This window comes from Trichosurus vulpecula, chromosome 8 (assembly GCF_011100635.1).
Source record: "Trichosurus vulpecula isolate mTriVul1 chromosome 8, mTriVul1.pri, whole genome shotgun sequence".
NCBI lineage: Eukaryota > Metazoa > Chordata > Mammalia > Diprotodontia > Phalangeridae > Trichosurus > Trichosurus vulpecula.
Genome location: NC_050580.1, coordinates 78,776,259 through 79,021,240, shown reverse-complemented (window position 1 = coordinate 79,021,240; position 244,982 = coordinate 78,776,259). Strand labels below are relative to the sequence as shown.

General features: G+C 40.2%; 2 protein-coding genes across 3 annotated transcripts; both read right to left on the bottom strand.

The window, feature by feature from the left end:
- Positions 1-5,608: 5,608 nt before the first annotated feature.
- TLL2 (tolloid like 2) lies at positions 5,609-168,041 on the bottom strand. Its single transcript, XM_036735783.1, has 21 exons — positions 167,834-168,041; positions 133,743-133,853; positions 97,393-97,470; positions 93,049-93,219; positions 87,769-87,886; positions 86,337-86,515; positions 84,849-84,954; positions 69,782-69,906; positions 65,895-66,010; positions 59,369-59,471; positions 41,923-42,039; positions 40,076-40,221; positions 39,072-39,267; positions 28,873-28,998; positions 26,728-26,888; positions 24,217-24,397; positions 23,320-23,445; positions 17,223-17,350; positions 12,697-12,910; positions 11,282-11,532; positions 5,609-5,971 (listed from the first exon to the last, which is right to left on the bottom strand). The coding sequence occupies exons 1-21, from the start codon at positions 168,039-168,041 to the stop codon at positions 5,837-5,839; spliced, it is 3,096 nt and encodes a 1,031-aa protein (XP_036591678.1). The 3' UTR covers positions 5,609-5,836.
- A 7,783-nt stretch (positions 168,042-175,824) lies between these two features.
- On the bottom strand, positions 175,825-243,959 carry TM9SF3 (transmembrane 9 superfamily member 3). 2 transcript variants are annotated; one of them, XM_036734477.1, is made up of 15 exons: positions 243,782-243,959; positions 230,871-231,066; positions 225,137-225,259; positions 217,301-217,461; positions 216,146-216,223; positions 208,732-208,863; positions 207,217-207,383; positions 201,982-202,076; positions 194,773-194,903; positions 185,151-185,290; positions 184,463-184,531; positions 183,930-184,076; positions 182,970-183,053; positions 182,709-182,785; positions 175,825-180,116 (listed from the first exon to the last, which is right to left on the bottom strand). In XM_036734477.1, exons 1-15 carry the CDS (start codon positions 243,878-243,880, stop codon positions 180,049-180,051), a joined length of 1,767 nt encoding a protein of 588 aa, XP_036590372.1. In that variant the 5' UTR covers positions 243,881-243,959; the 3' UTR covers positions 175,825-180,048. The 2 variants fall into 2 exon arrangements, with proteins under 2 accessions (XP_036590372.1, XP_036590373.1); XM_036734478.1 differs by having other exon boundaries at positions 179,458-180,116; positions 225,137-225,256; positions 243,782-243,883.
- Positions 243,960-244,982: the final 1,023 nt, after the last annotated feature.

The following is a 244,982-nucleotide window of genomic DNA, read 5'->3' as shown; positions in this document are numbered from 1 at the left end:
GAAAAGTATCCAAAGTACAGAGGATATACTGGCATGGAGGTGGGAGATGGGTTATCATATACGAGGAAAAGCAAGTAGTTGGCCACCTTGGCATGGAATGAAGAGGGTGGGGGACGTAACATGTAACTAGCCTGAAAAGATAGGCTTGGAGCCACTTGTGAAGGGCCATAAAGAAGTTGCTGATGTTTTCCTCTGTGCTCCCTCTGGCTAGGTGGGCTGTAGCCTAAAGGCATATTGTAATGACAATGTAGTCCATGCCATAAACAAGACTTGTTAATAATTATGACCACCCATTTTCTCACTCATATCTGTGAAGACGATGGGAGAATGCTCAAAGTGCTTGAAGGGCCTCAGATACTCTCTAGCTATGTGACCCTGGGCAAGTCACTTAAGTTGTCTGCCTCAGCACCTACCTCTCAGAGTTTGCGTGGATTAAATGAGATAATATTTATAAAGTGCTTAGCATGGTGCTTTCAGGACACCAGACATGTATGGTCAGAAGGCAATTGTCTCAGTTGCTGACCTGTCACAGAGTAGCTACTTAATAAATTATTTTAAAAAATAAAGGAAATCCCTATGAAAGGAAATCAAAAGTTCACCATCATTTCTATCCACCATCCATAAAAATCTGTATCAGTGGAAACCCATTTCAGGTGCCCGGGGCTGGGGGTGGGCCACTTTATAAAACTGCATCCTTTCAGATTTATAGCAAGCTATAATCCAAGATTTAGGATGATGAAACAGAGTGGCAAATAACACGAAACTTCCCAGCCAAACATAAAAGCTATTTTTTTCAGAAACCTGGAAAGTGGAGATTAACATTAATCAAACCCTGTGCAATTTTGAAGAGTATCTTGTGGGCACAGAAGAAATGGCTGACCTGCCTGAGAAGTATAGGGAGTTTACACCAGCAACTTCAAAATGACAGGGAGCCAGCTAGGCTGGGTGTTCTGAACACAAATAGCACGAATTTAGCTGTATGTGTTAAAGGGCTCAATCTTGAAATCCATGATAAGCCTTTGCAAAAACATGGTACTTCCTATACGTCAATTGCCACAAAAGTAGGTTGAATGGGCAGCCCACAGAACTGTAGCAATGTAGGAACTTTCAGGATGACCTGCAGGCTGAGGTCTCTGTCTCGGTATCTACAATGACTTCATAAATGTCTGGAAATATGGCGGCAACAGCAATAACAGCAACTATCTCCTCCCAAACTGTGTTCTGGGATCTTACAGCTCGATCAGGTCAAAAAGGGATGGCAGGTTTGAAAGCTGCCTCGTCTCCCTGAACTATATCTGTGCAAATCTGGAGCAATTTTAATTCCCAAGAAAAGAGACAATCCCCCCCCCCCCACGAAAGAGAAGTTCCCCCCCTCCCTACTTAATAGTCTCTACCACCCCCAGTTCTTGTAGGGTTTGGAGTGAGCCATAGCCAAAGGGATGGCAACCTGAAGGTCGTGGGCCATCCTTGTTGTCTCTCTTCGTTTCTTCTTAGGCTGTTCCTCCTCACCCCAACCCCACGTAATTAATCTCTAGATCCCTTCAAGCTTCAGCTCAGATGATATCTCCTACCCAAGGCCTCCCCCTCTAAGTTGTGCTTTCCCCACCTACTTTGTATTCTTCGGAGTCAGGTATTCTGCTCATGTGTCTTTTCTCAAGTAAAAGGTAAGCTCATTGAGGTCAGGAAGCTTTTTGTCCATGTTTTCCCAGAGCCTAGCACAATGCCTTGCACTTAATAGAAGCTTGTTCAATTGAATTCCAGACACACAATGAATCCACATTCTTTCGTGACTCAATTCTTCCCTGACACATTTTTAATTCCTCTGCACCTTCCTATTTTGTGTTTTCAAAATGGACTCGTTATATTTTACATTCACATAAAACAAAAAGCCCCACATTTTTCTGTGGTTACATGGAGACTTTTAAACATTTTTTAAAGAAAAAGAAATCCTTTAGGCATTTGGGATTATAACAGAATTTCAGACTGTGATGGAAGAGACCGAAAAAAGTTATTTGTCAAAGTAGACTCAACAACTGCCTATAGTCTGAACAACAAAAGACCTGTCTAATTATCTCAGCATTCTCAAACATAGCCAGTCTTCTCAATAAACCTCACTGAAAACTTTCACAATGAATGAGGATATACCACTTATGTCCATGAATAGGTGTCACTCCAGAAGCAAGATTCTTTTTTTTTTTTTGAGGAGGGAAGGCAGGGCAATTGGGGTTAAGTGACTTGCCCAAGGTCACACAGCTAGTACATTTGTCAAGTGTCTGGATTTGAATTCCAGGTCCTCCTGACTCCAGGGCTACTCACTGCACCACCTAGCTGCCCCTAAGTAGCCAGATTCTTAAGAGAGGCAAGAGACTCTAAGTCTCTTAACAACTTCAGCACAGAGAAGTCTTGCAATTGGTAAATTACAGCCATATCCTCATTTCCCCTCTGATTGTAGAAATTCCACTCATTCACTTATTTTCTTTGTCTAGCCCTGCACTGGGCCATGGGCTATTTGCTTTTGTTAGATTAGATAGGACACCGTGTCTACTTTGGGTTCTCCAAAAGCCAGTAAGATCACAAGGCACTCCAAGTCTTAGGAACTGGCCTAGTATAAACAAAGAAAATATATGACGGACATTGACACAACAGCAAGGCCAGTTGATGAAGAGTCAGCAGGCTGTAAGGGGAGTCAAGGCAATGCCAAGACCACAAGTCCAGGTATTCTTTTTGACCGATTCAGAGATCTGATTTTATGAAGCCCTACCTGGGAAGACTAATCTGGGCTAGTCTCAGGACAGTCCCTGTCTTGTTCAGAGGATAGCTTGGAAGTCAACGTCCTAGTCAAGAAACTAGAAGGGGATACACGCCTGAGCTTTAAGAATTAGAGTTGGCCAAAGTGGGATGGGTTGTCTTGGAGGTGATATATTCCTCCTCATTAGAGATCTTCAAGCAGGGGCTGAATAAATGCTCATCATGTATGTGGGGATTCCTTCTGGGTATAAGTTGGAACAAATGGTCCATAAAGTCCCTCCAACTTCTGTGATTCTGTGAGTCTACATGAGAATTCCCAGTGCATATCAGAATGGCAAGGGAGGGGTCATGGGTGGGAGAAAGGCTCTACTCAAGGGTGATGAAGGAGATCCCAGATATAAACTACATTGAACAATGACTGTCTTAAGAGCAAAATATGCTGGGTTCCAATGCCCCAAATCCTCTGTTCTGTCTTCAGGTGGAGCTGGATTCTGTTGGTTCTCTGGTGCCTCCTTGTTTCAAACCCTAGGCCAGGAATTCAGTGACAAGACAATAACCCCATATCTGTGGATTGAATTTATATTCATTATTTGTTTCAGAATATGACCTTTGCATGAAATACCTTGAGTTTCAAGTGCAATGGGAGCAATTTTGCTACAGTGTGTTATTATGGAAAGGGGGATGATTTTTAAATCAAAAGACCTGGACCTGAATTCTGGCTCTACCAGCTGGAAACCAAAGAGTCTCGAGTTCCTAGGCAGAAATGTACCCAAATTATTTCTCTGTGTCCAGTGTGATCGGAGGTTGTCATGGGGGAACTTCCTTGGAAGCACAATGCTGGGATAGAAACTCAGTGCTGAAATGTATGGTTTATGATGACGTATAATGAAGTATATGATAAAAATTGAATTTGGACATGTTGGCTTAGTCTCCTAGTCCAAAAGTCCGAGGTGGGTAGAGTCTTCTATACAGGGTACCCCAAAAGTCTTCATGCAATTTTAATCTATTAAGAGTTTACTGCATAGAAATTTTTGGGAAATCCTATATATTGTGATGCAATATTGCATGACATTCCTGGATGTATAACACAAATCGAACTTATTTAAAGCAAACACAAGGTGCAACCAACCAAATATTCCATTAGAGCACTTTGCATGGCCTGCAATAAAACTCTGGTCAACAAGTAAAACATTTTCATATTACATTTATTAAGGCTTTGACTACTGATCTTTTACACACACACACATACATACATACATACATATATATTATTATGACTTAGCTTTTTCCTGTTTAAAGCAAGAAAATATTTTCATGCATTTCCCTTTACCTTTGTATAACCTTTTTTTTTTTAAAACTCCCAACCATCATTTTGTTTGGATAATTTCTTATGGTGGGATTTTCCAATTTTTAAATATTACTTTAACTTTCTTCACATACTATAGTTTAAATGACTTTCATTTAGTCCCCAAAGGTATGGGAGTTGTCTTTAATATTACTGAGAACAATCTATATCTGAAACTTATGTGCCATAGCCAACTTCTTACCTAATGGTACTTAGGATTATGTAAACATCATTATAAATTATTTAATCATAAATACTTCATTAAAGCTAACACACCATAGCTCTTAGCTCATAATGCCCACATTTGGCTTAACAAAATGCCATTCAGTACTAACCTCTCCCCTAAAACTATATCATGATGCTATACAATTGTTCAAGATTCAGCTTCTGCATTTCTCCCAAAGAAATGCCAAGCCTTGCTCATTCTGATCACTAGTTGGTGGAACTTGGTTGAGGCCATTTTTCTTAACTATATCTGCCAGTGGAACTTGCAGACAATTAATTTGGACCACTGTGTCATGATCCTCTCCTAGCTTATGATTTTTCTGAGCTTTAGGTGAAAAGAACTGGTCTCTTGAAGAGCATTTGTCCTTCATGCCATTTGCCAATGGCACAGACATTGGCTACTTTGGAGACAAGTTAACCCCTCTGAGGGTGTGATAGACACTGTCTTCACGGCAGTCCAATGGCTCCTCTATGCTACAAAGAGGACACCATACTGACTGTTTGCCCAATGATCTGTTCATACAAAGAAGGGCAATCAAGAAGAAGCAAAGAGAGATTAATGATTCCCTCCCACTTACCCTAGTTGACAGAGCCAGAGGAGTGTTTGTAACAGCTCCATCCCAGTTCCCCTACTTACACTCAGAAATGCAAAGGACCTTCTGGTTTTGGCATCCAAGCAGCATTCTAGCCTATGGCACACCACAGGTTTCTGGGAGGCAGTATGGTATAGTGGAAAGACTGGGAATTAGGAGACCTGAGTTGATGACCCAGTTTTGCTCCTAACTAGCCATGTGACCTTGAGCAAGTCACGTTAGTTTTTTGGGCCTCAATTTTCTTATCTGTAAAATGAAAGTGTAGGACTAGAAGACTTCTAGGGTCCCTTCCAGCCCTAAGATCCTGTATTACTGTGGTCGAATATGGTCTGACAACAAGCAAAAAGGCAGCTCTTTTAGACTCCCCAGAAGCAGAGTAGTGATGTGCTGTTGGGAATTAAATTAATGCACAGTGTATCTAAATCAACAACTATCAAGCTTGTCACTTATTGCACAATCTAGATTCAGCTGACTAGGGAAAAAGGCCCAACATGGTCACATTATCTCCCATCTGGTCTGACTCTTTCTGAAAGGGAGGGACAGTCTCGGGTGCCAACCCACCTTCCTACCCACCCATCCATCCAAGGAGGGAGGGAGGCACTGTAGCCACCAATGTCACTTGGATGTCCAGCTACTCCTTTCAAATGAAACCTTGACACTGCTGAAAAATAATCAAACGAACCTTTTGGGCCAATGATTGAAAACATCTCAGCAACAGGTAAAGGGACATACTTGGTCCTTGAAACGTCAGCAAAACAGAGTGTCATGTTCATTCTGATCATAGAAAGGCTGGAATTTGGGTTTTGGTTGGAGGAAAATACTGTGCACTGTTTTGGGTCAGATTAACAGAGTACTGCTGTTGGGGAAAATAAAACTCAGTTGGTGTTGGTATCCAAGATGGTGATGTATTTAAGGAGCACTGAAACTACTTCCTCATGTGGAGAGCATCTTGAAATTTGGTGCTTGTATACTGGGCGTGAAAGCCTTTCTTGTTGATGGTGTCGTCTGTGTGAAAGCGGATCATCAGTGAATCGCCCGCAGAGTAGATTTCTTCTAAAGGCTGAGAAAGGAAGAAATGACAACAAGCAGTTAAATAAGTGGAGGAATAACGTCAGGCATTTATAAAGTGGTTCGAGGTTTTCAAAGCACTTCGTACACATTCGTACATGTGATCCCAACAACCTAGGCGGAAGGGACTATCTCCATTATTAGCCCCATTTTACAGATGAGGAAGCTGAGAAGAGAGATCAAGTGACTTGACCATGGTTACGTAGCTACTAAGCGTCAGAGGCAGGATTTGAACCCAGTTTCCACTTAATTCTAAATCTAGGGCTCCACCGTGATAGATAAATAGGCAGACGGATGGGCAGACAGACACATACATATATACATGCATACATACATGGATAGATGGATGGATACATAGATACATATATAGATAGAGAAATAGAGACACATAAGTAGATATAAATTGATGACTGAACATTAATTAAGGCTTATTATGTGCTAGATACTGTGTTAAGTACTTCGAATACAAATACAAACAGCTAGACAATCCTTACCTACAAGGAGCTTACATTCTAATGGAGGCAAGACAGCACATAAAAGGGGAAGGGGAGGAGACTGGGAAGCGGCTTGGGGGCCTGAAACTCAGCGATGTGGCAAAAGCTCACCTATCAGAGCTCAGAGACTCAGTGGGAAGAGTCTTGGTGGGAGAAGGTGGAAGTGATAGGACCAAAGCTTTTAACAACAAGGCTTCCACTGCCATCATTCTATTAAAACTCTTTCCTCAGCGGTTGCTAATTACTACATCCTGTGACTTTGGTTTTTTTATGTCGTCTTTATTTCTCCGGGTATCTCTGCAGTATCTGACACTTTGAGGTTTGCAAAGACTAGAATTAAGGCGATAGGGAGAGTAAGGAGGGAGAGAGATGTGAATGACATAGTGGAGGTAGAATAGGCAGGACTGGTCATAGTGGAGAGTTTAAGAGCAGAGGGGGTGGAGTGATGGAAGCGTGCATGTGCACCAGGTAGGACAATCTGTCCAAGTCCTGAGGAATGGGGCAGATGGAGAAGAGATGAAAAAAGAAGATCTGTCAGGAGGCTATTGCCTTGGTCTGGGTAAGATTCCACAGGAAGAAAAGTCCAAAGGATTGAGAGGCAGGGTGGTATAGTGTTGAAACATGGATTGCTAAGCCAGAGTCTGAAGGATCTGAGTTCAAATCTCATCTCTGACACCACAGCACTTAACCTCTGTAAATCTCAGTTCTCTGTCTTTAAAAGGAATGGGTTGGGCCAGATGGCCTCTAAGATCCTTCTCACTCAACAGGAGGACCAGAGTTCAAAGCCATCTCCTCACTTACTAGCTGTGTGACCTTGGGCAAGTCACTTAACTTCACTTGCCCTGCCTTCCCTGCTCCAAAATAAAATAAAATAAAATAAAATAAATGAAAGCAAAAAACCAAAAGCAGCAGAGTCGGCCCCTTGAATAGCATAAAATGTAAGAACTTCACTAAAGAGAGGGTGCCTAGTGGGCAGGTCAGAAGCAGAGGCTTCCCTGCAGTGGCTTAGCCAAGCCACTATATGTGTGCATATATGTGTGCGTGTGTGTGTGTGTGTGTGTGTGTGTGTGTGTGTGTGTGTGTAGAAGGGCATTGCCAAAGCTGCTTCTGTTCACCAGAACGTTTCAAAGAAGCATGGGAGGCGCAAAGCTTTGGAATGAATGCCGCATAGCAGGTTCCAACTCTGAAGAAAGAGGAACAAAGTGAAGTTATAATTGTGAAGATGTCTGAAAGTTCAGCCAAAAAAAAAAAGAATTATGAGAAAACACCTCCCTTCTCTGAGGAAGGAAGGGCAATAAGGGATGGAGGGGGTGGAAAATTGCATATAATGACAGATTTTTTCAACATATTGATCAATTTGGGGTTTTTTTTTAAATTCTTCTTCCCTTTTTACTGCTTTAATTTTTAAAAAATCTTTCCTCTAATGGATGGCTCTCTGGAAGGAGGAGAGTAGAGATACAAGAGGAAATCTAGGTGATGTAAAAACAAAAGACATTGATAAAAATCTATTTTAAGTAGCTGAAAAAGTGTGAATTGAGCCTGCTGCCTTCTGTACCTCTATTACGGAGTTGTAATTAGGGTGAGGCACCTGGTTTTCTCTTTTGTTTTGTTTCTTTTTTGGACCAGATCCGTGGTTCCACTAATGTATGGAGCTCTCACTGAGGAAATTCCCTCTACCAATGCAGATCTGTACCTATTTCATTATTTAAGAGTCTCAGAAGGAGTTCTTAATCTGGAGTCTCTGGACTTGTGCTTTTTTTTTTGGAGGGGAGAAAGCAAGGCAATTAGGGTTAAGTGACTTGCCCAAGGTCACACAGCTAGTAAGTGTCAAGTGTCTGAGGTTGGATTTGAATTCAGGTCCTCCTGACTCCAGGGCCAGTGCTCTATTCACTGTGCCACCTAGCTGCCCCTGTTTGTGTGTGTGTGTTTTAATATAGTTAGCTTTTGATATAGTTAGCTTCCTTCATAATCCTATGTATTTTATTTAATATATTTTAAAACATTCTGAGAAAAGGCTTCCATGGGCTTCACCAGATGGTCCAGGACAGAAAAAGGGCTATGAAATCTTATCTTAGAGAATTAGCTGCATGGGGGTGAGGAGATTAAGAGATTTGCCCAGGGTCACACAGCTAGCCTGTGGCAGAGGTGGGGCAGTCTTCTTGACTCCAAGGCCACCTTTCTACCCTCAATTTTTTTTTTTTCTGGATCCAACTCATTTTATTTTTGGTGCTTTGAAGTGTTTTACAAGGCAGTAATTACCTCCTTTCAGTTTTGCATCATTTTTAAATTAGATAAGCATAATAGCCATACCATAATCCAAATCATCAAAAACATAGGGAATAACCTGGCACAAGATGTCTCAGTCTTGGTTTGAAGCCTTCTACCCACTATTCTACACTGCTTCTCAGGTAGCAAGCACCCAATTAGTGAGAATGATTAGCTAAAATTGTAAGATAATTAAAAATAACTACCAAATGGCAACTTCTTCACTATATCCCTCTCCCCTTTGGTGGTTGTATCCCAGATAAGCTCCTTTCTAAACAGGCCCAGGCCTGTCCTTTCCCTGCAGCCGTCTCTCAGAGACCATTCCATAGCGTCTACACACACTTGGGCCTTATGTCTCAAACTCTCCAAGGTCTGTCTTTGAGATTTTGCTCCTCTCATCCCCACCCTGACTTTTTCCTTAAAAACTTGATTTGTGTCTAGCTTTCATGCTTGCCTTAGGCCCCTTGATCTAGGCATCAGAATTACTAGCTACGACTCTACCTAGCTCTTCTTCTACATAACTGGTCCAATTAGTTATATATGTAAATAATATTTTGCCAAGAAGGTGTTAATTTGCTCAAGGATGTCTAAAAGTCTGAGTTTTATAAATTCATTCGCCAGCCTTGGATTTGCGGCTGATGCTAGAAGCAAGACCACCACCTAGTGGCAACTAGCATAAACTGCAAAGACCCATTCCCTGGAATTTGGGGTCCTAAAGGACCATAGGAACATAAATCTAGAATTGGAAGGATCCTTAACATGATCTTTCATTTTTACAAATAAAGAAACAGAAGCCAAAATGGTAAGTCGATTTGCCCAGGATCATTCAGGGAGTTAGTGGGCAAGCTGGGATTTGTCCCAGGTTTTCTGAGTCCAAATCTAATATCGTTTCATTGCGCTGGATCTCTCTACTTTGTAAAAGCCATATGACATAACATAACAGAGCTCGGATGTGCCCTTGGCAAATGTCTAAAAGAGGCTCTGACTGAGTTTCTATCATGTAAGCAATTAACCCAACCCTAGGACACCATTTTCCCTACTGTGTGACCAAGGGCTCAAACTCTGCCATCTTAAATAGCCTCTTGCCCTGACAAAGGATTCAGCCTTGCACCCAAACCACACACACAGAAACAGAGTATTGGAGTTGGAAAGGACCTCGACAGTCACCTATTCTTATTGATATCCCCCACAAAGGATCCATATAAGTGATTATCCAGCCTGGAAGACTTCTCTACTGGAAGTAATCCATTCTATTTCGGGGTGACTTTAGTTGTTAGGAAGCATCAATTTTCCTTTTTGAAATTTCTAGAGGTGCTCCTGCTTTCTGCCCTCTTGGTTTAAACAGTTGCAAACTGCTCTCCAGCAGGGTTGAACCGATTCATAATTCCAACAGCGTCATCGTAAGCCTGTTTTCCTATGGCACTTCCAATAATTGTCATTTCTTTCCCTTTTTCTTTCGGACGTCTTTGCCAATATTACTGAGTGTGCAGTGGAACCTCAGACTTGTTTTCATTTGCATTTCTCTAATTATTGCTGATTTAGAGCATTTTCTATTCACATTCTTAGATCAAACACAAGGCTAATTCATCTTCTACACGATAGCTCTTCAAGCACTTTGAGATACCTACCATATTTCCCATCCTCATCCCTCCCTTCTCCCCATGTTCTTCATGATACACAGTATCAGTTCCTTCAGATGATTTGGTCTTCATATGTCACAAACTCAAGGTCCTTCACCATACTCACCGCTCGCTCTCTTCTGCACTCTCTCCAGCTTATCAATTTCATTCCTAAACTGTGATGCCCAGAAGTCTAACCAGAACTATTTTCTTTTTCCCTAGGAATTCAGGCTTCAGATACACTAATCCCCCATCTCAGTGGTACAATAGAAAGTGCTATCACCCACATCTTGGCCTGGAGAATCCAAGAGTCACTGTCCTTTTACTTCCTGCTTCTCTCTTGAATAGAATTGTCTGTGTTAATCAGTTGTTTATATTTTTCTAATAACATTTTTTTACTCATGTCTGAACAAAGTCTGTTTATAATAAAGGGTGTGGCCAAAGGCAGAGGTAAATAAACTTGGTCTTAAGTAACAATAATAAATTAATAATAAATAAAATAAATGGCCCACTATATATTTTTTTAAAAAGCAGATCAAACAACAACAAAAAACCACCCCATGTTCTTCCTAGGGGTAGAGCCCACACCAATAATAATAATATTCTATACTTCATGTAGTATAGGAGAAAAATTTAATGAATATTTTACTGAAACCAATGCATATGGTCAACATCTAGTATTGGTACTCAAAACTGAACACTAAATTCTTGTACTAGTTTCCATTTTAAGGCTCTATTTTCAAGTGAATTTTACTTCCGATAGTCTCCACTTCTATTTGCCAAAGCTAAATGAATTCCATTCCCATCAATCTGTAACAAATCAACCTGCCTCCCAAGATACCAATCCAAGCTTTTCTCCAATGCTGTTACCCTGCCATTGGCCATGGGATGCTCTGGCTCAGGACTTTCACATTTGAGACTTACCCCAGAGCCGCAGAACCTGCCCAGCCGTGGGGCTGTGCTGTCGTAGCCGTCAAAGGCCTCCATGTAGTCGTAGCCGCAATCTGCCTCCTCTTCAACTTCAAACGTCTGGAATATTAATTCCACACCATAGCCATCCTCTGCTGCAATCACCCAGTCACAATGAGACTGCCCAGAATAATTGTTGTCACCAAACTGGGCATGGGAATAGAGGTCTTTGGTCTGGACTTCAGCCTTCAGTCGGCCACCACACTCTGGAGTAAAGATACAACCCATTATGGTTCAGTTGCATTCAGCCTTAACCCCAATCCTGAGTTATGGCCAAGGGTAAAGACAGGTCAGTGAAGGAATAGGATCTGTCTCAAAGAGATCAAAGAAAGAAAAGGACCCATGTATACAAAAATATTCACAGCAGCTCTATTTGTGAGAGTAAAGACATGGAACTTAAATGCGTACCCATCAACTGGGGGGCGGGTGGCTAAACAAATGATGGAATGTTATCTTGCTCTTACGAAATGAGGAAGGAGACATTATATAAAACATGGACAGATTTGTAGAAATAGATGCAGATTGAAGTGAGCAGAACCAGGAAAACAATGTATATGATAGCAACAACACTAGAAAGACAAACAATCTTGAAAGATTTTAGGACTCTGATCAATACAATGAGCAACCATGACTCTGGAAGACTGATGATTGAAGCATGCTGCCCACCACCCAACAGAGCGGTGATGAACTCAAGGTGCAAACTGAGATGTACATTTTGTGATATGGCCAATATGGGAATTAGTTTTGCTTGACTATAAATAGTTGTTACAAGGGTTTTTTTTTTATATTTTTAATGGGTTAAGAGGGTTGGGAGGGAGAGAAAAATAGATTTTTGTTCATTGAAAAAGATTTAATTAAATTCTAAAAATAAATAAAGGCATGGGATCACAGACTAAAGTTTGAAAGAATCCTGGGAGCCATCAAATTTAGCCCCTTTGTTTAACAGATGAGGAATCTGAGGCACAGAAATATTAATTGGTTTGCCCAAGGTCAGGAAACTAGTAAGTTAGTAAGTTTCTGAGGCAACATTCAAACTCCAATGCCCTATTCACTAAGTAAATTCCTCATTTTACAGATGAGGAAACTGAGACCCAGAGAGATTATGGCATTTGCCAAGGGTCAGAGTTATTAAGTGCCTGAATTTGGATTTAAACCTAGGGCTTCCGACTCCAAGACAAGAACAGAAGTGTTCAAATGATTACTTTCTAGGATTTGTCAGTGGACCACTCAGGGGGAAGGTTGAAATTGAGCTGAGGAGGGGGTTGGAGAAGAAGGCTGAGAGATGATGGAATAATCAGAATGTGTGAGGGGCAGCCCATCAAAATTTTAATCTTGTCTGTCCGATAGAGACAGCTGATAACCCAGTGTACCTGTGCTATGCCTTGCTTGGAAACCTTTCCTCTGCACTGAAGCATCAGAATAGAACCTGAGAAACATCCTGTTTGTAGAAGCCACCACAGGATCCGGCTTCTTGCTGCCACAGAAACGGCCAAGGATCGGGGACTTGCTGTTGGGTCCATCATACAGCTCCAGGTGATCATACGCACATTCCTGGTGCTGCTCGATTTCAAATTCATTAAAAGTCTATGAGACAGAAAAGAAGAAGCCAGGGAAAGGTCAGGTCACCTCCAAAAGCTTGAGTCCAGAGGTCTAACATGCTGACCAGCACTTGTTTACTTCACTTTTGTAATGTCTAAAAAGTGGGAGGGAGTAGCAGTGGCCTCCCAGCTCTGAGCTCTTGACCTAGCATCATGGGAAAAGCCCAACTTATTTTGTGTAAGTAGCTTATCCTCATAGGTCATTCAATTTAAACAGAGTTGTAAAGAAAAAAGAAAGAGAGGAATCAATAGCCATTTATTAAACAGTTGCAGTATGCCAGGTATCATGCTAGGCACTGGGAATATAAAGATAAAAAACGAACAATCCCTTCCTCCAAGAAGATTGTATCACAATACAACACCACTGTTGTCTTTCAATGGATAGTCCCCCAAAGCCTATATCCCAGAGTGCTGGATTATCTCACAGAAAAAGAAAATTCCTCTTGTTATAGGCTACTAGACAAACTTAACAGGATAGATGAGTCACTATTTTCTCCTACTGCCTTCCCCAAGAAGTATAAAAAATTCAGGTTACATAACAGACACCAGACAAATTGCTAGATGTTGTCCTCTAAGGTATCCTGACTAACCTTATCTGTGGGACCCACAGGAGATGGGCCATGATGAGGATGGGAGGTGATAAAGGCTTAGGGAGTAGATTAGTTTGCAGAGGGATAGGGAAGGAACTGGGAATAAGAGGTAGAAAGAGTAGAGTAGGGGAGGAAAAGAAAAGAATAGCCACTAACAAAGGAATAGAGAGATGATAGAGGAAGCATCCAGACCAAGGAGCAGTAGGAGACTGGTTAGTGTGGCTAGGAGAAACAATAAGGCTGGAGGACAGGAAAGGAGCAGGTCAGGGTGGGCATTCAAGGGATGTCAAACAAAGAAACAGGGGGAAGAGGAGGAGGTAGAAAGGCAAACAGGGAGGTGGTTATCCAGGCCCTCTGATCTCGGTTAGCAGAAGAGAGAACCAGTTTCCACACATACCTAGTACACAGATAAAACGGTGTGGATATCATTAATGAATTTCAGTAATGGAAAAAGCATCTGTAAAGTCACAGAATTACAGTATTTCAGGACTGGAAGGGACTTCAGTAGTTACCTAGCCCACCTATAACTGAAAAAGAAATCCCATTTATTCCTTTGTGTTTCTGAACTTCAGCATAAACTGAGGGTGACATCCATTCACAGGAGACTATCTAAACAAAACACAAGGAAAGTTCTTAAATTCTATCCTCTGGCAGATCATTTTAACTCAAATTATTATAGATTTTAGAAAACTAGTGACTACATGCTGAGGCCTCTGAGTAGCAACTCTGCTGTCTCCCTGTCTAGCATCAACAGGGAGCTGTCCACAGTAGAAGTTTAAGATCAAGAAGATCAAAAAGTTTATGCAGAAGATCAGTAACCCTCCAAACTTACACTTATCGGTATAGGCACAATCAGTGACCCTCCAAACTTATACTCAGCAAGTGAAATTGAGAAATGCCAGGTTCTATGGCTCTAAATCCATCTCTGACTTTAACTCCACAAAATGGAAAGACTCTAAGACGTGGGCTTGAACTCCACTTTTGATTCTTACTAGCTGTATGACCACAGGCAAATCACAGCCTCTCTGAACTTCATTTTCCTCCTCTCAAACTGGAGTAATAACGGCACCTGCTTCCCCAGATTGTTGCAAGGATCAAGTGAGGTAATGTGTGCATATTAAGTGCTGTGCAACTGTAAAGTGCTATGAAAACATCAACTGTCATTATCGTTTGTAACATAATACCTGATTCCTGGGACTCTTGCCTGACTTTATGTTTGCCGTACTCCAGCGCTTGGATCTCAGGACTCCTAAAATGCCGATACATGATTCTGAACCCTGGCCATGCTTCTGGCCTTGGCTGTGCCTCTCCTCTGGCCTCATACAACACTGCACTTCCTTCTGGCCCCTCACCACTAAATCCTGACCATCCCTGATGGCCCCATCGAGATCCTGCTCATCTGCTAATATCCATCCCCCACTCCATCAAGGGCCCCGGTTCAAAGGGAACAACAGTACATGAAGGCACATATCCATTTCTATAAAACCTTCTAAGGAGAACCTGGGAAAGCCAGCACGGGTCCTCTGTCTTCCCTCTGGTTCATCTGCTCCAAAAGCCAACATAACATGGAATCCTAGCCTTGGAGTCAGGAGCAACCAAGGTTCAGATCCTGTGTCTGACATTTCACAGCCCTTGCACAACTTGTTGGTCTCTGGGCCTCAGTTTCCTCATCCAATTTTTAAAAATGGGAACAGTACCATTTGTGCCATTGACCTCAGAGGGTTACTGTGAAGAGCATGCTTTATAGCCATGTTTCTTCACATTTATGGGGTGCTTTAAGGTTCGCCAAATGCTGTCTTCATAACGAGGTAAGCAGTGTCAAGTGCTATTATTCCTACTTTACACTGTAGGAAACCTCTGAGTGGTTCAATGATCCCACAGCTAGAAAGTGTTGCCGCGAGATTTGAACCCAGGTCTCCAGACTCCGAGTCCATAAAAGCTATTCTCACTTATATTATGGACAAGGCTATCAAGGATTCTTCAAGCTGTCTGATTCCTGTGTCAGTCAATTAGCATTTATTAAGCACTTACTATGTGCCAGGCACTGTGCTAAGTGCTAGGGATACAAAAAGAGGGAAAAGATAGTCTCTGCCCTTAAGGAGCTTACAATCTAATGGGAGAGACAGCGTACAAATAAATATATACAAAGCAAACTATATACAGGATAAATAGAAATAATTAAGAGAGGGAAAGCATGAAAATTAAGAAGTGTTGGGAAAGGCTTCCTGTAGAACATGAGGTTTTAGTCAGGACTTAAAAGAAGCTAGTAGGGCAGAGATGAGGAGAGAGGGCATTCCCATCATGGGGGCAGCCAAGAAATGTACAGAGCCAAGAGATGGAGTGTCTTGTTTATGGAACAGCCAGGAGGCCAGCATCACTGGACGGAAGAAAACAGAGTGAGGAATAAGGTGAAAGCAGACTGGAGAGGTGTGAGGGAGAAGTGATTAGGTCATGAGGGACTTTGAATGCCAGAGGGTTTTGTGGTGGAGTGGAAAATGGAAGGAAGGGCAAATCATTTGCAAATGAGAAGCTACTAAGTGTTTTCCCAAAAAACACAGCAACAGGACTGTAAGTATAGGAAAGTATGTTATCACCAAGGCAGAGACAAAGCCTCAAAATTAATATTTCCTCAGACTAAGACAATATTCAGTGACTATTATGAGCCTGTTTGTTTGAAATGCACACATTGGGGAAATCTGTCCTGAGAGAAAGAGACTCCAACAAGCTGTGACATTATGTTCATGTGACATTATGGCTCTCAGTTTACTCATTTGTAAAATGGAGGGGATATCTGTTTTGTTACCTCCCAGGGGGATCAAATAAGATAATGAAAATGAAAATGTTTTGAAAACTAAAATGCTACACAGACTTGAGACATTCTTACTACTATTCTGGGTAAGGAACTTTCAATCCTACAGAATTACATATCCCTTCTACATCCCTCTTTACCTATCCTACAAGGAAGATAAATCACTGACATCAGTGTTATAGTTGTAAAGATTATCCCCCTCTATTCAATGTCATTTCTTGTCCCTGTTGTTCTTTTTCCTTGTTTTTCCTCCATTTAGAGGTAGTTGTGGGGTACAATGGATAGAGGACTGGGTTTAGGGTTAGGAAGACCCAAGTTCAAATCCAGCCTCAGGCACTTATCAGTTGTGTGGCTCTGGGCAAGTCACTTAAGTCCTGCTTGCCTCAGTTTTCTGAACTGTAAAATGGGGATAATAACAGCACCTACCTACCAGGATTGTTGTGAGAATCAAATTAGATAATATTGGTTCAGTGTTTAGCACAGTGCCTACCACATAGTAAGTGCTATATAAATGTTCACTATTATCAAAATAAAACTCAGAGATATTCCCCATACTCCTCCCTGACATTCTGCTAATCCTGAAGATCAGAAGAGTTTTTTTTTATTTAGAAGTATAAAACAGATGGCAATATGGCAATATGATAATTGTTTTACCTACATGATTCAAGAGAATGCATAGATGTAGCAATGAGACAAGAATCACAAAGTATGTGGCAAAACCAGCATTTGGTTCCAGAACTACCTTCAATTCTAGGTTTCATACTTTTGATCACAACACTTTCTTTCTTAGTGTGTTGCTTAGGGAATGCTTGAACTATGGGCTTGACATAAAAATTTCACTTGAAACAAAACAGTAGATTTCTTTGGTTGGTATTTTCCTATCAATAGAAGCAACTCACAATTTTTACCCGATGACCAGGAGTGGAGGAAATATTCCAGGTACACTCTTTTCGGCTGGGATATTTATCAGGCCAGTTTGGACTTGCCATTGTTCCTTCTGCACTATTGATCCTGTGTTCACAACCAGCTAGGAAAAAAAGAGACATATTCAGTTCAAGGAAAGCACCAACTGATATAAAGATGATTTCCTCCAAGATTCATCCTCTTTTAATTTCTTCCTCCTGGGATTTCTCATTATACTTTGTGTTTGCCTCTCCTATGAAACATGATAAATATATCATATTTTTGTTTTACATTGTGTTTATTTGTGAAGCAATATCTGAAAGAGGATTAAATTTGTTTTAGTGAGATTAAAATTTTATTTTTGTTCTGAACCTGTGATTTTATTGAGGAGGGGGGCTAGAAGTTGAATGAGGAAATTCATTCTACCAAAGCAGATTCACAATTATTCTTTAAGTTATAACAGCATGTCTTGGGGGGCACTGAGAATTTCAGTCACTTGTACAGGGTTGCATAGCTTGTCTGAATGAGTGGTGGGACTCAACTCCAGGTTTTCCTGACTCTCAGGCTAGTTTTCTATTTACTATACAATACTAACTCTCACCTTTCAAATAATTGATAATAAATGTTTGTTGAATTGAAGTGCTCTATTAGATTATTCTTCTCAGGAATAAAAGGGAGTAATAGGACTAACCCACATGTAAGAATTTTTCAGAGCTTTTTTATATGCATGTAAGTGATAAGCTTCTGAGAGTTCTGTGTGCACTTGAAAAAAAAAAGATGTATTTGCTATTTCATTCATTTATTTCTCTCCATATATAAATTAATTCCAGGTTATCAAACACATTATAACTATTATTTATTTTATATTATTTTACTGGATCTATCATATTTAATAACATTGTAGTCTCCTATTATTTTTATCTTTTTCCTCTTGTAGTGTTATTAATTTTTATTTAACTACCAAAGACTTGGGTGTGTATAAATTAAATATACTTATATACTCTATATTTAAAGTTCATCTCAGCATTACATGATACATTTAATGTTTTTCTTGATGCTTTCTAATTTAAATTCAGCTTTTCTGATAGCAATACTACCAGTCCTACTTTTTTTGGACATGCAATTTCACAAACTCTTTTACATAAGTCTTTTAATTTTAAGCTATATGTTTGTGCATTAAATGTTTTTCTTGTAAACAACATACTAGTGGATTTTGTTTTTAATTCAAGTTGCAGTTATTTTCCTTTTAATAGGTGAATTCAAGCCCTTTACATTTAATCACTGTATTAAATTCTACTTAGAATGTAAGAGTATAATCTCTCTGAAACAAAGAGTATCAATTTTTTTGTTTGTATCCCACCTTGCACATAATAATCATTTAATAAATGTTTGCCAAATTGAATTGATCTCCCAATATTTTTTTCCAGTTTTGTTCTTAATATTATCTAGGTTGTAAATCTGTCTCATTTTTCCATAACTACCTCTACTTTTAAATTAGTTAATTAATACTTTAAAATAATAATTTTAAACTAATTAATTTTTCATTTTTTTAAGCTATTAACTATGTGTGATTCCCTGAGACTTGACTTTTAGTTAAAGTTAGGAGTTGTCCTTTAGAAATCATCCATTCTTCTGCTTTTCTTCCTTTTTTTTGGCTTTTTGCTTCTAGTTTATAACTTTAAGGGTATTTAAATTTTTATTTTTTATTAATTATAATACACATTTCACCTCAAATTCTTACTTGTTCTCATTTTATTCACAAAAAGTTACATAGCTTTATATTCATAACTGAAGATACTGACAGGTTTATATTCTCCTATTATTATTTTTTCTAACTTCTTGACTTGATAATATTAAGCTTCCTTCGACTTTTGTAAGTTTTTTTCATTGAATGCTTTTTTCAAGAATTCTTTGAGGCATATCTAATGTTTAAATGTTCTGCTTCAAACAAAATTTTCAGATTTATGGGATTAGTAATTCTTTGTTCCATCCAATCCAATCTTTTTATGTATGTGTCCTTCTTTAAAAAAAAACAGTAAATATATTTTTTCTTGTGTAATTGCTTTAAAATGTGGGGACATGGGATGTGGTAAGGATGGAAGAAAGGGAGAGAATTTGGAACTCAAAAATTTTTTCAAATGAATGTTAAAAAATTTTAATGTGCTTGGAAAATATTAATTAATTAAATAAAAATACACATTTTTTAAAATCTGAGGACATTCCAATTTATATTTTATCACGAGTTTTTTTCTTTCTTGGCCTTTCAAGGACTTACTTTTTTGTCTTTATCAATTTGAAATTTAATAATTATGTCACTTAAAGGCTTGGGTTTTGGATTTTTCTATGCTGAGGTCCTAAGAATTTTTTCCATTCATGGATTGATATCTCTTCTTGTGCATTCTTCAAAAATTTTCCCCTGATTATTTCTTCCAACATGAAGTATTTTTTCTCGTACCCTCTGTGATCCCAGTTAATCTGATGTTTGAGTTCCTTTATCTTTTTTTGAAGTCTATAATTTTATTCTATATTGACATCAATTGATTTTTCAAAAATTCTATGATATCATGGACTTATTCTTTTATTTTTGTTTTGGGAAGGCAACATGGCACAGTTGAGAGAGCATTAAATTAAATCAAGAGAAACTTGAGTTCTAAATACAGCCTCTGACATTTACTGGCTGTGTGAGTATAAGCAAGTGATTTAATCTCTCTGTACCTCAATTACTTCACCTGTAAAATGGGGATAATAATATTTATAGTCCTCACCTCACACAATTATTATGAGGATGAAATGAGACAATGTATATAAAGTACTTTGAAAACTTTAAAGAATTATATGAATGTCAGTTATTATTATTCATTAATATTTATTCAATTATTCTTCCTCTGATCTTCATTTCTTCCACTGAAGCTTTTCATCCTTTGTTTTGCATTTTTGTAAATTCCTCCTTTTAGTCTTCCTTCATTATAGATATTTTAAAGAATTATAACCTTCTCTTAAATCCTTTAATATATTTATTATCCATTTTTAAAAAATCTTTTGATATATCTTCCATCACGTATGTTGCACACTCCCCTAATGTAGCTCTTTGGATTTTTATAGTGCAGAATTTCCTTGTGGTGGGGAACTTATCTTTGACTTGCTCTTTTTCTTCCACATGAGGTCTGCCACCCTTATCGTTTCTATGGATTTTTTTAAAAAAGAATATCTCAAGAGGGATGACCTTTGGTTTAAGAGGAGACTTTAAGACTTTCTTCCCCCCATGCAATGAATAAAGCAGTGGCAGGAAGACTATCTTGTCTATATTCTCATGCCTGATCCTAATGGGGTAGGGGAGTGAAGCTGCAGCAGATAATATCTATTAAATGCTTTGCAGGCCTTAGAGTGCCAGGTAAATGTCAGTTGCTGGTGTTATTGTCATTCTTGTTATTATTATTATCGTTATTATTATTATTGTTATTATTTTTAGGTACCATAGCACAATTTATAAAATCCAGTAATAACTAAGCAATTGTGAGTGTTAAGCCTTGAGTTTGAGTGAAGCATATTTTATGGTGCACACACTATGTCCTTACCAACCATGTATGGGAACGAATGGTGAACAGTCAATGAAGAATATGTACGTTTGATCCAGTGCTTCATCTCTCTACATTAGGTTTGGACTCCAACTCTAAATCTCAAAGCAGGCATTCCAACCTTGGTGGCCAGGACCCTGCTCATAGCTTTAGGAGTGGTATACATTTGGAAAAGATGTGATGGGCATACTCACTTGACTCTCCCCTTCCTTTGATTTGTCTCTGTTAATGGGAACTTGCAGTCATTAGCAATGACTATAGTGATGGATGGAACAATTATAATGGCTCCAACCTCTTTTCTGTTTCCTCTTTCTGGGTCTTCCATGGACCCTAATCCTGGAAGAGGACTTTCTGGTAAAGATTTCACTTCTCCTCCTTGTTCTCCCCTCTCTAGATCTGTTCCATGGAGAACCTTCAGAATCTACAGTAGCTAGAGCAGTTCTAGACTCCCTTTCCAATCTCCCTATGGCATGTAATTTAGGCATATGATGATCTTAATTATAAGGCCCATGGCACAAGGTATTCAACCCTTCACCCTAGGTCCAAATGCAATATAAACATTATTCAATCCACCTAGACAAGAAACTTGACTTGGGCCAATAGTGAATTTTTTTCTGTCATTCTAGAAGGTGAATGTAGGACAGCTAATGAGTAGACATTATAGTTGTAAGAGATGATTAAAACTTTTGTTTCCACAGAAATCATATAATACATGACTTATGAAACCTAGAGATCCATACATACCAGAAAGTCTTTGACTAGCAGTGAATGCTGGAAAATAATTGATTGTAAAGAAAGTGGTGGGGAGGATGTTGATTTAGGCTAATCAGCATACCTAAGGGCGAACAGTCTCTCCTTTGTTCTCAAAGTAAACCCAGGAATTGCCTCTCTTGTCAACAGCAAGTGCCATTCCTCTACCTATGGCCATAAAGGCCTTTAACCCAGGACACTATCAACATAGAATAGTACTAGATTATCTTCTAGCAAGAAGAAGGAGGAATTTGAGAGATATAATGGAGAAATTTGTCTTCATAAATTCAGAATAACAGTCAGCAGAACGGGAGATATAATGGAGGAGTTAAGTCTCACAGAGAAGAGAATGGGCAAAACAGGATCCAACTGGTTTTATCCTGTTTAGAGGCTAGAAGTCAGTTAAGTAGGGAAAAAGTTAAGTCTTGCTTGGAATACTGATGCGCAAGAAGTTCATGAACACTAACTTCTCCTCTGGGAGGAGTAAAGGCTCATTTTAATGGTCATATAACGCATGTGGCAGGAAGGGGTACATATCAAGGGGAACTGTGTAATGGGGTATTGGGAAGTTGTACTCCCTGTAATACCCAGCTAATGGGGAAACAGGGAAGGGACTTTGTGACTGGGGCTTCTTCTTGCTTCTATATGGTATGTCTGTTCTATGAGACACCCACCACTGCAGTTGCATAATAAACTTGACTTTTAACTTCATCCCTCCTGAGCCTGAAGGAATTATCTCTCACATAAGGAAGCAGATTTAAGTTCAGTGTGAGATGTTTCTATCAATGGAGCTGTCCAACGGTGAAATGGTTTCCCTTAAGTAGACAACCCCACTGGGAGTCCTTGAATGGCCGTTTGTCAGGGATTTTGAATAAGGGATTCTTGTATCGTTCAGGAAGTTGAACTAGATGACCTCTCAGGTCACTCTCCACTCTAAACTTTATGAACACGAACAACTCAGGGAAGGAGGCTGAAGGAAGGTTCCTATGCTAAATGTACAGATAAGGAAATGAAATCAACAAACATTTTATGAATAACCGTTTTTTACAAGGCACTGACTGAAGGTGCTCCTAAATTCTTCACTTCTACTGTTAACAATCACTAAATTTCTAGAGGTAAAAATTCAGAGTGTAGGATGTCCCAGTGAGTAGGGTACAAAGCTAGAAATAATGCCCTAACATCAAGACTTCTTGCCTAATAAAAGAACTTTTCTAAAAATGGCTAAAAACTTTAGCACTCTGATCAATTAAATTACTAATCGTGATTTCAAAGGCTCAGTGATAAAGAATGTTATCCACCCCTTGTCAGAGAAATGATAGACAAACAAGATACATTTTTTAGGTATGGTAAACTCAATGATTTTTTTTTCTTGCTTAACCATGCATATTTGCTATAAAGGTTTTAGTTTTGTTTGTTTCTTTTTGCAGTAGAGGGCACTAGGGGCCGCTAGGTGGCACAGTAGAAAGAGCATTGGGCTTGGAGTCAGGAACACTCATCTTCATGAGTTCAAATCCAGCCTCAGACACTTAGTAGCTGTGTGACCCTGGGCAAGTCACTTAATCCTGTTTCCTCATTTGTAAAAATGAGCTGGAGAAGGAAATAGCAAACCACACCAGTATTTTTTGTAAGAAAACCCCAAATGGAGTTGAACATGACTGAAATGACTCAAAAACAAAAGGGAGCTAGGAGGAGGAAGAAAACAAATACTTGTTAATTGAAAAAAAAAATCGACCAAAATAAAAAAAATAGAAATAGTAAGAGACCTTACCTTCTTTACAGTCATGGCCATTCTCATGTAGCACAAACCCATTTTTACACTGGCAAACATAGCTTCCAAATGTGTTGATGCATTCATGTTGACACCCACCATTGTCCTTAGAGCATTCATCCTTGTCTGAAAAGGAAAGTGTGCGTTTCCAAGAGATGAATGACACTGAACTGCCCATTTATGAACCATCCCCAACTTTTAAAAACTCTTTTCAAACCTGATATCCTCCAGAAAGTCTACCCTGGCTCCTCCCAACAGACTATTCATTATGTTGGTTCCTTTCTTTACTCAATGTCTACTCAACATGCATTTGCATCATGTTCATTTGTACTTGTTCGTGTAAGGTTTTAAGAATTTCTTTTTAAAATAGATTTTTTTATTGATATCTTTTGGTTTTTTACATAGCCTGAATTTCCCCCTCTATCCTTCCCCTTCTCTTTCCAAAAATACCAAAGATTTTTTTGTAAAGAATAAAAAGAGGAACAGAAAAAAATCAGCAAAACTAATCAATACATTAAAAGAAAAACCTAACAGATGTATGTGGGTTTCTGCACCTATACTCATGGATGTCCATAGGTTACTTAATCTGATGGTAATGTGTAGCTATGGGGTTGTATGCACTACCCCTCTCGAATCTCTGCTTAGGATTGTTCACTGATTGGCCATCTGCCTACTAGATCCATCTCATCCCTGTCCTTCAGAAATTAGAAAGCCCATTCAGGTGACAACACTTTCTCTCTTACTATCCTACCAGTATAACATGCTCATTCCCACCTCCATGTCTTTGCTCATAAAGTTTCTCTACCTGAAATTCCCTCTTCTTATCTAAGCCCTTCTTCTTATCTAAAACTTCCTGTATTCTTAGGAGAGGAATCCCTATCTGAAACATCCACATACCTGAGAAGAAGTGAGCTTTGAAGCCTCGTTTAGAAACAGTGTTATCTGATTTGAACTCCACTCTCATGTTGTTGCTTTGGGAGGTAATCACCTCTGGTTTCTCGGAGCCACAAAACTTTCCATGAAGCTTGGAATCAGAGGACAACCCACTTCGGATCTCCACATAATCATATTTACAAACCTGCAAGAGAGGAGGGTGATACTTCTGGCTGCTCTCACCTACTCACTGCTGCTGTTCCTTTTTTCAGAGCTAATACCTAAAGACCTAGAACTTGTCAGTGTAGATGTTCCCTCCACCAACACAGACCGCAGCCCTTTCTGCACCTTAGTAGACCTTCATCATGAGTTGCCACAGCAAAAACAAGCAAACAAAAAAAACTTTTTTTTTTCCCTAGGGCCCAACTTCTGGAAATGAGCCTCTCTGAAATTAACTAGGCAGATTCTTGAACTGCAAATTGGAGAACCTACAAGAACCTGGCATTGCCTTTGAGAACCCGGGAGTCCCTCCACCTCATAATAAAAACTCAGGGATGGCTTCAGGCAAGGTTTCCTGAAGCCAAATTATAGTCATATTCTGCCTAAAAGACTGAAACCCAGAGGCTTGACTGGGCTCTAACAGCCTCAGGCATCACAGTAATGAATGATACGTGTTCTGACAAGAATTCTCTCACTAACTTAAAATGCAAGTGATGGTGAACATCTGATCTGTTTGCCAGAGGAGTCTGTCATCATTTTTATCATCATTTTATGGGGCAGGCCCATATATCTGTCCATAGACTCCAATTCAATGCAATAGACATTAAGTGCTAAAAAAAATATGTAAAAATTGTCCCAGAATCTGTCGATTAGGTACTGTCGCCAATCATACAATCAATGACATAGAACTATGGGAAAACTGCAGTATATTACACACAGAGCGCTGGATCACTGAACAAAAAAAACCTGTGAGTCCACAGCTCAATTTCAGCAGCCTTCTACAGGCTTTGGTTCCATACGCAGGATGGGTACAATGGAATTTCAAAGAACAAATAAAGGATAATAATGACAGATGGCAGAAGGGGAAGATTTTTATCAGGTAAAACAGGAAACTAGACAGTTAACACTGGGCCTGGAGTTCATACTGCAAGCTTGATTTTGCAGACTCTAGCTAACTGTGTGACAGACTTATCTTAAGTAAATGGTGGTAAGAAAGTTAAGCCAGAAATTCTCCTATCACGCTGCTATGTGCAAGGTACTGTGAAGGGGTCACCTGTCTGATCAGAGGTGTGCCTCAGTAGTTAACACAGCTTTCCTGATTAAATGACTCCTCACAGGGACCAGAGAATTCAGTTCTAGAAAAGATCTTAATGATCAATTGTGACGGCTTCTTCGTTTGACACATGGAGATAGGCAGAAGCAGGACCATAACATTTAGAGGCCCAAGAAGCCTTAGAAATGGAATTGTAATACAGTGAAAAGAGCACTGAATTTAGGGATCAGAGGACCTGGGTTCAAATCCCAGTTCTGCCATTTGATGCCTGTGTGAGTTTGGGCAAACTTCACCTTTTCGGGTCTCAGTTTCTTCATTTGTAAATTAAGAGAGTGAGTGGTAGGCTAAATGACACCTAAGGTGGCCTCAAGTTCTGAATCTCTCATTCTCTCAGCAGCAGAGCAGAAATTTGAACACAAGTCTGACTTCATATTCAGGTTTGTACAGAGTCCTAAAGTTATCTTGAGACATGGAAGTCTGGTCAATGCCTACTCATCATACTTAGTTCTCTGGCTACAGGACAGGTAACTAGCCCCACCTTTTATTCTGGACTACGTCCTAAGAGGTTGAACCCTATGAGAAGTCTTGTGTCCTTCTTATATCATAATAATTCAACTGGGGCAGGGGAAAGCAAAAGAGAGGTGGATTTGGAGTACCAGAGGAGACCTGAATCTGAGTTTGAATCTCAAGTCTGTTACTCTTCCTTTCTGTGACTATGAGCAAATCACTTAACTTCTCTGGGTATGATTAGATGGCCCCTGACCATCTAATTGTCTGATTCAAAATCTATGACTGTAAGAGGCTATGATGTGCAAGATATTATTCCAGCTAAAGTGAACCTCATTTCTCCATTCCTTCTTACATCTGGATTCCAGAGTCTACACTGCTGGAGGGACATCCCTACTTCTTTCACAGAACACCTACCCCACGCATGGTGGGCCCCAATGTAGGTACTCTCTCCTTTGGGCAGTTTCTTGTCTCCTATATTCTTCAGCTGATTCTCTACTAGTCTTCCCACACTAGTGGTTAGTGGGTCACTAGAAACTAGTCAAGAGAATTCATGGTGGGGGAGGATTCAGATGACAAGAGTCACACAGAGAGAATGCAATGAAATCCAGATCTCAATGTTAGAAAAACTCAACAGGGCCTCTCTGCTGGATCCCAGGGAAGAATCACTCCCTGTCTGTAGCTATCTCTGGGACTCCTTTGGCTCTGAGTCTTCTCTGGATAATTCACCAACAACTCAAAGTGAAGGAACTTACATCATTGCCTTCCAGCTCAAACACTTCAAACTGGAGGGAGATCCTGTACTGGGTTGGAGCCACCACTTGCCACACACAGTTTTTATTTGTGGGGTATTCCTTAGGCCATCCAGGGCTGGTAATGGTCCCATTAAGCTTGGTCATGAAGCCACCACAGGCCACTGCAGAGGTGAAAAGCAAATACATATGTCAAGGAGTTGTAAGCTCTAAGTGACTGCTGTGTCCTGGCATTTCCCATGTTCTTCAGGGAAAAGAAATGTTGAGTCATCTGGTTCATCTAACCCCTCCCCTGACTCCTGCTTGGATGTTTACATTAAAAAAAATATTTTTACCATTTTTGAAATCCCTGAAGAGAGCCCATTTTAGCACTATTCAAACTAGACCAGGTAGATTTTTGTTATGCACACTTCAAATTACCCTGGTTTATTATTTTGAATATGGTTATTCTCTTTTCCAAGTAGACAAACATTAGAATTCTTGTAGTCTACAGTGCGTGGAGATAGGGGATAGAGAAGGAGGGAAGGCAGTGTTGGAAAAAGGCATCAATTTACAGAGGCAGTGTCAGAATGGTGGGTATTCAGGAACCCTGGGTTATAGATTTTGAGCTGCGAAGGATCTTAGAAGTTATCCAGTCCAACCCCTTCATTTTACAGATGAGGAAACTGAGGCATAGAGAGGATATATGACTTGTCTATGTTGATAAATTAATGAGCTAGAATGTGAATTCATTGGGTCTCTGAATATTGGGACCCAGTAAAGACAGCAGGCTTGGTTCCTTGAGTTGTCAGTGCTCAGAGGAGTTTAGGAAATAGTAAAAGGTCAAGCAGTGGAGGGCAAAGTTCCCTGGGTCAGCAATAAGAGGAGAAACTCTTGACATGAAAGCTTTATGCCTAAAACACAAAGACAAATCTTCAACATAGCCATTTAAAATTTAAAGTTGGACTTGGTCTTCCCTTGGTCTCCTCTTCTTCAAGGCTAAACACTATCAATTTTCATAAATGAGCTTCATACTCCATGATTCCCAGATCCCTAATCATTCAATCACTATTACAACTCTCATCAGAAAGGACTCATTCTCGAATATATACAGAACGGAGTAAAATTTATAAAAAATAAGAACCATTCCCCAATTGATAAATGGTCAATGGATATGAACAGGCAGTTTTCAGAAGAGGAAATCAAAGCTATCTATAATCGAATGAAAAAATGCTCTAAATTACTATTAATTAAAGAAATGCAAATTAAAACAACTCTCAGGTATCATCTCAAACCTATCAGATTGACTAAAATGACAGAAAAGGAAAATGATGAATATTGGAGGGGATGTGGAAAAGTAGGGATACTAATGCACCATTGGTAGAGCTGTGAACTGGTCCAATAATTCTGAAGAACAATTTGGAACTATGCCCAAACTATGGAACTATGCTATAAAACCATGCATACCCTTTGACCTAGAAATACCACTCCTGGGTCTGTATGTCAAGGAAATCAAATGAAAAGGAAAAGGACCTATAAATACAAAAATATTTATAGCACTTTTTTGCGGTGGCAAAAAATTGGAAATTGAAGGGATGCTTGTCAATTGGGGAACGGCTGAACAAGTTTCAGGATATCGTTGTAATTGAATACTATTGTGCTATAAGAAATAACGAGGAGGATGGTTTCAGAAAAACCTGGGAAGACCTATATAAACTGATGCATGGTGACGTGAGCAGAACTAGGAGATTATTGTACATGGTAACAGCAATGTTGTAACAATAATTGACTATTAAAGACTTAACTACTGCGATCAATACAATGCTATCCACTTCCACAGAGAGATCTGATAAACTCTGAGTGCAAATTGAAGTATGATTTTTTCACTTTATTTTTCTTGCAACATGACTAATATGGAAAGGTTTTATATGATTTCACATGTACACTTGATATCATATTGCTTACCTTCTCAATGGGTGCAGGAAGGGCTGGGGGAGGGAGAGAATTTGGAATTCAAAAATTTTTTTAATGTTAAAAATAACTTTAAAAAAACCTCAATTGAAGAATGAATACTTCTACTAAACAACTCCTCCATCTCCATACCTCTGCTCCTCATCATTTAATCTTCACCCTCAACAACTTCCTATTACAGTTTTGCCAGCCACTGACCTTCACAAGTCTTCTTATCAGCTGTCAGTTCATAGCCAGGATCACAAGCACATTTGTAGCTGCCTAGTGTGTTCACACAGCGCTGTTCACACCCATTCCTGTCTGGCCAGGAACATTCATCAACTTCTGTTAGGGGAACAAGGTAATTTATCATTGTGTATCCACCAACTTAATTGACCTTGCTCCCTATATTTGCCCACATCCAGTGCAGCACAGAAGCTAAATGTAAGCAAGTACCAATGGGGGGCATCACCAAGATTAGTTTCACTAATAATTAAAGCTTAAAGGAAACCCTGAGAGCTATGTACCAGTCTCACTTTTGGGACTGAATCTATAGAACTTGTCCATGAATAGTTATATAGATATAGATATAGATATAGATATAGATATAGATATAGATATAGATATAGATATAGATATGGATATAGATATAGATATAGACAGATAAAGTTATCTTAGACAGAGTTTGGTCTAACAGGAGGAGAAAAGCAGGCTGCATTTTCTTTGGGAAATTGGGTAGTTCTTTTAATGATCCCAAATGTCTCCCTTTAACATCAATGCTCTTCTGTCTCTGACAACTTACTATCTAAGTCACTTTCAACCCTTCGTTCAATAGGATAGCACCTATCATACGGTCAGTGCTTAATCAACACTTGTTGACTGATTATTGACTTAACTTTCTTGGGCCAGAAGAGGTAGTTAGGTGGCACAGTGGATAGAGCTGGCCCTGGAGTCAGAAAGAACTGAATTCAAATCTGGTCTCAAATAATTACTAGCAGTGTGAGCTTGGACAAGTCACTTAACCTATGCTTGCCTCAGTTCCCTCAACTGTAAAATGAAAATAAGAATAATATCTATCTGTGAGGACCAAATGACATAATATTTGTAAAGTGCTTAGCATAGTTCCTGGCATATAGAAAGTACAATATAAATGCTAATATTATTATCATTAGGTTTCTGAGGCCCCTTTAGCTAGAAATCTACAATCCTATAATACTATAATCTATGTTGATATCTTATGGCCATGAGTCATAGTCTCCTAAAATTGAGCAGCTTCAATACATTATATATGAGGAATGGGTGATATAAAGAATGACATCAGAGAGCTCTATAACTAGAAAAACAGGTGGGCCAGTCACATAAGGATAAATGATGGCCAGTCTTTGTGTCCCCTTGGGATCCAAAAACAATCCAATAAACCAAGAGAAGTAGAGGAAGGTTCACAGATCACTGAGTGGCTCCTTTTGGTGGGGTGATGGGAACAGATGAAGACAGACAACTCAGGCAGATGGTTTGTAAGCCTTATCATCAGAAAGGGTACCTACACTGATCAGACCACAGATCCATCAAAATAGTGATTGCTGAAGTAAACCTGTGTGTGTGTGGGTGTGTGTGGGTATGGGTGTGGGGGGCATTGTTAAACATTTATCAGCACAACACTATCCAGTCCCAATCATCCCTTTATATTTTATCTAACCTTTCAGTAAATAATTTCCATAACAGTCATACTTCAATGGCTTTACATAACATGGCAATGATGTCAGGTGCTCAAAGTCTAGGCCAGTGGACTGTGAATCCTGATAGGTACAACCAAGCTGAGAAGGCATCAAGTATTTGCCTCACTGACAGACTGTACCTGCTGCCCCAGGATCAGACAAGCTGGCCACTTGGTGGTAAATTTATTGGGCATGGCAACTGAAGAAAAAAAATTAAATGGCTCTCATTCCAGTGAGACTTTCTTCTGTAGGAGCAGAGGGCTAGAAAAGGTGCTAAAAGAATCACAGCTTTTGGACCATTTGTAAGCATAAATTAAACTATCTACACTCTAAGTGTGAGATTTTTATTTAACTACCTACAACTGCCATTCTTATTCTGCTTAGACACACCCAGGCTGGCAACCTCAGTGTCATCCTCAGCTCTTTACTATCTCACCCCATATATTTAAGACTTTGGCAAATCTGGTCATTCTCTCTCTCCCTCTCTCCCTCTCCCTCTCTCTCTCTCCCCTCTCCCTCTCCCTCTCCCTCTCCCTCTCCCTCTCCCTCTCCCTCTCCCTCTCCCTCTCCCTCTCCCTCTCCCTCTCTCTCTTTCTCCCATTCTCTCTCCCTCTCCATCTCTACACACACACACACACACACACACACACACACACACACACACACACACAATGTTTTTCTCCCTCACAAAGCCACCATCCTAGTTTGAGCCCCCATCACTTCCTACCCAGACTACTGCAAAAGCCTTCTAACCGGTCTCCTTGCCTCAAGTCTCTATCTCTCCACTCCATCCTCCACTCACTTGCCAAAGTGATTTTTTTTCAAAAGCCTAAATACAGTCGTGTCACCCTCCCTGCCCCCCACCCCTTCAATAACCTTCAATGGTTCTCTATTATAGCACAGTGTCTGGCACACAGTAAGCACTTAAGGAATGATTATTATATCCAATTGACCACCACTAAGTTGAAATACTTGGTGGATGATATTGAAACTGAATGATATTCATAACAGCATTCTTGCTTTTAATGAAGCTGGAGAATAGGAGGAAGCTGTATCTAAATGGAAAGATGACTCTTAGGTTCCCCTCAGAAAAACAAATTAAGGAGTTGGAAGAGTTGGTTTCATTGTGTACCCAACGGCAACAAGAGGCATTTCACGGAAGGCACTCAGTCATCTCGTCTTGCTGGTTTCATGGTGGGTCTAAGCAAAAACACCACCAGGAAGATAATTACAGCTTATGTGCCAACATCTGTTGCAGAGAATGAGGCAAAATAAATAAGCACATTTTAAAACAGCATGGAGAAATTCTATTGAAGAATCAACAGAGAGAAAATCGTTGAAGAATTCTACATGGTCATCCCAACTAAGTCAAAATATACCTCAACATTCAGCATCCTCAGTGCAACAGCAGGTAGAGGGAAGGAATGATTAAAAATATGCTGGAAAATATGGTTCAATAATTTATACAACGACTACTATGATGTAAAGAAAAACCACTTTGAAAGACCTCGGGACTCTGGTCAATGCACTGACCAGTCATGACTCCAGAAGAATGATGACAAAGCCTGTCCCCTGCCCCTTGGCAGAGAGGTAATGAACTAAAAGCACAGAATAAGACATACATTTTTAGGTTTGGCTAATACATTGATTTGCTTTGCTTGACTATGTTAACTGTTAAAGGGGATAGGGTTTTATTGAAGATGGGTAGAAATTAACGGGTAGTAACAGGAATAAAAAAAATGGAAAGAGCATCAAAAAATTTTTAATACTCAGACGAAATTAAAAACCTCAGAAAGGGATACAAACAAATGGAAATTTTGTTACCACCCTATTAAATTTAATATGTGTATATATTGTAAAACTAATAGGTTACTGTTGATGATACTGTTGATTGTTCTGATACTGTACAATGATACTGTTACTGTTCTTTCTGTGTTAGAATGTTTGTTTGTTGACTGTTAAATTCATAATAAAGATTTTTAAAAGAGAAGATAAGGTCTAGGATTAAGAAATGAAAAAGGAAAGGGACTCACATGCTATTCAGAAACCCCATGCCCACATATCCTGAATGCTTTGTTCAAAAAGCAAGCATTGAACACGACCACAAAGGGAAAAAATGAAATTGACGATATTTTAAAAGGAAGCGAGTATGAGTCATCACTGATCAGCAACCGTCCTTACATTCAGTGATTTACCAATTCTCACCTCCTTTTTACTCCCATTACCACCATCCTCATTCAGGCCCTCATTGATCCTTACCTGGTTAGAGCAAGCACAATAGCCTTCTATCTAGTCTTCCTGGCTCCAATCTCTCCTATTCTATTTACTTCTACATACTATTTACAGATATCTTTTTCAAATACATAGGTCTGACTGCGTCCTTCTCAAAAATCTTGAATTTTTCCAAATCAACTACCAAATAAAGTCAACATTATGTATACTAGCATTCGAAGCCCTGCAAAATTTGGCTCCAAACAAATTCTTCAGTTAATTGGCCTCCATGAATACTATCCTCCATCCAAACTGGTTGCTGTTTGGCAATCTCACCAGGTATTATTTCCATTCCATTCGTTTACTCATATTGTTCTCTACACCTGGAATGCACTTCTTCCCAAACTACCCATCCTTTGAGTCCTAACTCTAATGTCCCTTCCTTCATAAAGCCTCTCCCAATCTCTCCCCCTCACTTTTCCGTCATTTCACTTTGTTTATGCCTCTCTTAATGTATTTTTCATATTCTAACTTACAGCATGTATATACACTCACTCACACATATCATTGCTCTAGCAGGAGGCCTCATGAAGGCGGAGGAAATTTTCTTACAGCCCGAGCCAAGAGACCTGGAATGAGTTTGACAGAGAAAGTAGTTCGACCTGGGATGAGGGAATAGCAAACAAGGAGTTTGTCTCATACTTTTAAATCTGAGCTATCCCCAGCTTGTGTTGGGAGTAAGTCATATCTTTATAAACCTGTATCAAGTTGGATGGATGACGTATAACTCGACTGATGGTATTCTCCAACTGTGCATAGTCAGAGGTGACCTGGAAAGACCTGAGCACCTAAGTCTCCTCATTTGTACACTGGGGATAATAACACTTGCACTCCCATCTTAGGATCATAGGTCATCGAACTAGACTCTAGAGCCAGAAGGGACCTTAGACGCCATCTAGCTGAGTTCCCTTATTTTGTGGAAACAAGGTAGATACTGACTTGTCTGAGGTACAGAGGTAGCAAACACCAGAGGTAGGACCTCACAGGATGATCGCTTTATAAATTGTAAAGTGGTCTATTAAATGACTATGGTCATATCTTGAGCCCTGAAATGCCATGATACTAAAGTTTAGTTCTACAGACATACCATTCTGAACACAACTGATCTCGTCTAATCTTGGAAGCTAAGCAGGGTCAGGGCCCGGTGAGCACTTGGATGGGAGACTAGCTGGGAATACTGGGTGCTGTAGGCTTTAAAAATTTGAGGCAGCTAGACGGATCAGCGGATCGAGCTCTAGGCCTGAAGTCAGGAAGACCTGACTTCAAATCTGGCCTCAGACACTAGCTGTGTCCCTAGGCAAGTCACTTAACCTCTGTTTGCTTTAATCCACAAAGAAATGGCAAACCACTCCAGTATCTTTGCCAAGAAAACCCCATGAGTAGTATTGTCCACAGGGTCACGAAGAGTGGGACATAACGGGATGACTGAGAAACAGTAGCGACAAAGTATAATTGTGCTCCAAAGATGCCTATAGCTACAACCCTGCATTAAGATGAGGTGGAGGGTGGAGAGACTATCGGAAAAACCAAGAGTCATCTTAATAAGTACAGTGGTTCAAAAATATATGAGATGGAAATGTTTTGCATGATTGCATATGTATAACCTATATCTGATTGCTTACTGTCTCAGAGAGGAGGGAGGGCAGGGAGAGAGGGAGGGAGGGATAGAATTTGTAACTCAAAACTAAAAAAAAAACCCAAATGTTAGAAAATTGTTTTAACATAAAATTGGGGAAAATAAATATGTATGTGTATGTATATATGTGTGTATATACATGTATATATGCATGTGTACATACATATACATATGTCTATGTATATATGAAACCATCTTGGGAGGCAGTGGGTGAAGGTCTTTAAGTCATGAGGGTCAGGTACAAGTTGGACTAGGTGATGCCTGGTCTCATCTAGCTTAGAAATTCAGTGATTCTGAGTAAGTTGGGGAAGGAAACCAGGACTAGGAGCCTAGTTTTTAATGAAAGAAATTCCTACTTCCTTTTCATTCCCATGGTGTCAGCAACAAAAGTAGGAAAACAAGGCCCACCTGGTATATAATGAAAGAGGAAACTTCCTAGTTACTGTGCAATCCCAGGACACCAATGATAAGAAGGTGAAGAAGGATGTGTCGGGTGCAGGTGTAGGGATGGGCCAGCACCTCAGACAAAGGCAAGAAAGAATCCTTAGTGTGAAGTATAATCTTAATTCACAGGATGTAAGTGATGGGGATGGAGTCTAGTGCTTTATCTATCAGTTTCCAAGAGGAGCTATCAGTATGGAAATTTGAGACCACTCCCAAATCCCCCACATCCCAATTAACTACATGGGTTATCTAGGAAAGCTGGGGATGTTCAGGGCAAGTTTCCAACCTTTTGAAGCAACATCATGGAGAGTACTAGGTCTTTTTGCAAAACACCCCCTGTTGTCACGTCAGTCGCAGGACATGAAGTTGGATGGACCTGGCTCAGTATTAGGAGAGCAGTTGGTATTTTCTTATGTTAGCTGGTGGGGACTGCCAACCAGCAAATGCTACTATCATTTCCCAAATCAGCAAGAAATTGGAGGAGTTTTACTTGCTGGTAAGCACCCTGGCACCATCAGACAGTACACTGAGACAACACCTGCCATCTGGCAACAGCAAATAGACTCAAATGCCAGTTGGCACCACATACTGGTGTTCTTAGCCAATTGGCCCAAAACACTGAGTCTCTATCCAACTGGCATAAAAGCAAGACTGGTTTTTGCTTTGTTTTGTTTCAGCTTGGTCCTCCTCCTTTGCAGGGCGTTTGTAGTTACCCTCCCCATCCTTTTTACTTAAGGAAACCTGACACATGCTCTTGGCACCCACTGTCCTGAGAAGGGCCTGAGAACAGCCCAGAGATGACCCTGTTTAAAAAGATCCTGGCTGATAAGATGAAGTAAACTGGCTTTACCCAATCTACAAGCAACAGTGCTGCTAACTTCTGAAAAGTATAAGCAAACACCATGCTGGATGGACAAGAAACTTTGAAGGCCAAACATGAGATGAGGAACTTAGAATCATAATTGAATAAAACATAGGAAAAAGTTAATTTAATACATATTTAATGGGATGTTTGGTCATAATTATGTCGTATTATAATGAGGCATAAGAGGAAGGGAAGGACCAAAGACCAACTTCCCCTCCTTCACTTATGGAATGCCCAGGGACGGCCTTGCTGGAAGCTCAGGAGCTCAGATAATGTCTCAGTTCTCAAGGGGGCCGGAGCTCCCAGATGGCTTTATTAGGCCTGGATCCAACATTATCCTAAAAAACTGGTTTGGCAGACCAGAGACCTAGGGATAAGTGATAGTATGGCCCTCAGAAGAAATTAATGGAGAAGGGGTGATGGTGAGGGAATAGAGAAGAGAGGGGATTTAGGGGAAATATTTTGGAGCAAAAAGCTCTAGTGAACTCTTTGTTAGGAACCCTAGATTTATAACCCAATGGGACCTACAGATCTGACCAGGTTTCTGTTTCTGTGGCAGGGTAGCCCAGGTTCAAGTTTTCCAACATTCCTTGGCTGACAGGCCTATCCACCCCATGTTGGGACTTAAGGAAGAGTAGATACGGGGATCCCAAGGCATGTTCAGCTTAAGGGAGTGTAGCATCGTCTCCTCTTCTGTTGGACTTGCCCCTTCTTCATTGATGGCCAAAGCTCAGGATGGGCTAGGCTGAGCTTTAGCTTCCTCACAGAAAGCTGGTTGCTGTGTGAAGAAGAAACCAAATGGGGGGGCCCCTTCTCAGGCAAGCCCACTTCCTTTCTCCTCCTTTGTAGAGTTTCTCCTCCACGTATCCGGTGTAGGCTAGGTCTAGGTCTTGCTTCCAAGTATCTCCCCAATTCTGCCTGAAATTCTACCCATTAGATATTTATATGGGGAGTCAAGGGAGTGGGGAGCAGGGGAAGGGGAGGATCAGTCATCGATATCTCGCTGTGAATTACTCAAATGTCTTTCCTGACACTTTGCAGATGTTCTAAGGTCACCGTAGCCTTGATCAATAGAAGAGAACAAGGTGACTTTGGGGCATAGGATGTTTCAGGGATGAACTACCATGGTGAGTAACTTGGGGCAGACCACAGGGTTTAAGGTGAGGTGGAGGAGCCCCATGAAACAGGAGAATGGGAAAGGAGGAGAAAAACAGTGGACAAGAGCATCAAAAACTAACTTGACTTGGAAAATTAACCAGGACTTCCTGGCTCCCCTCTGCCCTCCATCCCCAGGCCAAAAGGTCATTTCATTCTTACCAAGGGCCTATTTTTTTGTTCCGGCTAGTCCTGAGGTCATTTCTATTATCACGGAGCAAGCTCATTGAAACTGCCTCGCCATCATCCCCACACCTCAAAAATACATCTATACATATTGGGGGGAGGGGGGAGGAGGTGGAGTCAGGGACTTGGCATTACCTTGGTTTCACTTCCAGATCAGACTAGGACCTCCTAAGTGCTGGAAGATCCCAACTATGTTCTCTCTGACTTGAGAGAGAAGACTGTATGGATTGGGTAGCCAGTCATTTCTGCAAAGGTGGTCATGGCCTCCTTTTTTTTTGCCGTGTTCACTGACTGGCATCCAAAATATATTGGAAATTATTTCTACTTAGCATCATAGATCAAGAACTGGAAGGCCATCTATCCCAACTCTCTCATTTTAAAGATCGAGAAACTGAGGCCTAGAGAAGTTGAGTAATCTTCCCAAGGTCATATTTTCCTAAGATGGCAAAACTGATTTGAACCCAGGTCCTCTGACTTAAGATGCTACCCTTTTTTGTAAGGGGGAAGGCAGGGCAATTGGGGTTAAGTGACTTGCCCAAGGTCACACAGCTAGTAAGTGTGTCAAGTATCTGAGGCCGGATTTGAACTCAGGTCCTGCTGACCCCAGGGCCGAGATGCCACCCTTCTACTGTATCATGCTGCCTCCTTCTGGTTTTTTACTTAGGAATTTTAAAATTAAGTTTCATACTCAATTATTTAAAGTTGGATGGCTCTGGTTTCTTTCTCACCAAGTGCTTTCCTTACTCATAATAAATACTTAACGTTCTCTCTCTCTCTCTCTCTCTCTCTCTCTCTCTCTCTCTCTCTCTCTCTCTCTCTCTCAATCTTTCTTTCGATCTATCTTTGTATCTATCTATCTATCCATCTGTATCTCTGCCTTAGTCACTGAATTAGGCTTGGGAGAAGATGGAAGGATTGGAATTTAGGAGTAGGGGAAGACCAGAGACCTTCTTACACTTGAAAAGTGGGCAGGATGGGACTTAAGGAAAGGAAGTGAGGGGTTTACAAAACCCCCCACATACATTAGCTCATTTGATTCTCACAGCAACCTGTAGGCACTGCATGTAATATCGTCACATGCACACACAGCCATTCCAGGGTATGAGGCATTCCTGGAGCTGGCTAGTACATACCACATATTTAAGGGAGATGGACCAAGGCCAAAGGCAGAGCTACTTGGCCATTCTAGCCTTGGAGTTACTAAGGCCTGCCCAGAACCCCAGCCCATGCCATGTTCTCTTCCTGTCAATGTGCTCTTCTACCTTCCTGGGGCCCCGGGAATAGAGTCGTAAATGCGGAACCAGAAGGAACCTCAAAGGACCTCAGTTCCAACCCCCTCATTTTACAGATGAAGAAACAGAGTCCCCAAAAGATTTATGTCACTTACCAAGGTCACACAGGTACTAGGTTGCCACCTAGTAAACTAAGATTTGAACCCAAGTTCTAGGCTTCTGGATTTTCTGCCATTTTGATAAGATCTTCAAGGCTTTCACAGCCTCCCCAAACAGACCTTGCAGAGGGCACAATCCCATAGGAGCAGAAACTGGGTTTGAGCCCCTAAGACAATTTTGGGGTGACCCACAGCATCTCTCTGACCCAGAGCCTTAATCTCTCCACAGATCCATCCTCCAAATTTGATTGAAAGAACATCTACCGTTGCCAAGATTATCCCCCTCTTTAGGGTACATTGATGTCTCAGAATTAATGCTACCGATACATGTCTCAATACTGGTTATGGACTAGGAGAGGGGCCTGGGTAGGTGTCTATCAAGGCCTAATTCCATTCCATGGTGGTTAGTTTGTTCACCAAAAACTTACTGTCTTAGGATGAGATGCGAAACCAGCTGAGGAGCATCATAATGTATCTTAGGTGTCAAAACTAAGTTCTAATTGTTGATCTGCCAGTAAATTCCAGGGCTTGTATCTCTTTTGAGAGCCCTATATAAAAAATAAGGGCCCTGGTAGGTATCACTCCTTCCCTTAAATACCAAAGAATATTAGAGTTGGAAGATGCCTCAGGGACCATCTACAGTGGCCTCTCATTTAGCTGCCTTCAGTGTAGAAGTTCACCAAGTTCTTTGGGATCCTTAAGGAAACAGGTCAATAAATCCTGTCGTTGCTAAAAATGATAGGGAATAATTCATACCCTTAAAAAAATTGGCAGCAAACCCTGCTTTATTGATAGAGCCATCCGATACAAACTTCATCCACATCTTGTTGGAGCTGGATTTGATATCATCTGGTTTCTCATAGCCGCAGAAGTGACCGATCAACGCACTCTCTTCGGTGGCACCATCCCGAATTTCCAAGTAGTCATAGGCACAGCTGTCATGTCGTTCAATCTGAAAGAAGAGACATAAGAGAGAGTAGCAGGTGACCAACTAGAACCTTAATCTCCTTGGCCTGGGAATAGAGTTGTAACTAGGGTAGGGTGATCAGAGTTCTATCCAGCATACTGAAGGCACTAGGGGCATGCTGAAAGCTATACTCCAGGGGAGACCATTCCCTGGCTGGGCTTGGCTCTCCTGCCCTCTTCCCATCCGGGGTGTCATTCCAGTAATGACCTCTCAGGGTCTGCTGTGATCATTTAAAAAACTGACTTGAGTGTCCCCTGCCCCAGGTATATTTGGGCAGTTTCAGGTACAATAACTGTTAGTTATGGCTCTTCTAGAGAATTAGGATTTAATTGGGGGTGGAAGGAACACACCTTTCTCTGTTTTTGATTAAATCAAAGAAACATTATGAAATCCTAGGTCCATAACGTAGCTAACCATTCTGCTACATGCAGAGGCTATGGTTTCCCCAATCTGGAGACATTAGGCTAAACAAAATGATAAACAGGGAAAGAAAGATGCCCCACCTTTCATCAGTTCAAGAACCTCTCATACCAGTCATACCTATTCTGATCCTCCAATAATGTTCAAAAACAAGAGATTTCTGACAATTACAATACAAATCACACACACACACACACACACGTATGTGTATGCATAGATATATACACATATACATGCACTATATATACATACACACATCACATCTAGTCTGGATATGTCTTCTGCGTATACTAAATTCTTAATAAATGTCTGTTAAATGCACCAGTGAAATGTGCTTTACTTTTTTTGTCAAAAAGCTTTCAGAATGGCTCACCTCAAATGCCTGGAAAGTCAGTCCCACATGAAACCCCTCAGAAACAGTGATCTTCCAAACACATTCCTTAGACGGCCTGTAGTCATCCGGATAATTGGGAGACTGGATTTGGCCAGCATCTTTGTGAATTTCTCCTCCACATATAGCTTCAGAAACAGACAGCAAAGGTTGAGGAACATGCCCTTCCAAAAAGATCTGTAAGGGGACGGGGCTTTGGGCAATGCTCAGCATGCTGTTACCCACAAATAGGTGTTTAACACACCTGGACGGGCCCTAAAGACACCTGCGGCTGGCTCTGACAGTATCACACAGTAGCCAGTTGTCACCACTAGGTGGAGCATCTTGCAAACATATAGATTCATCATGGCAAGTGTGAATTCTTTACTATCAAGGAAAATGACCATGCGTGGTACGAGTTCAGCAACAATAATTTATCCTTTTAAAGAATAACTAAAACTAAGGATCAGCACGAATCGCAGAATTTTACAGACAGAAAATATAAATTCCAGTTCCTGCTCTTTCACAAATATAACCTCAGACAGTTCACATCATTTCCGGTCTCAGGTCCTCATCTGTCAAAAGTGGAAACTGGACTAGATATTAATAGTTAGTACTTACATGGCCCTTTAAAGTTTGTGAAGTGCTTTACAAATATTGTCTCATTTTATCCTCATAACAACCCTGGGGGAGTAGGTGCTATTATTATCACAGAGAAGGTCACCCAACCAATAAACTGTCTGAGGCCAGATTTGAACTCAGGAAGATGAGTCTTCTTGACTCCAGGCTCAGTTCTTTGTGCACTATGGAGTCCCCTAGCTGCCCCTGCCCCTCATCTTACGGGGGGGGGGGGGGGGGAACTTTTTTTTTTTACAAAAGAATAAAAGGGCAGTAGGAGGAAGGGGGGAGATTCAATGAGAGGAGGTTGAAGGAACTGAAGGTGTTAAGTCTGGAAAAGAGAAGCCGAGTAGGACAACACAAAAGGTTCTGAAGGCCTGTCATGTGGAAGATAAATTAGTTTTTTTGTACTTGGCACCAGGAGGGCAGATCTAGGAGAAATGTGTAGAAGTTGAAGAGAAGACAATTCAGGCTATAAGAAAATACAACCCTAACAATTGAAGCTTACCCAAAAGTAAAATGGGCCATTTTGGTATCCATGTCCCAAAAGTCTTGGTGCGGTTCTAAGCTTAAAACTGCACCAAGACTTTTGGGACATGGTGTATATTGAGTTTGTATGTTACTTTTATTATGAACTTAATATTCACAAAAAAACACAAACATTTCAAGATAGAGAGAACACAGAAGATGACATAAGTAAAGTTCACTAGAAGTTGTTAAATGGAGGCTGAATGGTCGACCACTTGTTGGGTGTGTTGGTTCAGGTAGGCATTGGACCAAGTTCCCTTCTGTCTCTGAGATTCCATAATACTGTGAGATTCCTGGGCCACAGTCACAGATTTAGAGGCAAGGTAACTTTATTTGTTCCCTGCCAGTTCCCTGTCCCTAACAGCATGTGTGTTGGGTTTAAATGATTTTCTCTAAAATGAGTGGAATTGGGGCTCAGTATATTGGTTTATGTGGGAATAAAGGCCTGTCCTGTGGAGAGAAGACTGGCCTGCGCTGCTTCCAGGACACAGGAGACAGACTTAGGAGGGGCCTCAGGAGGCAGTGTTTACACCAACGGCACTGGCATCCCTAAGTCCCACCTCCACACCCTCAATGGCTCCCAGCTGTAGCTACACATACTTGGAGGCTGGGAGGAAGGTGTGTGGTTCAAGAGTGGGGTCACTGGTTGATATGTAAAAGAAGGGAAATCACACAACTCTCCCATGGTCTGGGATACCACAGACCTTCATAAACAGCAAAGAAACCTTTGCCCAGGATGTTGCTGCTGCTTCGGAACTCAACCCAAAGGCGACTGTCTGTGGAGATGAGAGGTTCTGGCACTTTGTCACCACAAAATCTACCTGAAAGGCAAAAGGACACCTTCAGTACAGTGGGAAAAGTCCTGGACTTGGAACCAGAGGATCTGGGCCACTTATAACTACATGACCTTGGACAAGTCACTCACTTCCAATCTTGGGGTCTCCGCTTCCTCATCTATAAAATGAGTTAGACCATGTGACCTTCAAACTCTAAATCTCTAATCTTAAGGTCAGCATAGGTAGGTCTAGCCACACCATCCTCTACTCAAACTCCAGTGACTCCCTATTACCTTCAGGATCATGTTCTTTATTTGACATTTAAAACTTCACAACCCTGCCCCTTCCTACCTTTTCGGGATTCTTTTACTTTTACACCCTTCCACATGGCCCAGCTATTTTGGTCTACTGACTCCTCCTCACCTGTGACAACCCGTCTCCCAACGATGGAATCCTGTTCCTCCTCACCTCTTCTTCTTAAGATCCCTGGCTTACTTCAAGACTTAATCCAAATCATACCTTATGAAGGAGGTCTTTTATGGTCTGCCCAGCTACAAAAGCCTTACTTTCTGAGGTTACCTTCCATTTACTCCATATGTGTCTTGTATCTAGCTATTTATTTCTATGTTATGTGTGCCATTAGAATGTAAGCCCCTTGCAAATGGGATTATTTTTGCCTTTCTCTGCATCCCAACCACTTGGCACAGTTCCTGGTAACTAGTAAGCCCTTATTATGTTTGTTGATTGGTGGACTGATCAATTACCTAGGACCTATAGTGAGAGAATCAATGAACTTGTTAAAATTATGCCTCATTTTTTTGCAACATAGCTAATACGGAAACATGCTTGCATGACTTCATGTGTATATAATGAGTATCATATTGCTTGCCGTCTTTACAGGTTGGGGAGGCGATGAAGGGAGGGAAAGAGTTGGGAACTCAAAATTTTAAATGAATGTTAAAATAAATAAATAAATAAATTTTGAAAAATATGTCTCACTGCATCAGAAGCCTAGTCCTGAGCCTGGGAGTGTGTGACAAGAGCTTCTGAGCAGCAAACCCCTGATTTCCTCAACGCAGGACACTTCCCAATGAGAAATCTCCTCTGCTGATAGAAAATCAACAAGTGTTCCACAACTTGTAGCATTAGAGGACTGTTTGTGGCACTAAGAGGTGATCTGGTCAAGTTCACAGAGCCAGCTAGAATTGTGATATGATTATAGTTCATTCTGATTCTAAGGAAATGGTGTGACATGGTGGCCAAACATATAGCTCCTTCAATTTTGGGTGCCATTAAAGCAAGGCTTCAGGTTCAGGATTTGGGAAGTATACTGTCTCTATGTCCTGGTCAGACCACATCTGAATCTGTTATGAAATTCTGGATGCCAAATTTTAGGGCTCTGGCTACTACACCACAACCAGTCTCTCACTTTGCCTATCATAGACAATTGATAAATGCCTATTTTACTGAAATTCTCTGTTAGGTTATACTACCCAAGGATAAAGGACAGAGATGGGACTAACCCACACACTGTTCCCCTTCTGTATAGCTAATTATTTAAGCATTTGTCCTTTCAGCTCCCCAAATATGGCTCCTTAAAATTCTAACTCATTGCTTTTAATTTTGCCTTCTAGGTCTAGGATCAAGCAGAACAAGTCTGGTCCTCTTTATACATAACAACCTTTCAAATACTTTAAGGCAGCACTGGCCCCTGAGTCATCTCTTTCCTAGGCAAAACAGCCCCAGTTTCTTGAATGGATCCTTTCATGGAATGAACTCAAAGTTCATTGCCAACCCATTTGCTTTACTCCAGACGTCTTCCAGTTTATCAATGTCTATCCTAAAATTCGGCATCCAGAACCTAATATCAGACTCAGATGTGGTCTGACCAGGACATAGAAACAGTATACTTCCCAAGTTCTGAACCTGCGGCCTTGCTTTAATGGCACCCAAGATTGAAGGAGCTATATGTTTGGCCACCATGTCGCACCACTGATTCATATATAGCTTACAATCCACTAAAAATCCAGATCTTTTCCAAACTGCTCTCTTGCTACCCCCTTCCCCAATCTGTACTTAACCACATCTCTACCCCGACCCCTACCCAGTACCTCCCAAGGTCTCCTACTGCATCCAGAGCCATCTCCAGTCATCCTGATCTATATCTTGCCACTGGACCCAGATGGCTCCAGAGGAAAAAGTGAGGCTGATGACTTTGCACAGCTCTCCCTCACTTAAATGCAATTCATTTGCAAGTCATGGCATCATCTTCCTGATGTCATGGTCTTCTTCAAGAATGAAGGACAAATAACAACCTCTGTGACTAAAAATAGGAGTTGGCCCACTGGGGACCCAACTGGAACTGGCCAGTTGGGTAACACAGGTCCTTCTGTACTTCCTTCCTTCCCTCCTTCCTTCCTTCCTTCCTTCCTTTCTTCCTTCCTTCCTTCCTTCCTTCCTTCCTTCCTTCCTTCCTTCCTTCCTTCCTCCCTCCCTCCCTCCCTTCCTTCTTCCTTCCCTCCCTGTTGCTGCTACTTAGAATCTCTAGTTTCCTTCCAAGCTCACCTCAAATGCCTCTCCTACATGTAGGAGGCCTTTCCCACACCCTAGCTGCTACTGCCTCAACTCCACCCTCAAATTATCCTGTATTTATTTTGTGCATATTGACATGTGTATGTGTAATATATGTATGTATATATGTGTATACCATTAGAATGTAAGCTCCTTCTGGGCAGGGACTTTCATTTTTCATATATCCCTAACACTTAGCTCGTTGGTCAATTGATCCTCATTTTATAGATGAAGAAACTTCTAGGAGAAATAAAATGACTTGACTTTGATTACAAAGCTAAGTGTTGGAGCTGGGATATTACAAAAAATAATATTTATACAGCATTTTACCTACATTAATTTATTTAATTCTCACAACCACCCTGTGATTACTTGCAGGGAGATGATTTTCACATAGACCTAAGTTAAAAAGGACCTGTAACCTACACCATTGAAGGTAATCTTTTGACACATGGATGAAATCTCAGCTCCTTAAAAAGAACGGACGTGGGGCAGCTAGGTGGTACAGTGGATGGAGCACAGACCCTGGAATCAGGAGGACTTGAGTTCAAATCTTTGCTCAGACACATGACACTTACTCGCTGTGTGACCCTGGGTAAGTCATCTACTCTCTCTGGGTCTCGATTTCCTCATCTAAAAATGGCTATGATAATAACAACTACCTCCTAGGTTTGTAAAAAAATAAAATGAGATAGTATTTGTAAAGCTCTTTGCAAACTTTAAAGTGCTATATAAATGCCACCACCATCATCATTTTCATCACCATCATTATTTATTTTCTCAACTAGACCCTTTTCTTATTTACTTAGGAAAAAAGTCACTCCCGTAGCATATCAATTTGGGCTTTTACTATTACCATCTGTTCAGTTTGATTCAAAATGAATCCTCTTGGTAGTTGCTCCAGCCAAATGTTCTGGAAAACAATTTGGAATCATACAAGAAGAGTCACCAATTTTTTCATCCATACCCTTTAACCCAGAAATCATACTGCTGGCTCATATTCCATGAAGGTTAGAAATGGAAAGCAAGCTCGTCTATGCCAAACTATTCACAGTAGCCCTTTTAATGGTAGCAAAGAGCTGGAGCCTGAGTGGGTGTGCATTGACTAGAGTATGGCAGAACTGGCAGATGAACACAAAGGATGACCACTGGGCAGTGAGGAAGAAGAGGGGGAATTCCAAGGAACATGGGAAAGTCTGTGTATGTACAGTACGCATGGTATGAGTACAGCCATGTAAATGAATAGTTTACTAAAAGGAGGCCAAATCCTAAGGAACTAAAAAACAGCAGAGAAGCCAGAGACTAACAAGGCAGATACTCTCAGACATACTCATTGTGTTAGTTATTTTTCTTAGGTACAGGGAGGGTTTGGTTTTAGATCGAGGGTGGAGAGGACGGTATGTCCAGAAATGACTACAACATAAAAAAAAAAGGCAGCATCAAAAAAAACCCAAACAACAACATTAAAATAAGAGATAGTGTGATGTGCTGGATAGAAGGCTGAACTCAGAGCCAGTCAGAGCTGGGTTCAAGCAGGGCCTCTGACACATACTGGCTGTTTGACCCTGAGGTCGGGCACTGCAGCCAACTCTCTAAACATTTAAGTCCCTGGGCAGTTGCCCATCTACCTTTGGTATAGAGAATTCCCTTCTGAGAGTTTGTTACATCAGTAAAATCACATGTCTGCTTCAAAACATGCACATTTTTAGAAAAAAATAAAGTAAATCATAAAGAATTCTCTGAGTGAGCTTTCCCTCCCCTCCAAGGTTTTACCCATTGTCTAGGCGGCAAATGGATTTCCTTTTGTCCTATTTCAAGGGAGCCTTCTATTTGAGGGGGCTGGTATCTGGGCCAGGAGGGCCAGGCAGTGTAAGTCAGTAACAGAAGAAGCTCAGGCTGAAGCCTCAGCCAGCAATAAACAGAATTCTGCAGCCAAGGGTGGGGAATAGATTACCAGAAGCTAATGGTGGCAGCTTGGGCAGGACCCAAAGCCATAGCTGGTTTGTTTTTGTTTGTTTTGAAGGGGAAGGACATAGGGATCAAACTGTGAGACAAGGCCTCGGCAATCAGAGTATCAAGCCAAAGTCTGGGTCAATAGGACAGGAATGAATAAAGGAAAGGTTCTGGAGTGCCAAAGTAGGAGCCTCAGGGACCAGGGCACCTGGAAGCATCTCTCCGGGCAGAGCTGCCTCCTGAATGCTCCCAATACCCATTTGGCCATGCCCTTTAAGGTCTTTAAAGAGACTCAAGAGGGCTGAGCTCAGACACAAAGGGTTTGTATCCTGAACTGGAGGAAAGTGCCCCTCTGATGAGTAAGCCTGGAGCCCACCCAGCAAACAGATCTTGATGTCCAACTATGGCGGCCTCCTCTCCCTAGAGCTTGTGAGAACTACAGCCCTTGTGATACTAAGGCCACATTCAGGCCGGCTGTGTTCACTTTCAAGTCCTCCACAGAGATATGGAGCTGGAAGGAACCTTAGCTAGAGGTCATCTACTCTAAATCCTTCATTTTATAGATGAAGAAACAGAGGACCAGAGAAGGGAGGTGACTTGCTAAAGATCACATGGTTCATAAACAGCAGAGTCTAGACTGAATCCAGGTCCTCTGACTCCAAATCCACTTTAATGGTCCATCCATGTCCACCCATGAATAGGGTGTGGCCAGGGAACCACTGGCTTGGCAGTCAGAAGATATGGGTTCAAATTCTAACTCTGTCAGTGGAAAGAACATTGAATCTGGATTCCAAGGATCTAGGTTCAAATCCTGTCTGGGATACTTATTATTCATATGGTCTTGGGCAAGTTACAACCACCTTAGTTTCCTAGTCTGTAAAATGAGGAAACTGGCTTAAATGGAGGACCCTTTCAACTCTAGATCTAGGATCCTGTGATTTACTTGCTGAGTAACTTCAGATGAATCACTTTCCCTCTTGGGCTCTCAGCTTCTCATTTGCAAAATTGGAGTAGATGAGCTCTATCTAACAGTCAACAATTCTTGTTAGTCTTGTGATCCAAATGGATAGGTCTCAAATTGTTGCTGTTTGGTCGTTTTCAGTCATGTCCAACTCTTTGTGACCCCATTTGGGGTTTTCTTGGCAAAGATGTTGGAGTGGTTTGCCATTTCTTCCTTCAGCTCATTTCGTAGATGAGTAAAGTGAGGTAAACAAGGTTAAGTGACTTGCCCAGGGTCACACAGCTTGTAAGTGTCTGAAGCCAGATTTGAACTCATGAAGGTGAGCCTTCTCCTGACTCCAGGCTCAGTGATCTATCCACTGCACCACCTAGCTGCCCCAGACATCAAATAAAGGAGGAAAATAAAAGAAGACCAGCATACCTATGGACTGGTAGCAAAAATGTCAGGAAAAAAATTCCCACAAAATAGAGCAAAAGTAAGGGTTTGGGGGAGTTTATTTGGGGGGGGTTGTTGATGAATTCATATGACAGACCTAAGTGGGTCCATTTGGATGACAAGATGGAGTTCCTTTTGGCATTAGATATCACTCACCCTCACTTTGCCAGTTTGCCTCAGACACAGAAAAATCTCTCTTCCAAGGGGGTACCAGGAAGGTGACTTAACAGAATTCTGGGAAATACTCTACACACACACACACACACACACATACATACACACACATCCCTTCAAGTCTTACTGTTTCTATATTAACCTCCTTCTACTTCTTTACCATTTCTGACCATCTTCAGCCTTTTGTGCTTGTCATTAAATTTGTCATTAAATCAGATGAGGCCCCTAATGGAAAGCCAATCATAGGATAACCATTCTCTAATAGGTTCTTTGGAATGACCAGTTAGCATCAATTGCTTTTTTTTAATAGAAACATTACCAGGACAGAAATATATTTCCTACTGTGAAAGGACAAAATGTAGTTAGTCATTCAATAAGTAATAAAAGGAATTAAAGAAAGGTAGAAAATGTTTGGAGTATGCAACATACCATAGTCTTATCAGATTATAGATATGGATGTGAAATGACTTCAGAAAAACCTCTTTAAACTCAGCTTAGCTTATGATTTCCAGGATGACTTCTTTAGCTCCTCCCCCACTACCTTCTATGTAGTATCCAAGGGAGAATTTGAATTCAGTTCTTCTTGACCCCAAGTCCGTTGCTCTGTCCACTCAGTCACCTAGCAGCAAAGAAATTGCAGGCATAGTACCTGCCCTGTGACAGTTTATAAAATGCATGGGAAACAAGAGAAATAGAGGTATCCACTGCCTGATGTTAACTGGGCCTGGGAAAACCTGTCACTAGGCAAAATAATATTACAAGAGACAATTAATAGTCCTCCATGCCAAAAAAGATCAAAGAAAGAAGATAAGGATTCATATGCACAAAAATTTTTATAACAGCTCTTTTGTAGTAGCAAAGAAATAGAAACTAAAAGAATGGCCATTAATTGGAGATGGGCTGAACAAACGATGATATATGAATGTGATGGGATATCATTGTACTGTAAGAAATGATGAAAGGGATGGGTTCAGAGAAACCTGGGAAGACTTGAATGAACTGATGCAAAGTGAAGTGAGTAGAGCCAAGAGAACAATTTATACAGTAACAACAACAATATAAAGACAAACAAATTTGAAAGACTTAAGAACTCTGATTAATACAGTGATGAACCATAATTCTGAAGGACCAAAGATGACACACTACTCATCCTCTTGACAGAAAGGTGAGGGACTCAAAATGCAGAATGAGACATTTTAGGGGGAATTTCTTTTGCTTAGACAAGCATATTTGTTACAAGGACTTTGTTTTCCTTTTTTTCTAATGGGGGGAGTTAGGAGGGAGAGAAAATAAAAGCTTATTAACTGAAAAATTAACAGTTTTTAAAAGAAAATAATTCATGCTGAACTGACATAGCTCTTTCATGTAGTTTCCCATTTTACAGAACAGGAAACAGAAGTGCCCAGGAAAGGGTGAAATACCATGTCCAAAATCAAAAAGCAAGTCCAAAATCAAAAAGCAAGACAGATAGGAGAACAGCCAGGATTAGATAAATTCTCCGTCTGCTCCGTTCACTCTGTTGGGATTTTCCTCATTTGTGAGGCTGTCCCCAAACCAAGGATGTGACTCATTCTTTGGCTTGGGCCTGGTGTCCCTTAGTGAAAACACTGAAAGTTTTCCTAGCTACCTCTGAGTCTCCTTTTCCAAACCAGGGTAATGATATGGGAAGGAATTTAACCAGGGCAAAGGGTCTCATGACCAAATGGAGCATTTCTAGACCTCTGGTTGATCCCAAGAAGGAGCCCATGAAGGATGCAGAGAAGAGGGAATACAGATGAGGAAGTGACAAGCGGATTCTGCTGTGTGTGATAAAGGGTTCATTCATAAAAAGTTATGCCCCATTGATGGCTGGATTTTCACACACTTCCCTGGGAAAATATGCAAAGCACAGTTTTTTACAAGAGGCATACTTTTCCCAATCCTCCCTAATCCTCTCTCCCTCCAGCAAAACAGCATCAGCCTGACTCCTCCCAGAAGATTTCATGGCTCTGACCTACCCCACCCCCCCCACCCCCAACCCTCCCAGAGGTCATCTCCCCTCCCCTTGCTCACCCACTGTACTTGTTCCAAATACAAAGGTTCATAAACAACAGCATTTGGAAGCCTCAGAGTAGGCCAGATCTTAAGCAAACTAGAGATTTTACAAGTGAAACCTGATGGCCAAAGGCTTGGGGCCAGGCCTCACTCATCCACACACTCACATGCACCCTGCCACTAGCAGCTGGTAAAAGCAAGGGCCAAAATGAATCAAGAGAAGGCCAGATCTATTCGGTCCATGCAGTTTGGCCAGGAAAGCCAGGATCTGCAGGGAGAGGGAATTTGTATTTCTTTCAAGGGGTGGAGGAAACCACAGAAACAGCATAATATCCAGGAATAAGGAAAGGATAATCCCACTGTACTCTGCCCTGCTCCAACACATCTAGAGGATTATGTTCAATTAGCGGGTATCATTTTTTAGGAAGGACATTGACCAGCTGGAGATGGTCCATAGGAGGGTAATGGTGAAGAGGCCCAAGTTTATGCCATATGAGGATCTGTTGAAGGAATTGGGATTGTTTAGGCAAGAGTAGAGAAAGCTTGGGATGGGGGTGAGGGGAGGAGTTGGGGAGGGACCTGGAAGTGATAGCCGTTTTCAAGTTTTTGAAGGTCTGTCATGTGGAGGAGGAAAAGTCTTAATTGTCCAAGAAGACAGAATTAGGAGTATGGACTAGAAATGTCTAAAGGGCAAATTTAGGTTTGATGTAACGAAGGACTCTAACAATACAGCTGCCCCAAAGCAGAATGAGCTCTCTCTGGGGATCATGAGTTTCTCTTTGCTTAAGATCTTTAAGCACAGGCTAGATGAACAGTTGTTAGAGATGATATAGTTCAGATCCCTCCTTCTACAAGACATCTTTCCCAGCTCCTCTCCCTTAGGGTCTTCTTCCTGGGATTACATTCCATTTTTTTGGTGTATCTTTTATATGTGGATAATTATTTGCACGTTGTCTCCCCAATATAATGTCAGCTCCTTAACTGCAGGGGCTGTGCTTAGCTTTTCTTTGGGGATACAAAGATTAGCATATAGCAAGACTTCAATTAATGTTCACTGATTGACTTAATTGAGTGATCTTTATTTATAGAGGAAATCCTTCTTTTTCAGAAACAAGTTGGAATACATGGCCTCTAGGCTCCTTCCCAACACTGAGATTCCCTGATTCCAATTTTGTGCATTTTCTTCTCTTGTGGCCCTGCTTTGTAGCACAGTCACTTGACCCCTTTCGGCTCTCCCTTTGTCCCTCCAACCACAATTCATAAGACCCTCAACATTCCGAGGCTCAGGCATCATCTCTACCCATAACCAGGGATCATAGATTTAGACCTGTAATATACTTTAGAGGTCATCTGGTATAACCTCCTCATTTTACAGATGAGGATACAAAGGCAGTAAGTGGTTAAAAAAAAAATTGAAACCAAGGCCTAGCTCCAAATTGTACTGTATCAGGCTTACTGTATTGTATTAAACTTCCTCCTAATGTTTCCTTTAAATCCTTCCCATGTAGCTTCTGTGAATCAAAGCTGAAGATTCCCCCGGAGTCACCTGGGACTTATCAGGAGGCATCTCAGCCCCATATAGTCACCAAGCACTGTCATTTGAATCATTTTTAGCTCAATAAAATATGCAGCATGACTTAAAATAATCTAAGCAAGGAAAAGCTTCTGTAGACTGAATAAATATCTCACATAGATCAGTAATATTATTTTTCCCAAATATATATAATGCTATCATGATGAGCATTTTAAAATATTAAGGGGGGGAGGGTGGGTGGGAAGGGAAGAGGGGAGAGAATTTGGAACTCAAAGTTTTAAAAACAGATGTTCAAAAACAAAAAAAAAAGTTTTTGCATGCAACTAAAAAATAAGATACATAGGCAATGGGGCGTAGAAATTTATCTTGCCCTACAAGAAAGGAAGGGAAAAGGGGAGGAGAGGGGAGGGGGGTGATAGAGGGGAGGGCTGACTGGGGAACAGGGCAACCAGAATATATGCCATCTTGGAGTGGGGGGGAGGGTGGAAATGGGGAGAAAATTTGTAATTCAAACTGTTGTGAAAATCAATGCCAAAAACCAAATATGTTAAATAAATAAATTTAAATTAAAAAAATAAAATATTAAGGGAATTGAGAGTAGCTCTTTCCTCAATCAATAGATACTAATAATGTAACTCCTTTGTTGTTCAATTGTTTCAGTCATGCCCAATCCCTCATGACCCCATTTGGGGTTTTCTTGGCAAAGATACTAGAGTGGTTTGCCATTTCCTTTTCCAGCTCATTTTACAGATGAGCAAACTGTTAAGCAACTTGCCCAGGGTCACACAGCTAGTAAGTGTCTGAGGCTGGATTTGAACTAAAGAAGATGAGTTTTCCTGACTTCACAACCAGCATGATATCCATTGTGCTACCTGGCTGCCATGTTTGATTTTACATTAAAGATCCACTGGGTCTAAAGGACAAGAAAGAACTGGTATTGTCTCAAGAGAGTAAGTTCTCCATCACTGGAAGTCAAGTCTATCAAAGATAGACAGGCTATTCATATTTTTTAAAATATAATTTATTTATTTAATATTTTTAGTTTTCAGCATTGATTTTCACAAGTTTGAATTACAAATTTTCTCCCCATTTCTATCCTCCCCCCCACTCCAAGATGGCATATATTCTGATTGCCCCGTTGCCCAGTCAGCCCTCCCTTCTGTTACCCCACTCTCCCCCAACCCCTTCTCCCTCACTTTCTTGCAGGGCAAGATAGATTTCTATGCCCCATTGCCTATATATCTTATTTCCTAGTTGCATGCAAAAACTTTTTTTTTAACATCTGCTTTTAAAACTTTGAGTTCCAAATTCTCTCCCCTCTTTCCTCCCCACCCACCCTCCCTAAGAAGGCAAGCAATTCAACATAGGCCACATGTGTTTCATTATGTAAAACTCTTCCACAATACTCATGTTGTAAAAGACTAACTATATTTTGCTCCTTCCTATCCTATCCCCCTTTATTCAGTTTTCTTCCTTGACCCTGTCACTTTTCTAAAGTGTTTGCTTTTGATTACCTCCTCCCCCTATCTGCCCTCCCTTCTATCATCCCTCTTTTTTAATCGCCTTCCTCCTTCTTTCTTGTGGGGTAAGATACCCAAGTGAGTGTGTATGTTATTCCCTCCTCAGGTCAAATCCAATGAGAGCAAGATTCACTCATTCCCCCTTGCCTGCCCCCTCTTCCCTTGCAACAGAATTGCTTTTTCTTACCACTTTTATGCGAGGTGATTTACCCCATTCTATCTCTCCCTTTCTCCCACTCTCATACCTTAATTTGATTTTATTGTTTTAGGTATCATCCCTTCATATTTAACTCACCCTGTGCCCTCTGTCTATATATATGTGTGTGTGTGTGTGTGTGTGTGTGTGTGTGTGTGTGTGTATATATATATACACACACACATATATATATGCGTATATATGTATGTGTATATATATATATGTATACACACAAGTGTGTGTGTGTGTGTGTGTGTGTGTGTGTGTGTGTGTGTGTGTACATCCCCTTCAGCTACCCTAATACTGAGGTCTCATGAATTATACACATCATCTTTCCATGTAGGAATGTAAACAAAACAGTTCAACTTTAGTAAGTCCCTTATGATTTCTCTTTCTTGTTTACCTTTTCATGCTTCTCTTGATTCTTGTGTTTGAAAGTCAAATTTTCCATTCAGCTCTGGTCTTTACACTGAGAAAGCTTGAAAGTCCTCTATTTTATTGAAAATCCATATTTTACCTTGGAGCATGATACTCAGTTTTGCTGGGTAGGTGATTCTTGGTTTTAATCCTAGCTCCATTGACCTCTAGAATATCATATTCCAAGCCCTTCAATCCCTTAATGTAGAAGCTGCTAGATCTTGGATTATCCTGATTGTGTTTCCACAATACTCAAATTGTTTCTTTCTGGCTGCTTGCAGTATTTTCTCCTTGATCTGGGAGCTCTGGAATTTGGCAACAATATTCCTAGGACTTTTCTCTTTGGGATCTTTTTCAGGAGGCAATCAGTGGATTCTTTCAATTTCTATTTTACCCTCTGGTTCTAGAATATCAGGGCAGTTCTCCTTGATAATTTCTTGAAAGATGATATCTAGGCTCTTTTTTTGATCATGGCTTTCAGGTAGTCCAATAATTTTTTTAAAAATTATCTCTCCTGGACCTATTTTCCAGGTCAGTGGTTTTTCCAATGAGATATTTCACATCGTCTTCCATTTTTTCATTCCTTTGGCTCTGTTTTATAATATCTTGATTTCTCATAAAGTCACTAGCTTCCACTTGCTCCAGCCTAATTTTTAAGCTAGTATTTTTTTCAGTGGTCTTTTGGACCTCCTTTTCCATTTGGCTAATTCTGCCTTTCAAGGCATTCTTCTCCCCACTGGCTTTTTGGAGCTCTTTTGCCATTTGAGTTAGTCTATTTTTTAAGGTGTTATTTTCTTCAGTATTTTTCTGGGTCTCCTTTAGCAAGTCATTGACTTGTTTATCATGGTTTTCTGACATCACTCTCATTTCTCTTCCCAATTTTTCCTCTACTTCTCTTACTTGCTTTTCCAAATCCTTTTTGAGCTCTTTCATGGCCTGAGACCAGTTCATGTTTTTCTTGGAGGCTTTTGATGTAGGCTCTTTGATTTTGTTGACTTCTTCTGGCTGTATGTTTTGGTCTTCTTTGTCACCAAAGAAAGATTCCAAAGTCTGAGTCTGAATCTGAGAGGGTTTTCACTGCCCGGCCATGTTCCCAGCCAACTACTTGACCCTTGAGTTTTTCATCAGGGTATGACTGCTTGCAGAGTAGAGATTATTTTGTTCCAAGCTTGAGGGGCTGTGCAGTTGTTTTCAGAGCTATTTCTATACAGCAAGCTCTACCACACCAGCACTCCTCTTCCCCCCAAGAACCTCCAACCCAGACTGGACTCAGACCTAAGCAGGCTCTGCGCTCCTGTTCTGATCTGTCACTTAATTCCTCCCACCAGGTGGGCCTGGGGCCTGAAGCAATTGCAACTGTAGTTCTGTAGCTGCACCACCTCCACTGCCCCCGGGGTGGTGGCCGAACCCTGAACTCCTTTCACTCCGTCCCCCGCAGTTTTTCCCACTAACCTTCTCTGTTGTCTTTGGTGTTTCTGGGTTGAGAAGTCTGGTAACTGCCACAGCTCACTGATTCAGGGTGCTAGCGGCTGTTCTGCCCAGCTCCCGGTCCGGTTGGTCAGGTCACAGCCTACGCTGGGCTCTGCTCCACTCTGCTCCCAGCTCCGTGTGATAGACCTTACCCAGTGACCATACAGGCTGTCCTGGGCTGGAGCCCTGCTTCCCTCTGCTATTTCCTGGGTTCTGCAGTTCTAGAATTTGTTCAGAGCCATTTTTTATTGGTGTTTGGTAGGTCCTGGGGGAGAGCCCTAGGCAAGTCCCTGCTTTCCAGCTGCCATCTTCCAGCCTGTTCAATTCTACCAATTACAATGGCAGCCAATAGCAGCCACCAGAAGCCACATCTCTCTCTCTGGCTATTCATATTTTGAGTAAGGGTTAGACTATATTACCTCTGACACCCATTCCAACCCTGAAATTGAATGTCATTCATTCTATACGTATTTATTAAGCAGCAGGTCTGTGCCAAACATTGCTCTAAGAGGTGGGGATACAAAGATACAATGAAATCATGTCATCTCTCATAAGAGCTAGGCTCTGTTTGAACACTCATCCAACATATTATAGAAGGAATGCATTGAATAAAAGGCTGGTCTAAGTCATCTCTGAGATCTTTTTTAACCCCAAGATTCTATATAATACTCAGGTTGTCTCTGCTGGTAAACTTGACTTGTACATTTCTAAAGTCCCTGGAGATGGTTATTAGGGGGATCTCCATCCTTTAACTACCCACACCCTGAATTTCCTCCCATACCCATGCTCCTCGCACATACCTTCTATTTGTCCAAGCAAGTTGTAAAGAAGCAGGGTATGTGCTATGGCAGGAGAAACTAGGACCAGCCCCATGTACCCAGCTCCTGGAGGCAAGTTCCTGGACCATGTGTCTCTGAACTGGTCAAAGCCCAAAGAGATAGTTCTCCATAGCACAGGTCCATCCACCAAGGTGACCCCTCTCTCTGTCCTTCATGCCATCTGCTCTCCTCACTTCTTAGTCTGACCACAGGTCCAGCCCCCTATCCTGTCCATTTCCCTAACCCTGACCCTTCCTTTCCTTCTGCTTCAAATTCCTCAATGCCAGGGAATAGAAGTTAGGACCATAGAATAAGCAGATTTTTGAGCCAAAAGGGACCTAATGTAACACTCTCATTTTACAAAGGCAGAAACTGAGGGTCAAAGAGGGGAAGAGTTACATGACCAAGATCACACAGCTCCAAAGTGAAAGTGTCATGATTCAAACCCAAGCCTTCTGATTCCAAACCCACACAGGCCTCCCAAATAACAATAATAGTAATACTAACTCTGATTTCTATAAAGCTTCCAATTTCAGAAGGAATGAAGAGTTATTTGAATGTCAGCTTCCTGAGGACAAGGACTGAGTTTGGGCCTTTCTTTGAATTCTCCATGCTTAGCACAGTGTCTAGCACATACAAAGCACTTAATAAATGCTTGTTGACTGGCTGACTGTAAGCAGTACAAATTTTATTTCCATTTTACAAAATAAGAAACTAAGACCCAGGGATGATCACGAATTTATCGTGGGAAAGGACATCATCTGTCTAGTTCAATAAATATCCTCCTTTGCTAATGAGCAGGAAGATTTCATGAGTCCAAGAGAGGTAAACCAAGTGCCAAAATCTTGATTTGAAGCCAGGCCCTCTAGCACCAAATCCAGCAGCACCATGATGGGTTAAGGGGCTTGCCCCAAGGACTATGATTGTCCAAATCTGTTCTCACTATATTCTCTACTCCTCTTGCATGTCATCCCATTGGAAACGTGATTTTGAGTTTGTTTAATTTGTTTTTGCTGTTTGGAGCTGAGGTCTGGGAATCAGGACTTGAGGTTTTCAGCCCAAGGATCTGTTCCCACACCTACTAAAATATACCTAATCAAGCAAGATTAGAACCATAAGGCAGCCTGGAAAAGGCAAAGTTAACTAACTTCCCAGTGTCTGGGTGGAGTTGAGAATGTAGCCCACTGTGGGATAAATCAATTTAATTCCTCTTTATTAATTGAGAGTAAAAGAATGCAAGCGCTTTAACTGTGCAGCCAGCAGCTCTTGGGAGCATGGGCCAGGCTGTTATTAAGTTCTTTCCCTCCAAGGGAAAAAAGGCTTACAGGCCACAGACTTGTGTAGAAGAAAGGGTTTTTCTGCCAATGACTAGGAGGTTGCGGGTGGGGGGTGGGGATGTCGTTCTGACTCTCTCTTGATGAAAACAGTGAGGAAGGAAGCTTAGAACACTTGATGAAAGAGTAATAGAGTACAGAGATCGGGAACCAGGGATCTGCAAGGAGATTGCATGACTAGGGGCCACACTGAAAGAAAGGTTGTATAACGGGGTGTGAAGATTTGAGCAAGAGACAGGCAATCTCAGAAATTGACTCAGCCCTTCCCTGGAAGCTTCAGACCCAGGGGTATGCCCAAGAATACTGCAGCCAACTACAGAAAGACACTGAAAGTCCTGAATCCTAAGAAGCTTTTTGTTTAGGCTACTTTGGTGGGGATCAAGAATGAGGGTACGCTAGGGAATCAGTTCTGAGATAAGTTTTATTATTTGCTTGGGAACTCTGTCCCAATTAAACATTTCATCATTTCAATGCGTAGTTCCAGTCCGGGCTTTTAGCACAACAACAAACTGAATGACCTAGACCCAAGTTTGACTTTAGAGGTTTCGAGTTTCAAACCTGAATAGGGACTGAAGTCATGTGTATAATCATCCAACTTCTCCTATGTTAAATTCAAGGTTGTCCAGTAATCCAGAATAGGGCCGTGTAAGTGTTAAACATATATAGACACACTGGGAGAATATTAAGAGCTAAGGAGAATCCAAAAACAAGCATTCAAAAAATCATCATTATCACCATCATAGCATTCTATAGTGCTGAAAGATTTGGAAGCACTTTAGATATGTTATGTCATTTGATTATCAGGAGATAGTGATACTACAAGCCTTTCACCATTCTTCATTAGATTACCCAATGAAATTCAAGACTATCCTCTGGGGAATCCTTTATATATACCACCCGATTTTCCATGTCTCACCCTACCTTCTCAACTCACACTAGGATCATCCTTTCCAAGTTAGAGTCACCACCACCACCATGTTATCTGACACTGTTGTCAAAACCCAAAAACAAGACTATTAAGTCAGGTGTATCTTAAACTCCAAGAAATGTTTGGGCCGAGGTTGACTGCAGGTGAACTGAAAAGCCACATTCATATGTACCAAGGTAAACTTCAGAGTAGGGGCCAACACAAGCCATACTGATGTTATTAGAGAGAAGTCTCCCAGGTCACAGGTTGCGTGTGTGAGGCTGGCCACAGACCCTGGGTTCTCCTGCTGTGACCTAACCCTGCTGCTACAACCAATACTTGGTTGCGATATTGGGGCTCCCTTTTGTGGCTAAAGCCTCAGGAACACAGGCCTCTCCCTTATAACCCTCCTTACACTAGTTGAATTACATTTCTTAGATAATCTGCAAAAGAGATCTCTTCTGGGGCCCAGTTTCTACTGAGTTGATTAAAAAAAACCAATCTTTAACTACCCACAGCTTTTCACCCAGATGTCTGGGTGTTCTTTCCATCTATTGTGTCATCTAATTGAGGATGATAATGACCATGATAATTAGCATTTACTTAGCTCTTGGAGGTTTGCCAAGTACTTTGCAAATATTATCTCATTTAATCCTCACAATCAGGTAACTGCTATTATCTCCACTTTACAGATGAGGAAACTGAGGCAGAGGCTAAGTGACTTGCCCAGGGCCACACAGCTAGTGAGTGGAAGAGGCTGGATTTGAACAGAGGTCTTCCTGACTCCAGGCCCTGGTGCTCCATGAATTATGGCATCACTCGGGCTCCCTCTATTCTGCTCCTATTCGAAGCCATTTGACATCTCCTGAAGGAGTTAGAGAAGCAAGAGAAACTGAGAATCAGAGAAATAAGTCATTTAGCCCCTCAGCCAGGAAGTTGCCAGTGGAGACTGGATTTGAATCCAGGTCTCCTGAGTTGAGGTCCAGGGACTTTTCCTCTTTCCCATGTTGTTCTCCCAATTCACATTAAACCATTCCAATATTAACTCACCCAAGAGGGGGGCCTTCCTCCAGTAACCATCTCGGACTTCTACGTAATCATACCAGCACAGGCGGCTTTTAAAGAGGTCCATAGACGTGAAATTCAGAATAATCTGTAAAGAGGAAGCACAGAGTTAGGGGCAGGGGACAGACTAACTAAAACTAGCAAGACAAACCCAGCCAAATGTTTCTTAAACGTTTCTCCCAAGCCACAACACAATATAATATCCCTGCATGGAAACAGGATAACAAGTGGCCTTATCACCTTCATTTGAAAGTCCTTTGGATACAGCAAAGTGTTCTATAAACATATTATTGCTTATATTAATAAAATACAAATAATAATAACTGGAATGATTAAAGTCAGAGTGGGATGGTGGATAGAGAGTTTGTTTTTGTTCAGTGATTTCAGCCGTGTTGGACTCTTCATGCCCCGATTTGGCAGGGTTTTGTTTTTTTTTTTGGCAAAAGTACTAGAGTGGTTTGTCATTTCCTTCTCCAGCCCACTTTACAGATGAGGAAACTGAGGTAAAAAGGGTTAAGTGACTAGTCCAGGGTCACCCAGCTAGTAAGTGTCTGAGGCCAAATTTGAACTTAATCTTCCTATCTACTGTGACACTTCACCACCCTTTGGATAGAGAGCTGGTGTCAGAGTTAGGAAGACCCAGGTTTAAATCCCACCTAAGACACATTATAGTGGTGTGACTTTGAGCAACGTATAACCTCTCTGTGCTCTAGGTAACGCTCTTAATATTATAAATTCCTGAACATTTGCTGATTTGCTTCAGTAGTATGACTTTCCTCACTGGAAGTTCCCTACACCCATGAAATAACAGATTCAGGACACTGCCCCCCCAAGAAAAAACCCATGAAAGATCGTAATAATGAATGTCAGGAAAGACAGGGAATAAATAGGGAGGAACTGGTTGCCAGGGCATTTTATAATGAACTTAAGCTTCATAAGTCATTTGGGTGTTGACCAAAAGAAAAAGACATTAAAAGATTGGCCAGGGGAAGGAAAGACTAGTGGTTTGGCAAGAGATGAAGTACAAATATAAGGGGAAATCATGATCATTCCAACTGATGTAGAAAGGCAGAACACTTTCATGAATTACTTCTATCCATTTTTTGTTGGCTACTTCCAGCATTTTTGAGGGGCAAGTATTTCTAACATCTTTTCTCCAGTATTGTCATGTCCAAAAAGCCATTCCCAACTTCCTCCATAGGATTCTACTTAACACCCTCAAGCGGTCCTCATTGCATCTTTCTACTCCAGGCAGGTCAGGACAGAAAACCAGTTTGGAATTCTCATTGGCTGCCTTCTTGGCTCTTATTCCCAGATCATAGGAAACTGCTGTAGGAAGGCTACAAACCACAACTACTTGGCTCAACACAAGTGGTGTCCAGCTTCAATTCTGCTTATGCTCTCTGGAAGCGCCTTTATTCATCTCTTGCTGACCCCCAGGAGTTATTTTAGATGCTGTCCTTTCTCTTTGCCTGCAGTTCCATCCCATGCCCTCAGTTTGAGGAAGTGGCCTTGGCTTCTCTGAGTATAAAACCCCCTTAACTTAACCCAAGCCTGAATTTACCTCCCCTTGCCTCCCTCCTCCTCTCTGCCTTTACTTCTTGTTTCTTCTTTTCCTCTGGATTGAAAGGAAACTTCTCCTCCTGACCATCACAACGACCATGCTGTCTATACTTTCACCACCTTCCTCAATTCCCCCACCACAACCTTGAACTCTACCCGCTAGATCATGGGCTCTGATAGACAACCTTTTGCCGCCATGCTGTTTCCAGACTATCTCCACAGCACATTGCTATGTGCACCCCCAGCCTTGACTCAGTTCTGCTTGGCCTTCCTCTGGTAGCTCCTAGCACAGCTCTTGGCACGTAGCTGGCGCTGTGTTGTGAACACAAGACTAATACAGATTAAGACCACAATGACCACAAATTGATACTTCTTAAGTTCAAATGATGTTTATTTGGATAATGAATATGTTGCCAAAGAAGACTGTAGTAGCTGGCATTCCCTGGAGATTTTTAATTGATTTTGATAATTGTTTACTAAGTCATGTAACAAGGCACTGGGAGTACAAAGACAAAAACAAAACAGAAGGCAGGGGATGGGAGGGAATGGGAAGGGATGGGGAGGAGGAGAAGCATGGAGAAGAGAGGAGAGGAGAAAGGAAAGGAATTCCCTATGTGACAAGTCCCTCCACCAAAGCAGATCTCAAAAGGTCTATGGCTTAGTAGCTAAGTCCTGGGGAGTTCCTTGAGACATCTAAAGGTTAAATGACTTGCCCAGGATTGCAGACATTAACAAACTTGCCAGGATCATATATTAAGTAAGTGTCAAAGGAGGAACTTAAATCTATCTTCTTGACTCCAAACCCAATACTCATCTCACCAACTGCATACACACACCGACACACATAGATATATGTATGTACGTGTGTGTGTATGTGTGTATGCCACATACATACATAAGCACGTGCATGGGTGGGAGCACATATGTCCTGCCTGTGAGTGACTATGGACCGAATCATATAACTTTGGCCTAATCACATTTGTCTACTAATGGAGGATAGGGAGAGCCTAGATAATTGAAATTCCCCAATGTCTCATTTAAGCCAATTATTTCACTCTCCTTTCCCAGCCTTCACCAGAGTTTATAGCAAGTAGCAGAACTGACTAATTTGAGCATAGCTTCTTTTCCTTCCGTTTTTTCACCTCACTAATGAGCTGCGAAAGGAAGAAAAGATGCATGGGTCTCAGTCAATCTCAAACTGGGTACAATTAGTTCTTGAATAATTAGCAGTGGCCTGTATTTTCAGAGGCTAAGGAAAAAGTCCACTAACAAATATTTGCTGAGCACCTGTTATGTGAAGAAAGGGGGCATAGTGTTGTGGATAGAGGATAGCTTTGGAGTCAGAAGGACTTGGGTTCAAGTCTTGCCTCAGACAGGGGTCCCTGGGCAAATCACTTAACCTTTCAGAGACCCCAGGCAATCCTCTAAAAGTTAGTTACCGAGGAGGTCCTGATCTGCATCAATAAAGGAAGCTTCCATACTAGGAGATCCACATACTGATGAAATAAGAGGGACAGAGGTTATATATTTTACAAATTTAAATCTATATCCTTGGCATAAACAGGACATAGAAAAAATCTCTCAGTTCAGCAATTTGAGGATTCCCTAGATCCTGACCTTCTGCTCCTCCATCCTACCTTCCTCCTACCAGCACCTCCAACATCTATTGGGATGAAAAGGAGATGAAAGTCAAATCACCCATTTTAGCAGCAAATGAAGACTTAGCTCAACTGCCCTCTTCCGTGATCTCTTCTGGTCTCTCCAACTGCTAAGGTTGTTATTATTGTTCAGTCTTTTCAGTCATGTCAGACTCTTCATGACCCTGTTTGGGGTTTTCCTGGAAAAGATACTGGAGTGGTTGGCTATTTCCTTGTCTAGCTTATTTTGCAGATGAGGAAACTGAGGCAAACAGGGTTAAGTGACTTGCTCAAGGTCACACATCTAGGAAGTGTCTGAGGCTAGAACTGAACTCTGGAAGAGGAGTCTTCCTGACTTCCAGCCCAGCACTCATCCACTGCATCACCTCACCACCCCACTCCCTATGGTTACCTTCCATCTCATCTGGATATGTCTTGGATGCATCCAATTACCCATGTGTTGTGTTCCCCACTGGAATGTAAGCCCTTGAGGGAAAAGGCTGTTTTGCTTTTGTATCTTCAATGCTTAACAGAGTTACTGGTACATAGTAAGAACTTAAGAAATGCTTGTTGATTGATTGATCAGCTCATCCCTGGGTTCCATCCCCACAATGAGACTTTTTCAAGCACTTATGGCAAAACTGATGTATGATGATCATAAATTTAGAGCTGGAAGGAGACTTAGAGGTTATCCAGTCCAGTTTATTATTATTAAACATCCGCTCATGATGTTTCTTTTGCATATTAATTGCTATTCTTTCTGATCTGTGTAGTGGTAATCAGAGAAGGGTTTTTTGCTGTTCTTATCTTAAGTGTCTTTGATGAGTCTGACCTTGTTTGAATGGGGCAGGTAAAGGGGGATCTTTTGTCTTGGAATGTTTCTCAGCACTAAGACAATCGAGAGTCATTGAATTGTATGTGATGTGGTACTGATGGTTGGAGCTTTCCCACACTCTGGTGTTAGTGATTTCTCACACTTTAAATGGTGAGCTTCGAGCCCTCAGGGTCCTTAACAGGGTATATGTGTTGCAAGGTTAGCGGTTCACTTTTGGGGGTACACTCATTGAAAGAATGTGGGTGATAAGACTCTGGGCAAGCCGTTGAACCTGCCCCCCCCCAGCTTTGTAACCCAGACAGATGTTGGTGCTTCTCTGGTAGCTATGAAGTCTGATTTGAATCAGACAAAGTCTGTCTGTTGATATTTGTAATTTCTGTTTGCATTTGCCCTGAAGTTCAGGGGGCTGTTCTTTTTCCCCCAGAACTAAGTGATTGATATGTGCATGTTTAATTAAACTGAGATTGTTAACCCCTTAAAGTTGCTTTCCTTAGAAAAGCAGATCAAAGAACCTGCGATGGCAGCCCTTCCTGTGCACTGCTGTTGTTGGTCTTACCCAGCCACAGTAGCTGCTAGCAAGACTGTTGTTGTGTAATAATTAGAGGAATTTTGAGTTAATGCATTCACTACCAATGTCGAGAGTTGGTCAAAGTCTGGAGTATTAAATTTTGTTTTGTTGTAATTTATATGACACTTTACAGTTTGAAAAAAGTATATACATATATGTATGTATATATGTATACACACATAGATATACATTTTTATATCTATTTTACGGACATATATTGTTTGTGTGTGTGTATGCACGTATATTTAAATTTTCATTTGGTCCTCACAACATCTCTGGGAGGTAGATGCTATTACCGTTCCCTTTTTACAGATCAATAATGGCAAATTGTGAAAAGAAATACTGTGAAACAGTGAAGGTACATAGCAACCAGGCTGTGGCAGGAGGGCCTCGTATGTTATCTGAAGTGCAACAGGGAGCCACTGACATTTTTAAGTAGAGAAATGATGTGATTAGATCTGGGTTTTAATCAGTCCAGCAGCTAGAAAGAAGACAGACTGGAGAAAGAAGAGACTTCAAATAGGAAGACCATCTAGGAGTCCACTGCAAGAGTCTAGGCAAGAAGGGCTGAGAGCCTGGGTGAGAGTAGAGAAGGTATGAGTGGGAGGAAGGAGACAGAACATAAAAGATGTGAAAGAAGTAGAAATAACAAGATTTGGTAACTGATTGAATATGGTTCATGAGGAGGGGAAGAATCTGACACCAAGCCTGTAACGCCGGGAAATTTGAGGAATGGTTGTTCCTCCAGTAGAAAGAGCAAGTTTAGAGAAGGGATAGGTTTGGAGGAACACATGATGGGTTCCATTTTGGACATGCTGAGTTTGAGATGTCAATGAGACATCAAGGTGGAGATGCCCAGCAGGCAGTTGGTGACATGAGACTGTGGTTGAAGAGAGAGAGATTAGGGCAGAATGAATAAATTTTAGAGTTGTCTCCAGAGAGATAACTGGATTATGGGGGCTTATCACCAAGGGAGAGAGTATAGACAGAGTAAAGGGCCCAGGACAGAGCCTGGAAGGACTATGACTTCTCTACATGGCAAGATTAGCTCTTTAATACCAGTTCTATGAGGCTAAAGGGTTAGATTTGTCCGTAGGAAAGGTATGCCAGTTTGATTAGGATAAAAGATAGACTCCTTTTGATAGTAGCGTTTATGCTTGTGAGTCTCGGTACACTGACTTTTAAAAATATTTGTCTAGTTATCAAGTTTCCAGTGGTTACTTCTGCAATACTATGGCATGGTTTTATCCCTATGGTTATGCAAACAGCACACACTGACTTGGACACACTTACCTGTCACCATCTGTTGGCAGATCAAAATACCGCAGGGAGAAGAAACAGAAAAACCAGCCCTTCTCAGTTACCAAGTTCCAGTCAGGCTTACAGCTCAGTGTTATTTGCTGACCAACTGTGGCAATCTCTCCAGTTTCCTTTCAGCCCTATGATTCTATGACAATCACTTCTATCTTAGATGTTCTTGGACACCAGCTTTTACCTCACCCACAGAACCAACTGTGTCAGATTATGTTGAGGAAGATGTTTTCTTATCTACTAGATTATAAGATCCTTGAAGGTAGGGAGTGTGTCTTGGATGGTGCCTAGCACAGCACATTTCATCCAGAAGGTGGCCACATGGTGCAGGGAGCCAGAAGACCTGAGTTACTTTGGGCAAGGCATGGTTTCCTCATCTATAAAACGAAAAAGATGGAGGGGATGGCCTCCTACCAGCACTCACCCTATAAGCCTAAGGAATGTTTAATACTTTTTTTTTTTTGGAGAAATCAATTGAAAATGAGGATAGCTCTACTTAACACGTATTCACATCATCAAGATTATGGCTCAAAGGGCCCTCGAGCCCAGGCCTCCTTCCAACGGCAATGTTATTTCCTAAGAGAATTCCACACCTACCTTTTCCCCAGGAGTGACAGATATCCTCCAGACACAATGGGAATAGGAAGGATAGCCATTTGGGAAACCGGGTGCAGAAAAGTTCCCTGTCGTGTCCTGCAGGGTCTCTCCACAGGCTGTCAAGTCAAAACAACAACACCGGTGATTTCCAGCACGCGAATACACCAGGCAACTCACCACAGCTCTCCCTCACAGACGGACATTATCAACGAATAAAGACTTCCGAATGAATCTGGGAAAACTTCATATTCCCTGTCAGAATGTACGCACACACACACGCACATAAACACAGTATATTTGTATTACAACAGCAATGATAGCTAGCATTTATATGCATTTATGATGCGCCAGGCACTGCACTAAGTGCTTCAAACACGTCATCCAGCGCGCCTCACGACAACCCTGGGAGGTAGATGCTGTTACTAGCTCCATTTTACAGATGAGCAAACTGAGGCAGATGGCGTTAAGTGACTTGCTCAAAGTCACACAGCCAGTAAGGGTTTGAAGCTGGATTTGAACTCAGGTCTTTCTGACTTCAGGGACGTTACTCTATCTACTGTGCCAACAGCAGTACATATGTGTATATGTGTGTGTATATACACATGCATCAACACATATACATATGTACGTGAATATATGTCTGCATAGATGTATGTATGTATCTGTCCATTTATATATCCTGTGCATAAATAAAATAATGCAAGCTATGTAGTTGGGAGCAGCTAGAGGATACAGTGGGGTCAGAAAGACTTGAGTTCAAATTCAGCCTCGGACACTTAACTGTGTATCTGACTACATGACCCTGGGCAAGTCACTTAACCTCCGTTTGCCTCTTTCTCTCACCTGTAAAATGGGGATGACAATAAAAACGCCTTCCTCCCAGTGTTATTTAGTACAGTGCCTATAGTAAGTGCTATGTGAAGATTATCACTGTTATTATGATTATCATCATTATTTGATATGCCCAAACATGTGTATGTTTATAGCGAGGTGCTAATTAATGTGAATAATGAATCTCCTAAAGTCACGTGTATTTGAATAGGCACTACTGAAATTGTGCCTGATTCTTTGTGACCCCATTTGGGGTTTTCTTGGCAAAGATACTGGATTGATTGCCATTTTCTTCTCCGGCTCTTTTACAGGTGGGGAAACTGAGGCAAACAAGGTTAAGTGACTTGCCCAGGGTCACACAGCTCTTAAGCGTCTACGGCCATATTTGAACTCAGGAAGATGAATTTTCCTGACTCAAAGCCCGGCACTCTAAGCACTGTGGTACCACCTAGCTGCACCCTACTAATGAAATTAGATACATGAAATTAGGTATATATAAATTAGGCCAAAGAACAATGATAATATAAATTATATTATATATATAATATAATAAATGTGATATTTATTATGATATAAACTGGGTATAATTCATAACTATTTGAAATTAGGTATAATTAGATAAAATATGGTAACTGGTTCTAGTTCATTGGAAATATGCAATGCAAATTAGAATGATGCAACCACTTTGGGGAATTTCATTATTTCCACCGATTGGGACCTCGCATGATATACGTACATTAATGTATAAATTGCATCTGTTACATTATATTAGCGTCCTGTGATTCTTACAAAGAGCTCAAGGCACTTCGTTTTATTTTTTTTATGTATTTTTTATTTTTTTTTTGGAGGGGGAAAGGCAGGGCAATTGGGGTCAAGTGACTTGCCCAAGGTCACACAGCTAATGTGTCAAGTATCTGAGGCCAGATTTGAACTTGGGTCCTCCTGACTCCAGGGCCGGTTCTCTACACACTGCGCCACCTACCTGTCCCAGCACTTCATTTTATTAGTAATTATAGTTAGCATTTCTATAGCATTTTAAGATTTATAAGGTGCCTTCTACATATTATCTCATTTGACCTGCTATCACACGACCCGATGAGCTGGGGGCTGTTGATTGATCTAGCAGTTCGTCTGCTCTCTCTGATTGAAAGAAACGGGGAGAAGGAACTGGGACAACTGATTTGCATAGACACAAAAGATACAAGCATTCATTTTGATTTCACAGATGAGGAAACTGGGGCCCAGTGATGTTAATGACTTGCCCCAGGTCCCACAGAGTAAGTGGCAGAGGCAAGACTGGAATCCCAATTTCTCTGTCTTTCCGTTCTATGTACCACACAACTGGTTCTGTGAACACACTCTGTTGAGTGAAACCTTTTGCCATGGGCAGTTGGTTCGAGAGCCATTCCATCCAAGTTGCGGCCAAGGCTGAATGTCATCATCCCCATAATGTGGTTTCCCCATGTGATGGCAAGTGGGATTTGGCCATGTTAATGACATAACTGTGGAATGACCCTGGCCAGGGCAATGTGACCCTGGCCAGGGCATCTCACATTTTATCTCTTCAGTCCAGGCTCTTTCCCCAGCAAATCCTGAATTCTCCAACAAGTAGAAAAGATAGGCTTTGACAGTGATTCTTTTCTCTTTTCCTGCCTTCCAATATTTGGCAAAAAGGTGCTACTGGGCTAAAAAAAAAATGACCAAAAAATGAGCAGTGGTAATAAGCCTGCCCAGAAACAGTAAAACCAGATAATCTCCTAATCAGACATGCCATCCTTGAACACTAACAGGCTGTAAACACTAATACCAGTGGCTTTTCCCATTGTTCTTCTGTGTTTTTATTTTTTTTAAATGACCTGAACATAGGTACCTGGGACCTCTAAGTAAGATGTTCTCTGGAACTTGGGAAGCATATATTTATTTGATGGTACAAAGTCAATGAGTGATGTGGCTGAATACTCACGACTTCCTGAATGTTTATGACAGCAGGCATTGTCATTCACCTCTCCCCCCCATTAAGGTGACACCAAACTCTAAGAAACTCAAGAACCCCTTCTAGCCTTCAACTCAAATCAAATATGGATAAATCTCCTCACTTGCAATGACTGTGTGTAAGTCGTCCGTATTTTTTGAGCACAGAGAAAGCAAACAGACCACTCCTAGCGATCAGACTAGGGAAATCCTAGAAGAATGGGCCATCAATATCATTTTACCACTTGACTGCCAGGCACAGGCAGAATTCCTCGGGTCAGCAAACACCAGTGAAGGTGAAATGGAAGTTGTTTTACTGCAATTACCGATAATCTGCAAGAACATATAAATTACCATGTGGCTGCCTGGCATTTACCAGCAATCGCGATAAGGTTACCCTTTAAATATAGCAAGGTTACATGAGATTTATGTCCTGCATTTCAACCCTAACACATTCCTAGATGACTAACAGTTGGGCTCCATGCATTGCCAAGGATTTTTCATAATGGGACAAGTCCCAGATTTCTCTGGGCCTCATCCCTGCCCTTGTTCTCCTCCCAGCCAGCAAGAGCCTCCTCCCATTTACAAATACCTCCTGCTCCAATCTACGCTCACTCCTTAGAAAGCCAAGGTTTTCCCCAAAATCTCAAGTGCCTTCATCCAGTTGGGTTAAGGGTAATGGGACACAATCATCCTTATTGCTATCCTCAAAAAACCTAGGGCCCAAATTCAGCTGAAGTCTTTCAAAGGGTATAACATAGACAAAGCACTCATAAGCCTAGCAGTGGCAAAATGTCAGCTGTTACCAGTGTTACATGGACTGTGGGTAGCATCTCACCTAGCATCACCTCCGTGGAAACACCTGCTAAGTGCCTTTTGAAATGATAACATGGATACAAAAGCAAGCAATGGAAAGACTCTTGGAAAGGTCAAACCACCAGAGAGCCCTGGACCTGCAGCCTCCTGGTGCTCTCTCTAGGATTTCCAAGCTCTTTCACCAAAGGGAAATGTTCCCTAATAGATAATGAGCTTTGATACAGAGCTGAGCAGAATGAATGGGAGTCATGGGAAAAGACTGTGATTACCTGGGCACTTGTACAGCTTCCTGGCTTGGGCTATGTCTCCCTGGCTGAGCCGAACTCGCTGGCCAATGGTTGGTCGCACACCATTGTCATCCCGGCGGGGGAGAATCGTGTCTAAGAAAACTCCTCTACGGGGAGGAAATAAAAATTTTTTAAAAAATGAGCCCATGAGGCCATTTGAGCTCAGAGTTCCAGTCTCCCCTTCCCTTCCCTGTAATCCCATCAACATTCCTACCCACCCTTGAGACTCCCCAGGGAATCCCTCCCCCCATGACTAAAAAGGTTTCATTCACCCATGTGCTTATGTTTTAACATTCCAGTTTATCAGCTGCCAGCTCACTTTCCAGTGGGAAAACAGCTCTGCCAAGTTTGTCAGATCTTTTGCAGGCCTGATGGTCTAAGTGCCTCTATATTGATGTAAACTGAGTATTTCAGGGACTCATTAAAGGCTTAAGAGTGGGCGTTTTATAGACTTCGTGCCACTACCGCACCAAATAACTCAGAGGCATCAGGAATAGCATGTGGACCGTCCCAGAGTGTGCTGCGGTGTTGGTACGCAGCAGATGTTGCATAAACACTTGTCCGTGGACTGATTGATACAGAAGACACATATCAGAGCAGGGGTGGGAAGGCTCCATCACATGAGAACAAGGAAAATGTGTAATGTTCCTGCTATGCAGAATGTTAACAACAAATGGACCTAAGGGGATCTCCAGTCCCCTGGATGTGAAGGATTTACAACAAAACTGCTCCAGCCTTGCTATCTATAAGCCCAGGAGTGTAAACAGCCTCACTAGTGATGATACTGTGCACTAGTGAACTGCTGGGGGCTCATACCCACCTCCCTCCATCTTCACATCCTTCTCCAAAAACTGTTCCCGTTATATAAGAAATCTCAGAGTTTACACCCATCGCTTTGTCATTAGAAAAATCATCACCAAAGAAGATCACAGGAGATCCTTCTTTGCCATAAGGCAAAGCAGATTTACAAGCTCACAAGTAAGATTGTAGCCTTAGAGCTTAGAGGCCATCCAGCACGACCTTTCCACTTACAGATGAGGCAACTGAGGCCAGGAAGGATAAATGGGTAAAGATAAGGCCCAAGATCACAAAGGTAGTAAGTTCAAGAGGTAGAGTTTGAAGCTAGGTCCTCTGCTTCCTGACCTTGTGCTATTTCCAAGGTACCACTAGAAGCTTACAGCATAAGCAAAGCAATTAGAGAGGGAAAGGCTGCAAGGAAGACCTAGGAGCATAAATGTTTGGAGAATGTCCCTCTCCCATTGCTTGACATGAGTCTGTTAGAGAAGGGGCCATTTTGTATACAGGGGATTTTTCCTTGTTATTTGCCTTGATATTATATTTAATTTAATGCCTTTTGCTCTGAATTAATGTATGACTGGGCTTTTTCTTGTATAATGAGGAACATCAGTGGGGGCTCAAAGCTGTGAATTCAAATTCGCCTAACAGTACCATAAACCTGGTTGCAGCTGATGAGGGAGACCAAACTATGATGATGATGATGATAGCAATGTATATAACATTTTAAGGTTTGCAAAGTACTTGGTATAGTAATACTTATACTTGCAGGGTTATTGTTAGCAAAGTATGTTGTAAATCTTAAAAAGCTACATATGTCTGTTCTTATTCCTTTTAAAAATATATGTTTTAAAAGAGGGAAGGGACAGGGGAGAAGTACAAGAGGAAATGTATCAATAACAATCTACTTTTTCCCATTTTATTTTTTAAATTTTCAGTTTCAAATTCTCTTCTTCCCTCCATTCCCTTCCCCAACCATTGAGAAGGCAAGAAATGTGATACCCATTATACATATGAAGTCATGCAAAACAAATTTCCACATTAGCCAAATAACAATCTGCTTTTTGAAAGAAAAATAGATGCCATATAAGTATTAACTACCAAATAACAGTAGTGTCGGTAGAAAATAATCATACCATCTTAGAGCTATGATTTGTGTATGTTTGGACAGGGAAGAATCATAATATTCTCATGAGCAAAATGGAGAGAGGGTGAATACCTGGATCTTAAAAACCAGCTACATCTCTTTTGTCCTGATTCTTCTTTCACGACATGACTAATGTGGAAATATGTTTAATATGACTGTACGTGTATAACTTATATCAGATTACTGGCCATCTTGGGGAGGGGTGGGGAGGAAGGGAGGGAGAAAAAAATTGGAACTCAAAATCTTATAAAAAATTAATGTTGAAAATTATCTTTCATTGAAAAAAATAAAATACTATTAGTAGAGGGAAAATCAACTACACAAGAACACAATTAGGGAAGACAGGTTAGACAAAAGTTCATATGAAAAAGTCCTGGGGATCTCAGTGGACTGTGAGCTCAAAATAAATCAACTGTGTGAAGTCCTGGCCAAAGAAGACCCATCTAAACTCAAGCCTGCATCAAAAGGAATAGAGTATCCCTAATGAGGGAGAAAATGGTCTAACTTCTCTATCTAGTCAGACCACATCTGTGTTCAGTTCCAGGTGTTGTGATTTAGTAGACATTGGCTAAACTGAGTATGTCCAGAAAAGGGAGAGTAGGATGGTGAGGAGCTCAAGAAATATGGCATATAAGGAATAGTTAAATGAGTTTGGGGATGTTTATCCTGGAAAAAAAATAGAAGACTTCAAATATTTCAAAGCTTGCCACTTGGAAGAAGCACAAGACTTATTTGCGTGGTCCCAGACATCCATACTAAAGACCAGTGACCTTTGATGAAGTCTCTTATGCTATTCTTGAGGACAAGATTAAAAGATGATTGCTAGGCAATAGTACATTAAATTATATAGTTAGATCCAGAACTGACTGAATGACCAGGCCCAAAAAGTTGTCATTAATGGATATTTGAGGGTGGTATCAAGGCAGCTAGGTGATGAAATGGATAAAGAACACCTGAGTTCAAATCTGGACTCAGATACTAGCTGTGTGATCCTGGACAGTCATTTAAGCTCTCTGTGACTTAGTTTCCTCACCTGCAAAATGGAGAGAATAGAACCTACCTCTCAGGGGTGTTGTGAGGATAGAATGAGATAATATTTATACAGTGCTTTGCAAACCTTAAAGCACTATATAAATGCTTATAATAAAAATAAATGCTTATTACATAAAAGCACCAAATATAAATGCTATATTATTATAATAGCTATTAGTACTCTAAGTATCTGTCCTTAATCCTATACTGTTTAACATTTCTGACTTGGATGAAGATAGCATGCCTATCAGATTTGGAGGTGACATGAATTTGAGAGGAGAAACATAGCTACTATAAAGTTAGGATCCTCCCAAACTCCATCAGCCTAGAGCAATGAAGCAAATCTCTTAAAATTAAATTCAACAGCAATCAATGTAAAGTTCAAATAATTGATTTCACAATGAAAAGGATGGGGGAGGCACAGCTAAACATAATTTGTATGAAAATGCATACTCCTCCTAAACCTTTTCTTTACCATCAGAGATCATCAATCTCTCTGGCCCCTAAGTGCTTACTCCTGCATTGACTTCACTCTCCTCTCTCTCTAGTCTCAACCTAATTGTTCCATTTCAACTCTATTCCATCCCTTGCTCTTGAATCTCTTGCCCCTTTGTCCTGCCCCACTCCATTCATCTGTTACCAAACTTCAGCCCTGGATTATTCTCACCACCCGGTTTCTCTTCTATTCCTCATCAGCCAATGAATATTGCTGAAGGAAGTCTCAGTTGTGCCCCCTAGATAAATTATAAATTCATGCTATCCAACTTCAACTGATCTCTCACTACAGCAAGGGAGTTATTTTATTTCAGTATTTTTATTTCAATTGATTCCCTATCTAACTCCCCACAGAGGCTATTCTAAACCTCTCAAGCCTCCTATATCAGCCCAGTTCAGTACCTTTTCAGTTGACCACTTTGCCTCTTTATGAAGAAAATTGAGTTTATTTGATGTGAGCATCTTATTCTCTCCTTCTTTTTATCTCAAGACCCTCTGACATTCTCCCCCTTTCTTACCTCCTTTTCCCCAGTCTGTGATGAAAAAAAATGACCTTCCTCACCAAGGCCAATTTCTCCACTTGTGGACACATTTCCTAGTATATTATCTAGTAGAATACATCCTCAATCATTCCCTGCCCCCCTTCATGTCTTCATCTCTCCCAATCTACTAGTTCTTTGCAACTACCTTCAAATATACTTGTCTTTCTATCCTTAAAAAGTCTTTACTAGACCCTACCATCCCCTCAAGCTATTATCCCATATCCCTCTTACCTTTCTTGGTGAAATTCCTTGGTGGAAAAAAATCTAAATTCACTGTCTCCACTAATTATCCTCTTATTTACTCTGCCTTATGACCTTATCACTCAATTGAAACTGCTCTTTCCAAAATTACCAAAAATCTCTTAATCGCCAAATCTGACGGTCTTTTCTCAGTTCTCATTCTTCTTAAACTATCAGCTATACCGCACATTACTGACTCCTGGATACTCTCTCCTCTGGGTTTTTGTGATACCTTCCTCCTGGTTCTCGTTCTACCTGTATGGCCATTCCTTCTCAGTCTCCTTTGCTGGGTTATTACCCATATTACTCCTCCTAAATGTGGGTGTTCCTTAAAGTTCTGTCCTAGGCTCTCTTCTCTCTGTGTGTTCAGTCTTGTGGTAATAACCTTATCAGCTCTCATGAGTTTAACTAGGACTCCCAGATACATTTCCATCTCTAGTGTCTTCCCTGAGTTTTAGACCTTCATCACCAATTGCCTAATGAACATTTTAGATTTGACAGCTCAGAGACATCTTAAACTCAACATGGCCAAAACTTGACTCATTACCTTTTCCCCAAAATTCTCTTCTCTTCTCACTATTTTTGTTGAAGTCACCAACCATCTTTCCAGTCACCCAGGTCTATAATCTCAGCTGCATTATACTCTACTCTTCACTCACCCTCACTCCCCATATTCAATCAGTTACCAAATTCTACCATGTCTATCTTTACAACATCTTTCATCCCACATCTTAACCCTTCTCTCCACTCACACAACTAGTATCGAGGTCCTCATCGCCTCTCACCTAAGCTATTGCGAAAGCCTCTTACTTAATCTCCCTGCTCAAGTCTCTCATCACTCCAGTCCACCACTAATGCCAAAAGTAATTTTCCTTTAGTACATATTTGACCTCCCTGTCTCCTGCAGTCTATGATTCAGCCAAACAGGCCTTCTCTCTCTTCCTCACACACATGAAACTCGACCTTTCATCTCCATGCCTTCACACATGCTAGGAATGCAGTCTCTATTTGCCACCATCTCAGAGTCCTTCTCTTCCTTTAAAATATATCTCAAGTACCATATTCTACATGAAGCCTTTCCTGACACTCCCGTCCCCCAACTGCTAGTGGCCTCTCTTCCAAACTACCTTGAATTTAACTACTTTATACACATATTTGTATTTGTAAAATTTATATTCATGCTATATAGGTTTAGAAATGTACTTGTTGTCTCCCCAATGGAATGTAAGCTCTTTGTTGATAGGAATTCTTTCATCCCTGGCACCTGGCACTCAGTGCTTGGCACTATGAATAAATGCTGGTTGACTGATTAATAACATATAGACACAGAGCGTTATCTAGAGTTCTAAGAGCATATATGACTTGCCAGGGTCATGTCTCACCCAGTGTGAGAGTCAGACCTGGAGCCTTCCTGGCTCTGAAGCCAGTTTTCAATCCAAGGTTACATAGGCTATGCTAATGGTATTGTAGCTGATGTTGAGAAGCATAATGATCAGAATGAAGAGTCCCATTAGACTGCCCTGTAGGCTACATTCATCAGACCACAATGGAATTACTGTGTTCAATCCCTGAGATCATTTTGGAAGACACATGGACAATCTGGAAGGTAACCAGTTGAGGATAACCAAGATGGTGAGGGTACTGGAGACTATTCCATGTAAGGATTGATTAAAGAAACTGGGAACGTGTACCCTGGAGAAGAGAAGACTTGGGAGTCTGGGATAGAAAGGGGCAGGAAGCAGAATGCCAGCTATTTTCCATTCTTGGAAGGGTCACCATGTGGAAGAAGTGCTAGATTTGTTATGCTTGGTCCAAGGGGACCGAATAAAGAGTAATGGGTGGAAGTTGTAGAGAAGGAAATTTAGGTTCAATGTAAGGAAAACCTGTTTAACAATGATAACTGCCCAGGAGTAGGTAGTGGATTGGGCCATGAGGGGCCACTCTCACTGGAGGTTTTCAAATGGAGAAGAAATGATCATTGCTTATCATTGCTTGTAGAAAACATTCTTGGTCAGTTATAGGTCAGACTAGAAGGCTTCTGAGGTTCCTTCCTACTATTCCCTGTTACCTTCAGGATCAAATATAAAATTCTCTATTTGACTTTCACAACCTAGTTCCTTTCCTGTCTTGCTGGTCTCCTTCTATTTTGTTGTTTGTTGGTGTTCGGTTGTTTTTAGCCATGTATTACTCTTTGTGACCTCATTTGGACTTTTCTTGGCAAAGATACTGGAGTTGTTTGCCATTTTCTTATCTAGCTCATTTTACAGATGAAGAAACTGAGGCAAATAGAGTTAAGTGACTTACCCAAGGTCACACAACTAGTAAGCATCTGAGGTTGGATTTGAACTCAGGAAGATGAGTCTTCCTGACTCCAGGTCTAGCATGCTATGCACTATGGTGCTACCTAGCTGCTCCCTTACACTTTATTTGTTAGTCTATCATCAAAGAACTTTTTGCTATTCCTTAGCCACAACATAGTATCTCCCAACTCCTAGTCTCTTCACTGGTTATCCCCCATGCCTGAAGTGCTCTATCTCCTCTCATCTACCTCCTGGCTCCCCTGGCTTCTTTCAAGACACAGTCAGCTTCTAACTTGTGCAGGAGGCTTTCCTGGTCCCCCAGTGCCTTCCCCCTGAGGTCACCTCCCATTTTCACTATGTATCTCTTGTGTGTACATTTTTTAAAAATGTTTTTTCCCCTATCAGAATGAGAGCTCCCTGAGATTGGGGACTTTTATTGCTTTTTCTTTGTATCCCCAGCATTTAACACAGTGTCTGACACATAGGAAACTTTCAGTAAATGCTTGTTAACTGACTAGAAAATTAAAGAGAGGAGATTTAGATTCAGTACAATCGTTACCTTTTTTTCTTTTGATTGCTGCCCTAAAGTGAAATGGGCTGCTTCCTATCACTAGAGGTCTTTACTTGAAGGTTGATCAGCTGCATAATTCCACCTACTCTAGATGAACTCATGCTTCAGGTAGGGGTCAGGCTAGAGGACCTCAGAGGCCATTTCAAAATCAGAGGTGCTGTGTCTCTATAAGACATGGCTCCTAGGGAGAGAGGGGCCAGAGGAATGGAGTCCATTCTTCATGAAGAAGCTTAATCTAACAAATGTCTTCTAGAAGCTAACTACACAGAAGCCTTGAAGTCTCCACTGACCAACATCCTAAGGGAGGCAAGAAAAAGAATAAGTATTGTTTTATTGAGGCAGCTGGTGGCTCAGTGGATAGAGCGCTGGGCCTGGATTCAGGAAGACCTGAGTTCAAATCTGACCTTAGACACTGCCTAGCTGTGTGACTCTGGGCAAGTCACTTAACCTCAGATGGCCTGACAAAATGGATCCACTGGAGAAGGAAATGGCAAACCGCTCCAGTATCTTTGCCAAGAAAACCCTGAATGGGGTCACATGACCGAACAGCAATCTGTTTTATTGTTGAATTGGCTAAAGCACTGCAGTTGAGTGAATGGCCCTAAGTTCTGTTGGGACAGACCTGGGAAAAGGAGCATAAATTCAGAAAGTCCTGAGTTGAATTGGACAGAACTGAAAACTCATTATTGAAAGAATCCCCAGCTGTCAGCTTGGCATTCCCTTCACTAACAAAGATTGCACTTCCTCTCTACCTTAAGTAGATAGTCTACATGAGTTGCTGTGACTGAAAAAAAGTCAGCACCCAGTGGCTATGTCTGGCGAGGAGTCTCTCCAAACCTAGCTAGGCTGGTCTTCAGATAACGGACTGGAGACAGAATCAGCTAAGATAATAAACGTCGAGGGCTACGCATACCTTAGAGGGATATATAAATCCTGGCTATTATTATTCCTTAGGTCCACAGGTAAAACCTCTCCAGCTCCTAGGACCAGTGAGAGCTTGCATTTCACAGATATAACCTTTGCAAAGTCAAGGTTGGTTAACTTCATGCCACAATGAAGCACTGGAGGATTTCAGGAAAAGGGCAAAACCAAAAACTCATTAAACAATGAGGGCTGTAATTGGAAACTTTTAAAGTTCCTCAGACCCCATCAAACCTTTCCTTAAATGCCAGCTTCCTATCAGCACTACAGTTCCCTCAAAGAATAATCTGGAGTCTCCTTTCCCCAAATTTCTACTGCAGCTGGCTCATACCTCTTGAAGCAGTTGTTACATCCTATTCTATGCGGTAATTTTTTTGAGGTATTTGGTAAACATCATGAGGACAAAAAAATGTCATCCTCACCCTTGTACCCCTCTCCATCCCCAGTGTCTGGGACTATGGTCCTCTGTACAGAGTAGGTGCTCAATAAATATCTGTCCATACCCATTTCTGTGCCTTTGTTCATCTCATGCCAACAGCCTGGAATGCCTTCCCCACCCCCTTTAACTCAGTTCAATTGAACAAACATTTCTTCAGTGCCTAGATAAAAACCACCACCCCCTCTACCTCTCCACCCAGGTAAATCTTGCCCATTCTTAAAGATCCAGTCCAAGGGGGGCATCTAGGTGGGCCTGGCCCCGAAGTCAGAAGGACCTGAGTTCAAATCCTGCCCCAGACACTTACTAGCTATTTGACCCTGGGCAAGTCACTTAATCCCAATTGCCTCCAAACAAACAAAATAAAAGGATCCATTCAAGAAGGAAGTGGAGTATAGTGGGAAGGGTGCCAGGTTTGGAGTCATAAGGCCAAAGGCGCCTCGTTGTAAACTTTGGGGCCTCGGTTTCCTCATCTATGAGATGGCTGGACTAGATAATCTCTAAAGTCCCTTCTAGGTCCAAAATCCCACAGTGATAACGATAATATAACTACCCTTCACAGCGCGCTTTGCAAAGTGCTTCATGCATGATTCCATTTGGTCTTCACAACAACCCCAGGAGGTAGGTGCTATGTTATCTCCATTTTACAGATGAGCAAACTGAGACTGTTTAAGTGACTTGCCCAGGGTCACACAACGAGCAAGTGTCAGAGGCTGGATTTGAACCCAGGTTTTCATGACTTCACTCTACCAGCTAGCTGCCAAGACCCTATGATTCAAAGTTCCACCCCCCCCCCATGGAGTGTTCTCTGGCTTCTCCAGTTAAAAGTGATTTCTCTTCCTCTGATCTCCTATAGCAATCAATAAATCAAGAAACCTTTATTAAGTAGTTACTCCATTCTAGGCAGTGTGCTAATCCCTGGTGATACAAGGACAAAAGTGACACAGTCTCTATCAGGATGGAGCTCAAATGAGTTATCTTTGCTACTATTACTACTAATAATAATAATGAACATTTACGTGGCACTAGGTTTACAAAGTACTTTACACATGTCATCTCATTTGATCCTCAGAACAACGCTGGGAGGCAGGTGCTATTGTTATCCCCTGTTTTCATAGATGAGTGACTTGCCCAGGTTCATACAACAAGGGTGTGAGGCAGAATTATTCAAACTCCAGTCTTCCTGACCCAAAGTGCAACACAGTCCACTGTGTCACCAGCCTGCCTCCTGCCACTCCTTCAGCATGTATATTTATTGTCTGATACTATCACCTATCTCTCTATGTGACTATATCTGTCTCATCTCCTCCCTCGCATCTCCATAAGCCCTGCAGGGACAAGAGACCAGATCTTCCACTTTTTTTATATTTCCCTCCATCCATAGCACAGTGCTTAAGTTTCAATAGACATTTGTTGATTGATTGACTGAAGACAATTTCTGAAATCCCACCCCCTACAGGAATCCTTTTCTGGTCCTTCTTAATTCTAGCGCCCTCTCTCTGTTGCTCATTGTACATAGCTTGTTTGTAAGTAATTGCTGGTATGTTGTCTTCTCCATTAGGCTATCAGCTCCCTTGGAGCGGGGACTGCCCTTTGTCTTTCTTTGAATCCTCAGCACTTAGAGCAGAGCTTGGCACAGAACAGATGCTTAATATATGTTCACTGCCTGACTGACAATTTGAGATATCACATCAGCCCACACATGGCTAATATGGGGGAAATCCCCCCATCACTTTCTGAGTAATCTGAAGAGTTCTGGGCGCTAAAAAGTTCATAATTCAAGGTACTCCCAGAGTAAATCAACGTAATAATCACCTTTCTTTGTGCATCTGACAATCCTTTCCATTTATATTCTGCTAAACTCAGAAAAAGTTCCGTAGAGGCCTCGAGGAATAAACATACCGGATTGGGGTTCTCTAAAACAAAGTAACCTCTGTGGTAGAGAACCGTCTCCTCCAAATCTGTCCAGTTAAGCCCCCAAAGATACCACCAATATCACAAAGCCAGTGAAGACAGAAGAGGGGCAGAAAATTTCCAAGGAACTGGAGGGAGAAAGGTTAAGGAAATTGGTCAATATTTAAGGAGGGGGAGGATATTCTTCTCTGCTCCACCCCACCCCCTACCAAGAATAACATGTCTCCTTCCCAACTGGAAGAAATTCTGTTCTTAAGGGGTTACAAGAGGCTGTATTCTCAGGCTGTCATCAAATGAGGTGTATCACTAGGGCTAATAACATGGGAAAAAATCAGAGAAATTTTTGCTGAATATAAAGGAAGAGCCTTCACTGTTGTAAACACCCTGATTATAAAATGTGGCAGGAGTACCACTAAACAAGGTCATTTAAAACCCATTTAGCAAAGCCGCTGAAGGTGCTAAAAATCATACTGAAATATCTATTCAATATTCCAAGGCTACACAGTTTCATCACAGAGGGTACTCCCTCCAATGATGCAGAGCACCACAGCTCAATGCTTTAACAGATGGCCTTTATAAGCTGCTGGGGCCAAAAAAAATTCATCACCTGGTGTCAGTGCTCTAGCGAGGAGTCTCTCTGAGTGGAGCGAGTATGGATGGCATTTGGATGGCAGACACACTGCCCATTCTTGGGCCTCTGCTGGAAGGCTTTTTAGTTTGGCAGGACCTGACTAGGCTTACGCTATGCCCTCAGCCGGGATAGCCTTTATGGGACCCCAGGGTCACTTCTTTTATATAATCAGTCAGTCAATGGACAAGCATTTATGAAGCCCCAGATATGTGCCAGATGCTATTCTGGGCATTAGAGATACAAAGGATGAGACAATATCTACCAGCCAGGAGTTTATAAAGACATATATAAGTATGTGTAGCATAACGAGGCCCATGAACAAGACTTTAGCCAACATTTGTATAGAGTCTCACCAAGTCTGTGCAGTTCTATGAAGCATGTAGTGAAAGAATTATTATCCCCATTTTACAGACGAAGCATATGTTAAAGAAATGCCCATCTTGTGAATGAGGAAACTAAAACTCAGGGAGGTTTAGTGATTATAGGATCCTAGATTTAGAGCTATTGGGGGTCTTAGATAGAGTCCAATCCCCTCATCCTGCAGATGAGGAAACTGAGTCCCAAAGAGTGTCTTACCCAAGGCCATACATGTACTGTGTCAACACCTTAGCAAATAGCCTTCATAAGTTGCTGGGACAAAAAAAATCATCATCCAAACTTAGGTCTTTTGACCCCAAACCCACTGTTCTTTCTACTCTGCCACACTGACTCTCAACCTCACGCAGTTAATGAGAAACTAAGTCATGAACCCTGGCCTTCTAATTTTAAGTCTTGTGTTTTTCTCCTATATATCTCTATCTCTCTTAATGTACAGAAGGTCCACCTCTGGTACCTTACTATCTTTATGAGCTTAAGTGAATCACTGGGGTTCTGTTTCCTCGTCAGTAAAATGAGGGGGCTGGACAAGATGGGCTGGGAGGTCCCTTTCAGCTCTGTTCATCCCCTAGGTCCATTTTCTGAAAGCCTTCAGAAGCCTGATGGAGGAGGGAGCTCGGAGATGAAGCAGCTGCTTTGCTCTAGCCTTGATTTGAGGTGCTCAGAAGGTACTTCAGTTTCAAAGATCTATTCAACATTTGCTTACCACAGAATACACCCACACTGCATCCCAGGGCTTTAATACTAAGTGAAATCTACTGCATGTTTGAATTCCATTCTTCCCATGCCTCTTCCAGTAACAGGCATTTCATAAGGGGTCAGCTTAGCAATGGACTCTAATGTCCAGAGAGCAGCTGTGTGCCATTAAGAGGACTGGATTCCAGGACAAAATACCTGAGCTTACACCCCAGCTCTGCTACTCAGCCCCTGCTTGACCTTGAGCCAATCAATTCAGGTCTCTGGGTCTCAGTTTCCTCAGCTGTAAAAGGAGAGGAGAACTGAACTAAATGATCTCTGAGGTCCCCTTCCAGGCCTAACTCCTACGGTCCTACCTTTGTAGTGAACTCACCCCATGGTGACACCGAGTCTCAGCTTGTTGATTCAGAACTCTAAATTGGGATCAGATGTGACGAAACCAGATCCAATAGGAAGCCTGCCTCCTGTTTCATTTCCAAAATGCATGGATCATCTCAGTCCCTGATACTGTCTGACCCACCTACAGCCCAGAGGCAGCAAAGCCCAGGATCCTGCAAACTGGCCTTGGGATCAAGGGTGCTAGATCCCTGTACTGTCCCTCAAGCTTGAGTCTCTGCATGGAACTGAAAACTCTGGTTGTCTCTGTTTCACAGAAAGCCGACTCACAGCGCTGGAGAGCTAGACGGAATTTTAGAAAGCATTTGATGCAACTGTCACTTTGCAAAAGAAAAAATTGAGGCCCAAATGGCTCACCTCCAGGGCCACTACCTCTATGAATCTTTCTTTTAAAAACAGAAAAAAGTTTTGTTGATATGTTTTGTTTTTTTATATTACATTTACAGAGCAAATATAAATTTGCTCCCACTCCATGAGAGGTCTTTTGGAATAAAGTAAAACAAAGCAAAACTAATAATACAGTGATCTCACCCAAATGTACAAACAACATCCCACATCTGTGGCACCCACCCCACCCATATATATCTATTTTAATTGTTTTTAATTAACAGAAATCTATTTCTTCTCCCACTTCCCATCCTTAGGGAAAAAAGATTTTTTAAAAATTCCTTATAACAAATACACACAATTAAGACAAAACTCTTCATTGACTGTGTACAAATATTGTGTATGTGCCTATGTACATATGTCTATATATAGACATACATACACACAGATAGACATAGATATAGATATAGAAATATACACACATATATTTGAGCAGCCAGGTGGCATAGTGGATAGAGTGCTGGGTCTGGACTCAGTTCAAATCTAACCTCAGATACTTCCTAGCTGTGTGACCCTGGGCAAGTTACTTAACCCTGTTTGCCTCAGTTTCCCCATCTGTAAAATGAGCTGGAGAACGTAATAGCAAATTACTCCAGTATCTTTGCCAAGAAAACCCCAAATGAGTCACAAAGAGTCAGACATGACTAAAATGACTGAACAACAACATGCATGTATGTCTGCACCCTAAATCTATCACCTGTCATTCAAAAAGGAGATAATATATTTTATCATCTGTCCTCTGGGATCATGGAGAGTCATTACATCAATCATAGTCCTTAAAACTTTCAAAGTTGTTGGGCTTTACACTATTGTTCTCATATGAATTCTTCCCCTGGTTCTACTCATTTCATTCATTGGTTTTAAAAGTCTTCAAAATTGTCCATTTTTTATAATATTAATGTGAGAGTATGGAGCCTTCCCTACTGCCCCCAGCCCCACTGAAAGTGATCCCTTCCTCACCAAATTTTTTTTTTAACTAGCACCTTATCCAGACCTCTCTGAAGCACTTAACACAGTCTGCCTTAATCATTTGTGCCCCTGTTACATTCCACTTCCCACCACCACATTGGCCAATCTCAGTACCCCTGCTCAACAGGATCTATCAACTAACAGGCATTTATTAAGTACCTACTATGTGCCAGGCACGGTGATAGGCATGCTAGGATGCAATTACAAAGAAACAACCCCTACTGGCGAGGACCTACATTCTAATGAGGGATGAGGGATGTAATGCAATTTTTCAAGCAATTTTCCTCTTATATAAATTCCAAGGAAAGGCAGGAATTGAAAAGAGGGTTCAAGAGAAGGACTGCTTCTTCTTTTTGGTTCCTTTCAGGCCTTTGACTAGAGCGTAAGAAGCTCTTAAACATCTGAGGGCAAGGAAAGCCTTGTATCTCAAAGAGACTAGAAGTCGGGGAGATGCAGGTTCTAGTCCCAGTTATGCTACTGTGTCACCTTGGACAAGTCATGTTACTTCTCTGGGCCTCAGGTGCGTCATCTGTAAAATGGGGACATTGACCTAGACAAATAGCATGCTACAGTGGAGAGAGTGCTGCTGGGTTTGGAGTCAGAGGACGTGGGTTCAGTTCCTGGCTTGGGCACTTCTTCTCAATGAGATACCTCCCTCTGGGCTGCTGTCCATAAAATGGGGAGGCTGGCCTAGATGACCTCTAAGGTCCTTTCTAGCTTTAAATCTTTGAACCCAAGGCCTTGAAGCTCCCTCCCAGCTGGCTCTGAAATCCTTTGAACTCTGAAACAAACCTAATTTCTCCAGGAGGGCTGTTAACTGCTGCCCTGGTTAAAATCAAGGACACTCCTCCAAAGGCCTCCTCCCCCACCTTCACCACAGCACCCCGCCCCCAACCCCCACTCACTCATTGGAAATTTTAAACAGAAGCTCTTGATCATCTCCATTTTCCGGTTTGCTAGTTGTGACATTAAGCGATAATGGAACAGTGGCTTTCACAATGGGGTTAAATCTTATTAGCAGACTCCTGATTAGATTATATTTCACTGCAAGCTGGAGGGTGCTGAGCATCAAGGACGGAGGCACCTGTACACTCTCTGATACTCACAGAGACCCACCCCCCCTTGGGAAATCACTAAGAATCCTAACCCAGCCTGCCAGAGGCACCGTAGAGAACTGAGCAGTCAGAACCTTAGCTTCCAACCTTGAGAACGTGTTCCGGGCATAGTGCATGATACTGTCAAAGTCGTACGTCTCTCCCAGCGAGTTCACCTCCCCAGCTTCCATTTTTAGGAAGTTGTACTCCTGACCTGAGACACAATACACACTATTAAGGTCCGTGGGAAAGCAAAGATGTCATTAAGGAGGGATACAATTGGGCAGAAAAAAAAAATCATCTTCCTGGTTCACATTAAGCCCACACCATACACCTGAGTTTTGTGTGTGTGTGTGTGTGTGTGTGTGTGTGTGTTCAAATAAGTCTGAGATTTTAAACTGGAAAGAAAAGCACAGATTCTTCCGTCTTGCTCCTCTCTAAACCCTCAAGATCACTCCAAATTCGTCAGCTGAAAAATGATGAGACTGATTGGGTTTAATCAGCTTGGCCTAAATAGCATATAAAGAAAAAGGCATCAATCATACAAATGGAAGAGAAAGAGAAAAATCCATGAAAAGATGAATCTATCTGCTGGAGAGTTGCAAATATATTGAACAGAAGCTTTTTTCATAGAAACTCTATCATCATATATTACATTCAACATATATGTAATACATTATACTGTCATTACATATACTGTCATATTCAATATGTATTATTTATATGCCTTTGACTATCATATATTCAAAGAAACATTCCCCATAAGAAAAAATGTAAGCTGAATTGATGTATTCCTCCATGATTTAGATGTACAAGTTTCTCTGTCTTGGTCATTCGGATAAAGCCCTCTTGGAAATATTTAACCTATTGTTACTTTATAGACACTACAATTGCTTATACAAATATTTTAGCTAAGAGGCAGCCCAGTGTAGTGAATACCAGGCCAGACTTGGAATCAGGATAGCTCAGGTTCAAGTCTAGCCTATAACACATACTGGCTGTGTGACTCTGGACAAGTAATTTTATTTCCCATTGCCCAGGGCAAATCTAAAACCATAGCTTACAGAACAGTTGCTGATCTGCATGGTTTGAATGAATTTCCTCACCTAGAGATCTCCACGTGATGAAATCACAGGTCTGGACCGAGAAAAAAAGAGCGATTTAGCTACATAGAGGATTTTTAAAGATATGTACCAGAAATGTGGTCATTACGCAGGGGGAAAAACCCAAATCTATTGGATGAGGTCTAAACTTTGAAATATAACTAGTAACAAGACATGAATACATCACCTTGACAGCTAGGAATCTGGGGGAGGATGTTTCTTTAGGCAAATCCATTGTCCCTTAAAACATAGATCGTAATTTTCTCTTTTTAATCTACAAAATTGGGACATAACTACTCCTGGAAAGGGCTTCTGAGTGACAGCAGCCTCAAGGCCAATGAGGATGTTATGTGTCTCACCACCACTACCATGAATGATCTCCAGAATTAGGGTGAGTTCCTCCTCGGCTTTGTTAAACTCCCCGCTTCATTTTCTTGATTAATATTGGCACTTCCTCCCTATCAGATGGTGCTTGAAAGCGAGGTTTCCTTACCTTGCTGGATATTTTCTCTGATGATAGTTACATGCTGGTCTCGGTCAGGCCGAGTGTGTTCGTGCCAGAACCCAACCACGTGGCCAAGCTCATGAGCCACAATACCAAACTTATCACAATTCTTCCCAATGGATATGGCCTGAGGGCCTCCACCTCGGCGCCCAACATAGGAACAACATCTAAAACAATCAGGAAAAAAAATCCAGGTCAGGGAGAAAGAGAGAAGGGTGCAAGACCCAAGAAGGACACTTAGAGACACTGAGAACAGAGAAGGAATAGGTGAAAGGGGAGGACCACTGATTCCTTTCTGGAATAAGGAATCACCACTGTTGCCCATCCCACTATTTTTCCTAACAGGGCATAGCCCCTTCATCCAGCTGCAATGACCAAAAACAACACTACACATGTTGGAATTCATCCAATATTTGATAAAAACAATAAGGAAATGTCACTTTCTGGCTAAAGGGAATTATGAATATGTGTATATATATATACACACACACAACATTTTAGCCATGTAATATATACATGGTATTTTATATATGTTTTAATATAAACATATATACACAATAAGTATATGTTATATATGTATGTTTATATATGTGATATATATGTATATATAATGTTCCCCTTTATTCATAAGCTGCTGTTTCAGCTTGAGAATCTTCTACTGGTACATGTGGTATTTCTGGAGTTGAATTGACTCCAAACCCAAGAACTAGAAATGGTGTTTGGCAGTTAAAACACCTGCTTGAAGGGATGCTGAATTGTTGTTGGGTTAGGTTTTGGGGGGGCTGGGGAGAAGAGGGGTAGATGTTAGGGCACTGAACCATTTATTTAAGGACACAGGAGACAGCCACACATTTAAGCTGGAAATGAGCATTCCGGGGCTCCAAGCTGCCCAAATCTCTCTCTATTGTTTTCTCCTCTCTCAAAACTATGTTTTTCTTTATTGTTTACTTAAGAACTATTACACCCAAATGCTCCTTCCCCACCATTCCCCAAATACACATATACCCCAAATGCCTAGGTAGCAAGCAGAGATAGAATTCTCATCTGTAACTTTCGTCATGGACAGCAAAGATTGGATGCTTAACACGTTTATTATATCCCCCTCCAGGTGTTCAAGTCATCCCTCAATGGGTGACCTGATCTACTGGGTTACCCCTCATCTAGGATCATAGAATCTTAGAATGTTCACATTGTGGGAAGAAATTCTTCTTTGCAGTAGCCAGACAGTATCTATAACTCTGTGCTTAAATCTGAGTGCTGCATTTTAAGAGAGACGTTGACAACTGAGAGTGTGTCTAGGAGGAAGGTAAATTTTCATAAACTGCAGTTTCGTTGAGAATTTTTGGTTGGCTCTCATTTAAAGTGGTTTGATTCATCTGTAGTCAAAATGAGGCTAGATTTCTTGGTTTCTATTACTTACCCACATGTTCTGTAACTGAACACAATGAAACTTTCCTCATCTGTTCTCTCTATAAAGGTCACACAGGTATGTTTCTCCCAATGCCTCATGGCCTGCTTAAAAATGGCCCGCTGGGTCCCTAAAACAATGAGAACACCAATACTCATTCATTTGTTACCTTTTTCACATGTCTTTCTCTGGTTCATCCTATTTTATTCCACAGGCACACAAATGTAACCTTACCTAAAATAATTCTTGAGCCCACTTCCCAAGGAGCCACCATATGGCGTTAACACTCCGTAAAAGACAACATTCTTTGCTCAAAATTAAACATGACTCCAGTAGGTTATAAAACTCCTTGAGGGCAAGGACTGTCGTTTTCCCTTTTTCATATCCCCAGCACTTAGCACTCATGCCTAGCACATGGCAGGCACTTAATAAGTGTTTATTGATTGACAGACTTTCCTGAATTTACAAACCTTAAGTAAGGGTTTTATGGATTAAACATAGCCAAATACTTCCCCAAAACAGACAGAATTTCAGAGCTGAAAGAGACTTTATTTAACCCAAAGAAGTTAAGTAATTTGTCTGAGGTTAACTTTAATGTAAATGATGAGGGAAAGAAGGTTTTCAAAAAGGTCTAAGCTCTCTCAACTTCCACTGAAAATAAAAATGCTCTTTCCAACAGATCGTTGCAAATTTTGCTCCAACGTGCAGAACTGTACCTGAAGATTCTGGCACCTGAGACAAATTCATTTGAAGGGAGAGGATAGAAACAGAGCCTGAGACTCCCCCAAAGTCAGTTTGAACTTTCTGGACCCTGATCCTGGGCAACCTATGTGGTACAGGTCTCCATAGCTATGTGCTTGTGGACCAGCCACCCAGTGTGTGATACCAGTGCAACAGCTGGGGAAAGAACCCCAGGAGAGGGCAGGAAACTGAACCCTTGGGGTCATGTGCTGGGGCTCACTCCCTCTTAGTGGTAGTTTACCCTGGGAGGAGGAAGCATGCCACCTGCCCAATACTGGCACCATGGGAGTAGGACAGATGTATCCCCACTTTTACTGGTGCCCTTGGCACAACTCAATGTTAGAAGACAAAAGGGTTACCTTGGTTCTCTTTCCTCACTTTATACAAAAGCAAAAGGTGAATTTTGGGGGTGGCAGGGGGTACCTTAAGGAAAATCCTAAGAGTCATTGGAGCTCTGGACACTCCACTTATATAAAAATCAATAACACTTTTATTTCTGGTTCCTTTGCTTTTTTGAGGACTCCAGAACCAAGAAGCCATGAAATGTCCCAAGAAAAGACTGTGTTCATATCCTCTCTAAATCTAGCTTCTCCTGCTCTTAGTTTATTCCTTTAGTCTCCTGCCAGCAAACAGGGAAAAAATATTTGGAACGGGTATCTCACAAAGGGGAGCGACTGCTACTCTGTTAGAGAGACAATGCAACAGCTAAGGAAGCCTTGTCTGTTAACTGACATCAACATGAAGGCTCTAGAGAATGAATAGGAACTATTTGGAGGTGCAAAAGAAGGAAAGCAGAGGGGCACAAGAGCTGGCCATTCACAAAGACAGCACGGAGGGGTGGAAAATGTGCTAGGCTTGGGGGCCGGGAAGACTGTCTCTGATACTTGCTAGCTAGTGATTAAAAGCAAGTGCTTTCATATTTCTGAGCCTTAGTTTCTTCATTTGAAAAACAGGGGCATTGATACATATACTAACTAACTCACAGCATTACCATTATAGCAAATCATATATTACATGTTATAACATGATACTATATAGATAGACAGATATAAATTTAAGGATGCATCATTATAATATATATCATTACATCATGTATCATGACACTATCATATCAGGTGATATATGTAAACCAAAGATAGTTAAAAACCATCTTGCAAACCAAATGTAAGTCTTAGTTTTTATTAGTATTATTATTCAATGATGGAAAATTAGGATTTCAGTTCATTGGTACAAAAATAAATTTGTAGAACGAGCCTCCATTCTATCTCATTTATTTGTTTTCTTTCCATTTGGGGAGGGGCATTAATGTAGATGAGGGACATGAAGAAGTCCCTAAAACACAAAATGCTCCCAAACACCATATGTGTGAATGGGTTAATAGCCATGATGACACGGCACTTCCTGGGACAGGAAAGCACTCCAGATGCTGAAAAGACACAGTTAAAACACAAAACCGGCGCCTTTCAACAAAACGTTTTTCTGATCACTCTCAGGAGGGTTCCAAAAAAGCCCCGAAGGTCTGAAGTTTCCATGAGAGTGGTGATAACATGGTTTAGTGGGAAAAGTAATGGAGTGGAGAGTGTGATAGCTCTGAAATCAAAAGACCAGAGTTTGAGCCTGGGCTTTGCCATTTATGAGCTGTGAGGCCACAGAGGATTCCTGTATGCTCTCTGAGCCTCAGTTTCCTCATCTCTAAAGTGGGAATAATAATACTTGCAATATTGAGTAGGATCACTGTGACAAAACCATTCTGTAAATCTTGAAGTTCCACACACATGTGAGCGGTGACGATGAGGAAGGGGATGGGCACGACACTGGATAATCTAATTTCTGAAGATGTCCCAATGGTGTGCCATTTTATTAGCAGTGCAGGCTGGAGGGGTGAGCAGATTCATTGATTTCTTTTGATAGAGGGGGGAAACGGTGCATGAAGAACGATAGAATGACGGACCCACAAGGGGTCCTCGAGAGCCTCTAGTCCGCATCCTTCATTTTGAAGATAAGGAATCTGACAGAAGGGGAGCGTATAGTGGAAGGGTCACTGGATTTGGGGTCAGAAGACCTAAGTTCAAATTCTGACTTTGGGCCAATCACCTTACTTCCCTGGATATCAGCTTCGTCATTTGGAAAATGAAGGGGGCTTCAATTAGGTGGCCTCTAAGGCCCCTTCCAGTTCTAGATCCGTAATCCAATGGATTTCCTTTTTATTTGTTTAGTTAATATTAGATTGTAAGCTCCTTGAGGGTAAAAACTGTCTTTTACCTCTTTTTGTATCCCCGGCACTTAGCACAATGCCCAGTACATAGTAAGTGTTTAATAAATGTTTACTGAATTGAACTGAATGACAAGATTGTAGAGACAAGGCACATTTTGAGATAGGAAAACCCTTCAGATGCTGAAATGTAAGACACAACAGACGATGTTCAGAATCACTAACTCTTGGAAGAAGCCTCAGAGATCATTCTAGTCCAATTTGTACCTGATCAAGAATCTCTTCTAAAATATCGTCCCACTGTCATTATCTATCCTTTGTATGAAGACTTCTAGGACAGGAAAGCCTATTATCTAAGCAGCTGACCCCACTTTTGGACTATTAGAAACATGAAGTCTAAATTTAGGTGGCCCATAAGTGGTTACAGCCTTTGATGGACTTAAAAATAAAAGGTCCTGAGTTTGAATTCTGCCTTGGGTTCTTAACGAGCTGTGTGACCTCAGAAAGGAAACTGAAAAGAATAACAGAGGCAGCTAAGGGGTACAGCGGATAAAGAACTAGACCTGGACGCAGGAAAACCTGAATACAAATCCTGCCTCAGACACTTACTAGTTGTTTGACCCTGGACAAGTTACTTAACCCCTGTTTGTCTCAATTGTAAAATGAGGATCAAAATAACACCTATGTCCCAGGGTAGTTGTAAGATCAAATGAGATTATATTTGTAAGGCCCTCAGCACAGTGCCTAGCACATAGTAGGTGCTTAATAAATGCTTATTCCCCTTCCTCACACATAAAGATATCCTGCAAGTCCAGTGTTAAACTCTCACTGCAACAAAATCCCTATGGCCCTTTCCAAAGGGACAGAGTGCCCCAAGAAGTGGTTGTCGTGAAATGGAATTGACTCTTGACATGGTTTCAGTCAAAAAAAATGCTGAATTTGGAGTTAGAGGACCCATGCGATCTCCAGGTCAATTAATCCACAGAGAGAACAGTGCAAGAGAAACCAAAGTTGAATTTGGAGACCCAAGAACTCAATCTGCCTGTCTTTGCCACTTAAGACCCGTGTGACCTTGAACAAGTCAGGGCAACTCTTTGACCAACTTTGGTACTGTTGTCGATAAAATGAGGGAAGGGAGTGGGCTAGATGATCTCTAAGGTCCCTGCTAGCTCCAACCTTGGTCCTTCTACAGACAGTCAATGTTCTACAGAAATGACTAAGGATCTGGTCGACCACCTCCTTAAAGACCTTCTCCAATAACGGATCATTGTGAAGATGACCCTGGATTCTCGAAGGCTCCAGAAGTGGAGTCAAAGCTCTGGCAGGTCCCCCTCAAGCACAAGCTTGGAGATGGACTCTGTCTGCTGTCCAAGGACTGACTATACTGAGTTTGAGGAGGCACATTAACAGGTCAGTCTCACGGTGATAGGATTTTTGGTCACAGCAACTCTACTAGCTTCCTGTGAAGCCATAATCTGTACCAGTAAATAACAGCCAAATCAAGGAACCTTGAAGTATTCTTATACCGGTTAGTCATAGCTTGTCTAGCTCCTGGGTTCTTGGTCGTTCTGCTTAAGGAACAAGAGAATTTTTAAACACATACAGCTCTTTCCAGGTGACTTGCCTGGCAATATGAGGAAGGATAGTCCCCCTAATATTATTATTTCATGAATGAGCAAACTGAGGTTCAAGGAGGCTAATTGGATTGTCCATGGTTACACAGCTAAGAATGGACAGGGATAGGATGCGTACCAGGTGAGCATTCCTTCTATTGAACCAGGGATTGATAGTCTTTTCTGGGTCATGGACTCCTCTGGCAGTCTGCTGAAGCCTATGGACCCCTTCTCAAAATATGTTTGTTTAAGTTACAATAATAATACCTAGCATGTAAAAACTGCTTTAAGGTTTGCAGAGAGCTGTGCATGCTGTCTTATTCACAACTATCCTGTGAGATGGAAGCTCTCACTATTCCTGTTTTTCAGATGTGGGAAATAAGACAGAGGACTGTTAAGGGACTTTGCTGGGGACATGCAGAGGCAGAATTCAAACTCAGGTCTTCTTAATACCGAGTCCAATATTCTGTCCAATGAGAAGGCTAAATATCAGTTAGAGGTGAGGGAAAATAAGGATGTAATTTTTTCTTCCCCATTCAAGTTCACAGATTCCCCGACGACGTCTGTCCACAGATCCCTTGGAAGTTATGTTACCCTGTTCTACACCACGGATGTCAGAAGACCCTTCAGCCTACTAAGAGTAAGTTTAGCTTCTATTATCTGAGTCAGTCTAAGCTACAACCCAGCATTGGTCCCGAGTTCACATTTCTTCCAACAACAACTGACCTGTGAAATTTCCTCCAATGACATAGGGGATCACACCTCCAGGCCAGATCCTCTCAGCCCTTGATGTTGTGGCCCTTCGGACTCGAGTTGAAGACTCCACAGGTCCACTGGGAGAAGCCTTTGGGCCCTTTTTCTTCAGTCTCCCTGGAAGCATGGAGTTCTGCCTGCCACCTACAAGACAGTCTCATTATTTCAGTTGTAGGCATTTAAAGACAGCCGCAATGTTACCTCTGCCCTCATGAAGATGCTTAGAATGACTAAGTATCCCTAGGAGAAACCAGCAATCACCTTCGTGACTCACCTCATGAATGTTCATTTTAGATAGTCACCTCAACCCTTGAGCATTCTCATTAACAAGCTAAAATCAAAACTTCTAAGAAAATAATGTGAGTACCCCCCATGGCTGATCCCCTATCCCCCCCAAAAAACACCAAAAGTGGTTCCACTTTCTGAAATTCTTAGCCTATGACAAAAAAGGAAGTGTCTTCTAACTCTCATCTAAATTTGAACATTAAAATAGTTCTAATCAGTTCTAAGATGAAGACTTTTTGATGGCATTAGAAAAAATGAAGTCTTTTATGTTTAGAACTGGGTTATTCAATACTGGTTTAATAAATTTAGACCGTGATACTGGGGTTGGTGGCAGGCCTGGGGTTGAAGTGAGGAGAACCTGAGTGTTGGTTAAATTCTCATATTCCATGCAACAGTTTCCCATCTACTTCTGCATCCCTTTCTTTAGCAGAAAATCAGGGGTGGAAAAATCCCTCTACATGCCAAATAATACCTACAACGCTTCCTCTGTTTCCCAGATGATAGTACTAAACAGAAATGTAACAGCGAGTCACAGGGGCAATGTTTATACCATGTAGCCAGCATGGGAAAATCTAAAGTCTAACTGGGGAAAGACAAGGGGTATAATTTGCAGTGATCGGTTAGTGAATGACAGCTTACTACTCGACCCAGTGAGAAATTTCATTTCCTGAGGACTTAGCACAGGAAGCATTTGCAGATTAAAAATATGTCTAAACAGATGTTCTGCTTAAGCTGGGAAAAGATCCTAAAGCAAATGCCATTATTGGGTTTTCCTGGATTATTGTTATCTCAAAAATCAGAATCCAGTGTAATTTTATTTATTATCTCAGAATGCTCTGCATTTAGATTGTCACTAAAGGTACTCGTGCCAAAAAGAAACCAATCCAGGCTACCAGCTATACCCCAAGCCCAAACATATCCAAACGGATATGCCTCCTGAGCTGGACCCCCATAAACTCTGCCACACGACAGCTGCCATCACAAGTCAACATTTCATCCCCAGTCTTAGTCCCAGCAGGGCCCTAAACGGTACTGTGGCCTGGGCTCAGCTTTTCTCAGGTGAGGTCCCAAGTCTTGTATCTAGGGAAAGTCTTTTCCTCACTGGCTGGAAATAAATACACCAGCAATCCAGCCATCTGGATAAACCATTACAAACTCAGGAGGGGAAATCTCACAAATGCTTTGGCCAAATTCCCATCTCCACAGTATGTGCAGAATAATAGGTCTGCTATGAAAGGTGGGCTTCAGGGGAATGGGATAGGGAAGACTCTTTTTCAAAGGTGTGAGCAGCCAAAAGTTAGTCAAAGGCTCAAATGGTAGAACCCCAGTGGCCCCCAAATGTCAGTTTTTCCAGTGGGGTTGAGAGGCTACTGGGGCTTTACCCCCTTTCTACAAGGATCTATCTCTTCAACATGGGCTCAGTTCTGTTATGTGGCTAAGCACTGGGAGTTCTTGGGGGACAATGTCCTTTAAAACTGCAGAATGCATTCTTCTCATTAATATGGTTATGGAAATCAGATGCTATCAAAATAGTCACAGCTTCATTTGGGAGGTTGTTTACACACTCCATTTCGTTAATCCAATTATAAACTCAAAAATACATGCTGAGCCCTGAATTCCACACACAAGAGGGATCCCTCGAACTGCCAGGTGTCTCTGAGAGGACGACGATGCTTCTTATGGCTCCCACAGAAAGCCGGGACCAGCAAAGCGCCACGGTCAGGGCTGACAGGCGCGGAATAATAGAAGGAAATAAACCCACAGCTGAGCAGGGGCAAGATGAATCTGGGAGGCTCAGATCCTTTCTCCTACTTGTGAGGTCTCTTCTTATGGGGGTGATAGAAGGGGGTCCCTGTTGGGGGGGTTGTGATTAAAGGGGAATGTCTGAGGAACACACAACTGGTCTTCCCCTTAGTTCAAATGAAACAAACTCACCCCGGCCCACTGGCCCAGAGAGCGGAGGGATGGAGATGCCTCCCTAGCCCATCCCACTTTCTCTTTCACCTCTGGGTCCTCTCTCTTAACTTGCAGCGAGTACATTGGACACCTGAGAACTCTGAATGTCCAGGGTGGATAAAACTGTCTCTGTGTTTGTTGTTTTCCCCCATTAGAATGTGAGTTCCTAGAGAGTAGAGACTTACTTTTCTGTTTATATCTTCAGTACTTTGCACACAGAAAGCACTTAATAACTGCTCATTCCTTCCTTCCTATATCACAGATGGGGACATATTTCTCTGGCTTTTTTACCTATCCTTTTCAACCAAACCAATGTCCCTTGGTGTATGCTAGTATACAGAAAAATCTTCAAGCGGGAGGGCTCTCTTCTCTCACTCTCAAGGGTTCAAATCCTGTTGTTCTGAGCTAATCTTGATTTGGGTAATTAGTTATAAGTAGGCTACTTCCAGGGGTTTTAAGGGCTGCGGTAGCCTTAGGCTCTTCTGGAAGTCATTAGCGGTTTGGCTTTGCAGCTGTCTGAACAGCTGTTGTCTCTCTGGGAAGAGGTGGGCACCTTGCTTTCAGCACCAGGTAACACAATTCCTTAATATACCAGTATCGTATACACATGGATTCGATCATAAGAGATTGGATGATATGTGAACGTGGAACAGGAAAGAAAAGTCATTTATAGATAATCGTGCTTTTCTTGCATTTCAGGAAATGGCGTAAGAAAACTGAAGTGTTAATAATAAAAACAATAATGATCTTTTTGCCCCCATGCTTACAAATACCTACTATCGTCATGAGCTGGATGGTGGTCACCAGGTGAGAAGGCAAAATGTTGAATACATTTACATAAAACTGACTAATTATTTTGATGAAGGTGGTAAAAACTGAAAAAGGTAATTTGGGGAAAATATATATATATATGTGTCTAAGAAAAGTGAAGGTGCCTCCACTATTAAAAATTGGTTATGTTGCTGAGACATTAACTTGGAAAGTTTCTATAAGGAGCTGGGAGGGAGAGCTGCTAATTCTTTAAAGGGAATGAAGAATCGACTCCTATTCCTTCTTCTAAGGAGAACAGAAGTGCCTCAAGGGGAGGGGCTATCTGTTGTTATGGCGGTAGTGGTTGTTCTTGTATCCCCAGCTCCTAGCAAAGTGACACGAACGACACAAAGTAGTCGTTTAATAATAAATGTTGTTGAATTGAAGCAGATGTCTCTCAGGTTTGGGGAACTAGTATTTCTTTTTCATTTTTATTCTTTTTGGATAGAAAGAATTTCATGTGAGAATTACATGACTCGCCACTTGAGGCTGACTTTGTCCTCCCAGGAGCGAAGTCAAGCAGGCTGCATCATGTTATTCAGGAGAGACATAGATGGGGAAGAGAAGCGAAATAGCTTCTGAAAAGAGAAAGCCTTCTCTAAAAGCCATTTATTTTAGTGAGATGCTAGTGGCAATTGATATCCTTTTTACCACCAAATGCTAGGGATGGTGAAAGGGCTCACATCATTTTATATAAGGCTTTAGGCACTGACAAATAGAACATGGATTTCTTTTCATATTGAGAAAGCCTATCCCCATAGATGAGAGGGTATTAACTTGGGGTCCATGGACCATGGTGTGATTTTAGAAGGTAGCCTCTGAGCTGTGCTTTGAAGGAAACTTGGGATTCTTTCAGGCAGAGGTGAGAAGGGAAGGCATCCCAGACAGGCACTTGTAACAAAGACGGAGAGGTAAAAAAGGAAGCTTTATCCTGCTTTTTTGAGCATCCTCTTAAACAAAAACCCAGCAATTCCCATGTGTGGTCACTATCCACAGCCTTCAGTACCACCTTTCTAGACCAGGTACTATATGGTTCAACATGAAGCTGAGAATGTCCATTTCTTTGAGTGGCCCAGATTAACAGCCAACTCATCCTTAAATCCACCAAATAACAGATTTTTTTGTACCTGTGCCTGGCTTAGCCACATTCCAACCAACAGAATTCTGTATTTCTAGGATTCTGCAGTTCTAAAACAGAATAGGATTTTCAGTTGATAAGATATTAAATAAAAGATACCCAAATGTCTGGGTGGGGTACCACATTACCCTTTTTAACTTTCTTGGTATTATGACTGGAGGCTGTGGCATTTGGCCCAATCTCATGAAACTGTTCTCCAAGGCCACCTGAAAAGGAAGCAGAAAAAAAAAAAAAGAATAAATAGCCACCCAACATCTTTACGCTGACATAAAACTTATGAAACAAAGATTGCTAATTGGGAATGATAGGAAATGTCACTAAACCTATAAAACTCTATCTACAATCTCTGGAATTTAGTTACCAGGAGCTATGACTAGTCTTGCCATTCAACCCTATTTTTTCAGGTATGAGTTGGCCTAGGTACCTATTTTTTCACTGATGTTCCTTCTGAGATTCCCTGACTTTGTCCAAGGGAATTGAATATTTGAAGGATTGAAGGAGAGAAATTCATCAATAACTCTAAGTGACAGAAGTGAAGTATGATTATTACTCGGAGCTGATAAGGAAGGATCCACACTGAGAGGGAAGAAAGCATTAATCAGAGGCCCTACACCAGCTGGCTCTTGGATGTCTTTGTAGTGCAGAGATAAGTAAGAAAGTCTGATGCTGGAAATAAGGATTCGGGTTCTAAATCAGGAAGCCAAGAGATATGAAGTATTAATGAATGGATAGTTTGACTGATTCGGATTGATTTCTCTAAAGATTCTTACTTTTTATTGCAGCTGCCTGTATAGTCCCTACCTGTTACACTCCATCATGGTCACTGGCATGACCCACCAAGTCTCCTCCTGATATGCCTGCCTTTGGGGAGCCTTGGGTTCACTTAATTATATACATTTAAAAGGGAGAAAATGGAAACTCAGACAAGGTAAGAGATTTATCCAGTGACTTAGATGAGTGCATAGATTACTTGCCCCTGGTAAATTCACAGATAAACCAAAACTGGAATGTATAGCTAACATAGTGAATGATAGTATCTGAATCCAAAAAGATCTTGAGGGGCTAAAGCATTGGGCAAACTGGAATAAGATGAAAACTTTTAGTAATAAATGTAAAGTCTTCAACCTGGGTACAGAAAATAAATGTTGAAAGTACGATATTGGGGAAGTATGGCTATGTAGCTATTTTCTGAAAAAGATCTGGGGATTTTAGTGGTCAGAAAGTTCGATATAAGTCAACAGTCTGAGGCCAAAAAAGCAAAGCAATCTTAAGTTTCATTAAGGGTAGTATAGTATCTAAGACTAAGTATTGATCCTAGGACTACATTCAGTTCTGGGTTCCACACTTTAGCAAAACCTGTAGGTTAGACCTAAACCTTTGAGTTTACATGGACCAGGCTAAGTCTTGAAGACATATCACAAATAACTCTCTTTTTGACTTGTGCCCCTATAAGAGATTTTTCCTAGGATATCAGACTCTAGCTTATGCCAAGATCTCTATAGAAAAAACTAAAAAGGGTCTTTGGCTCTCGAGCAAGCTCTTAAACTAACAACACATCAAACATGGGACAAATTTGTTTAACATGCCCCCCCAAAAAAACCAAAGCTATAAAAACTCACACCTGAGCCCATGAATTATCACAGCTCTCTTTCCCTCCCTGGTAGACCCCCCACCTTCCCCTGGAACCCATCCTGTCCTTTAAATTTATACCCCAACTCTCAAAATACGCCTAGGAAAAATACTGAAGGTTGCTAGAGATTCAAACAACTCATCCTTCCAGTAAGCCCAAGAACCTATGCAGTCCTCTGGAATTATGGTAGCATCCTGTTTGGGGCCTGTGTATTCTACAGAGCTCACCATACCAGTGAAAGACAAGGTATGGGTTTGATCCTCCATTTGATGACCTTGGTCCTTGAAGTTCCTTGTCTCTCTATCTGGTTTGGTTCAGAAAGAGCTATAACTAGCAGTTTGTGCACTCAGGGTACAAACATGCCCTCAAATCCACTTTTTAAAAGAACAATTCAGTTCAGCAGCAGGAGAGAAATAATTACAGGGAAAGAAAAGATTACCTGGGGTACTGATGTGTGCTATCAGATGTATGCTAACTTCAATTATTCTTGCCATCTAGGTGGAGCTCAATTGTTTCTAGGTGCTGAAGTGCTGTAAGTATTGTCAGCAAACTCTAAATGTCAGCACTCTGGGACAAAGCTCCATTCACCCTACCCTAGGAATCGTCCTTGAGAGGACTTGGTCCAGAAACTCAGCATTGTCCAGGAATTATTCTTCCGGTCCACGAATTCCTGTGTTCATAAAAGAATCCATCCTTCCCTCCATCCAACATCGTCATTCCACTGCTTCTTACACTCTTGCGAGGTAGTCCAGACACTCCTAGCTACTTTGCTGTTGTAACCTCAGGGGTCATATGGTTCCCCAATGGGTTCTTAAATGTGGGAAGGCTTCCAGTTCAAGGACCTTACTTTGGGTCACTATGTATAAATTTTCTGCTCTCTGTCTTTCTGATCTGTTCTCAATCTGCTTTTTAGAGGTCTAGTCCAAGAGTACAGCCTAAATGTCCTCAAACTAGGGACAAAGCAATTCCTCAAAATGGTGCCAGTGGTCCAGTGAATACCCAGGGCAAGAATTCAAACCCCTCAAGGAAACATCGCCCATATCAGAAGCTCTCAAATGAGAGTGTTTTATAATGTCAATGAACAGAGACTTCTTCCTAAAGTCTTGTTAACCTGCTTATCACTGAGTTAACCTTAACCAGGATCCCCTCAGGTATATCCTCAACATTAGGGAGGGCACAGATAAGTTGGAAAGCACCTTAAGAAAGGTGACCAGTAAAGCATGATGCGATATGACGATCACTCAAAGGAACTGGAGATGTTTAGCCTGGAAGAGCACCATAACTGTCTTCAAGTACATGATGGGCTGTTATAGGGAAAAGGGTGAGGCTGACTCTACTTGGCCCCAAGGGTCAGACCAAGGAGCAGACAGGACTTACAGAGAGGCAAATTTAGGCATGAGCTAAGAACAAACACTCCAATGATCAGAGCCTTCCATAAGGGAGGTAGAGGGTTCTCCCTCAATGAGGACTCTGAGCCAAGGTGATGATGTTGTCAAGGAGTCTTTTTCAGATATGGGCTGATCTAGGTGGACTCTGAAATCCCTTCCAATTTGGACTAAAATCAAATATAGTAAAGTGTAACAACAGACACAAAGTAAAACCAAAACAGCGGGAAGCAAACTTTAGATCTAAATAAAGACTGGGTTCTGACAGAGCCAAACAGATTCCAGGGTAGGTTTTAGACTTTTTTTTTTTAATGAAGACAATCTGCTGATCTGCTGAGTTAACAGATTTTCACTGGCTTATCCACAGTCCCTCAAAAAGTCATGGCAGAGATAGGAACTAACTCCAAGTCTAGGATTCTTTCTGCCATATTATGTATCATTATTTACTCTTAACCTGCTGTTCAATCTCTCCATCGATCCTGTCACTTGTTCCCACCCACTAAGTCCCACACTTTCCAATCTTTCTTTGTTACTACAAATCCCCATGTCTCTTTCTGGGATTTTCTTCAATTCAAGAGTGTTTTGTTGTGGGAGATATGTGTGATCTTTGGTCTAAGGTCTGAAAGGAGCCTTGGAGATGACGTAGTCCAAGAGTTCTTAACCTGGGCTCCATGAACTTATTTTTGTTTTTAAATATTTTGATAATTATTTCAACATGATGAATTTCCTTTGTAGTCTTGTGCATTTTCCTTTATGAATTTAAAAACATTATTCTGAGAAGGGAGTCCATAGGCATTAGCAGACTGCCAGAGGGGCTATGACATGAAAAATGGATAAAGCCATTGATTCTAGTCAGATGAGGCACAGAGAGGTTCAGTGACTTGCCCAAGGTAATACAAGTAATAAAGGGCAGCCCCTGGATCTGAACCCAGGTCTTCTGACTCCAAAGCCAGTGAGTGCTCTTTCCTCTAACCTAGACCTCCTCCCTGGTCCCAAAGTCTATCAGCCATGCTAGATTACAGGAATTGTGCTCGAAAATGATGAAATGTTTTGCCTCCTTTCTCAGAGAAGTTGCTACTTCTATGGGGAACCCGATCCTGCTTACTTGTCAGCAAAAGAAACCTGAGAGTTATCACTGAGCACAGGTCATAGTGATTGCTTAAATCCTTTCCCAGACTTTAGAGAAAGAAAGATCAAGTTCTCTAAAAGCTCTGGGAATTTACAACTAAAAGGCTATCCATGTTTATTGAGGATCTATTATGTATGCGGTACTGAACTAGGCCCTTGGGAAACAAAAGAAACAACAGGCACCATTTCTATCCTCCAGAACAGATGACAATGTTTAAACATACAAAAACTTTATTCAGATAACCAACAAGTGAAAAGTGATCGACATTCTGCACCCTCCTCGCCAGAGATGCTTAATATATGTTAACAAACGAATATCCTCCAAAACATTGACCCAAATACCGTGGATGTAAAAAGCAAATTGATACAAAAAATAAAATAAAATATGTTATTTCAAACCTCCCTTCTGAATAAGCCCAGAGTCTCTTTCTCCACAATGACAAATATGGCAGGGATTCTATGAAAGCTAGGAGAATGAAAACATTTCATTAGGAACAGGTGAGTTGGGCAGCATCAAATCCCGAGGGAAGTGAATTGTTGTGTTTGCTTCTACTTCACCCGATGCCAACGCCACTCATGTCCTTCTTGCAGCTGCTGTGGTCCTCTCTGCCAGATTTCCGCACTCCAGCCAGAGACCCTCTGCCAGATGTCCATGCTCCATGGATGTGCTCCCTGCCCATTTTCCCAATCCATTGTAATCTTAGAGCTGCATTCTTGTTTTCTTTCAGCCCAGGTTAAGTAGTACAAAGGAGGGGTCAGGGGCTCTCTCTATATTTAGTTGAGGTATTTAAGCCAGTTTTGCACTGACTTCAGTGCTGGTCAGACCAGCCCATCCTTTGGGAATGCCACAGGACAGTGTGGGGGAGTAAGGAGGGAGGTAGACCAGGTTAGCCTTATGGTACAAGGGGAAAAGCACTGGCTCTGGAGTCAAAAGATGGATGTTCAAATTCTGCTTCTGACTAGTGGGACTTCCCTGGGCCTCAGTTTTCTCATTTGTAAAATGGGTTGGTCTAGATGGCCTCTGAGGTCCTTTCCTTTAGATTTGTGATCTTATGACTGTATGGCCTGGCCAAGGTATGAAGGCTCCAAGAAATGTCCAGTGGCTTGGCTGTGGATGTGACCTTGCTGCTAAACCCGGCTGAAGGGGGTCACAAGCTCCTGTGGAATGCCCATGGAGTTCTAGAGCCAGGATACCAATCCAAGGGTGAGTCAGAGCAGTGCTTGATGTTTCTTGCGGATTTGGCCCCCTCCTTTCAGACTTGAGCTTGATCTATTAACTGAGAATAATCTCTCAGAGCGGGGCATCTGTGTGACAGGCTAAAGGAATGTCACAGAAAATCATGACGGTAGGAAATCTGTTAGGCAGTAGCAGAAGTTCTCTAGGGGAAATGATAACAGCACCGAAGCTAGCCACTGAATATGAGATTAGACCTTGAATGGGGGGCTCAGCACAGAGCCAGGACAAGTTTGGATCTGGTCACAGGCTAGACCCCCATGTACCCCCTGGGAGAGGGGAGTTGGTACAGGTCTGATGAATAGCGGCTCCTTCTAGAGTGGGGAAGTGAATGCTCCAGTGAATACAGTCATGCTGCCAGTGTAAGAAGGGGCCACAAAGGTGAGAGTGATGGGGAAAGGTGAGTCAAGTTCAAAGTTGATCAATTCAATTCAATCAATATTTTTTTTAAAGTTCCACTATTTGTATGTCTAAGGCCCCTGGGATAAAATGATAAAAAACAACATACATTAAAGATTTTACAATCTGGTAAGGGGAGAGAGATCAACAAACACACACACACACACACACACACACACATACACACACACGCACATGCGCACGCACGCACACACACACACGCCCCACTCCATGGTGCAAAGCAGAATGTGGTATGGGCCAAGGAAATATCTAAGAGAATCCTGGGAGAGATCTGAGGGGGAAGGGATCTCTCCCAGTTGGGAGAGTGAAGGAAGACTTGCTGGAGGATTTAGATGAAGCTTGTAACCAGAAGAAAAGAGGTACTCCAACTGGTGACACAGAAATTAATATCTGAAAATGGAAAAGTGAATAGAACTTGATGGTTGAGTGAAAGAATTATATTGTATATACTTTGTATATTTGTTGCTGTTTTTCGGTTATTTTCAGTTGTGTCTGAGTTTTCATGACCCCATCTGGAGTTTTCTTGGCAAAGATACTGGAGTGGTTTGCCATTTCCTTCTCCATTTCAGTTTTTACAGATGAGGAAACTGAGGCAACCAGGATTAAGGGACTTGTCCAGGGTGATGCATCTAGTAAATGTCTGAAGCTAGATTTGAACTCACAAAGATAAGTCTTCCTGACTCCAGGTCTGGCACTCTATCCACTGTGCCATCTAGCTGCCCCCATTTTGTATATACTTAAGTTCAAAAGCAATATCGTATATACATGTTGTCTTCCCTGGCTGGACTGTAAACTCCTTGATGGCAAGGACTATTTAATTTTTGTTTTTGATTATCCAGCACCTAGCTCAGTGCCTGGCACATAATAAGTGTTTAATAATTATTGGTTGATTAATCTGGTAGTGCAAAGATCACCGGAAACATCTGCATTTTCTGTAACAATCTGACTCCTCCCAAAGTCACTAAGAATCAATTGTGGTGAAAGACCATAAGCAAGCAAGCATTAATCAAGCATTTATTTATTTATTAGTGTGTGCCAGGTACTGCCCTGAATGTTGAAGAATAAAATAATCTCTCCTCTCAATGAACTTCCAATCTAGAATCATAGAAATTAAGCTGAAATACATGTCAAATGTTCAGAAAAGATGATTCACAAATCATAGTCAATGGAAAGTATTCTTCTATGCCAGGTAAAAGAAAATGAATATGACTTTCACTGATTTCACTGACATAATAATCCCCTAAGAATTGTTGTGGTCAAAAATTCCTTAACTAGTAGGCATCTTTTTGAGTCTGATTCTTTCCACAAATCATCATCACCATCATCATCACCATAATCATCATCACCACCACCATCACCACTATCATCGCCATCACCATCACCACCACCCCCCACCACCATCATCATCATCACCACTACCACCACCATCACCACTATCATTGCCATCACCACCACCATCACCATCACCACTATCATTGCCATCACCATCACCACCCCCACCACCACCATCATCATCATCATCACCACTACCACCACCATCACCACTATCATTGCCATCACCACCACCACCATCACCACCACCATCACCACTATCATTGCCATCACCACCACCATCACCATCACCACTATCATTGCCATCACCATCACCCCCCCACCACCATCATCATCATCATCACCACTAACACCACCATCACCACTATCATTGCCATCACCACCATCATCATCATCATCACCACCATCATCATCACCATCATCACCATAATCATCACCATCATCATCATGATCACCACCATCATGATCACCATCATCATCATCACCATCATCATCATCATTATCACCATCACCATCACCACCACTATCATTGCCATCACCACCACCACCATCATCATCATCATCACCACTAACACCACCATCACCACTATCATTGCCATCACCACCACCACCATCATCATCACCACCACCACCATCATCACCACCATCATCATCATCACCACCATCATCATCACCATCATCATCATCATTACCATAATCACCACCACCACCATCATCATCACCACCACCACCATCATCATCACCACCATCATCATCATCACCACCATCATCATCACCATCATCATCATCATTACCATAATCATCACCATCATCATCATCATCATCACCATCATCATCATCATTATCACCATCATCATCATCACCACTATCATTGCCATCACCACCACCACCACCATCATCACCATAATCATCATCACCACCATCATCATCATCATCACCATAATCATCACCATCATCATCATGATCACCACCATCATCATCATCACCATCACCATTATCATCACCATTATCACCATCATCATCATCATCATCACCAGCATCATCACCACCATAATCATCATCATCACCATCATCACCATCACCATCATCATCATCACCACCACCACCATCATCGCCATCACTGTCATCGTTGTCATCATCATGCAAAGAAGCAATGCAGATGGTGCAACACATCACTGAAGATTATAGATATTTGGCACCTATTGAATATCTATCAAGATATGACCTGGTGGCTAAGACTTTGTATCAGAAGCTTATTAACTTTCATGGATAGATCGGTGTCAAATCCTTATATCACAAATACAGACCTCAAAATATTCTGGAGAAATCAACCAATAAATTAATTGTATTGGGACCAAATCACTTTCACAGATGAAACTTGGGATGGTAGTTCTAGAATTGAAGAGACTTCAGCAATGACTAAATCCAACCTCTTCATTTTATAGATGAGGGAGCTACAGGTCCAAGAAAGTTACGTCATTTGAATAGGATCACACAGCTAGTACGTGTCCAAGAGGGGACTGTTGCCCATTATTGCCTAGATGTGACATTGATCCATAAAAAACTTTTTTTAAATATATGTCACCATACTAAATACTCTTAATCTCCAAGGCATATGGACCAAGCGTCTTTCAGAATATATAGACCTGGCAGACGAGATAAAAATCCTGTGGAAGAAGAGGAGACACATATCATAGCCCTTGTCTCATCTGCTACTGGAGCTGTATGTTTTCAATAAGCCTAGAGAGAATGAGCTTACATCTAATACGTTTATTCAACCACCAAAAGCAGTTATTTCTCCACCTACGTAATGGTCTATAAAATATTAAAAAAGAAAAGCAGGAAAAAAAATAAAAAACAAAAAAACAAAAAATAAATTTAAAAAAAAGAAAAGCAGGATAGTGAATTGTCTCCATCTGAATTCCATAAAAAAGATAATAATAATAACACATTTATACAGCATTTTAAAGCTTACCAAGTGCTTTATATGTATTATCTCCTTTGACCCTCACAATAACCCTATGAGCTGAGTCATTTTCAGTAGTGTCTGACTCTTCGTGACCCCATTTGGGGTTTTCTTGGCAAAGATACTGTAGTGGTTTGCCATTTCCTTCTCCAGCTCATTTTACAGATGAGGAAACTGAGGCAAACAGGGTCACACAGCTAGTAAGTGTCTGAGGCTGGATTTGAACTCATGAAGAGGAGTCTTGCTGACTATAGGCCTGGCACTCTATCCACTGGGTCACCCAATAACCCTATGAGATAGTTGCTATTATTATCCTCCATTTAAAAGATGAGGAAACCGAGGCCCATAGAGGTTGTGACTTGCTCAGTCACACAAATGATACATGTCTGAGCTTGGATTTGAACACAGGTTTCCTTGCCTCCCGGTCCAGTGCTTTGTCCACCATACTGCGCTACCAGTCACATAACGAAGCTGGTCCTCAGATGGGGTCCACACAGCATGTTGCTAACTATCAGAACTTTGGTTCCATTGGCATTGCCTTTATAACCAAGCATTACCTTATTGCCTGAATGAGATATTTTCAGAGTGGGAATTTAGTAGAGGAGTAATAATAAAGGCCCAGATATACATATATAAATATATATATATATGTGTGTGTGTGTGTGTGTGTGTATATATATATATATATATATATATATATATATAAAATGTTTTATGCTTTATGACACACTTTCTCAACATCACCATGTGAATTAGGTAGTACAACTATTTTATTCCCACTTTACGGATGAGAAAACTGAGGCACAGAGAAGTTAAGTGATTTGCTCATAGTCACATGTTAGGACTAGACCACACTTCATTTCACCATAATACACCTTAGTACGGAGAGGCAGTAGTGTCAAACTCAAATAGAAACAGGTCCTTGCCCACTGCATATTGACTTAGAAAACCACACATTAACATTATTTATGTTGGATTGCATTTTTATTTATTTTGTTAAACACTTCCCAATCACATTTTAATCTGTTTCAGAATACACTTTGTGTTCCTCTGGCCTCGAGTTTGACATCTCTGGTGGAGTGGATAGAGCCTAGACCTGGCGTCAGAACAATGTGGGTTTGAATCCTGCTTTATATATTTATTATCTGTGTGACCCTGGGCAAGTTACTTAACCTCTCTGATGCTCAGTTGCCTCGTCTACAAAGAGGCGATAACAACAGTACCTACTTCACGCAGTTGTTATAAGGATCAGTCAAGATCACAGACATAAAGCTCTCTGCAAACCTTAAAAAGCCCCATATAAATGTCAGCCGTTATTGGCATTATTTGGTCTATGTAACCTTAGCTCTGGCCTTCCTGTGAGATGCAGATACAGATATGAATGTATACAGAGCCAGGGAAAGGATACATTCAAGTTTTCCCCTGGGTGTATTTACAAGATTTAAAATGTTTGAAAAGATCTCATTATGTCCATTCTTATTTCTATATGATCGATAGTTAATTATCTCTCCAGTAAGAAAGACCATGCAAAGATCCTGTATATTTCATTAGTCACAGGGGTTTATTCAAACATCTCTTTTGCATAAGAAACCAAGGCTTACAGCTGGTCTCTGGGAAAGAATGCACTTTAAGCCCTGAGAAGAATGCTCTCCTGGCCGCTGAGGCTCTCACTGAAACACAGCAGAGGTCACCAGCCTGTGATGCACGGGGGCCCGGCTGCAAGGTTTCCATCCAGCATTTGCAATTCAATCCCACAGTTTCCTTTATGGAACAATTCACTAAATTCTGAGTTGTTCTTTTTTCTAATTCACCATATAATTCACCTCCCAAGTTCAATTAAGAAGCAATCTGTTAGCAACTTTGGGAGCAAGCAGCCTTTCTTTGGGAAAATCCAATTTTGCTCCACTCACAACGAAAAGTAGATTCCACCTATGTATTATAGAATGCACAGATATATATACACACAGCCCTCCAAAACTTAGATATTAAGGTTACAAAAATTGAAAGCACCCAGACCAGAACATATAGCTTTATGCAAAGTTCAGGAAAACATTGGCCATCTCTATCATTTTTCTATAAGGGAATAAGCAAAGTAGGGTTGTTTGGGGAATGTGTATCACAATAATAGTAATCAATAAATAAAAGCTATTTATTTCAATTATTTCTATGGCTTCTAATAATTACTGCTTAGCATTACTGAGTCCTTGGTATTTATAACCATAAGTTATTACTAGATTGTACAGTACAATTCTTTAACATACTGCATATGTTCCATCAGCACCACTACCAAAATCTTCACTATGGAATCTTCTAGCATTTCAGAATTTACTGGGACACTTGATCTTACATAGAGTTACATCTGGCCTAATAACTGTTTTATTGGAATGCCTTATTTGGCTTAAAAACTGCCTTATAAGGAAGACACATCCTTCCTACATTTGCTTTGGTAACTACATTTCCCAGAAGCCTGGGCAGAGCTCAGCAACCTCCCCATGCCCCCAGCTCAAAAAAAAACACAGGAATACTTCAGTGGGACAAGACATGTGATGGAAGTTGAGAGGAGGAAAAATGGCAGGTGGTAATAGCCATGACACTCTATTTATTCAGTAGCTGTGCCAGGAAATGACACTCTCTATAATGCTATCTGGTTCCTGCAGCTGAGAGTAAACAATAACACCCTCTCTGTGATCTTTACTAAAGCTGTGATTATGCTCTGCTTGGAGTAGCATAGCCCACCATATTATGTTGAGAAGCCCACTACCACTACTGGTTAGCATCTGCTAACCTAATTGGTTAGTATCTGCTAACCTAACCTATAGACAACCAAATCAAGTTAAACAGGAGCTCAGGGCCACTACTCCTTGGGAAATGGGTGGGAAAGAAGGTTGGGGAAATGAGCATTATGAGTACTTGCTGCTTGATTTAAATCCCTCTTGTCTTCCTTGAATTCTCTTTGAAGCAAATGTCCCCTTTGCTTTACAATGATATCACATGATTTAGTCAGGCATGGTTGGGGAAATTCAATGGAAATGGGGGCTCATCAGCAATAATTTGAAACAGAGAATTACTCCTTAAGTATCATGGACCTGGGAATAGTAGCCGGCAGAAGGCTATGTTAGGGGGCCTAGCTGCTACTTTATTTTGAGCAAATGGAAAAAAAATCTCCTTCATGCAACATTACAAAACTATAAAATTATGATTTGTGCAGCAACACTGAGTTAAAGATGATTACAGAGTATAAGTATTTATGAGGAATCTTCTGTAAAACCTATTTTTAAAATGGTTCTATTTAAATTGACTCAAAAACATCAATTAGGAAAAAAGACAGAACTCCTTTAAGAAGTAAATTTGGGGATGATCTGGAAGCCACTAAAGTATCCAGTACGTAATCTTAAGCAATTCAATATAAAAAAACTTTTCTACCAACAAGCCTCGATGGCCATGAGGGAGAATTGAACAAAAAGATGGTTACCAAAGAAAGCTTTTTCCTAATTGGAAAGGGATCATTCTGGGGTTTTATAAAGACCCAGGGAAGTTACATAGTCTTATATTTCTTTTTGCTTTTATCTTTTGGCCATGGAAGAAAACTAAAGCAGAAGTCTACATGGAAGAGAGGGCTGGTATCACCTAAGGAGGAAACATATAACTAGAAAGAAATTCAGAGAGTTAAGAAGCTAACGAGCGAAGATGCTGCCTTAGGTCTGATATTGTCCAGGATTCTCCTTTACCTCCAACATTATACTTCCTGTTCTAGTCATGGTAACCTACACTATTGCCGTAAGGCACTTGCTCCATCTAGTCTACAGTCCTCATAGTGGTCACACCTTGGGTGTGGTCCCTATCTCAATGACGAATATAAAAAGAAGTTTATAAAAAAAAGCATAGCAAAAAGTTTTTGGTTCAACACAGAAGTTGCCTGTTTCAAGATTGTATTGATGGTACCTCTGCTTTCTTGTTTGTTTACCTGGTTTTGGCTCACTTTCCTTGCCTTGACATCTGGAACCTGAGTGCTCTTTCTACCCTTGACTTCAGATCTGTCTCCTGACTCTCATCTCCATCTTGACTACTGGTTTCCAGTCATTCCCTGAGTTCAGTTCACTCTGGTGTCTGACCCTCACTTTCCATTCCTAGCTATTTCTCGGCTCTGCCAACCCTGGATTCCTACCACATTTCCATCTTCTACCACCTCCCATGGTCTTGCCATGATAGATAAGCTACCAGGGGGTGAACAATGTTTGACATCAAAACTGTTCTGAAGATTAAATTTGTAGAAACACTCACATGAAACAAATAAATGGGAATCTATGAAAAGGTTTTTTTAATCACCTGAAATACTGTTAAAATGAAAGAAAGTTAAAGGTTGTACCTCAATTCAACAAACGTAGTAAACCCCTACTGTATGCAAGCACTGAGCCACAAACAGATGGAAACAAAGTAGTTCTCTGTCTTCAAGGAACTTCCGTTCCATGAGAGCAGCAGTTGATAAGCTTAGTGTAAGAAAGGCACCATGCTATACTTAGTCTTACTAAACTGTGAACTCCTATGTTCACTAAATAGTTTTGATAGTTAATGTCTGCTCATATTTTAATAGCTAATTTTAAATAAAAATACAAATGACTAAATGGCCTATACTATTCCTGTTCTCACTCAGTTATTCATGCATGGTAAAAACTAAGCCAGGTAGCCCACAAAACTACTGTGATGCCCAGGCACCATTATTTACATGGTGGCAGCTACCCAAATTACTTATCAAAGCATTTAGGAAGAAATTATCAGCTTCTGTAAGGCCTTCTCGTGAGCCAAAACCTATTAAGTGATGAAAAATGTCACAGTATGGTTGAAAAAAACAATTACCATTTCTAAATATCAGGGCAGTCCATCAAACAAAAGATCACATTTCTAAAGGGTGTCTAAGGTGGCCACTAGTCTGGTATTCATTCACAAGTCTCAGGGATCTAGGTTTCTGTCCAAATATCTCGCTTGATTGGGGCACAGCCCAGGAATGTGATGATGATGGCCACATCTACTACAACCACAGTATTTCTTGGCTTGATTTTTTGAAAGTTATCCTCAGCCACTCTAAATTTCTTATTCTACCAACAACTGAATTATCTGGGTAGAAGCAAGAGAGAATAGGTCATACGCCTCCCATGTCAAAGCCTGAGCTAAGTCTCTGCCAGAACTTTACTTCTAGTTTCAGAGAAGCACAGAGCTCAAAGAAGGAAGATGCAGAGAAAGGGGAAAGCCTCGAGGTATGTCATCTTCACTGAGCCAGAGACAAGTGTGAAGCGCCCATAGGAAAGAAAATCTTCCTAGAAGATGCTACATACCCATAGACATCAACAGCAAGGTACTACTGAGCCAAAGAGAACCCAGCTTTTGAATTAAAGAATGAGATATTAAAAGATGTTAACTCCTTTTAAAAGGAAGGGGGGGGTGCATAGTCAAGTAGATAATTCAACCCAATAAAGATTTCTTGAATGCCTCTTGTGTGCAAGGCAGTATTACTGGTGATACAAAAACAAAATGAAAAACAGTCCCTGACTTCACAGAGTTTATGTTCCACTGATGGGAGGGGATGCAGCAGATATACCAGGTAAAGAGATAGCTTAGACATGCTAATTTAAGGAAGAGGAAGAGGATAGTGACAGCTAAAAGGATCAGGAAAGTCTCTGTGTAGGATCAGATTGCTTCCAGATTTTGAAATGGCATTATTTGCTTCAGCTTTCTTTGGAGCCATCCATGGTGCTGACCTCTGACGGCTTTCAGCCTGATTCTTCTATCTCTACTTATGTCAAGCATGCCCACAGCCTGAACCCTGCCTGGGACCATCCCATGCTTATGGTTTTATGTAGAGGTAGTGACCAACAGCCTGCACTGTCACAGCCTGCAGGAAAATCCAGCGCCTAATAGGAACAGACGGCCCAGCATGATTATAAGAGTAAGAGGAATGGGGAAAGTTTAACAGTGTGATGCCAACATCAAGATATCATAATAATAATAATAACTCATAGTTAGCAGAGCATAGGAAGACACATATGAGTGAATGCAGAGTTAAGTAAGCAGCACTAGGTAAACATACACAATTAACAATGACAATGGAAAAGCAAAATTCTGAAATTGAAAGCTGTATAATTAATTATAATGACCAAGCTTGGCTCCAGAAAAGGGATGAGAAACTGCACCTTCCTCTGTTCTTTGCAGAAGTGGAGAACTATGGGTTTATAATATTAAATTTATGGTTGGACTTAGTTGATGAATTGATTTGTTTTGGCAAAAAAAAATTCTCTTATTTTTTATTCTTTATACACAGGGTGACTTGGTAGTTAGGTGAGGGAAAGAGATATAGTTGAAAATAAAGGTGAAAAAAGATAACAATGATTTTTAATTTTAAAAATTCAGATTTCTAGAGTATTTTAAGGTTTATAAGTTTTTTTCTCATGCCAACTCTGTGAAATAAGTTTCATAATGCCAGCCTCTGTCCACAGGGATTTTTTGGTTCTCCAAGTAATGTCTTTTGAGCAGGTTAAGGATGGATGGTGTTCACCCACAGTCTACATTCCTCAACCCCTACTTTTGAATTCCCTTGTGGGTGGCTTTAAAATTAAGGTCACTTCCAACTGGAAAAACCATTAATCTATGCAAATATGAGTAATTGAGGCAGGGTAGGGTAGGAGAAGCAATGCTAGATCTCTAAAGGAGAACTAGCTGCAAGTCCTTCCTCTAGCATTTTCTCTCCCTGTGACCACAGACAAATCACTTAACCTGTCTGGGCCTGGTTCCTCATCTGTAACATGAAGTTGACTAGTTAAGATCAAATGAGATAAGGCATGGAGCGCTTTGCAAACCTTAGGATGCTATGTAAATGGTAGCTATTATTATTGTTATTCACCTGGCTATGTCCCTGTGTGGACAAAGTTGGTGAAGTCATTCACTTCCCTATCCATCAAACTGCAATGAAACTTCCCCAATAATTCTTGACAAACAATAGAACTTCCCTTATCAACAGTCTAACTGAAAACAGTGGAAAAGGGCACTGAACCTACGGGAACTGTCTTATGGTCCCCCCCTGAACAGAGGGTGCTTTTGGTGGAGGGGGAAAGAATGGACAGGAGAGGCATGGTATATGTGTGTGCAGATGCATGCTGGTGATGAAGGGAGCCTTAGGTAGCCAAGCAAATAGGGAGCACCATAATCTTTCTTGGTTCAGGAAGTTGAGGTCAACACTGATTATTATCTGATTTTTAACTAGGTTGTGAATGCAGCTGAAAAGAGGGGTGGTGCCCAGGATATGGAAGAATTCTCAGACTTGAAACTCTTTACACTGAAAGCAAAAAGATGTGCTACAGACAGGTCTTCATCCTCCCCTCATTGCCCTCAGCCAGGCTGCCTAGGTGACCATCCTGCCTCAGGGGCTCCAGTTCCCTCATTAGGTACAATTAGCTCTAGGAGTTCCCATCTTCTTTCCCCTCATTCCCACTTAGCTCTACTGTACATCATGGGTCATTCTGGAGTTGTTGCTTTACCCATTTACATTTCAATGTCCCCTTCAGCTAAAAGTAGAGGATGATTCTGTCCAATCACCATGGCATCAAAATGTCATTTGTTAATCTGGACTTTCCTAAGATCACTCCTCTAATCTACTCTGTATTTATATTGCATGTACATCATTTATTTACATGTTGCCCCCACCCCAATTAAAACAAAACCTCCTTGAGAGCAGGGATTGTTTTTGGTTTTCTTTGTATACCTATCCTTTAGCACGATGCCTGCCATATGCTAAGGGCTTCATAAAATGCTTGTTAATTGAGTGTTTCAAACCTCCTTTTAGACAGTGCAGTGGAAAGAACATCAGTTTGGAAAGGATATAGAATCATAACCTTCCATCACTTGCTACCTGGGTAACCTTGGGGGTCCCTTTATTTCCTTTGGCCCCAGGTTCCTCATCTGTAAAATGAGGGGGTTGGACTAATGACTTCCAACGTCCTTCTAGCTCTCAGTCTACGGTGGCCCAATGAATAACAAAAACTTACTGTTCTTCATTTAGAAAGACAATGCTATAGGGTTCCTATCAGTAATTGAATATCAGCACCTTACATATATAAGAATATGGTTATGGATTTGGATAGAGATTCCAGTGTCTTCCCTCTGTTGATTATTTCCTATTTCTCTTATATATAGCTTGTTTTGCATATATTTGTTTGCATGTTATTGCCCCTCCCCCTTTAGATTGTAAGCTCCTTGATGTCAGGAACTGGCTTTTTCTTCTTTTTTATATTCCCAGCACTTAGCATAGTGGCTGGTACCACGTAGATGCTTAATAAATATTACTGAATTGAAATAAAGACAGACACATACATATATACGTATATATTGTACTTTACAGTTTTGGTTTTTTTTTTCTTAAAAAGCACTCACCCATATATTATCTCATTTGATGTTCATTAAAACTCTAAGGTAGGCAGTGGAAGATTATCCTTATTTTATAGAGGGGGAAACCCGACCCTCAGAGAGGTTAAGTGACTGACTTGGGGTGGGGAGGGGTTACATAACCGGGAAGTGATGAAGCCTGAATACAGGGCAGTGTTCTTTTTACTCTGCCTTGCCACCTCTGGGTTTGATGTCTTGAATTACGGTAATAAATTTACCCTGAACTTACTCTTAGCCAGCTCTCCTTGTGACCAGTTGCTTACATCTTTGCCAGATGTCTTAGCTGAGTCTTTGGCCATGGCTCAGAACAAAGCTAACTGGCCCACACAGGAATTGAACCTATAACCTTGGCCTCATTAGCACTGAGCTTCAACCAAGGGAGCTAAAAATGAAGGGTTGGGAAGCATTCAGCAAATATAAGGCTAAACATGACAGAAACAGCAGTGGCTCTCTCCCACTCCATGCTGGGCTCTGTGAAAGATAAATGAGGGAATTGAAGCAGGGACCAAGAAACCAGAACCAATCAGGAGATACAAAGAAAGAAAGAGAAAGAGGAAAAAAAAGCCTCCTCTGAGTAAATTGGAAGAGACCAAAGCAGTCTTCAGCAGGAACAGGGAGTTCATCTGAACAGAGAAGTTCTCTGTCTGAGCTATCAAAAGAGGGAGGTGCGAAAGGGACCCACCCAAGAGCTGGTTCCACTTCAGCACCTTACAAAAACACCTGGGCTTGCAGATTCCAAAGGAATTGGGAATCATTGGCAGGTCTTCCTTCCAACCTGAAAACTATATAAAAAGAAATCAAATGCCAAAAAGACTAAACTATAAATTCCCCAACTAGATTGTAAACTCCCTGGGGCCAAATTTATGACCATGGGGTCATAGCGGGTAGGCTTTGAACCCACCCTTTCTGTCCCCAAGGCTATTACTATATCTACTAAATAATGCTCTCTCTCATGTCTCACACTCTCATGTCTTACACCTAGTGGTTAGACAATCAACCAGCATTTTATTAAGCATCCACCATGGGCCAGGTACTGTACTAAGTGCTAAGGATACAAAAAAAAGTCCTTGCTCTCAAGGAACTTAGAGTGCAGCACAATGCATGGCACATAGTAAGTGCTTAATAAGTACTTCCTTCCTTCCTTTCTCCCTTCCTTCTCTCCTACCTTCCTTCCTACTTTTCTTTCTTCCTTCCTCCCTTTCTTCCTACCTTCCTACTTTCCTTCCTTTTTCTCTCTCTCTCTTCCCACACCCCCTAACCCCAATGCCTAGTGGAAAGAGCACTGGATTTGGAATCAGAAGACCTGGATTTGAATTTGACTCCACCACTTATCTCCTGTATCTTTAAGTAAATCCCTTAACCTATCGGGGTCTCAGTTTCTTCATCAATAAAACAAGGTAGTTACAAAAGTTCTATAATATCCTTTGCCCAGATTTCGACATGCATTTAGATTTGACTTCCCATGTAGCTTTCCCAACAGTTTTCTATAACTGGGATAGATAGTACAGTTGGACAATGAGGTGGGCCCAAAGTTGAAAAGGAGGAGGAAATGTGAAAGAATGCTCCAAAGCACTAATAATGAGAGAAACGCACTTTGAAATGACACTGAGGTTTAACCCTACACTCTGTATATTGGCAAAGATGACAAAAAACGAGAATAGTCAATGTTGGAGGGGGTGCGGTAAGATAGGAACTAGTATATTATTATTGGCAGAGCTATGCATCACTGTGACCATATTGGAAAGCGATTCAGAATTACGCAAATAATTGACTAAAATGTCAAATAAGTGTAAAAAGTAAAATCTAAGTGACTAAAATTTCTATACCCCAATTTCTGAGGCAACTGTCAATAAACATTTAAGTGCCTACTTTGTGGCAGGCACAGCACTGAGTGTTAGGGATACAAAGAAAGACAAAAGAAAGTCCCAGCCTTCAAGGAACTTACATTCTAAAGGGAGAAGGCAACACACAAAGAGTAAAAAGGGGGAAGGAGGGAAAATGAGCAAAGTTCAGAGGAATACAGGGAGGGGGAAATGAAGCGTCCAAGTTTAAGCAATTGTTCTAATTTCTTAAAATGCTTTTGTCAAAGGTGCTTCAAAGACTACCCAGTCACTATGTAATCAATCCTCCCATTCAAACAGGCAATAACAGATATGATGCCTTTACCACTGTGAATGAATAAAATGGATGAGCCATCAATCCCTGCCCATATCTGAATTTCTCTAGAATGAAACTCAGTGGAGAAGTGTCAAGAGCACTGCACCTAGGTTCTGGTTCTAACTATGGTGTTAAATAGCTGTGTGTACTTAGGCAAGTCAAATAGCTTCTCTGGGCCCCAGTTTCTTCACTTGTAAAATAAAAAGGTTGACCTAGATGCAGGAAGCAGCATGGTACAGCAGAAAAAGAACTGGATCCAAAGTCAGAGGACCTGGGTTCAAATCCTTCTTTGGATGTTTATGACTTATTTGACTTAATCTCCCTGGTTCTCATTTTTCTCATCTATAAAATGAAGGGTTGGGTCTATGAGGGTTCTGTCTATAATCCTGCAGTGTCTAATATTCTGTGCTTCCATCTTTGGCATTCTATCATCTATGAACTCCATAAACAATACACAAAAGTTAAGAGCCAGCAAGGACACAGAGAGTTATATAAATTTCTAAAAACAGTTAACAGATATGGAAACTAAAAGTGTTGCTGTTCAGTCTTTTCAGTTGTATCCAATTCTCTGTGACTCCATTTGGAGGTTTTCTTGGCAAAGATATTGGAGTGGTTTGCCATTTACTTCTCTAGCTCATTTTACAGATGAGAAAACTGAAGCAAACAAGGTTAAGTGACTTGCCCAGGATCACACAGCTATATTGAGATCCGGACTTCGAAGAGCCTTCTGGTCAAAGTGTAGCCTTTATTATTATCCTTAACATTCAGCATTATGCTCAAATGGATCTGTGGTTAAAGCAATGCAAGTATTCTCTCCCAATACAGATTGCATTGCTCATAGGCTTTCCACTTAGAGATGAATTCTCTGGCCATGGCAACCCAGGATACAAAGAAAATACAAAATGGTCCTATCCTCTGCAGTCCCTTTCCGCTTCTGCAATGACAGCAGTAAGGCAGCGGAAAGGGGGAAACAGGGAGCTAAGAGTGATTATCATTTCTATTATTGTTCGTACAAGTAATTGAAGTAATTGTGGTGGTGCAGCACATTTATGTAACACTTTAGGGTTTAACAAATACTTCGCTCATGACCACCCATTTTACAGATGAGGAAGTCGAGGCTCAAAAAGTTTAACTAATTTGCCCATAAAGTGACATGAATTCTAAGTGCCAAATCCAGAATCATGAGGTCATAGATCTGAGTTCAAAGTGCTGTTAAGGACCGCTTAGTCCAAGAAAAATGTTAGTTCCTTGCAGGTATTTGTATCCCTAGCATCTAGCGTAGGGTCTTTCACACAAAAGATGCTTGATAAATGTTTGTTAAATGAACTGAATTGAATCTTCTCTTCTTACAGATGAGTAAGCTAAGGTTCAGAGAATTGAGAGACTTGACCACAGTTACAGAGCAGAAATATAAACCTCAGAGTCTAAATCTAGCCTTGTTTTCATGCAACGAGGTTATACTGGAAGCAGGACAGACACTGGGCTTATGCATGGCCTCATTTGAGTGCAAGTGAGACAAGAGTCGACTCCCCAGCATCTCTTCCTGTCAGCCCTGCAGCTCCTTCTACATTACTCAGCCTGAGCCCCCTTCTTAGATTTCCAGGGCAATCGATAATCACTGAGAGGGAAAAGGAGGAGTTGAAGATGAACCTGAGATTCAATGTATGAGAGACTTGTTGAGAAAGCTGTGCCTATTAGAAGGCTGGAGAAGTTGAGGGAGGGAAAGGAGGTAGGTAACTTGAAAACATCAACATAGATGGAACATGGCCCAGATAGAGCCCAGGAACTGGGTGACAAGAGAGGGGTCAGGGCAGAAAGGAGAGCTTGGATGTCAGAGACATCAAGACGGAATTCCAGACTGTGAGATCCAAGGAGGTCTCATGGGGAAGGGTAGCAGGACTGTAAGGGGTCCAGTCTCTAAAAGAGAGAATGGGAAAACTTTGAAAGCATCCCTGGAGATATAAGCAGTGATTCCCAGGAAACAATCTCCCTCTGCTTTGGAAATGGACCAAATGGCTGAGGATGACATCAGGGAATCTATAAAAAGCCCCAAGTACAAACGGATTATTGGCAGCCCCACCAACAAGGACCTACTCTTCTGGCACCTTCAACAAGGTGAGTCAGCTCTGAAGAGCTTTGCTTCCAGCTACTCCCTAGATGCCCCTGGCATCCAGAGACCCAAGGTCACACAGAGCATGTGGCAGAGCTGCAATTAAACCCAGTACCTCTGATCCCAGAGTGTGTGTGTGTGGGCACCAAAAATGCAAGAAGCTTACCACCTAGTTGGGAGAAATCCACAAAACAGATCACTTCCATGGAGCTCTTTATTGTCAGTAAAGTACTTTCTTCCCAACGTTCCTGAGCTGAGCGGGATAGTTATTAATGTCCTCATCATTCTGCTAATGAAGAGGCTAAAGTTCAGAGAGAATGACTGATGGGTCACACACTAGCAAGCAGCACTGCCAAGACCTGAACCCAGGCCTTCTGATAACAAATCCAGTGCTCATTCCGCCATGATACTGAAGAAGCAAGTACAAAATAGGACAGCAGATAATAAAGTGCTAATTGCGCTACCCAGTCAATGAGCATAAATGTATAGTGAGTAAGGTAAGAGGCTCAGCGTCTCACACCAGTAGAATAAAACTACTCTACTTTTTCTCGCCCCCACAAATCTTCTGGCCCCTTTTGACTCTGGGCTCAAATACAAACTCCTGTTTGGCACTGAACGTCCTCTACAGTCTGGCTCCAGACTACCTTGCCAAGCTTACTGCCCACGACTCCCCTTTGAACACTCTACGTTCTTGCCATGCTCTAGAGCTGACATTCCATCCCCCAAGTCTGTGCCTCTTGTGGTCCAGCTTCTTGCTCTTCCTTGTAAATTGCATCTCCCATCTCCTCAGTGGTTGACTCCTACTGCTGGAATGCTGGCCTTCCTCACCTCAGATACCTCTTAGCATCCCTCCTGCTACCATGGCCTAATGCCATCCCCTCCCCCAAGGTTATTTGGTATTTACTTTTTGTATTTGTTTTGATTTTACATGGTGTGAGCACCTCTTGTCCTCTCCCTCCTCATTCCCCTCCCTCAACAGAATGTAAGTTCCTTCAAGGTAAAGACCTTTTCATTTTTGTCTCTGCTTCTGTGTCACCTAGCAAAGTATCTGGCGCATAGTAGGCACTTACTAAATCCTTGCTGAATCAAGGAATAAATGAGGGAGTCCTGGGGGATATTCAACCTGTGCGAGAGAATATGGGAAAACATACTGCTTATGAACACCAACAGTAGGCTGGGGACGCTGCTTGCACTCTGAGACTGGAGTCACCAGAAGGGGCAAAACCTAGAATGGGAATCACTCATTCAGCCAGAATATATTAACCCAAATGAAATGAGCCAGAGAGATCAGCCCACCATTACACCCTTTTTCTGTCGTCTGGGACTCAGTGGTTTGACCCAACTCAAGGCTCTTATGATGGGTACCAACATGCGGAGTTCTCATTCATAAGCTGAGGTCTGAGCCAGAGTGGCTGATTAGCTAGCACATTATCAAAGGCTCAGCTGAAATGACCCTTCAGAGGAGTTGGCAGAGCTGTGGGTCAATTTCAAGAGGCCCAGATGTAAGCAGGATGGTATAGGCAGACAGAAAAAGACAGCCAGGAAGGAAATCAAGCTTTCAAAAAACAAAAACAAAAAACCCCATATGTTGGCAAAAGAGACCACAACTCAGCAGACCTGGCAGACTTCTATAGCCTGAGTCCCTCATAGAGGCCTGAAAGCACAGAAAGAATCCCTAATTGTGGGGTGGCAAAGGCTGAAAGAGGGAAATAAACTGAGAAAGCCTCATTCATATCCCTGGAATAAGTCGAGAGATGAGCGGAAGCCATGGCATAGGTCCTTTGGGTAGAAAGCCAGCAGGGTGCAGATGGGTTAGCACAGACTCCGAAGCCCTACTGTGGTAATCAGCTGAAGTGGCACTAAATCCCACACCTCTTCCACTTTAGTCCAGTCTCTCCTGAGACCCTCTCTTCTGGCTGCCGAGTCCCTGGCCCTGAACATAAGGAGCTCAGGACATGCTCCCTTCCCTTTCAGCTCCATTCCTCAGTGTCCAGATTTCTCTACCTCCTCACCAGGAACCGTGCCTCTCCAAGCAGGCATCCTTCTCCTCCCCTTCAATCCCCTCCCTTATTACCCTGCCCTTACATGGCACAGTGGATAAAGCACTAAGCCTAGAGTTAGGAAGATCTAAGTTCAAATCTGCCCTCAGGCACTTATTATCTGTTTGATGCTGAGTCATTTAACCTATCTGCCTCATTGGGAATCTCATGACAGCACCTATTTCTCAGGATTGTTGTGGGAATCAAATGAGATAATATTTGTAAAGTGTTTAGCACAGCGCCTGGCATACAGCAGGCACTTAATAATTGTTTGTTGTCCTTTTCTCCACCTTTCTCCTCCCTCTACTAGAACATAAGCTCCTTGCCGGCAGGGACTGACCTACCTGCCTGTATTTGTATCCCCAGTGCTTAGCACAAAGCCTGCCACAAAAGTGTATAATAAATGCTCTATCTACCTATCTACGATCTATCTTTCCACTATATTTTGAGTTTCAACAAAATATTGGGCTTAGAGACAGACTCCCACAAATGGGAGGAGTCTGGGCATCTATGACTTTGGAGAGCAGTTTCTCAAAAAATGATGGACGTGAACTCCTGGCACAGACTAGACCCAGCAGGAAGCATCCACCCCAGGCAGGGTTGATAAGTAATTAAAACCATTTCCCCTTTCAGGGTCCTGATTATGGGAATGAAGAAATTAGATCCATTACCCGGATGGAGATAGCCCTGAGTTGGGTTTCCTCTTGTAAACTCTAAACATTCCCCAAAGCTGGGAAAGTATAATCCTGGCTGCCACAGCTCTTGGTGGGAAGAAAACCCCCAAAGCATCAATTGCTCAGCTGCCGCCTCCACAGAGCATTTGGTGCTAGGGAGGAAGAACATGGGGATGATGGAATTGGGCAGGGTCTGTACTTTTTTTTGTCGCTGCTCTGAAAGTCTCCTCGGTGCATACATGTGTTTGTGTGCTAGCCGGGCCTGTGTGTGTGTCCACGTGTGTACTAAGTACTTCCTTGCTACACAACTAATCCGATTAGGAGCCTTAAGAAACTTTGAAATGTTCAATTCAAGGGTCCCATTCATTAAATAGCTTTGGTGATTCCTGCATAGAAGTTGCATTCTTCTTCCTGCAAATCAAGTACAGAGAAAGACTTTTTCTCCCTAGAGAATGCTCTCCCCCCGGGTCCTCCTCTGCTCCTCTATCCCCTTACCCCCACCCCCGGCCCATCCACAATGCCTTACAATTGTTCATGCAGTGGAATGAGCACTGCCTCTGGAGGTACCGGGCACAGATTTGAACCCCTGCTCTGAGATTGTAATACCTGGAAAATCTGGGGGCAAGCAAGCTATACCGCTATGGGTCTCAGTTTCCTCATCTTATAAGATGAGGGTGTAAGGGTGGGAGATTGGACTTGGGGGACTCAGAGATGCTATTCAACTCTAAATCTATGAACCTTTGAGACATGGGAGGAGTACTACTTCTGGAGAAGGAAAAAATAATCCTCTCCTTGGCATCTTAACTCATCTAAACAAGGTGTCTGGACCCATCCTTGCATTAGACTATGCTACGAGGGCTATAGTTTTCACCATGGCCATCCTTGGATGGATGTGGCATCCCAAACCCCAGGGGTCCACCTGAGTGTACCTGGAACAGTCCAGCCCACGGCATCCCCTTCTGAACTGCATCACAGATGCGCTCTGAAGCCGGGACCCATGGAACTCTGCTCCTTTCTCAACAAAGCGCTCATCTGTACTGCACATGGCTGAGGAGCACACCTTTCCTTCCTCACCTCTACCTCTCAGGATTCTGGCCTTACTTCAAAGCTCAGTCAGAGCTCTCCTCTATGAAGCCTTCCTAGATTGCTCTGATATTAATCTCCTCCTGGTATTGACTTCTCTTTCTATGTGTGGCATTCCCTACCTCCATCCCAGTAAAATTCTTTGGGCCCCTCTACCTCCTCATGGCATGACTTTGCAATGGCTTTCCCAGCCCAGACCTGGAATTTAGTCCCTCCTCGCCCCCACTTCTCAGAATCACTGATTTCCTTCAAGATTTGTTACATTAGGAGTTCTTACCCATTTTTGTGACTGCCCATAGGACAGCCTATGGACACCCTTCTCAGAGTAATGCTTTTAAATGCATAAAATGAAATGAAATACATAGGACTACAAAGAAAGCCAATTATATTGAAATAAAGTTATCAAAATATTTTTTTAAAAAAATAACCAGTTCACAGACCCCAAGTTTAGAAGGGCAAATTACAATTCTAATTACTATATTACATGAAGTCTTTCCCAGTCCACCCAGCTGTTGGTACATTCCCTCCCAAAACTTTCATTTAGTTTGTATGTGTGTGTGTATATTCAAATACATACATGTCTATATATGTGATGTACATGTCATCTCCCCATTATCTTCTTGTCCCTATATCCCCAGGGCTTAGGAAAATACCTCGTACATTAGAGATTCTTAATAAATGTTACAAGTCCTAGAGAATGGGGAATAGGAACTGAATCTGTGATTTCACTAGACTAGTCTAGGGAACTCCCAGGTGAAGAAAATCCCTCTGCCAATGCAGGTTGGCCCCTTCTGTGCAACTCATGGTTGTAGAGAGAGGTTAAATGAACTGCCTAACCAATATATGTCAGAGGCAGGGCTTGGAACCAGGTCTTCCTGACTTCAAGATCAGCTTTCTATTATGCCATCATGAACTGAAGAGTAGGATTTTAGTATCATAGAACTGGAGAGGTACTTAGACATGCCATTCAGCCCAATTTCCATATTTTAAAGGTGAGAGACTAAGACCCGGACCACGGTCACTCAGAGAGGGAGAGAGCCAGGATTTGAAAATAGATCCCTAGATGCTAAATCTAGTGGGAGGTTTTTTCCCTACTACTTCTCTTTTTGGTTTTTTATCTCTGTCTCCTACCACAATGTATTAAACATAGTAGACACCTAATAAACATATGTTAAATGAATTAGCGGCAGTGATTCAGTTGCTGAAGTGAAATCCCCAAGCTACAAGGGGTCACAGAGAGAAGCAGAATATGGAGAAGAGATAGGAACTTACTAGATACATGACACAGGACCATAGATCAGAGATAGAGAGAACCTCAGAGGCATCCAGTCCAACCCATTCACTTTATGGATGAGGAAACTGATGCCCAGCAGAGTTGTGACTTGACCAAAATCATATACATAGTAAGGTGTCAGTGGCAATATTTGAACCCAGGTCCTCTGACCCCAGAGCTAGCGGTCTTTCCATGGTACCATAATGCCTTACATATAACAAGAAGAAAATGTAGCGGTGTAACATTTTGAACAGTTACAAGTTTACAGGTTGTCTTATCCGATTCTCACAACAACTCTCCCTGGGAAGTAGGTACTGCAAGTATTCCTATACCAATTTTACAGATGAGGAAACTGAGGCACATAGGAGTTAAGCAACTTGCTCAAAGCTTTAAAGCTAGGAAGTGTCAAAGTTGGGATTTGAACCCAGACCTTCCTGCTTTCAAGCCCAGCCTTCTATCCACAGGAGATCTGAGGAGATCAAAGTAGCTACTCCACGGACCTGTGATATCATTGTTCCTAGATCAGAAGGCACACCAACAAGGCAAAACAACTCTTAAAAAGAATCTGGTACCTTTGTCCCCCTACACTTCTTGCTGTCAAAGTCATGCTCACCCTTCAAGGGCCAGCTTAGGTTCCAACTTCTCTGTGAGTCTTTCCTTGACCCCAGGGGGCCCCCTCCCTCACTGCTGCCATAGCCAGAAATCAACCCTTCCTCCTGACAATGGTGATAGCACTTTGTTCCATCTCACACGGAGACCTTGTATAATACTGCATATTTATGGAAATGTCTTATCTCCTGTACTAGATTGTAAATTTCTTGGGGACAAAGTTTAAATCTTACTCATGGTCTAAACCTCACTCTGATCTCCTTCACCTGGTATTGAGCTTGCAGGGAGAACTCTGGGGAGTGCAAAGGGGGAGGGTCTGCCCCAGGTACCAGAGGCACTTAGCCTCCTCCAGCCCTGGACACCCCTAAGGGCTCCAGCTCAAGGTCCAACTCCCTAGGAAGCCTTCCTAGACACTGTGGCCCACATCGGTCTCTTCTGCTTAACACATCTATAGCACACCCCATACTTTTCTGCCATCACGCCTTTGCTGACATTGTAGCCTGTGTCTGGAATGCCCTCTCCCTCCTCTCCACCTATCAAAACCCTACCTGTTTATGAAATACCAACTCTATTCTCAACATCTCACCAAACCAATGCTTTTATTTTTCATTCAAAGCCATTCTGATGCCCTCAGGCAATCCCAGTAAGGAATACTGGGTCTGCCCTGCTGTAGACCTACAAACCTACCCCCTCAGGGCAGCCCCAAAGTATAAGAAAGTAAGAGAAGAGTGAAAAGATAAAATACACTGGCAAATTAACTTAGGTTCATCTAAAGTACAATAGAGGCAGTGAGATGCCCCATAGATTTGGGGTTCAGATGCCTGCTCCGAAAGGGAAACTTCCTGAGATATTCCCACTGCAGAGAGTTCCTATCTCTTCTCCACATCCTGCTTCAAGAACTGATTCCTGAGCCCTATGAATTTTCATTTTCACTTTGTATCATATGCCTCTGAATTCTACATTTTATTAAAAGTTATTTGTACATATGTCTCACCTACTAGACTATAAATTCCTGGAAGGCCAGGTCTGTTGGTTATTTTTCTTTGCATTCCAGTGAGTGAATGGTGAAAACAATATGACATGTGAACATACGATACTTAAGACTCAGATTAGCAATAATCTGGAAACCCTCCATAAGCAGGTTTTTGGACAAAACACTATGACCCTAGAAATAGTAAGTCATTATCTTTCAAAAAAAGCCACCAATCAATAAGAAATAGCATTAATGATTACCATGATTCTATAAAAATATATGAACAGAATACATAAAAATATCATCTAGATATATAATCATAAGATATCATCACAAAGTAACAATTGTCACTCAATTCTAAATAAAATATAATCATGCCCTGACTCGTTTTTACCACTGATACACATTTCATTAATCAAACTGCTTCCACTGATGCATTCCACATAAATGTCTTTGCTCCATTGTGGGCCACTAGTTTGGGTATCAGTTAACAGTATCTCATCTCCAATTTCAACCATGACAGCATGGGCTCATTGCCAGGATTCCACCCTCCGCAAACCCCCACAATTAATACATCACAATATATATTAAAGCCTTCTTGAATCAGATGTTGGAATACTAGTTTATATTTAGATTTTTCTTTCTTTTTGACAGCTTTGACTATGTCAAAGGTAATGTGCCAATTTTCCAAAGTAACCTTTGATTGTGGTTGTCATCATCTTTCAATTTAAAGTCCCCAAGTCCAGCCAAAGTGCCCCTTCCAAGCCAGGAGCTATGTGATAAACACAAATTTCAGTAAGGCAGTGTGATGGCCTTCACTAACCAGACCAGTGAGCATCATATCTAGAGGTCAGATAATGATGATAATGGCATAGTGCATGAGGAAGTGTCTCAATCAATACCCTGAACTGATTGTGTTTATCACCCAAGAGTCATGAACCATTTAAAGAAACACGGTCTAATCTTGCACAGTGCAAGAATCAACATTCAGCAAAATGAATAGAAATATCCTGCCTTGTTTAAAAAAAAAGTTAGAAGCCAAGTCAGGCAATAGTGACTGACTGTGCTTTTCCTTGATTGGGTGCATTAATCTTATTAGACAAGTCATCAAATTTAATTCACTTTCTTCTCCCCAGAGTGGTAATGAGTATCCATTTAGCCACAGTGATATGCTTTTGTTATGTGAGTTCTACTGAGTTTTAGACAAAAATCTAAAAATAGCACCTTACATGTAATGGACACTCAATAAAGGTTCATTCAATTTGAACTAATTCGTCATACCCGCCTCACCTCCACACACACAATGTCTAATACAAGGCTTCACGCATAGTAGATTTTCAATGATTGACACCTGAATAAATGGATGTTATGGTTATGAGCACCTAAGACCTTCTTTTTCCCTCTTTTCCCAAGATTCACCTTTGTACCTGGCTTGGGATCCAGAAGAAGTCTAACTAATGCAAATGTATGATTATTAGGGCAAAATGGTCAGTAAAATCATTCATTGTAAATGAGATTTTACCCAAGTTCTCCAACATCGTCCCAACACTTCCTCTCTGTATCTTTCATTTTCCCTCCCTCCCTTTCTCTTTCTCTCTTTTCTGTTGGGATTCTTTGTGCCTGTAACTTAAGTTTATTTCTGGCAGCTGCTCACATTCCTGAGAAACAATAGAAGCTACTTACCCCAACTGGATATAATTCATTTGGATACATTTTCTCTAACCCCATCCCAAAGGAGGAGAAAAAGAGGTAAATGGAAGATAAGGCAGACAGTGAAACCTCAGTGGTGGCCTCTAATCCATTTTCTACTGGGGGGAGGGCAACACATACAGAGAGCCATGTCATCTCAGTTATCCCCAAGAGGACACAAGAACAGCTTTGCAATGTTTGTTAGTGTTTGTTTCTGTCAGTGGCAAAAATGACCAATCATTGAGCCTCAAGAACACAACAAGCCAGGATTTGAACATTTTGGGAGCTATGCCCAAGTAGAGCTGAAAGGACAAGGAACAAGAATGATCTGCCATCTTGGGAAAATCATACATAAATAAATGCCCCTTCCCTAGGAGAGATCATCTACTCAGCTTTGGATCCCCATCCAGGGGTTGGACTCATTCTGATGGGGAATGAGCGACTACAAACTCACCTCTATCCAGCCAACTCCATATCATGCTTTACATTCCACCCAACCAGATATACCCCCTGCACCACCTCTCCTGCCTCCCAACCTCCTCCAACTTTCTATTTCTTGATCTGGGAACAGAAATCAAATCAGTTCTACCATTACTTCAGGAAAGGGTGTGATGATTGACTGCCCAATGTCTTCTTTCACCTTGCTTCTATTTCTCCAGACAAAAACTCCTTTCCCTGGCCACTGTTCCTTCATAGGTATTGTCTCTCTTGAAGATGAATCCCTAGAGTTTCTCATTGTGCTTGGCACATAACATATGGTTTAATAAATGCTTTAATTGTTCATTCAAAGCCATTGTGATGCCCTCAGGCAGTCCCAGTAAGGAGCAGGCATCCTGGGTCTACCCTGCTATGGATCTGCAAATCTACAACCTCAGGTCAGCCCCAAGGTATAAGAAAGTAGGAAGGAAGTAAGAGTGAAAAGATAAAATACACCAGCAAATTAACTTAAGTTCGTCTAAAGTACAGCAGAGACAGTGAGATGCCCCAAAGATTTGGGGCTCAGATGCCTGCTCTGAAAAGGAAACCTCCGAAGATATTTCCATTGCATTTCTACGAATTTTCTACCTTCTCTAATTTCTCTCTTTTTATTAAGGGCCTCACCATAATCCCACCCACCAAAGCTCATAAGCTCAGAATCTCCTCCAGTGCCATCCTCTCCACTCACACAAGTTTCTGCTGTTTCCCCATTAAAATGTTAGCTCCTTGTGAGTAGATTGTTTCATTCTTGGTCCTTTTATCCAAAGCACATAGCACAGCGCCTGGTGTAGTAGTCATTTAATAAATGTTCATTGATTCATTGATAAATTTCCTCATACATGTTTAAATTCTCAATATAAAATCCTACTCCATCCCATCCTCGTCCCTCCTTTTTTACCCATCCTGTTCTTTTTCAGTATGGTCTACCCTTCTGGAGTCACGTTCTAGCCCTACCAAGCCTATGGAGTCAAACTTCCTCCTTGTGGTAGGATCTCTAGTTCTGGTGATGGAGTGCTCACTACCCTACCTAGAGCAGCCCATGTTTATTTGGGGGCAGCTCGAACCCCAAGGAAGTCCTTTCTATTGAAGAGAAATCTGTTTTCCTTTAACTTCCACCATTGGGTCTATTTGTGCTCTTTGGGACCAAATGCACCCGGAGAGCCGGGTGATTGAAGAAAGCTTAGCCCCTCCCCTGCTTGAGGGATAGCAGAGCCCAATCTCCTGCTCTGTCCCTCTTCTTTAGAGAAAAGAAGGCTGAGCTTCTAATCATGGGCTTTCCAATACAAAGGACATAAGCATTTGTGATTATGTTTTTTTAAATATTTGAATGTAGTCACCATGGTAAGGATGGAGACTGGGGTACAGGTCTTAAAGCAGAAGGAAAGATGGAAATGATCATTGACTAGAATCAGATAAGGGAATTTCAGAATTCATTAACATAGACGCAAAACGCTTTTAGGAGATGGCAGGGTCGATGGTATAACCATTTCTGTGTTTAGCTAAAATGGAATGGAAAAGTAGGTCACAAAAAATGAGTAGGTTGAGGAAGAAGAAAGTTGGTACTTGAGAGAGAATCAATACGCACGTTATGATGTTTCAGAAGGGATTCTAGGTTGGATTAGAATGCCTCTGAGGGCTCTTCCAACTACTCAATCAACTTCAGTGACTCCCTATGTCTCCAGGATGAAATATAAAATCCTTTAGTTTTTAAAGACCTTCATGACCCGGTCCCTTCCTCCACCTTTTGAGTTGTTTTAGACTTTACCTCCTTTTAAGTACTCTGCAATCCCCTGACCTTCCTGATGTCCTCTCACATAACACTCCATCTCCTCATTCCATGCTTTTGTCACTGGCCTGTCCCCCATGCCTAGAATGTTCTCCTTTCTCAGCTCCAACTCCTAACTTCCTCCAACACTCAGCTCAAATCTCATCTTCTTCATTCTTCTAGGCTTCTGTCCCCCAGTGTCTGCTCTCTGAGATTTACTTCTCATTTACATTACATATATCTTATATGTATAATATTGTTTGCATAATATCTCCCCCATGTGTTTTGCCTTTCTTTATTTCCCAGCACTCAGTGCACTGCCTGGCACATAATAAGCACTCAAGAAATGCTTGCTGACTGACTGACTGACTGGCCGGCAGTAATTCTATCTCTCCCTGCCCCCATCCCCCACCCTTGCTGAAGCCTTCTCTCCAGGCTAACCAATCTCAGTTCTTTCAACCAATTCTTGCATGGCATGATTTAGAGTTCCCTCACCATCCTGGATACTCTCTCCTGGACCTGCTCCAGATTTATCAATCAATTTTCCTCCTAAAATGATAGTTCAAGAACTGATGGTCCAAATGGTCCATATTCCATCCAGAACTGGGAATCTTTCTTCTTCCTGTGAGCTGCCCCTGGCCATTTCCTCTGCTTCTGTCCACTCTTCTATTTCATTTTATACCCGACTAGAAGGTACTGTTCAATCTTTTATTAGCACCTCTGTATCACTTTAATCTGAATTCTAAATGCCCTCAAGTGGCAGCTCTTAAGTTCTTCTGGCATAAATCACCTCTCCTACCATCTGTGTTCAATACACGGAAGCTTATTCTCAGATCCACTCTGCCATCTGGCTCCAAGCCTTGGCATCTGCTCTCAGCTCTCTTCCCCTTTCTACTGGTTCTGAACTGCATTGTAGAAGGGAACCTTACAATTTTCAGAAGAAACTTCCTGGGGCTGAGAGTTGAGGGTCAGGACTTAAGAGACCATCCTTAACTAGTTTCCTAAAATATACTCAAATTACAATGGAGTTTATCAGGTAGCTTGCAATGTTGAGATCCTGAAGGACCATAGTATTGATAGAAAGCAGAATGTGTCTCATGCAGAAATTTCTATTTATTGATAGGGAGCCCTGGAGGTTTAGCCACAGAAACAACAGAGCCAGGAAAAAGAATGGATTAAAACTAAAAAAAATGTGTTTGAATATACAAACAGAGAAACACTGAAATGAACATTGGGGTGAGAAACTTAAAAATTGCTTAAAACTTGCTTCTTAAGTGAAGCAGCCGGCACACAAGGCTTAGGTTGTCCAAAGTCTCAAAGGTTAGAACATGGCAAGGTTAGCTGACTGGAAAAGTAGGAATCACTAAATGTTTAAGTTGTAAGAGAACTCAGAGATCAGCAACTCTAACAGGGATCGACTTCTGAAAGGAATGGGCTCTTTTGGGTACTTATTTATATTATCTAGGATTTGGGGACTGAGCGCTATGTTCTCTAAGGACCTCAGTGGTGGGCGGCCAGTATGTTGCCATGTGGGCGATCTGTCTATCCAGAGGAGTTCATACTGGGCCAGATTGAACTAGGTTACCCCCTGGTCATTGCCCTCTAGGCCTTAGGCTCTGGTTTGGAGTCAGAGCCACACAGGTACAGGTATCAAGTGCCCTTGACTAGATCCTTGTTCTGGTCCCCATTTCCTTGCCTCCAGTACACAGTACAATCAAGGCCTCCTGGGCTTACCACTGGCTCACCCACCTAGATGGCTTCCATGACAGCCAGGGAAGGCAATTATGTGAGGACCCCTTCTCCAGTGCCTGCAGGCTTCTGACTGTGTCTTTGCATGGACCTGGATTGGCAAAATATACTTCCTACTGTTTTCCTTAGATTTTTTTTATCATTTCTCAGTACAGAGACCCTATTTTTTTTTCATCCTTGCTGGAGTGTTTATAAAAGAATAGCTTGGCTCTCATTCCCCTCTCAATACCCTACAACCAAATCTGACCCTGGGCAGAAAGTATATAAAGAGTCCAATCAACCTAAGAAGTTCTCTGGCTTAGAATAGAAGCTTCTTCAGAAAAGGGACTGTTTCACTTCCATTTTTTGCATTGCTGATACCTAGTACCAAACCTGTGATTTTATTTGTATAGTGAACACCAGGTAAGGAAATTCCCTCTATCAATGTAGATAAGCTTCTGCCCTGAAATTTATAATCTCCCAGGGCTGCTTCAGTCACTAAGAGGCCTAATGGTAGGTACTTAATAATTACTAAATGATTGGTTTATTGAATGATTAGCATTAAGTGAGTCTGACTGCTACTGGTCACATGTTGACCTTGATTCTCCAGTACCTCACCTGCTGAGCTTCCTGACCTCCTGGCTTTATTTCTCAAGAGACAGGTTTTCTATCTTTGTGACCCAGTGCCTTTGAAATTGCATTTCCCCCTTGTGCTCTCAAGGGCTAGTTCCTGCTGATGTGGCACAGTTGTTGCAAAATATAGGTTTTACGAGCTGACGCATTAATCATTGCAATGCTAAAATCAATGCCTCATTAACAGCTCCACAATGAATTGTGGTGGGTTTGAAAGAGCTTATCATATTAATAGAACAAGCAAGTGAAAATCTGGATTAATTCTATTGAATTAAGTGGAAACACCGGGGCTAGACAATGCGTGCTTTATATCTGCGCGTCTGTGTGAAAGTTATCTATGGAAGTCACCAAGTGACTGAGCTGCCAAAGAAGAGAAAAAATCTGAATTTTTCACAAAATATCACCCTGGGGTGAGAAGTGGACCTGACACAAATCCTTGCTCATTCTGAGACTGCAAACAGATGAATCTCTAAGATGAATTAAAAAAAAAAGAGCACCAAAGGAAGGGAAAACAAAACTTTTCAATAGAAAGCACTGATTCCCCAAGATTTAACAAACACCAATAAGAAAAAACATAGGCTTAGCTCAGAAAAATCCTTAAGAAAAATATATTAGGACTTTTTATAAAAAATAATCCAACAAAATTGGTTCTTTCAAATATTGTACCACGATCACTGTGGAAGCTATTGACCTCTCTGAATGAAGTTTGTTCATGAGGTCACAAGAGTTTTGTCCCCTCATCTGCCCCATACAAACCTTCTCTACTGGACTCTTATGTACTATGCCCAATATATGGATGAAGGAATGAAAGAATAAACATATATGTGTGTATGAGTGCCTGTGTCTATATGTGAGTATCTCTGGGTATAGAAGTGTTTGCTCTAAGATAATTAAAGCTTCTTAATTAATAGAGTCTTGCTATTGACTTGGAATTCTAGGTTCATTGGTGATCTGCCCTAATCCTGTCCCCTCTTCCAGGCTTGTATATTTAATAATAGTGTTATCTAATTCACAGAATCACAGACTCACATAATGGTATTAGTAGAGTTATCACTCTACTAATGTAGCAAAAGTAATATACTGACATTACTTGAGAAGTGTCATTGCCTGATGACTGTACTCTGAAATGTCTCTCACAAGGATATATAAATAATCATGGCAACTAGCACAGGGTAAATGAGGCTTGGCTCGTACATACAGCGTGAGTCCTCCCCAGGAGACGAGGACCTCTATGCTCTAGCCCCTAAACAAACTCCATCCCTGCACCCTGACTTATGGTCTTCCATAGGATCTGGGATATAAGTTACCCCCTTCCAGCATAATTGCGCCTTATCATGGGATTGTGCTCTGAACCTAATCCCAAAATGGAATTTGGCCCAAGTACAGTTTCAGCCAGTTTGCATGTTCCAAGCTAATCAAACCACCACCTCCTTGATCACCATCTCCTCCAGACATTAAGGGAATCAGCTCAGGACTCTGAACTCAAGAGCACTGGGAATAGTAATGCTACCAGCCCAGTGCCAACAGCCATCACCCTGGAAAGCAACCTTTATGGAGATGAGGCCTCATATATGGCAGATGCTCAATATATGATTGTTAAATTGAATTGTGGAGAGATCACATTTCTGCAGTTGGGTGGGCAGCAAAACCAACTAAAACCAATAAATTCCCAGGCTCATCTGTAGCCTCTAACCTGGCCTGGTAAAACTGAGACTATTGTAGCAAGATGCTTTTGGGTCTTACCTGTGTTGTGTCCAGTTCTCTCTATCGAAGTTCTGGACGAATTGATAGTTTTATCAACATGAAATAGCTTCAGGTCTTCTTCATCTAGTGCAATATCTCCCCAAAAGGCAGCTAGGAGGAAAAATTATAAACCAGTTAGCTTTACCCCCACCTCTGACAAAACACCAAAACAACCCAGGAAAGAAAGTCTAGTCCTCCTAGTAACAGGGTCATCAAAGGCCTTGGAGTCAGAAAGATCTGGGCTCATCTGGCCCTTTCCTACCTTTCCAGTCCTCTTTCACTTCATTCTCATCCACATACTCGACCATCCAGCTGCAGCTAAGCCAGACTACTCATCCACATGGGACCCTCCATCTCCTGCCTTCCTGCCTTTTTGCCTGGAACGATCCACCTCCTCCCTTTCGCCTCTCCATTTCTCAGGGTTACCTCAAGACACAGTTCAAAACTCACCTTCTACGGGAAATCTTTTCCAGTTCTCCAACCTCCTCCAATCACTCAAGACTTTTTGTTTAAGACTACACTCCATCAACTCTGTATATATTTTTTTATGTTTTCATGTTGTCTTCGTCATTAGAACGTGAATTTCTGGCGGGGGGCAGGGGGTAGGGATTGGGTTTTTTGGGGGGTGTTTTTTTGCCTTTTTTTTATCCCCAGAGCTTAGCACAGCTCCTAACAAAGACTTGGTTGTTAACAAACGTTTTATTGACTGATGTACAGCTGTAACCCCTAGGCCATTAAAGAGCTCACTCTAGACATGCCGATAGAGAACTTAATTTCAATTTCAATATGATTGGTTTTCTTTGCAATCCTACATATATTATTTTAAGCATTCAAAAACATTATTTTGAAAAGGCATCCTGCAGGCTTAACCAGACTGCCAAAGAAGACCATGACAAAAAAAAGGTTAAGAATCCCTCTCCTAGAGTCAATAGGGAGCCACTGACATTTGTGTTTTTGTTTTTAAAAGGGGGAGTAACATGGTCTGACCAGTGATTTAGGAATACCAGTTTGACAGCTGTGTTTAGAGGAGAGGCATTCAACTCAAATAGAAATGGAACTCTGGCCCTTAACAACTTAAAAGACCACAAATGAATGTTTATGTTGTACTCTATTTTTATTTTATTAAATATTTCCCAATTATTTTTTAATCTGGTTCTGGCTTCCCACAAAGTAGTCAGGAAGCTTGATACCTTTAGTGTGGATGATAAAGCGGAAAGACTGGACAGAGCTCAATTCAGGGACCACTGAAGTCCTGTAGGCAAGAGGGGATGAGAGAGTGAACTAAGAAAGGGGGTGGGGAGGCAGGGGAAGGCCAGACAAAAACAAGAGGTGTTGTGGAGTTAAAATCAACAAGTCTCGTCAAATGATTGGCTGGGATGGGGGAAGTAAGAGTGACTTTGAGGTTGCAAACCTGGCTGACTGAAAGATGGTGTTAGGCAAGTAAGGTGAGTTTGGAAAAAATAAAATAAAATGAATTCTGTTTTGGTCATACTCAGTTTAATCTGCCTGTGGGACAAACAAGTAGAGATGTCCAGCAGTGAATCATGCTATGAGACTGAAGCTCAGAAGAGATGAGGGCAGGGTACATAGATCTGAAAAGTCATCTGTAATGAGGACTGATGAAACCACTGAGAGAGAGAATAGGAAGAGGAGAAAAAAGGTCCAGGACAGAGCTGAAGAAAATATCCCCATATAGCAGGCAGGACGCGGATAGTGATACAACAAAGAAGACTAAGAAGTGGTCAGAGATGTAGGAGGAAACCCAAGGACCACCAAAAACCATTAGTAGAAACTCCCTATCCCTACTTCCTCCTCTGGGGTATCTCTGAGCGCTGAACTACATTTGTTTCTTTGTGTACAGGGCATATTTCTCAGTAGAGTGTGAGCTCCTTGAGGGCAGGAACATTTTGTGTTTTAGTATCTCTTGCATAGTTGCTTGCACACAATAGTCGCTTAATTAATGTCTGCTGAAGTGACTTGAACAGAATATCACTATGAACATTCAACCTTCAAATCCTTGTTTCAATATATTGGCTATCGCAGCACCTTTCCTCCAGGATCCCAAATTCATCTCAATTCAACAAACCTTTATTAAGCGCTAGGGATGGGGAATCAAAAAGACCAACAAAGAACCTCTAGCCGCAAAGAGGATGCCTTCTACTGGGGGATGCCAACAGACAGACAGTTTGCACAAGTTTGTTAATGAATGAACTGAGGGTACAAGAGTTAGATTTAGGAAACTCGAATATGAGAAAGGAAGGGACCACCCAGCCCAATCTCCTTTAGTTCACAGAGGAGGAAACTGAGGCCTCAAGAGATAATTTGATTATACTAGTCACCAGAGTTAGCAGGTGGCAGTGAGATTAGACCTAGGCTTTCTAACTTCGAACCCAAACTCCTTACAGAGCCACACTATAAAACATACAAAAACCTGTCAAGGTTTACATGTTTCTTATCTGGGAAAATATATTATAAACATCAGTTTAGGGGGCCTTGATTTGTCACCTTAGAGATCACAGATGCTAAGGTCGTCCGGTGGCAAAGCCTTACCTAGGGTAGGGTAACAGAAGCTTTATCCCAGGGTACTAAAATTTAGAGGGTGCTGACAATATTTGTACTCCTTCAGCAAGTAAAAATTAGCAAGCTTATTGTAAAAAACAATTAATTAAAATAGGAATCAACTAGATGGCTTGAATTCTAACATAACTGCCACTGGACAAGTCACAAAGACAGAAACTTCAGAAATACTCTCAAACACAAGGTCTCTTGCTAGACATTCCTGCTACTTGTAGCCAAAAAAAAAAAATCAAGAGTTTTCTCTTTAAACTGTGATTTGGGGACCACATCATAGCCTCATGCATAGCCAAAGTGAATCATCCTATATTTCCACCACTCAGAACCCCAGAATGCTTCGTTGTGAGAAATTTAGAAGAATAAACCATATAGAGATAGAAAAGTTATAATCAGCTAGTCAGCCATTTATTAGGCACACAGCCAGGCCCTGTACTAGGTACAGGAGATACAAATAGAAGACAAGTGTCAGTTCTTGGTCTATGATCCCTTGATTCTAAGAGGATTCTTCCTTGGAAAGAAAAAAAATCATTCTGAAGCAAATGCTGGTGATTTTCATGGGCACATCATCTTTTTGTGTGGTTTTATAGCCTTCTGTAGGTCACTCCACCTGTCTTAGCTTCATTTTCCTCATCTTCGAAAGAGCCCTGATTAATAACATGGCCGCTGTGAGGATCTAATGGGATGAGAAATTCGGAAGTGTTTTGTAAACTGTAAAGGGTTATATAAATGCCACCTATTATTTCTCTCCCACATCTGCCCCCAGGAGAATGTCATTTAGTAATGGGAAGGAATCAGAGGCTATTAACCTCCGAAAGAACAACATGCCAACCTCACCACATCCTAACGTGCCACGAGTTGCCCCATCAGACCAGCCAAGATGCTGCTGCTGACTCTCCTGGACCCTCTCCAAGTCCTCCTTCTAATCACAGGAGCCAGCTGAGCTTTTTGGCCAACAATGCAATACTTACACACACCAGGCATCAAAATACAATCCACCACAGGCCTCTCAGATAGCTTCTCCATCCAAGAGGCCATTGTCACCATAACTAAACAAGGACTATTAATTAGTTATGAATACTGCATAAGACCTTCCCAAGGCCACTCCCAGAAGCACATACATTATTCACTGGGAAAGGGTCAAATGCCAGAAAAATGGCCCACGGCCAGCTGGGCAGGCTACCCTCCTGGCCTAAGAGGTGGCTTCACTTCAAAATAGGAGGTTGGAGTTTAATGCCCTGAGCAAATCCAGGTTAGGTCTCACAAAATTGTCTTAGGATCAGAGGATTCTAGACTGAGTGCTGGAAGGGACCCCAGAAGTCATCTAGGCCAAAGCCCTCATTTTATAGATAGGGAAACTGAGGCCTAGTGAGGTCAAGCAACCTGTTCAAGGTCACCATCGATAATCAATCCCTAAACATTTTTTAAGTGTTTATTCATTTTAAACTTAAATACAAAATGAAGGGTGGAAATATTTCCATGTACACAGCAGCACATAGAAGTTTCAATACAAAACAATAAACTTCCATTCATTTTTTAAAAAACTACATAATAAATAGTACACATTGTTTTCAAAGCTAACCAGCTTTCCTGTGCTTCCTTCTAAGTCTTCTTTTCTTCTATGCTATGTGCTTTTTTTCTCCCTCCCTCCCTACCCCACCTTAGAGAAGGCTACAGTTAAACACAAATATAGATACATTACATATATACATATACATACATATACACATATGTACACATATACACATATGTAACACCATACCGTATTAAGCACCTGCTATTTTCCAGGCACTGAGTTAAGTGTACACAGGTAGTGACAGAGCAGAGATTTGATCTCAGATTCTTTGACTTCAGAGGACACTTCTCTAATTGATTGCTTCCTTCCAATCTATCAACAAAATACGGCATTCACTGGTCTTATTCTATGAGCATAAGACCATGCTTGGCACTGCAGTGGATACTTAAAGAATAGGACAGGGTTCCTGTCTTCTGTTGGTCTCATGATCCTTGTGTGGTAGCTCCCATGTGGCAGATATCGCGGCTCTAGCTTGGGGTATTTGCACCTAGAACACCTGAAAAGGTGGAGGGGAGATGGTAATCATCACTCGGGGGCACCAGCCCTTCATCAGTTCTCGCCTCTGGTCTACTGACTCAAGTAGAACAGCCGGAATAAATGGGGTGGGAAGAGAAGCGGGGGGTCCCTCAGTTCTTCTCTAATATACTCTAGTCTCAGGTTTAGGGTCCCCAGGAAAGGTAGCCTAATAGCATCCTCCAGGGGGAGACAGAGACCCCAGCATAAAACTCCTGCTGAGGAGGTCACACCCAGGGAGAGGAAGCAAACCAGCTGGTGTCTCTAATGTAACTCATCATTTCTGGATCGCTAGTTGTCAAAGTCACATGGTTCTTTACATTTAGCCTTCAGAATGATGAATACTTGGGTGAATCAGAGAGGTGCTTTATGGAAAGGTGTTGGAAAAGGGCTTTAAAGCAAACTCTTTCCAGCACTTCCAAATCTGCAAGGTATCATGATGAAATGTCAGAGCCAGAAGGGACCTTAGGAACAACCCTTCTCTCTCCCCACTCACACAGTCAGGTCCTCATTCCCTTTAATGACAATTTAGATTTGAAGATCTTTCCCACCCATTAATAGGCCATGTGACCTGCTTATGTCACAGGAAGCCTAAGTCATATGTGGTAGGAGAAGCTTGCTGAGAAAGAAAGTGTGTAACAGGAAATGCTGAGAGAGCAGATGTGTGCTGTGCTGAGTGCTTGTTGGTGGCAAGGCCCCAGCAGGAGGGTGGAAGGTTATGGGATGGCGGAAGGTTATGGGACCGTGAGGCTCCATGCTGTGATATTGTGTTTTAAGTTCCTTGCTGTTATAATAAAGTGGGTTTACTGGTTTGGGGAGTTGATTGCTGCTTGGACGAGTTGGACTTATTGGTTAGGAGATTTGGTCCTCTGGTGTCTGAATAAATGTTATACTTCTTCTACCTTTTGTATGGAAAGTGTCTCATATTTTGTGACACAGAATTACATAGGCATATTCAAAATTATTGTCAATGTTGTATTTATTGCCTTGTTAATACATTCCCTCATGCAGGGACTATTACGGTAGCCTATTGGTGCATCTCCTTGCCTCAGATCTCTCCCCACTGGAGTCTTTCCCTCACTCAGCTGTCAAAGTGAGCTTCCTAAAACAAAGGTCTGACCATGTCATCCTCCTCCTCAATAGATCCCGGCAGCTCCCTCTGACCTCCAGGATCCAATAGAAAATTCTTTGTTTGCTTTCAAAGTCCTTCACAGCCCTTCCTTACCTTTCTAGTCTGCTTACACTTTACTCCACCTCTACTCACGTGTGTTTTGTTATGTATGTTTTACATATGTTTTGTATATATTTTTATCTATCTTGTCATGTACATTTTTCTTCCTCAACAGAATATAAGCTCCTTGGGGCAGGGACTGTTTCATTCTTTGTCTTTGTATTCTGAGTACCTAACACAGTACCCGGTATATAGTAAGTGTTCAATAAATGCACATAACAGACCCTTAATCAATCTTTATTGATTGATTGACTGAGGTGACATTTGAGCTGAACCTTAACAAGAGCTAAGAATTCCATAAGAATTGGAGACTAGTCAGGAGAGCATTCCAGGCATGGAGAATGGTTTGTTCAAAGGTATGAAATTTCATGTCTAAGGACTAGTAAGCCAGTTGGGCTGGTATTAAGAGTACATGAGGGGGAGCGATTGGAAATCAGTCTAGAAAGTCTAGTTGGAGTTCAACTTTGATGAACTTTGGACACCAACCAGAAGGAGCAGGTTGTTAAGTTGTTTAAAAAAAACTAGCTGGAGATGCATTATGGCCCTTTAGAATGCCAAGTAGATGAGCTTAGATTTCATATGCCAAGCGAACTAGGAGCCAATGTATGTTTTTGAGCATGGATGCAACATCATGAAAACAGATTTAGAGAAAACATATCTGGTGTTAGAAAAACAGGAAGAAGTAACAGGTAGAAAGACCAGCTGGAATAAAATTACAGCTCTACTTAAGACAAGGGTAGTGCCAGTAGGTATAGATGGATGAGGAGGGATGGGTCTTGGGACTCTGCTAAGGAAGAATCTAATGGACTTGATGACATGGTGAATGTGAGGGTGAGTTATTTTCCTGGGTCATGTTTTGCCCCTCCGTCCTATCCTCTTCTGTCATACTTAATGACTTAAGTATTTATGTTGTATAAAGAGATAAAAGTGGAAGGCTGAGTTCTAAGCCTTGAATAAGTCTGAGAAGAGGAAAAGAAGCCAATGAAGGAACAGAAAAGGAATTGTCTGAAAAGCATAAGAAAATAGCATCACAGAAAAAATATCCCCCCAAAAACTGAGATCAGGAAGAGGCTTTAGATGTCATGGAGTCCAACCCCCTCATTTGACAGATGACAAAAAAAAGATCAGAGAGGCAGCAACTTGCTTTAAGCTCACAACGCTGTAAGGGGCTAAGCTGCAACCCCCAAAATGGTATCTTCTGATTTCAAGCCCCATAGTATCAGAGAGGCTAAAAGAAGAGTGAATTCAAGACAGATGAGAATGAATGGTATTAAATACAACAGAGAAGTTGGTGAAGACGGGGGCAGGTAAGACAACATTGGATCTGGCCATGCAACAAATCTCAACTCTGGCAAAGTGATGGGAATGCTTGTTGTCTTCCCCATTAAATCATGAGCAACCTGAAGGTAGAAACTGTTCTTTGCCTCCTTTTGTATGACCAGCACTTAGCACACTGTGCTTGACACATATTAGGAACCTAAATGTTTGTTGACTGCAGAGAGTACAAATCAGCAGGAAGAGAGATAGCAGTATGGACAGTGTGTCCAAAGTGCACCCTGGCCCATTTGCTGAGGATGGCAAATTTATGCGGAGGAGGAGGGAGGGACTGTAAGGATAGGGCTCTATAGAGTCAATCAACCAAGCCACTCCATCCTTATACATAAATGTGAAGTCTAAATTGACTTAGAGGATATGAAAGCTATCTATACCCTTTATGCTGATCCTGAAAAGGGAGCCTCAGTTTCCCCAAATGCAGACAATAAGAAACTGGTTATGAGTAGTAATAACAGAACACAGTAATATGCCTTGTAACAGGTCAGACAATAAAAATTAGTAGCCTACTACTGTTTTCCTGTTTGTTTGTTTTTAATGTCTCTCCAGTCAGAGAATTAAAGAGCTATATTGCTCTTTGCCCTTTTGTTTCCAGCATTCTTTCATTTAACATGTTATCATGGCAGGCACATGGTAGCATGTGAGACCAAATACATTCACATTCCAAGATGTGAATGGCTATAGGTGCCAAGGAAGAAATGCCGGCTGCAGTTGGAGTCTACAAGTCCTGGGTTTGAACCTCACATCTGGCACCATGTATAAGTCACTTAACTTTCCAGACTCAGTTGTCTCACCATAATACTTGTAGGGCCTTCAGCATAAGGCTGCCACAAACACTGAAGAGCTCAAAAGAGAAGGTAAAGTACTATTTCTAGCATAGCTGTGGTTGATATGGTCCTTATAAGAACAGAGAGCTGGCCTCAGAGTCAAGAAGACCTGGGTTCAAGTCCTGCCCTGACACATACTATTTGAGCACCTCTGGACAAATAGCTCAGTGCCTTAGACAAAACTATATGAGACTATCCATTGTAAGGAAAGAACCTATCCAAAATGGTCCTGGGAATTTCCTAAAATGGATGTTTCCTATATTGCAGAAATCAAAAGTCTGATCTAAAAGCCATTATATTTTTAGCCTTCTCCGATAGGATGATGTAACCAGCTTGGGCAGTAGAGAGTCTTTTTTGTGGGAAGAGATGCTGTAATTCAAAGGCCATATCAACAGTCCCTCCTAAAAGCCAGCTCTAGGCAATACTGCTCTCCAGAGATGTCCTCCAAGGCTCTGTCCTCAACCCTCTTCTCTTTTCCCCATATTCCATTTCGTTTGGTGATCTCATCAGCTCCCATAGATTCAATGATTATTTCTATGCTGATGATTCTCAAATCTACTTATCCAGCCCTAACTTCTCTCCTAAACCAGCCTTGCATCTCCAAGAAATCTCTAACTGGATGTCCCATAAACATCTTAAACTCAAAAATGTCCAAAACTGAACTCATTTTCTATCCTCTAAGGCTCTCCCCTCTTTCTAGCTTTCTTATTAGTGTTGATGGTACCACCACCCTCCCAGTCACCCAGGTTTGCATCTTAGGTGTTATCCTTGGTTCTTCACTCTCTCTCTCACCTCCCTTATCCAAGGTGTTGCAAAGTCTAGTCAATTCTGCCTTCAAAACACCCCCAGTAAACACCTCCTTCTGCCCTCTGACATTGCAGGCCATCATCATCTCATGCTTGGACTACTGTAATAACCTGCTGGCTGGTCCTCCTGCTTCATGTTTCTTCCGCACTCCAGTCGACCTTCCACTCAGCTGTCAAATTGATCTTTTTTTAAAGGTCTGATCATGTCACCCCACCCCCATTCGATCAAATCAAGTGGCTTCCTATGACCTCTAGAATCAAAATCCTCTGGCATTCAAAGCCTGGCTCCCTCCTACCTTTTTAATCTTCTTGTACATCACTCCTCTTACATACTTTGTGATCCTTGATGCCGACCTCCTTACTATTTCTTGAACAAGATAGTCTATTTACCAGCTCTAAGGGTTAGATGTATACAAGGTGTTTCCTCCCATGCCTTGAGATTAGGAGAGTATTTCTTTTTAGCTTTATATCCCTATCTCCTAAGTGAAGTACTCCCAGTATAGTAGGTATTTAATAAATAACTGCTGAATTGAATTAAATTAAAGAACTAGCATGGTGTGGTAGGTAGATGGGCAGCTAGGTGGTACAGTGGGCTTGAAATCTGGAAGACTCATCTTCATGAGTTCAAATCTGACACTAGCTGGGTGACCTCCTGAGCAAGTCACTTAATGCTGTTTGCCTCAGTTTTCTCATCTGTAAAATGAGCTGGAGAAGGAAATGGCAAACTACTCCAGTATCTTGGCCAAGAAAACCTCCAAATGCGGTCACAAAAAGTCAGACCCGATTAAATGATGGAACAATAACAACAGTGGGTAGAATGCTGGACTTGGAGTCAGAAAGACTGGCTCAGAGATGAATTAGCTGTATGAATCTGAGCAAGTCACTTGATTTCTGTGTGCCTGAGTTTCCTCCTATGTAAAATAAGGGTACTGGACTTGATTGGCCTCTAAAGATCTTTCCAGTTCTAAATCTATCATCCTATGAATTGAACTGAGAGTGCCAAGGGCAGAGCTTTGACTTAATCATGCTAGGTCAGTTATGCCACAGAATTCTCATGGAAAGTCAAATACATGAAACCTGTAACAGGGTCCCAAGAAGTCCGTATAAAAGGAACAAAATAATACATTGCCCACCTCACAGCACGGTTATAAGGACCAAATGAATCAATGTTTGTCAAGCACAACGTAAATGTCTAACCAGTTATGGCTATGATCACTGTTATCGCTGTTAGTCAACATAGGCAGGGGCCGTCACAAAGAAGACAGATCAGACTTGTTCTCCTTGGCCCCACAAAGCAAAAATAGGCGGAAGAGAGGGAAATGAGAAAGAAGGAAAGTTAGGCTTGAGATAAGGGAACTTCTCCTAATGACATCCAGAGTGGAGTGGCCAGCCTTGGGAGGGTTCCCATCTCTGGGGTGGGGGGAGTCAAGGCCAGATGACCCCTGGTCAGCTAGGCTATAGAAGGGCTCCTTATACTGGTGGGAGCTGGACCAGACAGCCTCTGAGGGGGCCTCCCAACTGTGAGGACCTGGGATTCTGTGTAAATTCAGCTCTACGGGGATAGAGAAAGGTAGTCATTGAAGGGCGATTGGGAAAAGGATCTCTTGGGGCAGGAAGGGCCTCCTGCAGATACTGGAGACAAAACGAGCCCACAAGTAACTAGACCGTCCTAATTAAAGGAGAAAGCATGTTATCTTTGTGGGCACACAGGACATATTAAATGGCAGGCCTGAGGCCTGCCAGATCTTGTCAGCTCACCCTGACTAACCACACAGAAGCTCAAACAAGTCACTATGGTAACAGGAAAACATTCCTGCGGGTTTGTGGTTACTAAATGGGGTGGACATTAGCTACAGACATAAAGAAACTGGAAGGGTGAAAGATAAGATTCTCTTAGGAATTCTAAACTCAGGGGGCTCAGTCTCCCTGATTCACTAAGACCCGCTTGGCCTTATGTCTCAGGTCTGGGGATCTAACCCTTTTAAGCTCCTGTCAGTTCACCAGGCTCTGCAGAGAGCCATAGCTCATATCTACGGCTCTTCAGGGTTTGCAAAATGTTTGGTGTCCCAAAAATCTTAGAGTAGTCTGAAGTCATTCAAATGAATAAAACTAACATCTCTAAGACTTGAGACACCCTGCATTTCCATCACTGTGAGCCTATGAGGTAGGTAGTGTAAGTTTTACCTTCCTTTCCATTCTACAGATAAGAAAACTGAGGCTCTGGTGACTTAATGGTCTTGCCCATGGTCACAAAGCCAGTATCTGAAATGAGATCGGATCCCAGGTCTCCTGACTCCAAGTCCAGAACTCTATCCACTAGGCTATAATGCGGGTCACATCAGAGACCCAGATAAAGTGAGCATCCATAGTGATAGGGACCAAGGAAATTAGAACAGAAACCGATGGGCCTCTGGTTACCTGAGGTAAGAGTGAAAAAAGAACAGGAGAGTACAATGGAGTGATGGACATGGAGACGAGATCTTGCTTCCATCCTGGCTCTGGGACCTTGGACAAAAGCACTCATTTCTCTGGACCTCAGTCAGCTTCCGCATCCATATAGTGGAATTGGACTAGACGACCTCTAATGACTATTAGACTACTGTCTAAAGCTATACTTCTAAGACCTAGAAAAGGGGTGTCATAGAGGGAGGAAAGGAACAATAATGGCCTGGGGAAAAAGTGTCAAACTTGTGGCCCACAGGGACCACAACCAGCCTACAAGACTCCCAGGTGCAGTCCAAACCAGATTCAATGTAACTGGGAAATATTTAACAAAATAAATAAAAATATAACAAAACACAGATAATGTTGATATGCATTTTTCTAAGTCAATATGTGCCTGTGGGGATCCTTGTACATGGTTTAGTGGGGGGCCTCCATTTCTATTTGAGTTTGACACCACTGGTCCATAGATTTCCTCTCTTGAAGAAGAAATTCTCTGAAGAAGAAGACCCCCGGTTCCCTGGCAAGTCAAGTAGTAACAGGACAAAGCCAAAAGAAGTAGCAATTCCTTCATGAGTTCAAATCTGACGCTACCTGGGTGACCTCCTGAACAAGTCATTTAACCCTGTTTGCCTCAGTTTCCTCATCTGTAAAATGAGCTGGAGAAGGAAACGGCAAGCCATTCAAGTATCTTTGCCAAGGAACATAGGTAAAGGAACACAGGATCATCTATTTAGAGCTTAAAGTTACCTTAGAGGTCCATCTAGTCCAACCCTCTTATTTTATAGATGAGAAAACTGAAGTCTATAAAGGTTAAATAATATAGGCTGTAAGTAAACACAAGAGTCAAAATTTGGCAAGAGTAGGGGGTCAACTGAACCAATCAAGCAACCCACTGCAATTGAAGTATCTAATAAGCAGCTAACTTTATCATGTGAGAATACATCTAATGAACTAATCAGTCAAAGGGTACTAAAATAAGTGCTGGTAATGGGGCGGGGGGGGGGGGGGGAGGAGATAGAAAGTCTTCTCTTCCACGTCTCCCCCCACCCTCAAGCTATTATTTCTTAGAGATTTGGCTGGAGCTGATCTTTTCTGACCTGCCAATGAAATGCTGACTATGAACTGGTTTGCTACTTTGTACAAAGCCCCACACAGCCTAAAGGACTGAATCTCTTCAATCAATCCCAATATACTTCCTGTATAGCATCATTTCATTTTATCTAATCACAGGAAGAATCTACTCAGTTTCAACTTGACTAGGAAGGTTGTCTCCTCTGTATCCACTCTGCCAGGAATGCTGTAGAGGGGGTTCTCAACAGTAACACAGGTTGGGCAAGTTTTGTCTTGGGCAGAGCCACAAATGTCAATTTTTGTGCTGCAAGGACCATAAATCACACTAGAGAAAGGGCACAAAGCATGTGTTCAGTAGCATCTTTTTCCCATGGAGGGAGACAGAAACCCCAGGACACTAGTGTAAGGCTACTGAAGAAAGTCTATCTATCACTAGGGAAGTGTGTGGGAGGGGAGACTGAAGGAGCTCACTTCAATCCACCATCCAGCAGCTCCCATTTTAATTAATTTGTCTTGCTCACAAGATGCTGAACTTTGTTGTTTCTATGCCATGGAATTGTCGTCAGCACCCTTTATATTCTAAATCACCCCTCTAAATTCAGCAACCTGGAGGAAAGCCCCAGTTGCTTCACCTTGGCTATGGCTTTGTGCTTGGGTTACTTATAGCTGGGGGATTATATGGGATATTTCTGAAGAGATCTATGTGGATGCACAGGGAACTCATCAATCAACTTAAAATTTTAAAAAAGAAATATACAGAAGATGGAAACAAAACCAGGCAACAGAGTGGCACATTCCTATGAAAATTTTACCAGGAATGCTAAAGTCCAGGATATGCTAAAGTTTGTGAGAGAAACTAACTACCATGAAAAAGGTTTTTTAAAATTTTGTTTTAGTTATAGGGGATAGGGATGAACACTGTACCTGTGATTTTGTTTGTAAGATATAATTCTCTTGTATGAGAATCCCCCTCAACTAATGCAGGTTAGAACATTTTCTGCAACTTAAGGTCTTCAAGAGTGACATAGAGCATTAAAAGGTTAGGTGACTTGCCCAGGGTCACACAGCCAGTGTGTGTCAGAGGCAGGACTGGAACTCAATCAATCAAATGTTTATTAAGCACCTACTATGTACCAGCTACTGTGCTAAGTGCTGGGGATACAAAAAGAGGCAAAAGACGGTCCCCGCCCTCAAGGAGCTTACAGTCTAATGAGGAAGTCAACATGCAAACAAATATATACAAACAAGCTACATACAAGATAAAAAAGAAATAATTAACAGAGGGAAGGCACTGGAATTAAGAGGGCTTGGGGAAGGCTTCCTATGGAAGATGAGATTTTAGCTAAGACTTAAAGGAAGCTCTCTATCCATTGTGCTGCCCTTTTTAAAGCTATAAGAAAAATAAGGATCAAAGAAGGGCTAGAACCTTTGCTTGGGGTAGATAGAATAATAATGACTGACTACAGAAAGACCACAGAGCTGCTGCACTTAGTTTGCTTCTATTTCCTCTGCCAAGGAGTAGGACCTTGCATTGAAAATGTTAGAACACCCTCGAGATAAGTAGGATGACAGAGAGGACCTAAGTGACCTTTGATGAATTCTAACCACCTGGTCCAGATTATCTACAACCTCAAATACTGAAACAAGTGGCAGAGACAATTGAAAAGCTGCAGTCAATAACATCTGAATGATCAAGGAAAACCAGAGAGGTAGGACAAGATTAGGGATGGGCAAAAGCACCTACTTTAAGAGACAGACAGAGACGAGAACAGAGCTTACAAACTATAAACCAACGAGCTTAACTGCAATTCCTGGGAAAAACCTAAAAGATATTAATTAAAGAGATAATTGGCAAGGAAGCTATGATAACAAAAATCTAGCATGGCTTCCCCAAGAATGGATCATGCCAGCCTAACTTCATTTCCCTTTTGATAGGATTACTAAATCACTAGATGAGGGGAATACTTCGGATACAACATATCTAGATTTCAGCAAAGATTTTGATAAAGTAGATCATACTATTCTCGTGGAGCAGATGGAGAGTTATAGATTAGGCAATAAGATAATTAGATAGGTGGCAGAAGGTCTTCAGCAGGAAACCCTGGGGATCCATGCTTGATTCTGGGCTGCTTCACATTTTTAGCAATGACTTTAGGGCAAGAGATGGCATATTCAACAAATTTGCAGATAACGCAAAGCCAGGAAGGTTGGTTAACAACAGGGTCAGGATCCAAAAAGACCTTAACAGGTTAGGTGGAGCATTAGAGCACTGAACATTAGGTAGAACCTAATGAGATGAAATTCAACAGAAAGGTTGGGTACGAAAAAAAATCAACTTCGTAAGTATAAGCTCAGGGAAACATGGAGAGAAAACAGTTGTTCTGAAAAACATGTCGGGGTTTTAGTGGACTGCCAGCTCATTATGGGACAACAGTGTGATGTGGTAGCCCAAAAGGCTAATGTGATCTTGGGATGCATTGAGACGCATAGGGAGGTGATCATTCCATCATAATCTCCCCTGCTCAGACCTTGTCTGGATGATTGTATTCAATTTGGGGCATCACAGTTTAAGAAGGAATTGATAAACTAGAGTTTCCAGAAGAGTACAATCAGGCTAAAGAAAAGGCCTTGAATCCATTGGCACATGAGATTAGTTGAAGGAGCTCTGTGTGTTTAACCTGGAGAAGAAAAGACTCAAGGGGTACATGATAATGGCCTTCAAGTATTTGAAGAGATGTCACATAAAGGAGGGATTTTGCTTTTTCTGTTTGGCCCCAAAGGGCAGATCTTAGGAGCAATGAACAGAAGTTGCAAAGGCGCCAATTTAGGCTTAATGTCAGGTAAAACCTCTTAATAAGTTAAACCATATAATTGAGGAATGGACTGCCTGGAGAGGTGCTTGGTTCCCCCTCCTTGGAACACTTCATGTAAGTGCTACGCAACCTTGTCCTAATTGTTATAACAGGGATTCCTTTATGGAGTGATTTGGGCTAGAAGGCCCCTGGGGTCCCTTCCAACCTTTAAATGATGTGATTCATGGAGGAGGTGGCACCTGAGTTGGGCCTTAATAGAAGAAAAAGGTTTTCAAAAGATGGAGATGTGAAGGAAGCATGTTTCAGGTATGGGAAATAGCCTGTAGAAATGAGAAAAGGTGGAAGAGGACTGGACAAGACTGGAGAATGGGTAGTCCAGTTTGGCTAGAACTTAAAGTAGTGGATTAGAATGAAGACTGGAAAGAGAGGTTGACATCACACCATGAAGAGGCTTAAATGCCAGGCAAAGTAGCATGTACTTTATCCTATAGGCAATACCTACCTATGCATTGGAAAAGTTATTCTTTCGGCTGTATAAAAGACAGATCAGAAGTAGGAGAGACATGTCAATGAGACATCTCTGTTAGAAGGCTATTATGATTGTCTAGTGAAAGATTCATAAACCCATAGATTTAGATATGAAAGGGACTATAGAGACCATCTAATCCAATCACCTCATTCATTTTACAGAAGAAGAAACTAAGACCCAGACTGGTGAAATGACTTTCCTGACCACACAGTCCAATCCAATCCAACCACCATTTATTAGTAGGCTGTTATGAGCAAGGCACTAGGGGATACAAAGACAAAAAAGTAAAACACTGGCTACCTTCAAGAAGTTTACATTCTACTGGGGTTGGGAAGTAGAATGGGGAAGAGGACAACAAATACAAGATAAGTAAATACAAGATACACACCAGAAATATACAGTAATGGCAGGAGGTAAGAGGAGACTAGTAATCAAGGAAATCAGAAAAGGTATCTTAAAGGAGGTGGTTTATTGTTGTTTGGTCACTTTCAGTCACGTCTGACTAAAGATACTGGAGTAGTTTGCCATTTCCTTCTCCAGCTCATTTTATAGATGAGGAAACTGAGGCAAGCAAGATTAAGTGACTTGCCTGGGGTCACACAGCTAGTAATTGTCTGAGGCTAGATTTGAATTCAGGAAGGTGAGTCTTCCTCACTGCAGGCCTGGCACTCTGTTCAGTGAGCCACCTAGTTGCCCCTTAAAGGGGGATGGTAATTGAAGGAATCCAGAGAGGCCAAGATGAAGAGAAGGAACATCCTAGACAAGAAAGACAGCCTATGCAAAGGCTGTGCATAGGGACAGGAGATAGAACATTGCATATAGAGAATACAAGTAGTCTGATTTGTTTAGAACATGGAGCATGTGAGAAAGAACAATTTCTGATTTTATTTCCTAGATTAGCTATAGTATTTTCTATTCTGGTATGAAGTCATGATTGGTAATATACACTACAGTGTACTGATGGTACCCACATTGCATCTTTCCATCGGCCTTTGGGTCTCCTGCAATTTTAACCCTTTGGGGTTCTTAACCTGAGGTCCATGAACCATTCCACCACCACCACCACCACCACCACCACCACTAAGGGGTCTATGGATAGATTTTACGGAGTGTATGAACTTGAATATAGGAAAAAATAAACCTTTATTACAATATGATGGGGTTCCTTTGTAATCTTATGTATTTTATGCATTTAAAAACACGATTCTGAGAAGTCCACCATAGGCTTCACTAGACTCCCAAAGGGATCCATGGCACAAAGGAGGTTAAGAACCCCTGCAGTGGAGGAGGTGTGATTCACAGGCAGACAGCATCACCAGAAGAATGGGAGAGGTAGAAAGTCTTCCCCCAAAATAGTCCTGAGTCTGACTGCCTGGGGGTACAGAAAAGCAATTCAAACAATGAATTATTCTCGCCTGCGCCAGTCCTGTTGAGAGATGGCCGGGGTGGCTGCAGGGGACCATGCCAGGCATGAACATGACCCGCGACCCCATTTGGATGTTTAAATACATTTCTGCTGCTGTTGTCACCCAGCTGTTCAGTCACGTCGTACTCCGAAAGACCACATGCACAAAGTTGATGGGGTTTGCTTGGCAAGGATACCAGAGTGGTTTACCATCTCCTGCTCCAGTGTGTGTCCCCGTTTTACAGATGAGGAACTAAGGCAAATAGTACCTTGCCCAGGATCACACAGCTAATGAGTGTCCGAGGCTGGATTTGAACTCAGGTCTTCCTGTTTCCAAGCTGGGTACTCTACTCACTGCACCACCTTGCTGTGACCTGCTAGATTACTGGGCATTATTTCTGCGTTTTTTTCACAGAATCACAAGATTTCAGAGTTGAAGGGGATCTCAATGGCCAATTAGTCCAACCCACACCCCCCAATAACTAGTATTTATATGGAGCTTTAAGGTTTGCAAAGTGCTTTATAAATATTATCTCACTTGATCCTCATAACAACCCTTTGAAGTGTGTCCAATTGCTATTCCCCATATGAGGAAATTGAGTCAGTCAGAGGTAAAGAGATTTGCCCAGGGGCACACAGCTATTAAGTGCCATGGGAAGGATTTGAACTCAGGTCTTCCAAAGTTTAGCACTCCATTCACTGTACCACCTGGCTACCTCAAAAGAATTCCCACTATGACCTACCTGATAAGTGGTCATCCATTAGTTTGAAAGCCTCCAGGGATGGGAAACCTACTATCTCCTACAGCAGTCCCTTCCACTATTGGGTACCTCTAATCATTAAGATGTTTTTTCTCTTGATATCAAGCCTAAATTCACTTTTTTTGTTTGTTTTTTGCAATCATTGCTCCTGGTTCTTCCCCCTGGAACCAAAACAGAGCAAAGTCTAGCCTGTTTTCCACATAACAGTCCTTCGAATACATCGACATCTCTATCATAACCCCCCTGAGTCTTCTCTAAGCTAAACATCCCTTGGCTCCTTCAGCCAATCCTTGACATGACATGAACTCAAGGCCATTTCCTTTTTTACAACCATATAAATGCCAGTAAATGGGCAACTGTGACATCTAATTTTTTAATTTGTTTTATTGATGACTTTGGTTTTTACATTGTGTTAATTTCTAGATATACTCAATCACCTTAAGATTCTTCTCTTGTAACAAAGAAAATCATGTAAGCAGAACCAACCCAGTGGCCATGTCCTACAGAGTATGCCACATTCTGCACCCATAGCCCCCTAACTCACTAAGAAAGAGGAAGGTGTATTCCCGGAAGCCCCTTCCTTTGTCACCAAAGTATTTAGTCAAGTAGATACACCCATGGGAATCGTAATTCCTGTAACATGCTTGTTACACCTGACATTTACACAATGCTCTCAACTTTTTAGTCATTCAACAAGTATTTACTGAGAGCTGACCACGGGAGATAAAACAGGAAGTAGGGTGGTATCCTGGGAGTAACAAGCACTCATTTGTAAATATTCCATTTAAGCCAAAGCTCATTTGAACTTCACCTTCCCCTCCCATTCAGGATGCTCCATACCTCCCCCCACCCCCAACCCCCCAACCAGAAAGCTGGGTGTTCTGGGGTGATGGAGCCACCTGGTGGTCAGCATTGGGAATAGACTGACTAAATAGCATTTCCTCACCCCCTTTGTACCCATGAAAAAGTACCATTCATTGGGGAATGGCTAAACAATTATGTGAGATTATGATGGAAGATTATTGTGCTGTGAGAAACGATGAGCAGGATGCCCTCAGAAAAACCTATAAAGACTTACGTGAGCTGATGCAAAGTGAAGTGTATGTACTGTGTACAAAGTAACAGCAATATTGTAAGATGACTTAGCAATATTGTCAGATGAATGACAGCTTTCTCAGAAACACAATGATCTAAGAAAACTTGAAGGACTTAACAAGGAAAAATTCTATCCATCCGCAAAGACACACACACACACACACACACACACAAGCATGCACGCACCCACGCACCAACACACCAAGAATCCTCATCATTTTTAGTCAGTCAGGAAACAGTAAGTACCTACTGCATGTTAGGCACTGTGCTAAGAGCTAGAAACACAAAGAAAGATAAAAGACAAGCCCTGCTCTCAAGAAGCTCACATTCTAATGGGAAAGACAACATGTGAATACCTATATATAAACAAGCTGTGTACAGTATAAATTAGAAATAAAAAAGAGAAGAAATTAGAATTAAGGTGGATTGGGAAAGGCTTCCTGTGGAGGATGGGATTTCAGCAGGGACTTGAAGACAGCCAGGGAAGCCAGGAGGTGGAGATGAGGAGGCATAGAATTCCAAGCCTGGGAAATAGGATGTGAAAATGTCCAGAGTCTGGAAATAGAGTATTTTGTTCAAGGAAGAGCAAGAAAGTCAATGTCACTGGGTTTCAGAATATATATGGTGTGTGAGGTATAAGAAGACTGGAAAGGTATGTGTGGAGAAAAGGGGGGAAGTCACGAAGGGCTATGAATGCCAAAGGATTTTATATTTGATCCTAGAGGTGAGAGAGAGCCATGGAAGTTTACTGGGGGGTGGGGGGAGGGTTTGAGAAAAATTACCTTCGCAGCCTAGTGGAGGATAGACTAGAATGAGGACAGACTTGTGGCAGGGAGATCCACTAGCAGCCTATTGCAATAATCCAGGCATGAGGTAATGAGGACTTGCATCAGTAAAAATACTGATTGGATATTATGGGATTGGAGGGGGTGTGAGGAAGGGAAGATTCAAAGATGGTTGTGAGCCTGGGTGACTGCTAGCATGGTGGTACCTTCAATAGTAAAAGGGAAGTTATTAAGAGCTTGGGGGGGGAGGGGAGAAAGATAATAAGTCCAGTTTTCAGCACATTGAGTTAAAGATGTCTATGGAATATCCAGTTGTGGATGTCTAATAGGCCATTGGATATGTGAGATGAGGTCAGAAGAGAGGTTAGGGCTGGATAAGTACATGTGAGAATCTCAGCACAGAGATGATAATTGAATTCATGGGGGCTGATGAGATCACCAGAGTGAGAGAAAAGAGAAAAGTGCCCAGGACAGACTCCTTTGTGACATCTACAGTTAGCAGGCATGACCTGGATGAAGGTCCAGCAAAAAAGACTGAGATGAAGCGAGCAGTCAGATAGATAGAAGGAGAACCAAGAGAACAATGTCACAAAAAGCTGGAGAAAAGAGAATGTCAAGGAGAAGAAGGTGATCAACGGCGGCAAAAGCTGCAAAGAGGTCAAGACCAGCGAAGACTGAGAGAAGGCCATTAGGTTTGGCCATTAAGAGATCATTGGTAACTTTGGAGAAAGCAGTTTCAAATGAACGATAAGGTCAGAAACTAGACTTTAGAGAGTTCAGAAGAGAATGAGAGGAAAGGAAGTGGAGGCACCTACTACAGACAGACAGCCTTCTCGAGTAGTTTAGCCAAAAAAGAGAGGAGAAATATGGGATGATGACTAAAGGGATGGATGGATCAAGTGAGGGGTTTTTGAGGCTGGGGGAGACATGGGCATGTTTGTAGGCAGTAGGGAAACAGCCAGTGGACAGAGAAAGAATAAAGTAAAGTGAGAGATTTGGGGACGTCACAGGGAACGATCTGCTAAAGGAGATGGATTGGAATGGGATCACTTGTGCATAGAGAAGGGTTTGCCTTGATGGGAAGAAAGGCCATCTTTTTTTCAGTAACCATTGGGGAGTCACTGGAGGCTCTTGAGCATGAGAATGACAAGATGGCAATGCAAGACTGCAACAAAGAGAGACTGAAAGCAGGAAGATGAATAAGGACGGTATTGCAACGATCCAGTCAGGAGGTAATAAGGGTCAGAAATAGGGTGGTGGCCACAGAAATGACAAGGAGTGATGCAAGGAGTGATGCAACTTGCAAGGACTGATGAGTCATTTAGTGATGTTAAGATGCAAGGTGCCGAATCATTTAAATCTCCCAGCAACACATGGAATAAAGAAGACAGGGCACAGAAGAAGGGCAACCTCAAGCTATGTAAAGAAGCTAATAAATAAATGCTAATAAATGATGTTTAACGGTCTCATCAAATTTGAAGATGACTCAAAACTGGAAAGGAGGGTTAACACACTGAATGACAGAGCAGAGATCCGAAACTATATTGATAGGTTAGATAGAAAATTGGAACAAATCTAATAAGATGAAGTTCAGCAGAAAACAATGGAAAATCTTGTACTTGGGTACAAAAAATCAATTTCACAAATATAATATCAGGGAGACATTAGGGGACAGCAGTTGTTCTGAAAAGTATCTAGGGGGTTTTAGTGGATTCAAAGCTCAGAAAAAGTCAATAGCGCGATGTGTCAGCCAAAAAAAGCTAAGATGATTTGGGCTGCATTAACAGAGGCATAGTTATCTTTCAGGAATAGGGAGGCGATCATTCATTCCATCATAATCTTCCCTGTTCAGACCTCATCCAGAGTATTGTGTTCAATTTTGGGCACTGTAGTTTAAGAAGAAAATTCATACTCTAGAGTTTCCAAAGGAAGGTAACCAGAATGGTGAAAAGCCTCAAGTCCATTGTCATATGACGACTGGCTGAAGGAGTTCTGCATGTGTAGCCTAGAGACAAGAAGACTGGCGTGAGGGGGAGGGCAGGGAGGATATAATAGCTGTCTTCAAATATTTGAAGAGCTTTTGTGTGGAGCATGGATTCAACTCCTTCAGTGTGGCCCCAGACAGCAGAGTCTGGAGCAATGGGTAGAACTCACAAAGAGGCCAATTAGGTTTGATGTCAAGAAAAACTTGCTAACAATTAGAGCCATCCAAAAGTGGAATAGACTGACTCAAGAGGCTGTTGATTCCCCTTCCTTGGAGCTTGTCAAGCAGATGCTAGACAACCACTTGTCTGCTATATTACAATAGAGATTTCTTTTATGGTTTGGAGTAGAGGACTACTAAAGTCCCTCCTAACTCTCAAATTCTGTGATACTGTGAAATCTCTTGGCTTCTTCACTCCCAGACTAATTGTTTGAGATGTGAATACCCGGAGACTGTTAGAGGGGGAAAAAGGCCTGTTCAGCCTATGACTTCTTTATGTTCTTTTTTGAATTTAACTTATTAAATTAAAAAAAACATATCTCCCTCCTACCTTTCCTGGCCAATGGAAAAAAAAGAAAAGAAGAGAAAAGTCTTGAAACAAATATGCATAGTTAAACAAAACAAATTCCTGCATTGGCCATACTCAAAAAGCAGACTCCCAATCTATACCCTGAGTCCATTACTCTTCTGTAAGGTGAAGGGCAGCATGGTTCATCATTAGTCCTCTGGACTAGTCCTACATCATGCCTCTCAGATTGGCAAAGCTGGCAAAAAAGGAAAATGACACATGCTGGAGGGGCTGTGGGAAAACAGACTCATTAATGTCCTGTTGGGGGGGCTGTGAACTAGTCCAGCTATTCTGGAAAGACATTTGGAACCACACCCCAAAAGTTAATAAACTGTGTAAGTCTATACCCCAAAGAGGTCAAGATAAAATAAAAGAATTCATATGTAGGAAAATATTTATAGCTATTCTTTGGGCAGTGGCAAAGAACTGGATACTAAGGGGGTACACATAAAATGGGGAATGGCTGAACGAATTATGGTTTATGAATAGAACAGAATACAATTGCGTTCTGTCTTCTTCTAACAAGGATTTTCCACTACTGATCCAGAACCACCCCTTACTTCCTATCATTTCTGGCATTGAAAGTTCCAAAATGGAATCCGATGACCTAGTGGTGGCTACTGATGAACCGTTGGCCTGTATTCTCAGGCAACTCTGGGAATGTGTGCTCAGCTGGAAGGAGAGCTCCTCCCAAATCTTCCATTTAAGGAGGGTACCCAGGGCAGCCATCTCACCATTGCCCACTGAGCTCTGTCCCTCTGAACTTTATTGTGCCCGTTGCACTGGGGACCCTCTGCCTCCCTACCTCCAGCTCTTTTTATATGTTGTCTTTTCCCATTAGACTGTGAACTCCTTGAGGGCAGGAACTGTCTTTTGCCTTTCTTTGTATCCCCAGTACTTAGCACAGTGCCTAGCACATAGTAGAAGCTTAATAAATTATTGACTGACTGCTGAAATCAATGCCACTGCCCTACCCTAAGTCACCCACGAGCTCACTTTAGACATGAAGATAGTGAACTTAATTTCTAGCCAGGGCACCTGAATACCATCCAGGTGATAACCTTACTTCAGGTGATATTTCTTCATGCACGCACGTCATGCCTATAACCCCCTGTGTCAACTAGACTCTGCCTCCAAATGCATTTAGGGAAAGGGGGACCCCTGATACACAATCTGGTTCATACTCTCAACCCAGGGAGAGCTTGAGAATGTTTGTATCTGGCTCACGTTTCCTACAAAAATCTTTCTGGCTCCTGTCCCTATCCAGGCAAACTTTGTGAACATCAATAGCTGGTCCATTTTGTTTTTTCCCCACAAAAGAGTCCTTAGCTCCCCCGTAAGCTCCCAGACTAAGAAGATAACAGATATAAAACAGGTGCGATTGAACCTGGAAAAAATGCGGAATGGATTCATACCTAAATCCCTCAATCACCAGGAGAATTTCAAGAAATTCTCCCTAGAGAGTCCCTCCTTCCCTCAGAACCTATACATTTCATATGGCATAGGTTACCAGCAAAGGGGTGTAAGTCTTGGTGGCTCTTTAGTACTATGCTAATCCTACTCCTTCGAGGCTATGTAGATGGCTTGCACATCTCTCTCCAAGTTCAAATGAAGTGGAATATTGCTGTCTCCTCTCCGGCCTTCTCTTTTCAAGGCTCTAAATTCCTTCCTCTCATTTCATCAAAGTTTCAAATCCTTCGCCCTCTTATCCATATTGAGGTTCCATCTCTTCAGAACAGAAGGCTTCCTCTCTCCTTCTCCATCTCCAGCCCCTTGATGTAGGTGGTTCTCTTCAGAGATCTCCTTCCAAGCTCACGTTCAGCACAATATCTCCATCTCCTTTTCCCTGACTTCCTTTATGTCCCCACTGAAATCCCGTCTAATAAAGGAAACCTTTCCCGACTGCTCTTAATTCTAGTGCCTTCTCTCTACTAATTATTTCCTATTTATCCTGTATGTAGATTGTTTGTATATATGTTTTCACATTGACTCCTTTGTTAGATTGTGAACTCCTTGAGGGTAGGAACTATTTTTTGCTTCTTTTTATATCCCTAACACTAGCACAGTGTCTGGCACATAGCACTAAACAGGGCAACTAGGTGGTACGGTGGATAGAGTGCAGGCCCTGGAGTCAGGAGGATCTGAGTATAAATTTGGCCTTGGATACTCGCTAGCTGGGTGACCCTGGGAAAGTCACTTAACCCTGTTTGCCTCAGTTTTCTCATTTATAAAATGAGCCGGAGAAGGAAACGGCGAGCCATTCTGGTATCTTTGCCAAGGAAACCCCAAATGGGGTCACAAAGAATCAGATGTGATTGAACAGCAACAAAGTTATTCTTCCCATTTTTCAGATAATTTCACTTCCCCAGAGACACAGAGTTAATAAGCGTCCAAGCTTGGATTCAAACCCAGATCTCCCTGACTTCCCACACATCTTTCCATTCCACCAAAGGGTACCGAACTTGATGTCAGAGAGCCAAGATTCAATTCCCAGCATCGTTCTTACCGTATGAATGTTCATAAGCAAATCACTTAACCTGCCCAGGCCTCAGTTTCCTTATCTGTAAAATGGCAAGGCTGGACTAGACGATCCCAAAGACCCCTTCCAGTCGATTCAATGGTATGGTCCTATGACATACGTTGTGCATGACATACATTGATTATGTGAGCATCAATTTACAGAACATTACAAATATTGAAATTCCACCTAAGATCCAGTCTGGGGCTGGGGCTGGGGCAGGGAGAAAAAGAAAGATAAGAAAAAGCACCAAAGAAGTTCCTGATACACCCAGGACGTGCTTCATTCACTTAGGGACTTAGGATGTTTAAAGCTGTTTTCTGTGAATCTTTGTCCACGGAGCATATGTACAAACAAACAAGAGGGTTTTTTCTCCCTGTAAAAAGTTAATCGGCTTAAAGTGTGCAACTAAATAAGCAAAGCTTACATTAAAGGATGCAGAGAAAGGGTGCCCTGGAAAGAAAGTTCTAGGAAATACAATATCGTCTCTATGTTCTTTTGTGGCCCCCCCCTATAAATATTCATGAGTCTCTGTTAATGGGGTCCATAGCTCTACGCAGCCACAATCGGTTTTTTGTTTATTCTCAGGACCATGAACTTTGAAACCACGAACCTCAATTTCAGGACTTAGCATTCATGCATGTTAGCAGGCCGGGGGATGGGGTCGGGCAGGGGAAGATTACATATGAGAGGAAATGGAGGCAAAATGGGATTCACTCCTTCTCCCTCTTTTGACTGAGATTAAGTGTAAGATCTGCTTAGGATGGGAGGCATCCTGTCCCTGGGGTTTCCAGCTGCCCCCAGCCCTGAGGAAATGGCCTTTCTCTGATGGAGAAAGGTAGCCATTGAATTAGGCTGAGATGTTGCATTACTTTTTCTTTTTTTCACATCTTAAAGTTTAAACACTTGTTTGTATCACAGAACATCCGACCTGGAAGCAGCCATAGAGATTATTTAGCCTACCCCAACACCCCATGTGGCAGATGATGAAACTGAGGCATACAAAAGGGCCAAGGTCATATAGCTTGTTAGTGGCAGAGGCAGGCTATGACCATTTCATTCCTTAAATGAAGCATTTATTAAGTAACTACTATGGGGAAAGAAAGAAAAAAGAAAGGAAAGACAAGAAAGAAAAAAAGAAAGAAAGAAAGAAAGAAAGAAAGAAAGAAAGAAAGAAAGAAAGAAAGAAAGAAAGAAAGAAAAAGAAAGAGAGAAAGAAAAAGAAAGAAAGAAAGAAAGAAAAAGAAAGAAAGAGAGAAAGAGAGAGAGAGAGAGAGAGAGAGAGAGAGAGAGAAAAAGAGAGAGAGAGAGAGAGAGAGAGAGAGAGAGAGAGGAAGGAAGGAAGGGGAGGGAAGGAAGGAGGGAGGGAGGGGGGAGGGTGAGAAGGGGAGAGGGAGGGAGGAGGGAAGGAAGGAAAGAGGGAGGAGGGAGGGAAGGAGGAAGAGAGGGGGGAGGGAGGAAGGAAGGAAGGAAAGGACTACCTTGCCCTCAGGGAGCTCATATTTTTGAGGGGACACAATATGTCCACAGATGAGGACACACAAGATATTTACAAGACACACAGGTAATTTTGGTGGGAGGAAAGGTACTAACCAAATGGAGGAGGGGTGTTAGAAAAGGTCAGGTCTTCTGACTCCCCACCACACAGTCAATCTTCAGAACAACTTTTCCCTTTTCCCTTCCCTCAGTCTACTAGCATCTATCCAGCTCAGCAGTTTCTAATGAAAAATGTTGTGGGTTTTTTCCCTCCTACTTCTAGATTTGTTTACTTTGCCACTTAGAGCCAGAACTCGGGGGATGAAGTGTGCTCAGTGTGAAGCCAGCCACAACCTGGAAGTTGCCTGTGACTCAGAGGGACCATCTGTCTGAGCTGGCTGTTCAGTACCCAGGAGAGCACCAAACACAGGTAGGCATTTCGTAGAAGTCATGTGATGGTGACTGGTGGCCCCCACTCTCTCATGGATCCAGAATCTGTATAAGTAACAGAATCATCAAATATCAGAGTTGGAAGCGACCTCAGAGGCATCAAATCCAACCAGTATGTAAGCGAGAATCCTCTCTTCAATGGCCATCCAGTCTTTGCTTGAAGGACTCTTTCCAATGACAAGGAATCCACTATTTCCTAACTAAGGTAGCCCACTCCATTTTTGGATAGAAATTTTGATGTGTTTCTGACACCTCTTTGCAAATTCCACCCACTGCTCCTAGTTCTGGCCTCCGGAGCCAAGCAGATCCAATCCAATCCCTCCTCACCTACCTGAAGACTTCAGTCATACCCAACCCTTCCTGCCAAGTTTTGTCTTCTCCAAGTTAAGCATCGTCAGTTCTTTCAACTGATGTTCAGATGGCACAATCTCAAGGCTCTTCATCATACTGGTTGTCATGCAACTTTTTCCTCTCCTGGATGATCTCCAACTTTTCATTAGCCTTTCTAAAATGTGATTCCCAGAACAAAATACAGGACAAGAAATGCAGTTTGACCAAAGCAGAGCACAAATGGCGTATTCCCTCCTCACTCCCACTCCCATTGTATGGACTTTTTTTTCAATGTCTTACCACAGTGTTGACACATTTGGAGACCTAGAGACACATGACGATCTGGGAAGACTTTACGACTTCATCCAGACCCAAACAGAAAGAAGCTGTTGTACACATCAGTGTTTTTGTCACGCAGCAACAATTTAAGCAGCTCGGCATAGCCAAAGTTATGAAAGTTTTTCTTTTAAATCACCACCCTATCCAGTAAAGGAGTGTAGCTGAGATGCTGGAAGCTAGGAATTGCTGAAATTTAATCCTGAGGCTTATCATGATGGAATAGTAAGAATACTATACTTAGAATCTGAAGACAACCATTCAAATCCCAGCTCTCACATTTTCTATCTGTGTGACCATGGGCATTTATTATAGTGTGTTGTTGTTTACAATCCTTGAGAGTATAGCCTGTTTAATTTCTGTCTTCATATCCCTAAAGTCCAGATGATGCCTGACATACAGTCAGTTAATAAATGGTGGCCTTCCATGCCCCTCAGGAGTGAGGGGAAGTTCCTGGCTCTTAACTTCCTCCTCCTGCAGCATTAAGCAGAGATGGAAGCTCCTAAAACCAGAACTCTATTCTCATGTGCATTGTCTTTGACGCTGCCTGTACTCTTATAGAGCTCACTAACTGCCAGTGAATAATTAGAGATAATCCCATCCCTCAGAGAATGAGATGAAGTGAACAGGTAATTTCAGTCTCACAAATAACCTCTTCTTATCTGACAAAAAAATAGCGATATTGATCACAACTAATGTTTTCAATTTGTATAACTTATATTGATACTCATATCATCTTTATGAAATGGGGGAAGCAGGGGCAAGTATATCCACATATTATGGATGAAAAAGCAGGTTAAGTGAACTGTTCCAAGTCACACAGTAAATGGTAGGACTAGGTACACAGATTCAGATTGAGAGGCTTTGTCTTTGTTCAGCCTTCTCAATCTGCAGATGAAGAACCTGAGACGCAGGGAGGTTAAGTGATTTGTTTTACTAAGAAGTGAATTTCAGGATTTAAACCCTAGTTCTTTGGCTCCAAATCCAGCTCTCTTTCCACTGTGCCACACTACTCCCCAAAATAGGTCTTCCGACTCTGAGCTTGGGGCTCTTTCCAATATTCTATGTTATCAGGATAACTATTATTGTAAAACATTAAAATATAGTAATCCTAGAGCATCTTCTCAGGTAGCTAGGTGGCACAGTGGATAGAGCCCGGGCTTGGAATCAGGAAGGCTCATATTCCTGAGTTCAAATCTGGCCTCAGACACTTACTAGTTGTGTGACCCTAGGCAAGTCACTTAACCCTATTTGCCTTAGTAGGCAAATCTGTAGAATGAGCTGGAGAAGGAGATCGCAAATCATCCAGTATCTTTGCCAAGAAAACCTCAAATGGAGTCACGGAGAGTCAAACGTGACTGAAAACGACTGAACGACAGAGCATCTTTCATGTTTAATTTTGACGTTTTTTTTTTTTGCCCAGCAGAACAACTCTAATCCTTCCTTCCAAATGCCAGCTTTTCAAATACTTAATGACTGTTATTAGGTCCCTGTGAAGTCCTCTCTTCTTCAGGCTCAATATCCTTCATTCCCTCAACTGCGGGAATTTAAATCCCACACCTAGTTTCAGATCAGTTCTGGAAAGCCAAACAACAACCCTAATACCCTGAAACCTTCCTTAGGGCATGAATTAAATGCAGTAAATTCAGTTTCTGCTCAAGGGCTATTACATACACATCCCAACATGCCCTCCCTTTAAACCTCCAACACATCTCTTTTGTTCAAGCCCAGCTACTGATGCTCTAAAATGTCCTAGAATGCATTCCAGTTTGCAAAGTACTTTACGTATGTTATCTCATTAGATCCTCATAACAACTCTGTGAGGTAGGTGCCATTGTTATTCCTACTGGACAGATCCTTCTTTGGTTACAGAGGCAGGATTCAAGTGACAAGGCATACTTTCTCTCTTTTTTAAAGACATAAATCAGAACCATGAATTTTACATTCAACTATTCTTGCTTAGGATTATGCTTAAAACTTTTGAATCAATATTCACTGATGATAATTTTTTACCATAGTTCTCTTTATTTGTTTTATCCTTCCATGGTTTAGGCGTTAGACTTATATAGCTCATAAAAGGAGTTTGGTGAAGTGTTTTCTTTCTCAATTTTTGAGAATAATTTTTACACTTTAGGTATTTATTGTTCTTTGAAACGTAAATTTAATTCGCCTATAAATCCATCTCCAATTCTAACTTTCATTTTCCTCATTAGATTTTTTTTAAGATCACTTTTGGGGGGTTCTGTTAATTTGGTTATTTTGTATTTTTACGTAATCTTTTAAATTCCTCACTTTGTTGGCATGTAATTGTATAGTAGGTTCTGGTAATTATTTTTATTTCTCTGTTGTGAGTTCACCTTTTTTTAATTCAAGCATTCTTAAAAATAAAGAATATAACTCCCTATAAATCATCTAAGCCTAAACATTAATATTGCCAATCACTGTGTTTATTAAAGTTATACAAAGTGACCACAAAATTTAAAGAAATAAGAACTTTGGTACAATTGGGTATTCACTAATTCCTATCTTTAGCAACCATTGTTTATTTTGCCTAACCCTGCTTTTGACTCTAGACTTGAATAAAACTAATCCCTTAATGGAGTTAAAGGACCTTCCCTGGATATAAAACTGACTTTGGGGTTTAAGGCCACTTAGGATCAAAAGCCCTTCTACCCTGGGTCATGTCTGCTTCTGGGTGGAATGACGAGTTCCAATACCGGATCTACTACTTACTGCGTAACCTTGGACAAGACTCTCTGAACCTCAGTTTCCCTATCTATTAAAATGAGAGCATTGGACTAGAAGATCTCTAGGGCCGTTTGCGGTCTAGATTTATGATCTTGTGATTTTTCCATTGTTTTTGCTCATCTATAACTACTGTCATTCCTATAGCCAGAAGCCTATGCACGTGGTAAGCAGCACACCTGAGATTTAAACCCAGGTCCTCTTTGCCCAAAACTTTTAATTCCATTCTCTTCAGAGCTCTTCTTCCTCCTTCCCTGTGGCTTGGTCCCAGGTACATTACAGGGTCTGGTAACTCAACATATTGCACACCTCTCAGATCAATGAGCTATTGAATAAGCATTTGGTAAGCACCTACTATGTGCCAGGCACTGGGAAAACAAAGACAAAAACAAAATAATACCTACTTTCAAGAAGTTGAAATTCTTTTAGGGAAGAAGACAACGTGTGCACGTAAGTAGATACAAAATACCAACTATATGTGTGTATATATATGTATATATAAAAGATATATACTAAAGTAGATATATATACTGTTACACATGTATAGTAGTATATATAAATATGTGTAGATATATAAGATATATATAATATCTACTATGGTAGATATATACTATTATACATGAATAGTAATATATATAGTAGATACAAAATACTAAGTATAAGTATATATAAGTACATGAGTATATACAAAATAAAGGCAAGGTAATGAGGATGGGGAGGGGAGGCACTAACATCTGGGGAATTAAGGAAAGGAGGCCTCAAGTAGGCAACGGCACTTGGGATGATCTTGGGAAGAGGCTAAGGATCCTAAAAGGTGGAGGAGAGAGGAGGAAGATCATTCAAGGGATAAGCCATTAACCCCAGAAGATATCTGTCAAAATGCAAGCATGCTACTTATGACGGGCAGCATTGGCACTTATTAAGATGGATTCATTCATAACAGCAACTAGCAGAAAATTGGGGTAAACAGAGGGGAGCACAGCACCAATTCATTTTGACTGGGAGAAGGGGGCAGGAAAAGGTCCCAACCACGCTGAGCTTACTAGGAGCACAGATGACAAAAAAAAGAGGAGGAACGCAGAATCCTAAGAATATAAGGAATAATGAAGAGAAACTTTGGGCATCATTCTTGCTTAAGCCTGGACACCCCCCCCCCCACCCCAGCAGTTTTCAAGGGGCCAGGGGGTTAAGGAGAAGTAAGATGAAAGGAGGCTACTAAGGATGTAACAGGCAGGGGATAACTATAGCTTTCATCTTCTGCCCCAACTCCCCACATTGTTAGTTCTAGGTGCCCTCAGAAAAAGCAAAGGAGAAAAACACAGTATTTTGTGTAATCATGGAATCCCAGAATGACAACTTACATTTCTATAGCACTTGAAGGTTTGCGAAGAATTCCTCACAACAAGCCTGTGTGATAAATCATGGAAGTGTGGGAAAAAAAAAAAAAACCAAGGTAAAGTGGTTTACCCATGATCACATTAGTAAATGTCTAAGGCAGGACTGAAACCCACATCCCCTGACTCCAAGTCCAAGCAATCCTGACTCCACTATGCATTGCTGCATCTCAATATTTCCAGCCAAACAGAAATGAGACCCAAGGCAGGAAAGTAAGGTGGCAGTACCAGGCCACAGGGGCAAAGAAAGGGATACATTTCCATTCTTTCCCTTTCTCCAGGATTCACCCTATCCTAGCCATTGACCACACTGCTTCCTAGACTTCTCCTGACCTTCACAATGGCTATTTATAAGCAGCTTCCTTCTTGCTTGAGCATGGTCAGTCTTCTAACAGTGCAGACAGTTGTCTTCCTCCCGGAACATAAGGTTAGTTCTCTTGAGGTTTGTGGTTAACCCAGCAGTCACCACTTACTGATATGCCCTTACTTTAAGCTATGGCACTGAATATGAAACCTATGATCCCACTCTCTTTCCTTAAAGCTAAAATTTAAGGAAGAGCAAGTGCATTATCAGGGTAAATGCAATGGGATTTATCCAGAACTGGAAAATAGGTGGTCCAGCTCTTAAAGTTCTGGTTTGATTTTGGACCCCATAGCTACCTTAGAACTCTCCTAAAGCAGATGCAAACCCACTAGGAGCAAACCAGGGGCATCCTTTAGAGGCACATCAGTACCAAGGCATTTGCACACGTGCACACACACACACACACACACACACCCCTACCTATGAAAAAGCATAGAATAACTTGCATTTACATACTGTTTTACGTTTACAAAGTGCTTCCCTCACCTCAACCCTATAAACTAGTAGGTAGTATGAATATTATTACCCCCATTTTAAAGGAGAAAAAAAAAAGGCTGAGGCTCATAAAAGATACTGCTTCTCTTTTCTAGGGAAAGCATGTCCCATTCTTCCAACTGATCCTCATATGGCATGATCTAAAGTCCCTCCTGCATGCTGATGCCCTAGTTTATCAGTATCCTTTCTAAAATGTAGGGCCCAGAACTGAACACAATAATCCACATGTTGTCTAGCCAGGGTGGAGGAGCCCTTCACTAGAGGTCTTTATGCAAAGGCTGGATGAAGGACTATTTGTCAAGAATGTTGTAAAGGGACTGATCTAAAGCAGATTGTTCACTAGGGTTGGACTACAAAGTCTCTGAGATCCCCGTTGAGTCTAAGATTCTGTGAAATTAAGTCAATTAGCCAAGGTCACAGAATGAGTGGTAGAGTCATCATTTGAACTCAGGCTGTCTTGGATACCAACTACCCAAGAAATCTTCAGAAATCAGTCTGTCCCTTTATGAAAAAGACAGGATAACTTTCTTTAAATGATGTTCTTTTTTTCTATTTTAATTTGTCTGTGAAGGAGACAAATCAAAACGGGTGAGGATATTGATTTCATTATTATAGATTGCCCAGTGGTGGATAGGAAATAATTTAGCATTACTGGATTCTGGCCAAAAGCCAATCACATCCTTTCCAAATCAAGCGCCCTCATTAATCCAGTGCAGTCCTTTCCAAGTGGGAATTGCCATAGATCCAAACCACATACTCTTTCCAAGTAGCCTACTTTGGATGGACAGGAACACACACGCACACTTTTTTGCACTATATTTCTCCACAATTAAAATTTGAGACGTATTTTCTCCGAGACAGAAGCATCCGCTAACCGCCTGGAAAGTGAAGAGGTAAAGGAACACGGGCAGAGATCCTCAGAACTGAGAACTAGCAGGCTGGCCGGATCCCTTCGAGATTGGCTTACTAGGGAGATTAGGACACCTGCTGGTTTCCATCTCTGCTGTGGGGCGCTTGGGCTACGGTGCTTTTCCAGGGATGAATTGATGGCTAATTAGAAACATACAACCAACTTCATTCACGCGCATTCTTGTATTGGTTGTGGTTGTGGTTGTGCGGGGGAGTCTTTTCCAAGAGCCAAATAAAGACCATGGGAAAGTTTAGATGAAATGTGCAAATAGAATGAAACTGGAGCTACCAACTTCTTCCGAAATGGGAAAATACTGCACTCCCACTGCCACCTCCATTCCCCTACTCCAATTTCGAACAGCCTGACAGGTGTCTGGTCCTGGACACCTGGCGATCTCTATTCTCTCTACTACTCCATCACCAGCTGGGTTCCCCTCCCCCGTTTTCCATCTTATCCCAGGTCCCTGTAGCTCAGACCAGCAGCCCCTCTCCCATGGAAACCCTCCTAACCAACCGTCACCCTATCCGAGCTTCAGAAGCAGCCGGGGAGAGAGTGCCCCTAGGTGTTATTTAAAGAGTTCCTCGCTGGGAATTCCCCCCCACCCACCCACTCCCGGGAGAAAGGAGATCTCCTGGGGGCTTAGGACCCGCAGGAAATACAGAAACACAGGAATGTTAACATCTCATTTCCATCTTAATGGCCACCCCCTGCCCCGGGGCAATGGGAAAGCAAACTTCGGCTCCACTTCCTGCAGTACCTACCAGCTTTGCAGGGGTCGTGATAATCTAGCGGCTCCTGGGTACCGTCCCCTTCTTCCAGCGCCGAGTAATCGAAGGCAGTGTCCCAGGGGTAATCCAGCCCCGCGGCGCTGCCGGGGAAAAACCCCAGAGGCAGCGGAGGCGGCAGCAGCAGCAGCAGGGCAGACAAGGTCCGGAGCGCAGTGGCCCGGGGCCTAGGAGCCAGCGCCATAGGTGCGCACGGAGCGCGGGAGATGACAGGACGAAGCTGCCGGGCCAGGAGGCAGGAGCGGAGGTGAGCCAGACTCGCCGCAGGCTCGGACTGCTAAGCGCGGCGGCCGTGCATGGCTCCGAGCGCGCAGTTCGTGCCAAGCGCTGCGCCCTCTACCCGCGCTCAGGGTACCCACCGCCGAAGCTGCCACTAAAGCTGCACTAGGAGGGGCAGCTCCGCCCCTTCTCCCCCGCCCCAGCTGGACCACACCGCCTTCGCCCCTTAGGGAGAAGGGAAAGCCAATCACACCGAAGCTGGCGGGAAGGCCCCTCCTCCGCCATGCACCTCCGGGGCATCCGTGGGAAGAGGGGCTAATTAGCCCAAGAGAGAGGAGCCGGCTGGGGTTTTTCGGAAGGCACCTTGGCTCCCCACCTGAGGGCCTCTGACACCATAAAACGAAAATGTAAAAGAAGTTCTAGTTCTCCGTAGTTTTGTTCGATCCTGCACAACTCACTTCCAACTCTCCCACAAAGCCCTGAGAAACGAATCTCACTTCCCTCCCACAGTAAGCTTGTGTCTGTCCTCTGAAATCTCCTTAGGCTGCTCTCCATTTCACCTGCTCACTGGTTAAGACACCGAAGCCCCCAGGTGGATTTCCTTCTCTCTTGACCTAGGCTAGTTTAAGTGTAAGAAACGCTGAACCACGTAACTGTCACTTTTGTGAAGAACACACAACTCTTATCTATTCTCATCCCAGCCTTCCCATCCAAATGGCCTAGTGTTCAGTTTGGGGGATAGTGAGTGGACAAAAAACGTTATGCACGTTATCCTACCCTTCAATTTTCTTCGCTGGAGCAAAGGGCCTCATTGTTTTGACCCTGACAGGACACATAGATTTGGGAGCAAGATGTTTCAGGGTTTCCACATAGAAAATTTCACTCTGCCGTGATAAAACATCACTGTCCTTTAGTTTCTAGAAGTCTATAATCTAAGATAACTTTCCCATAACAGCGCAATTACAAAGCTCTCTACCTTATCTCGCTTGATCTCACAGTAACTTGACGAGGCACTGCTACATTTACAGAGGAGCACACTGCCTCGGCCGGACTCAAAGTTACACACTGTACAATTGGACCAGTGGCCTCTGCCTTCCAGTCCATAGCTCTTTACACCATGCTGCCTGCCTCCCATACACCACCACAATGAACAACTTACTATAACCAAATTGTTGAAAACGTGTCGTATTAGCAAAGATACCTCATTTGCATGAACAAGTACTATAAATTTCTGAAACCTAAATACTCCAATTAAACCATTTTGTTGATCCACAGATGTGAAACTCGTAATACTGATGTACATATAACATAAATAGAAAGCAGAAAAGATAGCAAAAAAAAAATCAAATCTGTGCCATCTAAATCTGGACTATGTGGAATTCAGCTTGTCTTTTCTCTCAGACTCCCAATTTACGACTTAAGAAAATCACATTTTAGACATAGTCTCTAAAAATGGGATACCAAAGATATTCTTAGTTGTTGTTTTTAGAAAAGTAAAATACATCAAATGTGTTGTTTTATTATCAAACCCAGTAGAACCATCTATCATTATTTCAATGGATGCTGGAAAATTTGATTAGTCATCCAAATATGTCTCTAATAAACAATAACCAATGTTCCGTATGAGCTGTGGCACCCTTGGGTACATCTCTGGTACTTAGTTTCCTCCCCTGTCATATGAGAAGGGCTGAGATGATCACCAAGGACCTTTACAGATCTGCCAGTAACTTTGTAACATTTCCATCTTCATGTTATGTCATTAAAACAAATTCTTCTTTAGGTGAAGTCAAAGAATCTGAGCTTTACATCTCTCTTTCCTGTGTTTCATGATTATGAGTCAAAGAGCTCTCCACATTCTTTGCTCTCTTCATTCATTCAGCAAACACATAAGTACCTACTATATATAAAGCAGGATGCTGTGCATTAGATAGTAATACTGAGACAGACCAAACATGATCCTGCCATAGAGCTTACAATCTAGTATGGGAAATAAGAAGTCCACAAATTACATATTACAAGACTGAACATAAGTACATAGTAAGCTCAAAAAAGTTAAGGGAAAAATCACTTCTGCCAGGCAAAACAAGCAGGTTCCTGAAAGTGGGCATAGGTTTAAAGGATGGGTGGCATTTTAACAGTTAAGAGACTGGAAGGAGGAGGAACTGAGGTAAAGAAAGGGTACTGTAGACATAGGGAAGGAGGTGAGTAAAAATGAAAAGTCATATAACATGGGATGAATGTATAAGAGTGAGCAAGCTGGTTGGTACATCCCAAATGAGTATGAAAAGCCAAAAAAGGGAATATCCATTACACTAGACTGTGGAGGACACTGAATACCCAGGTTGCTTGCATTTAGTGACAATTTAGTAGGCAATGAGGAGCCATTGGTTTCAAGTAGTCACTGCATTATGAAAATTGATGAAGAAGATAGATTAGGGCAAAAGGAAACAAGGTTGAGAGACTGGTCCAGTTGAGAGGTAATAAAGGGCCTTGACTATAGTGATAGCAAGAGCCATGATGAGAGGACAGAGAGGGTGAAATTAATAGAATTTAGCAATTAGATGTGATGAAAGAATTGAAGAAGGCCAAGATTATCAAAATAGTTAACAAAAAAAAAACTGCAAAGCCATTAGAAGTACAGAAACATAGGAAGAATAGGAGCAGGTCATGAGTGAAGGCAATGAACTGAGTTTTTGACATCAAGCTTTAGATCCTAGTGAGACATTCAGTGTTAATTTGCAAATTGAAGTCTGGAAGAAAGGCTAGCTGCACGTAATTGCAGATCTGCAGTTCCATGTACTTTTTCTCTTCTGCAATTCATTTGCAAATGCTCATTCCGTGTTTAAGTTTAGAATAAAAAAAAAATTAAAGAATTTGGGGAGTCTGGCTCTCAGGAAAGTAGGGCTGGTGAGCTGAGAGTAATCTTCCCAGGGGTGAACTGGAAAGGCCCAAAAGGAAATGATATAGAGGGAAAAGGATAACACTAGTATCAAGGAGGACTGGAGGAGATAATCTATTGAAAGAAATAGAGAAGCTATCAAAGAAGAGAAAGAGCTTCATGAAAGCAACGGGAAGAGAGTGTTAGGGAGACATCCAACAACTATAGAAGTCAGTCAAGAAGGATGAGATTAAGCTCATTAGATTTGATGGATTGTCGACTTCCAAGGGAGTTAAGTTCAATAATCATTAACATCTAATATGTACAAGACCATTAAGTGGGAGAGACAGAAGTCAGAGGGCAATGAGTTGAGTCCCATTTATTCAACCTTCCTAACACCTCATACACGCCTCTCTTCTTTCCTCTGATACTGCCACCTCCCTAACACATGCCCTCTTCACCTTCCACCTGGTGGGTCTACCTACCTCAAATCTCTCTAGTCCATTCTCTACTGCTGTCAGTGATCTTCCTAAAGCAGAGGTCTCATCACGCCACCCCTACCCCAAATTTAAAATCTCCAGAGGCTCCCTAACACTCCAAGAATCGAATATATAACCTTGCTTGGCTTTGAAAGCCCTTTATAACCAGGTCCTCTCCTATCTTTCCAGTGTTCTTACACCTTACTCTAATCCCTGCCCTCATAAACTTTGCAATCCGGCAACAATGGCCTCCTTGCTGTTCCTCACAAGACACTCCACCTCCTAGATCTGAGCATCCTCATAATGCTGTCCCCCAAGCGTGGAACTGTTTCATCAACTCCTAGCTTCCCTGGATTCCTTCAAGTCTCAGCTAAAACCTTAGCTTCTCAAGAAGCCTTTCTTAGTCATCCTCTCCAACTCTGCTTGCACGTTGTTTCATACATAGGTGTTTGCATGTTGTCGCCTTTAGACTGTGCACTCCTTGAAGACAAGGTTTGGGTTGTTTTGGAGGTTTTGTCTTTCTTTTCATCCATAGCACTTAGCACACAGTGCCAAGCATACAGTAGGTGCTCAGCAAATGTTTGTGGACTGACTGAAGTTATGTAAAGGGAGAGATCAAAGAATGCAGTTAGAGCTGTGCACTGGGTAAGTTTCTGGTTTAAAGACAGGGGATACTTGAGTTTTTTGGTTTTTTTAAGGGTCCAGGGAAGGAGTCAGTGTTAAAAAGAGATGATGAAGGTTCCAGGAGCATTTGGAATGAAGCATTTTGGAGAGGGAAATGTTAAAATGTAATTTTAGGAGCACAAAGATGGCAGAGATGCAGAGGAAGTGAGCCTTGATTAGAAAATTAGTAATAATAGCTAGCATTTGTTTAGCACCTACTATGTGCCAGGCACTGTGCTAAGAGCTTTACAAATGTTATCTCATTTGCTCCTCACAACCTGGGTAGGAGGTGCTAGTATTATCCACATTTTAGAGTTGAGTGAACTGAGGTGAACAGAGGTCAAGTAATTTGCTCAACATCACAGAGGTAGTATCTGAGCCTATATTTGAACTCAAGTCTTCTGACTCCAGGTCCAGCACTCTATCCACTTCACCACCTAGCATTTCTTTTGCAATGAGTTAAAAGGATGAGTAAACACCTCAGGAGGTGAGGGTTTACAATGGCCTTAACTTTGTCAGTACAGTAGGTGAGATGGCCTGCTCACAGATTGAATACTTGGGGCTGGGTGTAGGAAAAAAAAATTGAGAACAAGCACTGTTGGGAATATAATACTTGCAAGCATTTTCCCTCAGTGATAAGCACTCTAGAACAAAACAGACTTAGTCTTACAAACTAAACCTATTAAATTTATCACACTGAGATGTCAGGTACTAGCACTCTACATGGGAAAAGGGTGTATACACATATATACATAAACACAGTACTACATATGTATATTCATTCCTATATATGTATATCCATACTCTGTATATAGGCTGTCATTATTACTGGATAGAAACATAACCAGTGTTAGATGAGCAGACTTGGTTTTTAGAAAAGGTCAACTTTTAAAGGTTAGCAGGTATAAACGAAGATTGCAATAGAACAGGAAGACAGTTATCATATTCTGATGTTCTTTGTTGAGTTCCTACCATAACACAGAAGATAAATCAGTGCGATCACTCTCCACAATCTACCAAATGAAGGAACTCTACGGAACATCCTGTCAACACACCAGAAGGTCTAACAAAAACATGTCTCCATATAGCACTGTACACAAGCAGCTGGCTAGCTTCTGTTATACCATGTCTACTGAGGCAATGACCCAAGTGATACCTCAGGTATTCATTACCCTTCTCAATTCAGGCCAACCTGATGTTCTTATCTTCAACCCAGAAACAAGACTAGACCTAACCAAGTCAGGGTACAGTGTATAGGTTGCCCAAATTCCCCTGGTGAGTAGCTATCATTTCTATTTGCTCCCCCATCTCACTCCTTGGACTATTAAGTCTCAAAGTGTTCCAAGTTTAGTGAATGAGCTATAGAATTTCTGTTCCATAGGAACATCCTCACATGCTATTTTGATTAACAATCAAAATATATCTGGGATATAAGGCAGCATGAAATGATGAAAAGAGCATTATACTAAGAGTCTGGAGACCTGAATTGTATCTCTATGACCATGAAGATGTTACTATTCTCATTTAAATTGAGATTTGGACTAGATAGTCTCTATGGTCAGTTCCAACTCTAAAACTCTTATAATTCAATAGTCTATATTTTGATCTTTTCTTAGGCTTCCTTATTCTCCCATCAGTTTTGTAAGTTAAATTTTAATTGCATAAAATGATCCCTAATGTGAACCCTGTGAAATAGAAATAGGCAAATTCAGAATAAATGGCCAAATAATCCCAGATGAAATCCATTACTACCTTCCCTAAATATATTTGTGAATTACATATACATGTACAAGCAAATGGTCATGTGATCACTTTCTCATCTCACCTATTACCTGGATGCTTTTTTTCCTCTAAGATCCACCCTTCTGCCTCCCTCTCACACATATCCACATATACACAATAAACTCATAAACTACTGATGTCATATTCAATACCCAGTCTACTAAGCTTCACCCTCTGTAACAGTCTATGCTAGTCATCTTTTTCAAATAATTCTTTTTGGCAAGACTTTCCCACCTAGTGCTCTGGAGCCTGAAACACTCCTTCCTTTCACATATTCTTGAAGTGAAAACGATACTATCTCTACCATCTGAAGAACAGCAGCATCTTAATGATGGTTCTTAATAGAAAGTCAGGCAGAACATGATCTGGTCAACTAAACTTAAGAGAGTACAAGAAGTATAACTTATTCTACAATTCACTCACTGCCCTCTTCCATTCCCAAGCCTTCCACCTGCTAAGTTCTTCCAGAATTCCTATACTGAACTAAGAATATTGGCGAGTTCTAATAACTATTAGTTCATAGTCTTAAATTAGAATTATCCTCTAAACTGTATTTCTGATATGCCCTTTTTAGCATATGAATTCTTTAAGGGCCTTTACTACAATAAGAAGTACTCACATTATTAAAAAAATTTAGCCACATTTATTCTACAAGTCCATTTTTTGTTATATTTTTTAAGGCTTGGGTTAGTAGTGAAAAACTGTTTTGCCCTCACACTCTTCAACTAGGAAGATGGGTGCTTTATAACCCAAGTCTCCAGACAGTAAGAGGAATCATCACAGATTTTTAGAGTCCAGCAACCACAAATTGTCAAGTGCACAACAATGCTTTAAGTCAGGGATGGTGGGAAAAGTATTGGTTTGGAATTAAGACACTTAAGTATATATCCCTGCTCTGCTACTAGTATGGTACCTTTGGGCTTAGCTAGTTCAGGGCGTTTTCTTCAGCAACCAGTAAGGTTCCTTCCAGCTTTAAACCCTAAAATCTCCTGTCTATCTAACACTTACCAGTTTGGCAAGGGCTTTCACATACATAATTAGTTCATCTACCCTCAAACAAGCTTATGCAATAGATGGTACAAGGGACATAATATCATTCTCATTTACATATGGGGAAATTGAGTTGCTGTAAAAAAAAAGTTAAAGACAGGAAAATTCAACTACTTAAATCAATACTGTCATGGTATAGTACAAAGAGTGGATGAGGTATCAAAAAATCTGAGTTCAAATTCTGCCACTGCCACTACCTACAAGGCTTTGGGCAAGTCACTTTACTTTTCTATGTCAGTTTCCCCAACTGTAAAATGAGTGAATTGGATTAATCACTTAAAAAATCTTTATCAAGTACGACACCTACGGTCCCTTCTATCCATAAAAGCTACAATCCTATATCCTTAAAAATGCTTTTCACATTGATCATCAGTGGATTCTCACAACCACCATGAAGCAAATCACTAATTCAGTTTTATAAAGTTTTCTAAATGAAAGTATGAGACCTGGCCCCTACTATTTCTATGGCCTTAGCAAATCATTATAGCTCCCTCCCACCTCACCTCATCAATAAATCAAGGTTGCATGTACCCCACAAAATTATTCTGAGAGTACAATAAGATGTAGGAAACTGCTTTTAGAAAGTAATTAATACTTCGAGAATGCAAGGTAATAAATCCTGGGCCAGAAGCCGTAGAGCAACGGGACTTGCGAAGATAAGAGTTTGAAAGGAAAATCGTTAAGTCCAAGACTTCAGGAACTACAAAAAATAAAGTCAAAAGATGAAATGAGAATTTTAAGAGGAAAAAAAATGAAAAGTTAAAATGTTAAACTTTTTTCATAAACATTTAAATATTATGTGAAAAGTTGGCCACTTCCTTACACTCATACTGATATGACAGTATTTTACTTTACCAAAGGCTACTTTCAGAAAGCAAAAAGAAACCAAGCATCCATGGAATCACAAGTTTAACATTTTTTATTACTTTAGAAAAACCAACTTCAGTTAAGGTACAACACACCAGAACCTCAGAGAGGTACTTGATACATTATACTGGTTTGCTAGTACTCAAAAGAGCCAGGTGGCAAATTATGGCTTGCACCGAGCAGGAGTGTGTACAAAATGAATATAATCAGCAAGCAACAACTGTTTCCTCCCAATTTTGTCACTGATCATCCTTGCCCTATGGGGATTTATAAATTCAAGTTTCAAACATTTTAAAAAGCCCAAGTATAACTGCCCTTCCATGCGTACTAATTCACAGCAGGTGGCTTTTAAGAAGATTAACCCACTATTGTCCTTTACACAGAATTGAATGTTATTTCTGCCATGCCTCAGGCATGTTATGCTACTCCAGCCAAAGAGAGAGCACAAAATGATTTCCTAGGAGGAAGATACAGTATATTGCACTATCACGAAATTATTACTTAGCAAAATACCCCCCAAACTCAATTTAACCAGGCCTCCCATACAAAAACATGCAGGCAGCCTTCTCACTTCCATTTCCTGAAATACTGAAGTAATTCTCATATAACTTTTCTACTCTTGGTTTGTATGATTTCATCTACAATCTTCAAGGAGAATCAACGAGCTATCTCTTGGAGAAAAAAAAACGGCCTTATGTAGGATGCATCCCTTTGTATCATAATTGTATCTTTAAAATATTCTGCAGCTAAAATGTATTATGTAAATCTCTGTATTATCTGTAGCTCGTATCTATTAGCTATAAACCTGTAAACCAAATTTCTAAATGACCTAAACATAAGTATTTTTCCATAAACCTTTATGGGCCTGTCCTCTTTTATTTCAGCTGCTGAAAGAGTTTCATAATTATCTAGCTGTGAATGAAGACAAAATTTTTCAAGCACTTTCTGTATTCTGATTTTTTTTTACTACTCATTTCACATGTTCAAACCAATAAATGGGGTTAAATACTAAGACATGTCATTAATTTGTCCTTAAATCCAGATGGAACTCTACTCCAAAGAGGCTGTTTTTGAAAATTCATACACAAAAAGCCCTTCTGGAGCATAGCTTTTCCTGTACAACCAAGTTACATTTGTAAACTATTCACTTTTATTTTTATAATTCAGAACGCTTTCAAACATTTGCTTGCACATTTGGCATCAAATGGTTACTAAATAGTTTTAAGAAATCAAGAAAGAAAAGCTGTATCAAAGTGAATAAAATTTGCTTATAGTTCCAAGTTAAAGAAATCTAACTAAAGTAGCTGTCATTACAAACTGCAACTTGTAGCGACCATTTCCTAAGTGATTACACAGAAAACCTGAGCATACAGCCCAGCTCAGACATCATCAGACTACAATAAATTCTGAAGTTATTCAGTCTCTAAAGGGTAATACTCAGAAAAGTCTAATACAATATATAAATAAGGCTTTACATCCCCCCCCTTAAACAAACCCCTCTACTTTCACCCTACCCCAATGCTAGGATACACAAAGAGATGTCACTTTATTATGCAATTTGTTTCAATAGAAACATGCTTACAGAAACAAAGGCAAGGTTTGTCCCTTTCAGCAATTTTTGCATTGATAATGCACTTAGAATATGGTGATGGAAATAATGTTAACAAATGAAAGAAAATTCACATAACATTTTGGGGATGACAAAAACCATCTCCATTTCAATAACCAATTCTATTCACTATCCCACTTCAACATTAAGAAATACAAGTAAACCATCTGTGAATTATTTCAAACTACATAGTGACCTATCTACCTATAACTATGGAGGCACCAAGAATCAAAAAGCCCTTCTCAAGATGAATTCTCTTTCATCTTTAGTGGATTTAGAGTTAAGAAAACTGCTTTTTCATTTAAGACTAAAAAAGAAAAAACAGAAGTGGATTTTAGTATAACTATCTTCACTTAAAAAGGAACTAAATTTTAAAATGTATTTTCCTTCCATAGTCTCAATCTTGACATATTAACCATATTCAAAATATTAAGACAAAACACCTGCTATTCGATTTATCCCTGACCAGACTGTGTGCTTTTATCTTAAAAGTACTGTACCATTCACACATTTGAGGTTAAAATCATAAGCAACTATATTTTAATTAAAAGTAGCTAAAGATTTTTGTTGTCAAAGTAGTTGAGAATAGGGAGGGGAGGAATCAAAATGTCTTACTTCTGGAATATATTTTAGTGTACTTTTTCAGCTTGTTGAATATGATTTGACTTAAGATTTACTTTCTACTTCTAAAAACATTCCATTTTCTCATAGAATCCTTATTCAATGCAAAGAAAGCACTACTTTCTTTTTTTTCAAATCATCACTCACACACCTTACATACAACATGAAAGATGCATAATACAGTCAGTTTACAGAAATATACCTTAGGGAGACTCCATCCTACTACCACCATGATATGTAATGAGTTGCATGAATATTACACAGTATTTAGGCTTAAACACATGTTTTGTGTCTTTAAAAATATTAACACATGATATTGTGCTATGTGGTCATGCTGTCTAATAAGAGATTACAGTTAGCAATTTTACCATGCCAAGGAAACAATTTCAAATATTCTCTGGCCAGGTAGACTGCACAATTGACCATCACTACACTTATGAATTTGTGACGTTTATTTGCCTGTTTTAAGAAGCCCTTACACTACACACCCCTACTTTTCCCACAATATACCAACCTGAACATACCAACTTCCAAAAGCGAGCCAAGAATGGATAGTCGTTAATTCTGGAATTGTATTGGATAATCTAGATGGAAGCAAGGACCTTGGACTCTAAAGTGTGGGTTCCCTAGATTTGAAAACAACACTGTATACAAAAACTGGCATTCAGTAATAGTTGCCTGTTTAAATAGACTTTTCAAATTGCAAACACATCTATTTTCACAATCAAAACAATTTTGTCAGGAAATTTTATTTTAATTTCTGAACACTCTAAAGCAGTAATGCTTTAGATATTGTATGTGTCCAGACAGGATTAACAAAATTAAATGTTCTAAATTACAAATTTGGCTCCGGTGAAAGCCTCAGAAAGAAAGAGAAGAAAACAACCCTCCCCTGAAAAATAAGTATGACACACGCACACACACACTGTGAAGAAACCCCAATGTTTCATGCAATGGTAAGCAAGATGTAAAAAGCTACCCAAATTCACATATTTCTACACCATATCATCATCAGAAAAAGTACTCTGTAGTAAATCTGTACATCCAAATGCATTTGGGATCTACAACTAAGTTACATTATTTAATGTTATATACATTTATTACCCTCTCCCCCTCCCTCCCATTTTTTTCTTATAATGTCTTAAGTAAAGCCTTCATTCAAACCCAAACAAAAGATATAAGACTAAAAGGGGAGAAGGTGGGCAGGGAAGATAATCACTTTAGACATTCAATTAAAATGTTTTGTAGAACTCAAAATGTTTGATAAAAACAAATATTCTCTTTTTGCTTTCTAACTGTACAGTAAATTGCATTGTAGAGAATACACCTCTGTCTTCAGACTGTATCTTCTTTGGATGGAATTAAGGTGTAATTGGATATTTAGTTTAAAGATAAATAAATGGGAAATTGGTCCAAATAGAACAACAGCAGATATATTACATGCAGGCTTTAATATATATACTTTTTAATTCTCTCAGACAAATGAATGTAGGTATAGTTGATACGGCAAATGAACTGGAAAAAAAATATAGAGCCCAGATCCAAAATATAAAAACATCCCACTATCCTGACAATGGCAGCAAAAATAAGGGAAAAGTAATCTTCTGGAACATTATTTTTTTCAATATCCAAATTCCAGAAAGATTTCTATTCATGTAATTTTAGCAGCCAAGTTTCCCACTTTTTATTTAAATGGAACAAATGCTTTAAATAAACTGTTTGTCCTCTTCACTGAAGAGAGCTAGTCTATTCATCTTTAATGAGCTAGTTTTTGGGAAGATTAGCCATGTACTGTAGTAATGCCTATAGCATACAATCCAAGCATTTGCTGTGAACAGTTGGAGAAAGCAGTCAGTAAGAACCTAGGATCAATGAAAATAGATGTTACTTTAAGCCATCCATGAAACAGAGACCCACAAAGTACCCAGTGTTAAAGCCCAATTATCTTCTTGCGCTTTATGTTGTGCAAGTTCCACCCCTATGAAACAGTAACTGATCCAGAGTTCCCAGTTTTCTTGTTTCTCTAGTCAATTTTCACATTAGTATAGATTTTTCGGACAAAGGCACTTGTTCCCATGTAACCAATTGCTCCTGAAAAAGCAAAGAAAAATATTTAAAACAGTAGTCATCTGCAGACATTTAAAATAACTAATTTAAAAAATTACTGATTCTTTTAGAAACACTCTTTTTCTGCAAAATGAACAAAAAATTCTGCCACACAAATCAAGTGTTACGTGTTAGTGTGACTGTGTTTTTGAAATTCAAACATCAAAGAGAATTTTGCATGGCTTGGAATTGTGTGATCCAGGGCATGGATCTTACACAGCAAGACAAAAACTAATAACTGAGAATGTCTACATGAAGGACCCATAAAGGTTCTTCAAAATAAAGACATTATGTAAATTTTAACTATTGTATCTGTTTCATGTGTACACACACACACAAGATTGAGCTCAGTGTCTGATTTGATAATACTTTGGTTTTTTGTGCATTTATAGGGCAAAGTAAATTTGGCATAAATGAGGATAAAAATAATATGCCATTAATTACTTTTGGAATTGAGCATTTGCCTATTGACATTTTAAATCTCAGTAAAGAATATTCTAGTAGATGAAGTTAAAGTGATTCATGGGATATTTCAGGGCTAATACCATGAACTAAGCTGTTCTCTATGTTAACAGAAGCTAAAGAAGCAGCATTTTCAACTGACATTTTTATTCTTGGTAATGTTCAATAATGTTTATTTGATTTGAATTATTATCTAATGGCAGAGAGTACACGGCTTCAAAAGACTTTTTTCTGAGAAATACTATCTTTTAAATATGTTTTTATTGCATTTTTAAGAGTCATACTTAGCAATAATATGGTATAGTAGACAGCCAGAATCAAAGTTTAGGGAGAGGCCTGGATTCAAGGTCCCCTCTGACCCCATATTGGTGTTATAGATGTGACCCTGACCAGGTCCCTTTCCCTCTCAGTGCCCCAGGCTGCCCTACACTGGTAGAGGGAGTTTTCTCACCAGGAAGTTCCCTTTACCAATGAAATTATAGGTCCACTCTATCCTTCATGCTCCACGCTTAGCTAAGTGTAAGCCAAGTGAAGCTCAAAATTCTTAAAGGGTCTATTTTTAACTGAATAGTTATTTTTATTTGTTTTACAAAAGATAATTGGTGTTTTCCAATATGAAAGAGCTGGTCATCCAAATCACAAAGACAGTTCACAGACAAATTTTCAATATAATTTCATAGATAAATGACATTTTAACAATTAAACTTAACTTTTTATACAAATACTAATAGAAAATTTAACTAATAATAATAATAATAATACCAGCTTAAAGTCAAATTAAATTTCCAGGCCTTTGATGCACCAATTCACTTTTAATCAAAAGGTATAGAAAAAAAATTAATCTGGGGCATCATTTTTTTCTAAACAAACAGTTTATAAAGAAGCTTAAAAAAAAAAAGACCATTAGCTTTCAGTAAAACTTAGACAGCCACTTGTCTATTATGTTATAGTGGGGTTCCTTTTGTATATTGGTTGGATTAAACAATTACTTGTAACACACAATGTTTATGTTTCTGTGAATTATACTATTACAAGTAATAGAGTGTGTTAACAAAAATATTTTTCATGATTCCAACAAGAGTTCCTCAAGACAACCTAAAATTCTATAGTTAATGAAGCATAAAGATTAAAAACTGTATTTTCCACCTTAAAATACTCGTGGCTTTTTCCTTAATTAAAAAAAATAAGTCAAGTACATATTTTCTCTTCAAATTATCAATTTCTCTAACCTATCTTAGCAACTGAAATAAAAGTGTACAATTCCTGTATTATGGTGACATTTTAATCAGTTCCAGCCTGAACAGTTAAAAAAAAAAGATTAAAACTGAAAGCTTATAAGCCTATTAGAGAATAAATGGTTGAGAGACTGCCAGAACAGCAGGGGCCCATGGAATTTGCCAAGGATATCCAGCAGTAAAATGAAATTTCCACAGGAAAAGCACCCAAAAAATTTTGCTAGATTCATTCCATTTTCTTTATAAATGTCAAGATGTTACCTCCATAGGTCTTCTCAAGATTACACAAATAAAAGAGTCAGATAAGTAGCTGATATGTGACTTCTTTAATAAAAGACATAGAAAAGTAATCCCTTGCTGAAGTAAAATAAACTCATCAATAGAAAATAATTAAATATTTATTCCTCTGCCTAACACCAAAAACATCTTTGATTTCAGATATTTATTAAATAATTTTAAGTTGGTGATAATTAGGGAAGGAGCACAAGAAGTCTTGCTATAAGAGTTCAACAGGCAATTTTCCAAGAAAAATTAACCTTCTGAAATACACAAATGAGTTTTTTACTTCCTTAGGGTCATGGAAGCAGGAAGAACATGAATACATATGAAAATTCATAGGAAATATATAAAACTCATTTTACTCTTTTGTTTCCATTCAACTTTTTCTCCAAATATGAAATGCAAAATAAAAATTGAAACATTTAAAATTGAGTTTTACAGTCTTCAGAAGACCTAAAATTGGAGCTTAAGGATTATTTTTCAACCTTCCTGATCATAAAAACTATGGCACAGAATGTAATTTCTGACTTTTCAATTACTATATTGCTGTTTGTAATTTTAACAGATTTACTGATTAGCTTCCAAACATTGCTCAACTTACCACACATTATCCCCAAAGCTGTGCTAAATACCGCCATATAACCAAAGTAAAATGCTGTTTGAAACAAGCCATACATCCTGAAATGAAATAAAAAATAATCATGTAGATTTTCCTTGTTGACCTTTTACACATTAATATTATGCATATATATATATATGGAGACAGAGAAACAATCAATCACAGTATGCATAGCTCTGTATTTTTAGAAAAAAGGATAGGTTTAGCTTATTCTATGTATAAAAGAAAAAAGCCACCACTTACTTTGTTTTGAAAAAATAGTAGTAAAAGGAATACATGTAAACATAGATTGCAGTTGATGCAGCAGAAAGAAAGCTTGTCCATTGCCTAAAAAACAAACATATCTCTATCAAATGCATAGCAGTTAAAAAAAAAACCTTGCAATAAAGTATTCTTATTCTGTAAAACTACTTATAATATTGTAATTTTTCAAATACTATTTTGGATAAGAAAAGTGTATTTTTCAAAAAATATATACATGCACATAATACCACAGAATAAGGAAAGTAGTAACACAAAAATGTTAGAAATATAGATGTTCTGCATTGTCTTGCTGTATTCACTATTACACGATGTAAGGAGAATAATTTAATTTCTCTCCCTATAGTTTCCCAGCCTATAAAAAAAACACAATGTTGCTGTTTCTTATCACAAGAAGATGTTTGAGGATTATGAAATTTGTAAAAATTACCACCAGAGTAGCCTTATTAAAATATTCACCTGATTATTTCCCTTTAAATTTTTATTCTTTCTTAACAAAAATCTATTTTCTCTCTTTGCTTCCTTTACTCTCCACAATGAAATACCATAAGAAAAACAGCAGCCTTATAGCAAGTACACAGCCAATTGAAACAATTTCCCGCATTGGTCATGTTCATGTCAGTCTGTAGACTGAGTCTGTCCCCTCTGTCAGGAGGTAGGTCAGTTCTCCGGAGTCACTGTTGTTTATTGCAGGGATGTTAAACTCAAATAGAAATGGGACAAATCAACAGAGAATACCTGCACTGTGGTTCACTGCAATGATTAGAATTCTTTTAAGTCTTTTTAAAGGTGTTTGTCTTTACAATGCTGTTTTTATTGTAGAAGCTATTCTCCTGGTTCTTTTTGTTGCACTATCCATCACTTCTTACATATTTAAAACACTCCTACTGTCCTGGCAATATTTGTAACTAATTCAAAAAAGTTTTTGCTTTAAATACTTACCACCTATAATCCTCTGCATTTAGCAAGAAGTATGTGCATACAATGGTTACACAAACAGTCACAATGCAAAGGATGACAAGCACCAGCATCATGAAGCCATAGACATAGTAGATCTTATATGCCCAGAAAGATGTGAAAATGAAGTACCTAAATAAAATGGCAGAAATAAGTATACTGTTATTCTGGCTATTGTCCTAGGTGAAGCTCAGGAAAAAAAAAATAGAAACTAATTCCTAGGCACCTGCATAGGTAAAATGTGGCAATTGAAAGTTGTGGTCATAGGATGGTAAGACTAGGCTCTGGAATTTGGGCCTAAATTTCTAAGCCTCATTAATTATTCAATAAAAGCGTAACTAAAAAAAAGCATGAATTTCTGAATAAAATAGGGGTGATAACCTTTGAGATAAGCTAGAAGTCCTTCCCCCAAAAAGTTGTGGTTTTTATTAGGAAGTCCAGTGATTCTGTATCTACCTAATTTTCCAACTTATTCAATTCTAATTCCTCAAGAAAAGAAACCCATCACTAAAACTTACATTTCAATGAAAATGGAGCCAAAAGGCAAAATTCCTCCAAGACAGACAATAACTGCTGGTTCCATGAACCTGAAAAAAATGATATAACTTTATATAATATTTATATAATAATTTTCACACATACGAATCTTCATTAAATACTTACTACACTGCCCCTCCGCAAAGGTAAAGAAAAGCTAAACTTCAAATCAAATCATCACTACAGCAGATGAAATTTGGGCATTTAAAAAAAACCACAAAATTTGTGAAAAATTCCATCCTATACCAATAATAAAGATAATGTAATGGTTAAGGCAGCAGTACTACAATCTTTCTAACCTCAGCACCAACAATTCAAATATAAAGGGGAAGGACCTACATGCCAAAGAAAAGAAGTGCCTATCATTTACTGTTGTTCTGACCAACATATAAATTAAGAAATGGGAAACTTTAGTGTCCAAAGCCATCTCTCCACTCCAATTCCATTATCTCTTTAACTTATATGAGACCATCACGCCATTTCAAAATATTCAATTAAATGTCAATTTGGACTGAAATATAAACTGAAATAAATCAAAACTTTCAAATTCCTATAATCAAATCTAAAGTATTCAATATGCTAAAGCTACGATAATGTCAAAATTACATATAACTCTAAAGACTGTTTTATTCTGAGAAACAAATACATAAGTCATAACTTTCTTTTTACCATTTTTTCTCCGGGATAGGACGAGGCACAGCATTGACACGACAAGGAAAGTTGGGCTGACCTGACAGATTTCGGCCTAGAATTGTACCAACAAGATTCAAGGGAAGAATAACAAAAAAACAGATGCAACAAACAGCAACCTGCAAATTAAACAAAATGTCTACAGTTACATAAAATACAATTTACAATAATATCAACAAGGATAAATTAAAGTAACATGAAAGTACTTTCATCACTATTTAATCATAAAATTATTAAAGTTCCTCAAACTTTCTAGACTAGCTACATAATTTGTTTTAAATAAGAAACTGAAAATGATCACAAAAAGCCCTACTTTCAAAAATATCAATATTTAGCTACAATAATAGTTTGCTTAGCACTTTTGCAGATATTATCTCCTTTGATTCTAAAAAAAAAATGGTATTCCTAAGGTCAGATATCTAGTAAGTAGTACAGCCAGAATTCTGCTTCTAAGGCAAGTGTTCTTTCCATTACATCATCCTGACTCCTGAACTATCTACTTGACTACAGATGTGATACACAAGGTTTTTTCCCCTACTTTTCTACATTGTTTCTACTATAATCAATTCTTCTACCTCCTTAATTTTTATCCTCTGAATAAATCTTTCACCATTAAATTCATTTCTTATTTTTGATCTTGATACTATGTTTATCATATTGGGGGGAGAGGGAGTTCTAATAAGGAATCTCCCTTTACCATTGCAAATCTCCCAACTATTTTGCAACTTCAAGTCTTAAGAGAGTTGCCTACGCCCCTGAAAGTTTAAGAAATTTGACCAGGATTATCAGCAACTCAGCTTCTATGTATCAGACACTGGAATTGAGCCCCAGCCTTCCTAATTCAGAAGCCAGTTCTCTATCTACTATATTATGTTGCCCCTCTAATCTAAAATTATCGGTCCCTGAAATCTATCACAACACAGAAATATGTGTTTGGGAAAAGAAAAGGTTATAGTGTCTTATTTCAATAAAATGAAACTAATGAGCAATCCATCAGGAAAACCTGGAATTCCTAAGAAATAAAGTACTATAATTTATGGATCTTAAGTCTGTACAATCCTACCATCTAGTGTTGAAAAGGGGCGACTGCAAATAACAGCCTTGTCACTGAATTGCTTAGGCAGCCTGCAATCAGACAAAGCTAGAAATACTTAAGAAATTAGATTCTATGAATAGAACTTAACATGACTTTGTGTATGGAAAAAGGAGCTGAGAAAAGAAAAGCATGAAATTCAAGGCTGCAAATATCAGTAACGAGAGAAAGGCACAAATGAAAGACAAAAATCTGAAAGAAAAAATAAGTTAACTTCAAGAAGGTAGATGACTGGTAGAAAATGTATAATCCCTACAGGCCACTGATTACAGGTTTACAATTTGTACATAACTTTTCCTTGGTACCTTCTTAAATTAAGGCTCATGTTCCTTTCTGGTGTAAATAAGGTCACTGAATTACTTTGAAGGGAAAAAATGAGGGAACAGGTCACTGGATCATAGACCTTGAGCTGGAACTCTTAGAGGTTATCTGGTCCAACCTCCAAATTTTACAGATGAGAAAATTTGCCCAATGAGGTTAAACCTGCCCAAAGTGGCATGGGTAATCTGAAGCTAGGGTTCAAGCCCTGGTCCCCTTGATTCTAAACCTAATACTTCCCATTGCACTTCCTAGTCCATTTTGTGTGTAGTGTGCATCAACCTGCTTTAACAGTTCCCTGTGCCAGTGTTTCCCTTCTCTAATACATTGTGTACATTGCAAACATTACAATCTTTCCAAAAGACTGTCTAGTTGTCACTGCCTTCCCCAAAAGCCTTCAATGCTCCCCACTTAAGTTACAGGAACATCACAAAAAGACAATGGACCAAATGATGTTACGGTATAATTTCACGATCTTATAATGGGGGTTTACTCAGAATGTATTAAAGATGATACTGCGAAACAACATCAGAGAATTATGCCTGCAAAATACTGTTAAATTCAAATCATGATGGAACTAAGCTAAAGCAAAACTGTGTAAGAAACTACAGCCAGATGTGGATAACTTTGTTTCATTTTCACAATGGTTACACTTTAATACCATTGCTGTAACGGCATTAACAGCCCTCCTTTGCTATGGTTACACACAAGTCACATCTCAAACCCAGACCCTTCAATTCTCCATCTAGTACTCTTTCTACTATACCACCATGACCCAACTGGTGGAACTTCCTATGATGTCTAGATGGTGGTGCCTGTCCCCACCTCCCCCAATTTCACACATATCTCCACTGTTTGACTGAGGGTCAAGAGAACAGTCAGAGACAAATTCTATCTACTCTAACAATAACAGCTGATATTTATGGCTTTAAGGTTTACAAGGTACTTTACATGCATTATCTCACTGGATCCTGAAGACATCATGAGGTGGGTACTACTGGTACTATACCACAATTTAACAAATAAGGCTAAATAATTTGGCCCAATCACACTAATAAATGTCAGAGGCAAGATGTGAGCCATGGTCTCTCCTGATTCTAAGCTCCACGTTCCATCTCATCAAAGCCTTTCTTAAAAATGGCCAAGGCTGGAAGCACTGCTTACCCAACATCTCCTCCCCACCTCTCCTCCCCTCAGGAGAACAAAGGAATTGTCCAACAGACATGCCTGCCCACAGGTGCAGGAAGTTGTGGTATGATAAACTGTAGGGTCTTAGACACAGGTTTAACTTTGAAAAAGGGCAGTATTTCCCCTTCTGCTTCATATGAGAGTTGTTTCAAGGGGTAGTTCTAGTGTATGGCACTCTTATTCTAACACTTCAGGACAATTATCTTTAATTATTTCTGGTATTACTGTATCAAGATTCTTTTTTTGATCACAGCATTCAGGTACTCTGATTAGTATCATGTTTTCTCTTCTTGTTTTGTTCTCCAGATTAGTTATTTTTCTTTTAAGATGTTTCACATTCTCTTCTATTTTTTCATTCTTTATATTTAGTTTTATTATTTCTTGGTCTCTTATAACTTCGCTGGCTTCCCCTTGCCCAATACTAATTTTCAAGGAGTTGTTTTCTTCCTTAAGATTTTGGATTTCCTTTTCTAGTTGGTTGACTTTCTTTTCGGTATAACCTCCTTGTTTTTCTTGTATTGTTCTTTTTCGGAGAGCCTTTTTTCCTTCACTATCCTCCTCTGAAGACAAACCTCAGTCTTTTTCTATTCTCATAGTAACTTTCTATAGTTGGTGTCCTTTCTCCTTTGCCTGCTCTTTTTTTTTTTGTAGCAGTTTATTTTTTATAATCACTTCTAATCCTGGGATATGGGGTGGTGGTGCCTCTGGCCTCAGATCCTCCTTAAGTTCTGCCCCCTAGCTTGGAACTGAAACCAAGAATTCTGCCCTCCAATAAGTGCCCATAACCAGTGGCATCCCTGCCCCACTGCTTCTGCACTAGGCTTGTTCTCGCCCAGGGCCATGGCTCAGCAGCACAGCTGGGGCTGGTGTCCCTCCTATCAGCAGAAGTTCCCTCAATCTTCTGGGGCAGCTCCCCACACTGCCCAGGAGGTGAACATTCCTATGGCTGGGGCTGAGGCCACCTCCCAACCCAGCTGGTCTGAGTACTTGCAGCTTGTTGTTTCTGTGGAACTAGCCTGGAGATGTTTGCTCGTCACAAACCTCAACATTTTCTGCTATTGTGCCCGAAGGACCACAGTTCTGCCCCAACTCATTTATTCTGGCCCTCTATGTTCCCCCTGAGGTACTATTTTATCTTGTTTGTGGGGGAAATCTTCCTGGAATCCTCTCCCAATGGCCTTTTCTTGATAGTCATTTTTTTCTCCTCTCTGCAGCCATTGATACTATATAGATCATTCTTCCTTGATGCTAAGTTTTCAAGACACCACTCTCTCCTGCTCATCTGTTACTTCTCAGAATTCCTTTGCTGGATCCTCCGGATCATGCCCTCTAACTGTAGGTATCCCATATGGTTCTGTCCTGGACCCTCTTCTCTTCTCCCTCTACACTACTTCACTTAGTGATTTCATCAGCTCCCAAAGATTTAATTATCATTTCTATGCTAACAATGCTCAAATCTAATGTTCCTGCCCTAACTTCTCTTTTGTTGTTGTTCAGTCAGTTCTGACCCCATTTGAGGTTTTCTTGGCAAAGATACTGGAGTCGTTTGCCATTTCTTTCTCTAGCTCATTTTACAGATGAGGAAACTGGGGCAAACAGGGTTAAGTGACTTGCCCAGAGTCAAACAGCTAGTAAGTTTCTGAAGCCAAATATGAACTCAGGGAGATGAGTCTTCCTGACTCCAGGCCCAGGTACTCTATCCACTTCACCACCCAACTGCACCTCCTACCCCCACCCAAATGTCTCCACTGACTTCCAATCTTGCACCACCAACTGCCTTTTAGATATCTCAAAATGGATGTCCAGGAGATATCTTAAACTCAGTATGTCTTACTCAAAAATCTTTGCCTGGAAATCTTCCCCACCCTCCTAATTTCCCTATCACTACAGAAGGCAACATCATCCTCCTACTCCCTCTGGCTCTCAACCTAGTATTCATACTAGATTCATCCTTGATTCCTCACTATCCCTCAACCCTCATATTGAATTTGTTGCCAAGGCCTGCCCATTCCACCTTTGTTATATCTCAAATATGCTGTCTTCTCTCCTCTGACATCAACACCAATCTAGTGCAGGCCATCATCAAATCATATAGCCTGCTAGAGGGCCTACCTACCTCAAGCCTCTCCCCATTCCAATATATCTCCTTTCTGCTATCAAAGTGATCTGCCCTCAGAAGGTTCTGACCTCCTCTGACCACCTCCTCCACTCGATAAACTCCAATGACTCCCCTAAATGCCTCCGGGATCAACCATAAAATCTTTCTTTTTGGTGTTCAAAGTTCTTCATATCCCAGCTCCCTCCTACCTTTCCAGTCTCCTTATACCTTATTCCCCAACACATACTCTTCAAATCAGTGATGCTGGCCTTCTTGCTGTTCCAAGAATAAAATACTCCATCTATTGGCTCCAGGAAATTTTCTTTGGCTGTCCCTGATGCTTGGAATGCTCCCCTTCCTCATCTCTGCCTCCTGGCTTCATTTAAGGCAGGGCTGTCCAACCTTAGGTTTTTATTGAAACAATAGACAATATATTTTGATCTGCCGTTTTAGTGAGGGTGGCGCACCCGAGGATCGCATTTTGGACAGCCCTGATTTAAGGCACAATTAAAATCTCGTCTTTCGTAGGAAGCCTTTCTCAATGTTCTTAATTCTAATGCCTTCTCTCCTTTAATTATTTCCTATTTAACCTATATATAACTTGTTCGTACATGCATGTTAGCTTACTTGTCTCCTCCATCAGACTGTGAGCTTCTTGAGGGCTGACACTATCTTTTGCCTTTTTTGTATCCTCAGTACTTAGCACAGTAAGTGCTTAATAAATGTTTACTACTACTGACTATGTTGTGTGAGCTTGAGTTCCCTGACAAAAAATGTCCCTACAATTCTAACAATTAAAAATTTTTTCCCCTACCACTGAGGTGTTTGGAATGTTTTGTTTTGTTTTGCTAATCAATACTCTGAGATAGCTGATGCAATCATTATATGTTACTGTGAATCACTTTGATCAAACTTTTTTTCCTTCATAATGCTAATGGTAAGATGAGAGTTTTGTTGGAAGGAGAAAGAAAAGGGACAAAGAGCTCATTTTGTGATACTGGATCCACCCCTGGAGGAGAGAGGGCTAAAGTAGCAGGGACCTCAGCAACCCTAAGGCAGTGTGAGACCGCTGAGTTCCTGAAGAGCAAGTGTTAGGAGCAGAACTGAGGCAAGGGTATAGCTAGGTGGTGAAGCATCAAATAAGAGTTATTAGGAAGAGAATGGGGGGGGGGGGAGACACAGAGAAAAAGAGGAAAGGAGGTAGTGCTAGCAGAAGGGGAAACGCAAATTACAGCAAGCAGGCTCATGAGTCATAAATTTGAAAACTTGAGAGATGTTTTTACAAGGACAAATCTAAGACAAGCTGTGTGTAGCAAACCAGGCTGTGTTATACATTAAACAGTTTATTAAGGATTCTTTTGGCATACTATCTACTAGATTTCCTTCTCACATGTCCTCTTAGAATCCAAATCTTTTCCTATTTTCAAAAGCCTGTGGCCAATAAGAAACTCATTCTTATTAAATTATCATTTAACTACAAAATTATTGCAAAGTAACCAATTACTGATTTGTGCCACTGGAGTTAGATGATCCCATGGTCTGGTTCTTTCAAGCCTAAGATTCTTTTATTCCCCTCCCCTCCTAAAAAGGCAAATTTAAGTACCTGGGGGTAATCAAGAAAAGCAAAAAATCTAAATCAAATATTCCCTAAAACATTTAGATTGACTACACTGATTAAACTATGTGCAAATAATAAATAGAACTTATGACTGTGTGCAAAGGGGGACAAAGGGGAAACAAAACCAAAATGTATCTACCCTGAAGGAGTTTGTGTTGGTGAAGAGAGGCCCGGAACAATGAAATTTCCTTTCATCAACATTCCTACCTTCAAATTATAATACAAATAAGAAACATGATATTGTGGGCACATGCTTAGTTAGTACCAACATCTAGCCTTCTGTATGCTTGCTGAATCAATTTATTAAATTCTCTCTGACAATCCAGGCTATTAAAGCAGGTTCAGCACAAAAGATGATATTATTTTCTATTCCAGAGCAAGCTAATAAAAAATCACCCTGAGAATTGCTTTTAAGTGTTCCTTTTAATATTCTAACTTCAGAACAATTTTGCTAACACAATTTTCAGTGATGTCAAATTCAAGATGATGAGAAAAACTTTTAAGTAGAGTCATAACACAGGGATTTTAACTTTTAAGATGTTAGGGGGAATGATATGCCCAGCAGGGTTATCTTTAAGAGGTTATTTGATTGCACATACGCTTTCTGGCAGACTGAGCCTAATGATTTGGAATGTAGATTCATCTTCTGTTCTGACATTTCTCAGTATTTTTATAAGTATCACTGTTTACCCTTCCTTTAAAAAGTTTTAACTTTTTTGCAAAGGAATTTAAAATATTTATTAGACTTAAGAAACAGTCTGATGGTTCCTTGAAAAACTTCTTAGACAAAATTCAAATATAAATGCCCAAATACATCACGAAAATTATTGAGGAAGCTCAATAATTAGAATAATCTACCAGTTCAGGGAACAAAAATGGCACTGATTCACCTAAGTCGCAGCACTGTCTGAAAATAAGGAAACAAGCAAGACCAAAGTAAAATCAAAAGGATACTACAAATCTTCCCAAATCACTTTTGCTCAAATCCAGCCCTCTAGTGGTTAGTAGAAGCCATGACCAGACTTCTATCAAAAGAAAACTCCCAGGCCAAAAAAATGAAGAGGAAAAGAGAAAGGTAAATGGACTAGACATAAAGGGTATCTCCTTTTCCAGAACCTCATGATCTAGCTATACAAATCCCTAATGATTCCCCCAAAGACTTGAACCACAAGGTGGTTAAGGAAGCCTGAGAGACCTTGCCACAGGGAAACAACTAGAGCTCTTTAATGTAGAAGCTAAGGATTTTTATCAGTTCACCAGAGTTCAGTGTTATAGGAGAGAGTAATAGTTTCTACAGTCAACCACATATTTAAGAATTCAGTTTCTTGATTACTCTTGTCAACCCCCACACTCCAGGCTTTTCTAGGTCTCTTAGTTGGGCACAAAGTAAACTGGGAATTAGTTTCTAATCAATAACTCAAACAAATCCAATTATCTGCTTTGTTTTCTCCCTGCCAACCACAAGTATCTTCATTTCTACAAATATGATTTGCTTAACTCTACTAATTTCCTGTATTATCCCGAATGGAAGTAACAAGGGAACTTCCTATCTATTGTGGTACAAACTGCTAGGAAAAAAACCCACTAGAGTCTCACACTTTACAATGAGCTTACCATAAATTTACTTGAAGTTCATGGTGCCTAACCAGTATTAGTTTGTCCTTTTTCATCTCTTCCCAGGAGGAGGGAGGAAAGGAACACAGGACATATGCAATATATTTGCACAGCATTGGGCAAGTTGACCAAAAACTTTCACATGACCATCTCATTTGAACCCTTATAAAAACATTCTGAAGGAGAAAAGGCTGATACTATTCCCAGTTCAGAGATGAGAAAACTGAGAATTCAAAAAACCAAGTGACTTTTCTCATACCACAAAGCTAGTCAATGATAGACCAGGTACCTGAACTCAGTTTTGTTTTGTTTTTTACTCTAGGTCCAGTCATTTTTCTACTCCATCTCAACAGAAGAGATAGGAAGAAGACCTCTCAATCACGCATTAAAATTCTCAGCTGGAAATCTAAAAAATCTGACTAATTAGCAACTATATCTGAAAAAGGGTTCTTCTGATCTAGAAGGAAATCCAGGGAAGGAAGCCATCAAAGGAGTTGCTGCAATAATTAAAATAGAAAGCTGTACTATCAGGGTTTCATATAAGTAAATCTTGAATGGAAGTATATCAATGATGTTAAAACGAATGCCACTAAATTTACACATTTTAAGCCACAAAAAACATCCTTTACACAGAGAGGTAGAAAACAGAAGTTCTATATTTACTATACAGATCTACAAGTAGCCTCACTTTTCACTATTTTAAATTTTTCTGCTTGATCATATCATGGCACCACAAAATAAATAAATAAATAAATAAGTGAGAACTTCGTTTCTCATCAAGTAAAAATGATTACGTAACTTTTGTCCATCAATGAAAAAAGCTAGAATGCAATAAGACATTAGCATCTCATATTCACAAAGACATAGCAAGCCTTAAAGGAGCAACAACACACTGAGGGAGAGGGGGAGGGGGTCTTCAGGTGTCATTTAATCGGTGTGGGGAACTCATGAGTGTTTTATATTTAACCCAAACTAGGTTTCAATACTTCATAAATTTGAAATTTCACTTCCTACGCCAACACAGATCACAACTCTTATCTAACTTGGCAGATGGTCTCCAAGCATTGCTGCAGCTGAAAACGAATCACCTGTATTCTTCAATCTAGTGATAAGTTCCTCTAAGTTTAGTTGTACAGACTGTCAGACCATAACTACAAAGATTCTACTTGAAGACTTTTCAGTGAGGTAAGACAAATCAGAGCTACCGCTTCTCAGGTAGAACCTTTGAAAACCTAATCACCTCCTCACTAATGTGGAGGGATCAAAATGGCAAGAATGGCTAACCAGGAGTGGGGAACCTGCAGCCTCAAGGCCACTTGTGGCCCTCTAGGTCCTCAGGTGCAGCTTTTTGACTTAGTCCAAATTTTATAGAACAAATCCTTTTATTAAAGGGATTTGTTCTGTGAAGTTTGGATTCATTCAAAGGGCCATACTTGAGGACCTAGAGGGCCACAGGTTCCCCCCTCCCCCAGAATGATCCCTTTTGCCCAATTAGCTTTTTAAGGAATGCACTTTAAGGAAAAAAAAATATTACCCATATTCATCAAAAGATGTGAAAAAGAATTCTTTGGAGAGCAAGGAACTGAACAGGTCTAATACACATAAGAATGCTCAGGTCTTGACTTTCCAATTTAAAAGTAAGATCTAAACAAGTTTTAAACAAATAACTTACCATTGTTCCAAATGGAATAGCTCTTGAAGCATGGTAATATATGGCTATAAAATTAATGAAGAAGGCAGTGCCACACACCATTGCAGGAACAAGGAATGCCCCAACAAACATCTGCTTTATCCATCTCCTTCCTAAAAAAAAAAAAGAGGACAATTTATTAACAAAATAAATGTAATATATACATTATATAACTACTTAAAGACTAAATTACTCATTAAATTCTTAATGTGAAGATCTATGAATCTTGATTACCTAGCCAGTGTTTTAAAATGAAGGGTTCTACCAGAAGAACATTATACACAGTAACAGGCAGTGTTTGAGGACTGATTTTGATAGACTTAGCCCTTCTCAGCAATGCAAGGTCTTAAAAACATTTCCAAAGGACTAGATGGAAAATGCTATCCCCATCCAGATGAAGAACTACAGCCAGAATGCAGAGTGAAGCAGACTATTTTCTCTTTTGTTTAGTTTTCTTTCTCTTGGTTTCTCCCATTCATTATAATTTTTCTATGTAACATGACTAATGGGAAAATGTGTTTAATAAGAACGTATGTGTAGAGCCCATATTGCATTGCATGCCATCTTGGGGAGGAAGGGGAGAGGGAGGAGGAGAAAGTTCAAAACTTATGGAAATGAATGTTGAAAACTGAAAACAAATAAATTAATAAATGGGGGGGGTGGGGAATAAAGGGTTCTAGTCCCAGTTCTTTTACTTATTAGCTATGTACCACTAGGTAAACTCATTTTAATCTCTCAAGGCCTCAGTTTCCTCATCTGCAAAATGAAAGGCTGCAGGGTAGTAGGTATGTGGAGTACCAGACTGAATGCTAAGGTCCCTCTTGGATCTTAACATTCCCTGATTCTAAGTATGTATTCCAAATATCCAAAAATATTTAATAGCAAATTGTAAGGCCAATCAGTAAGTGAAAGATCTTTCCCTCCTATTGAATAAACCTCAGGTGGGGCCAACAAAGGAAGGCCTGATTAGAGCAGGCCTGCACTCTTTCACTAACTAGATGTGAGACCCCAGGGCCCACATCCTTTTGCTAGTTAAGCTGATGTGGGCATGAAGCCCTCAGGGCCCTAAGAGGAATTGCTAAGACCAGAGCCAATCATATGTGCAGTGAGTTCTAGTCAATCAGATGCCAGCTAGGACTGTATAAAGAAAGCCCAGAACTGAAAGCAGCGGAACTGAGAGTGGCAGGATTCAGAAGCAGACATCGAGAGGACATTGAGGGAGCAGATATTGAGGGAGAGCCAGCATCAAGAGAAACTGCAGAGTGGAGAGTGCAGAACAAGAGTGAGTAGTGGAGATCAAGTAACTTAGAGTCAGCAGAGCTGCAGGAGAGAGTGCTGAGCAGAGAGTTAGGATTCGTGAGTGATTGTTTACAGGAAGGCGGGAAGCAGGGGGAGGAGGGAGGTTACAAGATGACTTGGCTCCGTATAATTTCCTTGTTGCTACATTGAGGTGGGCTTACTGGTTTTGGAATATTATTGCTACTATATGGAACTGGAATCACTGGTCCTGGGACTGGATTCTCTCGTGTCTAAAAAAATGTCATACTTTCGCTGCCTTCTACTTAGAAAATTTCTTATACTTTGCGATTCCAAACTATTCAAGGCATGTTCATGGTCATCCTCGAGGTTATGAATCTTGCCTTACTGATACACAAATAGAGCACCAAACCTGGAGTCTGAAGACCTAGATTCAACTCTCAATTCCAAACGATCATTAACTATACAACTACGGTAAAATGACTTAACCTCTCAGAGATTCACTTTTTTCTGTAAAGCAAAATAACAGTACTAGAATACCTCCCCTCAATGAATTGTTATAAAGGAAACATTCTGTAAACCTCAGATGTCATAAATTGAGTTGCTATTACTACTATCTGTATACAAATAGGGTACTTGGTATAATTTTAAGATTGAACTTTTTTTTAAATTAGGTGACCAAAATTTAATAGCTAATCATATTTATATAGTACTTCGAGGTTTACAGTGGTATAAGAACCCTGTGAGGTAGGTAGTTCATGTGATGTCATTCCATTTTAGAGATTACAACTTGAAGCATGATTGTATATCTAGTGTCTGAGGCAGCTCTGAACCCAGGTTTCTTGACTACAGGACCAGTTACACATCAAAATGTCTCTCAATTACATTTACATGATTTAAAACACAAGAACCTTAGTACAATTATTAGAGAGCTGTCAATTCCACAGCCATAAAGATGCAACACAGAAGGAGGTGAATTATCACAGGAACACCTGATAATGCATGAAAGTGGAAGGGACAGACTCAATTTTAATACCATCATTAATTCAGTAAACTGTATCTATAGACATATGTGGTGGCCTGAGCAGAAAAGAGCACAGAAAAGGTGACTTTATTTTTTTTTCATGCTTTTTCTTTAACTTATACTTCTATTCATAGAATACCACTTGAAATCCTGACAATCCTGAATAATAATGATTATACTTTTGAATTCTCTCCCTGCCTTATTTCTACTTTCCTAGCCCAACTCTGAGAAACTACTAAATCCAAAGTAGGGAAAAAATTTGTAAAGAGTTTCTGATAAAAGGCCCATTTTCAATATAGTTGTAGGATATAAATTAAATCCACACAAATGATCACTATTATATTACCAACAAAACCCAATAGGAAGAGTTAGAAAAATTCCATTTAAAATTAATGGAGACAGTATAAAATACTTAGGAGTCTACCTGCCAAGACACACACAGGAACAATATGAACACAATTAGGAAAACTCTTCACACAAAAAAAGACATCTAAATAATTGGAGGAATATTAATTGCTTGTGGGTAGGCCAAGTCAATATAACAAAAAAGACAATACTACCTAAATTAATTTATTTATTCAGTATTATACCAACCAAGTTACCAAAGAATTACTTCACAGAATTAGTAAAAATAATAGTGAAATAATCTGGAGGAACAAAAAGTCAATAATATCAAGGCAACCAAGGATGGGGCCTAGTAGTACCAGATCTTAAACCATGCTACAAAAATGTAATTGTCAAGACAATTTGGTACTGGATAAGAAATTGAGTGGTTGATGAATGGAATAGATTAGTGAACAATAAACATAAAGAAGCGAATGAGCAAAGTATCCTGGTATTTGATAAACCCAAAGATCCCAGTTATTGGGGCAAAAACTCACTATTTGATAAAAACTGCTAGGAAAACTAGAAAGTAGTGTGGCAGAAACTAGTATAGACCAACATCACACACTGTATAATAGGATAAGCTTAAATGGGTGCTTAAATTAGACATAAGCAAACTGGGGCAACATGGAGGAAATTACCTCTAAGGTCCATAACCAAACAAGAGACAGAGAAGTTCACAGGAGGTAAAAATGGATAATTTTGACTACATAAAATTAAAAAGTTTTTGCACAAACAAAACCAATGCAGCTAAAATTATAAGAAAAGCAGAAAACTAAGGGGAGGGGGGAAATCTTTGCAACAAATTTTTCTGATAAAGTTCTAATAAAGAATATAGGGAACTGAGTCAATTTTATAATAAGTACAAGCCATTCTCCAATTGATAAACAGTCATAGTATAAGAACACGCAGTTTTCACAGGAAGAAATCAAAGCAATCAACAGTCAAATGAAACTTAAAATTACTCTGAAGTACCATCTCACACCCATCAGATTTGCTAATATGGCATAAAAAGAAAATGACAAATGCTGGACAGAATGTGAAAATTCACCATTGGTGCAGTTGCGAAAGGGATATAAAATTCTGCAATACTGTTCATAGGTCTATACCTAAGGAGATCAAAGAAAAAGGAAAAGAACCTACATGTATAAAAATATTTGCAGCAGCTCTTTTTGCAGTGGCAAGTAACTGGAAATTGAGGGGATGCCCATCAACTGCAGAATGGCTGAACAAATTATGACATATGAATGAGCTGAAATATTATTGTGCTGAAAGAAATGATAACCTAAATGGATTCAAAAAACTTGGGAAGACTTACATGAACTGATGCAAAATGAAATGAACAGGACCAGGAGAACAATTCACATATTAATAGCAATATTGTAAAGATAATCAACTATGAAAAACTTAGTAGCTCTGATCTATACAATGACTCACCGCAATTCCAAAAGACTTAGATGAAAAATAAGAACTGATGAACCCAGAGTAAAGACTGAAGAATCTTTTTTTTTCTCTTTCTTTTTGGAACATGGCTAATGCAAAAATGTGTTTTACATAATTTCTTATTTATAATGGTTTTGTATTTCTTGCCTTCACAATGTGTAGGGGAGGGAGGGGAAAGGAGATAATTCGGAACTGAGAATAAAATAAAATTGAATTTGAAAAAGAGAGGATAGTATAAAATACCTGAGAGTATACCTGCCAAAACAGACACAGGAACTACATGAACATAAATATAGAACATTCTTTATACAAATGAAGTCAGAGCTAAATAACTGGAGTAATATTTATTGTTTATGGGTAGATAAAGCAAAAGTAGTAAAAAAAAAAAAAGAAAAAAAAAAGACAACTTTACCTAATCTATTTTTTCAATGCTATCCCAATCAAAGTAATAAAAAATTATTATACAGTTAGAAAAAATAACAATAAAGTTAATCTGGAAGAACAAAAGGTCAGGAATTTCAAAGAAACTAGGGAAAAAAGATGTAAAGGAAAGAGATTCAGCAATATCAGATCTTAAACTATATTACAAGACAAGAACATTCATTGTTTAAGTGCAAAATAAATCACTCAATTACTTTAAATTAAAATTTTCTCATATAAATAACACCAACGTAGCCAAGAATAGGAATGCAGAAAATTGGGGGGAAACGTTCATAGATAATCTCTCAGATAAAATGTGATTGTGTTGGAATACTACCATGGCACAGGAAATGATGAACTGCTCGATTTAGAAAAACACGGAAAGACTTGGACCTATGAAGGAAGAGGCTATGCACCTCCAGAGAAAAAGATGACAAATGGAAATATGCATGGTATGGTCTTACATGTACATAGGTATATGAGTATATATGTGTATGTTTATATCTATGCACATATGCACGTGTGTACACACACACACACACAATTATAGCATTCTCTAGGGGGAAGATAAAGTGCATAGCAGAAAACAAAAAAAAAAACCTAGGAGGAAACAAAGAAAAGTTGAGTCGCTTGGAAAATAATGTGTAGAATTTATTATATATGTTTTCTTCAAATGGAAATGTATTATTTTATATTGAATCCTCTCTTATGTTCTGTTGTGTACATGGAAATGTTCCTTTTATTCTCCTCGTTTTGTATTTGTTTAAAATGAATAAAAAATTTACAAAAAGGGGGAGCATATTTTTTGGACATAGCCAATGTGGGAATTAATTTTGTCTGACTATGCGTATTTGTTACAAGGGTTTTGTTTTCTTTATTTTTCATCAATAGAGGGAGGATGGAAAGACAGAAAATAATTTTTATTTATTGAAAACAAAATTAAGTTTTTAAAAAATGTAGCACCAAAAAAATTAAATGAAACAAATCATTCCCTCCCAAACTGTTAATGTAACTCAAAAATAAAGTTTGTCATAAGTAATAATGGCAATCAATTCCTCTGTTCTACTTCCAATTTCTTCCTAACATTTCTCCCTCCATCTATTTCCCATACTTTTCTGATTTAACAGTATATGTTAAGCTCTATGGTCTTTCACCCTCTTTAATATACAAACTGAAATGGATGTATTCAGTACAGCTTAGCAAGCAAGCCACAGCAGAGTTATACTCTAACAAGATAGCATGTACTTAAGTACAAATCTCTTTGTTACCCCCCCAACCCATTATCTCAATAAATCTGGAGCTGTTCCGGTTCAATCTACCCCTGGGTTCAACCCTAGAAGTGGAAAGGGTTCTAGGAGCAGCCTGGAATATGAGACCTTTGGGGCAATCTTCAGGTATATTCAAGCACTGCCCACTGTACTAACCTGGGCTTTCTAGACTGGATAGGATACAGGATAAGGCCAAATGTTCAAGGGCTCTTAAACCTAGATTGTCTAGAATAACTTTCCAAAAGTCTCAAAATCCTGGACCTGGGTCTGCTATACCAGCATTCAATGGTTGTAGATATAAGGAAAAAATTACAAAATCATTTCCATGCTTAGCAAAACAAAAACAGATTTTTTCGAAGCAGAAAAAAGTTTCCTAACATTCTATGTTTGCCTTAGAGCATCCCATCAGCTAGATCAGGGCTGTCCAAAATGTGGCAGTGCGATTTATGTGGCCCACCTACAAGCACAGAAATTTACATAAATGCTTTAGTAAACGAAGCTGAGCTATAGCGGAGCTCTCACTAAAATGGCAAATCAAAATGTATTGTCTATTGTTTCAATAAAAACCTAAGGTTCGACAGCCCTGAGCTAAATACTTGACAATTAGGAATTTAACTAGCAAACCTAAAATAAAATCTGGACTAGAAAAACTCAGGAATGTTCAGCTTCTTAGCATTATGGTCTTCTAACAGAGGGGTGACACAAACAGAAGCATCTAAAATGCCACTTCTGCTTTAACCACTACTCCTTCCAACATGTGGCCCAGGGTGGGTGGAGTGGGTGGGTTGGGGAGGAGGCTGGCAGAGGAAAGGAGACACAAAAAGAGTACCAACTATGTGCACAATGGAACAATTTTCTCCCTAATTTCTTTAGTACAGAAGAGATCCTACCATAACAAACCCAGGAGGCCTCACTTAAGTGTGCAAAGGTAGATCAGTGAATCTGAGCAACTGGTCAGCTGAATGATTCAGCTATCACAGACTCAGAGAAACTGAGCATTGCAAGGGACTTCTAAGACTTTCTAATCCAAGAATCCCCTCTTAGATATCTTCAAAACAAGATCACATAAAGGTCTAGCAGGAAAGTCATATAATAATACCTCTCTCTGATTCTTTATCCAAAGACCTCAAGTTAAAGAGCAGCCCGCTAGATCCAGAGCAAGCTTAATAACTTTAGTACAGTTCTAATGATTAAAAAGTTCTTCCTTACACAAAGTAAAAATGTGACCTTCTGAAACTTCAACCACTTATTTTGTATTTGTATATGAACTAAGATAATATGCTAGATTTCACAGTAATGTAATTACTTAAATTCCAAGTACCTTGTATTGATAATTCCCATCTTTTATTATACTGCTATATTTTTAAATGCAAAATGATAGTATATGAAAGTTACCTCCTTGTCTAGCATAAAGGCTTCCTCCAAAGTAGCCATTCACTGGGGATGTAGCAGCATAAACAAATATAGCTGTACTGAGCATTGATCCCCTCCTGAAAGTTAAGACAAACACATTTGATTTAAATATCAAAAACTTAAAGGCAACTTAATAAACTTAATTATCTTAGACTTGGTTTATGTATAAATGTATCCAATACTAACGCTATAAAAGTAAACATCCTGAGGGCTAGTCAATCTTCCTACAGCATTAAGATTACACTTTAATATATCTAGTGAGATTCTGTCCTATTTTGAAAGATCTGTGGAGAAGATACTATAACCTCAGAAATTTATTCCACTGTCTCAAATATGAAACACATCACCTTATAATCACTCAACTCAATAAATGTTTAGTGAGTGATCACTATGTGCAAAACTTCACCAAGTAAAAGAAGAGAGCTATAACCTCAAGGACCTTACATTTCATACAGTAAGAAGACATTTAAATGGTGAGAACACAGATTTACGCAAAACTGTTAACCAACTTCATTGATAAGATTCAGGATAATTAATTAAGGAAACTACTGGATTACTTCTTTTCCACAACTTATTTCAAGGGCTAATGAAAACTGTCACCTCTTAACAGCCTGATTTCCTCGGACAGGTAAGTTCTACTATTAAAGCTATTATTTTAAATGTCACCAAAACATTAAGAGACTTCCCCATTTAACTTTGTTTTTGGAAATGAAATAAATAAAAGGGCTCAAACAATATAACAATTTTTTTGTTGGTATATTTTTTGACATTATTATAATACTAAAAAGCACTCATTCCTATGTTAGCCAGAAAAATATGGTAATCTCACTCTTTAAAACATGTATACATGTTAAGAAATGTATAATCTAGCCCAAACATACAATATCATTTGTGACTCTTATAAAGAGATTTGTGTGAGGGTACATGTATACATATTTTTGTGCGTCTGTGTGTGTATCAGAGACATCAGGCTTTTCTATTTTCTTTTAATTTGCCAACTGAAAATTTCTAAGTACAAAACCCAGTATTACATTTTAAAAATCCTAGCCATTCCATATCCAAAAATTTGAAGTGAATAATAACATGGTAATACTGAAAGCTTCCAAGCTAATTAAAGTTTGGCAAAAGGTTTTTTGGTTTAAACTGCAATATTAGAGCATATTATCATTAGTAACATCATAAAAACAAAAACATCTAAGAATGAGATCAAACTAAAAGGCTGAGAACATGTATCTGTCATTGGATTTGTCAAATCTAATTGAGTTTTACCGCTGGATACAGTCTGAAACACCTATGATTTAAGAATAGAATCAAAAGGGCTTCCATGAGCAACATCCACATGAACTCAGTAATTGGTCAAAAGAAAAAACATCAAACAAATGGCTGAGTCACACAGATTTATTTGTGGAAACAGAGGAGTTTGTTATGACGATTCAGGACCAAATCATTACCACCAAAAATTATTGAAGGCTATCATCCTTAACAACCTCAGACTAGAGATCAATGTAGATTATGCAAAGAAAAGGTAGAAACTACAACACAGTTCAGGTTGTAAGCATTTGGTGCCTGCTAGATAACTAGCAAGACATGACCTGGTGGCTAGAATTATGTATCAGGAGCTTGCTATGTTTCATGGATGGATAGATATCAAATCTCTATAGTACAAATACACACCTCAAAATTATCCTGGAAGACTCAGCCAATAACTTGTACTGGAAGCAAGTCATTTATCACAGATCTGATTATTGCCATAACCACCCAAGCTATCCAAAAACATTTAGCAACATTTTTAAAAAGCTACCACCATACCAAATAATATATCATCTCCAAACCACATGGGACAAAAGCCATCAAAACATACACACGTAGCAGAGGAAGTAAAAATCATGTGAAAACAGGATAAAGTAAGGATAGCCATGGAGCTCTTTTATTCATCTGTGTAACAAGTAGACCAGGTATGAAGTATAAGAAAATAAGGGCACCACAGCAACTTTTCCCAAGACTATGCCCATCCAAAAAATGAAGACGAGGCAAGAGTAATAATGGTAGACATTTTATAGTCGTTTACAGTTAACAAAAAAAACTTTACATATACTGTATCATTTCATGTCTTGTCTGAGACATTGGCAAGTCCTATAACTTCTCTGGACCTAAGGTTCCTAATCTGTAAGAGGAGATTAGACATGGCCGTTAAAGGCACTTCCAGTTCTTTTGTCCATGATTCTCACAACCACCCTGTGAGACAGATTCATTATTATCTCAATTTTTATACATGAGGAAACTGAGGCCTAGGGAGGTTGAATGATTCACCCTGGGCCACAAGCTAGTAAGGAAAGATTCAAACTCCAGACTCCAAGTTTAGAGCTCTAGCCACTACAACATGATGCAAAACTTCAAGTTCAGAGACAGATTATGTTCCAGTGATATATGAAGATTACATTAAACAGTAGTAACACCAAACACATAATCAAATCCTTTTGATTCAACAGTGATGAATTTTAAAGTGTTTCTAATTTGATATAATGCTCCCTGACTTATTAAAGACAATTCTAAGCTCAGTTTCTTCACCTGAAAATAGGTGTAATATTTATATTACCTACTTCATACATCCGCTACCGCAAAAGCATTTTATACACGAACAAAAAAAAGGCCATATTCAATTCAATAAGCATTGGGTAGCTAATAAATTGAAGGCAATGTGCAAGGTGCTAAGAATATAAAGGCAGGAAAGTTTCTGCTCTCAAGCAGCTTATGGAAGGATACAAATTATTCACAAACATCACTAAAAACTGGGGAGGGAGAGATCACCAGGAGCTATAAAAATGTGAACTGCTATTATTACTTTATTGTATTCCGAGTAGAGCTAATCTGAAGTGAAGTTACTATTAACCTGGAAGTGGCAAGTGACTAAAGCCCTGTTACTTACATTTCCAAAAGCAGGCCGCAAAAACACTGTGGAGGTTCCTTTCCTATACAGGTAGAATAATTGCTTTCACTTCAGAGCTACAGTACAATCTGAGTTGAAAATTCCCTAATGGCCTGAAAAGCTAAGTAAGTAAACTCGAAAGGATTGCAAAATTACTCTATTAATACATATGGCTCTAAAACACAAAAATCATATGGAAATCATGTGGTGAGCTTTGGAACAATATAAAAAGAATAAGAGTAATAAAACATACAAATTTACAAAATAACCACAATCGAAGCAGTATGAACTAACACTTCCTTTGGTGTTTTTAAGTGCATTTTGCTCTGTAGAGAGGTACCAGTTAGTAAATATTACTCCATTTCTCTCACTTCTAAGAAAAGCTGTATATGCACAAAAAACTACACTCGCATAAAATTCTGTATTTAGACAAAGAAATCAGCACCCCCACTGCAGACTAGATGGAAAAGCAACTCTCTTCATATTAGACACAACTAGGACACTCACTACAGGGACAAAGGATTGAGGCAGTGGTACAAAGTGGAAAGAATGGAAGGGGAAGAATAAAGATGGAAGGTTCAGAGGATGAGGCAGAAGAGAAATGACTACTTCTTAAGGAGATTATAGAACGGATTCCATTCCTACTCAGACTAAAGAGGCTGTGAGATCCCTTCCAACACTAAAGTTCTATGAATTTTATGATAGAGGAATGAAATAATGAGGAAGGTAAACAATCTAAGGGTCAAATATAGTAGAAAGGTGATAAAAAAGTGAAAGGTCTGATAATAGTGAATTATTTCCAGTTTTGACATACAGAAATAAGATACAGACGGACAAGACAGAGAGATACACATGTTAAGTACTTGTATCTGGGGATCATTTGGGTCACCTTTCATGGTAGACTATAGGCCTTCAAACTTAGGAAACAACTTGTGGAGACAATTCTCTCTCCTCAATGCTGAAAGATCTAGGAAGGCCAGAGGGAATGATATTCCCTCTACTGGGTATAGAGAGGCTTTGATCACCTATAAGTAACCAAAGGATGGGGCCAGTAGGGCTGCTTCTACTCCATTCTCGCTAACCTGGAAGCCTAGGGGGTCAATCAATCAACAAATATTTATTAAGCACCTACTATGCACCAGACACTGTGCGAGGTGTTAACACTAAAAGTACAAATGTGGAAAAATACCTGTCCTCAGGGAACTTACTGAGGGAAACATGTAAATCTCTAAGTCTATTCAAAATATATATAAAACAAATACAAAATAACTGAGGACAGGGAGTTCAGGGAAAGTTTTATGTAGAAGGCGGGGCTTAAGTTAAATTTTGAAAGAAACAAGGGATTCTAAAAGGCAGAGAGGTAAGGAGAAATTTATCTTCAAGCACAATAACCAGTGAACAGGCATGAAGAAAACAGATGACCTTGTATGAGGGACAATAAGAAGAACAGTTGGGCTGCTTATAGAGCTCAGGAAGTGTGGCAAAGTCAACTGAGACAGCTCTGAACATAGAAGTGCCTGTTACATAAATAGTTGACATATTAATAATTACTAGATTTTAATGGTGCTAATTTAGTGACAGTCATGCTTCCCTAACTAAACAGCAAGCAGATGTTCCTCAACAGAGTTTACACTTCACTTTAACATGTTAATACTTACTTGCCCTGTTTTACATGCAGGTATACCTTGCTTTTAAGTACGCCATAAATGTAAAATTAAAATTTAGACAAAAGAACCATTAGGCAGTAATAATTCATTTTTATTATCTGACTCAAAAAAATGGATTCATTCAGAAATTTTCTAAAACAGTGTCACTGCCACAAAGTGAGATACGCTATCACTTTGTTGACAGATCCAAATGTTTAAAGTAACTGGTGACTCAGATATTAATGTCTTTTCTTCAGTTATTAATTTAATGGCGATTATATTAGACCTTTTAACCTTTCCATTAAAGTGTAATGTATTAAAGTCCAACACTGTTTAAAAAAAATTATAATGCCTTTTTGTTTCTAGGAAAATGCCTAATATTTAGGTTATAATAATCCTCACAGAACAGTAAAAATGAATAGCTAATAATCCTTTTTTAGAAAAATAAACTTAAATAGAAAAAATAAGATTTTATCCTAAATAGTAAGATATCAATAATGCATAGAAATACATAAAATCAGGATGTTCAATAGGCACCAGTGATTTAAAAGCTACTACAGGAAAAAAAAATGGTAACACATTTGAGCACACTTACTCTTTGACTACTACAAGAATAAAAATGGTAACACATTTGAGCACACTTACTCTGTGTATAAATCCTCTATCATTGCAACAATAATGACAATGAAAGATACTGCAAATATCTGGCATCCAGAACCAATAAGGGAGGAAAATATCAGAGGGTGACTCGATGGTCTAAATACATCTCCATGTACCTGTTTCCAGCCATACTCATCTCCTAGGTCTCTGTCCTATGTATAACAGGGGGGAAAATCATAATAACAAAATTATTAGATACTTAGAAGTTGTAAAACTGAAAACTAAAGTTTTTTCTTCAATATTAATGATTTAATTTTTGCATTTAAATACCTCACTCCTCCTGTCTTAGCAAAGAGGAGATTACTAGAGTAGAATAGTCTATACAACATTAGACATGATGATCACTGTATATGATATTTTAACTGTTTTTCTTGTTATAAAGGTCCAATTCCATAAACTTCCAAAAATGTATATAGAAAACACAAGGTATTACATTACAATTTATTCTAAAAATTAAAAACATATGTAAAAAGCTGGAAATTATTATAAAACAAACTCAATTCAAATTATAAAATAGCTATTGCTCTGATATTTCATGATGGCAAAGAGTTATGCCATCTGTTCAAGTACAGTATCAATGCTGAGTATTTTAGGAAGTAGAGATTGAGAAAAGTTTGAGAAAAAAGAAAGATCAACCTAGGGGAACAGCTACTGTCTGCCATTCTTAATCCTACTTTAGAAGATAATTTCACAAGTAGGTGATTAGAACTGCAGCACTTACTGTTCTACATAAATAGGGATCATATTTGAAGACCCAGACAGTACACCACTTCAAGGTATTTGAAGCTCCCAATAACAGTAATAATCCTTTATGTCTGTATAATGTTTGAAAATCTTAAAAGTGCTTTCACAAACATTCTCTCATTTGGTCTTCATAAAAACATTGTGAGGTTGGTAGAGCTGATAATCACCATTTTATATATGGAGAAACAACTCTATGAGGTAAGTGACTTGCCCAGCGTCACATGGCTAACAAGTTGCAGGCTGAGAATTAAATACAAGAATTCTAAGTCCTAGTTAAAGGCTATAAAAGCCCTGAAAAAAAAAATCAAACAATTAAAGAATGCAGAATTGGAATCACCTAAACCAAATGGGGAAACAGACTCAAGAGAGGCTGTCATAGCTAACAGAACAACCAGCACACACAGCTCAGGTGTCCTGCCCACAAATCCCAGTGATCATTCTACCATACTATGATTTTAAAATAACTATCCAAAGCATAAAAAAAAATTGATTCATTTTCTTAAATATCACCCTCAATAAATATTTACCCCACACAAAATATTATTAAGTAAACCAAATAATCCCAGTGGATTACATAAAGTACTGTCATCCCCATTCACATGTAAAACTAAACATAATATTAATTTTCTTAAATGCTAAATATTCTTCAACATTCTAAGAAAAAGTCAATATTCTACAATGCCTCTCAAAATTTCTCAATGAAGTTTATGTGAATTTTTAAAATTAATTTTGGAAAATTAGGAAATGTTTGCTCACCATATCATCCATTTCTTCCTCTTTACTGTATCGTGCATAATCTTTTCTTAAAGTTCTCATTAAAATCATAGAAACTAAGCCCACCAAGAAGATAACCATCATGAAAGAATTGAAAATTGAAAACCAGTGAATCTAAAAAAATACAAATATTACCAACATGAAATAGCAATCACAAAATTCACAAGTTTTATAACAAATTCTTAAAATATAAAAGACTTTCATTTATAAAACATTACAAGCCTAACCTGCCACATTAAAAAAATCTACGATTGGCATAGGATAAATGACTTACATTCCAGACTGATTTTTAAATAGCAATTTCCTCCTTCTAGTTTAGATACATGCTTTACATAAAACTTTTCCAGAACAAACTTAGTGAATGCTTAAACTGAGGTACACCAAAATTGTACGTCATACAAAAAATTAAGATTCTCTAAAACTGGTTATCAGTTGATCACGTTTCCATTAAAAAAACCAACAATCTAAAGAAAAATAATCTGAAAGCTTTATAACAAAGTCTATAATGCTCACTGCTTTCCCACTATCCCAGGCAAATTCAGTAACTTGACCAACATTTTCACAATTCTTTGCAATTAACAACCATTTTCACAACCCATGAGTCCCCATGATATCCTATTTATTAACATTCTTGATTGTGTAGAACCCTACTGCCCACTATTCTTCATTAGCTACACACTAGCATGGTCAAGCCCTGAACTTGCCTTTTCATCACAAAATCACACCCCCTACCTTCAAAATTCTGAATTTAATGATTCCTTCCTCTAAACATAATCATCCTTGCTTGACATCCCAGTGAACCCACATTTAATTTAACAAACATTGATTATGGTTCCTGCTATCCCAACTGAATGATAACAAATAAAACAAAAACACACAAATAACAACAAACACAACTTCTTCATAACAACCAAGCATAACAATTCCCTATATTGGCCATGTCCAATATTATGCATGTCTTGTTCTGGATTTTAATTCTTTCACTTCTCTGGCAAGAGGTGGGTAGCAGAATTTATCTTTAATCTTCTAGACTTATGGTTTATGATTGAATTAATCAGAATTTCAAAGTCCTTCAAATGTTTTTTCCTATAATGTTGTCACTGTATGTGCTTTTCTCTTAATTCTACTCACTTCTATCAGATCACACCTCCATTTCCTCTGAAACTTGAACCCTCTCCTTCCTGTGTCATTACATAAACTGTATACCCAATGAATTTGATCTTCATTCACTATGTGATCTTCAAACTCCAACTCAATTCTTCCCACCTCACCCAGTCTACCCATTCCTGCATACATCAAGATTTCTTACTCAGCCTGAACTTTATTAATTACTCTAAAGCTGTCCTCACTAGCATCTTAAACTTCCATATCCATCCTATCACTATAATCTTGGATCACACTTCCACCAAGTGATCCCTCCTCCTGTTGAGTCATAAAGCACAGCTGGAAAACAATAGAAAACTTTACAAGCATAGTTAATTACAAACTTAAGTCCGACTCTACAGAGCTTCCAAATCAAAGACAAAAAAATACTGCAGCAGCCAGAAAGCAAGAAATCAAGTACCAAGGAATCAACCAGGATCACACACCATTTAGCAGCACTATTATGAAGACATGGAGAGTTTAGAATACAATATTCCAAAGGACAAAGTAGGCTTAGCCAAGAATAACTTACTCAGCAAAACTGAATATAATCCTACAGGGGTAAAAATAGACATTTAATGAAAGAGGGATTTCAAGCATTACTGACAAAAAAACTAGAGCTGTGGAGTAACTTTAAAGTTCAAACACAGGAATTAAGAGTCATAAAAAAGGTAACATAAATATAAGGGACTAAACAAGGATAAACCACTTAAATTCTAATGCAGGGAGAGGATAGATGTACCTGAACTTATCATCAGATGTCATAAAGGAAGTCTTAAGTACAAAGAAGGCCTAGGAATGGTTCTATTATGTCTTGATGTTAAAAGAATGGAAGGAGATGTAAAGGAAATTCACTGAGAAGAAAGGGAAAGAAAGGTTATGGAAAATTCTCTGATATAGTCAGGGTATACAATTCAAAGTTGGGGGTAGGGGAAACAACACTGACCCTCGAACCTCACTCTTATCTGAAATTTGAGCACACTGGCACACATGCACACACACAGAGCTGGGTACAGAAATACATTTCCCTTGAAAGGGAAATAGGAAAGAAAGATGAGAAGGGGAAATTGGGGGAAGAATAGATTAAGGAAGGGATTATTTCTAATCAAAACAAACTAAGAAGGTACTAAGATATTTTCAGCCTTTCCTTGAAGTGGCAAAGAATGAGAATCTGGGGAGGGGGCACCCATCAAACTGGGAAAGTACTAAACAAGTTATAGTATAAATGTGACAGAATACTGCTGTAAGAAATAATAAAGGCCAAGAATCGTATGAACTGATACAGATTAAAATGAACAGAACCAGGAGAACAATTTACAGTGACAACAATACTGTAAAAACAAACTTTCAAGGACTTAGGAACTCTGATTAGCATAATAACCAACCACAATTCCACAGGACTAACAATGAAATATGCTACCTGCCTCCTGATAGAGGGGTAAAAGACTGAGAATACAAAATGAAACACACACAAAAGACATACACGTGTGAATGTTTGTGTGCATTTTTTTCTTTTGGACATAATTCAAAAATTTGTTTTTCTTGACTATGTATGTTTTAATGGATTTTATTTCTCTTTTATTTTCAAATGGGAGAAGGGGTTAAAAAGGAGAGGGGAAGAGAAGGCAGATTTTTGCCAAATGAAGGAAAAATTCATTTTAAAAAACGTGTCTACTGTGGCTTTCAAAATGTTTTCTAATCTGCCTAACCTCAAACTCAATTCAAACTTCTTTTCTATTCCCCTCTATATTCGAGTTGACCTCATTATCCTACACACAACCCATGTTTATTTCGAAATGCCTCTGTGTCTGCTCATGTTGGACACATCTTCTACCAAGGATCTCCTCCCCTTCTCCAAATCTCCGAATCTTTCAAGGCCTAGCTCAAGTTTCAACTCTAACTGTTCCAGGCTTTACTTACCTCTTTTCTCTGATTGCATGCATCACATATTTCAGTACTTAATCATGTATTAATAACATCATCATTAGCTTATGTGTTATTCTTGCCTTCCCAGTTGGAATATGATGTTTTTGAGGGCAAGGACCACATTTTATAGTTCTGTTTCTCCTACAGCTTATGAATATTAAGTAACAGGTATTAAATAAATTGATTAATTAAAAAAATTATTCTCTTCTAACTTAGTCCAGAGGGAATTAGTTTTGGGGTTTGGTTCATTCAATCTACCTTCCATTCTAATTCTTTCATATTCAAAAATTAAGACTTCCTAAGAATTTAATAGATCATCATAAATTAAACAAGATATAAGTGCTTTGAAAACAGGTTATAGGTATGTGATATGAAACTCAGAGGACACTGTCTAGGTTTACAGATATCTCTTTCATAAGGACAAATTCTTTCAGTTAGTCAGGAAATACTTCATGACAATTTGAGTATGTATAACACTGTCGTAAGTTCTATGGATCATATAAATTAGTACTAATAAATGATCCCTACTTTTGAGGATATTATAGTCTCACTGAGGGAAGCAGGAACGTAAAGGGAAAAACTGAATGACAACATAAGGAAGTCAAGTATTTTAAATGAATTCCCAATGAGGAAACCACATGAACTTATAGACTGTTTACATGTGTTTGAAAAAAATGTGTTTCAGAAGTTTTTGTCAAAAGAGGACTCTAAAACTGCCTGTAAAATGATTAAAGGATAATGTTTAATATTCTGATTCAAGCTGATTTTATTTCAATGGACTAATGATACTATGAAGCAGAATGAGTAGTTTCCCTACTTGGAAAAACATATTCATAAGGGAAGTCATGACAAGAAGCTGATTTTGGAGGGAAGATAAAGAGTTTGATTTTAGATAGATTGAGTTTAAGGTGACAGCAAGATATGCAAGAGGAAACATCTAGAAGGCAGTTTGAAATATGGGATCATGACCCCCTTTAGATCACGGACACAAAAACTACACCAAAAAAAGAAGTCACAACCTCAATTTTACTAGCTATCCTTTTGATCCCAACAACAAAGTCAGGTTTAAGAAGACTACAGTTTATAGTACAATAAAAACTTTTCTTCAAGAGTCAAAATACCTGAGTTAAGGAAAAAAAAATTATTTATAAATCCTATCTGTGAGCGGAAAATCTCTGATGGGAAGAGACTTTATAGGACAAAAGTCAAACTGACCAACCTCCACCCTAGGATAATATGAGTCTACAGGATATGTAGTGATGAAGTAGTTCAATTGCTACTCTCTCATGAAGACTAGATCTAAGCAATAATACCAAACAAATTTACTGTTATTTATAGAAATCAAATGCAGGATAATAGAAAAAAGACAAAAGGATTTGCCATCAGAGGCTTGAATTTAAGCTTCAAACTGAATTCATACTGACCATGGGGAAGTTGTGAGACTACTTTGGGCTTCGATTTCCTCATCTGTAAAATGCATAATTCAGGCCAGATGATGTCTAAGGTCCCTTTCAGTTCTAAATCCAAGATCCTATAATCCCTCAACAACAGAAAAAATATTCCAAAGCAGTAGCTATTCTTCCTAACCAAGTGATCCTAAGAGTACAAGTGGAATCTTAGTATTTTTATAACAGACTAAACAGCAACCATTAAACCAGTTATTATCAATAAGCCATGATGATACTAATAGCCCACTTTACCTAGTGCCTTACCATCTACAACACACTTTCTTCTGTTTTTGGTTTTTTGCCAGGCCTTGAGATTTCATCAGTGGCGAATGCCCAATGAGGAAATTCCACCTAACAATAGAGACTAGCACTTGCTCTGCAACTGAAAAGTATTCTAGAGGCCCTGGAGTGTGGAGACATTACATGACTCGCTCAGGGTCACACAGTGACTACTATTAAAGATGGAATTTAAAGCATGGTCTTCCTGCTAGACTCTAAGGCTGACTGTCTCAATGCCATGCCACACTGCCTCTCAGTGAAATCATTAAGATCTCCATTTAACAGATTAGGAAACTGAGGCTCAGAGTAAGTTACATAACTAGTGTCAGCATAAATGACACTAGCACTTTGGTCTCCTGGGTTCTGTGTTCAATACTCTTTTCATGAAAATACACAGAGGCTGCCTACACATTGCAACCAACATGGTGAGGCAGGTTTAAGTTCGAAATAAACTAAACTAGTGGCTTCCTAAACATAAAGAAACATTGGTAGACCAAGCCAAAATTGCAGTCCAAGCTTACTACTTGACCTCTATTTTTTCCCCTTTAAAAATTTTTATGCCTCCCTTCAATTAAATAATAACAAAAAGAAAATTAATAAAAATAACGAAATAAAACCATCATAACATGGACAGTACAGCAAAAATAAATTCCCACGTGGAAAATATATACCTGTCTGCGTTTTAAGTTCATCCCTGGCAGGTCAGTGGTATGTTGGCATTTCCTTTTAAACTTTCCTACCAACATGAGTACCAGCACACTCATACTATTCCCACTGTAGCGCTATTACCACTGCCCCAAATCCTCCCAAAGAGGCCAATATTCCCACCACCGTAGCTACTGCTGCTGCTGCTCCATCACCTCCTTCATTCCAGCTAATCCCAACACAAGAACCCTGATTAATTCTGCAAGTTAAGGGAGTTCTTTCTTGCAGTGGATGGTATGCTCTGTTGAAACTAAAAGTTTTCCCTAAAGAAAGAATATTCTAAATGATAGTATGACCATGAGAAAAATCACCTTACCTCTCTGCGTCTCAAGTTTCCTAATATGTCAAATGAGGAGCTGGGATATATCAACATTCCCCAAACTAGAGGAATGCTAAAAAGTCCCCGTTAGTTTCACAATTCTACAATTTTAGTATTCGGTTTCATTCACATAAGTTTTGTGAGCTAGAATGGGAACCTAAATATCAATAACTTCTTTTTCAATAAAACACTGCATTCTAATTAACAACACTTTCTGGAACACAACCCAGTAGCAGTTGGAGAATTCTGTATTTGTGGGAATATCACAGGTACATCTCTACCCAAACTGTCATCATAACAAGGGTAGTATAGAAGCAGAGGAGTCAGGACTGTGGTGGTGGCTTGAGTTGGTAACTTTTAACTCCCCCAAAGGGCTTCCAGTGCTTTGAGGGAAAGGGGAGTGGGAAGAGGGGAGGAAAATTATCATGCTGCTTCTAGCAAGCATCGGCAGTGCTAATAGTGAATCAGATTGTGCAGAAGTTAGGGCCAGGGACATGTTAAAACATTCTGTTGATTATCTGTGGTAGCCTTCCATTCCTCCCCCAATATATAAACAATTTAATTTAAGCCCTGCTTTCTTCTGAAGAGACATGATTAAGTCTTATAAAACAGAGGGACGATGGGTCACCAGTAATTTTGATGGAACTTTAGCTTGGGACCTGCCATGGGAGGAGGCGGCAAAAGCGTAGGAACACCAAAAGTATGCTATGAGTTGATTAAGATCAGAAGAAGAAAGAAAAAAGGGTTCTATCCCCCAGGTCTCCAAACTATGGTGGCATCATCTGTCCCCAGTTCTCACATGTCTCTTTTAATGAAGGAGTCACACAAAGCTCCCTTCAAAGGGGAGACACTTGCATGACTTCCGGAGATCCTCAAATCCAGCCTGCTTATTTTACGCCTGAGGAAAATGAAGCATGGTAGTTAACTACCATGGGCCTAGGGTCTCATGGCTGACTGGTAGGATAAGCAGTTTCCCATCCATATCCTCCTGACCCTAAGCCAGTGGTTGGATGTTTTCTCTAGGGATCTTCCACCAGTCATCTCAAGAACAGCATGACTGCCTTACACCCAATGTGCTCACTAAAACTTTCTTCTTGAGCCCTCTAGCTTGAAGGTAAGGAAGCCTTCCCTTTCTCTCCTTTTTCTTTCCCCTCCTCACCTCACCTCACCTTCCTGTAGCACACACCCTCCTTTGTGCCCCTCTCCTCCAGGAACTGCCCCCACCCTAGCACCTCCTTTGTCTGTTCTCAATTTCCCCTTTAGGATTTAGATCTTGGTGGCAGGACATCCTTAGAACAGGAACCAGCAGCCCAGCACAGAGTAGGCACATAATAAATGTTCTATCTACCCACCCTGCACAGTCTAATGTTCTAGTACAGAAACTGAAAGTCCCAAAGAACCATGTTTTATTTCAAAAAGGGATGGTCATTAATCTATCAGTGACATCTAGTATGTATCATTTCCAAAGAATGGTCTTACAAGTTTCGCTATACGTCCCTGAAAGTCAGTTCAATGGGAAAAAAGTGAAAAAAATAATATGCATTAAATGTCTTTAATATGCAAAATAGTTACATACCCTGTGTTGAAAAAAGGATGGATCAAGATATTTGTCAAATCGATCTTCAAATTTTATATCTGATTTTTTCCATTTCACCTGAAATAAATTTTAATTTGAAAAACTTACAAAAATCAAAGAAACAGATGACAAAACTTTAAAAGAAAATCTGGGGGGAAACTTACAGGTATTAAGAAACCAGAGAAAGGACAAAGTGGTTATCATTATTGGGGCTTCAAAACAGGCATGCCAAAAAGAAGCCAGTGAAAATTCTCCTCTACACACAACATCAACACATCTTAACTTTGTCCTATAAGGACCTTCCAAGAGTGACAAAGTTGTTCAGTTTTCAAGATCTCTTTACTGTTGGCTAATGCTTTAATCTGGGATAAGTTTAATATCTGAAATTAAATCACTTTCAACCAAAATAAGAACAAAGAGAACTTTACCTTTAGATTGAATTATTGATGCTTAACGACACCAAAAAAACTTCCTAAGTAAAATCATTCAAATATTTTTGCACTGGCACATATACACAATGTTTAAAAGACTTTAAAAATTGGCTACCAAGTTCATCTTTCCAGTTACCTGAGCCATGGGGTTTAATTAGGAAAACGAGAGAGGGTCTCCCTGTACAATGTATTTTCTTTGTTCCACCATCCCAATCCCAGAAAGTCGTATGAATAAACTTTACCATCAGGGTTGTTAAAATTCCCTCTCTGATGAACATTTCAATGACACATTCTATCCTACCTAGTGGAGTGTGAAATTGCAGTCTGGTTTGTATCTGCCCTGCCAAACAACAGTAAGGTGAGTATCTATCAGTACTCAGGGTTAGAAAAGAGATAACATAAAGCATTATGTATTACGAATACACAGTTTTTCTAGCCAAAGAAGCTAGTTTTGAGGTCAAATTTTGTTGTATCTGGGAGCAAGACAAACAAAAAAAGCAAACAAAATTTAATTTATGTGCACTACAGAAAGCTGTACTCTAGATGTCCTTTTCCTCATCAGACCATGATTTTAAGATAATGGAACAGGTAAATAAAACAGACAAGTTATAATATTTACAAACATTTCTTGCTCATCTACTTCAATTCTAGAACAGACTTAACTGTTTGTAAGGGATATGACCTCAACATTGCTCCCTGAATGGCATATTATTTTAATACTTACTGAGTATGACATTGAGATTTTGGTATTTGCTATCAGTTTCACCTTTCCTTCACTAGTTAAGTTAACATCCACAATTCGATTTCCATTGAAACCTATTTCCAGCCTTTTGTAGGTCCAAAGATAGTAATCTTCAGCATCTTCATCTGCTTCACCAACAATACCTATAAAAGACAAAACGCTAACATTTTACAATGCAGTAAAAGTCTCTTTTTTCTAGGTTTCCTAAAAGCTAAGAGTATGTTACTATTTTTTAATTCCCACAAAACTCATTTGCAGGAAAGTAAGTAACAAATACTATTTACCCCAGTTATTTAGAATATAATATTAATCAGGCAATGGTATAGGTTGATCCTCAGAGAAGCCAAGTAATTTACTGAAGAGAAAAATTGTCTGTTCTACAGCTCCAGACGAGGTCATAAAGCAGATTGGGTATAATAGTTCATTGTAATCCATTATTACTACTAGAAGGGAAGAAAATTTCTCAAATCTGATACAAATTTTTGCTATCCAGTCCTGTGATTTCATCAGTGTGGGGAATTCACAGTATGGAGTCTCTTTCTACCAATGCAGAACAGCCATGTGTCTGTGATTTGGAGTCTTAAAAGAGCTGCCAGGGCACTGAGAACTTGATTTGCCACGGTCACATAGCTAATACATGTCAGAGGTAGGAATTAAGCCCCAATCTTCCTGTTTACAAGGCCTATCCTCTCTACCAACTCACATTTGTACAGATCTTTACTTTTTAAAATATTTTCCTATCTATTATCTCATCTTAAATTACATAACAATCCTGTAGTTAGGAGAGAGATTGCCATATGTTTTTACAAAAAATGAAAGACAGTGAGAAGGTAAGTGATTTTAGATAATAAAGCCATTTGGTAGCTTGGAATAAAAATTCAAATTTTCACCACCATTCTGTTTCTCCTGTACACACAAGTAAATACAAAGGACAACATGATGAAGGACACCAGTAGGAAGTCAATTTAAGAAGTGAAAACAACCAATTGTACTTCAATCATCTATTCCTTCCAACCCCTCAGTCAATACTTCAGCTTCTTGAAGGTCCTCAATATATAGATCTCCCCAGGCTCAAATTTCTCATTATACTCTGAACACAATAACTTATAGTTAGTGAACATATATGCTGTATCTTCCTTACTAAATTTTAAGTTCCTGGAGGACAGGGACTATGTTTTACTTCCATTCACTGCATATGAAAGGGGCTTTATAGAATTTTTAACTGAACTAACTCATTCAAAAGTGTTCACTGAGCATTAACCATGTGCCCAACACTACACTTAGTACTAAGAGGTTGGCAGAGGATACAAAATTATTTCCCACTAATCAAGCTGGTCTTCTCATTGTCATCTCCACAGACCGTATGTCCAGAGTTTTGTACACTCTTCCTCAATCTTTCCTTTCTTTTTCCCTGAAACACCTTCACAGGATCATAAAGGTCTCAAGTTTAGAACTAGAGGGGCAGCTAGGTGGCACAGTGAGTAGAGCACCGGCCCTGGAGTCAGGAGGACCTGAGTTCAAATCCAGCCTCAGACACTTGACACATATACTAGCTGTGTGACATTGGGCAAGTCACTTAACCCCAATTGCCCTGCCAAAACCCCACCCCACAAAAAAAATTTAGAACTTGAAGGGAGCTCACATATCATCGCCTGAAGCTCCATCATTTTAATAGAAAAAGCCATTGAGATGAAGGAAACTGGAGACCACTGAAATAAAGTGCTGACCCAAATCCCAAAGTATTAAGTAGCAGAGCTGGAAGAAAACCCAGGTCTCTCTAACTCCAAAATCAAGCCTAAAGGTTTCAATCATCTTTATATGGTGTTAAGAGTAACCAGGCCAGATGAGTTCACACCTTATGAAAGAACTAACCTTGTCCAGGGATTTTAACACCTCTTAAGGAGACAAAAGAAGAATTCTAGAGGTCCTAATCAATCTCCTTCCAGGCACATGTACATTTTCTTCCCCAGTTAAAAACTGTATAGTCCCTGCAAAATATACCAGGAAGTATATGTCCCAGATCAAGTGCCCTTTGTGAAGGTCCAGACCTCGTAAAAGTGGATGGCTCTAATGCTTACAGTGACAACTCAAGATACAACTTACAATATTTCCCATCTAGGCTAATGTTTCCTTGGTGACTGCAAGGGTCTTGTTTAAATTCAGTTTTTCTCCTTTCCAACTACAAATCCTACCCATCCTGCAAATCCTTGCCCTTCTTCAGAACTCCTAGAGAACTTGGTACCACAATATATAGCATTTATTTGGTCTCCAGTTTGTACAGTTTTATACTCTCTTGCAATGGAGGTCATTCTCCACTACTTTAATGGCCTACAACTCAATTAATCTTTGACACTGAAATAACAGCAAAAAAGTTAAAACGCATTTCAAATACCAACTGATGGGTAGATAGAATCAAGACCTCCTTGATTCCACCTGAAGCCCAATCAGAAATGATTGGGCCTTGAACAATAACAACAATTCACATTTATATAGCATCTTAAGGCTTGCCAAGTGCATCCCTCTGAAAGAAGTAGTATAATTATTATCTTTATTTTATAGATAAAGAAACTGAGGCTCAGAAAGGTTAAGTGACTTGTCCAACAGCAACAATAACAACAGCTAAAAGGTATACAGCACTTTATATATATAAAATCTCATTTCACTCCCCCGACATACTCAAGACAGATGCTATCATTATCCCCATTTTACAAAGGAGGAAACTGAGGCAGAGGTTAAGTGACTTGCCTAGGGTCTCACAGCTCCTAAGTGTTTGAGGATAGATTCAAACTAAGAGCTTCCTGCTCCAGGCCCAGGGCCTTATCCACTGCATCACCTAGCTGCCAAGTTCACACAGTAATTGGTAGTATGATATAATGAAATAAACTGGAAAGAATACTCATTGCATTAATAATAATAAAACAATATCAACTGATATTTATATGGCAATTACTCTGCCAGAAATTGTGCTACGTACTTTACAATTACCATGTCATTTGATCCTCACAATAACCCTGCAAAACAGGGGCTGTTATTATCTCCATTTTACAGATGAGGAAACTGGAGCAAAGAGAAAGTAAGTGACTTGCTCATGGTCACACAGCTAGTTAAGTGTCTGAGGCTAGATCCGAATTCAGATCTTTCTGAATCGAGGCCTAGCTCTATCCACTTCACCCCTAGTTGCATCATTTGAGCCTCTGAGGCCTATGGAGATTAAGTGACTTGCCCATTCACACAGCTAGAAAGTGTCAGAAATCTGGTTGAAAGTCATGTCTCTCTGACTCCAGCTCCAACATTGCCCTACAATGCACAGGCTCTCTCTACAAAAAGCTGGTGAGGATAATGTTTATTACTATTCCCATTTTACAGATAAAGAAAAAGATTCAGAAAGGTTCTTATCACCATTCTCCCAGCAATCCTGGCTACCAAAAAACTTGGAATCATCTTTGACCCTCTTACCTGCCAATATCTGCACCATCTACAAGTGCCACTGTTTTTTCTTCACAGTGTAGGCCATATGAAAGTAATGTTTTTCACATCCATTTTTTTCCTTTTTATGCTCACTGCCACTACCAGAGTTTAGGTCCTCAACATCTCTGCCTGGACTATCACAATACTCTCCTAAAAATCTCCCTACCTTGAGTCTTATCTACTCTCCAATCTAGCCGGTACATCTAAAATGACTCCATTCCATGTCACTGCATCGCCTAGCTTGCTACCTTTGCACTGGTGACATCACTGCACATCTGGAATCATTCCCACTTCAACCCTACTTCTAGCAACACCTTCCAAACAAAGCCTTTTGCTTTCCCCACAGAAGTCCTAGAATATGGCTTCCAATTGCCTACAAAACAAGGGCAAACGCCTCAGCTTTCCACCCATGGCTGGAAGTTAGATCTGGAACAGATTGTAAACACATGTAAAATTCATCTCCTTCTATAAACCCCACCTCCAATCAAATGGCCTACTTCAATGCCCTCTAAAAAGGCCTTTGCTTTTCCTTCCCCATATCTCAGTTCATGACATTTCAACTGACTGATACACCTTCCTCACCCACCCAAATCCTGTCCATCCTTAAAAGGACAGTTTAAATTCTACCTTCTCCAAAAAACCTGCCTTGACTATTCCAGGTAGACTTCCTGCTGTGAATTCCAATTACCATTAACAAGCTGGTAATACCTATCATTTATTGCCTAGTAGTGTTGTTACATACAGCTTAATTTATATTCTTGCTGCAAGCACCAACTAGACACTAAGCTCTGTAAGTGTCTTATCTGTGTCTATACCAGTCTCAGAGTCTAGCACAATGCTGAAACACAGAGTAAAGGTCCAAAAAACATCTGTTGGTTTGCTGATTAATCCTTGGTTTTCAATTCACAAAGAATTAAGAAATTCAGGTAATTTCTTAGGTCATGCAATTATTTTGTGTAGATTTGCTTCCTAGGCATCCTCACAGAGAAGCTCTCTGTCATTAATAGATTTTAAAAGAGAAGTGGTTTGGTATATCATTCTAAGACTTACTAGGTAGTGACTGGTCACAAGTCATCAGTAGCAATTATGAGCACCCCCATATATGTTAAAGAATAGCCCATATGAACAGCATGGTCCACTTTTCACAAAGCAGAGGAGCAGTGCTGAGGTAAGAAAAGGCAATAGCTTGAAGTCCACTGCTGCAGAACTCCTCTCAATAACCTGCCACCTCATAAATCAGGAGGCCACCATCCTGTGAGAATTTAAATTACATCTTAGAACCTCAGGTTCTGTGTTTGGGCCACTTTTGTGCTTCAAGTAAAAATGCTCTCTTAACCCATTAAGTCCAAAAATTTTTCTTGGTACCTAACATAGTTCCCACTAATGTACCAGAAGGCCCAGAAAAGGACAGTGTAAAATCCTTCCACCACTACTCCTTGTTACACACAACTAGACCTCAACCTATCCCTGCTAAGGTCACTGTGGAGCCAGCACTGCAACTGACTCATCCTCCTTTGCTTAGCCATTCCAAGTAAGGAAAAACAACAGAAGACAGGCATACATGAGTGAAACAAATCTTCATTTGCCCTAGGGAAAAAAGGGAAAGGACAGTACGAGATCCAATCAAAATCTGAAAATAGAAGTTTCTCTCCACAACCTAGATGTTACAACTTCCCTTGACTAACAGGTATGCCCCCAATTATTGAGACTTGAGACAGAATTGAACCAGAGGCCTGGGAAAGCTTAAGACTTGGATGGAGACAGGGCAGCATCCCTAACTCTGCCATGGAAGTAATGACCACCTGGGTCTGAGGTTCCATGGCCTACTCTCCATCTATCAGACTCTTCTTTATATACCTTTTACCCACAGCTACTACTCCTTACTTAGATTTCTATCCTCAACCAGAGAAGGGAAGAGGCCTAACAATCATTCCCAGAATATCAGAGCCTTCACAGACTTACGAGGATCTTTCTACTTGACACAATTCTCTCATTCCTGACACCTGGTAGACTCCATAAATAATCACAGGATTTGGAGCTAAAAGGAACCTTAAAGGTTAAAGATTAGGAAGTTTAGGCTCCAAGAGGTTAAGAACTTTGTCCAACATACATGTACAAAAATATTTATAGCAGCTCTATTTGCAGTGGCAAAGAACTGGAGATCGAAGTGATGCCCATCAACTGGAAAACAGCTGAACAAGTTGTGGGATAGGATTGTTATGGAATACTATTGTGCTATAAGAAATGACAAGCAGGATGCTTTCAGAAAAACTTCTATGAACTGCTGCAAAGTGAAGTTAGCAGATCCAGAAGAACAGTAACTGCAATACTGTATGATGATCAAATGTAAATGACTTAGCTCTTCTCACAGCAATATAATGATCCAAGACAATTCCAAAGGACTTATAATGAAAAGTGCTAACCACCTCCAGAGAAAGAACTCATAGGCATCTAAAGACATTTGGAAGCATTTTTTCTTTATTTTGGGGGTTTTGGTTTGTTTGGTGGTTTTTTGGTCTGTGTTTTTTCTCAAACCATGGCTAATAAGGAAATATGTTTTGCATAACTGCACATGTATAATCTATGTCAAATTGCTTACCTTCTCAAGGAGAGGAGAGAGGAGGGAGGGAGAGAATTTATAAGTCAAAATTTTCAAAAACCAATGCTAAAAATGCTTTAAAAATGTATAAAAATACATATATAAAAAATATAATTTTTTTAAAAGAACTTTATCTGAGAAGAACAGACTATTAAAATCTGAAAGGAACCACTTAGGTCATTTAATTCAAAAATCTCATTTTACAGACAGAGAAACTGAGACTCAAAAAGATGAAGGGATTTGCCCAAGGTCACACACTAAGCAACATAGCTGGGAGTTGAACCCAGTTGTTTTGATTCCAAATTCAAGGCTTACTCAACTACATCATGTTGCTACCATAATACTCTGTATAGCCATTTATGGAACTGTTTACCTTTCATACATAATCACCATTCAAAACAATTATGTACATTAGTAAATACATGCCAGGTAACCATACTGAAAATGATTACAACAATGCTCAGTTTTCACAGTAGGTTGCTCAAATGACATGGCTACTCACTCACAACTTAAAGCAATTGAGAATAACAATCCCTAGATTTGTCCCTGTCCATAGTCTAAAAGAGTATCACAGTCAAAGACGGGCTGTGAAAATCCCAGATAATTGACTGTGTAGTTTGTATTTTGTCCCACACTTATTTATGCTAATCTAAGCCAAAGATTTTGTTTAAATTAAAGAAAATAAAAATTTCTCACCTTAGGGCTAAAACTAAATATTTATGTTCTTAACAAAAGGTAGGCACATTGCCTGGAAGGCTATGTAAATGCATCCTTTAATGCTTAGTTTATAAGATGAAATCAACTGTTGAATCAGCTAAAATGTAACCTGGAGCCAAAGTTTAAAGTTCCTGCCCCACATTCAACTCAATTACTAGAAAAAGGCTTTTTAAACTAAAACAAGCCCTCATTTCCATCTATCCCTACTTCCCCTAGCCCAGGGAAAGGATGAACTAGACAGAATGTGTGCTTAGACTAGGAAGGTTAAGTTTGGGTGTTCTTTATTTGCCTAATAGATGGTTGTATATACTCATACCCAGTATGGACAGATAGGTAAGCAGCAAATAACTGAATGGGATTGAATGAGAAAGCTAGATAACTTTCCAAATGTTTCTCAGTCAGATTTTCATGGCATGTTTTATAAGCACTATATATTTCAGGAACAGCAGGCACTTAAAAATTCAAAAATAAGTCCAAAAATATTCTAAAGTTGGATAACTTTTGGATTATATATCATTATGGATTTTACACACTAAACCCCCCTGACTAGAACAGCTTATCAAAGGCTAACTGTTCAGAAAGTATTTAAATCAAATGAGAATTTTTGGAAAAAAAACTTATGAAACAGCAAGACTAAGGATATTCACAAGAGCTTAACCATACTATACCACTAATCAAGTGCCAGAATTAGCCAGATCATATGTAAACACCACCTTTCCATTGCATAAAACAGTCACCTCAAAACTACTTTAACTTCAAGTTTATTTAACTTTGTTTCACTCCATAAAACTGTGTTGCTCCCTTTGGAAGGTCTATGTTGGATTTAGTTTTCTAATTTAGTTTTAGTAAGAATGCTGCTTATTCTTAGTAACAGGGGACTATGACAACATGGTAAAATGAATTACTTTTATACATAATGTAGAGTAGAGAATTACTTTAATCTCTGTAAAGGTAGTAACCAATTCAGTGCAAAGTGATTAAATAATGTTGATTACGAAAATGTCAAAATGCACTTTAAATTATACATTACTTACCCCATATTGGTAAATCATCGATGTACATCTGGTACCAGTAGTGATTCTTGATAGCATATACAAAAGCATCTCTCTTTGCCTTGTCTAAGTCAATTTCACAGTAGTTGGTCTGCACATCATCTGCTTAAGTTAAAATAGTCTAATTAGACCACAAACTTATTTGTGAGGTATACAAGGAAAAACACACATGGAAAAAGTCACTTTCCCTAAGCTTGCTATTTTCTAATTTTAAAACTTTTCTGTAGTTTTATCTTCTGTAAAATAGGAGAGGAACAATAAGACTATAATTATCAATACACTGCCTACTAACTCAAATAAGGATGAATAGATCATCAGTTTATTTCTAAAATGATTAATCTGGAGTTATTTAATCATTCTCAGAGAAGAATATATTTTAAAATTATTCTTTTCAATTTTACCCATAAAAATGATTTTTTATTTAAGTAATTTTTCTTTCAGTCACTAAATTATTTAACTGTGGCTGGCAAATTCACTCTCAAACTACTAACAAAGATGAAACCACTATGTATTTGAAAGAAATGTTCCTTAAGAAGCATATATATTTAGTAAGAAGCATATAAAGTAGGTAGAACCAGGGAATCAGCATTGTTGCTGCTCAGCCGTTTCAGTCATGTCTGACTCTCTGTGACCCCATATGGGGTTTTCCTGAAAAAGATATTGGAATAGTTGGCCATTTCCTTTCCAGCTCATTTTACAAATGAGGAAACTGAGGCAAAAATAGAAGTGACTTGCCACAGAGTTAGTGTCCAAGGCCAGATTTCAACTCAGGGAATTGAGTCTTCCTGACTTCAGCCCTGGCACTCTATCCACTATGCCACCTATCTGCCCTGGGAAACAATATATATGACTAAAACATAAAGAAAAAGAAAAACAAAACAATCAAAACTGAATACTGTGAAATTATAACAACCAAACTAGTCCCCAAAGAAGATATGAGAAAATACCTTCCTCCATACTTTTTTGCAGAGGGGAGGAACCAAGGATGTGGAAGACCAAATATAATATCAGACTTTTTTGATATCTTGGTTAGTTTTGCTAAATTTTTATAAGGGATAGCTCTCCAGAAGGGGGTAAGGGAAGAATATAAGGGAAAATGTAGGTAATGTAAAAACAAAAGACAGAAATATACGTTTTTTAAAAAACAGGGTAGGAAAGTGTGAGGGAATAATTAAGATGTGCTTATGAAGATACAGACTGCAATAACATAAATTGTCTCAAATGATGGGGTAAGGTGACCAAATGATATGACAATGAGCAAATTTTTCTAGGACCTTCTTCTCCAATGGTCTCTTCCCAACTTAAAAACACATTAGCATTACAATTCTCATCTAAGGTGCAGAAGATGGAGAAGTCCATAGATATGAACTTCCACTCTGTCTTATAATATTCTTTGATTATGAATTAACCTTTTTAATCTTATATATAGCACTTCTCGTGACTTTATGATATGCCCTCTTATATAGATATTTTATGAAGAGCTCTTAACAAAACAGAGAACTTACAAACAGAACTTACCAAATACAAAAAAATCAATGATAAGAGCCATGACTTAATACCCCTAGGGACTGAAATCATTATTCCCCCCCCACAAAAAAACTACTGGGGCCCAATAGATGGATGGTGAAAGGATACAAACAGTTCTCAAAAGAATTGCAAACCATTAACACATGAAAGAATGGTCCAAATCATTAATAATAAAAGAAATGCAAATTAAACCAACTCTGAAATTTCACCTCACACACAGCTAGTTGGCAAAAAGGACTAAGTTAAGAATATTGAACCCCCTTGCAGGGTTTGGGGGAAGATAGGCACACTACTATACTGTTGGTAGAGCTATGAATCAACACAACCATTCTGAAAAGGAATTTGGAATCATAGAAGTTAAGTGACTAAAATGTCCATACTCTTTGACCCAGAGATTCCACTACTTATACCCCATATACTTATGGACTTAAACCCCAAGGAGGCCAGTTTAAAAAAGCCCTCGTACTCCTCATATACACCAAATTATTTATAGCAGCACTTCTTATGATCAAAGAATTGGAAACAAAATAGATGCACATCAATTGGAGAATGACTAGAGAAAGTGCGGCACTTGAATATAACAGAATATTACTGTGCTGTAAGAAAGGATGAATATGACGAATACAGAGGAGCATGAAAAGATCTACAAGAACTGATGAAGAGTTAAGGAGAACTCAAGAAAAGCAACACACACAATGACTATTAAGTCGTTTTTCAGTCAGGTCCAACTCTTCGTGACCCTATTTGAAGTTTTCTTGGCAAAGATATTAGAGTGGTTTGCCAATTTCTTCTCCAGCCCATTTTACAGATAAGAAAACTGAAGCAAACAAGGTTAAGTGACTTGCGTGGGGTCACACAGCTAATAAGTGTCTCAGGGAAATGAATCTTCTAGATTCCAGGCCTGGCATTCCATCCACTGTGGCACCTACCTGCCCCTTACACAATGACTTAAAACAATGTAAAAAGTAAAAAACCAAAAAAAAAAATTATCAAAAGTATAAATGTTGCAGAATTACATGGCTCCAAAAAAAAAAATGGAGATATCCCCTTCCTACACTCCCCTGCAGAGGTGGGAAAGCCATGAATATGGTACATTCCACATATTTTCGGACTTTTTCAATGAATTGAATAGTTATGCTGATTTTCTTCTTTCTGTCTTTAAAAAAATATCATTTGTTATATATGGGATGGCTCTCCAGAAGGGGGAAGAGGGACACTGGGGGAAATTATGGTAATATAAAACAGCCAAAGATATCAATAAAAACTTATTTTTTTTTTAAAAATTGGTAGGAAATTTGTAAAGTTGCAGGCAAGTTGAGGTCAGGGCAAACCTCACACCATACATATACTACAAAAACTTCAATTTCGTTAAAAATGTGACTTTTTTTAATCAACACACAAACTAAAAGAAAAAAGGGAATGAGCTATTTCACCTCAACTGTGGAGAAAAAGAAAATTTTTTCATCAAAAAATTTAAAAGAAATTTTCAATGGGTTTGATTTTACAGATGATTAAAAAAACTTTAACAAAAAGTAGCATCTCTAAAATAAAAGGAAACAGATTAAAGATGTCTGTGGTACACGTATCAGACAAACACATAATATTCACAATCTATATGGAACTGATAATATCTCTAACAGAATAACCTCCCCAATCTCCTAAAGATAAAATAGGTCTTGAAATCCGTAATCCTGATCCTATGAAATAAATCATTTTTAAATAAATAAAACTTGTTAATAAATCACATAAAAAGTTGTCCATAAATAGTTCTCAAAAAATAACAAACTACTGGCAAACCACATGAAAGATTGATCCAAATCACTAATAGCAAGAAAAATGCTAATCAAAATACCCACCAAATTGGCAAAGATCACAAATGATTCAATCAGTCGATGTTGGAAGAGCTGCAAGGCAGGCATACTAACACACTGTTGGTGAAATTGTGAATTGGGCCAATCATTCTGGAAAGAAATTTGGAATTGTGACACCCAAAAAAGTCATCTAATTCAACTGGCTCATTTTACAGAGGCTTAGAAAGGCCCCCAAAAGTAAGGTGATTTGCCGTCGTCATCAGGTTCTCTGACTCCAAATCTAGCACTATTTGATAAGGCAGCGTGATAATAACGGATAGAAGAGAGTGCTGGATGTAAACGCGACAAGACATGGCTTCAGATTTCACATTAAGTAGGTGACCATGGGCAAGTCAATTCCCCTCCTGGGCTTCAGGAAACTCACTAAGATCATGAGTTAGAGGCGGCTTAGGAGCTGCATCAGTGGAAGGAGTTCCTATGGTGATAAAATCACAGGTCCTTGCCATACTGATGCTGTGATTTGAACAACAGAGAAATCCTAAGAATTTGCTGAAAAATGACCAAAGAATTAGGTACAATGGATGACATTTCTTAGGCAACACAATCCATCTGGGTGGGTGGGTGGGTGGGTGGGTGTGTGTGTGTGTGTGTGTGTCTGTGCTTCCATGTATGTCTCTCCCTGTCTCTGTGTGTGTCTCCCTGTCTCTATGTGTGTCTCTCTGTGTCTCTCTCTCTCTCTCTCACTTCTTCAAGGTCACAAAGGCAGTAAGTAGCAATATGAGAATGTGGACCCAAGGGCTCTGACAATCCAGTGCTTCCTCTCCACTAAATCATACTGCCGATGCTTTCTTTACCTATAGACCACAACTATTCTAGGCACTAGGAATAAAAAGGCAAAAATGAAATAGTCCATGCTCTCAAGGAACCTAAATCCAGTCAATTATATGGATATAATTCAGAAACAATTAAAAGTTTCTAGGTAGAAAAAAAAAATCAGACTTGGTATTCAGCATACAAATGAGGAACTAAAAATGACATAACTGTCATCATGTCATAACTGTTCTTTCCTCCAGTTCATAAGTCAATATTCCATTCATTCAAAATACAAAATCTATTTATAGTTCACTTCTCAACCCTTTTCAATCTGGCTTCTGACCTCGGTCACTCAACTCAAATAGCTCTCTCCAACATTACCAGCGATCTCTTAATCACTAAATCCTCAACTTTACTGACTTCTCTATATCTGACACTGTTTCACCCTCCTCCCTGAGTTTTTCTGACACTATTCTCTCCAGGTCTTCTTCCCTTTATCTGATAATGTCTGTTATTATCATCTGCTAAATAAATCATCACCTACAACCCACCCCTTTAACTATGGGTGATTCCAAAGCATGTGCTGTCTTGGGCCCTTTCTTGGTAATCTCATCAGCTCCTGTATATTTAAATATCATCCACCCTAAAGCAGACCAGAACCACCAATTGACAACCACTACAGCAAGCAAAGGACTTTACCTTCCCTTGCCTTAGCCTGAAAAAAGGTACCAGAACAGATGACCACCACCAGCAGCCAATCTTTCCCTTTCCCCAACAAAATGCTCACTATCCACTTCCCATCAGTGCTAGACACCCTACCCAATCCCCACCTCTATCAGAGGTACCTCAGAATCCAACGCTATGTTAGCACTTGGACCCAAATTTGCCCTGCTATTGTTCCCTATAGCCCTCACAGCCCCACTACCTTGCCTGCTACTTTGCTGCCATGCCCTAAAAGCCACCGAGTTATTCTGTTTGCCATGAAAATATACCCTCCTTTACACTATGTCTCATTCAATCCGAATGTGACCAATCTGAACACTGGCCCATCCTTGCTGTCCTATTTGTATCCCGTGCTCAACAGAGCAAGAACTTATCACATGCTTCCCCTCCCATTCCATCTCCTCACAAAGTGACCCAGTCCACGTCTGGGCAGCTCTAACTATTAACAGTTCTTCCTGATAGCAAGCCTTAATTGTTCTCTTTACATCTTCCACCCACAGCTCCTGGTTCTACCTTGTGGGGGCAAACAAAATAAGCCAAAGGCTTCTACCATGTGACAGTCCTTCAAATACCTGAAAACAGTGATCATGTGCTGCTTAAATTCTCTTCTCCAGGTTAACTATACCCAGTTCACTCAATATAGTCCTCAATTAACTCAAAAATTATTTACAGGTTGCTAGAAAAAGAATACAACAAACTCTATGAAAATAAAGATTTTCAAAAGTACAAAGTTTTTTCTAAATGTTTCAATGGAAATCTTTATTAAATCATGTACAGAATTTTCTAAGTAAATATTTAACTTATAGATTAATTTTATGATTTACAAATTCTGAAATATTTACCTTTGAATTTTATATCTAGACCACTAAACTCCAACTCAACTCCTTGAAGCGCTTCTCCCAGTGTTTCATGGTAATGGCTGATGCTTTTTTTCGATCCCACACAGAAAGGAAGTGAGAAATATTTATATGTTTCTTGGCGATTGTGGTACGGTCCTACAGTATTCATCCATAAAACAACTTCTTCTTTATCTTGGTACTAAAAAGAAAACACATTAGAATATAAAATTATGAACCTAAGTTAAAGTACAGAATTTTTTTGGATAGAAACATCTAAACTAAAATAAGGTACCAAATATATTTCAATCTTAACAAAACTCTTATCTTCCATATAGTCGTGCTGCAAACCACCTTAAAGAATTTTTAAAACTTTAGTAATAACAGCCCAAATGATCTATTATTCAATTCAATAAACATTTATTAAGCACTTACTATGTGTCAGATACTGTGGATACAAATAAAAAAAGATAGTCCCTACCCTCAAGAAGTTTACAACTTAATGCTGTTGTTGTTCAGTCATTCAGTCATGTCCAACTCCTTGTAACACCATGGACAATGCCACACTAATACTCTCCATGGAGTCTTCTTGGCAAAAATACTGGAGTGGTTTGCCATTTCCTTCTCCAGTGTATTAGGGCAAACAGAGGTTAATTGACTTGCCCAAGGTCACAAACCTACTATGTGTCTGAGGCTGGATTTGAATTCAAGTCTTCCTGACTCCAAGGCTAGCTGCCCCTTGCCCCTTATATCTAACAGGAGAAGACAAAAGGAAGCTGGGACAGGGGGTTAATCATGTTGCAAGGACAGCTGAAGATGGAACGTCAACAAACTGTCCTCTATAAAGGAAATCTTCGGGAGACGTTTACTGTTCTACTCTCCAGCCCTCCACTAAGAGGGAAAGGAGGCTGAGGCAGGTGGGAAGGAGTTAAGTTAGCAGCATGGTGATGAGATTTGGAGTGATTAGATTATCCTGGCAAAAGTATCTCACTCAGCAGAGCTACAGATGGAAAGCTGCTGGATCTTCATGGAACTTTCCACATATTAATATAGACATTGCATGTACAGAACATGTAACAGATATTTAATAAATGCCATCAAAATTGAACTGGGGAAAAGGGAACATATATACAGCGTTACAGCTACAGTACTTATGCTACTGTAAATAACAAACCAAGAGCCTATTTTATTATCCATATTTACACAGGGCAGGGAAAAGAAAATAAGATTGAAGACAGTCCAAAAACCTGATTTTAGCTACTAAATATCCTTCACCAATAAACATGCTGTTAACAAGGTCCTCTACATGCCTTCTAGTAGAGCATCTAGCCAGTTAGTCTTTCCCAGAACTGTCTTCCCCTGATATCAGACTTGAAAGATTTAATCCCAGCTCCAACACTGATTATATGACCAAAGGTAAATCTCATAAACTCTAAAAGCCTAAATTTCCTCATTGTGTCTACAGTATTTAATTCATAGGATTGTTGTGTTGTAAAGAATACTTCATATAAATTAAGTCATTATTCTTATTAGTCATACATTTCCCTCAACATCTCATTATAAAATCTATCATCCCTCAAGTTATCTACTTCTGGGTAGCAGTTCTGATAGTCACTACCTACCAATAATCCGTCTGAATCTTAGTTTCTTCACCTATAAAATGAGAGGGTTGGACTAAAAGATTGAGATTCCTTCTGGTTTTGAATTTCTCTAATTTTTTAGCCACTTGGTTAATTCAAAAATTAATTAACATAGGCTAATAATATAAAAATAGAGATATGTAACAAGTAAAACCAACTTAAATAGCACAAAAAAAGTTCAAAAAAGACAGCCATTAAAACTACATGCCTCTCTCCTATACCGAGAGTGGCCTTCAATATTGGCACAAGCACCACAGGATTAAAGCCAAAAAGTACCTTATTCAATTGTGCTTATTACTAACTCTGTTCACTTGTCCATTATTTCTGATTCAAGCTATTTTTTTCTATTCTAGTTCTCATACCCTTCCAGGCATTCCTTCATTCTTAGTTTTTATTTTGCCTAATGCTATATATCTAATGCCAAACCTACTCTCTAACTCTGAATCTCGGCTCTTTACCTTCACTGATATGCTATATAGGATCTTTACATACATGGTGTTTAGCTCTGTACCTTTAATATCAATTTCCTAATCAACTTATATTCCCTGTAGAATACCTTCTGCCTAAAGCACAATCAGCATACTGGAAAGAATGCTTAAAGCCACTTTTCACCAGTGTACTGACTACTTTAATAGTTTCTGTTACAGATGCAAAGAAAAAAAAAGGCAATTTACAGAACCAGTCCTTAAGATCACGAAGAGAAAGAACAATAATGTAGGAAGTTGTGAAGTACAAAAATAATTAATAGTTCTCGATGGCAAAAAAACAAAAATCTATTTGTTACATTAAATGGAATCTTTTCTCAATAAATTGAGATTTTACAGTGTGGTATAGTATGGAGCCGAAGTCTAAGCCAGGAAGAACTGGATGTGTTCAACAGCCTCCTAGCCATCTGACTCAGGGCAAGTCATTTAACCCTTCAGACTAAGACTCCAAGGTGCAGAGAAGATGCTGAATTGCATTGAAAGAAGAAATTTCCTTAAGGAGCTCCATATATATCCTTGAAATCACAGGTCTAGTCTCAATCCCCAATTAGAAGGCATGGCTCTCTAGGAGGGGAAGGTGAGAAGGATACAATAGGAAATACATATACTATCCCCCACAAAACCTTCCCACTCCTACAAATATTGCCTTTTCAATGAAATCCAGGTACACAATTAAAAAGAGAATATTATTTTTAAAATTTTATTAAGACAAAATTCCCATACAGAAACTCAAATTAACCCAAATCCAATTTAGCTGCATTAGAGTTTTAGGAAAAAAAGCAAATCACAAGAATTCAAGCTATTTAGTAACAACACACACATACAACTTCAAAGATGTCTTAGCATCAGTACTAATACAGACATACCTCCCATAATGTCTACAAGATTACTAAGAATTCACGTTCAGATTATAAATCAGAGACAGTGAAGGAATCTGAAAGAAACATTCACTACAATAAGGCAAGAAAAATAAAGTAAAGAATTTTAGAAAGATTTTTCAAAAAAAGTTTAAAAAACCAATTAAGCATGGGACTCCATTCTCTGGAAACATCAGTTATTTAAGGAAATATAAAAACTTTTTAAACAAGAAGCAGCATTGAAAGTATTTTTATAATACTGCTAAGAAGTTTTCATTTCTAACATGATAAATTATTACCCATATAAAACAAAGCTCTCTGCAGGGTCCTTAATAATTGTTAATAATGTAAAGGGGTCCCGAGACCTCTTTCAAGTTGAAGTCCCACCTGTGACATATTGGCTGTGTTCCTGGGCAACTCACTTGAGCTCTTTGTGCTTCAAGCAATTCTCTGAAGAGTCTAAGATGAAAAACAGTTGCTGTTGCTTCATTATTAGCAGTGGGATTTCCCACACTAGAAGTACCATACACCAATGAAATCACGGCCTGAACCTAGCAATTAATAACTAACATTTATACAACACTTTAAGGTTTACAAAGCGCTTTACATGTTAACTAATTCAATCTTTTTTTTAAATCTAATTTTTTATAGCTTATAATAAATTACAGATTTTCAAAAAAACAAGATTTAATGGAAATATCTAGGGGTTTTAACAACCTGGAGTGACTTGGGGACAAATTCCTCTCGATATTAATATTAACTAGCTGACTTACCAGAGGTAAATCACTTAACCCTTTGGCCCTCAACATTTTCATCTGTGAAGTAAGATAATAGCATCTACCTCAAAGTGTTGTAAGAATCAAATAATGTATTTGAAATGCTCTGCAAATCTTAAAGCACTATATGAAATGTTGGTTAAAATTTAAACTACTACTCCACAGTTCCGCCATATTCTCCTACATAGCTATATCTGTACTATGATGACATTTTTTTTAATGCTTATCCCTGTTGCTGTTTCACCTTTAGGTTTTTCATTCACTATCACCCAGAGATAATTTGCTGTTGTACATATGTGTATTTCTTTAAGTTTTTTTTTTCATCCAAGTGTTATTCAGCACTGGCCTCCAATGATTCATTGTGTTGACTTCTGACCTCTTTTCTAACTAAGCTGATTTTAAACTAATCAGGTCTTCCCAAGTGTCTGACCTACCCTCATCTGACTCTCTCCCTCCAAAGGAACCATCATACACAGAGGTTAATAAACATGCATTTCAACAATGAAAATATCAAATGTCTAATTTCTTCCCTAAAGAGGTATGTTCCTCACGGGCAACAACTGTCTCTTCTCATACATTTCTGTGCCTCTTTTACACTCCGCACTTGGTAGGAATTCAGTTATTTGTTGAATGAATTAGGACTACTATGTCTATTTTATCTATTAGGTTACCTAAAATGCCAAGTATACAAGAAGTGTTAAATATTTGTGGGTTAGGATGAAAAAACATTTTATGAAATATTTAAATGTAAAGATTCAGTAGAAACTAAAAGAAAACTGAAAAATATCACTTTCTAGCTATAGAAGAATCACAGAACGGGGCAGCTAGGTGGCAAAGTGAGTAGAGCATTGACCCTGAAGTCAGGAGGACCAGAGTTCAAACGCACCCTCAGACACCTGACACATGCACTAGCTGTGTGACCTTGGGCAAGTCACTTAACCCCAATTGCCCTGCCTGCCCCCCCAAAAAAAGAAGAATCACAGAATTTTAGGGCTAGAAGGGACTAACCTAGCAGTCTTTAACCTTTTTGGGATATGGACTCCTCTTGGACAGTCAAGTGAACCCTTCTCAGAATAATGATTTTAAATAATTAGAGGAAAAGCTAAATTTTAGTTAGAGGTTAGTGAAAATTTCTTTCCCATCCAAGTTCACAGACCCACTGAAATCTATCCACAAATCCCATGGATAAACCCCATGGGTTAAGAACCTCTGATCTAGTCCAACTTAATTTTATAATTAGGGGTTGAGCGAGTGTCCTCGTGGGAAAACAGAATAAGGAGAAATAAGGTTAAATTTTAATCCTTGAAAGTCCTATCAAGAAGGACTCTGACAATTTCACTTCTTACTAAAATAAGTTGTTTTTTTTTTTTTTTTTGCAATGTACATCCAAGGTCAAAGATACTAGTCACAGTAATATATTGATCTAAATGTGTGTCTACATAAACTTGATATATAGAATTATAAACTTTTTAAAATGTATAAAAATAGACATCAATTTGTCTTACATAATCTGGAACTTGGAACTGAAGTCATTTGGATCTAACCCCCAGTCAGTTATAATAACCACATAAAATTCTAAGTCCAGGAAGTGAATATGAGAAGAAATAACAACAGCCGGGGCTTATACAGTGACAGAAACTTTGCCATTTTTTAGCTCTGAAAGTGACCGCAAGAAAAAAAAAAACACAGAAGAAAAAAAATTCACCTGGAAAGGAACTGCAGTTTTGATCTGAAAAGGAAGCAATATTATTCTCATGTCATGGCCCTTGTTTGTCTAAAATAGTGTATATTATGCTGCTGCATCTAACAACACTTTTTTTCTTTCTAAATTAATGATCCTGAGAAGAACACTAACTCACAGAGAAAATGTTACTAAGGTACCTATGTAAACTCTGAAATAAAATAATTAGGAATCCAACAACTATTAGCTCAATGAAGGCTTAAGTTACGATGTCAAGTTTTTTATTAGTTTTTACTATCATGGCAAAAGAGGGATGGATATTTTATAACATATACAACATATAATATTGCAAAGAGGCACAATCCATTTATAAAAGCTTTAAAAATCATAGTTTCAGTAACTTTCATTACCTCATGTAAACATACCATAATTTCAACACAGAAAAAACTTAAAATTTGTTTCAGGTGGTCCCAAACTATTTGTAAATAGGTTCTGTTTCAAGTGAACACACCTGAAAATTATACCATTTCCTAGTTTCTATCAGTCTACAAAAATAGTAGAAGTAAAAACAAAATTAAAAGACTTCTCGCTACCTGTATATAAAATAAAGGATGATGTTGATCTTGGAACGAGTTAATTTTTGCTTTCTTTCTAAAACACATTTTCAAGAGCTCCTAGAAAAGAGGTAAAGGCAAAAGCCACAACAAAGAAGCAATGCCATTTCTGAAAATTATCTAATGGTGTACTATGTTTTTATGGTAAGAGCTGAGTACAGTCTATATTGGGCTATATTTTGTCTTCTGACACTAAAGGTTCCCAGGATGCCAAGGACACAAAGAGAGCAGGGAAGAAAGAGTATACACAATCTCACAAGATGAGGATTAGAATTCTAATGGAATCTATATCTAGGTAGAGCTCCATGACTGGTAAGCAGTGTCCAGTGTTCTGCATACTACCATAAAAATAATTTCCCTTTTGAGTACTCTTTTCCTTGCCATCCAATCAATCACTTTAATAAACATTCGATGAAGACTCATCTTATCTAGCACTGTGGTAGGTAATGTAAGAGGCACAAAAGAAATCTTTCAGTCCCTGACCTTGAAAAACTTACTTTAGCTGACAAAAGACATACAGACATTAAACTAAGCAACACTAGGCTTAAAAGTGTTACTAGTAATTCTGTCCTTTTGTTTGTTGGTTTTTATTGCAGAGATCTTTCTAGATAAACATTCTGATGATAACTGTAAAAAACACGGGGGGGGGGGGGGGGGGAAGGAGGGGGTCAGGGGGAAGAGTGGTAGTCCAAACCTCAAGGTCTTCGTCCTGACTGACCCATTGCTGGGTCTCATAATTTCTTCATCAGTAAAACAAGGGGGTGCACTAAATAATCCCCAAAATTCTTGTCAGATCTAGCATTATATGATTCTCACTCTATATGTGCGTATATAGAAATCTAAATACATAGACATATATGTATGTACATACACACAAACATACATAACTGGTGCTCTTCAGAAGCGTGGTTCTAAATAATAATTTTAAAATTAAAATCAAGCTTTACATTAAGAAAATCAAATATAAAAAACTATAAAGAAATATAAAGAAATCTTTACAAAAAGCTGCACCAGCTTTCCCTTACATAAAAGTTCTAATAGTGTATTTAAAATGTCACAATGTCCAAAAACTTTACAGATGTCTGAAGGATTCTTAACCTTTTTAATGCCATGGACACCCCTTTGGTAGTGGTCTGATGAAGCCTATATATACACACATCTTCTCAGAATGCTTTTGAAAGTATAAAATATTTAGGTTTACAAAGCAACTGATTATAATGAAATACAATAATAAAAATATTTAAAACAAGTTCATAGACTCCTCAGGTTAAGAACCCCTGGTTCTTCTCTTATCTCACATCTAGACAGTGATGATAAGAGGGGGAGAAGGAAGAGGATGATGCTAGCATAAATAGAGTATTTTAAAGTTTGCAAAGCATTTTGCAAATATTATCTCATCGTATCTTCACAACAACCCTGAGAGGAAGGTGCTATTATCCCCACTTTACAGGTGAAGAAACTAAGGCAAATAGCAGTTAAGTGACTTCCTCAGAGTCTCCTCATTCTGACCTGGCTGCACTAGTTTGGGACTTACTTCTGACTGACTTCCATGCCCCAGGAACCTCAGTATTGGAATAACCTCATCTTCCTGTATTCTGCCTCATCACTACCCTCTCTCTCTGCCTCTCTGACTGAAGGGTGGGATTTTGGACTCCAAACCTCCATTGAAGTAAAGATCTCAATTCAGACAGCTTATTTCTCACCCAGCTGCACTACCATGAAACTCCTCTGACTTCTCCACCATGGCCTAGCTTGGCTCCACTCCCCCCCTTGCCTTTTCAGCTGTTTTGTGTTTTGTCTTCCCATTTGGATTGTAACCTGCTTGAAGCAGGGCTTGCTTTCCTTTTTGTATTCGGATCCCTAATGCTTAGCACAGTGCCTGGTACACAGTAGGCACTGAATGTTTATTGGCTGACAGAGCTAGCAAGTGTATAAGGCCAAATTTCAATTCAAGTCTTCCTGATTCCAAGTCCAACCCTTCTACCCTCTATGCCACTTAGCTAATATAAAACAAAGTACAGCTCAATGGCCTCATAGTTCATAGGATCATAAGTTGTTAGACTGGGAAGGATCAACACCATCATTTTATGGATTAAGAAAAGGGTTTTAGAAAGTGAAATGACTTGCCTAAGTTCCACTCTGCTAGTGGTCTATTTTCATAGCATCCCAAGTATTTTCAAAACAATCTGGGAATTCTCCACCAAAGTTCTGAAGCCACTCTAGCCTCATTTTCTTCTAAAGCAGTTCTTAACCTTTTTTTGCATCATGTACCCCCTTCAATAGTCTTCTGAAGCCTATGTCTCCTCAGAATGTTTTTAAGTGCATAAAATACATAGGATTACAAAGGAAACCAATTATATTGAATTACAGTTATCGAAAAAATTTTTTAGTAAGTTTATGGACAGAATCCCTGATCCAAAGACATCTGAAAAGATTTATATACTAGAGAACATTAGAAATGTCCTGTTGGGTGAGAATAGTCCATCCAGCCCATCTAAAACTTTTACTCTAAGTGACTTTTAAGACAATATAGCATCTGCATTCTATGGCCAAACATATAACCAATTTATGCAATTCTACACAACAAATTCGTGGTTGATAGTCAAAATGGGTTATCTTAAACATTTCTGGAACTTTTTTTATCATCCCAAAGAATAATAAAAATTTAAGGATTCACTTAATTTTACTTTTATCTTAAGTTTTATTACTGGAAAACATCCTTCACATTAAAGTTGGTTGACTTGACCTATTAAAAACTACCATTCAATTGTAAATTCAATTCATAAGCTAGCACCTACTGGGCCTATACAACCTGTCTCTTAACTTTCACTCTCCCTCACTACATCCTCTCGATTTACTCCCTTTCTTCTATGACTTCGAAAATTCACAGGTCTCTCATAATGGAAAAAACTTCAACTGATCTATCTCAATGCCCTATCTCTTCATCTGTTCATTGCATTTTCAATTATTCTATAATGTAAGAGATTTGGCAAAAGGAAAGTTTCAAGAGACATTTTCTTAAATTTTAGAACAAATACATTATACTTACTTAATACTTTGTAATGAGAAATAAGTAAGTACAACTCTTTGTAGGTAAGTGAACTGACATGCACAGGGTTCCAGTTTTACCCAGCAACTCATTAAAATATCTCTTTCTATGAGCTGCATTAATCATTAAGATCTTTGTTATTTTCTCATGTCTAAAATATGAGACTCTCAAATGCTGCAAATTTCTGGAAAGAACATTCCTGAAATTAAAACTCCATTTTAATGTTTGTTTAATTGTTTGTGATTATTGTTCCTACGACCTTTAAACATCTTCAAAACATTTCTTCACTAAATGTAAACGTAAAAGTCAAAAATTTTCCTATGGATAGAAATAGAAATCATAAACTGTAAATCAAAACTTTCCTCATAAATATTGGTACATGTTTGATACCACTGAATCAATGCTATAAGAATACTTAACATTCATAGTGATTTTCCTCACTCCAAGAAAATCTCTAAGAACTCTTTTGCAAATAATTCATTATCCTAATTTGTAAGGGGCAGCATGGTGTTGTAGATAGAGCAGGGGCCTCTTAGTCAACACCTGAGTTTGACTACCACCACTAGCCAAATGTGTGATACTGAGCAAATGACAGCCTTCCTGGGCCTCAGTTGGTTCACGTGTAAAACAAAGGAGTTGGACTCCAGCTAATGTCTCTTCAAATTCCAAGATTATAATCCCTACAAATTACCTAAATGCAGATCTGTCATCAAGAACCTAATCTTAACTTTGCATATCCACTACTTACTAAACTGTTTTTACTAGCACAAAGTGCTTAATAAACATTTTTTAAACTACTAAATGTACCAGAGGCTTCTAGAAAATATTCAAAGCATAACAAGTTAGCAATTGTCCTTTCAACCAGTACAGCATCCAATAAAAATTAAAGACAAATTAATCAAAAACGAAAAGTTCTATATGGTCACTGAAAGTAGCTTTCTTTTAGTTATTTAGGAAAGAGAAATAAAAATTCTAACATGAAATTTAACATTTTTATATGGAAAGTAGAATCATACAGGCACACTGTGAATTGGTCCTGGAAACATACTAGAAAAATCACTGAAGTGTATATTAGTAAACATACCCCCATCCCTCCCCTTCACCAAGGTCAAATGCAGAGGTAAAGGATTTTATCTAGCAACATATTAGATAGTAACAAAGAACTAGAATGAAAGTTAGTACCCACTGACTGGGACTGATGCTGGGAGAGAATGAATGAAAAGTGGCTAAGAAAGAGGTTCTATGATCACAAGAGTCACTAATCCCTAATTTATTGTCAAATTTTATTGTTTCTACCTTCACCTTTCTATCTCTTACAACACCCCTCTGCTCTTTTAACTACCATCCTAGTTTTGGGCCTTATCACCTCTCCATTGGATTATTGCAATAGTCTTCTATTGGTCTCCCAGCTGGCTCCAGTCTTTCCCCAAGGGAGTTCCAACCCATCCTCCACTCAACTACCAATGTAATGTTCCTAAAGGGCAGGTCTGACTGTGTCACCCACTACTCATTAAATTCCAATGGTTCCCTATAGCCTCCAGAATCAAGGACAAAATCCTCCTTTTGACACTCAAAGTTCTTCACAACCTGGCCCCCTGCTACCTTTCCAGTCTTCTTACACTCTACTCTCCTCTACACAATCTATGATCTAATCATACTGTCCTACTTGTTACTCATTCAGGACATTCCATCTCTTGACTGTACATTCAGTGCCTAAATCCTCCTTCCAAATTTATACCTCTCCTACATTCCCTGGCTTCCTTCAAGACTCAGCTCAAATCCTCCCCAGAGAAGGCCATTCCTAGTCCTTCATCCCTCCCCAGCACCTTCCTTCAGAGATCGTCTTGTAGGTACATAGTGGTCTCCCCATTAGAAGGTGAGTTTCTTGGGGATAGGGACTTCTGCTATTCTTTGTATCTCCCCAGCACTAAGAGTTTAACATTTATGTTCTTGATGACTGACTGAATGGCTGAACAAACTATGACATAAGAATTTAAAAGATTATTAAACCAATAACAGATGATAAATATGAAGAACTTAGAGAGCATAAGAAAAAAGTGCACGATCTAGTGGAGAGCAAATGAGTAGAACCAAGAATTTATACAAAGCCCACAAGTATGCTAAGGAAAGCAACACTTAAAAACTTCACAACTATAACCAATAGAGACCAATAGTGAAGCATACCTCCCACCTTTCAGGGAATTAGTGGAATAAGGGTGTATAATGAGGCATACAGTCAGGTCCTGCCAGTGTGTTGGTATTTTTGTTTAACTATATTTACTACACAGAGAAGTTCTATTCTGGTTGAGGAAAAGAGTTTCTGGGAAGTAACAGATTAAAAAAGGGGGGTGGGGACAAAATATCTTTAAAGTCGGATTGTATGTTTAAAATTAGAAGTTACTTCAAAAGTCATCCATTCCTAATTCCTTCGCTTTAGAAATGAGGAAACTGAGGCCCAAAGTCCATCACATTCCCATATGACTTGCCCAAGGTCATAAGCTTTTACTAAGTATAGAAGGACCAGAAATTGAACCCAGATTCTCTAACTCCAAATCCAGCGTCCTTTCTACTACAAAACACTGCCTCTAAACAAAATAAATGCCCAAATAAATGAAATAGGTTTTTAAAATTTTCAATATTAAAATACGAAAAAAACATGATACAGTACGCCTTTCACTTTAATTCTGAAAGTCTAATAAGTATCCTGATGTGGTCATTTGGCATGTACCAAATATAACAGTTTACATACACTGTTTGGCATTTGTGAAGCCAGGGAAGCTGTCAAATCTACGGGCTAGCCTAATACCAAGAAAAACAAGTTAAATTTTCAAGTAACTCCCATTAAATGTATAAACAGGATCACAGAATCGTACATACATGTGGGTTTTTTTCAGTTTTCAGTAACTACAGAAGAGAACCGAAATCAGAATTCCAACATCAATGATCATTAGAACTGCCAAAAACTTCCCCTATCTAGTCCAACTCTCTCCTTTTACAGCTAAGAACACGGAGGCCCAGGGATACGGGAAGTACCTGTCGGTCCAATGACACTCAGGGGAAGAACTTACAATTCAGCATCTCTGAGTACACAGCCATCATTAGGAGCCTCAGCACGTTAAAAAGGCTGGTGGTTAAAGGCAGAAGGCTGCCACGCTTTTTAACCAGTCTGTGAGCCGAGGCTTTTGGATCTTAATTACGTCCTAGCACGGGGGATACAAGTCACGAGTCCCCAAGAAAAGTCCAAGCCAGGAGTCGGAAAGTAGCTTTGGTTTTAAAGGGTTAAAGACTTGACAATTAAAAGCAAAAGTTAAATTCTGCCACAGCCGACTCTGGCCTCTCCTACTTCGACATGGAAGTCCCAAACAAGTGCCCGTGCTGCCGGGCCCTTCTCAGGGACAGAACCGGGGGCGGAGGCCCGCAGGGGGATAAAAGTTGCAGGCGCGGTCGCCGCGCGGCCCTGCGTGGAGGTGGAGGCGTGCACACGTGGAATGACCCGCGGCTGACCCAGCTCAGGAGTCCCGTCCCACTCCCGGAGGCCCGAGGAGGGCCCGGGGGCCACCACAAGTGATCAGCGCTTTCTGCCCTCCCCGGGATATACGGCTTAATCCCCTTGTGTCGTATGGCCCGGCGGGACCCCGGGCTCCGGGACGGGAGAAGCCCGAGCACCCCGCGCCCCTGGGCAGCCGCCCCCCAACGCTCCCGCCCGAGAGAGATCCCTGGGGCCGGGCCCGGCGCTCCCTGCACCCAGCTCGCAGGCTCCGTCCGGGCCGGGCCCGGCCGGGGCCTCCGAGGAACGAGGCCGCGGGGCGCCTCACCGTGTGGTCGTGCTCGTCCGCCCGGCCCCGAGGCGGCAGCAGCAGCAGCAGCAGCGCCGCCGCCACCGCCGCGCGGGTCACCCCCCGCCGCGGCTCCATGGTGCGCACTCCCCCCCGTCCGGCGCCGGCCGGCCCTCCGCCCGAGGCTCCTCCGCTGCCGCTGCCGCCGCCGCCGCCGCCGCCGATTCACATCCAAGGGGCGCGCGCACACGGACGCACAGGACCGGGGCCCAGCCGCTGCCCCCGCCGCCTCGGCGCTGCCCGAACCGGACCCGCCGTCGCCGTCGCCGTCACCGCCCGCGGCCGAGCGTAGCCCCCGCCCCGCCGAGTCCGCTCCACCGCCGCTGCTTTCGCCCCAGCTCCTTCCTCTGACTCAGCCACGTCATCCGGCCACCCAGTCACACACCGGAAGTGCCTCCCCTAACGTGGGGCAGCAACCGCCGCGGACCGCGGCCGAGCGAGCTAGCGAAAGCGAGAGCCTGGCTCCAGCCAGCCCGCGGGGAGGAGGGCGCGCGCGAGCCTAGGGGAGAGAGGGAAGAGAGAAGGGAGAGAAAGAGAGGGCGAGCGCGAGCTGAGGGGAGGGGAGAGAGGAGGGAAGAGGAGGGGGAGAAAGAGGGCGCGCGCGAGCGGAGGGGAGGGGGGAAGGGAAGAGGAAGAGGAGAAAGAGAGGGCGCCCGCGAGCGGAGGGAAGAACGGGAAGGTGCGCGCGCGGAGGAGAGGAGAGGAGAGGGGAGGGGCGGGGAGCGCCGGTCCCGTGGGGCGCTCGCGGGCGGAGCCCGAGCCTGGAGAGGAGAAGGGAGGGAGGCTCCCGGAAGTGGCCTCGCTAGTCCTGGCGGCAGAGCGCGCATCGCCGCCTCCCGGAACCTCTTAGACACCACATGGTTACGCGGGAAAGAGTTGTGGAGGCCTAGGTTCGAATCCTATCCCTGGCCCTTACTAGCTGAGGCGTCAAGGACAACCAGGCACTTCACACAGAGTCTCAGCTTTCCCTTCTCTGAAATGGGGATTATTATGAGCGTGTTCATTTGGAACTGAAAAGGACCTTTGTGGTCTTGGAGTCCCACCTCCTTTATTGTGCAGATGGGGAAACTGCGGCCCACATGGACAACTTTTTTTCATGGTCACGTCACAGATCCCAAGAGGCAGAGAGAGCTTGGATTCCACAACCTGAGTCCTTTAAAACCAAAACACCGTTCTCCAC

What these genes read in the sequence shown, in the direction of transcription:
- TLL2 (XM_036735783.1), bottom strand. Translation starts at nt 168,041, where the DNA reads ATGGCGCTGGCTCCTAGGCCCCGGGCCACTGCGCTCCGGACCTTGTCT. An exon ending in GCCCGGAACACGTTCTCAAG is followed by an intron (nt 69,907 to 84,848) that starts GTTGGAAGCTAA and finishes TCCTCCCCGTAG; the next exon opens with AGGAGTTTTCTTAGACACGA. An exon ending in TGATAAGAAGACTTGTGAAG is followed by an intron (nt 26,889 to 28,872) that starts GTCAGTGGCTGG and finishes TCACCTCTGCAG; the next exon opens with TGGCCTGTGGTGGCTTCATG.
- TM9SF3 (XM_036734477.1), bottom strand. Translation starts at nt 243,880, where the DNA reads ATGGAGCCGCGGCGGGGGGTGACCCGCGCGGCGGTGGCGGCGGCGCTG. An exon ending in GGCTCCATTTTCATTGAAAT is followed by an intron (nt 184,077 to 184,462) that starts GTAAGTTTTAGT and finishes CATTTTATTTAG; the next exon opens with GTACTTCATTTTCACATCTT. An exon ending in AGCTTTGGGGATAATGTGTG is followed by an intron (nt 180,117 to 182,708) that starts GTAAGTTGAGCA and finishes TTGCTTTTTCAG; the next exon opens with GAGCAATTGGTTACATGGGA.